This window comes from Lepus europaeus, chromosome 10 (genome assembly GCF_033115175.1).
Source record: "Lepus europaeus isolate LE1 chromosome 10, mLepTim1.pri, whole genome shotgun sequence".
Lineage (NCBI taxonomy): Eukaryota > Metazoa > Chordata > Mammalia > Lagomorpha > Leporidae > Lepus > Lepus europaeus.
Window position 1 is genome coordinate 22071332 of NC_084836.1, and position 288358 is coordinate 22359689.

The 288358-nt window shown below is 42.7% G+C and overlaps 4 protein-coding genes, 3 non-coding genes and 1 pseudogene across 15 annotated transcripts; 2 read left to right on the top strand and 6 right to left on the bottom strand.

Moving 5' to 3' along the window:
* Window positions 1–16734: 16734 nt before the first annotated feature.
* APAF1 (apoptotic peptidase activating factor 1) lies at window positions 16735–126593 on the bottom strand. Of its 4 annotated transcripts, none has more exons than XM_062203074.1 (27): window positions 126513–126593; window positions 121816–121994; window positions 121494–121683; window positions 120667–120864; window positions 109455–109638; window positions 105369–105481; window positions 105110–105241; window positions 101287–101525; window positions 100739–100906; window positions 98884–99015; window positions 97171–97284; window positions 96160–96344; window positions 92359–92485; window positions 90646–90771; window positions 84928–85059; window positions 81959–82084; window positions 62616–62777; window positions 59033–59161; window positions 48478–48603; window positions 45295–45414; window positions 38930–39046; window positions 35019–35144; window positions 27369–27488; window positions 26595–26720; window positions 25190–25315; window positions 22865–23011; window positions 16735–18885 (listed from the first exon to the last, which is right to left on the bottom strand). In XM_062203074.1, exons 2-27 carry the CDS (start codon window positions 121951–121953, stop codon window positions 18739–18741), a joined length of 3750 nt encoding a protein of 1249 aa, XP_062059058.1. In that variant the 5' UTR covers window positions 121954–121994; window positions 126513–126593; the 3' UTR covers window positions 16735–18738. The 4 variants fall into 4 exon arrangements, with proteins under 4 accessions (XP_062059058.1, XP_062059059.1, XP_062059057.1 ...); XM_062203075.1 differs by having other exon boundaries at window positions 126496–126558; XM_062203073.1 differs by lacking the exon at window positions 126513–126593 and adding an exon at window positions 126068–126298.
* On the top strand, window positions 111756–112311 carry LOC133767429 (protein FAM204A-like; annotated as a pseudogene).
* Window positions 126594–126867: 274 nt separating the features above from the next.
* On the top strand, window positions 126868–147230 carry IKBIP (IKBKB interacting protein). Of its 2 annotated transcripts, none has more exons than XM_062203077.1 (3): window positions 126868–127221; window positions 134242–134359; window positions 140794–146307. In XM_062203077.1, the coding sequence occupies exons 1-3, from the start codon at window positions 127046–127048 to the stop codon at window positions 141628–141630; spliced, it is 1131 nt and encodes a 376-aa protein (XP_062059061.1). In that variant the 5' UTR covers window positions 126868–127045; the 3' UTR covers window positions 141631–146307. The 2 variants fall into 2 exon arrangements, with proteins under 2 accessions (XP_062059061.1, XP_062059062.1); XM_062203078.1 differs by lacking the exon at window positions 140794–146307 and adding an exon at window positions 146314–147230 and having other exon boundaries at window positions 126875–127221.
* A 5901-nt stretch (window positions 147231–153131) lies between these two features.
* On the bottom strand, window positions 153132–159200 carry SLC25A3 (solute carrier family 25 member 3). 2 transcript variants are annotated; one of them, XM_062203079.1, is made up of 8 exons: window positions 159103–159200; window positions 158716–158876; window positions 157295–157419; window positions 155709–155888; window positions 154988–155169; window positions 154171–154343; window positions 153589–153699; window positions 153132–153495 (listed from the first exon to the last, which is right to left on the bottom strand). In XM_062203079.1, exons 2-8 carry the CDS (start codon window positions 158870–158872, stop codon window positions 153335–153337), a joined length of 1089 nt encoding a protein of 362 aa, XP_062059063.1. In that variant the 5' UTR covers window positions 158873–158876; window positions 159103–159200; the 3' UTR covers window positions 153132–153334. The 2 variants fall into 2 exon arrangements, with proteins under 2 accessions (XP_062059063.1, XP_062059064.1); XM_062203080.1 differs by lacking the exon at window positions 157295–157419 and adding an exon at window positions 157004–157125 and having other exon boundaries at window positions 159103–159199.
* Window positions 154414–154659, bottom strand: LOC133769280 (small nucleolar RNA SNORA53). Its single transcript, XR_009867167.1, has one exon. It is a non-coding gene; the product is annotated as a small nucleolar RNA SNORA53 (small nucleolar RNA).
* Window positions 159201–186755: 27555 nt separating the features above from the next.
* TMPO (thymopoietin) lies at window positions 186756–219678 on the bottom strand. Of its 4 annotated transcripts, XM_062203082.1 has the most exons (9): window positions 219313–219678; window positions 211716–211842; window positions 208428–208586; window positions 202700–202797; window positions 192531–192650; window positions 192336–192431; window positions 191821–191931; window positions 190763–190851; window positions 186756–188990 (listed from the first exon to the last, which is right to left on the bottom strand). In XM_062203082.1, the coding sequence occupies exons 1-9, from the start codon at window positions 219586–219588 to the stop codon at window positions 188702–188704; spliced, it is 1365 nt and encodes a 454-aa protein (XP_062059066.1). In that variant the 5' UTR covers window positions 219589–219678; the 3' UTR covers window positions 186756–188701. The 4 variants fall into 4 exon arrangements, with proteins under 4 accessions (XP_062059066.1, XP_062059067.1, XP_062059068.1 ...); XM_062203083.1 differs by lacking the exons at window positions 192336–192431; window positions 192531–192650; XM_062203084.1 differs by lacking the exons at window positions 191821–191931; window positions 192336–192431; window positions 192531–192650.
* An 18310-nt stretch (window positions 219679–237988) lies between these two features.
* TRNAW-CCA (transfer RNA tryptophan (anticodon CCA)) lies at window positions 237989–238060 on the bottom strand. The gene has a single exon. It is a non-coding gene; the product is annotated as a tRNA-Trp (tRNA).
* Window positions 238061–238713: 653 nt separating this feature from the next.
* Window positions 238714–238785, bottom strand: TRNAD-GUC (transfer RNA aspartic acid (anticodon GUC)). The gene has a single exon. It is a non-coding gene; the product is annotated as a tRNA-Asp (tRNA).
* Window positions 238786–288358: the final 49573 nt, after the last annotated feature.

Genomic DNA, 288358 nt, shown 5'->3' on the forward strand with positions numbered 1-288358 from the left:
ACTGTCAGCAGTTTGAAACGTAAAATCAGAACAGAACTACCCCATAAAGCATGTGTAAAATCATTACATCACAGACCATGGTTTAATGCAAATGATGACAGAAACGACCCCCGATGATTGCCAGGAAGTTCCGTTTCCCAATTTCTATATTTGTGGCTTTTATATGTAATCAACTATGTCAGATAAAGAGAACCTTTAAATCTAATGATTCAAGATTTAAGAATGATTTAAAACAGAGGAATTTATTATGCACAGAAAAATGTGTCTTGTATTAAATATTTTTATTAAAAGAATGTATCATTAATGCATTGATAAGAAAACTAGGTTAGTTGTGAGGGATGTTTCTGGTTTCAGTTCAAATAACTAAATTTCTACTGCTACAACCAAGCAGACAGGCTCGGGTGTGGCAAATCCTGGTGACGCCACCTGAGCAGGAGAAGCGGGCAGGCAGACTGGCCTGGAACCGGAAGTGCTGACGCAGCCGTAGCTGCCAGGATGGTTTTTTAAATCTTCACAGTGTTTTAAAGAACATGTTCAAAAAATAATCTAGGGCTCCTGCTGTCAAGATTTCTGTCATGGAAACCTTGCTTGAGAAAGGTGTTAATAAAATTCTATTGCAAAAATTTTTTTTCTAGAAAAAAACAAATACAAAAAAAAAGAAATTCCAAAGTAATAAAATTTTTCTTGAAACAAACAAAAAAAGATGTTTGCTTACTATTTGATTAAATAAAATTTACTTACATTTCTTTAAGGTATTTTAATTTTTTTAATGTCTCTGTGGAGTATTTGTATGATACCATAATGTATATTTATGTAGAATCAAATTATATAAACAATACCAATATCATTATAGAGAAAAATAACATTTTAATGTATATTGTTCTAACCAATCACATTGTGAATCATTTTGAAATTCATTATAGCGATATTGATAAATTGTGGAATTGTCTTAATGTTTTTTTATTAACCAATATTATTTTAAACCTGAGATTATCAGTTACATTCATCAGTTGGTGAGTTTTGGAGGAAAATAACTAAATTTTATTTCAAACTGACAAATGTATATGGTTTTAGTTCAGTGTTGGAAAATTTTAATACAATATTAAATTACTTGAACTGAACAGTTCCTTGTATATATTTTGCCTATTCACTGTTGATATGTATGTAGTAAATGGAGAGGAAAATAACACTACAATATGGTACCAAAAGGAGACTGTATAGGAGCAAAGTCAATAGCAGCTTTGCTGAAACAGAAGCATATGTGTAAATAAGCTTGGGCTTCCAGTTATAAATTTTGTAATTTTGTCATTATTTATATCCTATAAAAAAGCACACAAAATAAAACCGAAGTTGTAGCCACCGGTGCTTGGCATCGTTCTGTGAGCACTTCCCCTTCCACACAGAGCAGAACCAAAGCACCGGCCTTCTCAGTATCCACAGTTAAAAGGGATTTTCTCAATTAGCAAAATCGTTGAGAAAATGTATTCATTTCCAAGTCCAACCAGTCTCTTAGAAAGATACTCTGAAGTTTGAATTTCAGCCAAAAGTCCCTATTACCTTTGTTTACAGATCAAAGTAGGTTGTAAAGGAGGAACTGCCAAACTAGAACTTTCGAAAAGAGAAATGACAACCAAACTGGATCACTTTTGGAGGATGATACAGCATGCGTGTTTGGAAAAACGTCTACACAGCCACAATCCTTTCCTTGTCCTACAACAGTGTGCCAGCTGTCAGGCGAGGGGCAGGGGCCACAGATAGAACCCCCCTGGGTTCTGCACTCAGTGATACACAGTAACAAGATATTCTGAGGCCTTGGGGAGTCTATCTGCTGTTCCAAGTCTGTTACTCTCAGAGCAAGCCTGGGGTGCTCCCCACCTGACATGGAGGCCCAGGGTTTTGAACCCCCAAGAGTTCAGCCTGAGCTGGGGGGGTGGGAGGAGCTGGCCCTGAGGAGCACAGGTTTCCCATCTTCATATCTCAGCCAGAAGCTCTGGGCTGGGTTTTAGAGCAATGCTTCGACTAAGCTACTTTGGCCCCTTTTTTCTTTTTTGACCAAAAGGGGTCAATAATCCTCTTCTTCCCTCTGCATATTGAATATGTATGTATCTCTGTAATGGTCCCAGCACAAAGCACACATTCCAATCAGAATAATTTAAGGATTTAATAGACTTGCAAAGGTTTTGGCAACCCTATAAAGGAAACCAGCGGGATGGAATGGTACCTCTGGGCTGGTCATGGCCCAAGGGAGAATGAGAAGAAGGCTGAGGGTTGGGGGAGGAGGCTGCCCCAGGTTGGAGGACGTAGACAACTGCAGTGACCCCCAAGAGAGGAAGCTGAGGGTTAAAGATCCTGATCTTGCTCTCCACCTGCACCCCGCATGACCTGAAGCCACAGGGTCTGCAGAGCAGGGAGGAGCAAGGGGTAGGCCCGGAGGGATAAACAGGAGAAAGCCAGCCCAGCCACTGAAGGAGAGGTTTGCAGCTCATTTTCTTTAGGGGAAAATTTGACAAATTCTAAATGCAATAAACATGGGATGGGAGGTTCTTGAATACTAACATTATTCAAAAAAAGACATGCCTTCAATTAGTTCATTTATTTTTCTTAGATTGAATTCTATGATAAATTCAGGTAGATGAACCCTGTGAAAATCATGCCTAGTTAGTTCATCAGTAAGTTGTGGAAGTGATTTTTCTCAAGACACACCAGATTCTCACATTGAAATACTTGGGAATATTGCCAGTACATGTCATGTTTGTATTGGATGGAGCTGAGGAGAGGCTGCAATAAAGAACACATGGCCGAAGTCTCAACAATCAATAAAAAATTCACACTTGCACTCCAAGAAACATTGCTCTTAAGCTATTTCTGAAAAGAAATGGAAACCTGATAAGTGGTCTAGGCACCAGAGAATTGAAAATCTACGTGGAATAGCCTTTCCTTAGGACATTATATTTTTCAGTTCTCATTTTACATAGGCTACTAAGTGGATATTTCCTAACAAAGCCAAGAAATCTGATGGTTATGAGCATATTTACTTAAAATTGAGTAACCGTAAACAAGCTAGCACACACTCTACCTGTAGCACAGCTCATCAGTCCATTCTACTCCCCTTTCCTGGCTCCCAGACACCAAGCCCAGCCCCACACCCATTTACCGCTGTCTGTGCCTTGAGGCAAACAGACCCAAACATTGCCTAGCCCAGCAACAGAATCCTGCTACCCACAGAAACCATTTCCAAAACAGCCACGCACGTGCTGTGAGCCTGCATAGGCTTGATGCCAGGCACCTTCCTGCATACAGAACAGCGATCATCTTTCAGCTGGAACTTATTTTTGTGGCTGAATTAATCCAAAGACCGCGGTGCCAACCTGGGGAATGCTGGATCCACTTAACTGTTTCCCATCTTCATATCCCATCAGTCTACTTAATGAGAACCATGTGCTCCGTCTGGTGCCACTTTCCTTCGACTTGCTTCTGCAGAGATGACCTTTGCAAACCCAACTTACTGTCCTCAGTGTGTAACCCAGAGGAGCATAGCTAAAAAGTATGCATTATCAAAACAGCTTTGGTTTTTCTCTCCCAAACTCCAGACCTGTGTTTGTAAAAGCTGCATGGGCATTTAACTTTCCCAAAGTAGCTAATGATCGGTGATGTAAAGATGTAGTCACTGGGCTGACTTTCAGACCCTCCATTTGTCAGTTCCTGGGAGTCACCCCGGCAATAGCAGCTGAGATTTCTCGGGGGCTGTTACTTGGTTTAGAGGGTGCAGGGGTCAGTAGAGCTGATGTGTGGGTGACAAGTCCTGCCACGGAGGAAATGATACTATCTCATCGCACAGGGCAAGCACACCTGAGATGCAATCAGCTCACAACGTGGTAATAAAAACCATTCGAAGCAATCCATATTCAGTGCCCAATTGTCCTCTGCATGACTCAGTGCCTCAGACATCCCAACAGCTGCTCCCTGGGGAGCTGCATGCAGCCTGCAGCTCTCCCAAGCAAGCAGCAATAAGGCATGTGGTGAGGGAAGTCAAGACGCCCCCAAGCAAGAAGCCACATCAGCTGCTTTCCAATAGTAAGAGGCTGATTTCTCTCCAGTTTTCAAAAGTGTATGCTCAGTTTACTGGGAGAAAAAAAAAAAAATCCTGATGTGTTAAGTGTTGAGTCAGGAGTGAGTGGTACAAAGATTCAGAAATTCCATGTTAGCCATTTCCAGGGTGTAGGTTTGTGAGAGGGGGAAGATGTTATACACATGCCTGCAGGGTCACACAAGTGGCATGGGTGAGTGGAGTGGGGGCCATGATGACCAACGGAGCTCCTGCCTCAACTTGGAGCAGCTGTTATTTGTTGTTAAGTAGAAATTTTTTTGACCTTAGGTCACCAGATTTTCTAAGTCTGGAACTTTATGTGAAACCTCTGGGTTTTGAAAGGTTTGCGACAGATCCTGTATTTCTTCGGAATAAATGTAGGAGGCAGGCGTTGTGGCACAGTGGGTTAAGCCACTACTTGAGATGCCTACATACCATATTGGAGTGCCTGGGATTGAGTCCCACCTCTGCTTCCAATCCACCCTCCTGCAAATGCACCTGGGAAGCGGCAGAGATGACCCAAGTGCTCAGGTTCCTGCCACCCACATGGGAGACCCAGAGGGAGTTCCCGGTTCCTCGATTTGGCTTGCTGTAGCCTTGGCTGCTGCAGGCATTTGGGAAGTGAACCAGCAAATAGGAGATTGCCTCCCTCTTCCTCTACTCACTCCTCTCTTTCCCTGTTACTCTGCTTTTCAAATAAATAAGACTTTTAAAAAATGTGGATGGGAGCCGGCGCCGCGGCTCACTAGGCTAATCCTCCCCCTTGCGGCACCGGCACACTGGGTTCTAGTCCCGGTCGGGGCACCGATCCTGTCCCGGTTGCCCCTCTTCCAGGCCAGCTCTCTGCTGTGGCCAGGGAGTGCAGTGGAGGATGGCCCAAGTCCTTGGGCCCTGCACCCCATGGGAGACCAGGAGAAGCACCTGGCTCCTGCCATCGGATCAGTGCGGTGCGCCAGCCGCAGTGCACCTACCGCGGCGGCCATTGGAGGGTGAACCAACGGCAAAAGGAAGACCTTTCTCTCTCTCTCTCTCACTGTCCACTCTGCCTGTCAAAAATTAAAAAAAATAAAATAAAAAATGTGGATGGGCGCTGGTGCTATAGCCCCAGTAAAGCCACCACCTGCAGTGCCAGCATTCCATATGGACACTGGTTCAAGTCCTAGCTGCTCCATTTCTGATCCAGCTCCCTGCTATTTTGCCTAGGAAAGCAGCAGAAGATTGCCTAAGTCCTTGGGCCCTTACACCCACCATGGGAGGCCCTGAAGAACCTCCTGGCTCCCGCCTGGCCCAGCCCTGGCCATTGCGGCCATTTGGGGAGCGGCCATTTGGGCAGATGGAAGATCTTTCTCTGCCTCTGTCTTTCCTTTTCTGTAACTCTGACTTTCAAATAAACTAAGATTAAAAAGTGCAGAGGCAGGAATTTGGCATAGCAGTTAAGCCCCTGCTTAGAACATCTGTATCTCTTATCAGAGTATCAGGTTTGATCAGGCTCTGACTCCTGACTCCAGCTTCCTACCAATGCAGACCCTGGGAGTAGCAGTGATGGCTCAAGTAGCTGGATTCCTGCCACGCATTCCCAGCTCCTGGCCTTCTTCAGCCCCCTAATTCCGATCATTGCAGGCAACTGGGGAGTGATGGGAGCACTCTGCTTCTCATTTTTTTAAATGTAGGCCAAATAAGAACCACGTGTGGATTGGGAGAGGTCCATGCCTCATTCATCTGTCAACTCTTTTACAGGTAAGCATCCCTTATCCAAGGTGTTTGAGACCAGAAGTGTTTCAAATTTTGCAGTTTTTCGTATTTTGGAACATTATCATAGAATACTGGTTGAGTGGGGCCGGTGCTATGTAGTTGGCATTGACATCCCATATGGGCACCAGTTCAATTCCCAGCTGTTCCACTTCCAATCCAGCTCCCTGCTGATGGCCTGGGAAAGCAATAGAAGATGGTCCAAGTCCTTGGGACCGACATCCACATGGGAGATCCAGAGGAATCTCCTGGCTTTGGATCAGCTCTGGCCATTGTGGCCATCTAGGGGAGTGAACCAGCGGATCAAAGACCACTGTTTCTTTGTAACTCTGCCTCACAAATAAATAAATCTTTAAAAAAGAATGCTGGATTAGCATCTATAATAAAAAAAAAATCTAAAATTCTCCAAAATCTAGAACTTTCCAAGCAGTACCTTTTGGATTTCAGAGTATTTCAGACTTGGGGTTTTTGGATTAGGGATGCTCAATCTGTAGCAGCTTTCTGACTTTCTGATGTCCCACAAAGCTTCAATAGCCTCCCAGTTACTAACCAGAAGGAGAGCTGTGTGTGTGTAGCTGCAGTGAGGGGTAGAATAGGCAGATTTAGGCAATGCTGTCATCTGCTGAATTCTATTCTACACCAGCTTGGTTTAAGACACTGTCAAGGGGGCCAGCGCTGTGGCGCAGCAGGTTAAAACCCTGGCCTAAAGCGCTAGCATCCCATATGGGCACGAATTCTGATCCCGGCTGCTCCTCTCCTGATCCAGCTCTCTGCTATGACCTGGGAAAACAGTGGAGGATGGCCCAGGTCCTTGGGCCCCTGCACCCGCGTGAGAGACCCTGAAGAAACTCCTGGCTTCAGATCAGCGCAGCTCCAGCCGTTGTAGTAGTGAACTGACAGATGGAGGAGCTCTCTGTCTCTACCGCTCTCTGTAACTCTGTCTTTCAGATAAATAAAATTAATTCTTTAAAAAAAAAGAGAGAGACACTGTCTGGAATTAAACTCAAGGATTAATAGCAAAGATCGAATGATGCTATCTTAAAGGAGGGATTGAATTTTCCCTGACGTCACAGGAACCTCAGAAGAGGGCAGTACAGGGGTAGAAGGGTAGCTCCATGATATAATAACCCCAAGATCTGTGGTATTTCTACTCTACCATCCTTAACAAAGTAGCTTCCATCCTTAAGGTCAGCTCATCATAGAATGCCTTTAGCATCATCCTGCACATTCATTTTCCAGGCAAAAAAAAGACAAAAGGATGGGAAGGTTTCCCTACTGAGTAGGCAACTTAAAAAAATCTATTTTCATTTTATTTGGAAGGTAAAGAGAGAAGAGAGAGACATGTTCCATTGGCCAGCTTTCTCCCCAAACACCTACAACATCCAGAGCGTGGCCAGGCAAAGTCCTGGGTCTAGAATTCCATCCAAGTCTTCAACATGCCTGGCAGGGACCCAAGCAGTTGGGCCGTCACTGCTGCCTACCAGGGTGTGCATTAGCAGGAAGCTATAATCAGAAGCAGAGCCAGGAGTCTTATCCAGATACTGATATGGGATGTGGGCATTCCTAGCAGCATCTTAACCACTGTGCCAAATGCCTACCACAAGGGAATCCTTTAGCTCTCCTGCGAACTCCATCCTACAACTTCTACCTGCAACTCGCTGGCCACCCTCGCTATGTAGCTGCTGTTACTATTAGTTTTAGCTGGGCATGCTACAGCCCCAACAATACAGGGGTTAGTGAGGTCAAGGGAGATACTGGGTATCAAGGAAGTCACTGGCACCATCTGCCACAATGAGTATCATTGGTCAAAGGCAAAAATTGCAAGCACACACAGGTGAGACACTTGAACAGAGAAACGGTGATTGTAGGAGGGATTGTTGTAATCCTGGCAAAGCTGCCATATAAATTGGCCTCCAAACCCTCCAAGCAAGATCCCCACAGCTGTGTTAATATCCACACCTGCACTGCCCACAACACTCCTGAGAACATCGCAGGCAGAGCAGGTGCAGTCAGCTGTGACGTGGGAGGGACCTGCAAGTTTGGTTAATCATCAAGGGCAGCAGCTCCCAGCCTTCACTACACACTCACACCACCTGGGAAACTCTCAAAACTACTAATGCCTGGGCTGGGTCCAGAGAGCCTGAATTCATTGGCTTGGGGAGGTTTTTAAGTATCCTAGATAATTCTAGATGCAGCAAAGTGTGAGAAGTGTTGCTCTCGGGTGCAGCAGGCCCGACGGATCCCATGAGAAGCTGGGCAGTCCACTAGGAAGTAGATCCCTGAGATTACACAATTTGCTCAAGTTAGTACAGCCAGGATCCGCTTGACAGCAAAAGCCAGAGAGATGCCTCAACGTTCCTAAGCCAATGGCCCACAGTCCTTCCCCTCTCATTCCCAGACCCTACCACTGGAAGAGTGCGCATGTAACCCAAAGAGTAAATGGGGGACACCCAGGAGAAAGTGACAGCTTTCCTGCTCAGTAAGTTGTCCCCCTAAAAGTCAACAGCTAGAAGGCGGTGAGGAAAGAAACTGTCCAGAGAGGTGTGTGACATGAAGCGGAAGCAGTGGGGTCCTAATCTGTAAACCATGGAGACTCGGGCAAACCCAGGAATGGGGAACAAAATATGTCATTTACTGGGACCTCTGTCAGATGCTTAACATACATTTTCAAGCATCACAAAAGGCTTGTATGTTAAATGTTTTCTGTTTTACAAATAAAACTAAGACTCTGAGGGTTTGCACCTTTTCAGATGGAAGGTTTCAAAGAAATAGGGTTCTAGGGGAAGGCACTAGTAGGGCTGACAGCTCCCCCTGCTCAAGGGCTGAATCATCTAACAAGTGAGAGGTTAGGCAGCAGCCACCTGCTGGCAGATCCAATGCCTCCCCCAACCTCTGCCATCCATGTGGCTCCTATCAGAATGGCCTCTGCTTTTCTCAAAGAGCACTCTCTATGGGCACAGGATGGGTTAATCACACTACTAAAAGTAGAAGCTCTCGGGAGCACAGATGGCATCTACCGTCTCTCCAAGAGCTCAGCACTGACGCATCCATCCTGACGCACGAAGTGAATGCATGAAACTAATGAATTAAATGCAGAACTGAAATGATGCTCTTGGGTCTTTCAGCCTAAGGGTTTCAGTGAGGAGGTCCAGGCAGTGTTACCCAGTGGAGGCGGATTTCCATGGGCTGAAATCCAGCTCCAGCGCCAGCATGGTAGTGCAACAAGTTAAGCCGTAGCCTGCAACACCAGCATCCCTTATGGGCACCAGTTTGAGACCCAGCTGCTCTACTTCCAATCCAGCTCCCTGCTAATGTGCCTGGGAAGGCAGCAGAGGAAGGTCCATGTCTGGAGTTCCAGGCTCCTGGCTTTGGTCTGGCCCAGTCCCAGCCACTAGGGCCATTTGGGGAATGAACCAATGAATGGATGATCTCTGTGTGTCTCTAATTCTGCCTTTCAAATAAATCTTAAAAACAAAACCAGCTCCATCACTTGACTGTGGGGCCCTCATAACTTAATTTCCTTCACCTGTTCCCATATCTATACCAGAGGAGGCGAGTATTTGGTGCAGTAGTGAAAAAGGACACTGCTTGGGATAGCTGTATCCTGGTTTGAGTCCTGCTGTTTCCAATCCTGTATCCTGGGAATGTGTACCCTGGAAGGCAGTATGTCATGACTCAAGTAGTTGGGACCCTACCACCCACATGGTTTGAGCTGGATTGAGCTCTGGGATCCTGGCTTCTGCCTAGTCCAGCCCTGGTTATTGCAGGCATTGGGGAGTGAACCTTGTTACTGGTCATGGAGAGGCCAGTTGCTGGAGCGAGTCTTGTGGGTTCTTTTTCTCAGCTTAGTATAGAAATAAAAAGCCAAGAAACAATTTGAAAAGAGGCAGAAAATTTTATTAGACAGAAAGGAAACTTTTGATTGGCAAGCAACAGAAAGTGTCTGGTCTGAGAGGAGACCAGAGTGCCCGAGGGGAACACTGGCTTTGAGGAAGTGTCCCGGGTTTTTAAGGCATTACTATCTGTTTATTGGGTTATCCTATTGGGGGTGCCCATTGGACAGGGTGGGGGCTTCACATATGTATGTTGATTGGCTTGGGGCTCAAGGAGATAGCAGGAGTCTTCTGGAGACTGTCCGTCTTTAGGGGCTCAGCCCCCTCCTCTGCTAGCTCTGGGTGAAAGATTGCAGCCACCCTGGAGGTGTGATTTAAAGCCACAAGGTCACACATGCAGCCCAAGAAGCTCTTAGAGGGGAGATTCCAGTTGGTCTGGAGACAGGCTTTCCAGCTACAGATGATAGCTTGCTGTGAAGGACATTCTGTCTCTGTCTGAGGGGCCCACAGACCCCCAGCCACACTGGACGGTCTCAAACCTGGCATTGGTAATGAATATATGGGCATATTAATTTTTTTTCTTTTAAAGAGTTACACAGAGAGGAGAGGTGGGGTGGGGTGGGGGTCTTCCATCCGATGGTTCACTCCCCAATTGGCCAAAATGGCCAGAGCCACGCCAATCTGAGGCCAGGAGCCAGGAGCTTCCTCCAGGTCTCCCGCGCAGGTGCAGGGGACCAAGGACTTGGGCCATTTTCCACTGCTTTCCCAGGCCATAGCAGAGAGCCAGATCGGAAGTGGAGCAGCCAGGACTCGAACTGGTGCCCATATGGAATGCTGGCACTTCAGGCCAGGGCATTAGCCCGCAGTGTCAGAGCACCAGCCCCTGGACATATTAATTTCTAATCCAGGTTCTTGTCTTCCGCAGAGATAAATACACTAAGAAACTAGTACTATGTGCAAACAGGAACAGAATTTACTTAGCAAATAAGAAATAAACATACATTCACACTTGAGTGTGGGCTACTCCACACAGAGAAATACCCAAAACAAGTGGCCAAAGAGTTGTCCATAAATGAGAGGGAGAAAAAGAACTTTTTATAAGGAAGGGGGTGGTGCCTCCCCTCCCCTCATCAGACATACAAATGGGGTGGGGTCTGAGCATGTGCCCTGGATGTGGATGTGACAGGTGCACCCTGGGAAGGTGGGCATACCAAACTGATAGTTAAAGAGATAACATCACTTTTCAGGGATACAAAAGTTCTAACTCACCTAAACTTTTTTCTTTCTTTTTTTTTTTTTTTTTTTTTTTAAGATTTATCTGCTTGAAAGGCAGGTATAGAGAGGCAAAGGCAGAGACAGGTCTTCCATCCGCTGGTTCACTCCCAAAATGGCCACAGCAGCTGGAGCTGGGCCAATCCAGAGCCAGGAGCTTCCCCAGGGTCTCCCACACGGGTGCAGGGCCCTAAGAACCCAGGCCATCCTCCACCGCCCTCACAGGCCATAGCAGAGCCGGATCGGAAGCAGAGCAGTCGGGACTCCAACTGGCACCCACATGGGATGCTGGCACTGCAGGCGTGGTCTTAACCTGCTGCACCACAGCGCCAGCCCCATCACCTAAATTTTAATTAACTGCATAGTTACACCATATCAAACCAGTGGATGGGAAACTGACCTGTCACTCTGCCTTCTGAGTAGATAGAAATAACCATAAAAAAAAAAAAAGAGCTTCTCCTTCCTCCTAAGAAGGATTCAGTATGTCCAGACATTTAACTGACAGAGTAGGGCAATAAAACCAAGGTGAAGGGTTTCCAATCACTGCTAATTGAAGGTGAATTAGAAATAAGAGCCCCAAAATCCACCACCTAAGCTAATGGGTTATCTTCCCCAGCTGCTGAAACCCAAGCCTTATAACCTCCAGCATGGTATTGATTCATTCTCTACTAATTCCAAGCGTATTCTACTTCCAAATATGACTGACAGTCCAATGTGTCTGGGCCTTTCTATAAAGAAAATCAGACTTATAGAGTCTAGCCCCAGCTTCTTTGCTGGTGAGCTGTTCTTCCTCTGAAGACTGGGGATGCTTCACCTGCGATCTGCTCAACTTCTATGAAGATAAAGGGTTGACAAGTGCCTGACGGACAGGCAATAAATATTGGAATGCAGGGCTTGGGACACTCACATTCCATACTGGAGTGCCTGGGTTTGAGTCCTGGCTCAGCTTCCTCCTAATGCATACCCTGGGAGGCAACAGGTGGGATTGAGCTGCAGGCTCCTGGTTGCAGCTGGGCCCAGCCCTGGTTGTTGCAGGTATTTGGAGAGTCAAAGCAGTGAATGGAAAATCTTTCTCTTTCAAATAAAGAAAAATAAATTCATTTAAATAAATACTGGAATTAATGAGTGTTTGCTCCACGTCCTCCAAACAGCCAGGCAGCAGTCTTCACTCACTTGCTAAGTTTACCAGTTTGATTATTGGTCAGAACACCAGGCCTAAACTCAGGCCTCGTGTGCTCTCTGTAGATTCCTATTCTAGCCCTGGGTAATGGAAACTATAGCGGCAGATTTTCTATTCATTTCTATATAAGCAGTATTCCCAGTTCTGAGGGCCTGACCTCATAAATGAATTTACAATGAACACCAGCAACTCATTTTCCTGAATCACAACTGAAATGAAAATTGTTCAAGCTTTAGTCCCCTCACACCATCTGACTCAGGAGCAAGTCATTGATGCCAGATGACTTCAAAGGCCCGGTCTCTGATGAGTCCCAATTTTGATCCAATTCTTCTGCTTCTTCCATATGAATATACACAGTAATTCTTCCATGGTTAAACTCATAGCCCAAGAGCCACTGATGTTCTAATTCAGGCATTTTAATAACTGTATAACATATCTGTAGTCCTAAGGGGAGGGGTTATGAGCAAGCAATCTATTCCAGTGACAATCTTGAGAGACTCAGATTTATTAGAAAATCATTTTCTCCTTCTCTAAAGGCCAGTAAGTAAATTATAATATAAAATGCTTGTTGAATAATAGACGGCCATGCTTGCTGACTTAAACACCCAGGGATGTGTTTATTCATTTCATATAATTTGATAGCAACCCTTTTATTCAAATTAAGCTTTACTTTCCCCTAATGATGTTTCACAGTAAAATGCCAAACTAAAATGGGAAGATATAGAAAATTCTGACAATATGCTACATCTTACTTCGACAGCCCCATGATACCCTCATGAAGGAAGAGAATGTAGAAAGTGCTGTGAGCCTATGGGCACATAGGACTTTTCAGTTATTCAGCAAATATTTATTGAAGTTCTAACTGCATGTCAGCCTATATTGGGCTCTGGTATAAAAGAACTGGCTTTCAAGGAGCTTGCAGTCTAATGGAAGACTCCAATAAGTAAACAGACAATTCCAAAACAAAGACATGACAGAGAAAAGATAGTGCTACAAGAGGGTAGGGCAAGCTCCGAGAAGATGCAGGATTTTATATGGAGAGGTTCAAACATGATTAAGATGAGCACTTTAGAAAGTTAATGCAGAGGGGAAGGAATGGTGGCAGAGAGAGCATTTGGGAAACTTCCCAAAGGTGATGGAGCCCACATAAGACCAAGGCAAGTTCACTGAGCACCTTCATAATGCAGTGAGGTAAGTACTTCATAAGCACTATCTCACTAAGTCCTCAAAACCCTGAGGGAGGAATTAAAACTCATTTTACAGGTGCTGACCCCTTCTTGTTTTCTTATTATCTATTGTTCCCCTTTTCCCCAACAATAAACATATCTACCTATTACTCTGTCTGGTGTTCAAAGTAGTGACTGGTATTTGCTCAATGTTCATGGCATACATAGGTGGTTGGGCAAACTGATACAGGAATTTTCCCAACATCACACGAAGGAATCCACACTCACTGCATTCACTATACTTACCACACTAAATTGCTGTTTTTAGTTTTTGCTGGTCCCTCATCTTACTAACTTCCAGATTGCCCTGGACTCATTCTTGGGGCCTCCTGTCCTTCCTACCTATACTCACCTCATTACTAACTTCACCCAGTCCTGTGGGTTTAAGTCCCACCAATTCATTGATAACGCTCTGGTTTCTATCTGCAGCATGGACCTCTCTCATAAATTCCATACCTTTGTATCCAACCACCTCCTCAACCTCACAGGCATCTCAAATTACTGCCTCTGAAAACCTGCTCCTTTCATGCTGTCCTCGTCTCAGCTGCTAGCAACTAACGCTTCCAGCTGCTCAGGCCAAAACCTGGGCGTCAATCTTGTCTTGTCTCTCCCACAGCCTTTATCCCCTCCATCAGCAAATCCTATTAACTCTTCAGAACATATCCAGAATCCAACTTGTCACCACCTCTGGCCAGCTTCATTCTGCCCAGGTTATTGCACAAGCTTCTCCTGGATCCCCATTTCAACTGATTCCCACTGTTGCAGTGATGAAAATACAGCACAAGTGAACTGCTTAACACCAGAGTGCCCTGCTCAGACTCCAACATGGGCTCCCGCATCTCAGCATCAAAGCCAAAATCCTCCCAGTGGTCTAGCAGGCAGCCGTCAGTGCGGCCCTTATTCCTCTCGGCCTCCCTCGCCTCTCACCCTCCCCTACCTTGTTGAGGTTGATTTGTTTCTGAGAGGATTCGTTCCGAGAGGAGGAGCGTGGTGGGGGCAAGAGGTGCAGAGTCACCACACAGACCCCAGGAGTAGGGTGAAAGCAGGTCTGAGGGGAGCAGCCCGCAGACTCGTTTATTTCAGTTGCTACAGCTGCTTATATAGCCAAGGCAGCCAATCCGGTCAAGGGGCAGTCTATGCCCTAACCAATCACAGCCTGTTGCCAGGCAGTTTCCAAAGCCATCCAATCACAGCCTGTTGCCAGTCAGGCTCTGTTGTCATGTGGTTTCCGAAGCCATCCAATCACGGCCTGTTGCCAGGCAGTTTCTGTTGTCAGCAGCCATCGTGGCATGACCTTTTCACCTTAGCACCATCTTGGCATGACCTTTCCACCTCCTCATTCCACCACATTTCCCCCTTTGCGTTTATTTTTGAGCAACGGGAGGCATGATTCTTTGCCATACCATTGTTGACCCCATTTCCATGTGGTCTCCGTACGCAGCTGCGCCTGTCTTAGGTTGTCCCCCAGGGGATCTTACCCGTCATTGACTAGCCAGCGCTCAAATCAAGAGACCACAGGATTGCTTGCTCAGATAGGAGTAGGAATGAGGAATAATGGTTATCAGGAATGGCATGACTGCACACAGGCTGTGGGCCGTTTGAGTGGCTGACCAGAGCTAGTGGGGTATAAAGCAGTAATGGATGTGGCTATGGGCAGTTTCTCAGGGTAGGATGATAGGGCAGGTGCATCTGCTAACGAGGCGGATTCTCAGTCTTTTTTCAGCTGGTTCTGGTTGGCTGTCAGTTGCAGGCTTGATGTTTCTGGCTGGTACCCAAATGTGCTGTCCTGCATTCTCTGGAAAGACACAAGCATATCCTCTACCCTTGGTTAGCAGAAGCCTTTTTATAGGTGTTGGAATCCAGGGCCTGAATTTTGTGAACACTTCAGCATTAACGGCAAACATGCACGTGGGATGGGGTCTAGCGGCTGCCCTGAGAGCCTGGGGTGCCTGGGGACTGCTACAAATGTGGGGATCCTCACTGGGTGCGGATGGGATGACCTCGTACCAGTTATGGTCTCAAGGTCCTCTAAGTTCATCCCATGGGTATGTGGGGGGCGGCTGACTAGGCACTGCTACATTGTTTGCTACCTTGTTTGCTGCATTATTTGTTGCACTGTTTGCTACATTTTTTTTTTTTTCACTGTCCGAGTTCTCTCGCCCTAAGTTATCAATTGCCTGTGAGACAGGGACCTGGAGTGTCAGGCTCTTATCACTCACAGATTCACTATGTTTGGTAATCTGCATGGGATTCCGAGAGGGGAGTATCTTTCCCATGTTTGAGCACTTGAAAGCAGTGTGCCACACCAACTCTAGCCAAAGGAGACACCCACAGCACTGCTGCCGTAACAAAGCAAATTCCTAGCATCTCAGCGCTGATGGCATTCTGCAGGGGGTTCCCTACGTTAGACAGACAGACAGTGGTGTACCAGGTCGTACGTATGTCCTGTGCTTAGTGGGGGACTTTCTTGATTCATTAGGTCAAGGCTGTATGCCCACACGGTGTCTCTGGAGTGTCACCTCTCTCAGTGAGGGAAGATGACTTGGTACCGAATTCTGGGATGATCAGTCCCTTATATGAATTCGCTGGGCAAACCAAAAGTAAAAGGAGGAGCCAAGAAGCGGCGTACGCTTCTGGGCGGTGTGTGCCTAACCTGGGGTCACTTAGACCAAGGACAAGGGCAAGGAAAGGGGCGTAGGAGGGGGTTCTGTGCTCACCCTCACAGAACCGAACAGCACACAAAACACCAAGGGGCCTACTTGCCGAAATCAAGGGGGTACCTCGCCGAGTCCGACACGCTGTCTCTCTCAGTCACACTGGCGCACCAGACAACAGAAACTGCATGGCAACAGGTCGTGATTGGATGGCTTTGGAAACCACATGACAACACTACCTCTCTTCTCCAGCCACACTAGCCTCCTTGCGGGTTACAGAACTCACTAACCCCTTCCACTCTACAGTCAGACTCCAGAGCCCACACCACCCACAGCTGTGACCCTTGCCCTCTATTTACACTGCCTGCTTCACTACAGTTCTTCCTGCCCCAGCTGCAGCAGGACAGGGACTTGGCTCAGTCCTGTATCCCCAGGACCTATGGGAATGCCAGGAACAGGAGCGACCTCAGTAAATATTTACTGAATGAGTAAATGCATTCTCATTTTTACAGATCTTCTCCAAGCCTGCCACACCAGGCAGCCACCACCACAATGAGGCAACACTCAGATAATTCTGAGAGAATTCACATGTAACTGATAAAGCAGACAGAAAAGCTGACAGATATTTAGCCTTCTAATCAACAGTTAAGCGACAAGCAGAGTCTGAAACAAAAATGTTGTTTTTCAAAAATTTTAGAAATTTTATTTTTATAAAAATTTGGTAAATTCATATCTTAAAATATATATGAAGGCAAAAACAAATCAGGTAAGTTTTACATGAAATACAAAACCAACAGTTTCCAAAACATACAAGACACATAAATGTAAAAAAATCCAATGTAATTTCTCTTAAGAAAAAATAAAGTAAGGAAAATGCCACAAAACAAAATCCACTTCTTGGCAGATCCCATGAGCTTCCATGAAACTTGCAACTACATCATATTAAGTATTTCTTCTTTCCTTGTGTTATCTTGTTTTTCATCCCATTTTTCTTTCCAACTTCTTTTTAAGGCAAGGGCCAATCAAGACTTTTTAAAAGCTCATGTATGTTATACTTTAACCAGTGCTTAGCTTTTAATTCCAAAAGTCAATATTTAATATTCTGAGCTACAGATACGCACCTAAACAATGTAAACAAATTAAAGTATAATTGGAATATTCTAGGCAAAACATAACTATTTACAGAAATATTCTATAAAATTAAGATTTTCACTGATCACACTTGCTTAAATCACAGTAAGGCCTATAACCTAGCTTCTTAAGTTAGCACTTAAAAATTAAACAAAAAAAAATTAACAATGTAAAACATTTTATTCACTGTATTTATGGTTCCCTCAATGCTACACAGGAAATCTACATAGGAATATCTAGTCAAATACATCAGGTAAACTAAAAAAAAAAATATAGCCTAGTGGTCCATTCCCCAATTACTAGTAAGTACCACCAACAAAAACAGTGCTAATATGTATTTGATTTATGAGTTCTTATTGTAAATAGAATAACAAAAATCTCTGCATTTTGGTTATTTATGGAAACCACATCTATTATTATTTTATCTCCATTGCCCTTAATAATATATTGCAGGTGAAATGTTTAGATTCAAATTTCAATTAAAGTTCCTTATCTCGTAAGTTTTTTTCCTGTCAAAAGGTATCTTTCCTGATTAACCCTGGAGGGAATGGGGAAGAGAAAGGGAAGCCAAAAGGGAGAAAAGTCAAGGAAGGAAGGGAAAGAGAAGGGGGACAAGCTGGTTGGAAGGTTAAGGGTGACATCCTCCAGGGTCGCAGTGACCCTCTGCAGCTGCTCAGAAACCCGAGAATTCTCTGGAAATTCACTAAGAACAGCGATGACAATGCCGTCCATCTAAAGTAAATAGAATTAGAAGAAAGTTATCTTTTACTATTTCACATTTTTATAAAAATATTATTAAAACTTATGGTTAAAATTGGCCCTCCCTATTCCCCCCATAACATTTTTATTTACTAACATTTAACTATCATGCAACTGCTTTAAAAAAAAAAAGGATTAGAAAAGGTCAAGTCAATCGGGTAAGAAATCTGGTATGTAAAACAACAGAGAGAACAGGATGGGGCCCAGAGAGGGCACAGGACTGACATCAGCCAGTGAGAAAAAGGTAGACCAATGGAACTGACTCTCTCCAACACTTAACTTTTGCTTCACATAAAGAATTGTTTAAATCTAAGACTCATTTATTGAGTTAATTAAAGGAAATGTAGCAAATTGTGCACAAAGACACAATATTCTTAAAGCAAATTGAAAGAGTGCAAACAAGCTCCAAAATTGTATTTGGGAGAAGTAGACCCCACATGAGTGAGGTATGTGTGTTCAGAAAGCAGGCCACGGCATCCCTGAGGCACAGCCTGTATAATAACAGTATTAGACTATAGATTGCCTTCAAATTATTCTCACTAATTATGTCAACCAATTTAAGTGCATCAAGAGAGAATTTTACCAACAGTATATAACAAGGTATGTATTTGCATTTTCATTTGCATCTCCAGGACAAACTTAATGATAATGATTATGAAAAACAAAATTAAAGGTGTCCATTTGGGAAAAAGTACATTAATATTATTCATAAAGCCACAAACACTTTTGTAATAAATGAACACTGTAAAACAATTCACAGCTTTGTAAAAAGTTGATATATGGAGTTTCATTCCAATTTTTTTCTAACTCAAAATTAGAGTTCAACTTACATTAATACTTAGCTATTTTACTCTAAAACCTGTAAAATATATAAAATACCAAGATTGTCAACAGTCACATATGTTTTGAAGTCATGCGACACATGGATTTTCTTAAGATTGGTTCCATTTGTGTAGAAGGTCTGTAAGGATTCCCCAGTGACAACATTCCACCACTGTGCAGAGAAAAATAAAATTCTCGTTAGACTGATAATTGCACTACAGGACAATTTTTAGCACAAGCCAGATCCTTTGTCCTGTCACTTTCCCTCTCCCAAACTGAAGCAAACAGCAGGAAAGAATTTTAAAGTTTAATGCCAAACGTATTATCAACCTGATCAGTCTTTCTCAATCAACCACACAGATGGCCTCATAGCAATGTCAACACTTAACTCCACTGCAAAGCATACTGGGGAAATGTGGGGCCTGCTTAAGAGCTGTGGACACGAGGTTACCTGGCATCCATTATGGCAGTGGCTAAACTGAAATCCCCCATCTGCATGTCTTCCTCCATGGACAAGTACACTGGCTTCCTTTCCCTTCCAATCATGGAATTCACAAAGTTCTAACAATATTTGCATTCATTTACTAAATGGAGATTCTATATCCATTTGGTAAATATCCCAGCTACAATGAGGACAACAAACAATGCACATGAACACATTTTGAAAAGGCCTTAGGTACATCAAGATTCCAAGTAGTCTCAATTCAGTGACAGTGTCATTCACTTTTGGGTAAAATAACATAATCGAGTCTCTTTTGTAGATTACGTTATTTTACAAAAGAGATTTGTCATTTCAGGGAAGTTCCAGGTTAGTGCTGGTTTACCAAAATCAACAGGCTATATTTGTGCCACTTACTGTTACTGTGAACATGAATAGTCAACCCAGTTGTAATCAAGACTGCAGAGGACACCCCCCACACACACCTGAGAGAGATCTCTTCAGTTTTCAGTCACTAAGCCTCCTGAGATCACCCAGTGCTACCTCCTCATTTTACAAATAAGGAAACTGTAGCACTGAGAGAAGGAAGATGACACAGCAGGCAGGTGGCAAAGGTAGGACGCTTCCTGACTTCCTAATCCGGTGCTTCTCCTTTTCTCTCTATTGAAACATACCACCCCACCTGGAAATACTACACCAGTCACGGGGCTGGATATGGAGTAAAAGTCAGTGATACTGTTATAGAAGCTAATACAGAAGATGTTCAGGGACTTGAACCTACTCTTTATGACACTTTAATGGTAAGTACATGTCATGACAAATTTGCCGCAATCTATAAAATGTCCAACACCAAGAATGAACACTCATGTAAATGGTGGACTTTGGGAGGTAATGATGTGCAGTGTAGGTCCATCAATTATAACCAAGGTACATCTTTCATGAGGGATGATGATAGTGGGGAAAATCGTATGTGTAGGGGCAAGAAGCACATGAGAAATCTCTATAATAAGGTAGATATTATTATCATTATACCCATTTTGCAGATGACAAAATTAAGGCATAGGGAGGTTAAGCAATCTTGTGCAAGGTTGCAAAGCTACTGAGTCAGAGTCAGGCTTTGAACTCCATCAGTCTGTCCCAAGGCCCACTCTCCTGACTGTTACACTCCGCTGCCCCTGAGTCATGACACAGCTCTATCCATCATCATGTAGTCCGTACTTCAAATCATCACCTTCTCTCCCCAGTATGAAATAATGTGACTTTGTTATCATCCTAACAGTGTGTGCCCTGTGACATAATGTTAAGGAAGCAGCTTTAGCTGCATTATTTTTTAACTTCTAACACAAATAATTTTGAAAGTTAAGAACTTTTTGGCTACTGGATTCCTATTTTATCTTACTGGCACTCTATTTAAACAGCTTAGATTCTCTCTTTTTTTTTTTTTTTTTTTTGACAGGCAGAGTGGACAGTGAGAGAGAGAGACAGAGAGAAAGGTCTTCCTTTGACGTTGGTTCACTCTCCAATGGCCACCGCGGCCGGCGCACTGCGGCCGGCGCACCGCGCTGATCCGATGGCAGGAGCCAGGTGCTTCTCCTGGTCTCCCATGGGGTGCAGGGCCCAAGCACTTGGGCCATCCTCCTCTGCACTCCCGGGCCACAGCAGAGAGCTGCTTGGAAGAGGAGCAACTGGGACAGAATCGGTGCCCCGACCGGGACTAGCACCCGGTGTGCTGGCGCCGCAAGGTGGAGGATTAGCCTAGTGAGCCGCAGCGCTGGCCTTAAACAGCTTAGATTCTAAAAGGACTCTTTCCTTAGCCACTACAGCAGCTGTTTCTTCTCACTTTTAATTTGCTCTGTGGTTTTAGATAGTCTCATTAACAGGTTGGGTCAATGCAGGCTGGGCTATAACATAATTAGTTTAACCAGGCAAGTAATCAAACCAGAAGGTGAAAGCAGGCCTGATCTTCACTTACATATACAGACTAAATATAGAGGCTATCAGTTCTGTCACCCTTAAGATGCAGGCACTAAGGTACAAAAATCTATTCTTCTGCTTCATTTCAAGGTTCTCCAAGAACACTGAAACTCTGGTCACTGAACTTTGTAACAACTAATGAGCTAGACACAATTATGTGATAGCATTCTATGGGGCCCAGTGACTTAAGGGCATGGTTTCTAGAAGTATGCTGTCAAAACTGAGCAAATTTTTGAGCAGACAATATAGTTGAAGAGCTCAGCCTCCAGCACAAAGACAGCACTGTTTCTCTAAGCACCATCCCTCTTTACCAAAAGAGGACAAGCAGTGACCATGTCTCAAGATCCCCTCACAGCTGAATAAAGCACAAAAAGGGTGTAGGTTAAAGTAACATTTTATAAACAGAATTGTACTTTTAATGCTACTTTGTAAAGGGATCACAACATACATCTTGTCATTAAGTTAAAATCTGTCCTCTATCTTTTTTATAAGCTAATTTTTATGCTGAGTAAAACTGCAACTCTGAGTCCTCAATATAACTAAAATTTCAAATATTTCTGAACACATATACTGTGTTAATTAGAATCACCTACTTATTCTCACTATTTTCATTAAGAACAGTATCATGAGATCTTATTTGGGATCTATTTTAGTTAAAAAGCTTTCTACCCCTTTGACAAGCAAATCACTATTCAAAACACTCCTCCCAAGTAGCCCCTTCCATAGGAAGCTCTGCTAACTGTCCAAATAGGGCCTTCACTCTCCTTTGTGCCTCCACCACCTCCTGCAGTGTCCCAGGCCCCGTCTACACCTTAGGGGCTTTACTTCTTTATCCTCTGCTTCTGCGCAGACTGCAAGATGCTGAAGGGCAGGACCAAGACTTACACATTATGCCACATGGCAGTCTCTTGGCACAGTGAGTACTTGGCAGTCCTACTGAACAGATGGGTAACTACTAGATACACCTGAAGAACCACAACACAGTCATGGCTTGGCCTCAGTAGTTACCAGTAAGCTTCCATAAGCCAATGAGCTAGAGAAAATGGAGGAGGAAGACGATCTGGGTTTGAGTCTAGGAAAGTCACAACCTCCATGAAAATCAGTTTCCTTATCTGCAAACCAAGGATAATAAAATTTAAGCCTCACAAAGGTGGCTAATGGAAGTGAGGCATTTTGTAAATAATCAAGCAATATACTGTTGCTATTGTCTTTAGTATACCACACATTATGTGTTTTTTTTGTTTGTTTGTTTGTTTGTTTTTAAACTTTTATTTAGTGAACATAAATTTCCAAAGTACAGCTTATGGATTACAATGGCTTCCCCCCGCCCATAACTTCCCTCCCACCCACAACCCTCCCCTTTCCCGCTCCCTCTCCCTTTCCATTCACATCAAGATTCATTTTCAACATTATGTTTTAAATATATTTAACATAAAATACATTGTTTTACATAATTTCAAACAAAACAGTTAACAATGAGTGACATGGAAAATAAAGTTAAACACCACTTCTGCTAGTCATTCTAATCATCTAAGTTTTGTATGGGGCAAAGTGAGAGCTCTGGACTCAGGGCATCCCTAACACTGTCACCAAAGCTTCTCTACAGCATGGGATCAGAACAACTCTTTCATCACTCTGCTGGATTTTGGAGGCCCAAATGAGAAATAGGAAGTGAAGATAGACTGGAGGGTATAATATAAACTGTTCTTTTCTTTCACAATCTTTGAGGAACTCTTACCTTAAGATATCCTCCAGCAGAGACAAGCATTTTGCTATCTGGAGAAAAGCAAAGATCAGTCACCCAGCCTCCGTGGGTGGCAGCTCCCTCTTCTACCGAAATGGGCGCAAACAGATGAAGCAGCTCTCCATTGGAGACATTCCATACCTGCATCAAAATGACATAATTCATTAAGAAGGTTAGAAGCTTCCTAGTGTGAACTACATAAACATACCTTCTGGGAAATATTTAGAAATCTTTTTTTTTAAAGATTTTTTACTTATTTATTTGACAGGCAGAGTTACAGACAGAGAGAGGTCTTCCATGCATTGGTTCATTCCCCAAATGGCCAACAGCTGGAGCTGGGCCGATCCAACAAAGCCAGGAGCTTCTTTCATGTTTCCCACGTGGGTGCAGGAACCCAAGCACCTGGGCCATCTTCCGCTGCTTTCCCAGGCCACAACAGAGAGCTGGGTCTGAAGAGGAGCAACTGGGACACTAACTGGAGCCCATATGGAATGCCGGCGCTGCAGGCAGAGGCTTAACCTACTGTGCCACGGCACTGGCCCCAGAAATCTTTCTTAAAAAACAGAGGCCACTGGCCTTGTGGCATAGCAGGTAAAACTGCCACCTGTGATGCAATATCCCATAAGGGCGCCAGTTGGTATACAAGCTGCTCTTCTTCCCATCCAGCTCCCTCTAATAGCTTGGGAAAGTGAAGAAGACAGGCAAGTGCTTGGGCCCTTGCACCCATGTGGGAAACCCAGATGAAACTCCTTGCTCCTGGTTTCATCCTGGCCCAGCCCTGGCCATTGTGGCCATTTGAAGAGTGAATCAGCAGATGGAAAATCTCTCTCTCCCTTTCTGTCTCTGTAACTCTAACTTTCAAATAAATAAATGTGTAAAAAATAAAACAAAAAAAGAGCTAGAGCGATTGATTAGAATACTTTTTGCATTTACTCAGAATTATGGGAGAAGTAAGGAATAAACATAGAAGGCCTAAACAGGAACTATCACCAAAAGCGGCAGGGGAGGGGAAGTGGCACAAAGAATTCTAGTCCCAGGACTAACACCATGAATGCTGACAGAGTAAGGTGCTGTGTGTGTGTGTGTGAATGTGTTTCATGTATGAAGATTATTTTATGAGACTTTAAAACAACCAAATAATTTACAGATACTAATATTTCCAGTGACATTTAATATGATCAGTACTCTAAGAAATGCACATCATGGTAAAAAAAGAAAAAAAGAAATAGAGGGACAGTCAGCCTAATAGTTAAGAAATCCTGGAGTGCCTGGCTTGGACACCTGGCTCTAGTTACTGACTCCAGCTTTCTGCTAACATAGACAATGGGAAGCAGCAGTGATGGTTCAATTAATTTGGCGCCTCTCATTCACATGAGACCTGGACTGAGCCCCAGCTCCTAGCTTCAGTTGGGGAACAGCCCAACCACTGCAGACATTTGGAAAATGAACTACCAGACTCTCTCTCTCAAATAATTTTTTAAAAATTTTTAAAGAAAAAAAAGAGGCATAAACAACAAAAGAAAATAATCAGAATCATCATTTCCAAATGTCTCCCAAGAAAATCCGAGAGAACCAAATGGAAAAAAAAAAACCCAGCTCATATACTGGTTAACAAAGCAGCCATCCCAGTGCCCAACCTTTTCCCACTCAACTTCCAACTCTCCTAACACCACAAAGTCCACTGACTGCTTCTCCTTGATTTCTGAGCTTTCGGCATACAGTACTATCCATATCGCAAGGTATTTCCAGACACAAAGACAACAGCATTCCATGCACTGAGGGTAACAAGAGTGGACCCTATCTCAACAGAGCCCTTTTGTGTGTGAGGCTCTGTACTGTTTAATTAACAAAGGCCGACAGCCCAAAGAGGACCTCAACAAATTACACTGTAAAGGGTGACTAACGGGTATAGTGTAAAAGAGATTTTTTTCTTTCAGCACTGAAAACAGCACAATTTACAATTAATTTAAAACCTAGACAATCATTTACAAAATTATTTTCCTCAAATTCTGCCACTAAAAACCACCTTTGGTTGAAGTCCAAGAATTAAGATGAATCATTCTCAAACTAACAGCAGACAATTCAACTGCAAGTAACTAGCGCATTTGCCTCCTCACACATACAGGAAATGCCTCAGTCTAACTCTAAAACAAAATCTTTTCTGCAGTCAGGTATGGCTGTGAATACAATGTGCATAAGAAAACAAGCACACCTCAAGTAACCAGAAGCCCAGGCCCATGAACAAAGGTCCCCAGTGTGGTGAAGAGTATTTGTCCATGCTCCCAAAGCACAGTACTCTCATGTCAGCAAAACACCTACCCTGATCTCTCCGTTGTCATCTCCTGTCGCCAGCAGGGAACTGTCCACAGAAAAGGCAGAACAGCGGACGCAGCCATTGTGGCCCCTCAACTCATGAAGAGGGGAAAGGAGTTCAAAAGTCCAAATCTGGAAAGCAATTATGATTGTTTAGCAATGGAAAACACCCTCAAAATAAGCATCTGCAAACCCTGCCTTCAGTGCTACTTAGCCATGGACTCAATCACATGGAAGTTCTAACTCTGAAGGTTCATACACTTTCATGAGATGTCCAAATTCCAACTTGTAACCTTGTTAATTTTTCTAAGTTTCCCATTAACTACTCAAGTTAATGCCTGAGAAAGCAGCAGAAGATGGCCCAAGTGTTTGGGGCCCTGCCACCCATGTGGGAGACCTGGAAGAAACTACTGCCTCCTGGCTTCAGCCTATCCCAGCCCCAGCTGTTGCAGCCATCTGGGGAGTGAACCAGTGAAGAGAAGACCTCTTTCTCTGTTTCTCCCTCTCTCTTTGCAACTCTGCCTTTCAAATAAATAAATAAAATTTTTAAAAAGAAAAAAAAAAAAAGATTGATTCAAGGAGGCACAGCTCAAAGGAAGGATGTGAGGACAGTCCACCAGTGAAGAAGGAAGAGAGTGTGGTCTTCAGGGTGGGGACAAGGAGAAGTCTCATCTAAGAGACACTGAGGAGTAATGAACAGAGCATGAAAGACAGAATAATGTCCCTGACAATTGCAAGGTCTGTAGTTTGGAAAACTTGACAGATGGTGATGCCATTAACAAAGGTGGATAAAAAAGAAGAGAATGGTGGAGGATGGCCCAAGTCCTTGGGCCCTGAACCCCATAGGAGACCAGGAGAAGCACCTGGCTCCTGCCATCAGATCGGCGCGGTGCGCTGGCCGCAGCGCGCCTACTGCGGCGGCCATTGGAGGGTGAACCAACAGCAAAGAAAGACCTTTCTCTCTCTCTCTCACTGTCCACTCTGCCTGTCAAAAAAATTTAAAAAAAAAAAAAAGAAAAAAAAGAAGAGAATGGAGTACTCAATGTTAACTAACCAGCACAGTCACTAGAATGTGATATTTATAAGCACCAACATACAACTGTATAGAAATTCCCTGTGGATGTTTAATTAATTACAAAATTTCTTCCAGTGATTTTAATTATCTATAATATGCAGTAGAGACTCCATTTGGTTAGTCATAGGCAAAAAATTAATCCATACAGAGAAATCAGAAATCCTCAATGTCATTCATTTAATCTATTTGACCCCAAGTGAATGCCAGTGAACATCCACCAAATGCTCACAAAATACACAGACATGCAGAAACTGTTACTATTCTGTTTGGTACATTATTTGAATTCATAATATATAACCAATACTAAGTTACAGACATTTCAATTGACTGACCTACCTTTGCAGTCTTATCAGCTGAGGTAGATGAAAACTTGGTAGCATCAGGAGAAATATCACAAGAAAGTACAGTAGCCTGGTGACAGGCAAAGTCTTTTTCTATTCTTCCAGTAATAATATTCCATACCTTAAAAAAAAAACTTTAGAAGTTGACATTTTTTAATGTATTCTAGTGAAATGCACATTTTGAGATTCAATGCTTGTTTACAGCCCTTGTCTCTTCCATTGAAGAACAGTGTTTTGTTTCTTAATACTATTTGTTGGACTCTTACTTAGTATAGGGTTAACTATATGATCATTAAGTAAACTGAAAATAGATCTTTGAAAAAATTAAGAGTAAGAATGGAAGAGGGAAGAAGAAGAAGGGTTGGAGCGTAGGCAGGAGGGAGGGTAAGGATGGGAAGTATTACTATGTTCCTAAATCTTTATATATGAAATTCATATAACTTAAATAAATTTTGTCTAAAATTCTGAAATAAAAAAGTTGACATTTTTAAGTATAGTTCATATAAAAGAGTATAATCAGTTATAAAAAAAATCTGTAAAACAAGGGCTTTAGCACACTGGCTGTTTTGTTCTCTTTAAGTATCCTTTAGTGTAAATGCTCATAAACACAGAACAGTCATAGGAGACCACAGTAAACAGAAAACAGGAATGAAAAATTAAAAGATTTAAATCCAGGTAATCACTAACATCCATGTACTTTTGGTTGCCACAATATAATTATTACAATATCAGAATACTTTTAACAAAATAAATCTGAGCTTCAAATTACCTTAACTGTTCCATCAAATGACCAAGAAAGTAGTCTTGAATTTTTCAAGAGCCTAAAATCTGTCACAGTTTCCTGATGGGCTTGAAGGAAGACATATTCATCTGTCTGCCAATTCCATACCTGAATGTCAAAGAAATAAATCTGTTATAGTCCTCCCCAAGTAACATACCAATGGGAGCCTGGGAAAGTGTGGACTGTCTCATCTGAGGTCTTTTATCCACATGGCATTTCAGAAAAACAACGATGCATGACAAGGAAGTGTATGGTGTCTACAATTTATAAACAGAAAAGCTGGGGATAATTAACTTGACTAAAAGGGCAAAGTAAAATATTTTTCTTTCTAAATAAAATTTGTTTTTTCAATTGCTTAGAGAACAGTTAATTAGCAGAAGATCGGGAAAGCAACAATATATGCCCATGAGGTCACCATTTGATTAAATTTTCCAGAGAAAATTATCCAAATCCCAAATCACAGATTTCTGAACCTTCAAGCTGGATAAGTCTGCAGATTCTGGCTCCAACAAAGCCAGCCCTATTGCCTGGGAAGGTCAGCTGACCAAAGCAGTTTAAAATCAGGTCATTTTCAAACTTCAGAGATATTAGCTACCTGCTTAAAGCAGTCCTCAAAATGACAGAAGAGAGAGAGCATTCATTCTCATATGGGGCTTTAGGACACCAGTAGAGGCAGGAGACTGAAATAATGAGTAACTGGCACAAAATAGCACACAAGCATATCTGAGACACATGAGTGAACAGAAATCACTTCAATGCCAAGTCCATTTAAAGAATTTCTCTTAATTACTACATTAAAGCGTTTGTAATTAGTCTTACTAATTCTTGACTTCAAATTAACTTATTTACCAACTATTTAGCACCAATATGTAAGACAAATGTGGATCAAACAAAAATCTAGCATGAGAAACCCTAAGAATCTAGCAAAGAAAATGTGTACCATTAAAAAAAATCTATAATAGAAGATATTAATAACAGAGATAAAATTTGGAGGAACTCAAAAAAGCAATTCCTCAGGGAAGATTTGGTGGAGACGGCGCATTTAGAGTACTTGAAAAATGGGTTGGAAGTATGATTCATAAACCAAGAAGGGCAACTCAAACAAAGGTAATCAACGCTGGGGTTAAAGTACAAGATAGGAAAATGTGAAAAGACAATAGGCACCTAGCTCAGGGTTCAACCTAACTGAAGCACAGGATATGCAGAAGTAACAGTAGAGCAAAAAGGCTCAGAAGGTATTTAGAGAAACTCCCCAAAGGGCCCAAAGGCAGTCTCCAAAAAAATAAAGACATAGAAAAGTGAGCCCCTACCAAAGGTATGCAAATCAGTGATATTCTGGGTCTAGTTTCTGATTGGTGAAGATTAAACAGTAGAAACGTCTTTAAGCCTTCTCCTACTAGGCTCCTGCAAAATTGTACAAGAATGACATCTTTTATTACCCTTTCTTTACTCTTTATCCAATGCATTTAGCAGTCACTCTCCCCAACACGGCAAAGCTCTCAGATCTCTCCTTATCTTCTGAGTGCTCACTCACAGAGGCAGGACATCAGAAGCACACTATCATATATGCAAGCAAGGAGATTTTAGAAAATTGGAAGTGAGAGTAATTCTAAAGAGAATGTATTAGAATTCTGAGTATTTTAAAAACCCAATGATAAATGCTGAGGGAAGGGAGGGACAGAGGCTTTTCTGGCTTTCCAAATCATACCAGAAAATCTGTGTGATTAAGCCATAACACACCCTAGACCACTTCTACCAGGAACTTTTTTTTTTTTTTGACAGGCAGAGTGGACAGTGAGAGAGAGACAGAAAGAAAGGTCTTCCTTTTGCCATTGGTTCATCCTCCAATGGCCGCCGCGGCTGGCGCACCGCCCTGATCCGAAGGCAGGAGCCAGGTGCTTCTCCTGGTCTCACATGGGGTGCAGGGCCCAAGCACTTGGGCCATCCTCCTCTGCACTCCCGGGCCACAGCAGAGAGCTGGCCTGGAAGAGGGGCAACCGGGACAGAATCCGGCACCCCGACCGGGAGTAGAACCTGGTATGCCAGCGCCGCAAGGCGGAGGATTAGCCTGTTGAGCCACGGCGCCGGCCATCCACCAGAACTTTCTAGCTCCCTTCTCCCATCTTCCAGGATTTACTGGGCTAGAGAATCAGTGGCTACTCTTGACAACTTTTCCTGGTTGACAGACATTGCCAACCCTAGCTGTGTTCAATTCAGTGTTCATTCTTACTGCTGCCCTACATATCAAGAAGACAGCTTTTGTGAACAAATGTAACAAAGAATTTGACAATCAGTAAAGGATATTAAGAACGGCCTTCACAGCTTTTGTTACAGAAGCTTTCCAATAAGGCAATGAGAGTGATGCTTTTGTTGTTGGCCTCAAATATACTGTGTTAATTGAATCACTTTTAGATAACAGCTAAACTTTCAACTGCATTCACTAAATATGAAGTTGAGTTTGGGAATACATTTACCATTTTTTTTTTGCAATAGACATTTTTGCAATTATATATATATATATATATATTCTGTACACATTTTTCAGTTATATAAAGAGGATTTAAATTTTTTAAAGAAATTTCTTAGGCCTGTAAGAATCAATAAAGCCTTATATATTGGCTCAGGTGAACATAATACTTGTGCTTTATTTACCTGAAGGTAAAGGATCAAAAACTACCAAGGGAGACCTCAATTTTCATAACTCAAAAAGTGCTTTAATTTTGACAATACCTTCAGTTCAACAAAGATTTACTGATCATACAAGGCACTGAGGATACAAAATGATTAAAACAAATTTCCATTTAGTCATTTATTAAAAACATTAAAAGGGTCAGCATGGAGAGTAAAGCCACTGAATGTGATGCTGACATCCCATACAGTCACAAGTTCGTGTCTCGGCTGCTCCACTTCAGCTCCAGCTCCCTGCTAATGGCATGGGAAAAGCAGCAGAGGATGGCTCAGATGTTTGACATCCTGCCACCTACATGGTAGACTCAGGTGAAGCTCCTGACGTTAGCCAGGCTCAGCTCTGGCTGGTGTAGCCACTTGGGGAGTGAACCAGATGGAAGATCTGTCTGTCTGTCTCTCCTCCTTTATCTATAACTCTGACTTTCAAATAAATAAATCTTTTTTTAAAAAATTAAAAAACCGAAACAAAATCCAACCAGTCACTTCTTGGATATATTATTCAAGAGTTGCATTATATCAATGTGTACTCATTAAAACATTGTAAATGTAAAAAATATTGGCCAGCGCCACAGCTCACTAGGCTAATCCTCCACCTGCGGCACCGGCACTCCGGGTTCTAGTCCCCATCAGGGTGCCGGTTCTGTCCCGGTTGCTCCTCTTCCAGTCCAGCTCTCTGCTGTGGCCCGGGAGGGCAGTGGAGGATGGCCTAAGTCCTTGGGCCCTGCACCCGCATGGGAGACCAGGAGGAAGCACCTGGCTCCTGGCTTCAGATCAGCACAGCGAGCCGGCCGTAGCGGCCATTTTGGGGGTGAACCAACAGAAAAAAGGAAGACCTTTCTCTCTGTCTCTCTCACTGTCTAACTCTGCTTGTCAAAAAAAATATATATTGAGCAGAACACAGAAAATAGAATGAAAAACAACTTAATTTATACTTTTAAAAATGGATTTTTATTCTAAAATTATTTCTAGAAATTATTTCTTCCTCCATCTGAGAATATTTGAAATCTTCAAGCAGGTCATAAAATCTTATGAATTTAAGTTTTTGATAGAAAGACTATATGGGGGCCGGTGCTGTGGCGCAGCAGGTTAAAGCCCTGGCCTGAAGCGCCAGCATCCCATAAGGGCGTCAGTTCTAGTCCCGGCTGCTCCTCTTCTGATCCAGCTCTCTGCCGTGGCCTGGGAAAGCAGTAAAAGATGACCCAGGTCCTTGGGCCCCTGCACCCATGTGGGAGACCTGGAGGAAGCTCCCAGCTCCTGGCTTCGGATCAGCTCAGCTCTGGCTGTTGCGGCCATCTGGGGAGTGAACCAGAGGATGGAAGACATCTTTCTCTGTCTCTACATATCTCTGTAACTCTTTCAAATAAATAAAATAAATCTTTTAAAAAAAAAAAGAAAGAAAGATTATATGGTATACAACATCTCAACAGAATTTCAGCAGATACAGATTAGTCTCACTCATTTCAAAGACATCTGGATAGGAAGACATGTGGCTATTACACTGAGTTTAATGAAGTACTATTATGGAAGCCCATAATAAATAAGTTCTGCACTGAAGGCAATTTTTTTTTAAGATTTATTTATTTATTTTGAGAGACAGAGTTACACAGAGAGAGAATGAGAGGCAGAGAGTGGTCTTCCATCCGCAGGTTCACTCCCCAATTAGCCGCAACAGCCAGAGCTGTGCTGATATCCAAAGCTAGGAGACAGGAGCTTCTTCCGGGCCTCCCATGTGGGTGCAGGGGCCCAAAGACTTGAGCCATCTTCATCTGCCTTCCCAGGCCATAGCAGAGAGCTGGATGGGAAGTGAAGGTGCCAGGACTTGAACTGACGCCCATATAGGATGCCAGCACTGTAGGCAGCAGCTTCATCTGCTAGGCCATAGCACTGGCCCCGCCAAATTTTATTCCAAACATATACCTTTCACAGGACCCACAAAGAGATAACATAAAGAGATATTTTTTTCTAAAACAGTATGTAATAGCACAATTAATTATTGTCACTAGAAGAAAGATCTACACTAAATAAAAGAATATCCTAACATCTGTTGAAGATACACATTTATCTTCTCTTCTGAAACTACTAAAATGGCAGGTCAAGAGAATGGGAGAGGGTTATGGGGGGGGAAACCGCTATAATCCAAAAGTTGTACTTTTGAAATTTATATTTATTAAATAAAGTTTTTAAAAAAAACATGGGAGAGGAGATAACAGCAAAATGTTGGGAGCTAGGAAGCAGGAGAATGGTAACTGACTCACAGAACCAAGAAAACAGAATCTAAAAGCGTTAAAGAAAGTCAAAAGCAACAAAATTGAGAGAAAAAACTCCCAAAACACTCATAAATTGGACATACTAAGAATATCCAAAAGTGAGAATGAAGGGGACCTAAGAAAGTATTAGGGATTATAGGAAAACAGCAGCAGTACAGGTACATTTTAATTTCCCTAAAGCTCTCCATTAAAAATAGACAAAGCAAATAGAATAGCTAAACCAAAAATTCACAAACATGTCCAACAAGATCATGTTACGGGACAAAGTATTCCCATAAATCCCCAATACAAGTGGATGGGAACAGAAAACTGGTAACAGCAAGTGTTTGGTAAGAAGCAGAGAATCCCCAAACAGCCGACAGGCATTCACTGGACAGTGCAGTGGACCAAGTAGAAAAGAACAGCAGAAATTGAGTGCCAGAAGACTGCTGCACAATCCAGAGGACTCTGTACATTATCAGAATTAACTAAGAGAATTCACTGTACAAGAGAAGAAATCAGTGAGAATAGCATCTAAATGTAAACCAGCAATGATGGCAACAAAGGAAAGAGAAGATCCAATAAATGATGGTGCAGATACCTCACCAAACAAGATGAGGTTTTTAATGCTTTATAAAAACAATAAGAGAAGGAGCTATGGAGCTGTGAAGCTAGAAATGACGGACATCCTCACTCCTGCAAAGAGCTCAGGAAAATTGATTTCATGTTATAAAAAAACACAGAAAGAAAAGAATCATAAAATCATCACAAAATCCCAAAGTTAACTATGAGAAAATGAAAAAGGAATAAAGTACAGAACAATGCTCCTACAAACAGTGAAAGCAAACAGCAAAATTTCTGGATTAAAGAGCACCAACACAATTTACAGTAAAATTACAGTTTTGGGAACAGGAGATCAAGTGAAGATTTACATCTTAAATGTTGAGATCCAACCTCTACTCTCAGTTCTCTTCCCTCCCTTAACACTAAGAATCTGTCAGACAGATTTATCCTCCAGACAGGAGACACAATTCTCTAGGTAACTCATAGAGGTATTCTTATCTCAAACAAATTGACCCAAAGTTACACAAAATGGCTCCCTACCCAGATCACCTCTCAGAGAAGGTCTCAGTCAACATGTAGGGTTTTTTTGTTTCTTTATTTGTTTGTTTTTAATCTGACAGAGTTAGACACTGAGAGAGAGACAGAGAGAAAGGTCTTCTTTCCGTTGGTTCACCCTGCAAATGGCCGCTACGGAAGGAGCTACGCCGATCTGAAGCCAAGAGCCAGGTGCTTCCTCCTGGTCTCCCTCACAGGTGCAGGGGCCCAAGCACTTGGGCCATCCTCCACTGCCCTCCAGGGCCACAGCAGAGAGCTGGACTGGAAGAGGAACAACCGAGACTAGAACCCGGTGCCCAAATGGGATGCCGGCGCCACAGGTGGAGGATTAGCCAAGTGAGCCACGGCGCTGGCCCCCAACACACAGGGTTTTCAATCTTTTGATAACCAGGTCTGAAGTCAATGATCACTACACAGCTAAGGAGGCCTTTAAAATCAAAGGCCAAGGGCTGGCGTTGTGGCATTGTGGCATGGTGGGTAAAGCTGCCACCTGCAATGCCATATAAGAGCTGGTTCACGTCCCCACTGCTCCACTCTCAATCCAGCTCCCTACTGATGGCCTGGGAAAAGCAGAAGATGGCCTAAATGCTTGGGCCCCTGACATCCACACAGGAGACCCGGAAGAAGCTCCCGACTCCTGCTTCGGCCCAGCCGAGCCCCAGCCATGCAGCCATCCAGGGAGTGAACCAGCAGATGGAAGATTTCTCTCTCTGTCTCTACCTCTCTCTGTAACTCTTTCAAATAAATAAATAAATCTTAAAAAATAAAAGCAGTAAATAAATTTTAAAAGAATATATGATAAAGCCTTAGATTCCATATCCATAAACCTTAATTATGGCAAACTATTCTCTTTTTCATACTATGATAAACATTTCATTCCTATGATAAACATTTTATTCTTAAAAAAAAAAAAATAGGGTGGCGCTGTGGCGCAGCAGATTAACACCCTAGCCTGAAGTGCCGGCATCCCATATGGGCATGAGTTCTAGTCCCGGCTGCTCCTCTTCCAATCCAGCTCTCTGCTATCGCCTGGGAAAGCAGTAGAAGATGACCCAGGTCCTTGGGCCCCTGCACCCGCGTGGGAGACCAGGAAGAAGCTGCTGGCTCCTGGCTTCAGCCATTGTGGCCATCTGAGGAGTGAACAAGTGGATGGAAGACCTCTCTCTCTGTCTCCACCTCTCTTTGTAACTCTGTCTTTCAAAGAAATAAAATAAATCCTTAAAAAAATAATAAAAATAAAATAAAATTACTCAAGCAGATTTTCTGTTATAAAGAAAAATAGAGAAATTATATAAATGTGACCAAAAGATCATCTATTAACACAAATCTAAATACTCAGGCATTCAAATGAATGCCTTGATTTTCAAAATAAACAACTTTCTCATAGAGGGTTTTAAGTCAGAGTACCTGCCTCACCCACAGAAAAACACAAAACACAAACAAATTTCATCTAAGCCCGTATGCATAATCTGAATGTATGCCCAAGGTAATATATTTAAAATGCACACCAGATTTAAGGCACAATCGAAGTGTTTCTCTGCTATAGTCAGCATGACGTATATCAGGAGGCTATATTCCCTCTCACCTGAATTGCAGAATCATCAGAACTTGAAATCAGAGTCTTCCCATCAGCTGTGAACTGAATGTGCCGTACAGTTTTCTTGTGCCCAATCCTGGACTGGAAGATTCTGTTGTTTAGAAGTTCTAAAATCTTCACAAAGTAAGAAAACCACCGAAAATTAATACAAAGAAATTAAGCAATTATACCCTAGAGATATTAAACTAAAAATAGAGCACAGAAGGCTTTACAGTTTCCAATGCATGGTGTTTTCAGCTTAACTAAAAGCAAACTAACAAATAACACACACACACACACACAAATAAAGCACTCACTAGAATGACTAGAGGCAGTAGGAACCAGCGGTCCTTCTGAGTACTCAACTACCCAGTTCCTCAAGTAAGTGGCAGTCTGGGCTCAGATTCCAAAAAGAAAATGACACTTAAAATGGATGAGAAAGGAAAAAGGAAAAGATCTTGGCTGAGACAAGCCAAGCTCTTTGTGAAGCAATAGAGACAAGGAAAGACAAAGGATGACAAGGCGGGCAGGTAGAGGAAAAGAAGACATGAGGCCAGGGCAGTTCAAAAAGAAGTCTGACAAGGGCTAAAAACTAGTACACGTTTGTCAAGTGTAGAGACTAAGAAAGTAGTAACAGAAACTCAAAAAATAATGACTTACATAAAAAAGACTTTCACAGTGCACCCTCTCTAAAAAAAAAAAAAAATAGCAAATGTGGTTGCTTTCCCCAAATTATAATATACTCAAGGAAGTACAGATTATGCTAAAACAGGCTTCAGAAATTCAAACCTAGACCACTTCTGAAAGTCTCCTCAGAAAAGAGGAGTCATATGAATGCGGCTTTCCTAGATGTGTAGAGTGGACAGCCTCACAATTCCTATGAGGAGACTGCAAGACTTGAAGCCTAGCTCTGCCACTTAATGATTTTACGAAAGTTGTGGAAGTTAAAGAGTTCAGACAGTGTCAAACAGGAATAATAAATACCTAACATCCAGGATGTTACAATTCAGTGCAAGGATCTGGTTCAATAAACACCTAATAATTGGTACCATTATTATTTTTTTATGATACTTGGCTGAATCATAAGAAATTTCCATTTTATAAGCTGAAAGCAGTCAATTATTAGTGATTTCACATGGTTCATTATATTTTATTTATATTATTTGAAAAGTTAAGGATGTGGATGGAGCATATGTGTGTTTTGTGAGTTGTTTCTAAAAACTAAGCCTTTTAAAAGATATTTATAGTAAAACAAAAAGAATGTAGTACTAACTTGGCAACAAGGCCCTTTAAGATAAATAATATACAACAGCTTAAGAAAAGAGACTGAAAGGAAAACACTAAGGTTCAGTTGAACAATAATCCTTTGCTAAACAAGCACCCATAATACACTTTTCTCTGCCCATCTTAACAAATTTTTCACAATAATGAACAAAAAAACGGGAGCAGTCATTTGACCTAGCAATTAAGTCACCCGTTAGGATGTCTGCATCCTGTATCATAGTGCTTGAGTTCGAGTTCTGGCTCCATTCCCTGTTTAAACTTACTGCTAAAGCATACCCTGAGAGGCAGCAGGTGAAGTTTCAAACAACTGGGTCCCTGCCACTCACATGGGAAACGTGAATGGAGTTCCCAGCCCCAAGCTTCAACCTGGCCCAGCCCCAGCCCTTATGGGCAGTTGAGGAGTGATCCAGGGGATAGCAATTCTGTCACTGTCTGTCTCTCTCTCTCTGCCTCTAAAATAAATATTTTAAATAAAAATAATGAAGGGCCGGCGCCACGGCTCAATAGGCTAATCCTCTGCCTGCGGCGCCAGCACCCTGGATTCTAGTCCCGGTGGGGGCGCCGGATTCTGTCCCAGTTGCTCCTCTTCCAGTCCAGCTCTCTGCTGTGGCCTGGGAGTGCAGTGGAGGATGGCCCAGGTCCTTGGGCCCTGCACCCGCATGGGAGACTGGGAGACCTGGCTCCTGGCTTCAGATCAGCGCAGCGTGCTGGCCGCAACACGCCGACCGTAGCAGCCACTTTGGGGGGGAACCAACGGAAAAGGGAAGACCTTTCTCTCTGCCTCTCTCTAACTTTGCCTGTAAAAAAAAAAAAAAAAAGAAAGAAAGAAAAAAAATGAAGAAAAACAAAACCTTTACTCTGAATCCATGCTACAATGGCCACAGCAAATATATTAAGATCACTTTCCAAAATGTTTGTCTCTACTCTGTGTAGAAGTACACAGCCTCCTCTCTATGAGGCAATATGGACTACAGAATATTTTCCTAACTCATTATGAAAATGAATCCAGGGGCCGGTGCTGTGGCATAGCAGGTTAAAGCCCTGGCCTGAAGCGCTGGCACCCCATATGGGTACCGGTTCTAGTCCCAGCTGCTCCTCTTCTGATCCAGCTCTCTGCTATGGCCTGGGAAAGCAGTGGAAGATGGCCCAAGTCTTTGGGCCCCTGCACCCACGTGGGAGACCTGGAGGAAGCTCCTGGCTCCTGGCTTCGGATCGGCGTGGCTCCAGCCATTGTGGCCATCTGGGGATGAACCAGCGGATGGAAGACCTCTCTCTCTGTCTCTGCCTCTCTCTGTAACTCTATCTTTCGAATAAATAAAATAAATCTTAAAAAAAAAAAGAAAATTAATCCAAAGTAAAATAAATATAGCTACTGCCAAAATTAATAAAGAAATAATTCCCAAAAGCCTATGTGAGAAAAAGTGAAAGTAGGAACTATGTTCTTTGAAAGACTATCATATAGAGAAAAATCTGTTTTAATGATGAATTTTATTTGTGATAAAAATAGCACTTTTATCCAGGATGGTTTTTATTCTACTTCCTTTTTGTGTCTTACACCTGATTCCATTTTTACTTATTTAGTCTTGTTAGATAAGTTAAGGAATTTAGGTGGTTAACAGATGTACTTTTTTTTAATACTCTTTTTATTTTATTTTTTTATAAATGTCTTCCATCCGCTGGTTTACTCTCCAAATGGCTACAATGGCCAGAGCTAAGCTAATCCAAAGCTAGGAGCCAGGAATTTCTTCCAGGTCTCCCATGTGGCTGCAGGGGCCCAAGCACCTCGGCCATTTTCTATTGTTTTCCCAGGCGATAGCAGAGAGTTGGATTGGAAGAGGAGCAGCTGGGACACACAAACTGGAGCCCATATGGGATGCTGGCACCACAGGTAGAGGCTCAGCTTACAACACCACAGGGCCAGCCCTGAGTAGGTGTACTTCTAACACCAAAAGTAGAACAGCAAGGACTGGTGGACAAACACTGATATTCTCAGTGAGCCCTGTCAGTACTAAAATGGAAACAACTTAAAAAATGCTCTTTGCGCCGGCGCCGTGGCTCAACAGGCTAATCCTCCGCCTTGCGGCGCCGGCACACCGGGTTCTAGTCCCAGTCGGGGCACCGATCCTGTCCCGGTTGCCCCTCTTCCAGGCCAGCTCTCTGCTGTGGCCAGGGAGTGCAGAGGAGGATGGCCCAAGTGCTTGGGCCCTGCACCCCATGGGAGACCAGGAGAAGCACCTGGCTCCTGCCATCGGAACAGCGACGCAGTGCGCTACCGCGGCGGCCATTGGAGGGTGAACCAACGACAAAAGGAAGACCTTTCTCTCTGTCTCTCTCTCACTGTCCACTCTGCCTGTCAAAAATTTAAAAAAAAAAAAATGCTCTTTGCATTGATCACTGATAGACATTGTTTGATATACATTGAGAACAGGATAACAACTAGGTAGAGAATAAAATACAAACAAACAAAGAAGCCACAAAGACAAAAAGCTTGATAAACAGCAGTAAAGGCAATCTGAAAAATACCAGAAGGATAGAAAGATTTGTTTAGTATATAAGTATACAATGCCAGCCATTTGTAATTAATTTTAAATAAATAACTGTGCTGCACGATAAGACTGAAGACTAGTTTTGAATACCTCAATGGTTCCATCTTCATCTCCAAATGCAATGTACTGAAGATGTGGACTTAGGCAACAGCAGCTAACTTGAGCTTCAGTCAGGTAATCAATCTGACCTGTTTTTCCATTAATGAGCTGATGAAAAATAAGGCACAATCAGTTATTACACTGTAAGAGCAGTTTTTGTTCTTCAGAACAGAGGCTTCAATGGGAAAAGTAAAATAAACCACAGAAAATCACCAACATAGCTCCCAGGGGAGCAATAAAAGCTCTAGCCTAGTCTCGGCAGCTGCATTTAGCACTTTATGCTTTCATTTCATTTCACTTTTGTGATTCAAATGCATTTTCATAAAATAAAACAAGCTTTAAAAGGTCTAAAAAGCAGCTGCTGTGCCCACCACCTGAGACACATCTGCCTGATTCATAATCCCACAGCTAGCTCCACACCCTGTTTTCCACTTCATCACAAAGCCCATTTTCAATAGGGCTATCATTTGTTAAAATATACTCTTCTGGAATCTTTCAAGAGGGTTGGTAAAACAGGCATGAGGCATACATTACATAAAAAGATAAATGCAAATAAAAATGCAGTGTCTAACCTCCAAATTACTAACAAAACAGCATAAATTAAAATTATTTTCTATTGGGAGGGGGTACTGGAAAAGAAACCAAAAGCATCATTTTTAAAATTTCATTTATTTATTTGAGTGACGAAAAGACAGAAATAGATCATCCTCTGGTTCACACTCTAAATGCCCACAATAACCCAGGATTGGGCTAATGCCAAGGCCCAAACCAGAAGCTGGTAATTCAATCCAGGTCTCCCACATGGGAGACAGGCTCCCAATTATCTGAGCCACCATGGCTGCCAGCTGGGGTCCACATAAACAGGAAGCTGCAATCAGAAGCCAGGTACCCCACTGAATGCAGGCATACTGTTGAGGAACACAGGAGTCTTAACCGCTGTCTCAACTGCTAGGCCAAATACCTACCCTCAAAAATACAGTGTGTGTGGCTAGATCTGTAATCCTTAAACCAAGATTATTCAATTTCATAGTCTATGCTATTGATAATTTTTTTTAATCCTACAAATAGGCATGTCCATCACTCAACCAAAATATATGGCCTGGAAAATATTTTTCAATCTTAAATCAGTTATCTCTCTCCTGGTGTCACAACCCAAAGCTGAATACGTTCCTTCTCTCAAGAATCAATTTCAAGAACTCTTTTAAGACCTTAAAAAAAAAAAATAAGGGCTGCTGCTGAGTTGCAGCGAGTTAAGCCATCACCTGGAGGCCTGGGACCCTGGCATCCCCTATCAAAGCAACGTTTGAAATCCCAACTACTCTGCTTATATGCCTGGAAAAGCAGTGGAAGATGGCTCTTGTAGGAGACCCACATGGAGTTGCAGGCTCCTAGCTTCTGTCTGGCCCAGTGTCAGCTGTTGTGACCATTTGGGGATTGAACCAGCAGATGGAAGATCTATCTCTGTCAAATAAATAACATAAATCTTAAAAAAAAGAAAAAGATGGCTTAGAGCTAAAAAAAAAAATTGTTTTGTTCACTTAAATAATTTAGCTATCTTCTAAACTCTCCCATAATCACTGACATAAAATACTTTTATAGTTAGGTGGCTTCTAAGTCTCCCAGTTATGACAATTGTTAAAGAAAGGCTGTGGGGTCGGCACTGTGGCACAGTAGGCTAACTCTGCCTGCGACACGGGCAGCCCATATGGCCACCAGTTCATGTCCTGGCTGTTCCTCTTCCGATCCAGCTCTATGCTTATGGCCTGGGAAAGTAGCGGAAGATGGCCCAAGTGCCTGGGTCCCTGCACCCACGTGGGAGACCTGGAAGAAGCTCTAGGATTCTGGCTTCAGATCAGCCCAGCTCCAGTCATTGCAGCCATTTGGGGAGTGAACCAGCAGATAGAAGACTTTTGTTTCTGTCATCTCTCTCTCTCTCTCTCTCTCTCTCTCTCTCTCTCTAACTCTGCCTTTCAAATAAACAAATAAGTCTTTAAAAGAAAAAAATAGTGCATGAAATTAATAAAGGAAACACAAGTATGAGGGCACTGACCTTGACAAGAACACTACAATGAAAAATACCCCAAGTGGAAGAATTAACTGTTAAACCCAGTTATGAGGAATTCACATCCAGTTCCACATCCTAATTCATGCCAGAAATACAGGGCATCGGGAGCCCCTAATCAACACTAAATGTACAGCACAGCTTGTACAATATAGAACACTCCATTCTTAGGGATGTCTCCTAGCCTGACTCTCGCACAGCACTTAAGGACAAGTTATGACATGCTGTAAACAATTTACAATTAGGGATCTGTCTCCTGAATTTGTCTTCTACTTTGACTATATAACTAGGTCATAGACTGTTGAAGATGAAAAGGCCCTCCCAGGTGAAGAAAGTGAGACTCAGAGAAGTGATGCAATTCACGCAGCATCAGAGAACTAGTTGATGATGAAATGTGAACTTTCACTTGGGTCTCATGAGTGAATCACCATTCTCTCCACTACACCAAGCTGAGCTCTTCAGTTTTAGAACTTGTTAAACTCTTTCTAGCCTCTGTCAGTGTGTCTCAAGCTCTTGTCATCTCTCATGACTTCTATGTCCATGCTTTCTCTCTCCTCTCTACCTCCACTACACCATCTTATCTCATTCTCACACACATATTCTTGCTTCCTACTTTTGATAATCAAATCAAGAAAAAGCAAATGCAAATAGATGGCATAAGATCACATTATCACTGCTTAACTCCTTTCCCTGGAAGTTAAAAAGGCACTTCTATAGCCCACCTGGAAAAAAGGTTCTCAAGTTGTATAATGTGCTCTAAGAGCTAATGAAAGTATCTAAAATAACATACCACAGTGAATAGTTCATAGGATCATTAGCCCTCACCTGTGACAGGTTTCTGTCCTTCCCAATCCTATACTTCTCATACAGTCCTCAGAAAGGAGGAATGCCTCACTGTTCACATAAAAACCATGCCTTGCCCCTCTTCTCCATGGCAGCTCTTAACACCTCTCTCAGCCACAAGTCACTCCACTCCACTCCACAGGCTGATAACTACAATGTTACACTACTCAATTGTTCTACTTGGGCTGGCCAACATCAAGAGTCTCTGGTGTCTGACCTTCCATAAGGTATACACTTACTCCTGCTGCCACTATCTGTAGTGCCACCATCACTTCCAGGACTTCTATGTCAATGCACTGCAACCTGCTCTGGGCTTACCTATAGATGACATTTTACTTGAGTCACCAATACAATGGTGCTAACCTGATACTGAACACCAATGCTCTGCAGGACACCTGTTCTCTCTGTTACTATTGCTCAAAGTTACTTAATAGCATTTCTCTAACAACAGATCTCTGCGACTCTTTCTCTTCAGCCAGTCATGATATACTTCCAAGGAAGGGAGAAGGAAGGAGGGTGGGAGGCAGAAAAGAAGAGGTAGGGAGAGAATATCATTATGCTCTTAGAATTGTGTCTACAAAGCAAATTGAATCTATTAAAAACTAATTAAGAATTAAAATTTAACAAAGATATACTTCCATTTATGTGTTCCACTATGTTAGGGGGCAGGGGGAGAGCAGTCTGAGTAGTGCTGTTTGGATTCCTAAGCAATATAGTTCTTCCAATTTTATTACACAACCATTTCCTTCTCAAGGACTAAGAATCATTCAATAAATACTTATATAAATGAATGAACAGGTACATGTCATTACGTATGTCAACTTCTGCTCTTACCACCTAAGTCTTTTGAATCAGACTTCTGCACTTAAAGTGACATCTGTTGTTTCAAACACTCCATCAAGGCAGAAGTTGTGGGTTAATCCACCTTTTGGGAGGCCTACGTCCCATAACAGTGTTGGGATCGGGTCCCACTTCTGATTCAAATCCAGCTTCCTGCTGGTGCAAGTACTTGGGTTCCCTGCTACCCATGTGGAAGAAAACCCAGACTGAATTCCTGCTCTTGGCTTTGACCTGGCCTAGCCTTGGCCATTGTAGGCATTTGGGAAGTGAACCAGTGGATGAACAATACCTTCCCACTCCTACCCCACGCCATCATTCCACCTTTCAAGTAAATAAAGGTAAATAAATAAACATTTTTTAAAAATCCTGTCTGGACAAGTTATGTGTTTAAAAACAAAACAAAACAAAAAGATCCTATTACCCTTCCCCTGCAAAATTACTTCCATTTGGGCTAAAACCCTGTCTGGACAAGTTTTATGTTTAAAAACAAAACAAAACAAAAAGACCCTATTACCCTTCCCCTGCATAATTACTTCCATTTGGGCTAACATTCTGTCTGGACAAGTTATGTGTTTAAAAACATTTTTTAAAAAAAGGACCCTATTACCCTTCCCCTGCAAAAATACTTCCATTTGGGCTAGTGTTGTGGCACAGTAGGTTAAGTCGCCACTTAACAATACTGGCATCTTATATAGGAACACTGGTTCAAGTCATGGCTGCTCTGCTTCTGATCCAGCTCCCTATGATTGCACCTGGAAAAGCAGCAGAAGATGGCTGAAGGGATTTGCATCCTTGCTACTACACAGGAGACCCAAATGAAGTTTCTGGCTCCTGGCTTCAGCCTCTTCCAGTTCCAGGCTTTGTGGCCACTTGGGAAGTGAACCAGAGGATAGAAGATCTCTCTCTCTCTATCTATCTTTCCCTATCTTTCTCTCTCCCTCTCTATCATTCTTTCAAATAAATAAAAGTTAATCTTTAAGAAAAAATACTGGGCTGGTGCTATGGTACAGCAGGTTAAGCTGTGACCTGAAGTGCCAACATCCCATATGGGCACTGGTTCAAGTCTTGGCTATTTCACTTCTGATCCAGCTCCCTGTTAATGGACCTCGAAAAACAGCAGAAGATGGCTCAAGTCCCTGGGCCCCTGCACCCAAATGGGAGACCAGAAAGAAGCTCCTGGTTCCTGGCTTCAGCATGACACAGCCCTGGCTATTGAGACCATTTGGGAGTGAACAACTAGATAGAAGATCGATCTCTCTCTCTCTCTTTCTCTCTCTCTGTCTCCCCACACTCTCTCCATAACTTTACCTTTCAAATAAATAAATAAATCTTCTAAAAAAAAGAAAAAAGAAAAATACTTCCATTAGTATGCTCATCTTATTTGCAGATTCCACCAGATATGATTGAATCACTATTGCAAACAAGCTCAAGTTTGTCCTCATGGTATTTCTAGACTTTCTGCAAATCAAGGAATGTGATCATATATTTGTCTTTAAAGGGCACCATTTTTCTTGAGTGATTAATGTAAAAAAGACTGTTGACATAGTTAAACTCCCAATACCCTGAGTTGTTTAGAAATGGGTGAAATGGCTGCCATCATCACTTACAAAACTGCCTTAAACTGGATGGAGCTTATGTTCAGAAACAAAATTTATATTTTTATCTTTTAATTCCACTTTTCCACAAACTTTTTGAAGTTCCTTTGTATACTCACATGCAAAAGGAGTTATTGCCTAATTTAATTCTAAATATTGGCATATCTGAACTTCAGCTCAAAACCTAGATATTTATTCAACTAATGCCTGCTGGGCACTTGTTAGTATTATGCATAATCCCATGTCTTAAAAAAAGGCAATAAGAAAAATTGTAGGGGCCAGCACTGTGGCGTAATTGGTGAAGTTGCCACCTGCAATGCCAGCATCCTATATGGGTGCCGGTTCAAGTCCCGGCTCCTCCACTTCCAATCCAGCTTTCTTCTATGGCCTGGGAAAGAAGTGGAGGATGTCCCAAGACTTTGGGCCTCTGCACCCATGTGGGAGACCCAGAGGAAGCTTCTGGCTCCTGGCTTCGGATCGGCACAGCTCCAGCCATTGTGGCCAATTGGGGAGTGAACCAGCAGATGGAAGACCTCTCTCTCTCTGCCTCCTCTTCTCTCTCTGTGTAACTCTGACTTTCAAATAAATAAATCTTTTTGGCCAGCGCCGTGGCTCAACAGGCTAATCCTCCGCCTTGCGGCGCCGGCACACCAGGTTCTAGTCCTGGTTGGGGTGCCGGATTCTATCCCGGTTGCCCCTCTTCCAGGCCAGCTCTCTGCTATGGCCCGGGAAGGCAGTGGAGGATGGCCCAAGTGCTTGGGCCCTGCACCCGCATGGGAGACCAGGAGGAAGCACCTGGCTCCTGGCTTCGGATCAGCACGATGCATCGGCCGCAGCGGCCATTGGAGGGTGAACCAACGGCAAAAAGGAAGACCTTTCTCTCTGTCTCTCTCTCTCTTACTATCCACTCTGCCTGTCAAAAATAAATAAATAAATAAATAAATCTTTTTAAAGAATTGTGAATTACGAATTCAACTAAAACCAATTTTTTTAATTATTTGCTTAAAAATACTCACTTGTAGACGTCTTACATCATCAACCGCAAGGACCATCACTTCACTTTCTTGAAAAACAACATCTACTTCTTGTTTTAATACTATTGCAGAGTTCTTACATACCTTCTTAGTCTCCCAGACCTGATTAAGAGATAAAGAAACTAAAATAAGATAACCATCTGTTATCAGCCCATCCTCTGAGATAATGTAAAGATATATCAATATCTTAAAGCAAGATACATACGATGCTTCACAAGTAAAATACTTATGATGATAGAAAATTTTCAATTATTATATTCAAAAGAGTAAATATTTATTATTCATTAACACATTCTACAGTAAGAAGTGGTTAGTATTAACAGCTATGGGCTTGGGGCCAGCTCTGTGGCATGGAAGGTTAAGCTTCTGTCTGCACTGCCAGCATCCCATATGGACACTGGTTCAAGTTCCAGCAGCTCCACTTCCAATCCAGCTTTCTGCTAATGTAACTGAGAAAGCAGCGGAAGATGGCCCAAGAATTTAGGCCCCTACACCCATGTGGGAGAGTGGAAGAAGCTCCTGGCTCCTGGCTTCAGGCTGGCAGAGCCTCAGCCATAGCAGCCATTTGGGGAGTGAACCAGCAGATGGGAAGATATATCGATATCTCTCTCTCTTTCTCCCCACTCCAATCTCTTTCTGCCTTTCAAATAAATCGATCTTAAAAAAAAGAGGGGGGGGGAAATGGAGGGTATGGGTCCAGGGCTAGCACTGTGGCATAGCAAATAAAGCCACCACCTAAAATGCTGGCATTCTGTGTGGGTGGTGGTTCATGTCCTGGCTGCTCTACTTCCAATCCAGCTCCCTACTAAGGGCCTGGGAAGGGCGGTAGAAGATGGCCCATGTGCTTGGACCCTGTCACCCACATGGGAGACCTGGAAGAAGCTCCTGGCTCCTGACTTCAGCCTAGGTCTGCCCTGGCCCTTGCAGCCACTTGGTGAGTGAAGCAACAGACAGAAGACCTCTCTCTGTGTAACTCTGACTCTCAAATAAACAAATCTTTAAAAAAAAAAAAAAAAAAGCAGCAGCAGCAGCTATGGACTCAAGGGTGGGTATTCAGCCCTAAGGTTAAATGTGCTAATTAAGACCCTTGCATCTTGCATCAGAGTCTCTGGGGTCAAGACCTAACTCCAGATCCTGATTCCAGCTTCTTGCTAACATAGACGGTAGGAGTCAGTGGATGATGGCTCAAATGAACGGGTTCTTGCCAACCACATGGGAGACCTGGATGGTGTTCCTGCTATCAACCTCAGCTGGCTGCTGCATACATCTGAGGAGTGAATCAGCAGATAGGACTGCTCTCTTTCCCTCTGTCACTTAGTCTTGCCCTCTGTTTCACTCTCTAACTCTCCCTGTCTCTCTGCCTCTCAGATAAATAAACTTAATTAAAAAGGAGAAAAAAAAAGAGTTTTGGGCTCTGGAGTCAAAATGTCTCAGAATGAATTCTAGCTCTACCTAAAATTTTAACTTTGGGCAGGCTACTTAGTCCAGAGCTGCTTCTCAAACTGTATGACACCCGTCTACAAGATAAAAGGCTTACACCAAAAGATAAATCAAGTCTATCACTAAACATGCCATAACAGTATGCTTAGTGATACAGTTTGTTCTTTTTTTAAATAACATTTTTTTGTGTATTCACTCACACTCCTTGAAACTGACACATTAAATAGCACTGATTTTTCTGAACCTAATTTTTCTGTGCCTGTTTCCTTAGTGGTAACAAAGATTGCTGTAACATTTAGTAAATTAATACATACTCATATAAAGTACTTGTACAATATCTGGTTTATAGCAAATACTAAATAAATTTTAGCTGCAATTTGTATAAGACATTATATTAGATGCTATAGGGACCAACCTGGATGACTGAACTCTTCACTTATAACCCAACATATATAAATAAGGGAAACAGTGCAATGTTGGAGTTAAGGAGTAAAGAAAATCTGTACTCTACTTCAAGTCAGAATGTGATACACACCATTGGAAATTAACACAGACGTATACAGCATTAAAGAAGACAGACATTCCTCTGAATGGGGAATTCAAAAAAGGGAATTATAGAATGGTTAGGACTTCCACGAAGAGAGACAGAGGAAAGTAGAGTTTGCCAAACATAAGGAATCACTCCAGCAAAAGCACTGAAACTGGGAACTACTGAGTCTGAAAAAAATGCAGGCAAGTCCAGTTTACGTTAGCTGTAGGAATAATCTGGAAGAATGGAGCAGAATAAGACCATACTGTGGAGAAACTTAATAGTAGACCTAGAGGGGCCAGCACTGTGGTGCAGAGGGTTAACGTCCTGGCCTGAAGCGCCGGCATCCCATATGGGTACCAATTTGAGACCCAGCTGCTCCACTTTCGATCCAGCTGTGGCCTAGGAAAGCAGTAGAGGATGGGCCAAGTCCTTGGGCCCCTGCACCCGTGTGGGAGACCCAAAGGAAGCTCCTGGCTCCTGGCTTCGGATCAGCGCAGCTCCTGCCGTTGCAGCCAGCTGGGGAGTGAACCAGCGATGGAAGACCTCTCTCTCTCTCTGCCTTTCCTTCTCTCTATGTGTAACTCTGACTTTCAAGTAAATAAATAAATCTTTAAAAAAAAATAGTAGACCTAGAAGGATATTTCATATGCTTACTTTGACAGACAATGGAGACACCATATTTGGACAAACATGGAATGACTATATTGTACACAACGAAAATAGCTTAAAAACAGCACGATGAAAAGAAACATTTCCAGAAGAGACTAATACAACACGAGAAGTTACAGGTTATGAAGACCTGGACATGGTCAGTAAGAATGAAAAAACAGTAGAAAACAAAAGGGCAGAATCTGAAAATCAGCAAGCGATCAGATGTAGGAATTCAGGTAGAGGAACAGTCAAAGAGTACTCTGAGGAATCAAATGTAATATATTTAAATTAACCAAGATACAGTTTATTCTTTGGACTTCTCATAGCTCCTGGTCCATGGTAATAATGAAATGTACTGAAGGAATGAGACTCTTATAGTCCACATAACAGTACTTAACAGGCTGAATATGAATCTAGTAATTTCCTGTCTTAGTTTTTTCCCTACTTTACTTTCCCCAATACTGCCCATCAATTTTTTAGTTTGTAAGCTATTTAGTTCACCATCAAAAAATGTTTAAAATAACAATCTCAGTATTTCTCACCCTGATAGTCTGGTCATCAGAAGATGTCAAAAATGATGATCCATCAGGAGAAAACATCACACCATGAACCCAACTTAAATGTCCTCGGCAATCAGCTACCTTTAAACGTGAGTCCATATTCCACAACTACAGAATAAACACAGCATATACGAAATCACATTCATAAGTTTCAAATGTACCAGTAACATTGAAAATAGCAATATTACTTCTATGAATTTAGCCCAAAACAAATAATCAAAAATACAAATTTTTTATGCAAAAGACTATTCATTGCATCTTTATCTTTAATAATAATAATAACAACAAGAAGAAAAAAAACCTGGAGACAACCCACTGGCCAAAACTATAGAACCAAATGAATAAACTGCAGTAATCCCATAATGAAATATTATGCAGCCATCAATGGAATGAGAAAAACATCCTGTAATGACTGTATCTTTTTTCTGTTTTTTATTTAAAATTTTTATGCATATAAATGGGACAAATTTCATGTACCTCCTAATAGTTTTAAATACATAATGACACCTCCCACCCCCATCCTCCCTCCCACCCTTCCTCCTGCTTCCACTCTTATTTTTCTTTTAATTTTTGCAACATACTTTTTTTTTTTTTGAGAACAAATTTTATCATTAATCAAAGAACCACTTAAGAAAACAGACAATGGAGTTGGGCACTTAGGCTTATCTAAAACATATGAGGCATAAGAATATGGTTGCTCCACTATTTTTTTTTTTTAAGATTTGTTTCGTTTATTTGAAAGACAGAGTTACAGAGAGGTAGAGACAGAGAGAGGTTTTCCATCTGCTGGTTCACTCCGCAGATGGCAGCAATGGCTGGAGCTAAGCCAATCCGAAGCCAGGAGCCAGTAGCTTCTTACGGGTCTCTCATGTGGGTGCAGGGGCCCAAGGACTTGGGCTATCTTCTACTGCTATCCCAGGCCATAGCAGAGAGCTGGATCGGAAGAGGAACAGCCGGGACTAGAACCGGCACCCATGCTGCACCACAGCGCCAGCCCCAGTTGCTCCACTTCTAATTCAGTTCTCTGCTAATGGTCTGGGGAAGCAGTGGAAGATGGCCCAATGCCTGGGCCCCTGCACCCACATGGGAGACCCAGAAGAAGCTCCCAGCTCCTGGCTTCGGATCGGCATATCGCTGGCTGTTGCAGCTATTTGGAGAGTGAACCAGCAGATGGAAGACTCTCTCTCTCTCTCTCTCTCTCTCTCTCTCTCTTTTTCCCTCCCTTCCTCCCTCCCTTCCTCTCTCGCTACAACACGGGAAGCAGCCCTATACCTCTCTGTAACTCTTTCACATAAATAAATCTTTAAAATACATATATAATGAATATCCTCCACTTAATACAACTTTGTTAATTCTCATGATACAACTCTTCGAGGACAGAGGGCCTGCATGGGAAGTTACTGCACAATGACACCTGTTGTTAATTTAACAATTAAAACTCTTATGTATGACATCACTGATCACCCAAGGCTCTTGACATGAGCTGCATAGGCGATGGAAGCCTTTTGAGTTAAAGTCTCTGTCAGTATTTAGGCAAGGCCATAAGCAAAGTGGAAGTTCTCTTCCTCCTTCAAAGAAAAGCACATACTTTTTTGATGGTCCCTTATTTCCACTGGGGTCTCATTTAGAGATCCTTCATGTAGGACATTTTTTTTGCCACAGTGTCTTGGCTTTCCATGCCTGAAATGCTCTCATGGGCTCTTCAGCCAGACCAGAATACCTTAAGGGCTGATTCTGAGGTCACAGTGCTACTTAATGCTATTGTCATTCTATAAGTCTTCTGTGTGGACTTCTTCCTGTGTTGGAGCATTCACTCCTTTTTAATTCTATTATTATTATAATACATGTAATCCTATCAATATGATCACTTTAACATTTAAGATGGTATTTTTACTACCCAGCTTAAGGGATCTGGGATCCCATGGCAAGTTTTTAAACTGTACCCTTAGAAGTAAGTCTGTAGGAATGCATGCAGAACTATACAGCTTTAAAGTTACAAACTTTATACACTTCATAATTACAACTTTAGGAACATGTTGACTTCCCACCATGCCTGCCCTCCCATGCATACTCCCAGCCCTCTTACTCCTCCCTCTCTTATTCCCATTCTTATTTTTTACTGAGATATATTTTCAATTGACTTTATAGATATATGTTTAATTCTGTGTTAAGTAAAGAGCTCAACAAATAGTATTTAAAAAAAGAACTGTTCCTCAACAGTGAAGACAAGGACTATTCAAGTCATTGCTTCTCAAAGTGTCAATTTCACTTCTACAGATTGCCTTTTAGGTGCTCTATTAGTCATCACAGGTCAGGGAGAATATGCGATATTTGTCCCTTTGGAACCAGCTTATTTCACTAAGTATGAAGTTTTCCAGATTCATCCATTTTGTTGCAAATGACTGGATTTCATTTTTTTTACCACTGTGCAATATTCCAGAGTGTACATATCCCATAATTTCTTTATACAGTCTTCAGTTGATGGGCATTTAGATTGATTCCATGTCTTAGATATTATAAATTGAACTGCAATAAACATGGGGGTGCAGAATACTTTTATTTGCTGATTTAATTTCCCTTGGGTAAATTCCCAGGTGTGGGATGGCTGGGTCACATGAGAGGTCTATATTCAGATTTCTGAGGTATCTCCAAACTGATTTCCATACCAGGTTTTACCAGTTTACATTCCTACCAACAGTGGATTAGGGTACCTTTTCCCCCACATATTCACCAGCATTTCTTGTTTGTTGATTTCTGTATGAAAGCCATTCTAACTGGAGTGAGGTGAAACCTCACTGTGCTTTTGATTTGCATTTCCCTGATGGCTAGTGATCCTGAACATTTTTTTCATGTGTCTGTTGGTCATTTTGATTTCCTCTTTTGAAAAATGCCTGTTTAAGTTCTTTGTCCATTTCTTCACTGGTTTGTTTTGTTGTTCACTTTCTTGATCTCTTTATATATTCTGGATATTAATCCATTATCAGTTGTATAGATTGCCAGTAATCTCTCCCATTGTATCAGTTGCCTCTTCACTTTCCTGAGTGTTTATTTTGCAGTACAGAAGCTTCTTAATTTGATCTACTCCCATTTCTGAATTTTGGTTTTGATTGCCTGTGTCTCTGGGGTCTTTTCCAAGAACTCTTTGCCTATGGCAGTGTCTTGCAGGGTTTCCCCAATATTCAATAATAATTTGATGGCATTGGGCCGTAGACTTATGTCTTTCAACCATTTTGAGTGGATTTTTGCATAAGGTGAAAGTAGGGGTCTTGCTTCATACTTCTGCATGTGGAAATCCAGTTTTCCAGCACAACTTGTTGAAGAGACTGCCCTTGCTCCAGGGATTGATTTTAGCTCCTTTGTCAAATATAAGTTGGTTGCAGATGCTTGGGTTGATTTTTGGTGTTTCTATTCTGTACCACTGCTTTGCCCATCTGTTTTTGTACCAGTACCAGACTGTTTTGATTATAACTGCCTTGTAGTATGTCTTGAAATCTGCTATTCTGATGCCTCCAGCTCTGTTTCTGTTGTACAAGATTGTTTTAGCTATTTGGGGTCTCCTGTACTTCCACATTAATTTCAGCAGTTTTTTCTACATCTGAGAAGAATGTCCTTGGTATTTTGATTGGTATCCCATTGAATCTGTAGATTGCTTTTGTTAGTATGGACATTTTGATGATATTGATTCTTAGAATCCAGGAACATGGGAGATTTTTACATTTTTTGGTATCTTCTATTTCTTTCTTTAATGTTTTATAATTCTCAACATAGAGATCTTTGACATCCTTTGTTAAATTTATTCCAAGGTATTTGATTTTTTTGTAGCTATTGTGAATGGGATTGATCTTAGAAGTTCTTTCTTTGCCATGGCATTGTCTGTGTATATAAAGGCTGCCGATTTTTGTGTACTGATTTTATATCCTACTACTTTACCAAATTCTTCTATGAGTTCCAATAGTCTCTTAGTGTAGTCTTTTGGATCCCCTATATATAGAATCATATCATCTGCAAATTGGGATAGTTTGACTTCCTCCTTCCCAACTTGTATCCCTTTGATTACTTTTTCTTGCCTAATGGCTCTGGCTAAAACTTCTAGGACTATATTGAATAGCAAATGGTGAGAGTGGGCATCCTCATCTGGTTCTGTATGTTATGGGGAATACTTCCAACTTTTCCTCATTCAATAGGATGCTGGCCTGGGTTTGTTACAAATTGCCTTGATTGTGTTGATGAATGTTCCTTCTATACCCAATTTGCTTAGAGTTTTCATCATGAAAAAGTGTTGTATTTTATCAAATGCTCTCTCTGCATCTATTGAGACAATCATATGGTTTTTGTTCTTCAATTTCTTAATGTGATGTATCACATTGATTGACATTCGAATGTTGAACCACCTTTGCATACCAGCGATAAACCTCATGTGGTCCAGGTGAATGATCTTCTGATGTGTTGTTGAATTCGATTGGCTAGTATTTTGTTGAGGATATTTGTGTCTATGTTCATCAGGGAAATTCGTCTGTAATTCTCTTTCTCTGTTGCATCTTTTTCAGGTTTAGGAATTAAGGTGATGCTGGCTTCATAGAAAGAATTTGGGAGGATTCCTTCCCTTTCAATTGTTTTTGAATAGCTTGAGAAGAATTGGGAGTTAGTTCTTCTTTAAATGTCTGGTAGAATTCAGCAGCGAAACCATCGGGTCCTGGGCTTTTCTTTTTTGGGAGGGCCTTTATTACTGATTCAATTTTTGTCTTTTATGGGTCTGTTTAGGTTTTCTTTGTCTTCATGGTCAATTTAGGTAGGTTGTATGTGTCCAGGAATCTATTCATTTCTTCTAGGTTTCCTGGTTTGTTGGCATGCAGCTGTTTGTAATAATTTTTGATGATTCTTTTTATTTCTGTGGTGTCTGTCATTACATTTCCTTTTTTATCTCTGATTTTATTGATTTGGGTCTTCTCCCTCTTTCTTTTTTGGTTAGTTGAGCCATTTGTATATCGATTTTATTTAAAATAAAAAAAAAACAGCTTTTTATTTCACTGATTTTTTTGTATTTTTTTGTTTCGCTTTTATTTCTTCTCTAATTTTAATTATTTCTTTCCTCCTACTAGTTTTGGGTTTGGTTTGTTGTTGATATTCTAGGTCCTTGAGATGCACTGACAGCTCATTTATTTGGCACCTTCTCATTTTCTTCACGTAGGCACTGATTGATATGAACTTCCCTCTTAAAACTGCTTTTGCTGTATCCCATAGGTTTTGATATGATATACTGTCATCTTCATTTGTGTCCAGAAATTTTTTTATTTCTCTTTTGAATTTTTCTATGATTCATTATTCATTTAGGAGCATGTTGTTCAGTCTCCATGCATTTATATATATAACTCTAGAGTCTTCTGAGTTGTTGATTTCCAGCTTTATACCACTGTAGTCAGAGAAGGTGCATGAAATGATTTTAATTGTTTTGAATTTGCTGAGACCTGCTTTGTAGCCTAGCATATGGTCTATCCTAGAGAAAGTTCCATGCATTGATGAGAAGAATGTGTATTCTGCCACTGTGGGATGAAAGGTTCTATAGATATCTGTTAGGTCCTTTTGGTCTATAGTGTCAATTAACTCTGTTGTTTCCTTGCTGATTTTCTGTCTGGCTGATCTGTCCATTGCTGAAAGTGGGTTATTTAAGTCTCCTGATATTATTGTATGAGAGTCTATGTCTCTCTTTAGGTCTATAAACATTTTTTTAAGTAGCCAAGCACCCTGTAATTGGGTATATATATGTTTTATTATATCTTCCTGTTATACTGATCCCTTGATAATTACAAGTATCCTTCTTCATCTCTTTTAACAGTTGTTATGTTAAAGTCTATTGTCTTAAATTAGGATGGCAACAGCAGCTCTCTTTTGTTTTCTGTTAGCATGGACTATCTTTCAAACCTTTCACTTTCTGTTTATATGTATCTTTGTTGGTGGGATGTGTTTCTTGTAAGCAGCAAATAGATGGGTCTTATTTTTCAATCCTTTCAGCTGATCTGTCTTTTCACTGGAGAATTGAGGCCATTTACATTCAAGGTGATTATTGGTAAGTAAGGACTTGGTCCTGCCATTTTTCTATAATTCTTCCTATCATTTACTTTGGATTTCTTTTGTACTTCTACTGGTGTTTTTTTGTTTGTTTGTTTTTTGGCCTTCTCATTCTTTCATAAGGGTGGCTATCTTTCTGTGTTTCTGTATGTAGCACATCTCTTAAGCATCTTCTGTAGGGCTGGATGAGTGTCAACAAATGCTTTCAATTTCTGTTTGTTATGAAAGTCCTTTATTTCACCTTCATTCATAAATGCAACTTTTGCAGGGTACAGTATTCTAGGTTGACAGTTTTTTTTAAGACTTGACTATATCTCACCATTCCCTTCTAGCCTGTAGGGTTTCTGATGAGAAGTCTGCCATGGAAAGAGGGAAAGAGATGTGGCATTTTCTCATGCCCATTTTAGAATATTTTATGTTTTACTGTGGAGAGTTTGACTATAATATATCATGGTGGTCATATCTGTTAGGAGTCCTATGTGCTTCCTCTATTTGAACATCCCTTTCTTTCTCCGAGTTGGGGAAGTTTTCTATAATTATTTCACTAAACAGGCTTTCTACTCCCTTCTCTCTTTCCACAACTTTGGGCATTCCTAAGATCTGTATGTTTGGTCATATTGGTTGTATGATAGTGCCCCAAAGGTCTCCAACACTATTTTCTTGGGTTTTTTTTTTGTTTTTGTTTTTGTTTTTTTTTTTTTTTTGGTCTAACTGTAAGATTTCTAAAGATTTGTCTCCTAGTTCGGATATTCTTTCTTCTGCCTCGTCAAGTCTGCTGTTAAGACTTTCCATCACATTTTTTATTTGATCTACTGAATTCTTCATTTCTAACATTTCATTTTGATTTCTCTTTATATTTTCTATTTCCTGGGAAAAGTTTTTGTTCATGTCTTGTATAGTTTTCTTTAGTTAATGGATTTGTTTCAGATTTTTTTTTTAATAATCCCATGATTAATTGTTCAAATTCCATTTCTAGCATTTCCTCAAGCTCTTCATCTTTGCATTCTAATATTGTTGTGTTCCTCTGGGGGGGTTATGGTAACTTCCTCGTTCTTGTTATTTGCATTTCAGCTCTTATTTTTCATTTTTGGAGTTGGTTTTTAATTTTTTTCTTCTGGTGACTTTTTTTCCTGCAGCTTCCTAGAATGTCTGCCCTTCCAGTGAATACCAGGAGCTGTGTAGTGGGTGTGGCCTGGGGCCTCTGGTCAATGCTCTAGGGTGGGGTGAGTTTCCAGGGTAATGATTCCCATCTATGCCCTACAGCTTTTCTTAGCCATCTAGGTCCCAAGGTCTCAGCACCTAAGGTTCCCCCAGGCATGCCCCCTTTTTGTTGGTATTTGCCCAGTCACTTCCCAGTCAATCTCTGAGACACTGGGTGCTGCAGAGCATTCCCTCCGTTCCTAGATCTCAATCACATGCTACAGTCACTGGTTTAATGTCTGCCTGCTGCTGCTGCCAGTGCTGCATTCAGGTGCCCCCTCTCAGTGGGCTGCTATGTGTGCACCTGCAGGCTTCCCTGGTTGTAATCCTGATTTAAAATGGCATCCAATCTCTCTCCGCCAGGTAGCTGGTTTTGTTTTGGAGAGATTAGTTTTAATCAGCCATCTCTCTCCACTTCCACTTGGACCTCAGGCGACCACCAGCAACCTCCGGCTCCCCAGGTTGTGGACTGCTACACAGACAGATTACTGCCATCTGTCCTGCCCCTATCCTGGTCCTATCTCAAAAATACCACTGGCTTTGGCTGTCCACAGCTTTAGTTTTCTGAGCTCTCTGTGTGTGCATCAACACTCACCACACCTGTTCAGGCTGGTTCCCCTCCTCCCATGGGGCTTCCCAGGCAGTTTTCTCTTCTCATCTCTGATGAGTGTATACCTCCTGCATCTCCTCCCTGTTTCTCCCGAGCCTTATGCAGCATGCCACTCTCTAATCTGCATTTTTTTTTCCTCTCAGCTATATTGTTAACAGAATAAAACCAAAGTACAGAGGCCTGAGCTGTGGCATGGTAGGCTAAGCCTCTGCCTGTAGCACTGGCATTCCATATGGGCGCTGGTTCATGTCCTAGCTGCTCCTCTTTCAATTCAGCTCTCTGCTTATGGCCTGGGAAAGCACTGGAAGATGGCCCAAGCACTTGGGCCCCTTACCCACTTGGGAGGCCCTGGAAGAAACTCCCGATTCCTGGCTTCAGCTCAGCTCAGCTCTGGCCATTGGAGCCATTTGGGGAGTGAATGAACAGATGGAAGATCTCTCTTTCTCTTTCTCTCTGTAACTCTACCTCTCAAATAAATAAAATATTAAAAAAAAAAAAAGTACAGAAGAGTATACATACTACACTACCTTTATGTAACAGTTAGAAATAAATGGTTACAGATATAGAGATAAATACATATGTATACAGATACCAGCTTGTATTAAGGTATTTTTTAAAGATTTATTTATTTATTTGAAAGGCAGAGTTACAGAGGCAACAGCAGAGAGAGAGAGAGAGAAAGAGAGAGAGAGAGAGAGAGAGAGAGAGAGAGGTCTTCCATCCACTAGTTCACTTCCCAAATGGCCGCAATGGCCAGAGCTGGGCCTATTCAAAGCCAGGAGCCAGGAGCTTCCTCCAGGTCTCCTATGTGAGTACAGGGGTGCAAGGACCCAGGCCATCTTCTACTGCTTTTTCAGTCCATAGCAGAGAGCTGGATCAGTGGAGCAGCCAGGACTTGAACTGGCGCCCATATGGGATGCAGGCACTGCAGGTGGTGTCTTTACCTGCTATGCCACAGTGCCAGCCCCATGAAGGTACGCCAAAATAAACTGTAGAAAGTGGAATTAAAAGGTGAGCTTATTCTAATACAAAAAATTCATAAACATACAGTTTTTTCAGAATGCACATTTTCCATAATTTTTTGAAGATTCTCCATATGCAAAGATCTTGAGATACCAAAATAAAATTATCTTTTAATTCCACTTTCCATAAACTTTTTGAAGTGCCTTGTATATGGAAAAAAAACACCGGAAGGTTAAACCAAAATAAAAATATGATTACCTATGGGGTAAAGAAGTAGAGAAGGAGGAATAGGTAGGGATCACAGCAAGATTTCTCTGAATATAATTTATTATAAAGCTTTAACTTAGGAATCATGCAAATGTTTTGTCTATTTTTTTAATAACCTAAAAAATTCTGATGAATATAAGCAGTTTTCACAGACAATTTTCCACTAATACAGTCATCTAACCTTCATTTTAAATGACTGAAAAATCCTACAATAAATGAATGCACTAATTGTAACATGTACACATTTCCTTTGTAATTCATGCTTACTACAAACTGTTGATGTCTGCCACTAGGCTGGCCTTGTTTTGTCCTAGGTTCTGCTGTAAATTATTCAAATACATTCCAGTCTTATGAAGTACCATATGTGCCTGAGCTCCTTTCACTATATTTTGAATTATAGACCTTTACGGTTTCAGAACTAGCATGAACAAAGAAGTACTTAATCACACGCACAGTGGTTTTCATTCAGTGAGTTCTATGGTTACAAACTAATTATATGATATTTTCTCTGCCTTATCTCTAGAGACCAAGCTGGGATATACAGAAATGCAAGTAGTTCCTCAACTGAAAAACCGCCTTTGAAAATGCTTTCCTTTATTCCCTCCTTGGCTCCCTATTTCTCTCCCATCATTGCTTTGCCATTTGGGGCCATCAGAATCAATCCCTGCATTTCAAGAAGGAAGAAATTATTTCCTGCAGCTTTCAAAGTATTTTCATAAATTACAGTAAAGGATGAACGATATTTATAGTATCTTACTCTTCCACTCCTTCTAAAAATCCTGAAAAAACCTGGAGAGGTGAAAATTCCAACCACATCTACCTTGAGGAGGTCCAGAGTCAAGACCTTCTAGTGGAGCTGAAACTTTCAGTTCAGGTTCACTGACCAACAGAACACTGCCCACAGCACCTACTTCTTCCCACGGATTTGAACAGCCTGCTTACAACGGGAAAATTCTCAGCAGGAAGTTCTTCAGTGTTAGTTGCACTGCTGTTTTCAGAATTAGGAGGTGCTTCTGGAGCTCATCCACTCACTCTCATCTTGACAGAACCTGCATTGTGAGGGGCTATAATATATCAGCTCTTGCCCAGTGCCTTCACAGAAAGCAAAGTTGGTAAACTCACTAAAAACTACTGAAATTAAGCAGTGAATACTGAAAAGGTGTTTGTGGTTAAGATACCCTTGAAGAGAAGCCTGTGAACCAAGTAAATTTCTTTATTTTACAGACAAAGACCCACAGCAATCAAGCCTTCAATCATTATTAAAGTATTAAAGCTGGCTGTACAAGTTAATATCCTAAAGCTATGTAGATCATAAAGCTATGAAAATACAGTTTCTGAAGCAAACATACTTAGTGTTAATGATTTATACAGGCAATTCTCTATTATCCTTAAATTTCAAGAAACTCAGACTTCACAGAATAAACTACTCACCTCCACACAGTATTGAGACAAAGCCACCACTGCCAAATGATTATGCGGGGAAAAGTCACAATACTGGATAGTGCTGTTACGGCCTGTTTGGATTTCTGCCAATAGGTCACTGGTATTAATATCAAAAACCTATCAACAAAAATAGAGATATCTATGAAGGTAAAATATTTAAAAAGGCAGGCTATACCCAAATAGAATCTAAATTTATTTTTCATAGAATCTCTTACCTTTTCAAATATAAGTCCTGAAAAAATATTACAATGCTAGTAATTGACATAAGTAATAAAAGTCATAAACAAGATTTATATTAACATACATATACTTTTAAAATATTTCTTATCTTGAAATATATTTTCTATAAAGGAAAATTCATCACGGATTATCTATCAAGGTTGCCTAGATAGAAATAACACCACCTTTGTGAATAAATGAGGAACTAGCCAAATTAACATACCAAACAGTTCTCCCTAATGCTTGTTTATTCAAGAGAAAATGCATACTCATCAATGATAATCAGAATAATATAGAACAGACTTCCTAAAATGACATTAGCGCAATCATTTCTATTTCTCTCCAGAGCTATCAAATTACTCTATTACAATAAATTATTTCTTATTTCTAAACAAAAAAAAAACTATTTTTGAGTAATTTAAGCTTAAGCATCTTCAATTTTTAAATGACTTTTAAATGCTGAATACAGTCTTCTAAAGTTTTTGTCAAATGATAATATGGTTTGTACTTATGAACACACACATTGATACAGTATAGTGGTTTAAGATCAAAGCAGTTTCAGAAATTTTTAAAAAACGGCTTCCAATCAAAGCCAAAAAGGTGTTCAAGCAAATGTATACCCCTGGAGGGGCTGGCACTGTGGTTAGCAGGCAGGCCCTGGTTTGAGTCCCGGCTGCTCCACTTTCAGCTGCTTCACTTCCAATCCAACTCCCCCATAATGTACCTGGGAAAGCAGCAGAAGATGGCCCAAGTCCTTGGGCCCCTGGACCCACGTGGGAGACCCTGAAGAAGCTCCTGACTCCTGGCTTTCGATCAGCCTAGCTCTGGCCTTTGTGGCCATCTGGGGAGTGAACCAGTGGATGGAAGATATCTTGTTCTCTCTCTCTCTCTCTCTGTCTCTCCCTCCATCTCTCTGTAACTCTTTCAAATAAAAAAATAAATAGGTCTTAAAGAGGAAAAAAAAAAAAAAAAACAGAGCCTGCACTGTGGCATAGCAGGTTAAGCCTCCGCCTGCAGTGCTGGCATCCCATATGGGCACTGATTCAAGTGCCCACTGCTCCAATTCCAATTCCAGCTCCCTGCTGATGCACCTGGGAGAGCAAAAGAGGATGATTCAAGTTCTTGGATGCCTGCACTCACATGGGAGACCCAGATGAAGCTCTGCCTCCTGGCTTCAACCTGGCCCAGCCCCGGCTGTTGCAGCCATTTGGGGAATAAACCAGCAGAAGGAAGATTTCTCTCTTTCTCTGGATCTCTGCCTTCCAAATAAATAAATAAATAAACCTTTAAAAAAAAAAAAAACTGTATACCCCTGAAAGCAGGCACAGATGGTAAGCAGCATAGCACTGAAGGCCAAAATCAAAGGACAGGAAATCAAACTTAAAATGCTTCCCAAGACAGGTTGTTCTTAAAAATTACTGACTGAAAGTGATTGAAGAAATTTGTCAAATGTGGAAGTCAACTGTCCAAATTACAAGGCAGCAAAAGATAAAAGACCTAACAGCAGGAGTAGACCAAAACACAAAAGAGTTGAAAAGAAGCAAGGAGGAAAGAGAGATCAAGACCTAAGAACTTGGGATCTACATGTGGTTAAGGATCATCTTGGGACAGCTTTACTTAGCATGGTAAAATGTGAAGCTCGGTACAAATTTTTAAAACCAGAAGGCATGGGGCTGGCACTGTGGTGTAGTAGGTAAAGCTGCCGCTTGCAGTGCCAACATCCTATATGGGTGCCAGTTCGAGTCCCAGCTGCTCTACTTCCAATCCAGCTTTCTGCTATGGCCTGGGAAAGCAGAAGATGGCCCAAGCCCTTGGGCCCCTGTACCCACATTGGAGATCTAGAAGAAGCTTCTGGCTCCTGGCTTCAGATCGGCCCAGCTCCAGCTATTGCAGCCATTTGGGGAGTGAACCAGCAGATGGAAGACCTCTCTCTCTCTCTGCCTCTGCCTCTCTGTTACTCTGTCTTTCAAATAAATAAATCAATCTTTTAAAAAAAATACAAGAAGGCATTTCATACAACATACATTATTTTCCTCTCTCACTAAAACAGATCTTTTAAAAATATTTTGTTTAACACCACTGATAATTAGAAAAATGCAAATCAACCACAATGAAATACCACTTCATACATCAGGGGCTGGGAGGGTAGGGGAATAGAAGTATGAGGTGATGAAAAAGATTTGGAGACACAGGCATTTAGGCAAACACTGAAGATGCCCATGCCCACATCAGAGTGCTTAGGTTTGATATCCACCTCCAGTTCCTAACTCCAGCTTCCTATCCATGCAAATCCTGGGAAGCAGTGGTGGTCGCTTAAGTTAACTGAGTTCCTGACACCCGCAGGAATTATCTGCATTTATTTTCTGGCTCCTGGCATTAGGGGAATGAACCAGCAGATGGGAGCTCACTTGCTCTCGCTCTGTCTCTTTCTGCCTTATTTATTTGAAAGGCAGAGTTACAGAGAGATCTTCCATTCATTAGTTCACTTCCCAAATCACAATGGTCAAGACTAGTCCAGGCCGAAGTCAGGGGCCAGGAGCTTCTTCTGGGTCGCCTATATGGGTGCAGGGGCCCAAGCATTTGGGCCATCTTCCACTGCTTTCCCAGGCCACCAGGAGGGAGCTGAATTGGAAGTGGAGCAGCCAGGACTTGAAATGGTACCCATATGGGATGCCAGTGCTGCAGGCAGAGGCTTAACCTACTACACAACAATGCCGGCCCTTCTTGTTCAATTATTGATGAGTATTTCTACATGAGCCACCAAATCACAGAATTTTAGGGAAAAGAAAGCATTTTGAAAATCACCTCCTAGAGGGGGTTGGAGAGGGGAGTGTTGTGGGTGGGAGGGAAGTTATGGGGGGGGGAAGCTATTGTAATCCATAAGCTGTACTTTGGAAATTTATGTTCATTAAATAAAATTAAAAAAATAAAATAAAATCACCTCCTAAACCAATATACTTGAAATCACAAAAGAGAGAAACAAAGAGAAAAAAAAAGTGATGCTGAAAGTATTCCATATTTTAAGTAAATTCAAGGAACATGGCACAGCCTAAATTGCTTCTGCATTGTAGGACTTGCCGTATCATAAATGTGTTAGCTCACACTATGACATCTAACAGGAGAAAGCAATACCTACACTTCCCAAACCTGCATGACTAAGGAGATCTTTCCCTACAAGGCCATCCACAGCGTCCAGAGCACAAGTCCCAACAGCTAGGAGGTTAGGGAGCCTGCCCAAAATCACACAGCTAAACTTCATTTAGAACATTAAACAGTATAAAAATCCAGAAAGTAACAGAAGTTTTCATTTTAATTCAGACTAAATCTGACTTTTTGAAATACTAATACTTACAAGGATCTTATTTTTTGCTGCCACCATTATCCTAGCACCATCAGCAGACCACGAACAACATTTCACTATGACTTCCATATCCTCTTGCGGGTCCTCTGAAGTTAGGAAGAATTTCTTCACATTGATGCTTTTCATCTCATTTGCTGATTCCACATCCCAAAGCTTCAAATTAAAAGAAAAAAAAAAGAAAAAAAAAGCTTATTTTCATCTTAAACTATACCTCTTGAATTTACCCTGGATTAAATGTCACGCAAAATTATTTACTTCACCTAATGAATTATTTCTAGCTAGGCATGACTTTCTATAAGGTTTTTAAGTTAAGTACTCCAGTTTCACTCATCACTTTCCTAAAAATAAAAATAAAAAAGAGACACACTGCCCAAAATGCAGAATGTAAAATTAAATAAAAAGTTAACAGAGCCTTGCATGGCATGGAAGTGGCTAAGGACCAGGTGCTGGCAGCTAAGGACAAATGTAGAATAAAGCAAGCTGAGGGGAAGAGACTCACAACTTGCCATTGCTGCCCTCTGCTGTGCCAGGCATGAAATATGCTTCTCGTCTACTCTATGCACAGCAGGAAGGCTACACAGGACCCATCCAAGATGAGTTATAACCTAGCAGAGCAAACAGACACATGAGGAAGTTCCTGAAAATAGAAAATAAGATATGCTGAAGGAAGCATGACTTCTTATGTGCTTGATGGGCTAGAGAAGGCTATAAAATTGGATTCTGAGGAACGGGACACAAAATATTCTACACCTCACTCACTATGGGGTCATATGAAGAAGACACAGGCCTTGGAGAAGGTTCATCATCACTGTACTGAACCTTGAAAAGTGTCCCAGCTTCTACAAGTGATAAGGCTACAAAGTCCAGATCTAGAGTTGGTTTAAAAGAAAGGAAACACACACACACACACACACACAAAACCTCCCCAGCTCCCCCTCAAAAAAACCCACACTGTTTCTCAGACCTTAACTCATCTTCTAAAGCAAAGCTCCCAGACAAAACCTGATTTGTCTGGACAAGCACATTTTTAAGTCTCTTTTAAGTTTAGGAAAGTATAATATATACTTAAGAAATACAGCCAAAACCAAAACCTCTCCTCTTCAAACAACTGTGTATAAACTGGATAAAACAAAAGACACAGCAGGGACTAAAACAGTTGGCTTTGCCCTATATTAAAGAGAGACAGAGACAGAAAATAACTTAAATTCCAGAAGCTTCAGTCTCTTCAGGCAGAATGTATGAGAAAGCAGACTCTGCTTCCCTACTAATACAAAAAACAAAGCAACCATTGCCTGGTTTCAGGAAAGAAAAAGAAAACTAACAAAGTCCAATTAAATTATATCTGCCCAGGGAGAGGCATGTGGCACAGCACTCAAGAGGCCACATGTGATAACTGCATCGCGGATCAGAGTACCTAGGCCCACATCCGACCTCCACTCTTGATCCCAGCGTCGTACTAAAGCACACCCTGGGAGGCAGCAAGTGACAGCTGTCGAGCTGGGTTACTGCCCCCCCTGTGGGAGACCCAGAGTAAGTTCCAGGCTTCTGGCTTCAGTCTGGACCAGCCCTGGATGTTGCAGGCATTTGGGGAGTGAACTGGTAGAAGGAAGATATTTTCTCTCTGCCTTTCAAGATAATAAGTAAACAAATAAGCAAATTTTTTTTAAAAAAATAAGTAAATAATATCTGTCTGAACCATATCTTCTGCTGCTGGCCTGACTTTAGCTCTTATCCAAGCAGCAGTGATAGCCTACATATCAAAGGATCATGTACTCTCATACCAGCATTTCAGTGTGAGTGAGTCACTGCCCTGTATTCAAGGTGCCTCTGTGCTCCGTGCCCTCTGTACTTTAAGAGGTAATTATTAAATAAAAGTCCCACTTTGAGATAGCTTATAATCAGAGCGTGAAAAACACAAGCTTATAAATATGATAGCTGACAAAAAGCTTAAGAAAATTACATAGTCTATGGGAGAAAAAAATAAGTTCATAGTTTTTACCCTTTCGGAAGGTAAAAGCTTTAGAAGACTTTGACCTTGAAATGCTGTTATCTAATATCATTTTGCAAGACCCCTGCTTACTACCTATCCCTGTATTAGTGAAAACCAGCCAGAAATATTGGCTTAACAGCACTGTGGGAAGGCCACCACAAACACCAGGCAGTTCTCACCAAGAGTACAGTAATGTTGGTTCCCTGCAGCTAGTACTTTGTGCTACACAATCAACTTTTGATATAAACACAAGGAGACAGAAATCAAAATCCTGTACCCAACAAACAAAAATCTTTCTAAGTTTCCCTCTGAGTTTGAAGAAGTCTTAGATTAATCTGCAGGGACATAAAAGGGTTTAATCATCTTTAACAGGTTGCTTTAAGATTTTTAAAATTTATTTGAAAGAGTTACAGAGAGAGGTAGAGAGAGAAGAGGAGAGACAGAGAAGTCTTCCATCCACTGGTTCACTCCTCAAATGGCCATGATGGCTGGAGCTGGGCCGATATGAAGCCAGGAGCCAGGAGCTTCTTCTAGGTCTCCACCATGTGGGTACAGGGGCCTAAGGACTGGGGCCATCCTCTGCTATCTTCCTAGGTGCATTATCAGGGAGCTGGATCCAAAGTGGAGCAGCTGGGACTCAAACCAGAGGCCTTTTGGGATGCTGGTACCGCAGGCCAGTGCTTTAACCCAATGCACCACAGCACTGGCCCCTTAAAAACACATTTCCTAAAAACTATTCTTGTCACCTTGAGATTATATAAATGAATCCATATATAGACACACATGCTACCCTTAAGGAATTTACAGTCCAATAAGAGAATAAGAGAAAATAAATATCTCTAACACAACATATATCAGATGTATCATATGAGAGGAAAAGACAGCACTGAGGGAATGCTGCATTCAATCTGCAGGCTTAAGGAAACACTGTGTGATGCCTTACACCTTAAACATGAGTCTACCTTATACTAACTTAAGAGACAGTTTTGACATCAAACAGACAGAAGAAACACTGTAGGGCTAGTCTATCTAGGCCAAGGTGTCAATGAAAAGGGAGAACTAGTCCAATTTGATTATAGCATCAGGGGCTGGAACGCTTCCCACAGAGTTCTCGTCTGCTCTCAGAGCACCTTCCATCTACTTTTTTTTTTTTTTTGACAGGCAGAGTGGACAGTGAGAGAGAGAGACAGAGAGAAAGGTCTTCCTTTTCCGTTGGTTCACCCCACAATGGCCACTGCGGCCGGCACACCACACTGATCCAAAGGCAGGAGCCAGGTGTTTCTCCTGGTCTCCCATGTGGGTGCAGGGCCCAAGGACTTGGGCCATCCTCCACTGCACTCCCGGGCCACAACAGAGAGCTGGACAGGAAGAGGAGCGACCAGGACAGAATCCGGCACCTGACCAGGACTAGAACCCGGTGTGCCAGCGCCATAGGCGGAAGATTAGCCTATTGAGCCATGGCGCCGGCCTGCATCTACTTTTTGTTGTAGACAGGCATATAGAATAAAATTGATCAGGTTTGTGAGCTGAAAGACCACAACTTCGCCATGCCCCTGTGTGACCTCATGCCCCTACCTGACCACACCTGTGTGCCCACCTGCCAATCAGGCTAATTAACCACTCCCCTTTGGAAGTGGATTAAAGGCCTGGGACACGGTGGGCCCAGTCCTTTTTGCCCTCTTTCGCCATTATGGACCTTTGTTGCCCCGTGCCTTTGGGGGCATGGCCTTTGGGCCGCCCACGCTCTCTGCCTCGGCTCTGCTGCCCATGATAAGCTGTTAGTAGCTGCTCAAAACGCTTGCTGCATGTGGCTTTTGGCCTGCTTTCTGCTTGGTATGGATTCCAACTTAATTTCCAGACTTTCTCTCCTCCCTTAGATTAGACTAATGCCTTCACTCTCCTATGCATTTCTCTCACTGAATAAAAAGCTTAAAAACTTATCATGCTGCCTGGTTTATTTATGCCAGTATTCAGAATTCTTCTCTGAATATGAGGCAAGAGCCCACACAGCTTATTAATTTCAAATTTATTAATAAGTACCTCGTAACATAATTGGCACCCCAGATGGGACTTTTAAGGGATATGTTACTGATATTACTTTCATCATTTTCATGGTTCATTTATTCACTTACCTCTTTTCTCATCTTCACTCTAAAAACTTCAAGACAGAAAGTGTACTTTTTTTTTTAACTGTTTAAAATAAAATGTCTAGCACGGTTTCTGACACACAGTATTCAATAAATGATGAATAAATACATTTTAAATAAAAGATAGATTACAGGGGACCAGCGCTGTGGTACAGGTTAAAGCTGCAGCCTGCAGTGCCAGCATCCCATATGTGCGCCAGTTCAAGTCCTGGCTGCTCCACTTCCAATCCAGCTCTCTGCTATGGCCTAGGAAAGCAATAGATGGCCCAAGTCCTTGAGCCCCTGCACCCACGTGGGAGACCCGGAAGAAGCTCCTGGCTCCTGGCTTCAGATCAGCTCAGCTCTGGCCGTTGTGGTCATTTGGGGACTGAACCAGCAGATGGAAGACCTCCCTCTCTATCTCTCTCTTTCTCTTTCTCTCTCTCTTTTTCTGGGTCTATCTCGCTCTGTAACTCTTTCAAATAAATAAAATAAATCTTTAAAAAAAAAAAGATACATTATTCCCAAGTTTTAAGTACAGAGAAGTAAACAACAGTGTTACTCAAAGAAATAGGGTTCAGGTTAAAGATGCAGATAGAACCAATACATTCCTCTCCATACCCTCCCCAAATTCAGGTAAAATAGTAATAAACGGAATTTTTCTTACTAGGCATAACCCACAAAATGAAGGAGAATGGAGGAAAAGTTAACAAAAACAAAACTGTAAAGACTAGAAAGCAGACAGACAAGTGATAAGGGCACTACTAAAATTTGAATCTGAGGTTGTAGGGGGAGAAATCAACCCTCCCAATTCATACCACAGAACTCTTAAAAGACTTAGGAAGTGTTGGCACCTAATAACTTGTGGCAAAGGTGAAATTAAATCAAGATAGATATTTTAAAAAATCTGTTGAAATCTCCTTCCTACAATCCAGGTGAGTTGTGTTCCTATGCTGTCCAAAGGACAGAGGATTGTTCTAAAACCTACACAACAGAGAGCACAGTCACCAGACTGAAAAATAGGGAAATAGACAAAGTCTATATTCCAAATGTTGACATCTCTGCCTACACATCTCAGAACTTTCCAACCAGCCTTACATCCTTCAAAAGGAGACTGTAATGATTGTCCCTCTCCACACAATCAAATAAATACAAAAAACATTAAGATGTTCAGGCCGACACTGTGCAGTAGCGGGTTAAGCCTCTGCCTGTGATGCCAGCATCCCGTATGGACACAGATGTGTAGTCAGAGATCTCAAAATTTGAAATACAAACTTTCTCTATGTCCCTATTTTGAAGTATGGTGCTTGTGCTCTCTGCTGTAGAAGGTATAGAACAATCCTCTGTCCCTTGGCCAGCACAGGAACACAGCCCACTGGACTTTTAAAGATTTCTCTTGATTTAAACCCATCTTTGCCACAAGGTACTGGGTGCCAACACTTTCTGAGCCTTTTAAGAGTTCAAGACCTAGTTGCTCCACTTTCAATCTAGCTCCCTGCTAACGTGTCTGGGAAAGCAGTGGAAGATGGCCCAAGTGTTTTGGGCCCCTGCACCCACGTGGAAGACCCAGAAGAAGCTCCTAACTCTTGGCTTCAGCCTGGCCTAGACTCAATCATTGTGGTCATTTGGGGAGTGAATCAGCCCCCAAAAAGGTTATTTCCAGGGCCAGCACTGTGGCGCAGTGGGTTAAACTGCTGCCCATGGCTCTGGCATCCCACGTGGATGCTGGTTCAAGTCTTGACTACACCACTTCTGATCTAGCTCCCTGCTAATGCACCTTGGAAAACTAGTGGAAGATGGCCGAAGTCCTTGGACCCCTGCACCACATGGGAGATCCAGAAGAAATTCCCGGCTCCTGTGTTTGGCCTGGCACAGCCCTGGCCATTGCAGCCATTTGGAGAGTGAATCAGCAGATGGAAAATTGATCGTTCACTCTCTCTTTCTCTCTCCCCTCTGTATCTCTGCCTTTCAAATAAATAAGTAAATCTAAAAAAAATTACTTCCAAGTAAAGAAAATGTAAAGTACCAGATAAAATTTGAATACCTGACAAGTTTGAATAAGGAGCAAGTTTAGACAATAGAGAGCTTTAAGATTAAATTTATATATAGCAGATATAAACATATATATATATAATATATATATACACACCAACTAAGCAAATGAAAAACTATTAACCCTAGGAAAAACAGGAAGTTGCATGACAAAGGAAAAAAATTCATACTACATGGCTCAATTGCAATTATTCATAATGATGTAAACACTGTTCTAAGGAAAAATGTGAAACATAAAATAACAAAAACTGGGTTATCTTTGAAAAGAAAGTAATTGGTTCAGTTTGGAGTATAGTAGTGCTGAGGCTCAGTCTGTTATTTAAGTGACAACTAACAGGCAGTTAGGGATGCATATGGGGAAAACGGGGGCTAGAGCTAACACACCTGAGTCACTCATGGAAGACATGAGAGTTGAAGCCATGCACTTGGACGAACTGGGACACAGAAGAGGTGATGGAAGTGGTAGCCAAGGCTAGAAGCTACAGAAACAACTATATTTTAATACGAAGGGAAAAGATAAAAGGGATGAGAGAGGTAAGAGAACAAAGAATAAAACACTGATGTCAAATAGAGTTTCAAAAATGAACTAGATGGTTAGTGGAGGTTTGAACACTGACCATATAATAAAAAGGATAAGATTAAGAAAAATATCAGTGAGTTAAACCCCTGGCCTGAAGCGCTGGCATCCCATGGGGCGCCGGTTCTAGTCCCAGCTGCTCCTCTTCCAATCCATTTCTCTGCTATGGCCTGGGAAAGCAGTAGAAGAAGACCCGAGTCCTTGGGCCCCTGCATCCAAGTGGGAGACCTGGAGGAAGCTCCTGGCTCCTGGCTTCAGATCGTCACAGCTCTGGCTGTTGCGGCCATCTGCGGAATGAACCAGTGGATGGAAGACCTCTCTCTCTCTGTCTCTACCTCTCTCTATAACTCTTTCAAATAAATAAAAATAAATCTTTAAAAAAATTAAAATATCATATTTCACACTAATAAAGAGAACAAAACAATGGAGACTGAAAATAAAACTGTATTTTACGCTTTTCCAGGAAATATAAAGAAGGGGGGTTAAATAGTGGGTGAATACTCAGAAATAGAAGTTAAGTATAGATGACTTAAGTTTAGTCATAAAAGGAAAGGAGAGGCCGGCGCCGCGGTTCAGTAGGCTAATCCTCCACCTTGCGGTACCGGCACACCAGGTTCTAGTCCCGGTCGGGGCACCGGATTCTGTCCCGGTTGCCCCTCTTCCAGGCCAGCTCTCTGCTGTGGCCAGGGAGTGCAGTGGAGGATGGCCCAAGTCCTTGGGCCCTGCACCCCATGGGAGACCAGGAGAAGCACCTGGCTCCTGCCATCGGATCAGCACAGTGCGCCGGCCGCAGTGCGCTGGCCACGGCGGCCATTGGAGGGTGAACCAACGGAAAAGGAAGACCTTTCTCTCTGTCTCTCTCTCTCACTGTCCACTCTGCCTGTCAAAAATAAAATAAAATAAAAATAAAATAAAGGAAAGGAGAAAACAGAAAGAATATTTCATTTATTTATTTATTTAAGAGACAGAGAAAGACAAATAGACCTCCTAACCACTGGTTTACTCACCAACATGCCTGCAACTGTGGCTGAGCTAGGCCAAAGCCAGAGCTGGGAACTCAATTCAGATCTCCCACACGTTGGCAGGAATTCAACAACAGGAGCCATCACCCTACTGCCTGGCAGGAAACTGGAATCAGCATCCAGAGTCAGGAATCAAATTCAGTCACTCTGATGTGAGACGCAGATATCTAAACCAGAGCCTGAACCAGAGTCTGAACCTGCCCCAGAATGATTATTTTAAAGGACAATATCATCAAGGAAAAATCAAAGGCTTTTCACTTTTTTTGGTTTTATAAAGCTAGGGAACACTCAACATTTACAGGGTATGAGAAAGAATTAAAAAAAAAAAAATCTAAAGCAGAAGCACAGAGAGGAAATAACTAATGAAGCAAGTTGCCAAGGAAAGAAAGAACAGTAGGCCTAAGAAAAGGACTTTCCAGGCACTGGCACGAGGAAAAAGGGAAAGAGTAGAGTGTATTTACAGCAGTTTTTTAGGAGGATTAAGGTGGGGAGTTCTTAGTGGATCATTTTAACCCCCTGTATATGTATAAAGTAAGGTTAACTCCATAGAATGAAAGCGTTGGGGTTTAAGAACATAAGAAAAGGAACAGAATAGGCATCATAGTAAAAACAGAAAATCAAACAGGGATTAACAGACAGTAACTTAGCAGGAAAGAAGGCACAGTTAATTCTACAGGCTAGGTTTGTAGAACAGATAAATTGCATGGTTTTAAAACTGTCTTGAACATTCAGCAAACTAGTGATAATGGAATAATACTAAGGATAATGTAATCTTTTCAGAACTTCGAATTAGCAATGGAGATATCATGAAGAAGAACTTGCCTTGAGAAACAGAATGTCTCCTTATGAAGTCACAGGAAGGAAGGAAGAAAGGGAGGGAGGGAGGGAGGGAAGGAGGAAGGAAGGGAGGGAGGAAGAAGGGAGGAAGGGAAGTAGGGAGGAAGGAAGGGAGGGAGGAAGAAAGGGAGGGAGGGAGGGAGGGAGGGAGGGAGGGAGGGAGGGAGGGGGAGAGGGAAGGAGGGAGGGAGGGAGGAAGGGAGAATAGGCTGAGAACACCATAAGGACTATACAGAAGAGAGCTGCCTAAATACATTCAAGGTATTTTGAAAAATCTCCTATGATTTATATACCAAAGGAAGAATGTTTGATACTTATAGATACCACATCAAAGAAGTCAAAACCTATTTCCCTGAATATTCTATGTAAGATCTTTCCAGCATCCATTAATAGCTAGCTAAATTTTCTGCAATCAGATTCTACCCAGAAAAGGTCCCTGGATGCTCTGCAGTGATTTATATAAAAAATTAGTTCTCAGGGATGGATTAAGGTGGTGGAGCAGGGAGGGAGCTTACTGCTCTAGTCTAGGAGAAGATAATTTTTAAAAAGTGGAGAGAATGCAGTCTCAGGGAAGAGTTAGGGAGAAAACGGCAGAGGAAACTGCACGCAAAGTAGAGGGACACAGTGGACCTAGGTGGAGGGTGTAGACGTGCACAACTCAGGACTCCAGCAGCTGGGGGCTCTGTAACACCTTTGGACAGACGGCAGCAGCCCAGGCCACTGGCAATAAAGCTGCAGGAAGAGCCTGGAAGGAATCTGGCTTGGAGCTCTGTGGGGGATAGAGTACCTGCCAAACTAGAGAAGGAAGGGGGGGCATGTTTCTCCCCGATCACCTTGCAAATGGCATCCTATAACAAGCCAAGAAAGAGTGGGTGCACCATTTTGGACATGCGTAACAGCTGCGCCAGCTCATGTCAGCACCCAGCAACCAGCCAAAGAGAGACTACTGAGTCTGGCAGAGAGAACTGACATAGAGGGCTGGGTGCTCATGACTGTGGCAGGCTTGTGCGTCAGGACTGTGAAAACATTGAGGCTTTGTGGGAGGGCTCAGGGTGTGGCTGGGTCTTTGGGCAGTCACTGTGGGAGACTCCACACGCTCAGGGCTCCCTGGTTCCCTGGTGAGGGACATTGCTGGGGAATCTGTGCTTACACCAAGGACTGCACAGATCCTTTGTGTGGTCCTTGTGGCAGCAAGGACAAATATTATACCCACTGGGGATAGCGCCCAAGCATTGGAGTCCTTTGAGGAGAGGAAGTAAGCTGACTCTATACCAACAGACCAGAACAAACCTCCCCTCTGATTAAAAAAAAAAGAAGAGATTTATCACACTCAATCTGGGTGTCACCTTAGACACTCCCTTCATCCTGGAGCACTGAACAGAGCTCTATGGCCATGCCCACCACACGCCTATAGGTATTCACAAAAAATGGACACTTCACTAATCCACAGAGGCATAGTCCAAAGACAAAAACCACCACAGGAAAAAAAAGAGAGAGAAAGAAAGAAACCGATGAGTATCTCCACAAATGCAGAATAATAAACATACCAACTGAAGAAACAAGAATAAGGAACAGAACATGATGCCCCCAAAAGAACACAACACTTTAATACTAGACTGTGAAGATGAAGAGATTCAAGAAATGCCAGAAATAGAATCCAAAAAATTGATTGTGGGATTACTTAGAAGTAATCAGAAGCAAAAACATGAACTAATAAAGTCTATATATGACGTGAAATAAAATTTCTACCATGAAATTGAGATCTCAAAGAAAAAGCAAAATGAAATCTTGGAAATGAAGAATTTCACAGAACAAATAAAAACTGCAGTGGGAAGTCTTAACAACAGAATTGGTGAAGCTGAAGAAATAATATCTGATTTAGAAGACAAATGAAAGGAAATTATATAGTCAGACCAAAAACAAGAAGAAGAAATCAGAAGACTAAAAAACATTGTTAGGAATCTACAGGATACTATCAAACAATCCAACATATGTGTAATAGGAGTTCCTGAAGGCATGGAAAGAAAGAAAGAATTAGAAGGCCTTTTTAGTGAAATAGTGACAGAAAAGTTCCCTAGTATGGAAAAAGAAAGGGACATCCAAGTACAGGAAGCACAACCCCTAATAGACATGACCACAAAAGACCTTCACCACAATACATCATAGTCAAACTCACCACAGTAAAACATAAAAGATTCTAAAATGTACAAGATGGAAATGCCATATTACTTCCAGAAAAATCTCCAATTAGAACTACAGCAGAATTCTCATCAGAAACCCCAAAGGCTAGGAAAGAGTGGTGAGATAATACTCTAATCTTCAGAGAAAAAAAAAAAAAAAAACAAAAACCGTCAACCCAGAATACTGTAATCCTGCAAAGCTCTCATTTATGAATGAAGGTGAAATAAAGATCTTCCTTAACAACAGATATTTAAAGAATTTGTTAATACCTGTACAACCCTGCAAAAGATGCTTAAGGATGTACTACACACAGAAACACAAAAAACATGGCCAAAACTACAACATAAGAAAAAGGCAGAAAATCTCCCATTAAAAGTGTAATAGAAATCCAAAGAAAAAATGGGAATATTTATGGAAAAATGGCAGGGCAAAGTTCAAGTCTCAGCTGCTCCACTTCTGATCCAGCTCTCTGGAAAAGCAGTAGAAGATGGCCTGGGAAAGCAGTAGAAGTTGGCCCAAGTCCTTGGGCCCCTACGCTTAAGCAGGAGATCCAGAAGAAGCTCCTGGCTCCTGGCTTCGGAGCAGCTCAGCTCCGACCACTAGGGCCAACTGGGGAATGAACTAGCAGATGGAAGACCTCTCTCTCTCTCTGCCTCTCATTCTTTCACTGTGTAACTCTGACTTTCAAATAAAATAAATATTTTAAAAAAAAAGAGAGAGAGAAAAGACTGAATCACCCTAATTCCTAAACCAGAAAAAGAAACAACAGAGAAAAAGAACTATAGACCAATAACCCTGATGAACATAGATGCAAAAATCCTCAACAAAATACTAGCTAATTGAATCTAACATCAGAAAGATCATTCACCTGGACCAAACAGGATTTATCCCTGGTATGCAGGTATGGTTCAAGATCTGTAAATCGGCCAGTGCCATGGCTCACTTGGCTAATCCTCCGGCTGCGGTGCCAGCACCCCAGGGGTTCTAGTCCCGGTTGAGGCAACGGATTCCGTCCCGGTTGCTCCTCTTCCAGTCCAGCTCTCTGCTGTGGCCTGGGAGTGCAGTGGAGTCCTTGGGCCCTGCACCTGCATGGGAGATCACAAGGAAGCGCCTGGCTCCTGGCTTCGGATCGACGCAGCACGCCGGCTGTAGCACCCATTTGGGGGGTAAACCAACAGAAGGAAGACCTTTTTCTCTCTCTCTCTCTCTTTTTTTTTTTTTTTTTTTGACAGGCAGAGTGGACAGTGAGAGAGAGAGACAGAGAGAAAGAGAGAAAGGTCTTCCTTTTGCCGTTGGTTCACCCTCCAATGGCCGCCGCACTGCGGCCGGTGCACCACGCTGATCCGAAGGCAGGAGCCAGGTGCTTCTCCTGGTCTCCCATGCGGGTGCAGGGCCCAAGCACTTGGGCCATCCTCCACTGCATTCCCGGGCCACAGCAGAGAGCTGGCCTGGAAGAGGGGCAACCGGGACAGAATCCGGTGCCCCGACCGGGACTAGAACCCGGTGTGCCAGCGCCGCTAGGCGGAGGATTAGCCTATTGAGCCACGGCGCCAGCCTCTCTCTCTCTCTCTAACTCTACCTGTCAAAAAAAAAAAAAAGCTATAGAAAAAGATTTGTAAATTATAAATGTGATACATAACATTAACAAACTGAAAAACAAAAATCATATGACTATTTCAATAGATGCAGAGAAAGCATTTCATAAGATACTACATCCTTTCATGATGAAAACCTTAAGCAAATGGGGTATAGAAGGAACGTTTCTCAAAACAATCAAGGCAATTTATGACAAATCCACAGCCAGCATCTTTTCGAATGGGGAAAAGTTGGAAGCATCCCCACGAAGATGTGGAAACGAGACAAGGATGTCCATTCTCACAACTGCTATTCAGTATAGTCCTGGGAGTTTTAGACAGAGCCATGAGGCAAGAAAAGAAGTCAAAGGGATACAAATTGGGAATAAGGAAGTCAAACTATACCTATTTGCAGATGACATGATCCTATATATAGGGGATCCAAAAGACTACACGAAAAGACTATTGGAACTCATAAAAGACTTTGGTAAAGTGGCAGGACATAAAATTAACACCAAAAAAAATCAATAGCCTTTGTTTACACAGACAATGCCTTGGCTGAGAAAGAACTTCTAAGATCAATCCCATTCACAATAGCAACACAAATAATTAAATGGCTTGGAACAAATTTAACCAAGGAGGCCAAAGATCTCTATGATGAAAATTATAAAACATTAAAGAAAGAAATAGAAGAAGACACCAAAAAATGGAAAAATCTTTCATGTTCATGGATTGGAAGGATTAATATTATCAAAATGTCCATACTACCAACCATAAGCAATTTATATATTCAATGTGATCCCAATCAAAATACCAACCACATAATTCTCAAATCTAAAAAAAAAACAATGCTAAAATTCATATGGAAACACAAGAGACCCTGAAGAGCTGAAGTAATCTTATAACACAAAAACAAAGCCAGACAAGGATATGGGGAAAAAGGTACCCTAATCCACTATTGGTAGGAATGTAAACTGGCAAAACCACTACACAAGACAGTTTGGAGATACCTCAGAAATCTGAATATAGTCCAACCATGCAACCCAACCATCCCACTCCTCGGAATTTACCCAAAGGAAATTAAATTGGCAAATAAAAGAGCTGTCTGAACCTCAATGTTTACTGCAGCTCAATTCTCAATAACTAAGACATGGAATCAACCTAACTGCCCATCAACAGAAGACTGGATAAAGAAATTATGGGTTATGTACTCTATAGAATACTATATAGCAGTAAAAAAGGATGAAATCCGGTCATCTGCAACAAAATGAATATAGGTAACATCATACTTAGTGAAATAAGCCAGTCTCAGAAGGACAAATACCATATGTTTTTTTCCTGATCTGTGATAACTTATAGAGCACCCAAAATAAAACCTATAGAAGTGAAATTAACACCATGAGAAGCAATGACTTGAACAGCCCTTGTCTTGACTGTCAAGGAACAGTTTTTTTGTTTCTTTTTTTGTTTTTCCTTCTTAATGCCACTGGTTGAATTCTTCACTTAACAGAGAATTAATCACATGTATATAAAGTCAATTGAAAATAGATCCCACTAAAGAATAAGAGTAGGAATAAGAGAGGGAGGAGCTGTATAGTTCTGCATACATTCCTACGTATGTACTTCTATGGGTGGGTTGGGAATGGGGGAGAGGGCGGTTATGGGGGGAACAGCCACTATATTCCTAAAATTGTACTTAGAAATTTGTACTCTTTAAATAAAGAGTTTCTTTGGAAAAAAAAAAAAACACCAGAGACATCACAATACCAGATTTCAACACATACTATTGGGCAGTTATAATCAAAACAGCCTAGTACTAGCAAAAAAAATAAAAAGAAGAAGACTCACAGACTAATGGAATAGAATAGAAACTCTAGAAATCAGTCCACACATCTACAACCAACTTATCTTTGACAAAGGAGCTAAAATTAATTCCTGGAACAAGGACAATCTCTTTAAGAAACAGTGCTGAGAAAACTGGATCTCCATGTGCAGAAGTAAGAAACAAGATCTCTACCTTACACCTTACACAGAAATACACTCAAAATAGACCAAAGACCTAAATATATGACTCGATACTATCATTGGAGAAACTCTGTAAGACATTGGCATAGGCAAAGACTTTTTGGAAAAGACTCCAGAAGCATAGGCAATCAAAGCCAAAATTTACAAATGGGATTACATCAAGTTGAGAAGCTTCTTCACCACAAAAGAAACACCCAGCAAAGTGAAGAGGCAACTGACAGAATGAGAGAAAACATTTACAAACTATGCAAATGATAAAGAATTAATATCCAGAATCTATAAACAGCTCAACAAAGTCAACAACAAAACAATCAGTTGAGAAATGGGCAAAGGACTTAAACAGGCACTTTTCAAGGGAGGAAATTCAGATGGCCAATAGACACAAGAAAAAATGCTCAAGATCACTAGCCAGCAAGGAAACGCAAATCAAAACTACAATGAGGTTTCAAGTCACCCCAGTTAGAATGGCTGTCACACAGAAATCAACAAACAATAAATGCTGGCGAGGATAGGTAAAAAGGTACCCTAATCCACTGCTGGTAGGAATGTAAACTGGTGCAGCCAATGTGGAAGACAGTATGGACTGACAGAGTTTTTGGTCACAAAAGGCTTCCATAGCATTAGCAGTTCATGGCAAGAGCCTCAGGTGATAACTGACATCATCAATAAGAGTGTTAATTGTTAAATTAACAACAGAAGTCACTGTACACTTACTCCCCATGTAGGACCTCTGTCCTTAATGAGTTGTACTATGAGAATTAACTGCAAAACGTGTTCTCAAACAGTATTTTATACATTGTGTGTGTGTGTATGTATGTGTGGGGGGGGGTGTGTGTGGGTGCAAACTGATGAAATCTTTACTAGTACAGAGTTGGTTTTCTGTATATAAAGTTAATTAAAAATGAATTTTAATGAAGAATGGGATGGGAGAGGGAGTAGGAGGTAGGACAGGAGATGGGGTGGGAGGGTGGGTATGGGGGGAAGAACCACTATATTCCTAAAGTTGTACCTATGAAATTTGCACTCATTAAATAAAAACTTAAAAAAAAAAAAAAAGACAGTATGGAGATACCTCAAAAAGCTGAAAACAGATCTACCATATGACCTAGCCATCCCACTCCTGGAAATTAACCCAAGGGAAATGAAATCGGTATATGAAACAGTTATCTGTACCCCCACGTTTATCACAGCTCCATTCACTATACCTAAGATAGATGTTCATCAACTGGTGACTAGATAAAGAAATTATAGTACACATATACTATGGAGTACTACTCAGCTGTTAAAAAAAAAAAAAGAAAGAAAAAAAAGAGAAAAGAAATCCTGTCGTTTGCAACAGAATGAATGCAACTGGAAACGATTATACTTACTGAAATAAGCCAGTTCCCAAAAGACAGATATTATATGTTTTCCCTGATCTGTGGTAACTAATAGAGTACCTAAAATGTAATGTATTAAAGTGGACATTTTGAGATTCGATGATGGTTTACAGCCCTTGTCTCAATTGGTGAAGAACACTGGCTTTTTTCTTCATACTATTTGTTGAATTCTTTACTTATTATAGGGTTAATCTTATTAGTATAAAGTAAACTGAAAATATATCTTCATAAAAATTAAGAGTGGTAATACAAGAGGGGAAAGGAAGAAAGATGGGAGTGTGGGCAGGAGGTAAGGTAGGGTGGGAAGTAACACTATGTTTCTAAATCTGTATATATGAAATACATGAAATTTGTATACTTTAAATAAAACTTTTTATAAAATAAAATAACCATGTTCACCCCCCCCCAAAAAAAAAAAAAGCAGACCAAGCAGTTTGTCACCTATATACATAAACAGGTGGATATAGATATGTACTCTAAACCAAATAAATAGATGTTATAAATTAAAAAAAAAAAAAAAAAACACTTTCTGAACAAGGCTTTCCATAAAGTGTTAAGGGTCTTCAAAAAAAAATACGGCAGATTAACTGGAGCCAAGAAATATCCCCAGAAAGGCTACAAAGATACATATGGGGACCATGAAAAACTCTGGGGACGGTACCTGAAATAAGCACCAGAAGATACTTTGCCCAGAACAATTAATGTATAGGGGCTACAACAAACAGGTAGGAAAGGTGGCAGAGTCCAGGTTACCTACAATTTATTATTTGGTATTATTTGTGTTCAGCTGAGAGTGGCAAGATGAAAACAGTGGTACTTAGATTAGCAGAAGTGGAGAAAGCAATTTAGAAGGCTGCTATCAGACATAATGGGACAACAGCCTGACCACAGTTCATACAAAAGAGGATGTGGAAAAGTAGATAAAAATACAAGAAGATGGGTTGAACTTAAAAACAAAGAAAGGAGAATCAATAAACACAAGACCAGAATGACAGCAGAAACACAAATAATAAAGTAGAATTGGCATACTTTCTGAAAAGTGAGGTATTTAATCAAGAATTTATCTTTACAGGGACCAGTGTTGTGGTGCAGTGAATTAAGCTGCCACATGCAACACCAGCATCCTGAAACATGATACAAGTCCCAGCTGCTCTGCTTCCCACTGAACTCCTTGCTAAAGTGCCTGGGAAAGCAGCAGATGACCCATGTACTTGGTCCCTGCCATACGCATGGAAGACCCAGATGGAGCTCTGTGCTCCTGGCTTTGACGTGGACCAGCCCTAGCCATTGCGGCTATTTATGAAAGTGAACAAGCAAATTTGTTTGACTTACATCTCTTTCTTTCTTCACCCCCTCTTCTCTCTCTTCCTATCACTCTGCCTTTCAAGCAATAAACTCCATTTTTAAAAAAATATTTACAAGGCCAGCGCTAAGGCATGGTAAGTTAAACCTTCGCCTACAGCATTGAAATTCCATGTGGGCGCCGGTTCATGTACCAGCTGCTTCTCTTCCAATCCAGCTTTCTGCTAATGGCCTAGGAAAGCAGTGAAAGATGACCCACATGCTTGGGGCCCTGTGTCCATGTAGGAGACCTGGAAGAAGCTCCTGGCTCCTGGCTCCTAGCTCCTGGCTTCAGATTGGCCCAGCTCCAGCATTTCAGTCATTTGGGGAGTGAACCAGTGGATGGAAGACCTCTCTCTGTGTCTCCCTCTCTCTGTAGATCTGCTTCTCAAATAAATCTTCTTTTAAAAATTTACATTTTTATGAATATAAATTTCAGGAGGTCTGAATAAGCATTTTTCTGAACTTTTGCCTGCCATGGATAAACAGTAATATAAGTGGAAAAATGAACAAGTGATAAATAAAAACAGGTCCTTTACAAATCTGACCCTATGGGAGCTGGCACTGTAGCACAGTGGGTAAAACCACTGTTGCAACACTGGGATACCACATGGATGTCAGTTCATGTCCTGGCTGCTCCACTTCCAATCCAGTTCCCCTCCTAATGGCCTGGGGGAAGCAGCAGAAATGATCCAAGTGTTTGGACCCCTGCCACCCAAGTGGAAGCCCAGATGAAGCTCCTGGCTCCTGGCTTCAGCCTGCTGTCCCACCCTGGACATTGCAGCCATCTGAGGAGTAGACCAAGGAATGGAAAATCTCTCTCTTTCTCTCTAATTCTCTCCCCATCTCTGTTTCTTCCTCCAACTCCTCCTAAATAAATAAATAAATTTTTAAAAAAATTTACCAAACCCTGCAAATCTCAAAATATTTTGTGAATACATGTCCAATGTAGAATTCAGTTATTAAAATTTAAGAATTCAGGCCGGCGCCGCGGCTCACTAGGCTAATCCTCCGCCTTGCGGCGCCAGCACACCGGGTTCTAGTCCCGGTCGGGGCACCGATCATGTCCCGGTTGCCCCTCTTCCAGGCCAGCTCTCTGCTGTGGCCCGGGAGTGCAGTGGAGGATAGCCCAAATGCTTGGGCCCTGCACCCCATGGGAGACCAGGAGAAGCACCTGACTCTTGCCATCGGATCAGCGCGGTGCGCCGGCCGCCGCGCGCCAGCCGCAGCGGCCATTGGAGGGTGAACCAACGGCAAAGGAAGACCTTTCTCTCTGTCTCTCTCTCACTGTCCACTCTGCCTGTCAAAAAAAAAAAAAAAAGTTTAAAATTTAAGAATTCAAATTATTTCGACTTGGAGAATGTATTTGGTACAGAAGCTTATATCAAAACTTGTCGCCGGCGCCGCGGCTCACTAGGCTAATCCTCCGCCTTGCGGCGCCGGCACACCGGGTTCTAGTCCCGGTCGGGGCACCGATCCTGTCCCGGTTGCCCCTCTTCCAGGCCAGCTCTCTGCTGTGGCCAGGGAGTGCAGTGGAGGATGGCCCAAGTCCTTGGGCCCTGCACCCCATGGGAGACCAGGAGAAGCACCTGGCTCCTGCCATCGATCAGCGCGGTGCGCTGGCCGCAGCGCGCCTCTGCGGCGGCCATTGGAGGGTGAACCAACGGCAAAGGAAGACCTTTCTCTCTGTCTCTCTCTCTCTCTGTCCACTCTGCCTGTCAAAAAAAAAAAAAAAAAAAAAACTTGTGACACCTACATTCCATATCAGAGTGCCTGGCTTGTATCCCAGTAATTCTACTTCTAAAAGAGCTTCCTACTAACATGCATCTGGGCGACAGCAGATGATGGCCCAAGTACATGAGTCCCTGTGTTGGGGAAGCAGATCAAGTTCTGGGCTTTTCGTTTTGGCCTGGCCCAACTCCAGCTATTGCAGGCATTTGGAAAGTGAACCAACAGATGGAAGATCCCCTCTGCCTGTCTCTTTTCCCTTCTGTTTCACTGCCTTCATATACAACAAAATTCTTAAATTATATGAAATTTAAACATTAAATTATAAGCCATTTATAGACAATCATTAAGATTAAGCAATTACAGTTACATCAAATCTGAGCCTGGAAGTTGAAGTGATGAGCTTTCTTTAGAAATGTGAAAAATAGACCTATTTCCAAATCCAAATCATAAGACTTTCTGTGAAATTATAATCCATTTTAATGATGTACAAAATGCATACCTTTAATGTTCCATCAGCTGAACAACTAGACAAAAATTTATCATCTGGTGAAAATCTGCAATGATTGACTGAATTTGTATGACCAAACATCGTATTTCGGCATACGCTTTGATTCAAATCCCAAAGCTACTTGAGAAAGATAAAAAGATTAAAAAAATAATTAGTACTGAGCAGGAAAAAGTTACAAATCATATACAGTTCTTCCTTCCCTCCCAATGAAATTTTGGTTGTAAGACATGGTTCAATTCACAGTAACACAAAGGTGTCAAACACAAAGATAAATTTGTGACTAACAAGTAAACTGGGCAGCCCTTAAATCAGCATCTAAATCTACTAAGGAACTCAAAGGTTCACCTAGATTTTTGGACAGTGCTCTAAGTAACTAACAAAACAATTACTGCTTTTAAAAAATGTTCATTTTTTTCACTTATTTGAAAGGCAAAGAGAAAAAGAGGGGGCTTCAATTCCTAAGTGCCCACAACAGCGAAGGCAGGGCAGGCCAAAGCCAGGAGAATGCCTGCATGTGGGTGACAGAGACTCAGGTCCTTGAGCCATCATCTGCTGCCTCCCAGGATGTGCATTAGCAGGAAGCTGGAGTTGAGTGCAGATCTGGGACTCAAACCCAAGCACATCAACATGGGATATGGGCATCCCAAGCAGTGTCAACTGCTGCAACAGAAGTCCACCCCAATGACTGATGATTTTAGCTAAGTGGTTTACAAGCACTGTTATTTTACTCAGTTATAATGAATTACAGTAGGTAATATGTAAGATGCTAGGTTATACAACTCTAAAAACGGTCATTTATAAAATTCCTTAATGCAAATCTTGAATCATCTAACCAATCTCAAAGCTATTACTATTCTAAAAAAATTATTCAAAAAATCCAAAGACAGTCATTAGGTATAGATACATTGGACAGGAAATATAAGGGGTTAGAAGGGTATGTCAAACAAAATCTCCAGGAAGTAATTACCCAACTCCATAATGTGGCACATTCCGTGGGACAAATGACTCAATTTTTCTAACAAACGGCACAACAAAGGGTGTAAAGGGAAAGGGAACTTTTACAAAATAAGAGTTTAGAGATATAACAACCAAATGTCATATGATATGATTGGATTTTGATTCCAATAAATCTATGACCGAAAAACATGTTTTTAACACTATGGGGGAAGTGAACATGGACCACATAATTACAAAGCTATATTTGATTACATTTGATATGAAAATGGCATAGTACTTATGTTTAAGACATCCAAGATGCATGCTGAGGTATACTGGATGAGATGACACAATATCCGAGATTTGCCACAAAATGCTCTAACCAAAAGTGGGGACGGTGGTGGAAAGTAAGATTGACAAAATATTAATAACTGTTGGAGCTAAATGATAGATACTACATTGGTTCATTATTGTATTTTCACTCTCTGGGTATATTTGAAAAAACTACATTAAGCCCAGAAGAAGAAATCATAAATCCCCAATCTTGGTAAAAATTTTTTAGAAATAATCAGTAAGTAAGCCAAGTCCTGTTCCCCATGCCTATTTCCATCCTTGGCTTCTTTATGCCAGAACTATATTCAGAGCTGATAAGGCAAGTTACATAGAGACAGCTTCAGATGTACATATTTTCACTGACTTCTCTCAGCTCAAAACCCGACAAAGTACCATTAAGTTCCAATAGTCTTTATGGTAATGAAGGTATGGTTTGAGTATAGTAGATCTTAAAGCAAAATTTGTCCTCTATTAAAATTGTTTACTAATCGATGAGCTCCTCCTACATGGTAAAAATTTTTGACCGTATTTAAGAGGAAGAAATATAAATTTTCTCAATCCATAGAACGCTTAAAAACAGCATCCAAAGTTGTTCATATATATGAGGATCTTCAAAAAGTTAATCAGGGCAGGCGCTGTGGTGTAGCGGGTAAAGCCGCCACCTGTGGCACCAGCATCACATATGGGTGCCAGTTTGAGTCCCAGCTGCTTCACTTCCGATCCAGCTCCCTGCTAATGTACCTGGGAAAGCAGCAGAGGATAGCCTGTGTTCTCGGGCCCCTGCACCCAGGTGGGAGACCCACAAGAAGCTCCTGGCTCCTGGCTTCGGATCGGCCCAGCTCTGACCATTGCAGCCATTTGGGGAGTGAAGCAATGGATGGAAGATCTGTTTCCCTCCCTCTATCTCTGCAACTCTGCCATTCAAATCAATAAATCTTTTTTTAAAAAGTTCATCAAAAATCTGTATTATGAAAAAAACCATACAACGATTTCAAAAAGTTTACACCAAAATAAACATCTTTTTTAAAAGGAAAAAAAAATAAATTTAGAGTGACAGACAACGGAAGAGACCAAAAGAGAGAGATCTTCCATCTGCTGATTCACTCCCCAAATAGCTGCAACATGGTCAGAACAAAGCCAGGAACCTGGAACTCCACCCAGGTCTCCCACATGGGTGGCAGGGGCCCAAATATTTGGGCCATTTTTGCCTGTTTTCCCAGGCATAGTAGCAGGAAATTGAATGGGAAGCATAGCAGCCAAGACTCAAACCAGCACTCTTACAGGGGACACTAGAATTGCAGGCAGCAACTTACCCCCACAGCGTTAACTCCTAAATTTATCTTTTAATTCCATTTTCCATGAACTTTTTTAAGTACTCTCATAGTACAACAGTTCTATTTTTTTTTTTTTAAAGATTTATTTATTGGGGCTGGTGCTGGGGCACAATGGGTTAGAGCCCTGGCCTGAAGCGCAGGCCACAGTTCAAGCACTATGCTATGCTGAAGGTCATATTCCCTACAGACTTTTCAGTTACATCAGCCAATATAAATTGTTTTTTTTTACTTAAGCTAATGTGAAAGTTTCTATTCCTAACCAAAAAAGTTAGGGTAATACAATCTATAAGAAATCAAAGGAGATGTTCTGATACATCAATTAAATTTATCAATATATTTCTCAATAACCACACCTACTTTGAGGAAGAAGTCACTTGACCCAGTGGCCAAGAGAAGGTACTGACTGTGGTTGGTGAAACAGCAGCAGTTGACTTGCTCTGAGTGCTCATCATAAGTACGTACTAGTTCCCCAGTCACAGAATTCCAAATCTAAAGAGAACAGAGAAAATCAGTTTACAAATATTCACTATTTTCAAAGGCAGAACCAAAGGACAAGGCAAGCATGAGTCACTTTGCAGTTGCTATCTATCCTGCCAGGGCAGATGTTCCCAGTCAGACATGATGAGCACTGCTCCTCTAAAACATGGCTGTATTTTGCCTCAATGTTTTTTTAAAAAAAAATCAAAAATTACCTGCAAGTTTACACATGTTTTTCAATAGCATAACTGGAATCTCATGAAAGCAAAACATTATTCAAAGGCAAGATTTCATATATTCATATGAATGATGGCAGCAGAGAAGTGCTGTAAAGAAGGTGGCATACAGGACTGCAGATCAAAGGATTAAGCCCAAGACGTGACTCTACCACTTAATGATTTGTGCATTCTTAACTTACCTGCACCTCAGCTCTCTCCTCTGTGAAATGGGGATATTTTTAACTCTCCTACACAATTCCAGGTATCAAATGAGATAATAAACCTAAGTATATTGTAGACTTCAAGGTTCCATATAAATAAGTAAAGGCAGATTGCTCAGTTTAAAAAAAAAAAAAGTGGGGGGAGAGGCTTGTGAGTTTGAGAGAAACCTAGCTTTCAACCCTGATATAATTTTTTTAAAAATTTATTTATTTATTTATTTGAGAGTCAGAGTTAAACAGAGAGAGAAGGAGAGAGAGAGAGAGAGAGAGAGAGAGAGAGAGAGAGAGAGAGTCTCCCATCCACTGGTTTATTCTCCAATTGCTGCAATGGCCAGAGCTGCGCCGATCTGAATCCAGGAGCCAGGAGCTTCTTCTGGATCTCCCACACAGTGCAGGGATCCAAGGACTCAGACCATCTTCCACTGTTTTCTCAGACCATAACAGAGAGCTGGATCAGAAGTGGAGCAGCCGGGACTCAAACTGGCATCCATATGGGATACTAGCACTGCAGGTGGCAGCTTTACCCACTATGCCGCAGCGCTGGCTCCTGATATTATTTTTTAAAGACTGATTTATGGGACCAGCACTGTGGTGTAGCAAGTAAAGTCTTTGCCTGCAATGCCAGCATCCCATACGGGCGCTGGTTTGAGTCCTGCTGCTCCACTTCTGATCCAGCTCTCCCCTATGGCCTGGGAAGGCAGTGGAAGATGGCCCAGGTCCTTGGGCCCCTGCACTCACATGGGAGACCTGGAAGAAGCTCCTGGTTCATGGCTTTGGATCGGCTCAGCTTCAGCTGTTGTGATCATTTGGGGAGTGAACTAGCAAATGGAAGACCTCTCTCTATCCCTACCTCTGCCTCTCCCCCTAGCTCTGACTTTCAAATGAACAGATAAATCTTAAAAAAAAAAAAAAAGACTCCACATGCTTATCAACACAATATTAAAAAAAAAAAAAAGCTGATTTATTTATTTGGATGGCAGAATTACAGAGAGACAGAGGGAGACAGAGAATCTTCCATCTGCTAGTTCAATTCCCAAATAACCACAATGGCTGGGGCTGGGTCAGGCCAAAGCTTGGAGCCTAGAACTCAATCCAGGTCTCCCACATGGGTGGAAGGGGTCCAAATACTTGGGCCATCCTCTGCGGCTTTACCAGGTGCATTAGCAGGGAGCTGGATCGGAAGTGGGACAGCCAGCACTCAGAAAAGCACTCATACTAGAAACCAGTGTGACAGATGTGGCTTAATTCTACTGTGCCACATAACCAGCCCCAACCCTGTTATTATTAATGTGAAGTTAGGCAAATGACTGTATCTCTGAACATGTTATATTCTGTAAAATGGAGCCAATATTTACCTTGTCAATTGTAGTAAGAAACTCATAATGTAACATAAAGAAGTGTGTACATAAAGCCTCTCACAAGGCTAAGTTTTCAGTAATCATCATTCAAGTTACTATGTAGGACAAATAAGCACTCTGTTCCATATCATAATGAACAAAGAAATAAATTAATTAATCTCCACTGGGATTTTTACTTTTTAGAGGTACTGATGTCCCCTCTCATAGTATTCACTTTTGATCTTATCAAAGCATTTATTAGAAGATCCAGAATTCCAAGGAGTTTATCCTGGGGCCAGTGCCACGACCTAGCAGGTAATGATACCGCCTGCAGTGCTGGCATCCCATATGGGCGCCAGTTCAAGTCCCAGCTGTTCCACTTTCGATCCAGCTCTCTGCTATGGCCTGGGAAAGCAGTAGAAGATGGCCCAAGTCCTTGGGCCCCTGAACCCAAGTGGGAGACCCAGAGGAAGCTCCTGGCTCCTGGCTTCAGATCAGCACAGCTCCAGCTGTTGCGGTCAACTGGGGAGTGAACCAGCTGACGGAAGATCTCTCTCTCTGCTTCTTTCTCTCTGTGTGTAACTCTTTCAAGTAAAATAAAATAAAATAAATCTTTTTTTAAAAAAAAAGTTTATCTTTAAAAAAAAAAAGATATTTCTTTGAAAGGCACAGCTACAGAAAGAGACAGAGAGAATCCTCCATCTGGTTCACTCCACACATGGTCACAACAGCCTGGTCTGGGCCACATCAAAGTCAGGAGCCAGGAACTCCATCTTGGTCTCCTACAAGAGCGGTGAGGGTCCAAGTACTTGGCCCATCTTCTACTACCTTGCCAGGAACATCATCAGGAAGCTGGGTTAGAAGCCGAATAGCCAGGAATTAAACCAGGACTCAAACCAGGACTCCAATGTGAGATGTCAGCATCACAAGCAGCAGCTTAACCCACAGTGTCACAACACCAACCCCATGAATTTATCTTATTTTGAAATTATTCAACAAGTATTTCTGCATCACCATTTATATTTTGAGTTCTTAGGAAATCTGTGCAGTTCTGACTTTGGAACTAGCCAGAGTGAGCAACTCCAAGTCTGACTCAAAAGTAAATGAATGTTAGCCATAAAGCAAACTAGCCTAAACTATCAAGAATTAGATTTTACCAAGGTCTGGACTGTTCCACAGCCTCCACTCCTTCAACTGAGTGAATACTCCCTATACAACCTTCTTATCTGCCGCACCTAGCCAGATTCAGTACCTCACAACTTCCTTGAAGAAAGCCTAAAGTGAGGTCTCGCCTCCATGTATCAGTGATAAAACATCCCCAAGTTTTCAGTTCCTTTTAAATTCCATATTATTATAAATGCTCCAGTAAAAAGTCAAATGTATTACTTGACAGGGGTGTGGCAAGATGGTGGTATAGCAGCAGGATGTTCCAAGTCACGCAGGGAAAAATGGATAATCAATGAGTGGAGGTGATACAAGCAGGTGGCAGAATCACGAAAAGTTCACTGGATAAAGAAATTGTGGGATATGTACACTATGGAACTACACAGCAGTAAAAAAAAAAAAAAAAAAAAAAAAGATGAAATCCGGTCATTTGCAACAAAATGGAGCAATCTGGAAAACCTCATACTTAGTGAAATAACCCAGTCCCAAAGAGACAAACACTATATGTTCTCCCTGATTTGGGAGAATTAATAGCGCTCCTAAAATGAAAGATATAGAAGTGAAATTGACACTCTTAGAATCAATGACTTGAACAGTTCTTGTTCTGACTGTAGAGGGACAATTTATTATTGTTACTTTTTATTTTGTATTTCCTCTGTTTCTTTGTTTCCTTGCTTTTTCTTTTCTCTTCTTCATGTTGTATGTTGAACTCTATGTAACATAGAGGTAATCATATGTATATTAAGTCAATTGGAAAAAGATCCCAGTAAAAAATAAGAGAGGGAATAAGAAAGATGGGAGGTAAAAGATTGCAGATAGTCTATATAACTGTAAATCAGTATAGTTCTGCATACAGTTCTATGCAGCCTCAAAACTTGTCATGGGACTCCAAACTCATTAAAATCGATGGTATAAATGCCATTTTAACTGTTAAAATGATCATATTAAATAATAAAGTCAACATATAGATAGGTTTAAGTGTAAAAGTGATCATATAAATAACATCAAGTGTCTATTAATAATAACAGAATTAAAAAGGAATGAATGTCCAATATAGGAAGCAGTCTACACAACAGACTCCTAGAAAGACATTCCCTGTAAGTAACACTCTGACCTCAGAATCAACCCTTAAGGCTTCCTGGTCTGGCTGAAAGGCCTGTGACAGCATTTCAGGCAAGGAAAGCCAAGACTCTATGGCAAAAAAATATCCTACACGGAGGATCTCTGTGTAGACCTCAGTGGAAAGAAAGGGCCATCAAAGAAGGATGTAGTTTTCTCTGAAGAGAGGAGAGAACATCCATTTTTCTTATGGCCGTGTCCAAATACTGATGGATTCTATGGTCACAAAAGGCTTCCATAGCCTTGGTAGCCTATGGCAAGAGCCTCGGGTGATCACTGACATCATAAATAAGAGTGTTAATTGTGAAAGGAACAACAAAAGTCACTGTGCACTTAGTCCCCATGTAGGACTTCTGTCCTTAATGAGTTGTACTATGAGAATTAACTGCAAAACGTGTTCTCAAACAGTATTTTATACATTGTGTGTGTGTGTGTGTATGTGTGTGGGTGCAAATTGTTGAAATCTGTGCTTAACATGGAGTTGGTCCTCTGTATATAAAATTAAACTAAAAATGAACCATAATAAAGAAGGGGATGGGAGAGGGAGGGAGGTGGGATGGGAGTCAGAGTGGGAAGGTGGGTGTGGGGGAAAGAACCACTATATTCCTAAAGCTCTACCTTTGAAAAATGCATTCATAAATAAAAACTTTTTTTTTATTTTTTATATTTTGACAGGCAGAGTGGACAGTGAGAGAGAGAGAGAGACAGAGAGAAAGGTCTTCCTTTTGCCGTTGGTTCACCCTCCAATGGCTGCCATGGCCAGCACGCTGCGGCGGGTGCACCGCGCTGATCGATGGCAGGAGCCAGGTGCTTCTCCTGGTCTCCCATGGGGTGCAGGGCCCAAGGACTTGGGCCATCCTCCACTGCACTCCCTGGCCACAGCAGAGAGCTGGCCTGGAAGAGGGGCAACCGGGACAGGATCGGTGCCCCGACCGGGACTAGAACCCGGTGTGCCGGCGCCGCAAGGCAGAGGATTAGCCTAGTGAGCCATGGCGCCGGCTAAATAAAAACTTTTTTAAAAAGTTAAATGTATGGACAAGAGACAAGAAAAAATAATTAGTAGATACAAATTACCCTCTATTTACTTCTCAGATCAGTAACCCAGCTGTTGCTCACCCATCTGGCTTTGCACTAAATATATGTCAGTTTGTAAAAATGTTTTAAAATCTAGTCTGCATTTCACAAATTATATATTTTACATCAGGAATCTAATCTTAGACAATAATTTTGTGTGACACTTCTGATCACAATGCACTCAAATTTTTCAAATGAGGTTTAACCCACAGACCTATTTATGGCAAATTCATTAACTTGTAATGTTTTTTTTCTGCCTGGTAAATTTCTCAGGCTGATCAACATAGGCATTTTTGCTGGTGCTTAAAAATAAAAAAACTTTCAAACAGTGTTACTTTATAATGGATCAAGTTAGAGGATCAACAAGCAAGAGTACTGTTAATCCTACTTACCCTAGTCCCCACTACAGGAAATGAAAATGAATTCTGTGGTAATTACAACTTAAGAGGAAAAATATTTTCCTACCTTCACTTTCCTATCCACTGAGCAGGTTGCTATAAAATTTTCATCTGTAGAGAATGTACAACAAAGTACTTCATCTTCATGAGCCTTGATTTCTAGAAGTTTCTCTCCTGTTTCAGCTTTGAACACCTACACAAACAGTAGTATCTTTTTAAAATAAGCCACTTAGCCATGGGCCATTGCTCAATACAAATATTTCTTTACAAGTTCAGAATCTTTATTATTTACAAAACAGAAATGAACTAGGCAAAATCACTCCAAAATCAAAATGTCTGTCAGAATTTGTAAAACTTAACATAAACTGGAAGATCTTCAAAAATTTCATGGAAAATGTGCATTTTCTGTTAATTCCACCTTTCTTTTTTTTTTTTTTTTTTTTTTTTTTTTTTTTTTTTTTTTGACAGGCAGAGTGGACAGTCAGAAGAGAGACACAGAGAGAAAGGTCTTTCTTTTCCGTTGGTTCACCCCTCAACAGCCACTGCGGCCGGCGCACTGCGCTGATCCGAAGGCAGGAGCCAGGTGCTTCTCCTGGTCTCCCATGGGGTGCAGGGCCCAAGGACTTGGGCCATCCTCCACTGCACTCCCAGGCCATAGCAGAGAGCTGGACTGGAAGAGGGGCAACCGGGACAGAATCCATCACCCCAACCAGGACTAGAACCCAGTGTGCCAGCACCACAGGCGGAGGATTAGCCTATTGAGCTGGGCGCCGGCCTAATTGCACCTTTCTATGAACTTTTAAAAATTTTATTTATTTTACTTATTTGTCAGAGAGAAAGAGGGAAAAGAGTGCTATTTCACTCTCCAATGTCCACAACAGGAGAAAGCCAGGAGCCAGGGACTCCAGTCAGGTGTCCCATATGGTATTAAGGACCCAACTATTTGAGTCAACACTTGCTGCTTCTGAGGGTGTGTACTGGCAGGAAGCTAGAATCAGGAGTAAAGCCAGAACTCAGGCCCAACACTTTGATATGGGATACATGCATCCTTAGCAGCATCTTAACTGGTATACCACTCACTCACAGTGAACTTTTTAAGGCACCTTCATAGAGAACTATCCATTATTGAATGTTGAAAAGTATCAATAAAAATAGAATACAGTTGTAGTTTCTGAAACTATTTTGGCAAATTCTTTTTTCTTAAATATTTATTTGAAAGGCAGAGTTTCAGAGAGAGAAAGGGAGAGACAGAGAAATAAAGATCTTCCATCTGCTGGTTTACTCCCCAGATGGGCCAGGTAAAAGACAGGCACCCAGAGCTTCCTCCAGATTTCCCATGTGGGTTCAGGGGCCCAAGAACTTGGACCATCCTCTGCTGCATTCCCAGGCACACCAGCAGAGAGCTGGACCAGAAGTGGAGCATCTGAGTCTCAAACCAGTGCCCATATGGGATGCCAGCATCACAGGTGAAGGCTTAACCTGCAATGCCACAATATTGACCCTCAAATGTGGGTATCTTTTTTTTTTAAAGATTTATTTATTTATTTGAAAGGCAGAGTTACAGAGAGGCAGAAGCAGAGAGAGAGAGCCAGGTCTTCCATCCACCGTTTTACTCCCCAGATGACCACAACTGCCAGAGCTGCACTGATCCGAAGCCAGGAGCCAGGAGCCTTGTCCAGGTCTCCCTGAATGTGGTATCTTAACCAATGAACCAAATGCCGACCCTATACAAATTCTAATCTACATGGGATTGGGTACATTTATCTCATGAGATGTTTACCTGCAAGGTTTTGTCAGCTCCACAAGATGCTATTCTCTGACCATCCGCAGAAAAGCAGGCGTGGTAAACAGCATCTGTATGGGGGCGGACAACTAAGCGGGAGAGATTCTTGATGTTTTTTTTGTTTCTGAATACAAGGAAAAAATTAACAGAAATCCAATAAATTAGAGTAAAAGTAACTATTTTCTCTCAGTAACAAAGTAAAGCATATCCTTTAACACGCATACATCCCCCAAAACTACAAAATTCTTAAAGTACTAGCATGCAAATAACAATACACCTCTGCTAAACAGAAAACAAAATCTAACAAAAGTGACATTTTGCAAGAAATGCCAGACAACCTGTCATGTTACAAATGTCACTGAGTTAGTAGAAATCTAGTTAATCAAATACATATCACTTTCTATTTCCTTTTGATACTTTAATATAGTCACAGGTAAAGACAAAACATTATGTAAGGGTACCTTCCAAAAAATCTCCATCTCTTAAAATGAAAGAAACCATAGCAAAATGAAGTTTGTTTCCTACCTAAAATCTGACACTATGCCCACCATTATGATGATGTACTTTAAAAATTCTCTCTCACTCTAATTTTCAAACACATAAGAAAAAAGATAAAACCATGTTACTTTCTTTGTATCCTTAATGAATACCAACTATTTATATTAATACAGATATTATTCCTCATGAGCTAAAGGATAAAGGAATATAATATGTACTTAAAACAGGACAAAGTCCTGTCTCTCCCTCTCTAACTTTCAAATTTCTGTCTCTCCCTCTCTCTGTAACTTTCAAATAAATAAATATATCTTTAAAAGTAAAATAAAATAAAAACTAATTAGATTAAGAAAAAATTCTTTCTTGAGCTATGCAATTGCCAAAGGCTCAGAAAATGATCTTCACAATAAAGGGCATATTAGGGGTCAGCACTATGGCAATGATTCGAGTCCCAGCTGCTCCACTTCTGATTCAGTTCTTTGGCAATGCAGCTGGGATAGCAGTGAAGTACTTGGGCTCCTGCTACCCACATGGAAGACCCAGTTGGAGTTCCAAGCTCCTGGTTTTGGCCTGGCCCAGCCCCGGCTCTTATAGCCATTTGGGGAGTGAACCGATAGATACAAGATTGTGAATTCCTTTGCGAAAACTCTAGCACCAGTGCTTAGCACATCAGAGACACTCAAAAGTTAGTTGAACTAAACTGAATCAAGGGAAACACTTGATTCAGTTTAAGCAACCTTATTGGAAACAACACTTGGGGTCATAAAATTACATATATCAGGGCTGGCACTGTGGTGCAATGGGTTAAGCCGCAGCCCCCACTGTCAGCATCCCATATGGGCAGGGGTTTAATCTAGCTCTCTGCTAATGCACCTTGGAAAGCAGCAGAGGATGGCCCAAGTCCAGTCCTTAGGACCCTGCACCCACATGAGAGACCTGGATGAAGCTCCTAGCTCCTGGGTTTGGCCTGGCCCAGCCCCAGTTGTTGCAGCCATCTGGGGAATGAATCAGCAGATGGAAGACCTCTCTCTCTCTCTGCCTCTGTCTCTCTATAATTCTGCCTTTCCAATAAATACATAAATCTTTTATAAATAAATTATACATATAAAAAGACAACCATTCACATTATCTCAAGCTGTAAGGAAAGCATGGCATATAGAAAGAGCACTGTGGCATAGCAGGTTTAGCCTCCTCTTGTGGTGCCAACATCCCATATGGTTGGAGTCTAGGTTGCTCCACTTCTGATAACAGTTCTCTGCTAATGGCCTGGGAAAGCAGTGGAAGATGGCCCAAGTGCTTGGGCCCCTGTACCCATGTGGGAGACCTGGAAGAGCTCCTGGCTCCTGGCTTCAGATCTGCCCAGCTCCAGGCATTGTGGTCAATTGAGGAGTGAACTAGTGGATAAAAGATCTCTCTCTGTCTCCCTGTCTGTCTGTATGTCTGTCTGTCTGTCTGTCTGTCTCTCTCTCTCTCTCTGTGTAACTCTGCCTCTCAAATATATAAATAAATATTTTTTAAAAAAGCATGAAAATAAAAGTCACAGAGATCCAGGAACTAAATCTCATTCAACAAAATACATGAGTTCAGTCAAGTAACAATCTCCCTATGCCTTAATTTTCTGGTTTGTAAAACAAGGCAATTCATACTTATCTTAAAAGGTTGTTCTGAAGATTAAATGGAATAACATGTGATTATACAATACATAAAATACATTGATGACAGCTCATCCTTTTCTTTTTACTAACTGATGGGTCTAAGAGCAAAAGTGAAGGGGCAGGCACTGTGGTATAGTGGGTAAAGCCTCCACCTGTGATGCCAGATCCCATATGAGTACCAGTTCGCGTCCCGGCTGCTCCACTTCCAGCCCAGCTCCCTACTAATTCGCCTGGGAAGGCAAAGGAGAATGGACCAGGTACTTGGGCCCCTGTGCCCAGATGAAAGACCTGAAAGAGGCTACTGGCTCCTGGCTTTGGCCTGGCCCAGGTTGCAGCCACTTGGGGAATAAACCAGCAGATGGAGGATCTTTCTCTCTCTCTGTGTGTCTCCCTCCCTATAACTCTGCCTTTCAAATAAATAAAATAAATCTTTATTTAAAAAGAAGAGCAAAAGTAAAGAGCCTCCTTCAAGAAGTAGAAGAATTAGGATTCTGTGGACATTTAATAATGGCAAAGTACAAATTACCTTATAGCCATTATCTCACATAAATTTTCACAAAAAGACTACCTCTAAGGATTGCTATCAGGGCCAGTGTTGTGGAACAGTGGGTGAAGCCACTGCCTGTGATGCCAGCATCCCCACAGGTGCCAATTCATGTCCTGGATGCTCCACTTTTAATTCAGCTCCTTGTTAATGGTCTGGGTAGGCCCTTGCTACCCATGTGGGAGACACAGACGAAGCTCCTGGCTCCTGGCTTTGGCCTGGCCCACTGCTGGCTATTGCAGCCATCTAGCAAGTGAATCAGCGGATGGAAGATCTCTCTCACTCTTTCCCTCTCTTTGTCTCTCCCTCTCTCTCTGTAACTCTGACTCCCAAATAAATAAATAAATAAGACTGATATCATCATTTTACATATCAGAGTAACTCTGTTTAAAATCACAAAATTTTAAATAATTGTGTTAAAAGGTTTTTTAATTTTTATTTTTATTTGAAAGGCAGAATGACACAAAGAAGAGTAGAGAAAGACAGATCTTCTATCCACTAGCTTACTCTCCAAATAGCCACAAGAGCCAGGGCTAGGCCAGGCCAAAGCCAGAAGCCTGGAACTAAAACCAAGTTTCCCACATGGATGGCAGGAACCCCAACTATTTGAACCATCACCTGCTTCCTCCCAGGATGCTTAACAGCAGAGAGCTGGACTGCAAGCAAAACACACATGACTTGAATCAGGCACTCCAATAGGAGATGCAGACACTCTAAGGAACTGCAGGCATCCCAAGGATCTGCTTACCCTACTACACCATAACATTCACCCCAAAACTATTAAATTTTAGAACTGAGATTCAAATGCATGTCCATGTCTCCAAAGCCCATACTCTTCACCACCAGCCCAAATAACAGGAAGTCAAGCATCTGGTACTAATATTTAGGATGACTTCTCAAAAATGCCTATAAGGACTCTGAAAATATAATCATTTTCTCCTATACTTAATTCCCTGGAACTTTTCAATAAATACAAATGCTTACTAAAAGTTCCAGTCCTTTCCAAAGTAGCTAAATCTTCCTGGAGTGAATTTATTCACTATTTGAAAAATAATGACATAGTTGGTGCTCCACTCCCTTTGATTTCTCTCCCAACCTACGTACATCCACTCCAGGTAAAGCATTCCGTTATCGACCTCTCGCTTGGCCTGCAGCTTAGCTTGCTGATAAACTTCTGAAGTTTCCGGTTCACAGAGACCCAATTGTACAATATTAGGAAATGGCTGTCGTCCAAGAAGGTGTCCATTTAAAGATAAAAACTCCTGAAAATTTTCACAAACTGTACAATCCTGTGAATAAATGGAAAGTTCTTAGAAAATATAACCAGAGCTAGGATCTGACATCTTTCTGTTTCTGTGATCTTATCACTTAAAAGACTTAAACAAAATATTCTCTACATGAACTAAAAATTAATAGCCAATCATCAGGTAACAAATATATAGTCATCCTCTTCTGACTTTGAAACATGGGGTAAAAACCTCATTACTGAACATATTTCTTAATATATTTTTTAAATCACTGAAAATCTTACTTCCCCAACTTTCCAGTCTCATTCCTACATATATTCTTGGTAGGCCAGGCAGCAAATCAATTAGAAAAATCAAAGATCAAAGTAGGGAAATTATCTCTCTTCATCCCTTCTATTCTGCTCATTCCCATCATAAAACTTAGAATTAAATGTCAACATGAGGCCGGCGCCGTGGCTCAACAGGCTAATCCTCCGCCTTGCGGCGCCAGCACACCGGGTTCTAGTCCCGGTTGCCCCTCTTCCAGGCCAGCTCTCTGCTGTGGCTAGGGAGTGCAGTGCAGGATGGCCCAAGTGTTTGGGCTCTGCACCCCATGGGAGACCAGGATAAGCACCTGGCTCCTGCCATCGGAACAGCGCGGTGCGCCAGCCGCAGCGCGCTACCGCGGCGGCCATTAGAGGGTGAACCAACGGCAAAGGAAGACCTTTCTCTCTGTCTCTCTCTCTCTCTCACTGTCCACTCTGCCTGTCAAAAATAAAATTAAAAAAAAATAAATAAAAATAAAAATAAATAAAAATAAAAATAAAAAAATAAAAAAATGTCAACATGAGATGTCCATTAAGCACTAACTTTTCATATTACTGTATACCTTTTCATCCAATATATGCCTATATTCCACAAATTCATGAATCAGATGAGCAGGGCCAACAAGTTCTGTTTTTGCTTTAATCCAATCCAGGGAAAACATTAAAGCACAAAGTTCCTTTAAAAAAAAAAAAAAAAAAGTTCAGCACTACAGTTAAAGAATCAAAGAGCTTTAAGTATAACATTATTATCCTAACACTACTGAAATAAACTTGGCTGATATCTAGAAAAAGAACCCATAAATAATTCCAATGAAATATAAAATGGGCCTCACGTTTTAACAAAGTCAATTTCAGTTGCATTAAATATTTAAATATAAAACACAGAATCTCAAAGAAAAACTAGAAGATACAGTTAGTATTTTTATAACCCTGAGGTAAAGGACATCTCTGTAAACATAACACTGAAGCAGAATACAAAAAAAAAAAAAGCTGTATATTAACTACCTAAAAATTCTAATGGAGCTGGCATTGTGGCACAGTGGGTACAGCCACAGCCTGCAACACCAACATTCTGTATGGGTACCGATCCCAGCAGCCTCACTTCCGATCCAGCTCCCTGCTAATGTTCTGGGAAAAACAGAAGATGGTCCAAGTGATTAGGCCCCTGCCACCCACATGGGAGACCTGGATAAAGCTCCTAGTCTTTGGCTTTGGCCTGGCTCAGCCCTGGCCACTGTGGCCACTTGGGAGTTAATCAGTGGATGGAAGATCTTTCTCTGTCTCTCCCTTTCTCTCTATAACTCTGACTTTCAAATACATAAATAAATCTCTAAAAAAAAATATTCTAATATTCAAGGGTGTGCTTTATAGTACAGCAGGTTAAGCCACTACCTTCTGAGCACCAGGTTTGATTCCTGGCTGCTCCATTTCCAATCTAGCCCCCTGTACCTGGAAAAGCAATAGAAGATGATCCACATACTTGAGCCTATGCCACCCATGTGGAAGACCCAGATGGAGTTCCTGGCTCCTGGCTTCACCCTGGCCCAGACCTGGTTGTTATAGCCATTTGAGGAATTAACCAGAGTATGGGAGAGATATCTCATGAGCACTCTCTCTCTCTCTCTCTTTTCCTGTCACTCTGCCTTTCAAATAAAAAGATAATGGGGCTGGTGTTGTGGCACTGCAGGAAAAGCAGCCAACTGCAGTACCAGCATCCCACATGAGCACTGGTTCAAGTCCCGGCTGCTCCACTTCGATCCAGCTCTCTGCTATGGCCTGGGGACGCAGCAGAAAATGGCCCAACCCGCACTGAGAAGCAACAGGTTAAAGCCCTAGCCTGCCACGCCAGCATCCCACATGGGCATCAGTTCGAGTCCTGACTGCTCCACTTCCAATCCAGCTCTCTGCTATGGCATGAGAAAGTAGAGAAGACGGCCCAAGTCCTTGGGCCCCCACACCCTCATGGGAGACCCAGAAGAAGTTCCTGGCTCCTGACTTCAGATAGGCCCAGCTCCGGCCATTGCAGCCGCTTGCGGAGTGAACAAGTGGATGGAAGACTTCTCTCTCACTGCCTCTGCCTCTCTGTAATTCTACATTTCAAATAAATAAAATAAATATTTAAAAAAATAAATAAAATAGAAATTAAAAAGTCTAATCTTCAGTATAGCAGAAAGCAATATAAATAAAGATTAAGACCAAAAAAAAAAAAAATTTCAACATACACGGAAAGAGGAAGGTGAGATAAAACTTGAGAATTTTTAAACAGGTCATCTTACTTTGTGCATATTCGCACTGGCCATGTGGTAGGCCAGAAAGTTGTACCAATACATGCAGTCCTCCTGATCAGGGGAGAGAGTGTATAGCTGGTGATACCTCTGGAACTGAGTGACCACCTTTTTATGTAGATCCTAAAACCCAAATTAAACATTTAAGAGAACAGAAACAATTTTATAATCCAAGCATCACTGTAACTCCAGCTTCCAAAGCTATTCTAAATACACAAAGAATCTCCTCACAAGATATCTACTAATTAGAAAAGGAATAAATAGTAGCTTTATAGTAGAGAAACCTGATGGGTACTACTTTAAGCAAATTATCAACATTAACTTTATACAAAATAAGACTCATCAACACCAAGTACTCCCTGATACAATGTACTGAGAAGTATACAACATCATTTCTCTGGCATTCTTGCCAAAACATGTAACATCAATCTAGTCAGGAGAAAACATAAGACAAAACCAAACTAGAGGGGCCGGCATCCCATATGGGTGCTGGTTCAAGTCCTGGCTGCTCTACTTTTGATCCAGCTCTCTGCTATGGCCTGGGAAAGCACTGGAAGATGGCTCAAGTCCTTGGTTCCCTGCACCCACATGGGAGACTTGGAGAGGCTCCTGGCTCCTAGCTTTGGGTCAGTGCAGTTCTGGCTATTGAGGCCATCTGGGGAGTGAATCAGAAGATACAAGACTTCTCTCTCTCTGTCTCTCTCTCTCTCTGCCTCTGCTTCTTTGTAACTCCGCTTTTCGAATAAAAAATAAATCTTTGAAAAACAAAACAAAACAAAAAAACAAATTAAAGGACACTGTACAAAATATCTGGCCAACACAAAAGTGACAAACCCAGGGGCCAGCGTTATGGCATAGAGGGTAAAGCCACTGCCTCCAATGCCAGCATCCCATTTGGGCACTGATTTTATTCCCAGCTACTGTACTTCCAATCCAGCACTTCAATAATGGCCTGGGAAATCAGCAGAAGATGGCTGAAGTCCTCGGGCACCTGCACCATGTGGGAGACCCAGAAAAAGCTCCTGGCTCCAGGCTTCAGGCTAGCCCACCCCAGCTGTTGTGGCCATATGGGGAGTGAATCAGCATCTCTCTCTTTCTCTGCTTTCCCTCTCTCTCTGTAACTCTGCCTTTCAAATAAGTGAATAAATCTTTAAAAAAAAAAAGTGACAAGGCCATTAAGACAAAGACTGAGTATTATAGATTTGAGGCAACTAAGGAAAATGAAAATGAGAAAAATAAGACAGTAATTTGTAACATGGTATCCTAAAATGGATGTGGAACATAAAAAGGACATTAGAAAAATTGAAATTCCTAATTCTGGGGCGGCTGTCGTGGCACAGTGAAAGGGAATAAAGCTGCAGGCATCCCATATGGGCACCATTTGGTGTCATAGCTCCTCCACTTCCAATCCAGCTCCCTGCTAATGGCCTGAGAAAAGCAGTGAAAGAAGTCCCAACTATTTAGATCCCTGCCACCCATGTGGGAGACCTAGATGAAGCTCCCAGCTCTGGCCTGGCCCAGTGCTGGCCATTGCAGCCATCTAGCGAGTAAACCAGCAGACGGAAGTTTGCTTGCTATCTCTCCCTCCCTCCCTCCAAGTAGCTCTTTTAAATAAATAAATAAATCTTTTTTAAAAAATCACACTCTCTAAGTTAGTTAACAGTACTGTATCAATGTTAATTTTCTGGTTGATCACTGTGTTATGGTTATATATAAGATGTTAGCATTAGAGGAAGCTAGGTGAAGAGTTGATACATGGAAATCGCTACTATTCTGTAACTTTTCTGTAAGTCTAAAATAACTTCAAAATATAAAAATTGTTTTCAGTGTACAGTAACACAAATACCTGAAGCTGGCTGCGATTCTTCTCTGTAAGAAAATCTACCTGGAGATCGTGTAAATAATAAGAAAATGATTTTCCATTCCGATCACAAAATAAGAGAGACTTATTAACAAATTCCTGCAGTATGTCTTCAACTTCTTCAGTTTCCATGTCCCAGAGAATACATAACACCTGCAAATTATTTTAAGCATTTAATATGTCATAGAAGTATAATGACCAGGACTGCAGCCAAGATGTTAATATAAAAAAACCTTAATTTAAAGCCTTGAAAAAGAATGCCTCCATTTCTTAAGAAACTCAACTATTCCTTAAGAAAGAAAGAAGTCAGATGCATTTCCAGTTCAAAAATTGCTGAGAAATAGATAACTCACACCTTAAACAGAGAGCCCTTGAAGGGCAGTAAGAGCAGAGGGACTGCTACATCTTCTGCCCCACCACCTCAGTCCCATGGATTATATCCTTTCAATATCCTCCCAGCAATATGATCAACACTATATCAAAGGTTACATGCTACAAATACCCATGAGGAGGACTGCTGGTCCATCTGTTACCTTTGTAGGAACCTTAACATCTTTCTGAAAGACGGAAAGATCTGTGTAATAATCTCTGATGTCTTCTCTGAGTACATCAACGCTTATGGACATGGCTTCATCCAGAGCTTCATAATCATAAGATGAAGATTTCCTTATTCTCTTAAATTGCTTATTCTGAAGCTGCCTGAGGTAGTACTCCCAGCGGTTGGGAAAATCACGTAAAAGTGCACCAATTAAAGACACTACAAGAGGAGAACCTTAAAACAAAAATGTGTTAATATCACATTATGTTCAAAATCACCACTAAATTAAGAATCTATGTATTCTTAAGAAACAGTCCTATGAAAATTTGAGGAGTACGTTAAAGTAGGATGTCTTTGCCCATCCAAAGAACTCCCTTCCTGAGTCAGAAGATGAATGAGGGGCCGGCGCTGTGGCGCAGCGGGTTAACGCCCTGGCCTGAAGTGCCGGTATCCCATATGGGCGCCGGTTCAAGACCTGACTGCTCCACTTCCTGTCCAGCTCTCTGCTGTGGCCTGGGAAAGCAGTACAAGATGGCCCAAGACCTTGGGCCCCTGCACCCATGTGGGAGACCCAGAAGAAGTTCCTAGCTCCTGGCTTCGGATCGGCGCAGCTCCAGATGTTGCGGCCATCTAGGGAGTGACCGAAAGATGGAAGACATCTCTCTCTCTGCCTCTCATCTCTCTGTGTAACTCTGACTTTCAAATAAATAAATAAATATTTAAAAAAAAAAAAAAAGAAGATGAATGAAACCACCATGTGGACCTTTTGGGGTAACTCCCTTGAGGCAGCCACCTGGATCCATGAAATGAGTGGCTATAGGAGGGCTGCAGAAATGGAGATGCGCAATTTCTAGACAAATTCCTCTACCTTTCTCAGGCACAAATGCTATGTTAATGAGAACTATTCTGCCTGCCAGCAAAAGAAGCAGACTGCCAGTGTCCATAGATTATATTCCCTGGAGGAAAGCCCTAAACAACTGACAAGTGAGACTGATGTTGGTAGTCCTGTGAGGAGGGGTTTGGGGCGTGGCTACAAATGGGTTATGACAGGAATAGACATGAACTCTACACTGAGCTTTGATTACCTAGTGCAAGGTGTGTTTCTGTTTCAAGTGCTATGAAAGAACAGAGATATTACACAGATTTAGAAGGCCAACATTCATTTCTTCAGATCAAATAACATATTACAGAGCTAGCTCATAATGTCCAACTATGGTCAGAGAGACACCCTCCTCAGAGTATAGTCTGATGGAGAAGTGGAATGAGCAATTAAAACACTGGTATCTACAATGGGGGAAGACACATGACTAAGGACTGGCTTACATGCCTTCACAAGTATATGCTCACACGCAGTGTGAATGGGACTAAAGGAATGTCCCCACTAGATAGTCCTCTGTTTCCCTTGTGGATCTCAGGAGGAGGGGCTTGGAAAGTATGCTATATGACTATGCAACTCTTACCAAGGGAGGAATAGTGATCATTTAATTTTTTTCCTTCCTTTCCCCTATCACCTCAACTTTTTTCCTCCCCCTACTTAATACAAGGGTCCTATGAGGATCAGGGCTGCAGCTACAACTTTTGTAAGGAGGGATATTTCCTGAATAAGAAATTGTAACTGTTTCTAAAACTTGTATCAGAATTCCTAAGGGCATAAGGGAGTGGGTTGCGCCTTCATGCCATTTGGCAAAACTGGTTAACAGCATATACAGTTATATTGCCTGGTGGTAAAAGCAGCCCACTAGTTCTGCACCTAACTTAACCTTATCCTATCTGAATGAACACTCCCATTCTGAGGGGGAGTGACTTGCTAAACCAGGATTATGGAAGAATCTATGATCTTTTGAAATATGGAAAATTAAATGAAGAGAACAGCAGCTCAGAGTAAATGAATAAATAATGAGCTATGCAATGAGGAAAATTCAACATTATATTCATCTTTAAAGAGGCTCAGAGCAAGACAATAATATTATCTCCTAGCTCAATTATACCAGATGCAGAAAAAAAAAAGAAAAAGAAAAAGAAAAAAAAACTACACAAGTATACTTCAAAAAGCATTTAGCCCATTGGTTAAGACATCTGCATTGCACATCAGAGTGCCTGGGATCAATTCCCAGCTCTAGCTCCTGACTCCAGTTTCCAGCCATTGTAGATTCTGGGAGACAGCAGTGATGGCTCAAGTGTTTCAGTTCCTGCCACCCATGTGAGAAACTTGGATTGCATTTCTGGCTCCATGCAGCTGTTACAATCATTTGGGGAGTGAAAAAGCAGATGTGACCTCTCTTTCTATATCTCCTCTGTTTCTCTGCCTCTCAAATAAATAAACAAATAATTTTTAAATGCAAAATCATTATAGATGCCAACAAAGGCTTTGAAAATGCTCATATACGGGGCTGGCATTGTGGCATAGCTGGTAAACCTGCCACCTGTGATACTGGCATCCCATATGGGCGTCAATTCAAGTCCTGGCTGCTCCACTTCTGATCAAGCTCCCTGCTAATGCACCTGGGAAAAGCAGCAAAAGATGGCCCAAGTGCTTGAGCCCCTGTACACACATGGGAGATCCAGAAATTCCTGGCTCCTTGCTTTGACCAGGCACAGCTCCAGCCACTGCAGCCATTTGGGGTGTGAACCACCAGGTGGAATATCTAACTTTCAAATAAATAAAATAAATCTTTGGCCAGCGCCACGGCTCACTAGGCTAATCCTCCACCTGTGGCGCTGGCACCCCAGGTTCTAGACCCAGTTGGGGTGCCGGATTCTGTCCCAGTTGCTCCTCTTACAGTCCAGCTCTCTGCTGTGGCCCCGGAGTGCAGTGGAGGATGGCCCAGGTCCTTGGGCCCTGCACCTGCATGGGAGACCGGGAGAAAGCACCTGGCTTCTGGCTTCAGATAGGCGCAGCGCGCCGGCCACAACGTGCTGGCCGTAGTGGCCACTTGGGGGGTGAACCAACAGAAAAAGGAAGACCTTTCTCTCTCTCACACTGTCTAACTGTGCCTGTCCAAAAATTAAATAAATAAATAAATATCTTTAAAAAGATTTCTATATTTAAAAAACATACTCATATAAAATAGAATTAGAGGTATCATTTTGTGGCACAGCAAGTTAAGCTGCCACCTGTGACAATGGCACCCCATTTGAGCAATGGTTCAAATCCCAGCTGCTCTACTTCCAATACAACTCCCTGGTAATTAATATGCCTGGGAAAGCAGCAGAAGACGGACAAAGTGTTTGGGTCCCTGCCACCCATGTGGGAGACCTGGATGAAGTTCCAGGCTCCTGGTTTTGGCCTGGCCCAGTCCCAGCCATTGCAGTATTTGGGGAGTAAACCAGCAAATGGGAAGATCTCAGTCTCCCTCTCTAACTCTCCTTCTCTCTCCCTGTTAACTTTGTTTTGGTACAAAACAAATTTGAAATCCATGCATACAAAGGATTTTCAAATTTTCATGAAAATGTGTACTGCGAGAAACTTCCTAATAAAAAACACTACACTAGTTTTTACTTACAAAATTAAAATATCATTTTTATAAAATTCCAACCAAAAAAATTTGCAAATCTAACTCTCACTACTTTTTAACAACAGAAGTCACATATTCATCTTATCCTTCTCACTAACACCATCTCTAGCATATTATGAGTACACATTATTTTAACAAATGAATCAATGCCATAATATCATGTGTCCATTTAAGGTATCAGGGAAGAACTTAAAACACTAAATATCCTAGAAAAGTTTTTGGATGCTGATGTGTTAAATTATCATATTCATTAGCTTCATTTACAAAAAAAGAATTTATATCCTTATGACAAAATAACCATACCTTTACATTCTTTTATAATACTATGAGCTTGTTCTGGCAAATCTGTTTTCTTCATATTAACAAATAGAGATAAAATTTCAAGTCCTTTTTCTTTTCCTAGGCTACTCTCCACAGGGACTACATATTTAGGACCTGCAACAAAATCACATTAGACACAGTAACTAATTTGGTATGCCACATATTTAGATGTAATTGAATAATACTTCTATTTATTTAATACCTTTATTAAGGTATCAAAAAGTAAGTCAATAATCCTTACCCATTACTGAATCTGTAACACTCTTATCTCTGGTTGTAAGAAGAATCTGACATTGATTGTCAAAAGCTTTTAACACCCAAGGATCCCAAACATCATCCAAGATCAACAAAGACCTAATTAAAAAATAAACAAAATGAACCACGAATAACATGTAAACCTTTTCTTAAAAAAAAAAATCAGTATCTTTGAAAATCTACTCAATAATTTAAAAAGAAAGAATAGATGGCTAGTCCAAAATTTCTCCTTTTTCATATAAAATTTTCTCAAATAAGGGAAAAATTAGAGACTTTTACCTCCTCACAACCCACATTAAGAACCTTTTAAAATTAAGGGTCCAGGATCCAGTACTGTAGCATAGCGGGTAAAGCTGCCGCCTGTGGTGCCAGCATCCCGTATGGTCGCCGGTTTGAATCCTGGCTGCTCCACTTCCGATCCAGCTCTCTGCTACGGCCTGGGAAAGCAGTAGAAGATTGCCCAAGTCCTTTGGCCCCTGCACCCATGTGGGAGACCCGGAGGAAGCTCCTGGCTCCTGGCTTCAGATCAGTGCAGCTTAGGCCATTGCAGCCATCTGGGGAGTGAACCAGCCGATGGAAGACTCTCTCTCTCTCTTTCTCTTTCTCTCTCTGTCTCTCTCTCTCTGCCTCTGCCTCTCTGTAACTCTGCCTTTCAAATAAAAAAAATAAAATAAACTTTTTAAAAAAATGATTAAGGGTCCATAAGTAGGCATTGTGCGGTAACGGGTCAAACCACCACTTGGGATGCCTGCATAATGGAGCTCCAGTTTAAGTACTGGCTTCTCCAATTCTGATTTAGCTTCTTTATAATGCTTCCTGGAAGGCAGCAGATGCTGGCTAAGCCTGGATCCCTGTCACTATGTGGGAGACCCAGATGGAACTCCTGGTTCCTGGCTTGGGACTGGTCCAGCTCTGGCTGTTGTGGGCATTTAGAGAGTGAGCTAGCAGATGGAAAATCTTTCTCTCTCACTGTTGCTTTGCCTTTTCAAATGAAACTAAACATACATTTTTTTAAAAATTAAGACTTAACAAAAACAGGACTTTTTATAGCATGGAAGTACTAAGAATTTATCAGTTCAGACATCACTTATTGAGTGCCTAAAGAATTATACAATTAATGGAATTTTTCCCAATTCAGTCTTTAAGCATACCAGAACTAGGCTCAGATTAATATCAGAAAGACAATATTTGATTGTACCAGTGACATTATGTGATGTGATCATTTTTTACCTACAAAACTAGCAATTTCATGTGTCCTAACCTAAAAGAAAACTCTATAAAGAATATTACTTTTGGGGCAAACATTTGAACTAGCAGTTAAGATGCCAGTTGGGATACTGACATCCCATAGCAAAGTGCCTGGTTCAAGTATGAGCCCTGCTCCAAGTTCCAGCATCCTGCTCAAGTGTATCCTGTGAGCCAGTAGGTGACAGCTCAAGAACTTGGGTCTCTGCATCTCACATGAAAGGCATGGATTGAAGGGCTGGCACTGTGATGTAGCAGGTTAAGCTGCCGTCTACAGCATCAACATCCCAAATGGGTGCCAGTTTGAGTCCCAGGGCTGCTCTACTTCTGATTCAGTTCCCTACTTACACATGTGGTAAAGCAGCAGAGGGGCCGGCGCTGTGGCACAGTGGGTTAAATCCCTGGCCTGAAGTGCCAGCATCCCATATGAGCACCAGTTCTAGTCCCGGCTGCTCCATTTCCAATCTAGCTCTCTGCTATGGCCTGGGAAAGCAGTAGAAGATGGCCCAAGTCCTTGGGCCCCTGCACTCATGTGGGAGACCCGGAAGAAGCTCCTGGCTCCTAGCTTCAGAATGGCTCAGCTCTGGCTGTTGCGGCCATCTGGGGAGTGAACCAGCAGATAGAAGACCTCTCTCTCTGTCTCTACCTCTCTCTGTTAACTCTTTCAAATAAATTAAAAGAGAGAGAGAGAAAGTGAGAGAGAAAAGCAGTGGAACAGGCCCAAGTGCTTGGGCCCCTGCACACATGTGGGAGACACTGAAGAAACTCCTGGCTCCTGACTTCAATGTAGCCCAGATCCAGCCCTTGCAATCATTTGGGGAATGAACCAGCGGATGGAAGATCGATCTCTCTCTCTCTCTCTCTCTCTCTCTCTCTCTCTCTCTTCCTCCCTCCCTCCCTCCCTCCCTCTCCATCTCCCTTTCCCTCTATAGCTCTGCCTTTCAAATAAAATATATAAATCTTAAAAAAAGAAAAAAGATCTGTACTAAGAAAGTGGCTCCCAAGCTTCAGCCTGGTTTACTGGGAAGTAAACCAACTAATAGCAGATCTCTATTTCTGTATGTGTATGTGTCTCTGCCTCTCAAATAAATGAATTTTTAAAAAAAGATTACTTTCTACTTGCTATACTAGTGAGATTTTTTTTTAATTTTTTTATTTATTTATTTGAGAGGTAGAGTTACAGAAAGACAGAGATAGAGAGAGATGTCTTCCATCCACTGGTTTGGTCCCTAGATGGCTGCAATGTCTGGAGCTGAGCCGACCCAAAGCCGGGAGCTTCTTCTGGGTCTCCAATGCAGGTGCAGGGGCCCAAGTGCATGGGCCATCTTCCACTGCTTTCCCAAGCAATTAACAAAGAACTTGATTGGTAGAGGAGCAGCTGGGACATGAACCAGCACCCATATGGAATGCAGGTGCTGCAGGCAGAGGCTTAGCCTACTGCACCACAGCATGGGCCCCATGGAAAGGTTTTTTTTTTTTCTTTTTTCTTTTTATGAGACATAACAATATCCTCCATTAAATACATTAAAAGAAAGTAAGCCCCTGAGAACAAGTTTTATCATTAATTAAGGAAGCACCTAAGAAAACAAGCAATGGAGTTGGACACTTAGGCATAACTAAAACTTATGAGACATAAAAATATCCTCCACTTACTACACTAAAACAAAATAAACCTTTGTGAACAAGTTTTACTGTTAACTCTCATAATACAACTCTTTGAGGACAGAAGTCCTACATGGGAAGTTAGTGCACAGTGACTCCTGCCATTAATTTAGCAATTAACACTCTTATGTATGATGTCAGTGATCCCTCAAGGCTCTTGACATGAGCTAACTATGCTACGGAAGCCTTCTCAATCCACAAATTCCTTCAGTATTTAGATAAGGCCATAAGCAGAGTGGAAGTTCTCTCCTCCCTTCAAAGAAAAGTATATCCTTCTTTGATGACCACTTCTTTCCACTGGGGTCTCACCCACAGAGTTCCTTCATATAGGACTTTTTTTTTTTTTTTTTTTTTGCCACAGCATCTTGGCTTTCTATGCCTGAAATGCACAGTAAGGTTTTTTTCTACCCAAGAAATCAATCTGCTCATTCACAATAACAATGAACTTCTATGCCAGTTCCTGATTGGTTTCCACAAACTTTTTTTTTTTTTTTTTTGGACAGTGAGAGAGAGAGACAAAGAGAAAGGTCTTTCTTTGCCATTGGCTCTGGCCCCAGATGGGAGCCATTGCAGGCACTTGGGGAGTGAGCCAACAGACAGGAGCTCTGTCTCTACCTCTCAAATAAAAAAATAAAGAAAGAAGTAAATAAATGGTGGTAGGTAAAAAAGAAAGAACTAGGGGCAGGCATTTTGCATGGCAGTTATGCTGCTTCTTGAAACACCTACATATTGGAGTTCCTGACTTCAAGTCCTGGTTCTGCTCTCTAGTCCAGTTTCCTGCTAATGCACACCCTGGAAGGCAGCACATAATGACTCAGGTGCCCACAAGGGAGCCCCAGATTGAGTTTCTGGTTCCTGGCCTGGCCCAGTCCTGGTTATTGGGGGCATCTGGGGAGTGAACCAGCAAATGGGAGGTGTGTTTCTGTGTCTGTCTCTCTCTCTCTATCTTTCAAATAGAATTTTTTTAAAGAAAGAGGGCAAGTGGCAGCCCCTTGCCCCCTCCTTTTTTTAATATGAGAGAGAGAGAGAGAAAAAACAATAGGAAGGCAGCAGTTCTTTTGCAGTCCCTCTACAGAACAGCAGGAAAAGGACACAATGTTCTCGAGATGTCAGTGGTGAAGTCTTGCTGAGACGTCACACACCAACAACCTCTGAGCAGCTGTACCGTGGGTGTCTGTGCAGCATCAGAATGCGGAGGCGGTCTTTGGCCTCTTCAATGTTAAGTGGGAGCCTCTGGAAGAAACTCTCATCCTGATCCAATCGTGAGCAGAGGTTCTGCAGTTTCATCAGAAGCTTAGCTTTGTCCTGTTGCCCAACTGAAACCCAGTGCACACCTCCCGGGAAACAACCTGGTGAGGAAAAAACAATAAACAAGGACTCTGAACAACAGCCCTCCTCGTGATGGCTTCACTGTTAGGCATCATAATTATTACAATCTTCAATCTCATCTTCACTTTTTCTTGATTCATGCTATATACTTTGTTTGGGTGTTACTGTTGAGTTTGTTTGTTTGTTTTACAGGCAGAGTTAGACAGTGAGACAGAGAGGACAGAGAAAAGGTCTTCCTTTTTCCATTGGTTCATCCCCCAAGTAACTGCTACAGCTGGCGTGCTGCACTGATCCAAAGCCAGGAGCCAGGTGCTTCTCCTGGTCTCCCATGCGGGTGCAGGGCCCAAGGACTTGGGCCATCCTCCACTGCACTCCTGGGCCACAGCAGAGAGCTGGACTGGAAGAGGGGCAACCGGGACAGAATTCAGCGCCCTGACCGGGACTAGAACCCAGTGTGCCAGCGCCACAGACGGAGGATTAGCTCAGTGAGCCATGGCACTGGCCCTATTGTTGAGTTTTAAAGCCTGAATCGAAGAGAAATTAAAGATGTGAAGAAACAAAAGTTTGAAGTAAATCTGCTACTTCTCAGGAAAATCTTACCAAACAAAATTTACACTCTTTGTCCTAGAGCATCAATAATCACTGCACAGCACCTTTTAAAAAAAAAAATTATTTATTTACTTGAAAGTAAGAGTTAGAAAGAGAGAGAGAGAGAGACCGACCTTCCATCTGCTGGTTCACTTCCCAGATGGCAGCAACAGCAAAGGCTAGGCCAAGCTGAAGCCAAGAGCCAGGAGCTTCATTTGGTCTCCCACATGGGTATCAGGGGCTCAAACACTTGGGCACCCTCCACTGCTTTCCCTGCTGATGAGCAGGGAGCTGGATTGGAAGGGAAGCAGCTGGGACCTAAACGGGTGCCCATATGGGATTGCCAGCATTGCTTGCAGCAGCTTATCCCCAACCTCACTGTAAAGCACCATTCCCCTCAGCACTCCTGATATTTTGGACAGGATAACTCTTCACTGGACAGGATAATTCTTCATTGTACATTATAGAATGGTTAACAGCCTCTTAGTATCTTCCCCCACACTAGCACCAACCACCAAAAATGCCTCTAAATGTTGTCAACTGTTTCTTGAGGGCAAAAGCACCTCCAGTTGAGAAGCAATGATGCCCTACATAACTCACTTATTAGGTTCAAGTCTGGCTCTACTACTTCTAGCTATTCAATCTTTCTTCTTTTTTAAAGATTTATTTATTTATTTGAAAGTCAGAGTTACACACAGAGAAGTAGAGGCAGACTAAAGAGTGAGAAAGATCTTTCAACCACTGGTTCACTCCAGATGGCCACAATGGCCGGAGCTATGCAGGTCCAAAGCCAAGAGCCAAGAACCTCTTCTGGGCTCCCATGCGTGTGCAGGAACCCAAGGACTTGGGTCATCTTTGACTGCTTTCCCAGGCCATAGCAGAGAGCTGGATCGGAAGTGAAGCAGCCAGTTCTTGAACCAGCACCCACTAGGGATGCCGGCATTGCAGGCAGCAGCTTTATCCACTACACCACAGTGCCGGCCCCACTAGCTATTCAATCTTTAGCAAATGACTCATTGTCAGTCTCTTTTGTTATACTAGTATAAGACTGTCTAGCCCATCTCTTCCAGAGTTATTATAAGAAATTAAAGATACGGGCCAGCACCATGGCACAGTGGGTTAATCCTCAACCTGTGGCGCCAGCATCCCATATGGATGCCGGTTCTAGTCCCGGCTGCTCCTCTTCTAGTCCAGCTCTCTGCTATGGCCTGGGAGGGCAGTGGAGGATGGCCCAAGTGCTTGGGCCCTGCACCCACATGGGAGACCAGGAAGAGGCTTCTGGCACCTGGCTTTGGATTGGCGCAATTCCAGCCACTGTGGCCACCTGGAGAGTGAACCAACGGAAGGAAGACCTTTCTCTCTGTCACGCCCTCTCACTGTCTGTAACTCTACCTCTCAAATAAATAAATAAAAATCTTAAAAAAAAAGAAATTAAAGATATAAAACACGTTAATGTACTATGTACATGAAAGGTTATAACAGACAGGATTACCAGTGTTATAAGAATGCTGGTGGAGTACTAAGCACCTGCATCCTGACTGATGTAAAGATGTGTAGCAGGCCACTACCTCCTAGCCCCAATGAAAGTGATGTTGAGTCAAATTCTGAAGCCACACCAGAAAACCCTGAACTTAACTTACAAAAAAATAAAGAAGATAGGATCATTAGAAAAACAAAGATTTCAAACTTCCCAACACAAGGACCAAAAACTGCAACAGAGACAAATGTAAACAAATATGAAGAGTGTCCTTCTAGGATTCCTCTAAATATGTGAAACAAATTTCAAGAACTATGTTTAAAAAAAAAAAATCTGGACAATAAATCTCAATCTCTTTCTTTTCCAAAATGCTCCAGAAAAGATACACTGAAGAATGAAAAAAAAAAAAAAAAAATCCACAGTGAACAATCCTCAAGTGAAACCCAAAGGAAAGAGCTTACTCAGTATTTTGGAATCAATGATAGACTTGATCCCTATTAAACAGAAAATAAAAGCTGACAAGTCAGGCCTTGAAAAGAGGACTAAGCCGTGGATGGGTGGGACACTGAGAAAGGAGACATCTGTAAAAGCCAAAAAGGACGCTGAAAAGCCACAGGCTCTTGAATAAAGAAACGCATGTAGGGGTTTAAAGCAAAGAACTGACTTGGAAACAAAAAGCACGCAGGATATATTTAACTTGACAGAATCCTCCAAGACACTATAGCAAACTTACATGCTCAATTTACTGAAAAGATTTTCCTGCTTATGTTAAATACATCAGGAAACTGACAGAAGAAGGAAAAAACAAGCAGAAAATTTGGGAGCTGTCAACACTTTTCTTTCTCTAAGGAATTCATACTATTGAAGTGAATGAAATGAAGCATTCCTTTTATTTAAGGAATACAAACTTCATGCATTTCATAAATACAACTTTAGGAACATAGTGATTCTTCTCACTGTACCTGCCCTCCTACCCACACTCCCACCCATCTTCTTCCTCCCTCTCCTATTCCCAGTCTTATTTTTTTTTTTTTTACTAAAATTTATTTTCAATTAACTTTATACACAGAAGATTAACTCTACTAAGTAAAGAGCTCAACAAATTTTATGAAGAAAAAAAACCTGTTACTCAACAGTAGAGACAAGGGCTGTACAAAGACGTTGCATCTTGAAGTTAATTTCATTTTTAAGCATTCTTTTTTTTTTTTTTTTGAGAAACTAAATTGTCTCTAAAGAAGAACCCAAGAATGATACATCTTTTGCATGCACTTAAACATAACTATAACTTATGAGACATAAGAATATCTTCCACTTAATACACTAAAACAAAGTAAATCTTTGAGAACAAGTTTTACTTAACTCTCATAATACAACTCTTTGAGGACAGAGGTCCTACATGGGAAGTTAAAGCACAGTGACTCCTGTTGTTAATTTAACTATTAACACTTTTACATATGACATCAGTGATCTTGACATGAGGCTCTTCTCATGAGCTGCCTAGGCTATGGAAGCCTTCTGAATTCACAATCTCCATCAGTATGTAGATGAGGCCATTAGCAATGTGGAAGTTCTCTCCTCCCTCCAGAGAAAAGTACATCTTTCTTTGATGACCACTTCTTTCCACTGGGGTCTCACCCATAGAGGTTCTTCATGTAGGACATTTTTTTGCCAGTGTCTTGGCTTTCCATGCCTGAAACTGCATTATCTTTTAATTCCATTTTCCATAAGCTTTTTGAAGAATATCCTACATATTTGTGTGTGTGTATGTGTGTGTGTATTCCTATGTGTCCAATACAGTGAACAGAAGCATTAGATCATTATCAGTAATGTGAACCATAAAAATTTCTACTATGGGGCTGGCATTGTGGTGTACAGATTAAAGCCCTGGTCTGTGGCGCCAGCATCCCTTATGGGTGCTAGTTCAAGTCCGGGCTGCTCCACTTTTGATCCAGATCCTTGCTAATGTGCCTGGGAAAGCAGCAGAGGATGGCCTCAGTCTTTGGTTCCCTGCACTCACATGGGAGACCTGGAAGAAGCTCCTGGCTCCTGGCTTCAGAACAGCTCAGCTCCAGCTATTACAGCCATCTGAGGACAGAATCAGCAGATGGAAGACCGCTCTCTATCTCTACCTCCCTCTGTAACTCTTTCAAATAAATAAAATAAGCCCTTAAAAAAAATTTTTCGGCCGGCGCCGCGGCTCACTAGGCTAATCCTCCGCCTTGCGGCGCCGGCACACCGGGTTCTACTCCCGGTCGGGGCACCGATCCTGTCCCGGTTGCCCCTCTTCCAGGCCAGCTCTCTGCTGTGGCCAGGGAGTGCAGTGGAGGATGGCCCAAGTGCTTGGGCCCTGCACCCCATGGGAGACCAGGAGAAGCACCTGGCTCCTGCCATCGGAACAGCGCGGTGCGCCGGCCGCAGCGCGCTACCGCGGCGGCCATTGGAGGGTGAACCAACGGCAAAAGGAAGACCTTACTCTCTGTCTCTCTCTCTCACTGTCCACTCTGCCTGTCAAAAATTTAAAAAAAAAAAAAAAAAATTTTTCTACTATTTAGCCTTAAAAGTATAAAACAAAAAACACAAAAATATATGTGTTAAATTACAAGACATGTATTTACTGCTATTCACAAATAATTGAATACAAAAATAAATTACTATTTTTAAAAGTTAATCATCCTTGGGGCACCGGATTCTGTCCCAGTTGCCCCTCTTCCAGGCCAGCTCTCTGCTATGGCCCGGGAGTGCAGTGGAGAATGGCCCAGGTCCTTGGGCCCTGCACCCCATGGGAGACCAGGAGAAGCACCTGGCTCCTGCCATCGGATCAGTGCGGTGCGCTGGCCGCAGCGCGCCAGCTGCGGCGGCCATTGGAGGGTGAACCAACGGCAAAGGAAGACCTTTCTCTCTGTCTCTCTCTCTCACTGTCCACTCTGCCTGTCAAAAATACAAAAAAAAAAAAAAAAAGTTAATCATCCAAGAAAAACCTGTAAATAAAAAAAATCTATTCATGACAGATATTTATCAAGCACTATTCTAAGAGTTCTATGTATGTAAATTAACTGTATTCTTATACCACCCTATCAAGCAGACTCTATTTTTTATCTCCATTTTTGCAGATCCAGAAACAAGAGTTATAGAGAAGTTGAGAAATTTTTCCAAGCTTACAGAGCCAAAAAAGCAGAGCTGGAATTCAAATCTTCAGCATCAACCCTCAACTTCTACACTATTCTGCCTCCAAAAGCTATTCATTGAAGTGCTACTTACAACAGGAAAAAGTTGGGAATAACCCACAATGGCCATCTTAAGCCACTCTCCCACCACAGACTTAAGAACCTTATGTATAAAGGAAGTTTATACTATTAGATATTTTTATTGCTAAAATGTGTAACTTAAAGTGACCTGCACAATATCATGGAAAGAATCAGTCCAGGAGAAGAGGTCTGAAAAGACAATGAAAAGGAAAGTAAGTAGTTTCTGATTACAGCCTACAAATCACAATGTTATCATTACACCCACTACATAAACCTAACAAAATCGCTAAGGTTTATGATCACAAACTTAAATTGTAACTCGGCAGGGTGGTTTTCTCCAGAGAATAGGAATTAAGTAATGGTCTAACTGAAGCCATTGGAAGCAAGAATGAATACCTTCCTACTCCATCTCCTAGCATGGAGAAGGAGTAATAAGTTTTCACTGCAGATAAGGTGAGAACTTAAAGAACCAAGAATGTATGACTGAATGATGGACAACAAAATCTAGGCCCAAGTCCGGAAGGGGGATGATGAGGTTACAGAATAAAGATTTTATGGAGTTATTGTGAAGTCTCTATTGGTCTAACTACTACAGCAGTAAACTTTAAGAACAGAATAAGGCCGGCACCGCGGCTCAATTGGCTAATCCGCCGCCTTGCGACGCCAGCACATTGGATTCGAGTCCTGGTCAGGGCGCCGGATTCTGTCCCGGTTGCCCCTCTTCCAGGCCAGCTCTCTGCTGTGGCCAGGGAGTACAGTGGAGGATGGCCCAAGTCCTTGGGCCCTGCACCCCATGGGAGACCAGGAGAAGCACCTGGCTCCTGCCTTCGGATCAGCGCGGTGCACTGGCCGCAGCGCGCTGGCCGTGGCAGCCATTGGAGGGTGAACCAACGGCAAAGGAAGACCTTTCTCTCTGTCTCTCTCTCTCACTATCCACTCTGCCTGTCAAAAAAAAAAAAAAAATTCGAAGAGACAGAGAACTCTGAAATAATTAACGCAGACTGGTTTGATTATCAGTGCCAACGTCTTAGAAGAGGACAGACAAGAAGTCCTATCGCTTTATTCCTCCTTGAGTGAAGTCAAGCTATCAAACAGGAAATCCATGTGGCTGTGTGGCTTCACAATGTTACAGTTGGGTTCTGTGTATATCTATATTTGCAAGTACACAGAAAAAGTTAGAAAACCTAACCCCAAACAGATAACCAAGATCATATGTGGGGTAGGATACAAAATTTAGGAGAAAGAGGAAAAGGACAACTGAGGAGAACTTTCACTTATTTCAAATGAAAACACTATTTTTATATTATTAAAACAACCAAAAAAGTTATAAACTATCTGCTACTCTATTTTTTTTCTAATTTGTGCTTTCTATGTAAAATTTTTTTTAAGATTCATTTATTTTACTTGAAAGTCACAGTTACACAGAGAGAGGAGAGGTAAAGAGAGAGGAGAGAGAGGAGAGAGAGGAGAGAGAGGAGAGAGAGAGAGAGAGAGAGAGAGAGAGAGAGGTCTTCCATCCATCCACTGGTTCACTCCCCAGATGGCCACAACAGCCAGAGCTGCGCTGATCCAAAGCCAGGAGCCAGGAGCTTCTTCCCAGTCTCCCACACAAGTGCAGGGGCCCAAGAACTTAACCATCTTCTACTGGCTTCCCAGGCCATAGCAGACAGCTGGATCAGAAGTGGAGCAGCTGGGTCTCGAACCAGCGTCCATATGGGATGCTGGCACCGCAGGCAGCAGCTTTACCTGCTATGCCACAGCCCTGGTACCTCTATGTAAAATTTTTAAGTCATCCATGGATTAAAGATAAAGCAAAGAAAGAATCCTGACTGTAAAAAAGTTGTCATACCACTGAAGAATGCTATGTGGACAACAGTATCCTCAGGAAACTTCACTGGATATAGAGCAAGAAGGTAACACTCTTAAATCAGGTTGATAATACAGAGGAGGAAGCCTATTGGATACGGCAGAAAGCATGGGAATAGGGGGAGAGAACCAAGGTTAGAATTTAGCAAAATACCGTGAGAAAGGTAAAAGGCCTTTATCTCCTAAATTTAAAACTAAAAAATTAAAACATTACAAACATATGCAGGGAAATGAAAGACAAGGTTGAGCATTTAATATAGTGGTTAAGACACCAGTTAAGATGCCAATGTCAGGGCCAGCATCATGGCATAGAGGGCTGAAGCCACAGCCTGTAGTGCCAGCATCCTATGTGGGTGCCGGTTTGAGTCCCAGCTGCTGTACTTCCAATCCAGCTCACTACCAGTGCCCCTGGGAAAGCAGCTGAGGATGGACCAAGTCCTTGGGCCCCTGCACCCATGTGGGAGACCTGGAAGAAGCTTCTGGTTCCTGGCTTCAGCCTGGCCCAGCCCCAGTCATTGCTGCCAGTTAGGAAGCTAATCTGCAGATGGAAGATCATTCTGTCTCTCCTCTCTCTCTGTAACTCTGCCTTTCAAATAAATAAACATACTAAAAAAAATAATAATAATAATGCCCATGTCTCCTATCAGAATGAGTTCAATTCCCAGTTCAGATTTCAGTTTTCTGACAATGCAGACTCTGGAAGACAGCAGTGATGGCTCAACTGACTGGGTTCCTGCCACCCATGTGGAGCATAGTGCATTCCCAGCTCTCTCCTTTGGCCCTGGCCCAACCCAATCATTTGGGGACTTTGGGGAGTAAACCAGCAGATAGAAGCTGTATTCCTTTGTATCTCTCTGCCTCCCAAATGAATAATAAAAATTTTTTAAAAAGACAGACTAAATGACCAACTACCTGCAAATCTCCTACCACCACAAAATATGACATTTAGTTAAATACTGAACTATTATTCTAACATTTCAGAAAGAATCTAAATATCAAACATCTTGACTGGTGCCATGGCTCACTAGGCTAATCCTCCACCTGCAGCGCCGGCACCCCGGGTTCTAGACCCAGTTGGGGCGCCGGATTCTGTCCCGGTTGCTCCTCTTCCAGTCCAGCTCTCTGCTGGCCTAGGAGTGCAGTGGAGGATGGAGGATGGCCCAAGTGCTTGGGCCCTGCACCCGCATGGGAGACCAGGAGGAAGCACTTGACTCCTGGCTTTGGATCGGCACAGTGCACAGGCCGTAGCAGCCATTTGGGGGGTGAACCAACAGAAAAGGAAGACCTTTCTCTGTTTCTCTCTCTCACTGTCTAACTCTGCCTGTCAAAAAAAAAAAAAAAAAATCTTGACTATGGGCACAAGAGGGAGCAATTTAGCCTTGAATAAGGTTTATACACATAATTCATTCAGAGAAACTTATTCAGGAAAAAACTGCATTTTTCAGATAAAACTAACCCCATCCTACTTTCACATGATGTTTATTCTGGTATCAATGAATAAACTAACAACATCAAGAAAATCTTGGGACAGACAGAAACAAACAGGTAAACAGCATGTTTTTAAAATTCAGCATATTAATACAGCAATGTAAACAGTTTAAAGATGTCAAACTCTTTACAATTTCCCTACAAGTAAGAAAAGGAAGGGCTAAACTTAAAAAAAAAAAAAAAAAACACTGAGTTAATTGAAAACACATCTAGTTAACTTAATATATTGTCTTCACATCAACCACCACTCTAAAATAAACTTTCTATAGCAACCATGTTTTTAAGATTTATTTATTTACTTTGATAAAGTTATATAAAGGGAGAGACGGAGGTATCTTCCACCTGCTGGTTTACTTCTCAGATGGCTGTAACAGCCAGAGCCGGGCCAGGGTGAAGCCAAGAGCCAGAAGTTTCATCAGGATCTCCCACAAGCATGGCAGGGGCCCAGAGGCTTGGGCCACCTTCCACTGCTTTTCCCAGGCCAATAGCAGGGAGCTGGATTGGATGTGGAGCAGCTGGGATTTGACCAGTGCCCATTTGGGATGCCGGCATCACAAGCAGTGGCTCTACCTGCTTCACAATGCCGACCTCAGGAACCATAATTTTAATCAAGTCTGTAACCCCCTTATTATCTATATTATTAAAAGAAAATGCTTTATACTATAATTTAAGAGCAAAACACTGCCAAGCTCATGGTAGTTTCCCAAACATTTACTGAATACAAGAATATCTGAAGCAAGAAAAGTCAGTCACTAGATGTTAAATGAATCTAAAGCCGATCTGAAAAACCTACTAGTTGTTACAGTCAACTCCCACACAACGGTAGACATATTATAACAAGTTTTATTTTTAAAGATAAGAAACCAATAGAATTGCAGAATTAAAGTAGTATAGGATGCCACTGGAACTGCCATTCCACTGGAATTCATTAATGGAATCAAGTTTCAAAAATTTCTTTCCCTTTATAAAGAGCTCTGTGCTAAAATGGACACTAAACTTACAGGCAGGTTTAAATCTAGTCCTGCCTGAAACCTCACAGCAGATTGAACTGCTGCCTGTGACACCAGCATCCAGTATGAGCACCAGTTTGTGTCCTGGCTGCTCGGCCTCCCATCCAGCTTCCTGCTAATGTACCTGGAAAAGCAGTGAAAGATGGCTTGAATGCTTGGGCCCCTGCCCCCCATGTGGTAGACCAGGATGGAGTTCCAGGCTCTTAGCTTCAGCTTGGTTTATTTATTTTTTTTTTTAATCCATTTTCAACCTTACAGTCTCCTAAATTGTAAAGATACAAGGGAACTAGTTTTATTCCAGTGTTATTAACAGTCATCTGATATCTTTACGAACTTCTTGGCCTGGCTAGCCAAGCCTCACTGTGATAGTTTAAGAAAAAAAAAAATTCCAAATTTAATCATGCCTATAGTAGGCAGAAAAATCTCTCCTGGCTAAAAGATGTACACATGCTAATCCACAGAACTAATAAATACATGGCAAAAATGACTTAGCAGATTCATTAAATATTAAAATTAAGGAGTTTGAGATAAAGAAATTATCCTGGACTATCAAGTGAACACAACAAAATCACAAGGGTCCTTATAAGAAGGAGGTAATACAATCAGAATCAGAAAAGGAGATGTGAGACAGAAGCACAGATTAGAGAGAATAAAAGCTAAACATTTAAGATGCTATGCAGGGGCCAGCGCTGTGGCATAGCAGTGCCGGCATCCCATATGGGCACCAGTTCGAGTCCCAGCTGCTCCACTTCTGATCCGGTTCTCTGCTATGGCCTAGGAAGCCAGTAGAAGATGGCCAAGTCGTTGGGCCCCTGCACCTGTGTGGGAGAATGGGAAGAAGCTCCTGGTTCCTGGCTTTGGATCGGCGTGGCTCCGGCTGTTGCAGCCAAATGGGAAGTGAACCAGTGGATGGAAGACCTCTCTCCCTCTCTCTGCCTCTGTTCTCTCTGTGTAACTCTGACTTTCAAATAAATAAATAAATCTTTCAGGCCGGCGCCATGGCTCAACAGGCTAATCCTCTGCCTTGTGGCGCCAACACACCGAGTTCTAGTCCCGGTCGGGGCACCGTATACTGTCCTGGTTGCCCCTCTTCCAGGCCAGCTCTCTGCTATGGCCCAGGAGTGCAGTGGAGGATGGCCCAAGTGCTTGGGCCCTGCACCCCATGAGAGACCAGGATAAGCACCTGGCTCCTGCCTTCAGATCAGTGTGGTGCGCCGGCCGCAGCGCGCTGGCCATGGCGGCCATTGGAGGGTGAACCAACGGCAAAAAGGAAGACGTTTCTCTCTGTCTCACTCTCTCACTGTCCACTCTGCCTGTCAAAAATAAAAATAAATAAATAAATAAATAAATAAATATTTTAAAAAAAAAACTTACCTTCTAAGAAGGAATGATCTCGAACAGCTTCTGCAGCTAATACAGACTTCCCACTCCCTGCCATTCCATATATGGTGACCCAACCTGGTTCACCATTCAACTTCAAGAGCTTCTGCTGAATTGCATTTACCAGCTTCCTCCTGGTAACAAAAACAACTGGTCTCTGTGGTACTCCACCTTCACGCAGCACTGTCCTTACTGAAATACAAAAGAAGCATGAATGAATAGAACTTTCAAATGGGTATTCATGTAATACCATAAAAACCAGAGAGCCAAGCTGAAACTTAGCCTCCGAATTTATAAGAGAAATAATGTGGTTAACATGTTAAGTTGAAATTTCTGATTTCTCAGGACATAGAGAACAAAAGCAAGGACAGACAATATAAGTCTCCATCTATACCTACCCTTACTCACCCTATAACTCCTTGAATCCCTAGTATCTTTCTCTTATATTGAAAGCAGTATAAAAGGAAGAGTGCTTATGAATTCCCTTCTAGATCATGGATTTCTAAAAATTATTCTTTTCTACAAACACACAAAACTGGAAAATAACATAAATAGAATCCTACATACCACCCTATTATCTCTAAAAATTAAGAGCTTAAATAATATTATCTCAACAAAAAAACCAGTTCCAAAGTTAAAAAAAAATGTGAGAAGTAACGCATGCAAGTAAGAAATATTTAAATTTAAAACACCACTACAATTTTTTATAAGCATTTTTCATTGAACTAATCATACTCTCTTCAGAGGATTACAGTCAGACAAACCTGCAGCAATGTAGCCATCATGATAGCATTACGACAGAAGATATCATGGATACAAACCATATGAAGTTATTCCACCAACTGAATCTTTGCCACTGGAACAAGAGACAACAGGAATGCCACCATGGAGAAGGGCCGCAAGATCTTTATATCCTTCATAAAGCAGAGCGTTGTAGAATGATATGTAGGAATTATTATCTTTCTTAAGTATCATTTTAATTAGCATAGCTGCTCGTTGACGTTGAGTACGCTAAAAAAAAAAAATTAAGTAGTTTAGTGTATAACAATCAATATGTTTACAACCCAAGTTAGTGGAGACAGGCACAAGTTCTGGAATTCTAAATAGTTTTAAGAAGGCATAGAGTGTCTCAGTGGGCTTTACCTCATTTTTCACTTTTTCTTCCTCCAGTAATGTCAAAACTCCATCACTAACCATGTGATCTATGATGCAGGATGTCTTGATGTCTTTTTCCAGAGCTTCTCTATGTTGCAATAAACAATTCCGAGCTTTTGCATCCATCCTGTCTCAAATTTTTCTCTCTCTGAACTACCAACCATGAGCTACAGGCAAAACATCAAAATAGTTGTCAGGACAATAAATATTTAAAAAAGATGTAATTTCACTGGTCATAAGAAATACAAAGAAAACAAATTTTTTTTTTGCAAATTCTTATAAATGGAAAAAGCTGATGCTTTGAAAGCTGTGAGAAAACAGGCATTCTTATTCACTACTCAGGGAGAGAAAAAAAATGGTTGCAATTTTTCAAGAAGGCAGTAAGATACAGAAGTGTTTAAAATAATTCTCTATAACCCAGAAATCCCACTTCTAGAAATCTACCTAAAGAAGATATTCACATATGTATGCAAAATATTCACAAGGAGACTTACTAAAAAGTGCTCAGGTGAGGGGAAAAAAATGAACACAACCTAAATGTCCATCATTCTGAATATGGTTTTAAAAAAATAAGCTGGGGCAAGTGTTAAGCACAGCAGTTAAGAAGCCTCTTTGGATGCTCACATCCCATATCAGAGTGCCAGGGTTTAAGTCCCTGTTTGGTTTCTAATCCACCTTCTTGCCGATGTACATCTTGGAAGACAGCATGTGACAGCTACAATACTTGGATCCCTGTCACTCATGTGAGAGACCTGGATTGAGTTATGAGCGCTGGCTTTGGCCTGGCTGAGCTCTGACTCTTGTAGGCATTTGGGGAGTGAACCAGCAGATGGAAGATCTCTTGCATGTGCTTGCTTATTCAGTCATTCTGCCTTTCAAACAAATAAAAATAAATACAATTTTAAAAAATTATACTACATTGGGGCCAGCACTGTGGCGTAGTAGGTTAAGCCTCTGCTGCCACCTGGCATCCAATATAGGTGCCAATTCATGTCCTGGCTGCTCCTCTTCCGATCCAGCTCTCTGCTTATGGCCTGGGAAAGCAGTAGAGGATGGTCCGAGTCCTTGGGCCCCTGCACCATGGGAGACCCAGAAAAAGCTCCTGGCTCCTGACCGGATCGGCCCAGCTCCAGCCATTGTGGTCATTTGGGGAGTGAACCAGCAGATGAAGATTGCTCTCAGTCTCTCTCTGTAACTCTGCCTCTCAAATAAATAAATCTTTATTTTTAAAAAAAGTATGCTACATAATGAAACATTGAATAAATAATATTTATAATATAGAACCATTTAAAATTATAAATGTGCTAAATATTTAAAATTATATATGCACTGAATATAAAGATGTTCATGACACACTGATTGAAAAATAAAAATATGGCCGGCGCCGTGGCTCAACAGGCTAATCCTCCGCCTTGCGGCGCCGGCACACCGGGTTCTAGCCCCGGTCGGGGCACCGATCCTGTCCCGGTTGCCCCTCTTCCAGGCCAGCTCTCTGCTGTGGCCAGGGAGTGCAGTGGAGGATGGCCCAAGTGCTTGGGCTCTGCACCCCATGGGAGACCAGGATAAGCACCTGGCTCCTGCCATCGGAACAGCGCAGTGCGCCGGCCGCAGCGCGCTACCACGGCGGCCATTGGAGGGTGAACCAACGGCAAAAGGAAGACCTTTCTCTCTGTCTCTCTCTCTCTCACTGTCCACTCTGCCTGTCAAAATAAAAAAAAAAAGAAAGAAAAATAAAAATATGACCCTATAAATAACAAGAAAATGTATTGGTACAGAAAAATATAGGAAGAAGCTTAGAATTTTATTCATCAAAATGTTTAGACTACTTCTGAGTAGCAAGATTTGGAGCCACTCTCTTTTCTTCTCTATACTGTCTTAATTTTTTCAATACACAATACCTTTTTTTAAAAAGATTTATTTTATTTTTTGAAAGTCACACAGAGTTACAGAGAGAGGTAGAGACACACAGAGAAAGAGAGATCTTCCATCTGCTGGTTCACTCCCCAAATGGCTGAGGACAAGTGGGGCTGGCCAAGCCAAAGCCAGGAGCCAGGAGCCAGAATCCTCTTCCAGGTCTCCCACGTGGGCACAGAGGCCCTAGCACTTGCGCCATCCTCCGCTGCTTTCTCAGGCACATTATCAGGGAGTTGCATCGGAAGTGGAGTGGCCAGGACTCAAATTGGCACCCACACAGGGCTTTTTTTTTTTTTTTTTTTTTTGACAGAGTGGACAGTGAGAGAGAGACAGAGAGAAAAGTCTTCCTTTGCTGTTGGTTCACCCTCCAATGACCGCCGCAGCCGGCGCGCTGTGGCTGGCGCACCGCGCTGTTCCGAAGGCAGGAGCCAGGTACTTCTCCTGGTCTCCCAAGGGGTGCAGGGCCCAAGCACTTGGGCCATCCACCTCTGCACTCCCTGGCCACAGCAGAGAGCTGCCTGGAAGAGGGGCAACCGGGACAGAATCAGCACCCCGACTGGGACTAGAACCTGGTATGCCAGCGCCGCTAGGCAGAGGATTAGCCTGTTGAGCCACAGCGCCGGCCTAGGCCAGGGCTTTAACCTACTGCGCTACAGCGCTTGCCCCCACATCACCATTTTTAACAATAAAAATATTCCTACTATAAATTAGCATTTTATAAAATAGAGGTGGGCATTTGGTAGAGCAGCTAAGAGGATACTTGGGAAGCCCACATCCCATAGCAGGGCCCGAGGATTCAGTCCCAGCTCTGCTCGTGATTCAGCTTCCCGCTAATGTACACCCGGGAGGCAGCAGGTGAAGACTCAAGAACTTGGATCCCTCAAGAACTTTGGTCCTTGGAAAACCCTGACTGAGCTCCTGGCTCCTGGCTTCGGCCTGGCCCAGTCCCAACTGCTTCAGGCATTTGGGGAGTGAATCACAAGATGGCCTCTCTCTCTCTCTCTCTCTCTCTCTCTCTCTCTCTGCATATACAAATAAAATAAACACTATCACATGGACCTTAAAAATTAATTTAAAAGGGCCGGCGCCGTGGCTTAACAGGCTAATCCTCCACCTTGCGGCGCCGGCACACGGGGTTCTAGTCCCGGTTGGGGATTCGAAGCAGATTTCTTGAATTAAGAAAAAACAATATTCTTTGCAATAAATACTTTAAGTTTCTACCAATTTTATGTCAAGTAGAACATGAAGTTTTCCATGAGTATAAAACTCAATTCAGACTGTTTCTAGAAGAATTCATAACACAGAAGAAAAGAAAAAGAGAGCAAATAATTAGAAAGTTTATGTCCTAAGTGCAAAACCGGAAATAAGCACAAGTAATTTAGAGCACACGGAAAAGGGGCAATAATCTTCAAGCTTCAATGATGACCATAATCTTTAAAAGTCACCAATTGGGCCGGCGCCGTGGCTTAACAGGCTAATCCTTTGCCTTGCGGCGCTGGCACATCGGGTTCTAGTCCCGGTTGGGGCGCCGGATTCTATCCCGGTTGCCCCTCTTCCAGGCCAGCTCTCTGCTATGGCCCGGGAAGGCAGTGGAGGATGGCCCAAGTCCTTGGGCCCTGCACCCGCATGGGAGACCAGGAGAAGCACCTGGCTCCTGGCTTCGGATCAGCGAGATGCGCCGGCCGCAGCAGTCATTGGAGGGTGAACCAACGGCAAAAAGGGAGACCTTTCTCTCTGTCTCTCTCTCTCTCTCACTATCCACTCTGTCAAAAAAAAAAAAAAAAAAGTCACCAACTGTAGCACTTGCAAAAATAAGGAAGTTGGGCATTTGTCTGTGTTGTCCAGGATCACAAAACTCCCAGGACCACCATGAAACTTAATTGACAGCAGATACGATGAGAATCAAGGCCTTCATATCTTCAACGTTTCTATTTTCTTAACTTAAGCAAGAAAATTCCTCTATTCATTGCAATGGACTTGACAAAACAAAAACGAAATTTTTCAGTTCAGTGTCTAGGCAAACAGACGCTTGTCAGGCTTGCTGCAACTAATTTCCAACTCTACCCGTCCACATTACACTTAAATTTCGTACACCGTACACTTGCCCCAAATGAAATATTCTGTCCCACCTGTTACAATCACATCAAAATGGAAAGCCAAAACTTTTCACTGACATAAAATACAAAGTAGAGAGCAAATCCATCCAGGAACACTGTAGCTTACTACTTCCTCATTAGATAGTTTCTCTTCCTGCTAAGGAAGATAGAGGATTGCTAACGATCCCATTGTCCCCTGACCCTCAGACCCTGAAATCTGCTAAAATTACCTGGCTCAGAACTGCGCGCAGGTGAACTCACGCAAACCTTTGATCAGAGATCTCATCGCGGGTGCGGCCAGTGGCCACGGGGCTTCCCAATGGGAACGCGGGAAGCGGGGCACAAGCTGTCCACGTCCCCCACGCCTCCAGGAACGTCAGACTCGCAGGTGCCTCACCTGGGCCTGCGCAACCCCGGGGCGCAGGAAAACCCGAGGGGCGGGCAGGGGCCGCCGCCTCCCGGTGGACGCCGCCCCGGGACACAAAGGGAGGCGGCCACCCGAGCCGCCCTCCTTCCCTCGAGCGGCAGCTGCGCCCAGGAGAGCCCGACAGCACTCCGGACGCCACCACGGCTACTTCAAGCCCCCGCGGGTCGCCGACGGCCCGGCCTCCCCGCCTCCGGCTCCCTCAGCCCTTCCTTCTGCCCCCAGGACACGCACTTCACACCAATCGTTACCTCCTCCTGCCTCAGGACCGACACCCGCTGGGTCAGCGCGCTCCCGCGCATGCAAATAAACACGCCGCTAGTCCCTCCGGGCGGCTGCCGCCGCGCGCGCCCCCGCCCGGCTTGGCGCACGCGCACGTAGGGAAGCGCGCCCCACACTCTACGTGGGAGGCGTGACTAAGCCACAGGGGCGCGCCGCGCTGCTACCCAGGGCCGACCTAGACGGCGACGGCGTCGACGTGGCGCGCGCGGCCCCGCCCGGCTCCACGCCCTCGGGTCCCTGCGCGCGCCCGGGAGCTGGGGTTCCTCCGGTCAGCCGCGGGTACGCCGAGGAAGGGGGAGGTGGGGCTCCGCCTCAGCCGAGGGAGCTGGGAGGCGGGAGGCTGGGGGACTGTGGAGCTGCCCGATGGCTGGGAGAGGACTGGATTCTGGGCGGCGCCAAGGCTGTGCGGGGGCGCGCTCACCGCCGGCGAGGCGAAGGCGGCCACGTCCCGCTCCCCCCGGCTGAAGAAGCCGCCCCGGGTTTGTCCTCTGGGCCTCCAGACATGTCCGACGTGAAGAACAGGAAGAAATCTGGGCCCAAGGGAGCCCTCGCGGACCCCGGCAAGCGGAGCGAGGGCGGCCACAGCGCGGAGGCCCAGGGCGGCCGAGGCGGGGGCTGGGCAGACCCCCGGACGGGCCTGAGCCTCCTGTCGCTGGGGACGTGCCTGGGCCTGGCCTGGTAAGTGGACGCGGAACCACCCGGGCCGTGTCCGGCCTCCTGCGGTCACCCTGCTCCTCGGAGTGCAGCCCCTGATCCTTCCGCGCGACCGGGCATCCCCCTGACTCCAGCCCCGTGCTGGCGGCTGCTGGTCCCCAGCCGCGACCCCCGTTCCTCTGAGGTCTGCAGATTAGGGACAAACCTCGTCAGGCGCCTGATCTTTGACGTTGCTATAAACCGTTACTCGTGGGCGCTGGGTGCCGGTCACATTTGCCCCATGCCGCGCGCCCCATAGATGCCTAATGGAAACTTTGTAACCTTTAGAGTTCATTATCTCAAAGCAGCAAGTGTTAGTGATTCCGGACTTGGGAGGATTTCTCCTCTTTCGATCAACGTGCATGCGTTATGAATTTAAAATCTTCCTAAATTACAGGTTAAACTTCTGTATGCATTGTAAAACTACCAAAACAGAGCGCTTGTGTTTACTTGAGACTAAATATATAGCCTTACACCCAACAGAGTTGTTGTTAGGAAAAATTAACATTGGAAATAACCATGGGAACCTATTTATTTTACTTAACCTATTTTCTTTAAGAATAATCGACTCATTTTTTAATAGCAAGACTGACACTGTACGATTAATAGAATTTACCTTTTTTCATCAATTTGTAAGATATTTAGGAACAGTTATTACTCTTCCAGAGACCCTGAAGTTCCTCTAATCTAAAACATTTTTGATGCTAGTACGTTTTGAATCATACTTTACTGGTGACTCATCCCAGGTCGTGTATTTCTTGAAGTTAAAACATTTTTTAAAATAAAGTGAAATGTTGATTATTATACGTTCTTTTTTTTTTCTTTTTTCTTTTTTCCTGACAGGCGGAGTGGACAGTGAGAGAGAGAGACAGAGAGAAAGGTCTTCCTTTTTGCCGTTGGTTCACCCTCCAATGGCCGCCGCGGCCTGCACACGCGCTGATCCGATGGCAGGAGCCAGGTGCTTCTCCTGGTCTCCCATGCGGGTGCAGGGCCCAAGCACTATGGGCCATCCTCCACTGCACTCCCTGGCCACAGCAGAGAGCTGGCCTGAAAGAGGGGCAACCAGGACAGAATACGGTGCCCGGGACTAGAACCCGGTGTGCCCGCAAGGCGGAGGATTAGCCTATTGAGCCGCGGCGACAGCTTATTATACATTCTTTTTAAAAAAAAAAAAAGTATGTTTTATTCAGGTGATACTTGTTTATGTAATTTTTTATTTCGAGCTGAAGAAAATAGGTGTACTGGATTTACTGTTTAAATAAACTGCTCTTACACCTTCAAGTGCCTCACCTTCTTTAGATGAATTATTTTCAAAAGACCTTTTTGTATTGGGAAAGATACTGAGTTAATAGAACTTAAGCTAAAACATTTTTGCTGGTTTTAGTTGCTAAATTTATTAATTTCCATTAATTAGCTAAAACTTCATAATCATGTGAGATCAATTACATCACAAAAATGTTCAGCTTTTCTCTAATTTGGTTGCTGTCCTCAGAAAATGCTACAATAGGAAACTAAACTTTTAAGGAAATAAAACTTGAAATACTGTTAGGGGTTTTTGTTTTTAATTGCCTGCTATAAAGACAAAAACATGTTGCACTGATTAGGAAGTTTAAATTTGAACTATGTCTACAAAATGTTAATGCAGAATCAAAAGTTATTTTTTAAATGGACAGTTATATCATCTTGAAAATAGTTGACTTGGTTGCTCTTAGGAAATCTTTTCCCGTAAGAATTTAAGTATATATATGTATACTCTACATATACATATATATGGATATATACATAAACTATACATATACATTGTTCAATGTGGCAAAGTATTTATTCATGGCCAATTTGGGAATTCAAATTTATCCTCATAAGACATTTGCAAGCAATTTTCAAATAAATATTCGGCACCTGTTAAAATAGTTAAAAGCACACTAAAGGTGCTGCGCACCCCTTGGGATAATTACATCCCACATGGAAGTGCCTAGGTTCAAGTCCACCTCCACTTGCAATGCAGCTTCCTGCTGAAGCACACCCTGGGAGGCAGCAGGTGATGGCTCAAATGCTTGGGTTCCTGTCACCCATGTGGGAGACCTAGATTGAGTTCCACACTCCTTGCTTTGGCCTGGCTTGTTGCGGGCAGTTGAGCAGTGGACCAGCAGATGGAAATATTGTGTCTCTTTCTCTCTAAGTAAATTCAAGATTTATTTACTTGAAAGGCAGATTTACAGAGACAGGTCTTCCATCAGCTGGTTCAATCCCCAGATGGCCGCAACTGCCAGATTGAAGCCAGGAGCTTCTTCCAGGTTGCCCACATGGGTGCAGAGGCCCAAGGATTTGGGCCAACCTCCGCTGCTTTCCCAGGTGCATTAGCTAGGAGCTGGATTGGAAGTGGAGCAGCCAGGGCTTGAACCGATGCCCATATGGGATTGCCGACACTACAGGCCAGGGCTTTAACCTGCTGTGCCACAGCACCGGCCCCTCTAAGTAAATTAATTTTTTTAAAAAAATTTAAAAACCACACTACCCTTATCATATCAACCTGGATGCCAGTTTGAAAATAGTTTTTCAGAACCAAAGCAGCCTTCTCATGGCACACTTAGCTTCTATAAAGTTATTATCAAACACTTAAAAATAGTGTCTGGCACCTGTAAGTAGTAAATAAAATGTTTTATAATTCATCACCATTCAGACCACTTTTCATTGCTTGTGCTTAGTTGTCTTTGTGCTTGTTTTTTCATGCATGAGCTATCCATGTGTAGCAAGGGTGAAATTGTTTTTATCATGGTGAGAGGCTAACCATTTCAAAAATAACAGTCATAAGAATATTTTCACTAACATGAGAGTTCTCTTGAAGTTTATGCTTGATACATAAATTTGAAGAGAAATCCAGAGATGGATATTAAAAATATTTAATAAAACCAAATGTTCTGGGGCCCAGCTGTGGCATAGCAAGTTAAGTCACTATCTGCAGTGCTGGCATCCCATATGGGCACTAGTCCGAGTGCCAGCTGCTCCACTTCTCATCCAGCTCCCTGCTAATGCACCTGGGAAAGCAGCAAAAAATGGCCCAAGTCCTTACCCACATGGGAGTCCTGGAAGAATCCCCTGGCTCCTGGCTTCTGCCTGGCCCAGCTCCAATCATTGCAGCCACGTGGGGAGTGAACCAGTGGACGGAAGATTTCTGTCTCTTCCTCTGTTTCTGTAACTGCCTTTCAAATAAATAAAAATAAAATCTTAATAGTAATCCAGTTGGCCTTTCTAGAATTTCCTACCTAGCCCCAAGCCAAAGGAGTAGATCAATCTGATTGCCTGGACTTGGAAGATCTCTTATTTTTCCCTCTCTAACTCTGCTTTTCAAATGAATAAAATCTTTTTAAAAATCAGAATTCTTAATGTATTTTTGTAGAAGATTAACCTTCACACTCTTTTATAAGAAATGCTTTCATTTTGAATAAACTCCCTGATCTATAGGATAAATTACAATGGAGTAACACTGTGAGGTAATGAATAATGAAACTAGCCCCCAAAATTAACTTTCTTTAAGGTGATATCTCTATCCTTGGCCTCTAGCTCCTGATTTTAGATAAAGCTGTACTCTTAAAAAGGGGGGGGGGGGGGGGGAAGGCCGGCGCCACGGCTCAATAGGCTAATCCTCTGCCTTGTGGCGCCGACACACCGGGTTCTAGTCCCAGTCAGGGCACTGGATTCTGTCTCGGTTGCCCCTCTTCCAGACCAGCTCTCTGCTGTGGCCAGGGAGTGCAGTGGAGGATGGCCCAAGTACTTGGGCCCTGCACCCCATGGGAGACCAGGAGAAGCACCTGGCTCCTGCCATCGAATCAGCGCAGTGCGCTGGCCGCAGCGCGCCAGCCGCGGCGGCCATTGGAGGGTGAACCAACGGCAAAGGAAGACCTTTCTCTCTGTCTCTCTCTCTCACCGTCCACTCTGCCTGTCAAAAAATAAATAAATAAATAAATAAATAAAGGGGGGGGGGGACTCTTAAAACCTAGGAGTAGGAATGAGATAGCCATTAAAAAATATTATGTCTATCCATCTGTCTTTTAAAATTAGAGTAACTGTTTTCTAATAACCAGAAGATTTAAAAGTTCATATTGGTGCAACTGGAAACCATTATACTTAGTGAAATAAGCCAGTCCCAGAAAGACAGATAAGACCTTTCCCCTGATCTGAGGTAACCAACAGAGTACCTGAAATACAATGTGTTGGAGTGAAATAGACATTTTGAAAGTCCATGATTGTTTACAGCCCTTGTCTCTTCAGTTGAGGAACAGTGTTTTCTTTATCTTCTTCATACTATTTGTTGAACTCTTTTACTTAGTGTAGGATTAACTATATGATTATTAAGTAAATTGAAAATAGATCTTGGCCGGCGCCGTGGCTTAACAGGCTAATCCTCCACCTTGCGGCGCCGGCACACCGGGTTCTAGTCCCGGTTGCCCCTCTTCCAGGCCAGCTCTCTGCTATGGCCTGGGAAGGCGGTGGAGGATGGCCCAAGTGCTTGGGCCCTGCACCCGCATGGGAGACCAGGAGAAGCACCTGGCTCCTGGCTTCAGATCAGCGAGATGCGCCGGCCGCGGCGGCCATTAGAGGGTGAACCAACGGCAAAAAGGAAGACTTTGCTCTCTGTCTCTCTCTCTCTCTCATCACTATCCACTCTGCCTGTTTAAAAAAAAAAAAAGAAAGAAAGAAAATAGATCTTTGTAAAAATTAACAATGGGAATGAGAGAAGGAGGAGGAGGAAGGGTATGGAAGGAAGTGTCACTATGTTCCTAAAACTGTATATATGAAGTACATTAAACTTGTATAACTTAAAATTTAAAAATAAATTTTTAAAAAGTTAATATTGGCATGCATGACAAAAGACAATCTGTATGTAACATAGGATTCTAAGTATCTCATATGATAGACACTAGCCAGCATTGTCAATCAGAATTTCATGTAACATTGTAAGCATTGTTTAAAAAGCAAAAAATTTGGGGCCAGTGTTGTGGTGCAGTGGGGTTGGTCTACAACACCAGTATCCCTTGAGTGCTGGTTTGAATCCCGGCTGCTCCACTTCTGATCCAGCTCCCTGCTAAATGTGCACATGGGAAAGCAGCAGATGATAATCCAAGTACTTGGACCCCTGCCATTAATGTGGGAGACCCAGAGTTCCTGGCTCCTAGCTTTGTTCTGGTCCAGCCCCAACCCTGGCCATTGTGGCCATTTAGGGAATGAAGCAGCTGATGGAAGATCTCTTCTCTTCTCTCTCTCTCTCTCTCTCTCTCTCTCTCTCTCTCTCTCTCCCCCTCTCCCCCTTCCCTTTCCCCCTCTCTCTGTCTCAAGCTCTGACTTAAAATAATTATTAAAAAAAAGGCAAAAAGTCCATTTTGACTTGGACAGTTTTACAGCAACTATAAGATGAATGATACCATTTGTGAATTTGGAACATCACCCACCATCTTGCAAAGATGCACAAAGCTAAGACAGCTGCATTTGAGAAGTGTTTCACCTCATTAAGTTTGGGGATTTTTAAATATTTCTCTTTCACTGGAAATGAATTTTACTAAACATGGTCAATTAGTGGTTCTCAGCTTGGCTGTGTACCATGTCACCAGGAAAGCTCTTGAAATTTTCAGTAGCTCAGCCACATTCCATACCAATCAAATCACAATCTCTGTGGGTAGGACTCAGGTATTGGACTTTGTTACAGCTGCCAGATGATTCCAATATGCTGTGAAGCTTTTGAACTACTGGTCCCAGTAAAATGATTTAGGCAGGCACTTCTCATGGTCCTGCTCCACTGCTTTCTGATGACTCAGTATACTAAGAGTTTCAACTGCTGTTTTTTCTGAGCCTGAAGAATTGAGCTAAAGTAGATAACCAAAATATATTAGATCCAAGGCATTTCTTTTGTGCTTGCTCATTCAACTCCTGTTCAGATGTTGACTTATTGGGATAGCTCTTTTCCTTTTTCATGCTTCTGCCCTGTACTGTTTGCCAGAGGAGGAACACACTCCCATTTTAGAATGCCTAAAGTGCATCTATATGAGTTGTATCACATATCCTGGAGTATAATCAATTGTACAGTTTATACACCCTGCATAGCACCTGTGTTCTTTTGTCTCTTTGACAATGGCTGTCTTGTGTTTTCAGACCTCTTCTGTTACTTTGCACCTTCTAATCACTATCACCTCTCCTTTTATCCCACTGTTTTTCATTAGTCTACTTGCCTACATTTTAGTTTTAAAATTCTTGATAATCTTGTTTCTCCTACATTGCAATGTAAAAGCCCTTTGTTTTCTAGAGATTGCCCAAATGGCCTTGAGAAAAAAAGTTAAGATCAAAGATCTTGTTCTAAATAGTTTAATGTATCTTCCTCCAAAATACTTCTTCTGCATATAGCCAATAGAGATATTTTACCATCTTACAGAATTGCGAACTGTAAGCAAGGGCAGTGTTCTACTCTTCTTTTTTTTTAATTTTTTTATTTTTTGACAGGCAGAGTGGACGGTGAGAGAGAGAGACAGAGAGAAAGGTCTTCCCTTGCCATTGGTTCATCCTCCAATGGCCGCCGTGGCTGGCGCGCTGCGACCGGCGCACCGCGCTGATCCGAAGGCAGGAGCCAGGTGCTTCTCCTGGTCTCCCATGGGGTGCAGGGCCCAAGCACTTGGGCCATCCTCCACTGCACTCCCTGGCCACAGCAGAGAGCTGGTCTGGAAGAGGGGCAACCGAGACAGAATCCGGTGCCCTGACTGGGACTAGAACCCAGTGTGCCGATGCCGCAGGCAGAGGATTAGCCTATTGAGCCGTGGCGCCGGCCTACTCTTCTTCTCATGAGTTAAGCTAGTACCTACAGTGCACATGGCTATTTGAGTGTTCATTAAAATAAAATAAAGGATGCATCTTGCCCATGCAAGAATTTATGTTCTTAACAGAAAAGGGTATAATGCTTCTTTGAAATTCAGATTTAAATGGATATAAATTAGGCAGTAATGATTATTTTTTCTTTTCCAGGTTTGTATTTCAGCAGTCAGAAAAGTTTGCAAAAGTGGAAAGCCAGTACCAGTTACTGAAATTAGAAACCGCCGACTTCCAAGGACTTCAAAGTAAAATCAGTTTAATTTCAGAAAAGGTAATTATTGATTGACTTATCTGGGGGTGTTTGTCCAGTTTTTCTTCCCCACCACCATTCTACCCCACCAGAATTTCTTTCCTCATGCCTTTTATACCACTACTCTTTTAACTCTCATTGGTCTTTTTTCTACCTCTTGACATTCTCCCTCTAATCCAATTTGGACTTAGATTATATGTATTTTTTTTTTTTAAGATTTTATTTACTTATCTGAGAGGCACAGTTACAGAGAGAGAGAGGGAGAGACAAAAAACTTCCATCTGCTAGCTCACTCCTCAAATGGCTGCAACAGCCAGAGATGGGCAATCCGAAACTGGGGCCAGGAGCTGCTTCTAGGTCTCCCATGTGGGTGCAGGGACCCAAGCATTTGGGCCATCTTCCACTGTTTTCCCAGGCCATCATCAGAGAACTGGTTCAGAAGAGGAGCAGCTGGGACACAAACCAGCACCCATATGGGATGCCGGCACCGCAGACAGAGGTTTAGCCTACCACAGCAGGGCGCCAGCCCCTCAGATTGTGTCTTGAAAGACAAAGATTGTTTTATATAACAATTTCTAATATTGGAAAAAACTAATACCTTCATTTTAACATGTTCATTTTCTACTTATGTGTCAGTTATCTAAAGCATTGAATATATGTTGATCTTTAGGTATGAAATTAGAATATGAATAGCACTGGGAAAAGATCAATTTTTTTCTTTCCATTTTTAAGGATATATACATATGCATATATGAATGACTGGTCTAAAAATAAATGTTTCTTTAGACAAATAAGAGTTCTAATGAAAATTAAAATAATACAATGTCTGTTGTGTTTCTTCAAATTGCAAATGCTGATTTCTACCAGGCATATCATTATTGTGATTCTTAGAAATGTGAGACAAAGCATTTTGTAACCCCCACACTTTCAGGGTTGAGTCAGCTATAATCAATAAGGCATCATGTGAACCTTTTCTAGCTACCAGAGACCAACCTAGCACTGGAAATCATGCTTTGTTCATTTATTCATTCACTAAATCTTTATTCATGTCATAAAGTATACAAGGGCTTGTGCTTGGGACCATGGTGGTCAAGGGTGTTACAAAACTAAGGTGAGGGGTAGGCATTTGGCATAGGATTGAGATGCCTGTTGGGACACCAGCATTCTGTATCAGGAGTGCTTGGTTCACATCCAGGCTTCACTGCCAATTCCAGCTTCCTGTTGCGCATCCTGGAAGACAGCAGGTGATGGCTCAAGTGATTGTGTCCTTGGCACCCACATGGGAGACGTGGATTGAGTTCCCAGCTCCCAGGCTCAGCCTGGCCCAGTCCTGGCTATTGTGGGTATTTGGGGAGTAAACCAGTGGTTAAGAGCAGGCACTTGCTCGCTCTCTCTCTCTCTCTCTCTCTCTCCCTCTCAAAGAGAGAGATGAAATGGAAGCCCCAAATCCCAGCCACCGCATGCATGGAATGAGTAATGTAATCTTTCAGAAGAGAAAAACCGTAGGTGAAAATTGAGCATCCCTACACAGGCTGGGTAGTCCAAGGAAGGTGAGCTTCGCTGTGGAAAGGAACTACAATGCAGTTGATATTTTGACATAAGACAGAGTTGGAATCTGGTTATAATTATTGGGCGCATTCTACCTTATTGATATAAACCAGAAACTAGAAATTTAATCTACTTAATTAGAAACTAATGAAAATATATTTTGAACCAAGTTAAATTTCCTTTTTAAATGAAAATTTTCGTGACAAGTAAAATGCTTTTGAGGCAGATTTCAAAATATCAACATAGAATCCAAGAAATCGTCTTTTCATAGCTCTTTGTCTCACAATCTGCCCTGAGAGTAGTTTGCCAATAGCTGCCTTTTCACAAAGCTGGCCCTAAAGGTCAGCATAATGCCATAGGAGGGGAGAACAACTGGATGTGGGCCCTCATCACAATTGTGTTCCTTGGATAAATCACTTTGACTTCTCTTGGCCTTCATTTCATCATTTATTAAATAAGATTTTTATATGCATAAGACAACATTTAATATATATGCAAACTCTGAAAACCTTCAAGCACTAATTTAAGGTATTTGCTTTTTAAAAAAACTGTTAAAATATAGTGACAGCCTATAAATGCTAGTTACTGTGGTATACTAGTCACTAAATGTTTTCAGATTAAATGTTGAGAGTTATTTTTCTGGTAAGTCGATCTTGGACCTGAGGAATACCACCTCTGATGACAGTGATGTTCTTCTGGTGAACAGCCTAAATGGGAAGACACCTTAGATGAAGATAAGCTTGCCTCTTCAGAATACTGCTAATGAAAGTACTAAACCTAATACTGCACACATACTACCAATGTATAAGTACTTCTCAGAAGTGGTATTTTAAGGGAGTTTGTACTATAGCTATGTATGTACATGCAAAATAATTTCTAAACAATGTTTCAGAGTGCTCCGGTTATCTTAATCGGTACGGTCAGTATGGATACACTATGCTACCTATCACCTGCAACTTCTTTAGGTCTTGATTGGGGTGGGCCCAGAAGGCATATGGCATTTTTTCTTAAACACCAACAAACTTGGCCTTGTATACTGAAATATGGGGACTATGAAAAGACTATGACTTGGTCTCTTCCCCTAAGGAACTTAGATAGAAGCTTTCAGAACTTCACATGGATAATTCATCAGTCTGTTAAAGAATCAGATTTCAGAGTCACTTCTAAGCCTCTTTTTCACTGACCTCCGACTTCGTATCTCTACTCTGAGTATACATTGTTCCCTGTGCTAATTATGTTGTGATACTAATCATAGTAGATGTGATTTTTGTCAGTAATATGCCTCCCTTACTTGTCTTTAGAGTGAATACTCTGTATTTTCTATTTCCCTAGCATCTAATAATGGAACCAGCTCACAACATACACTCAATGGATCTTATTGTGACTCTAGAATATAGAACATGGAAGACCCAAAACAGTATCTCCCCTATCAAATTGTGAAATCAAGGACTACTATATGTATATTTTACATCCAACGTCTAGTACAAAGCCTGCCACAGAAACACTCTCAGCATTTTTAAATTATTTTTGCTAAGTGCCAAATATGTGGGAGGTACATAATTATTCAGTTTTACAGGACAGGTGTCCAGCCTGACCGGTGTTCAGGCTGTCAGAATTAGAGCTGTGGAAGGGTGTTGCACTAAAGGACTGAGATCCAGCCTGACCCTTGAAGTCAGGATAGAACTTAAGTAAGGAGGAGAAGAGAATAGCATAGGGAGAGGTATTAGAATTTGGGACTTTATTCTAAAAATATTAAGAAACACCAATGGTTTTTTAAAAGAGTACCATGATACACAAGCAGTTTTTAAAAGCTTAATTTGCTATTAGGGTGATATAGAGAAGAAGTGACTAGATAAGACTCCTTCTAGACTACTTCCCCAGATCACTGAAGTCTGGGTTGGGTCTCCACTTAAATGTTTCCATTGCCTTTCACCTGTCACAGTGCATATAGGCACATCCTTCTCCCCAGTTAAACTAAGCTGCTGGGAAAAACTGTGTTTTTTGTTTTTTGGGTTTTTTTTTTTTTTTTGGTCTTTTTGTTTTATTTTTTGGTCTTTTGTTTTTATTTTTTTGGTACATTCTTCAACACAATGCTGCAAACATTTGATGAATTAATGATCACTTCTAGACATTTTAGTAGTCTCCAAAGCTGTTGTCTATGCATGTGTAGACTAAAGAGGTCCATGACCTGGCCCTTTTATATTCCAGATACATATTAGGAGGTATCAGAGGCTACCATGGTTTTCTTTTTTTTTATAGGAAAAAAAATGCATTTTATTTAATGACCAAGTACACACACATATTCACATGTATCACTAAAACAATATTTACTTTTACCCAGTGGGACCCATCACAAAATGTTCTGCTCTTGTTCTTGCATTTTGAAATTAAGTAAACAAATTTTGCAGATCATGAATATGTCATAAGCTATAACTGCTGCAGAAAATTGTCAGCAGTAATTTACAGTCTTCCTCCTTCTTAGAATTAGCCCACCATAGCATTCCTTACTCAGAGAGAGGAAAATCTTACGTAGCCTTGCTACTGTGTACCAGCCTGGACTGGTTTATCACCTACCCTTCCAGGCCCAAGAGCTGAGGGAATGATTTGCAACCGTGTAATAGCGCCCTATGTCTGTTACATATTTTGTATAAAATTTGACCCCTATTTGATCTCCACAACAACCCTGAGGGGTAGGCAGGGAGAATATTGTCAGATTCACTTTACAGATAATGAAGTTGAAGTTCAGAGAGGTTAAGTAACTTCCCCAGTTATTGTATATGTTGCAGGAGGCAGAGTAAAGCAAGACTCAACAACCTTTAGGTTGAGAGCCCTCATCCCAGTACAATACAGTTTCTAACGTTAAGTATTTTTATCACTTCATTCTTTTTTAAATTATTGATTCAGCATTATAGAGGATACAACAAAAGATTTAATTTGAAACTTATGCCAAGCTTATGCTTCTCCAACCATGGCCACAGAAAATAATTTTTAGAAAGCACAGTTCTTTTAACTCTAGTCTAATGGAACATAAGTAACAGGAAAGACCTTCAAGGTCAAAAAAAGTGAAGAGAAGTCAGAGGAAGGGATATAAAATGAATGTTATTAATGGGTTTCAGTTCCTTTAAGCTTTGACTTTTGTGAGATGGTTCAATGGAGAGGTTTAATGCAGATGAGACTTGAAGCTTTTGAAGAGGATCTGAGTCTTGATGAGGTTATTCAAACTCAAATCTTGAATGCACAATGATGATAGGCCATGGTCTTCAAAAACTTGGTACTTTATGCTCTCTCAAATTGCTAGGATTTGAATGCCACCATACAAATTGATTCATGTTTTTTGTCTATTAATGGTCCGTGGCTTTCTTTAAATGAAGTCCTTGTTAGAATCCATAGTTATCAGTGTTCTGCAAAACTGCAGGAGATCCAAGGCTCCCAGCGGACCACAGACGACCCACCCCTCTCATCGTGACGCCCACCACCCTACCATGGTTTTCACATCCTTAGAACACTTTACCATTTGATATGAACTTGCCCTACTAAACTGGTATTTTTAAAGATTTTTTTTTTTTTTTGTTTTTGACAGGCAGAGTAGACAGTGAGAGAGAGAGACAGAGAGAAAGGTCTTCCTTTGCTGTTGGTTTACCCTCCAATGGCCTCCACAGCTGGCGTGCTGCGGCCGGCGCACTGCGCTGATCCGAAGCCAGGAGCCAGGTACTTCTCCTGGTCTCCCATGGGGTGCAGGGCCCAAGGACTTGGGCCATCCTCCACTGCACTCCCTGGCCACAGCAGAGAGCTGGCCTGGAAGAGGGGCAACTGGGACAGAATCCAGCGCCCCGACCGGTACTAGAACACAGGGTGCCAGCACCACAGGCGGAGGATTAGCCTATTGAGCCGCGGCGCTGGCATGTATGTTACTTTTCATAGGAGCAAAAAAGAGGAAAAATGATCTATTTCAAGCTTCTCTAGCATTTTTTAAGAAAGATTTATTTATTTATTTATTTATTTAGAAAGTGGGAGAGAGAGAAAGGAAGAGACACAGAGAGAGAGAGGTCTTTATCCACTGGCCTACATCCCAAATGGCTTCAATGACCAAGACTGGGCCAGGTTGAAACCAGGAGCCGGGAGCTGCTTCCAGGTCTGCCATGTGGGTGGCAGGGGCCCAAACACCTGAGCCATCTTCTGCTTTTCCCAGGCCTTTAGCAGGTAACTGGAACTGAAGTGGAACAACCAGGACACGAACCAGCACCCATAATGGGATACTGACGTCACAGGAAGCAGCATAGCCCACTATACCACAACACCAGCCCCTTCTCCAACATTTTTATCCTCAATATATCTTTATGAAGATGCACAAGTTGGGGCCTGCACTGTGGAACAGCGTGTTATGCCACAGCCTGCAGCAATGGTTTGGGTCCTGGCTGTTCCACTTCCAACCCAGCTCCCTGCTAATGCACCTGGGAAAGCAGTGGAAAATGGCCCAAGTCCCTGGACACCTGCACCCACGTGGGAGACCCAGAAGCAGCTCCTTGCTCCTGGCTTCAATCTGGCCCAACCCTAGCCATTGTAGCCATTTGAGGAGTGAACCAGCAGATGAAAGATCGCCCTCAGTGTCTATCCTTCTCTCTCTCTAACTCTGCCTTTCAAATAAATAAGTAAATTTTTTTGAAAAAGAAAAAGAAAATGCATAAATGTCCAGGATTCAGGTGTATATTTTTCTAAAATGAGGCTAATCTAGTAAATTTGTTTAAAACAAATCAATAAATGTTTTTGTCCATATAATTCTGATTTGAATAGTTTAGACATCCTCAGAATTTGAAGTGGGTATATTATGCTCCTTATTGTTAAAGTTTGTTTCGCCAATGTAAAAATTATTAAGTAGCCTTGGGAATTGTTTTGTGTTATAAATGCAGCTTGAGTCTACTGAAAGTATCCTGCAGGAAGCTACAGCATCCATGTCTTTGCTGACCCAGTTTGAACAGGAAGTATCCAGCCTACAAAGTATCATGCATGACATTCAAAATAATGAAGAGGTGCTCACTCAAAAGATGCAAAACCTTAATCAAAAACTCCAGAATATTACAGATTTCTGGAAGAGAAGCCTAGAAGAAATGAATGTTAACACAGACATTTTCAAATCAGAAGCAAAACACATACATTCTCAAGTTACTGTCCAAATCAACTCGGCTGAGCAAGGAATAAAATTGCTCACTGAACGGCTAAAAGATTTGGAAGATAGCACACTAAGAAATATTAGAACAGTAAAAAGACAAGAAGAAGAGGATCTTCTGAGAGTAAAAGAGCAGCTTGGCTCTGATACAAAAGCAGTTGAAAAGTTAGAAGAAGAGCAGCATGCTCTCTTTGCCAGAGATGAAGATCTGACTAATAAACTTTCCAACTATGAACCAAAAGTTGAAGAATGCAAGACACATTTACCAACAATTGAAAATGCTATTCACTCTATTCTCAGAGTCTCTCAGGATCTGGTAGGAACAGAAAAGAAAATGGAAGACTTGACTTTGCAGATGTTTAATATGGAAGATGATATGCTGAAAGCAGTATCTGAAATAATGGAGATGCAGAAAACCCTTGAAGGAATGCAGTATGACAATAGCATACTAAAGATGCAAAATGAACTGGATGTGCTAAAAGGAAAAGTTCGTGACTTTGTAGCATATTCAAGTACAAAAGAAAAGGGAATTCTAGAAGATCAGACTCTAGAAAATAAAGGAATTGATGATGACTTTTAAATTCACCACATTTATTCTGATGATCCATATCATTATATGTAAATTGATTAGTTTCATGTTTTTGAGTTATTTTAAAATGCCTCACTTTATCCTGCATTGTTGGAAGATAAATGAGATATCCACATACATGGATTATCCACATAATCAGAGCTTATATTTTTTAACTAAAATATTTTTTGTTTTTATCATTTAAAATAGAAGTAATTTGAAAATATACATTTCTGTATTTAAAAACAATATATTTAATGTTTTAAAAACATTTTTCTAATGATGAATGAGCATCATTATTAATTTCACTTACTATTTTAGGCCCAAATACACTGCTGTCTCTAGGAACTATTAAACAATTTTTACCAATTCATTAAATTGCTGTTTTTCAAACCTGTGTCTCTATCTTATACCTTTTCTGTCAACTTACCTTGCTGTCAGGTTAGCTGGGAATATGCCTGTTTCAGCCATATTCTTCATGTTCCTTTGTAATTCACTGCAGGCTAAAAATCCATATAACCAAATTCATAGAAATTTTGTTCAAATAAAAGTTAATGTGCCTGAGGGAGAGCCTAGAGGCTTTGCTATGAATTACTATGCACTTTCTAGAAATTATAAAGCCTAGGAAATGATTTCTTTTTTGTTAAGGTTCTAAACTGTGTTACAGATACTAATAAGAAATGTTAAATACACTTAAATATGTGCTTATTTAAGACCTTCCCTATGAATTGTGTTATGAGCTTTTGGAATATCTTTGTATACGTGGGCTTTTTAATAGAAAGCTTTTATTTAATAAATATAAATTTTATAGGTACAACTTATGGATTATAGCGGTTCTTCCCCCCATACCCACCCTCCTACCTCCAAATTGTCCCACCTCCTACTCCCTCTACCATTAAGGTTCTAACTGTTAGACTCTCTGAGTTTGCTAGATATATGATCTCTAGATTAACTAGTCTACTCAAAATAAAAATACATCAACAAACTTATAGAAAGAAAAGGCAGCATTATAATAAATGGTGACAAATACGATATTAAAAGTATGTCATTAAGGGCCAGCACTATGATGTAGTAGGTTAACCCTCCACCTGCAGCATCCCTTATGGGCACTGGTTCATGTCCTGGCTGCTCCTCTTCCAATTGAGTGCTCTGCTAATGGCCTGGGAAAACAGTAGAAGATGGCCCAAGCTCTTGGGCCCCTGCACCTACGTGGGAGACCCGAAAGAAGCTCCTGGCTCCTGGCTGCTGTTATCAAGTTTAATAACAACTTTATTTGAACTTATATATACCCTGGTAATGGTTATAGAAAGTAAATGGAAACAAGGTGACCACTGTACTCTATAGTGACATTTACAAGGGAAGCAAAACTTGTACTTCTACCTTATTACATGAGTAAATTATTGAAATATATTTACATGTAGATGTTTGTGTCTGTGTGTATTCCTTTACTAAGCAGATTCTCCTGTTTTTAAAAAACTGCATTAGGGACCAGTGTTGTAGCACAGTGGGTTAAGCCGCTGCCTACAATGCTGGCATCCCAATATGGTAGCAGTTTCAGCCCCTGCTGTTACGGCCATCTGGAGAGTGAACCTGTGGATGGAAGATATCTGTCTCTGTCTCTCCCTCTTTCTCTGGAATGCTGCCATTCAAATAAATAACTCTAAAAAGAGAGAGAGAGAGACCCCCTAGAGATAAATACACTCATATGTCTTCCTCTGTTTCTTCAATTCATTTATTTCAAACTTGAAATTTCAAAAACTTCCCTGTATGTCAGATATTAAATTACATTGTTCATCTTTTCTTTAAGGAAAACCACCAGTATCCTAAGACTCATTTTCTTAGCTTTGTAATTAATGAAAAATTCTGTCAATTATGAAGCAGCATTTGGAGCAGCAGGATGTCACTTGGGATGCCCCCTGACACCCCTCTCCATTCCAGATTCCTGCTAATGAGCACCCTGGAAAGCAGCAGGTGATAGCCCTAGTACTTGAATTCCTGCCACCAACCAAGGAAACCCAGCCTGAGTTCCAGGCTCTGGTTCCAACTTGGCACCAGCTTGTGAGCATTTGGGGAGTGAACCAGTAGATGGAAAAATCTCTGCAGGGCTTTCTTTCTGCCTTTCAAATAAACAAAAATAAATTATTTTTTAAAAAAATTTTAAACTACAAATTCAAGACTATTACACTATAAGCTACCAAGTGAGACAAAGAGGTTTACCAGCAGCTCCCTAATCTGATCCTTCTAAGAAGCAGCTAAGCGCTTTCTGAGGTGCTTTAATTATGTAATACTCTTAAGCTACAGTTACTTTGCCAGAATGGGTACATTAATAAAATGTGACCTAAAAATCAAATAGATGAAAGTAAGCTACCTACTCCTTTCACCCTTGGGAGACTGTTTCAGCAAATACACTATATTAGAGAACTTTCTCCTTAAAAATAAAACATGGTTTTGCAAGTACTAGTTGATTCCCTTCCTAATTGAAGCTACTCCTTAATGTCCTACCCCACAATAACATTTTCACAATGCTAATTTCTCTAACAAAAACCAGTTTGAATCACCTCCTCCATGAATGATTAACATAATGTAAAGCAATTGAAGAGAAAAAATCCTAAAATATGTTTTAAAACCAAACAGGTATGATAGGCAAGGAAGGAATTGCTACTCTGAGTTCACTGTCATACTGTCCCATTTCAGCACTTCACCATAATTCTTTTGCACCTATTTAAAGTTAAAACTATTTACAACCATTTAAAGTTAAAACTGCCATCAAAACAATATTCTGAGCATATTATGTTTTTATTTGCATTGAACTAAATTTATGTTAATAAAAATAGCTGAGTAAGCCAAATTCAACATAAGAAAGAATTCACAAAGAAATGCACATTTTAGGAAAAAAAAGTTTCCTTTAAACTACAAATTTAATTTTGTAAAGATGTTTTGCAGTTTGCATATTTGTTTTATTCTTTGAGTTTCAAATCATCCATTTATTGACATTCTATATCCAAACTATACTACAAGCTCTCAGAAAGTAGAGACTATTCTCTTTTTTCTTAATATTTTCACTTTATTTGAACAGTAGAGAGAGAACTTGCATCCACTGGTTCACTCCCCAAATTCCTGCAACATCTGGAGCTAGGCCAGGAACTCCATCTGGGTCTCTCACATGGGTGGTAGGGACCCAAGTACTTGAGCCATCAAATACTGCCTGCCAGGACTTGAACCTGGTGCTCTGATATGGGATGCAGGCATCCTAGGTGGCATCTTAACCAACACATCAAACACCTACTGCCCCCCTTCGTTTCTTGTCTTTTCTTAAGATATATTGATTGATTTGAAAAGCAGAGTTGACAGAGAGCGGGAGAAATGGTGAGGGAGGGAGGAAGTGGGTGTTTGGTGTTTCCATCTGCAGGTTCACTTCCCAAATGTCCACAATGGCAGGAACTGGTCAAGTCCAAATCCAGGAGCCAGGAGCTTCTTCAGGGTCTCTCATGTAGGTGCAGGGGTCCAATGACTTGGGCTATCTTCCACTGCTTTCCCAGGCATATTAGCAGGGAGTTGATGGAAGCAGAGCAGCCAGCTCAAACCTGTACCCATTTGGGATGACAGCACTGCAGGCAGCAGCTTTATCTATTACACCACAACACCAGCTCCCTTTATTCGTTTATTTTCATTTTATTTGAAAGGCAGGGTAGGGGAGAATCTTCTACTTTAAAACATAGTCCTGGGGCTGGCGCTGTGGCATAGCTAGTAAGGTCCCCGCCTGCAGTGTGGGCATCCCATATGGGTGCCGGTTCGAGTCCTGGCTATTCCACTTCCAATCCAGTTCTCTGCTGTGGCCTGGGAGAGCAGTGGAGGATGGCCCAAGTCCTTGGACCCCTGCATCCACGTGGGAGACCCAAAAGAAGCTCCTGGCTCCTAGCTTCAGATTGGCCCAGCTCCAGCTGTTGCAGCCATTTGGGAGAGTAAACCAGGATAGAAGATCTCTCTGTCTCTTCCTCTGTCTGTAACTCTGCCTGTCAAATAAAAATTTAAAAAAAAATAAAATAAAATACAACTCCCCCAACGTTACCACACACATACACACACACACACACACACTCTCTCTCACACTCAAAACCCAAAACCCATTACCATCAACAACAATAAAAATAACAACTTGAAATGTTGCCAGGCAGTTGAGTGGCTCAACATGGTTATCAGCTAATATGTCCAAGTTAAACCAGAATGGCAATTTAGAAATATCAGGATATAGTGTATGAGCATATACATACATCAAAACATCACATTATATACCATAAGTATATTAATAAAGCTGAAAAAGTGTTACCTAGTCTCACTTCACAAATCTACCAAAGCCCATTGCAAAGATTTCCATTTTCATTTTCCAGCAACTGAAAAGCACATCACTTCCATTTAGCTCATTTTGTTACAACACAGAAGACCTATGTTTCAAAAATGATAACAGAAAAATGTAATTTCCAGTAGCATTTTGTGAAATGGCCTTATGTTTACCTTCTTATTTTTTAGTAATGCACTTAAATTGTTCCAAAGGATCTTACTTTTGAAGTCATCTTTTACCATATGCTTTCCCAAACAGCAGTGAAGTTGTAGTTAAAAATAACACATGAAAATTTAAGTTGAATTATGTTAAACTTTTAGTGGACTTAATCATTGTGGTGTTATATTTTCTTATAGTGTCAGAACTCTGAAGCTGTCATGGAACAATTGAAGTCTTTACAAATAAATGCTCATCTAAAGCGTCTTCAGAAGGAAATTTATGAAGTAAAAACTTGGTCTGGCAGGATAACTGAAAAACAGGATATTTTGAGCAACAATTTGACAACTCTTTCTGAAGACATTACAAAAGTAGACCAAAGTACAACTTCGTTGGCAAAAGATGTCGGTCTCAAGATTACAACTGTAAAAACAGACATACGACGCATTTCAGGTTTAGTAACTGATGTAACATCATTGACAGATTCTGTGCAAGAACTAGAAAATAAAATAGAAAAAGTAGAAGAAAATACAGTAAAAAACATAGGTGATCTTCTTTCCAGCAGCATTGACCGAACAGCACTGCTCCGAAAGACAGCATCAGAAAACTCACAAAGAATTAACTCTGTTAAGAAAACACTAACTGAACTGAAGAGTGATTTCAACAAGCACGCGGATAGATTTTTAAGCTTAGAAAGTGACAGAGCAAAAGTTCTGAAGACAGTGACCTTTGCAAATGGTCTAAAACCAAAGGTATATAATCTAAAGAAGGACTTTGCCCGTTTGGAACCACTGATAAATGACTTAACACTACGCATTGGGAGATTGGTTACTGACTTACTACAAAGAGAAAAAGAAATTGCTCTTTTAAATGAAAAAATATCTAATTTAACAATAGTCCGGGCTGAGATTAGTGATATTAAAGATGAGATAACACACATTTCAGATATGGATTAGTTTGACATTTAGGTTAGATCAAGGTGACTTTTTTGTTTTAAAAGCAGGACCACTGTGATGTATGAAAAGACTGATAAATTAGAAATAATGATATTTTGGAAAGAATACCATTTTGTATTTGATTCTATTTTATACAGTAGAAATAAAATTCTTAAACAACATTTTATTTTCCAAAATAAATAATATAAAACCTACACTGGTAACTTATAGCAAGAACCTTATCCATACCCTTGACATACTCTCAGACAATAGCACACATACACACACATGCACATACTGCTACATGTCAGGAGAAGCAGAATCTGTCAGTTTATGCCTGAAAAATCGATCAGGCAGTGTCAGAATCCCCACTTCCCCTCAGTGCCCATCAGGAACCACAGTATATGTGGTTGGGGCCCTGAATGAAGAACCTCTCCTTAGTGGGCAGGCTGTAGAATTCAATCAGAGTTGGAAAACACCCAGCTATAAAGGCTTAAGAAATCATTTGGTCTTGCCCTGCAAGGGCTAGCCCAGGTCAAAGCCAGGAGCTAGGAGCTCCATCTGGGTCTCTTATGTGGGTGCAGGGGTCCAAGGACTTGGACCATCCTCTGCTGCCTTCCTAGGTGCACCAGCATGGAGCTGCATCAGATATGGAGCAGATGGGACCTGAACCGGTGCCCATATGGGATGCTGGCACTGCAGGCAATGGTTTAACTTGCTACATCACAGCACCAGTCCCAGTTATTATTTTTAAAGGTTTATTCATTTATTTGAAACGCAGAGTTAGAGAGAGACAGAGAGGTCAGTCTTCGATCCACTGGTTCTCTCCCCAGATGGCCACAATGGCAGAAGCTGAGCCTATCCCAAGCCAGGAGCCAGGAGCTTCTTCCATGTCTCCGACATGAGTACAGGGGCCCAAGGACTTTGGCCGTCTTCTACTGATTTCCCAGGCCATAGCAGAGAGCTGGATGGGAAGTGAAGCAGCCAGGACTTGACCCAGAGCCCATATGGCATGCCGGAACTGCAGGCACCAGCCCCCCAGATATTATTCTAATACCTTTATTTTAACTAGGAAACTACTAACCAGAAAATGTGGAAAACATAAATACTTAACAGGAAAAAGCATAATCACCCTAACCAATCAAGCCAAACACACAAAGGTAACTATGTAAAAAAAAAAAAAAAAAATCACTTGATAATTACCAGAAAATGTGAAAGTAGCACCCATGAACCAGAATCCAGCTGACTTCTTCATTTGAATTAACACTCTGTATATGTGAAAATATGCCAAAAATGGTAAAAGGATCAGCTATAACCAATTATTAAGTATTTTTCCCACACTCCTCCTTGCAAAGACTGCTGCCTGCATGTCACAGCATAGGCTCTAGGTAACAAGAAGTTACATAGATAGGACTATTCTTCTAGGGTAAGCAGCTTTACAAGGGTACTTCAAAAAGTTTGTGGGGAAAATGGAATTAAAAGATTTTTTTTGGCCCAAAACTTTTTGAAATCCATAAACTTTATGCAGACTCCTCTTATACATAAATTTCAAAATATTTAATACCAAAATAAACATGTTAATTCCATTTCTTCACAAACTTGAGATTCCCTCATGTACACCACATAGACAACATCACTGTAATGCATTCTGATGTATTTTGTATTTGTAATAGTACTCAAATGAAACAGTCAACTCCATGTAATTTTTTTTTTTAAGATTTATTTATTTATTTGAAAGAGTTACACAGAGGAGAGGCAAAGAGAGAGAGAGAGAGAGAGAGAGAGAGAGAGAGAGAGAGAGGTCTTCCATCTGATGGTTCACTCCCCAGATGGCCTAAACGGCCAGAGCTATGCCGATCTGAATCCAGGAGCCAGGAGCTTCTTCCTGGTCTCCCACATGGGTGCAGGGGCCCAAGGACTGGAGCCATCTTCTACTGCTTTCCCAGGCCATAGCAGAGAGCTGGTCAGGAAGTGGAGCAGCCGGGTCTCAAACCAACGTCTATATGGGATGCCAGTGCTTCAGGCCAGGGCGTTAACCCACTGCGCCACAGTGCCTGCCCCTCCATGTAATTATTTTAATAATACATTTTTGCTTAAAATTATCAAGGCAGGGGAAGCTGGATGTGGTTCATTAATTGTGACAAGGATATTAATATGAAATCTTAATAGGGAAAATGGGGTGTGGGTATTTAGGAACTCTTGGTATTACTACTTCACAATTTTTGTTCTGGAAAACTATTCTGAAATATTTTTAAAAATTTTTCAAAGACAAGCACAGTATCCCCTATTCAGAATGCAGGTTTTTGAGTTCTGGCTTCTAGGCTTCCTATCCAGCTTCCTGCTAATGAACAAGTTGGGAGGCAGCAGATGATCGCCAGAGTACTTGGGTTCCTGCTACCCACATGGGGGTCCCAGATGACAATCCTGGCTCCTGGCTTTGGCCTGGGCCAGCCTCAGCTGTTGCAGGCATTTGAAAAGTGAACCAGCAGGTGGAAGATCTGTCTCCCTATCACTCTGCCTTTCAAATAAAATTTTTAAAATATTTCATCCCTTAAAAAGCATAATTCCAAGCTCCACCCCCATCCTAATGGGATTCGCTGCTCCTGCTTCCCTGCCTGCCCTCCGGCAAAGTTTTAAAAGGACCTGTTCCTGAACACAGGGCTCTCTTCTCCTTGTCTCTTGCTCCCCTCTCGTCACTCCTCTTTTTCCTTCCTGGCCTCTTCCCTCCAGCCTGCTGAGTTTTCTCCAGTAAACCCTTTTCCTTAATAATAATAATAAAAGCATAATTCAGCTATCTGAAAATTCAAATATTTGTTTCTATCAGTGCCAAGTAGAACACTCATCTGATTGAGTGCTAGTTCTACTCATCATTATGGGAATAACAGTTCACAAATCTGTCACTGTTATCTGATAGCCATACTGAGCAAGACTTTCTTGATAGAACTCCCAAATCTAGAATATCTCTAGGCTAATGATTTTTATTTTATGATTTTGGCTTCAAATCAGGTAGCTTTTGTGGCAAATATAGGGTAATAGAAAACTTTGGATCTATTTCCTAACAGTAGAAAACACAAAAATTACTAACTTCAGTAATGCTATAAATGACTTTAAAAAAAAATATTTGAAAGGCAGAATTAGAATCTTCCATTTGCTGGTTCACTCCTGTATGGCAGCAATAGCCAGGGCTGGGCCAGGCTGAAGCCAGGAGCTTCATTTGGGTGTTCCATATGTGTGCAGGGGCCCAATTTGGGCCATCTTCTGCTGTTTTCCTGGGCACACTAGCAGGAAACTGGATGGGAAGTGGAGCAGCCAGGCATCCAACTGGCACCCAGTTGGATGCCAGCATTGCAGATGGTGGATTAACCCACTACTACACAGTTCTGGCCCCAGTAGATATGATCTTGAATGAGTAAGCCATCTTCAGTTTCCTCTGTAATGTCCTTGCTTATTGTATCATCTCAAGTCCATGTAGTCAATAAAACCAGTAAACCGTAAAGAAAAGTTGAGTCCAACATATTCAGGTATTAATGACTGGAGATTTAAGTTTTAATGTTGGCTGATAGAGCCATCTGGTGTCAAGATTGTGGACTCGGAATAGTATCATCTCTCATGAATTATCCTCCTTCAAATCCTGCAGCACACTGCATTCCATGAGGCCAGCTGACATATTTGTGTATATATATGTGTGTGTGTGTATATATATATATATATACATATATATATATATATCCTTATTCACAGAACTAGGTAGGAATCATTATCTTGTGTTGAGAAACACATCCCCTAAGTTCTTTCATTCAGGATAGCAATACTTTTAAGTGACTGCTGCATGCACAGCACTTCCATCTGTAAACACACACCAAATGTTGGCATGGCCGCTTTCTACGAAACTTGTCAGGTCATGCCTGCCTAATAACCAGATTAACGTCTTAAGACCTTCTGTGAATATTTCTGAGAATGTGGAGTCAGAGCTGGCTTGTAAATGATTCAATAGATAATACCCAAGATAAGGAGCTAACAAGTATAGTGGACCTATTAATGCACCATATTATTCTTTGATATTTCAGGGAAAGCACAGCATTCAATGGCCAACTACCACCCCCTCTAAGTTTAAAATCAAAATTTCTTAATCACGTGGTGTATCAGATTTTGTGTTATAAACTTTTTACATCAGCCATTAAAAACCTGTGTAAACATTATAATTTTTTTGCTAAAGAAGCCTTGTATAACTCCCACCAAATTTCATTATGGACACTTCTCTCCAAAACTCATAAAGTGACTTTAAAAGTGTCAGAAGCTTTCACACACTGGAGATAGTTTTTGTTTTGTTTTGTTTTGTTTTAATATTTGAAGGGCCAGCACTGTGCATAGTGGGTAAAGCCGCCTGCAGTACCAGCATCCCATGTGGGTGCCAGTTCAAGTCTCAGCTGCCCACTTTCAATCCAGCTCCCTAATGCACCTGGGAAAGCAGTGGAATATGGCTCAAGTGCCTGGACCCCTGGACCCATGTGGGAGATCCAGAAGTTGTTCCTGGCTCCAGATTGCCCCAGTCCCAGCTATTGTGGCCATTTGGGGAGCGAACCAGCGGATGGAAGATCTGTCTCTCCCTCTCCGTAACTTTCAAGTAAATAAATCTTTTATATATATGTATGTATGTATATATATATATATATATATATATATATATATATATATATATATAAATTTGAAAAGCAGAGTTACAGAAACAGGCCAGGAGCTTCTTCCAAGTTTCCCATGTGGGTGCAGGGGCCAGCACCATGGAAGGACAGCAGCTTTATCTGCTTTGCCAAAAAGCCAGCCCCACAGTTACTTTTCTGTTCAATTTTGTTGTACCCATCACCAGCCACAAATAACAAAATCAGAGTTCTTTAATTGCTCTGAAAGACAATTTGATTCATAATTCATTCCTCTGGAAAAATACAATGCTACCTCATCCTTGAATTACAATATAATTCAAACCACCACCCTCATATACTTATGCCTCTAGATTCCACTTTGTGGGAATTGACATTTGATATTACTAAATGTGGGGGTAAAAAGCTCAGTATTGAAATCTTACTGCAATTGTTTTAGTGAATTAAAAAAATCTGAAGTCAGATTGTGGCACAGGTTAAACTACTGCATGCAAGGCCAGCATCCTTATCACAGTGCCAGCTTAGTCCCAGCCTCTCCACTTCCTCTTTGAGCCTGGGAGGCAGCAGATGATGGCAAGTACTTGAGTTCCTGGATCCAGCCTGGCCCAGCCCTGGCTACTGCAGTCATTTGGGGAGTAAAGCAGTGGTGGAGAGAAGACCTCTCATTCTGCCTTTCAAATACATTTTTAAAGGATGAGGTCTATGTTATCTGGGATTTGTCCCTGTTGTAGCCTAGAGTATGGTGGAAGTTATATGACTTTGGGTACAAATTTGTTCCTTGCATTAGAGTGCTCTTGACTATTTTACATCCAGATTATCAGCCCTTTCTAAATACTACACCCAAGGGCCTGAAGGGAAAACTGCATTGCATTATTTTTAAAACACCTTTAAAAATGTTTGAACTTATACCTGTCACCAAATTGGAGACATTCAAGTATGTTACTTTCCCCAAGTCATTCACCTATTTCAATTTAGGACATGATTCCTAAATGTACAGAGACAAAACTTGAGACATGATAATTTATGAGTAGGGATTGAAATATTCAACCACTAATGGTTAGCTTGAATTTGTACCTTGAATTCTTAGACTTGGGTTCTTTCAAACTGTTTTAGGATTAAAACTTTTAATAAAAACTAATCTTTTAATAAAAACTAGGTCATCCATCTGCTGGTTCACTCCCAAAGTTACAACAGCTGGGGCTGGGACAGGTCAAAGCCAAGAGCTTCTTCTGGGTATCCCACGTGGGTGTAGGGGCCCAAGGACTTGGGTCATCTGCTGCTGCCTTCCCAGGAGCATTAGCAGGGAGTGGATCAGAAGTGGAGCAGCTGGGACATGAACTGGCACCCATATGGGACGTTGGTACTGAAGATGATGGCTTAACCAACTCTTGTGCCACGGCACCAGCCCCTAAAAACTAGTTTTTAAAATAACTATCAAGTCACAGACAAATCATGAACAGATAGGTTTATTTCAACAGTAAGTTTGAAACTCTTGCCTTTAAGCAAGGGTACTACAGTAATTTTATCAGGAATAGACAATATCCTACACTGTCAAATATATAAAAGTTCCTTTTGCACTTTTTTCAACACTGATCAACAAGCAGATTCAGTCCACATTTGCTTCATTCTATCTACTGAGTCAACCCAAGCTTCTTCTTCAGAGACTCTGGCATCTCAGGTGGAGGGGGGCGAGGGAGTCTGAAGTAGACCTTCACCGAGTCATAGATGAACCACTGTAGTGCAGTCAGAGTACCAATCATGATGATACGGGCAAAGAGTCCCTTCCATACACCTGGATCAAACAGGAAATATGAATGTAGGCATGCCATATACCCAAAACCAATGTTCTTCACAGGAAGTTAAAAAATAATAATAATAGTCCTACCTTTAAATCCAAGTCTCTGGAGAACCTGAGACGCACTGCTACCTTTCTCTTTATTTAACACAGATACCACAGAATCAGCAGGGTGAGAAACAATTGCACAGAAGACTCCAGCTGGGGGGAAAAATGATTCAATACAGGGTTAAAAAATTTCACACTACAGACAGCTGTCTTTTTTTCATGACTTCTTTCCTTTAGTTACAGAATCATTTAAAGATTGGCAAGGTTATAAAGCAGTCCATGCTATGTAAAAACAACCTTGAAGTTTTTATATGAAATTTTAATCAACATTTTTTCCTGCATTAAAAATGTATTCTTAATAAGCTAAACAAAAGAAAAAATGCTACAGTAAAACAAATACATTCCCAAGCCTAATAGTGACATTATCACAAAATTATCAGGCAAACCTGAAAGCAATCCTTACAGGAAATAATTAGAAAGTACTTATTAATCCAGAAGGTACATAAAATGTTACAGGAAATCAACTGACTTTATAACCTTTGGAATATTTTTTCTTCAAAGAGGTCAACATGGAAATTATCTGCCCATAATTCTACAGACAAGTGTATTCTAAAGAATTCATACCTATGTAACCTGCCACAAACGTTACAAGCAGCTGTTCTGGCTTTGAACATTCACTTCGGGGCTTAGGAACCACAAACTTGTACAATGCTTCAACAGTACGTTCAAAGCAGGCAAACTTCATCATGGTGTATGGTATCTGTCTCATCCAGAGAGGAGCAACGCCCTTGTAGAATCTAGGTAATAATGAAACTTAGTTACATGGTTGCAAATATTCATATAGCACCGAGTTTCATCATTAATAGAAGTGTCCGCATACCAGTCTAGTCCTGATAGTGAAAACTGACAGCATTACTGCATGTCATTTCTATCAGAACATTAGACTAACATGCAGGTATATTTATCTCACATGCCAATGACTCAAGCACCTTTGACTATACAACCAAAAAAGTTGCTGGATGTTTCTTTAACTGGAACTACAAGAAACAAGAAGTTTACAAGTAGAACTCAGTTTAAGATTCATCCACAAAGGTGGATCTAAGGAAGCATGTTGTGGCCTTACAGCTAGATTGCAAATATTCTAACAAGTCCTCCCCCCAAATTAAAAAAGTAAATGTTTAGGTCAAATATCAAAATCATTTGCAGACTAACAAATGGTTCTTACTTGAGGGGAAAAAGTTAATTCAGGACATGAACCTTGTATTAACTTATCTTACCCCTAGAGTTTATGGTCCACATACAGGTAACTAGAAGTTAAATAACATAACTTTAAAAAGACTCACAAAACACTCTGGTGAACTTACTGCTAAAAAAAAAAAAAAAAAAAGTTACCCCCAAAAAGTATTTTTAAAACTATAAATTTAGTGAAGTGCTTACTTACGCTTTTAGACCTTCTTCTTTATACATTTTGGGAGCTGCATCCCTCAATGTGTTGGCATAGCCTGGCTGGGTTTGAATTCGAACCTTAGTAGCTTCCATTGGAGCCAGGGCAATGTCAGCAAAGAATTCAGCACTAGCAGAGGCAGCCAAATATAGTGATGTGCGCCACAGATAGGCATTCTCCTAAAATACAAAACATAAGGGGACATATGAATTGTTGCATGTTTAATTTAACTTTAATTAACTGTTCTAGGAAACCAGTAGGTTGTCAGCCATTTTAACAGTATTTCTTACCACACAGTCCATGGATAACACACATTACACTGAATATGTTGTTTTCAGTTTCATTAACTTAGCTATACAACAATGTGAATTTTTTTTGAACATCTATCTAGGTGCCAAGTACACGTGTAATTAGCCCTGGATCTAAACAAATGAATACCTGAGACCTTCTTGTAAGGAAAAAAAAAAATCAAACTCAAAACTCAACTTATTTAGGCAAGTGACAAAGTAATACAAAAGGCACTGAAATTTAGTGCAATATTGTTTCTCATCCTATCTCTGACAGCAGTCTTATGATTTCAGGCATGCTGCCCATTCTTCCTGGGACCATTTCTCCAGTTGTAAAACATGGTGAGTCACACAAAAGTGACTAAGATCCTTTTTGATATTTAACTTTTAAAAACACCCAGGACTTTCAATTTCAAAGTTAAATCACATACCTCTCCAAGCATGTTGCTGTACAGGACTTTGAAGACTTCATAAAAGCCAAACTTGCAGAGCCCTTGCAGAGAGTAGCCAATGAAAGTCGGAGCCCATCCTTTAGCCAAACCACGAACACCGTCCTCTTTAAGTGTAACTGAGAATCCATTAAATATGCCCTTGTACTTCTGAGGGTCCACCTTTATTTAAAACAAGAAAACAAATAAATTAGCTGTACTTTTCATACACAATTATATTACTACCAGTTTTTTCTCTTAATAGCTTTAAAAATATAAGTATTTATATTATATAATAATAAGTATTTATTAAAGTCTAGCTCTGAATCAAACTAGGTCTTGGAGGGATAAAGAGGGTAAAATTCCCTCAAAAATATATAACAAAACTAAAGAGATTTCTCACCAACTCCTATATTTTAAAGTCTATAAAAAGTTATGTCTGTATCCCCAGTATATGGTAATCCGTTAGAATTATAAGTTTTGTGAACATTAGACAATCAAACTAAATACAAATTTATAAGGTCCATCAACACAATGAGAATCTTAAGAAATTAAATTCACTTCAAGAAACAAGCATAAAAGGTTTCAGTGAAGATATACTGCATATCCATTCTATTAACTAATAGAAAACAAAAAAGCTTATCTCACTATTTCTGCCAGTACTAAAAGGGCTGGTATACATCACCTTCCTCTCTCTCCCTCCTAATATTTCACCTTCCTTTATCTTTTAGGTAAGTAGACTTCTAATCCTGTTTGGAACAAATAAATTTTTGATGTTTGATTATTTTCGTTTCAATAATTCTAAGTAAAGTCTATAAGAAAACATTTATGTAAACATAAATACACTAGGCTATCCACATCAAATTTTCCTAGTAAGTAAATGTTATGAGCATTTTTAAGACTGTGCTCTTTGCCTGGTCTTTTCAACAGACAGGGACACGAAGTTACTTCAAATGAAAAACATAAAAATTGATTACCCACTCTGATATGTAACTGCTTATGACTATTTGGAGCATAAAAAACTAGTGTCTTAAACAGAAACTCTGGCTAGTTCTGAACAGCAACAGTAAAGAGCCACTTATAGCCGAAGTCTTGAGAGTGAAAAATCTGCCCACACTTTTTACAAAAGAGGCATTTCTTGAATTTAAATCACTAATAAAGACCATCAAGTTATAGAAATTAGGGTCTGGTTTCCTACTGAACTTGCTAAAAATTATGTCTTCAAAGTCTCATTTGTGATTAAGATTTAGAATCCAATCACATGAAAGAACTTTCAACACTGTCATCTCAATACAAACCTGCATACGGCATTTCACTAAATCCAGGGGAACGACAGCAGTGTGTGTCAGCCCACAACTTAAGACCCCACCAAAGCCACACAGTGCATAAAACTTCATGGAGCCATATTCACAACTGTACTCTGTAATAAGACAAGACACACCATGCATTTTAATTTAAAACTCAAGTTATCGGGTCATCAACTTACCTTCTGGACAGTTAGGTTTTCACACAGCTTGTTAGTAGACTACATCTTACAACTTAAAGGCCATGCTTCCACAATATGCTTTAGTCCAGCATGCAAAACAAACCTGCATTCTGCATTTAACCAGATCTAGAGGAACCAATGCTGTATGTGTTGTGCCACAGCTAATAATTCCTCCAAGTCCACAAAGGATAAAGAATCTGCCAGATCCATAGTCACAGCTATACTGCTCTGTTTGATTGGGGAAAAAAAAAAAAATCAAGTAAGTACTTCTTCAGAGATGACTCGGGCCATGGGAAAGAAAGAAAATGATGCTTCCCTGTGATACAGAACTGTCACAGCTGCAGAGCTTTGGAAACCTTTTACGATTAAGTGGAAAGATAATTTTCCATCCTGTGAATAACAAATTCACTATCAAAATCAGATCACTTAAAAAAAAAATCACAAGAATCCTATATTTTTTAGATACTAGCTACCTTATTTTGCTGTTAACTTTAAAAAGCTTTTTCTTCAACCTTTTACAATTAAAAAATGAAGCTTCATATTAACAGCTGCCAAGAGCACACTTCAAAATAATTAACAAACTCAGAGCATTCAACAAGTTTAAATCTTGCAAACAACCGCAGCCACTACCCAATTCTATTTCCACTTAGAAACTCCTTCAACATAAAACAAGCTAAATTCCTACAACCAAGTATATTTAATACAGAGACATTAGCTTTAACTTTTTAAAGTTAAAACACAAAATGACAGCATAGGGACTTTTTATCCACACCATAAACACAACAGAAGCACATTAATAATTGAGAAGAAAAAAAAAGGGCTTTCAGATTTTACAGGCACAATGTAGGTAACATTCTCCCGACTCCTACAATTCGGTTTTCAGGTTTCTCTGTAGGTACATTTCACTAAGATTGAAAAGATACACAATTAGGTTTAGTCCAGCCACCTGAATCCCACCATAAGACAAAGGAACACCCACCGCGAAAATCCTTTCTATTGCTTAAGTGGGGCTGCAGGTCACCCGCTTCCTCTATGAGAAGAATTAAAACAGGAGACCCAGTTATCGCATACAATTAAGTGGAAAGAATGACGGACCTTGCGTCAACTAAGGTAAGACACTGGAAACGCTTGAGGAAGGGAAAGGCATCTAAGAAGGAATTTAAGACCAATCAAGTAACAGGTAATACAGCTAGAACTGTGGGTGGCCAGGGACTAGGAAGGTGACATTTAACATCTACAGTCTGCTGACCAAGCGGCCTCAAGCGGATAAGATAAGGAGCTACTCACGGGCCTCTCTGCCTCTACTCTCCTGGGGACATGGAGGTCACGGAGGGACGTTAGGCCCAGTCCCTTCCACGCCCTTGAGAAAGGGCCAACGAGTCGATACCAGCCGAGAGCACCAAGGGGTGACTCCCAGGGCAAGCCACTGGGCGCCGTCCGCAGCGGGCCGGGTCCAGGCCTCCAGGGCAGAGAGGACCGGCTGTGCATTAACAACGACCGCAGCGGGGCAGGGTCTGGTCTTACCTTCCACAGCCGCGGCCGCCAGCTTGCGGGAGCGCTGGGGCTGGCCCGGGGGCCCGGCGGGGCTGCTGCGGGGGCCCGCGAGCCCATCGTGCACCAGCTGCAGGTGGGGCGCGTTGAAGGGGTTCGCCCGCGCCAGGTGCGCCACGGACGAGAACATCTTCCTAGGGAAAAAGGGAGCGGAGGTTAGAGGGAAGGCGAGAGGCCAATGTCACCGGCGCCCTAGGACTTCCCCTGCGGCCTTCTTCCTGCCTCCGCGCCCTTGAGGAGGTCACGGCGCCTTCCCCAAGGAGGCTTGGCCCGTCCAGGCTTGCAGCCAAAGCAGCAGCCCCACAGGCCCCCGGGCGCCACTCCTCGAACCCACTGCGGGTAAGACTGGGCCACACTCACTCCCTAAGATGGCGAACACCCAACCGCTCGCTGGGGAAGGCTGCGGCTCACAGAGGCCGAACGTCCTCCCGGCCCTCAGATCTGTGCCCTTCGCGCGTCGTCAGCGTGACGCACGCAGCGCGCAACTACAGGAACATGTCGCCCATTGGCCGATAAGAGCGCTGGGGCCGTAGCGTCATCGCGTTCTCCTAGCAACCTTATCCCCGCCTACGCCCTTCCCAGCCCTTCCGGCCAGAAATGCGCAGAAGTGTTCGTACTACGCACGCGCGCATGCCGGGCTTTTTTTTTTTTTTTTTTTCTTTTTTTTCTCTTGCGTGGTGTTGGCTTGTTCTCGTGACCTGATCTTTTTGTCTGTCACCTTCAGGTGTCTCTCCTTGACGCCAGGCCGTCAGTTCTTTCCCTGTAAGTGAATCTCAGTGTAAAGTAATCATTTTAAAAAGAAACACGAATGCTTGATAAAATATTTTTTAGATATTGCCGTTGGGACATTAAGGTGGTATTTTGTCACAGCTTCTGCCAGTGTAGTACTTTCTTTTTTAAATTTGGTTGATTGACATTAAACAAGCATGTCTGCATCTTCCATTAGACTTTAGAATATTTTAAAAGGAAATCTGTAGCCAGAATTCTTAAGTTAGAATAGCTTGCTGCTTCATCACAAGAATCGACATAGCAAGAAAAATCATGGAATAAATGCTTTAACATCTAGGGATACAGAGGTGCGCTAGAGTGAAAGTGAAAGCGGAGTGTGTGTGGTTGGAAATTTTTCATTAGCTTCAGTTCAATGGAGTGAGGAGTTGGGGTTAATTGGAGAGAGTTTAATAGGGATCAAACCTCAGATCTTGAGAACATAACCTTGGAAATTTACTTAATCTCATGAACCTGCTTCTTAAATTTAAGATGGGGGCAGGGCCAGTCTCTGGGTCCTCCTGTTCAGTTACACAAGGCCTGATTTAGTCCTCTGCTGTTACCATTTTGACATTTTAAAAAATATTTTATTAATGTATTTGAGAGGTAGAGTTACAGACAGTGAGAGGGAGAGACAGAAAGGAAGGTCTTCCATCTACTTGCTCACTTCCCAGATGGCCTCAATGACCAAAGCTGGCCTATCCAAAGCCAGGAGCCAGGAGCTTCTGGGTCTCCCACAAGGGTGCAGTGGCCCAAGCACTTGGGCCATCTTCTACTGCTTTCCCAGGACATAGCAGAGCTGGATCTGAAGAAGAGTAGCTAGGACTAGAACTGGTACCCATATGGGATGCTGGCGTCACAGGAGGAGGATTAACCTACTGTGCCACCGTGCTGGCCCCTCGACATTCTTAATAAAAGTCTGAGTAAAGGGCCTCACGTTTTTATTTTGTACTGAGCTCTGCAAATTATGTACCTTGTCCTGCACTGGAATAAAACCTATCTTGCAGAGTTTATGAAATTCCATAAGATAATGTCTAAAAGTCTACAAAAGACATAATGTTGCAATATTTAAGAAAAGTCCAATATAAGAATGAGATAGACAGACTTGAATCACAGAGTAAATTTCGTTTACAGTACTTGCCAACAATGCTTTCAGGAGAATCTCAAAAGAGCTGTTACTGGTAAGGGGGATTGCTTTTGAATCAGGTTCTAGCACTAAACAGGTCCTTGACCTCTGTCACATCCATGGAGATAGCAGCAGTCGGAACTGGGTTGAGACCAAAGGTAGAATCTGGAAATTTGGTAGTGTGTGTTAGATGAGAGCTGGTTTACAAGGCAACTATCGCCCATTGGCCAAGAAGAACCTGAGCCTCTCCCTGCCTTTCCCACCCAGCAAAAGTAAGAAGATTCAGGATTAGGATGTATGAAGGGTAGTAGTGGTTGATAAATGTGAAGTGTATTTAAAACACCAGATTGTGCAGGGCCCCACATAGCAGACTGAGGAGTTTGATCTTATCGTACAGACAGATTCACTAAAGACTTTCTCTCTCTCTCTCTTTTTATTTATTTTTGACAGGCAGAGTGGACAATGAGAGACAGAGAGAAAGGTCTTCCTTTTGCCGTTGGTTCACCCTCCAATGGCCACCACGGTAGGCGCGCTGCGGCTGGCACACCGCGCTGATCCGATGGCAGGAGCCAGGTGCTTCTCCTGGTCTCCCATGGGATGCAGGGCCCAAGGACTTGGGCCATCCTCCACTGCACTCCCTGGCCACAGCAGAGAGCTGGCCTGGAAGAGGGGCAACCGGGACAGGATCAGTGCCCTGACCGGGACTAGAACCCGGTGTGCCGGCGCTGCAAGGTGGAGGATTAGCCTATTGAGCCGCGGCGCTGGCCCTCTCTCTCTCACACTCTCTCTCTCTTAATTCAAATTTGCAGCACTTTTCTGATTTAAAAATACTTTGCCATTTAAAAAAATCAAATACTATATAAAGATACAGGATTGCAGCAAATGCTCCTCCTCCCCACCTCCCCTATCATGCTGGTTCACACTGCCGAAAATTTTCTGGCTGGAGCACTGATACTGTTCATTGTGGTGCTGCATGTGCCCAGGACTCAGGAAAGCTAATGGAGGAGGAGATGCAGCGCGTGTGGGAGCTGAAAGAGCTGCAGGCCCATGGTGTAAAGGCTGCTGTTTCACTTCTGCTTTCCAAACCTTACCCAAATTTCTCTTGTAGTTCACCATAACCCAAAGTCATCCATGGAAAGGAACTCAGGAGGTACAAAGATGTTTCAAAAAGCATGTGGAAATGGAATTAAAAGATAAAATTTTTTGGTGCAAAAAAGAATTGAAATCCATGCATTGTTTTTTGGTCATATGCATTTTCCATGAACTTTTTGGAGACTACGCATATAGTTCCATCTTAGCTAAATTGACATAGAAAAAATCAAAGTCCATGACTTGTCAACATGACAAAAATGCACTCCTCCTTTAATGCACTCCCTATTTTACCTCCAAATAAAGACCAAACAGCAAAATCAAGCTTCTCCTATCATGATGCATACATCCATTATACAACCATAAACACAATAACTCTGTCCCCAAAGAAAAATACAAAATTCTTTTATCCATCTTTGAAGGATGTTCTTTCTAGCTGAAGTTCTCTTCTAGCCAAATAATACTCCCCTTTATAAAATGAATACTGATATTTAAGAGTAAACACTATTAAAATATGTTATGTTTAATGGTAAGAGAATGAGAAGGGTAAAGAAAAGAAAGAAAATTGGTTAATATATCACAAATGTATGAGGGTACTCCAAAATGTTCATGGAAAATGGAATTAAAAGGTAAGTTTATGGGGCCAGTATTGTGGTGTAGTGAGTTAAGCCACCCGCTGCACCATCCTGTATGGGTTCCACTTCTGATCCAGCTCCCTGCTAATGCAGCTGGGAAACCATTGGGAAATGGCCCAAGTGCTTAAGCCCCTGCACCCATGTGGGAGACCTAGATGAAGCTCCTGACTCATGGCTTTGGTCTGGCCCAGCTCTGGCCAATGAGGCCATTTGGGGAATGAACCAGCAAATGGAAGAGCTCTCTTTCTCTCTGTCTCTCCCTCTCTCTCTAACTCTACCTTTCAAATAAAATAAATAAATCTTATTTTTAAATGGTAGTTTATTTTGGTCAAAAATTTTTTAAATCCATGCATAGTTTTTCTTTCTTTTTTTTTTTTTTAATTTATTTATTTGAAAGTCAGAGATACACAGAGAGAGGAGGAGAGGCAGAGAGAGAAAGAGGTCTTCCATCCACTGGTTCATTCCCCAATTAGCCACAACATCCGGAGCTGCGCTGATCCAAAGCCAGGAGCCAGGAGCTTCCTCTGGGAACCCCACAATGGTGCAGGTGCCCAAGGACTTGGGCCATCTTCTACTGCTTTCCCAGGCCATAACAGAGCGCTGGATTGGAAGTGGAGCAGCTGGGACTTGAACTAGCACCCATATGGGATTCTGGCACTGCAGGTGGCAGCTTTACCTACTATACCACACCACTGGTCCCCATGTATAGTTTTTCACAATACACATTTTTCATAAACTTTGAAGGCCCCTCATATGCGTGTATATCAAAATTTTTGCACCAAATTTCTTTTGGTTTTCCATGAATTTTTTTTTTAATTTATTTATTTGAAAGAGTTACAAAGAGAAAGGCAAGACAGAGAGAAAGGGAGATCTTCCATCTGCAGGTTCAATCCCCAAATGACTGCAATGGCTGGGGCTGTGCCAGGCCAAAGCCAGTAGCCAGGAGCTTCCTCTGAGTGTCCTGCATGGGTGCAGGAGCCCAAGCACTTGGACCATCCTCCACTGCTTTCCCACATGCAATAACAGTGAGTTAGATCCAAAGCAGAGCAGCTGGGACTCAAACCAAATGGGATGCCGGCACTGCATACCACGGTTTAACCTGCTACACCACAGCTCCGGCCCTCTTCCATGAACTTTTTGAAGTAGCCTAATATTTAAATCAAATAAGAATGTGTCACTTTCTTAGAAGTGGGAGGAGCTAGATACAACGACTTGTCCTTCCCCTTGAAAGAAATTAATCAACATGCCCCAGCCATCTAGATGAGTCACCACAGAGATCAAGGTCCTTGGGAACAATGACATAAAGCTGGAGGTAGGCAAAGCTCTGAGGTGAGACAATGGAAATGTATGGCTGACTCTTAGTTGACAGCAAACTGTTCCTGAAGGCCCTTACTAATAGGGAAGAAGAAGCATTCGCCTGCTCAGTAGCTGCATACCAGATGCCAGGGAATATACTGATTTTCCCCAGCAAAATCACATCTAGGAAAACAGCTACAATTGGAGTTTACGATAAGCTACTATTGTTATCCAAGATCCATTTGTCTTCTGCACAGTTCACATAGGCAGTTGAATGAGATTGAAGTAGGAATCATCACATCATAAAAAAAAAATACTAATTACAGGGTGAGTTCCAGCTGCTCCACTTCTGATCCAGCTTCCCGCTAATGTGCCTGTTAAAGCTGTAGATGATGGTCCAGGTACTTGGGCCCCTGCACCCACATGGGAGACTCAGAGGAAGCTCCCATCTCCTGATTTTGGTCTGGCCCAGTCCTGGCTTTTGCGGCCATTTGGGGATTGAAATATTGAGTGGAAGATTGCTCTCTGTCTCTCCTTCTCTCGATATATACAACTCTGTCTTTCAAATATGACATCTTTTTTAAAAAGATTTGTTTATGTATTTGAAAGGCAGAGAGGCCGGCACTGCAGCTCAATAGGCTAATCCTCCGCCTGTGGTGCCAGCACCCTGGGTTCTAGTCCCGGTCGGGGCGCCGGATTCTGTCCCAGTTGCCCCTCTTCCAGGCCAGCTCTCTGCTATGGCTGGGGAGTACAGTGGAGGATGGCCCAAGTCCTTGGGCCCTGCACCCACATGGGAGACCAGGAGAAGCACCTGGCTCCTGGCTTCGGATCAGCGTGATGCGCCGGCTATTGGAGGGTGAACCAAAGGCAAAAGGAAGACCTTTCTGTCTCTCTCACTGTCCACTCTGCCTGTCAAAAAAAAAAAAAAAAAAGAGAGAGAGAGAGAGAAAGAAAGAAAGGCAAAGTTACAGAGAGGCAAAGGCAGAGAGAGAGAGAGAGAGAGAGAGAGAGGTCTTCCATCCACTGGCTCACTCTCCAGATGGCTGCAACGGCCGGAGCTGTGCCAATCCAAAGCCAGGAGTCAGGAACTTCCTCCAGGTCTCCCACGTGGATGCAGGAGCCCAAAGACTTGGGCCATCCTCTACTGCCTTCCCAGGCCATAGTGGAGAGCTGGATCAAAAGTGGAGCAGCTGAGACTCAAACTTGCTACGCACAGCACCGGCCCCAAGCCCCTGCCCTTTCAGTGTAGCCAAAACTGCAAATTCCAGAATGTTGCTAACTAGGAACTAGCACTAGCTGGAAATACCTCATATGGCTGAAGGGTAACCTTTAGATCACCATAATGTCATTATAACAAAATTCCACGGCAGGTATTCCCACTCCCATCATGCAACTGACACAATGATAAATATGATATTTCCCAAAAAGCTCATGGAAATAGACTGTGCTATTCTCCCTGTCTTTCCCACTCTCTTGAGCTGGCCTGACTTACTTTTTTGAGTGTGCACTTTTTCTTTGCTGTAAACAAACCCTGCACCTTGAGTTTTTTCATATATGGAGAGAAGAACCTGGAATAAGCTTAGCCAGGAATCCCACAGCCGACAACAGTACCATCTTGAAAGCAGAGAACAATCCCTTATGTTCCCAGCCAACAGAATAGTGAGAAATAAATTTCTTTTATTTCTCAATTACCAGTCTAAGGTGTTTTGCTACAGCAGCAGGTATGGGCTAAGACAAGGAATTTGACTTTCTTTACATTCGGGGGCCTTGGGATCTCTGCCCTGACACAAGTATGGGAATTGTTCAATTTAAAAAAAGGGGGGGGTGGCAGTGCAGTGGCTCACTAGGTTAATCCTCCGTCTGCGGCACCGGCATCCCATATGGGCACTGGGTTCTAGTCCTGATTGCTCCTCTTCCAGTCCAGCTCTCTGCTGTGGCCCAGGAGGGCAGTGGAGGATGGCCCAGGTGCTTGGGCCCTGCACCAGCATGGGAGACCAGGAAGAAGCACGTGGCTCCTGGCTTCGGATCTGTGTAGCAACGGCCGTGGCGGCCATTTGGGGAGTGAACCAACGGAAGGAAAACCTTTCTCTCTCTCTCTCTCTCACTGTCTGTAACTCTACAGACTCTAAAAAAAAAAAAAAAAAAAGAAAAGAAACAAAAGTTGCCATAACTCTCAACTGTGAACGCTCAATTAAGACTTCCATCCACCATATTCTGGAATCTTTTCACTTACGCACATAACTAACTTTAGTTGGCTGCTCATCTGTTTTAGTTCTAAGGGTATCATGGTCAATTAGCCAATGCCAAAGATCTCTTCTGGTAAGGCCATATGGCTATTTTTTCTGCTACCCAGTACATTAATCACACTTGCCTGGTCTTTGACCAGGCCCTTCACCCCAGGACTCCATTTAATTTAGGGAACTTCTGTTTGATGATGGTAGTTTCTGTCATTATTCCTGGCCTACAGAGAATGGCTACTATATAAACTCTTCAAGAATGTTGGAGCTCCTCTTGTGAATGTATTTTCTATGACCTTGGTAAAATATTGTACTCTAGACTCTTTTGAAGGATATAGTTAGGAGATAGATAAGCACATATTAAAATAGTAAATCTGGGGGCCGGTGCTATGGCGCAGCAGGTTAACACCCTGGCCTGAAGCACCAGCATCCCATATGGGCACCAGTTCTAGTCCTGGCTGCTCCTCTTCCTATCCATCTCTCTGCTGTGGCCTGCGGAAGCAGTGGAAGATGGTCCAAGCCCTTTGGCCCCTGTCTCCACAGGGGAGACCCGGAAGAAGCTCCTAGCTCCTGGCTCCTGGCTTCAGATCAGCGCAGCTTGGGCTGTTTTGGCCAACTAGGGAATGAACCATCAGATTGAAGACCTCTTTCTCTTTCTGCCTCTCCTCTCCTCTCTGTGTAACTCTTTCAAATAAATAAATAAATCTTAAAAAAAAATAGTAAATTTTATCTAGAATTCTTATCTCTCTAAACACTTAGATACTATCAAGGGGGAAAAAAAAGTCTGACACTTGAGTCTGGCGCTGTGGCACAGCCCACTAAGCTGCCACCTGTGCTGATGCTATCCCATATGAGCGCTGGTTCAAGACCTGGCTGCTCTACTTCCAATACAGTTTCCTGCTAATACATTTGGAAAAACGGCAGAACATGGCCCAAGCACTTGGGCCTCTGCCATCCACATGGAAGACCTGGCTCCTGGCTTCCACTTCACGCAGGGCACTGGCCAATTGCTGACATCTGGGGAGTGAACCAGCGAATGGAAGATCCCTGTTTATGTCTCCCTTTCCCTTTCTCTCTCTCTCTCTCTCTATAATTTTGCCTTTCAAATCAATAAATAATTTTTTTTAAAAAATCTGACACTTGTTAAAGATCCAGTCCAGTTCTCTGCTGTGGCCTGGGAGTGCAGTGGAGGATGGCCCAAGTGCTTGGGCCCTGCACCCACATGGGAGACCAGGTGCGGCCGGCGCACAGCACTAATCTGAAACCAAGAGCCAGGTGCTTCTCCTGGTCTCCCATGCGGGTGCAGGGCCCAAGCACTTGGCCATCCTCCACTGCATTCCTGGGCCACAGCAGAGAGCTGGACTGGAAGAGGAGCAACCGGGACAGAATCCCGCGCCCCGACCAGGACTAGAACCTGGGGTGCTGGCACCACAGGCAGAGGATTAGCCTATTGAGCTGCGGCACCAGCCGACCACCATTGAATTTAGATTTCAGCAAACCATTAAAAATGCTCCCAGCCATTTGAGAAAAAACAATAAATTGAGACACCTTTTTATACATATAACAATACATTTTATTCGATCTTCTAATGTGTTCCTTTTACTGTAATTCCACTCTCTATCAAATTACTGCAAATGTAGGAGCATAAAAAAACAAACATTTTTCATCTCACAATTGCTAAGTGTCTGGAATCTGAGTGTGGCTTTGCTGGGAGGTTCTGGTTCAGGATCTCTCATGAGGTTGTAGTCAAGCTGTTGGCTAGGATGGTCATCTCTGAAGACTTGACTGGGGCTAAAGAATACGCTTCTAAGCTCTCTGGCATGGCTGTTGTCAGGAACTGTAAGTTCCAGGACACATGGTCCTCTCCATAGAGCTGCTCATGACATGGATTCTCAAAGTGAGTAAGCCAAAAATAAAAGCAGTCATTTCAGAAGCTGCAGTGTCCTTTATAACTTAATCTCAGAAATGACACATCTTCATTTCTGTTATATTTTATTGGACACACAGACTATATTAGCCCAGAATTCCTAAGACTGGGTAATTTATAAAGTCAAGAGCGTTATTTTGGCCTATGGTTCTAGAAGCTGTGAAGTCCAAGGTTGACTGACTACATCTGGTAAGGGCGTTGTGCTGCTTCAACTCATGGTGGAAAGCAGAAAGGCCAAGTGACATGTGCAAAGGAGAGAAAATAGAGCTGAATTCTTGAAACGGCTAACCCATTCCCACCAGTAAAACATTAATCCATTTATGAGGGCTTCATCTCCGTGACCCAGACCCTTTCCCCCAGGCCTCACCTCCAGCTCACTGAGGAATTAAGATTCTAACAAATGAAGCTTGGGGAACACAAACTATAACATAGACCAAATCCAGGAACAGTGTGGAAAGGGAGGCGGGGCTCTTTGGGCATATCCTAGAAGGTGGCCACTGTACATCCAATTCAACATTTTTAGACTCCAGCCCCATATTTGTTGTTCAGGCCCCTATTCTTTATCTTAGTCGCATGCAGAGGGTCTAGAACAACAGGAGGTAATGACGTCAGGTTTTTTTTTTTTTAATTTTTATTTATTTAAGAGGTAGAGTTACAGACAGTGCGAGAGAGAAAGAGAGAGAAAGGTCTTCCTTCCGTTGGTTCACCCCACAAATGGCCACTACAGCCGGAACTATGCCGATCCAAAGCCAGGTGCTTCCTCCTGGTCTCCCACACAGGTGCAGGTGCCCAAGCACTTGGGCCATCCTCCACTGCCACAGCAGAGAGCTGGACTGGAAGAGGAGCAGCCGGGACTAGAACCTGGTGCCCATATGGGATGCTGGCATCTCAGGCGGAGGATTAGCCAAGTGAGCCACGGTGCCGGCCCCTGACATTACGTTACATTTTGAGGCAGATAAATACACCCTGCAAAGCAGCTGCCTCAGGGGAGGCCTGTACCAAGTTTATAGGTAAGGAGAAACAACTGGAGGATTATTTCTTTTCCTAAGAGAGTCTTAGCAGAATTTAGGGGCTTATGATTCTAGTTTCATCAGAATCTATCCATGTGATTCTACTCCAAAATTTAGGATTTTATTGCTGCTCAAAAAAACAAAAATTCCCTAACTTAACATGAAATGTTGCAATATGCTTGCATTGTGGCATAGCAGGTAAAGCTACCACCTGTAATGCTGGCATTCAATATGTTCGTGTCCTGGCTGCTCCAGTTCTGATCCAGCTCCCTGCTAATGAGTGGGTGATCCTGTACCTGGTGGGGAGTCTGCCTGCCCTGCCCATGCAGGAGGTTGAGAGGGCATGGCACACCATGCCTCCCAGGAAGGACCCCACAACCTGACTGCTGGCAGGTGGTGGGAGCCCCAGGCACATTTCCCCCACTCCCGCCAATCAGGTCAACTGCTCCCAGGTGTGTCCCAGGCCCACCTGGAAAGCTACCCTAGTTATGTGTCACCCACATGGGATGCCAGTATTGCAGACAGCTGGCCCTGGAGAACCCATTCTTAACATTCTGTTCTGCTGTTGGTTCCAGTGTTAGTATCAGGGTTTAACCAACGTGCATAACCACTAAGAGTCATATGGAACGAGAGATTTGTTCTATGAATTGGGCCTTAAGGAAATTGTGGGCAGTGGAGAAATCTCTGTTAGGGGCCATTGCTTCTTTGTCTGAGGCTGAACATGAGATTGGTGTAAATCAACAGAGTTTACAAAGAGATAGGAGAGGTGGACGTGAAGTGAAGATGAACAGGGACAAACTGTAACCCACAAAGACATACTGAATCCCATAAGGATAAACTGGACCACGCATCTGTTTTTTACCACCTATAACCTCACTGATGCAGGTGCTTACAGGAGCCATGTGCTGCGTGTGTATCTGGCCCAGGACTCAGAAACTGCAGGAAAAATATCGAGTAGGGACTGAATGAGCCCCTGGCCTGGCTGCTGCCCCACACCAAAAAGAGCCAGCAGATCAGCAAAGGGTGTGAACTGTGACAGTATGCACTGTCCTCCTGTACTGACTTAAAAAAAAAAAAAAGATTATTTATTTATTGGAAAGGCAGAGTTACAGAGAGAGAGAGAGAGAGAGAGAGGTCTTCCATCTGGTGGTTCACTCCCCAACTGGCTGCAACAGCCAGAGCTGGGCTGGGCCAAAGCCAGCAGCCAGAAGCTTCTTCCAGGTCTCCCACGTGGGTGCAGGGGCCCAAGGACTTGGGCCATCTCCTGCTGCTTTCCTAGGTGCATTAGCAGGGAACTGGATTGAAAGTGGAGCAGCCAGGACCCAAACTGGCAACCTTATGGAATGCTGGCACCACAGGTGGCTGCTCTACCCGCTATGCCACAGCAACGCCCCCAGAAGAAGAAGCTTCACTTCTGCCTTCCAAATATTGCACAAATGTCTCTTTTGGCTAGCCCTAACCCAAACCCATATTTGAGAGATAGGCGTTATTAGAATTTTCTTAAATATGCATTTATTTATTCAAAAGTCAGAGTTACACAGAGAGAGTAGAAGCAGAGAGAGAGGAAGAGAGGTCTTCCACCCTATGGTTCACTCCCCAATTGGCTGCAATGTCTGGAGCTGCGCCGATCCAAAGACAGGAGCCAGGAGCTTCTTCTTGGTCTCCCACGCCGGTGCAGGAGCCCAAGGGTTTGGGCCATCCTCTACTGCTTTCCCAGGCCACAGCAGAGAGATGGATAGGAAGAGGAGCAGCCGGGACTAGAACCGGTGCCCATATGGGATGCCGGTGCTTCAGGCCAGGGTGTTAACCCACTGCACCACAGCGCCCACCCCAATAAATAAATTGTTTTAAAAAAATTTAAGATGTTGGAGACAGGACATTCAAATGGAACTTTTTCTTTTTTTTTTTTTAAAGACGATTTATTTATTTATTTATTTTTTTGACAGGCAGAGTGGACAGTGAGAGAGAGAGAGAGAGAAAGGTCTTCCTTTTCCGTTGGTTCACCCTCCACTGTCCGCCGCGGCTGGCGCGCTGCGACCGGCGCACCGTGCTGATCTGAAGCCAGGAGCCAGGTGCTTCTCCTGGTCTCCCATGGGGTGCAGGGCCCAAGCACTTGAACCATCCTCCACTGCCCTCCCGGGCCACAGCAGAGAGCTGGACTGGAAGAGGAGCAACTGGGACAGAATCCGGCGCCCCGATCGGGACTAGAAGCCGGTGTGCTGGCGCCGCTAGGCAGAGGACTAGCCTAGTGAGCCACGGTGCCGGCTTGAAATGGAACTTTTCAACAGGCATTTATATACTCAAGAGTTAGGGAGCCAGCGTTATGGCATAGCAGATAAAGCTGCTGCCTGCGACACTGACATCCCATGTGGGTGCCCGTTTGAGTCCCAGTTGCTCCATTTCTTTTTTTTTTTTTTTTTTTTTTTGACAGGCAGAGTGGACAGTGAGAGAGAGACAGAGAGAAAGGTCTTCCTTTTGCCGTTGGTTCACCCTCCAATGGCCGCCGCGGTAGCGCGCTGCGGCCGCACTGATCCGATGGCAGGAGCCAGGTGCTTATCCTGGTCTCCCATGGGGTGCAGGGCCCAAGCACTTGGGCCATCCTCCACTGCACTCCCTGGCCACAGCAGAGAGCTGGCCTGGAAGAGGGGCAACCGGGACAGGATCGGTGCCCCGACCGGGACTAGAACCCGGTGTGCCGGCGCCGCAAGGCAGAGGATTAGCCTAGTGAGCCGCGGCGCCGGCCAGTTGCTCCATTTCTGACCCAGCTCCCTGCTAAAGGCTTGGGGAAAGCAGCAGAAGATGGCCCACATGCTTGGACCCCTGCCATCCACGTGGGAGTCCTGGGAGCTCCTGGTTCCTGGCTTTGGCCTGGCCCATCCCTGGCCATTGTGGCCATCTGGGGAGTGAACAAGTGGATAGAACATTCTCTCTCTCTTTTCCCTCTCTCTCTGTAGCTCTGATTTTCAAATAAATAAGTAAATCTTAAAAAAAAAAACAAAAAACAACAACAAAAAAAAACTGAAGAGTTAGTGGTCAACAATGTGCTTATAGATTTGAGAATCACTCCTTTCATGGGGAATCACAAGAAAATCCTTAAATACTTCCTGGCATTAGCATGTAGTAGAGGGATCCAATACCTTATGCAGGGCAGACTAAAGTCCCTATGACAACTCTTTTCACATCTGTTCTGAGGGAAAAAAAGATTAACATCCATTAACACCATAGCTAGTGACACCTTTAAATTACAGATTTTTTTTTTTTTTTTTTAAACAGGCAGAGTGGATAGTGAGAGAGACAGAGAGAAAGGTCTTCCTTTGCCGTTGGTTCATCCTCCAATGGCCGCCACGGCCTGCGCACCACGCTGATCCGATAGCAGGAGCCAGGTGCTTCTCCTGGTCTCCCATGGGGTGCAGGGCCCAAGCACTTGGGCCATCCTCCACTGCACTCCTGGGCCATAGCAGAGAGCTGGCCTGGAAGAGGGGCAACCGGGACAGAATCCGGCGCCCCGACCGAACTATAACCTGGTGTGCCGGCGCCGCTAGGTGGAGGATTAGCCTATAGAGCCGCAACGCCAGCTTCAGATTTTTTTTTTTTTTTAAAATAAGGTCACAATTTCCATTCTGAACAGTGTTACAAGAACAAGGCATTTCCACTGGGCCAGCATCTTGCCTAGTGGTTAAGCTGCTAGTTAGGACCCACATGAGACTGCTAGGGTTCCTGTTCAGCTCTGCTTTCCATTCCAGTTCCTGCTGGAGTTAAAATGATCAGACTGGATGTCTGTGCATCCTGGGGGATAGCAGGTGATGGCTCAAGTACTTGGGTCTCTGTCACCTATGTGGGAGGCATGGATTGAGTTCCCAGCTCCTGACTTCAACGTGATCTACCTCAGGCTGTTGCAGCATTTGGAGAGTAAGCCAGCAGAGCAGGAGCAGGCTTGCTTTCTCTCTCAATCTCTCCCCCACCCAAAAAAAAAAAGTCCATATCTAAACTTGGGAGGTAGTGAATTGGGAAGGAATGGCTTTAGAGAATCAAACTGCTAGAGAGCAGTAGCTTCAAGTATTATTGGAATTAACTGACTGGCTTTATTTTTCTAAGAGAAATGAGTATTGCTGACTGTTACACAATTACAATTAATCTATATAACATTAACAATTACTTGGGGCCAGCGATGTAGGTTAATCCTCTGCCTGTGGTGCCGGCATCCCATATGGGCACCAGTTCTGGTCCTGGTTGCTCCTCTTCCAATCCAACTTTCTGCTATGGCCTGGGAAAGCAGTAGAAGATGGCCGAAGTCCTTGGGCCTCTGCACCCTCATGGGAGACCCAGAAGCTCCTGGCTCCTGGCTTTGCATCGGCGCAGCTCCTGCCGCTCTGGCCATTTGGAGAGTGAACCAACAGAAGGAAGACCTTTCTCTCTGTCTGTCTCTCTCTCACTGTCTGTAACTCTACCTCTCAAATAAATAAATTAAATCTTTAAAAATTGGGGCTGGCACTGTGGCTCACTTGGTTAATCCTCTGCCTGCGGCACCGGTATCCCATATGGGCACTGGGTTGTAGTCCCGGTTGCTCCTCTTCCAGTCCAGCTCTCTGCTGTGGCCCGGGAGGGCAGTGGAGGATGGCCCAAGTGCTTGGGCCCCTGCACCCGCATGGGAGACCAGGAGAAGCACTTGGCTCCTGGCTTCTGATCGGTGCAGCAATGGCCATGGCGGCCATTTGGGGAGTGAACCAATGGAAGGAAGACCTCTCTCTCTCTCACTGTCTATAACTCTACCTGTCAAATAAAAAAAAAATCTTTAAAATAAAACAAAATAAATTAAAAAACACAATTACTTAAATTTTCTACAATTTCTGCTGCTTTGACACACTGTGGAGAAGAAACAGTGTTTTTCTTCTTTACAGTTAAAAAATTTTGACATTAAAAATATTGAAATCAGTCTTCATTTAAATTTCAAAATAGGAGAACATAAAGATCAAAGTAGATCAATGATCTAATTAAACAGGGCCACTTGTGGGACTGAATAACTTGTTCTTCAGAGTTAAAATGATCAGACTCGATGTCTGGATTAAATGAACAAGATTATCAATTTCATTATTTAAATAATATGGCAAAGCCTTTGGAATAAGTTACCTATTCTAAATATCTGAAGGCTGTGCAAATAAAAATGTAGTTTACTTTTGGAGAGTAGCTATAAATTGTTTGCATGCTGAGAGTTCAAGATTCCTTGCACATGTACAATGGTATTTGTTCCAATTTTTTTATTATTTGAATTTCAAAGAAAGTTGTTTCTTACAAATTGTATGTGGCCTGATTTGTCTTTAAATATTATTGCTTTCCTAACTTTTTTTAGATTTTAATCTTATATGACAGACAGAGATAGAGACATAAACAGAAATTTCCTATCTGCTGGTTCCACCCCAAGTATCTGCAGCACCTCAGGCTGGGCCAGGTCGAAGATAGGAGCCTGGAACTCAATCCTGGTCTCCCACATAGGTATCAGGGACTCAACTTCTTGAGTTGTCTGTTGCTTCCCAGGTGCACATAATAAAAATGCTGGATCAGAAGCAAAGGAGCAGATATTCTGATATGCTATGTGGGCATACTAAGCACTGTCTTAACCACTGCACCATCTAGGCTACATATTTTTAAATTATTTAATATTTATTAAACACCTAGTTTAGAATACCATGAATTTTTTTTTTTTTTTTGGACAGGCAGAGTGGATAGTGAGAGAGAGAGAGACAGAGAGTGGATAGTGAGAGAGAGAGAGACAGAAAGAAAGGTCTTCCTTTTGCCATTGGTTCATCCTCCAATGGCCGCCGCGGCTGGCGCACCGCCCTGATCCGAAGGCAGGAGCCGGGTGCTTCTCCTGGTCTCCCATGCGGGTGCAGGGCCCAAGCACTTGGGCCATCCTCCACTGACTTCCCGGGCCATAGCAGAGAGCTGGCCTGGAAGAGGGGCAACCGGGACAGAATCCGGCACCCCAACTGGGACTAGAACCCAGTGTGCCGGCGCCGCAAGGCGGCGGATTAGCCTGTTAAGCCACAGCGCCGGCTGAGTACCATGAATATTTTCAAAGTGCTGTCTTCTTTTATATCCCCTCCCCTGGAATCTCCTTTACTCCTATGGGATCAGTTTTCATTCTTTAATGGAAAATTCTCAAGCTTCTGTTTTTTTTTTTTTTTTTTGACAGGCAGAGTGGACAGTGAGAGAGAGGCAGAGAGAAAGGTCTTCCTTTGCCGTTGGTTCACCCTCCAATGGCCGCTGCGGCCGGCGCACCGCACTGATCCCATGGCAGGAGCCAGGTGCTTCTCCTGGTCTCCCATGGGGTGCAGGGCCCAAGCACTTGGCCATCCTCCACTGCACTCCCTGGCCACAACAGAGAGCTGGACTGGAAGAGGGGCAACCGGGACAGGATCGGTGCCCCAACTGGGACTAGAACCCGGTGTGCCGGCGCCGCAAGGCGGAGGATTAGCCTAGTGAGCCGCGGCGCCGGCCTCAAGCTTCTATTTTTCATATCTTCAGATTTCACTTATTTTCACTTTGAAATAATTTCAACCTTACAGAAAATATGCAAAATAGTACAAAGAATTTTTATAACTCTACCCAGGTTTCCTGATACTAATGTTTTCCTATATTTGCTTTATCATTCTGTGTCTCTCTATCCATCTTCCATTTACATTTACATCTATTCTATATAGATAGACACATGTAAATCTACACATTCATGTATGTATACATATATAGACACATGAATACATATTAATATATAGAGATGTAGATTATAAATACACATATATAATTATATATATATAATTATATAATTATAAATACATATATATACAATGTAACCTACATACACACACATATATTTTTCCAGAACCATTTGAGAGTTAAGTTAAATACATGATACCTCATAACCCTTAAATGCTAAAGTATGCATTTCCTAAAACACCAAGCACAAGCATTAGACAGAATGTTAATTTGCAATATTACCCTCTAATCTATAGGCCCCATTCAAACTCCCCAAGTTTTCCAGTAATAGTAGCAAAAAACAAAATGAGACAAATCAAAATATGTCTATTATTCAGTCCAGGAACACATGTAGCATTAATTTTCATGTCCCTTTAATCTTCTTCTGTCTAGAGTAGTTCTTCTATTTCTGTCATTCATAACCATGGCATTTTAAAAAATATATATTTATTTACTTATTTGAAAGACAGAAAGAAACAGAAAAAGAGAAAGAGAGAGAGAGAGAGATGAATCTCCCACCCACGGGTTCAATCCCCAAATGCCTGTAATAGCCAGTGCTGGGCCAGGTCAAAATTGGAAGCCCAGAACTTAATCCATATCTCCCATGTGGGTGGCAGTGACCCAACCACCTGATCCATTACCTCCTGTCTTACAGGGTGCGCATTAGCAAGAAGCTGGAACTGAGAACGAAGGCACTTCAAGATGGGATGCTGGTGTCCCAACTGGTGTCTTAACCTCCAGGCCAAACAGTCACTTTGATTGTTACAGCCCTATCTGTTGCAGGCATTTAGGGAGTGAAACAGTGGATGGAAGATTTCTCTCTCAGTCTCTACCTTTCAAGTAAAATGAAAATAAATAAATAAATAAAATTTACAACAGTTGACACAGTAGTCTCAAAATAACTGTTTGGTTGTTGTCTTAGTTTTCTGTTGCTATAGCAATACCTGAGACTGGGTAATTTATAAAGAGGGGTTTCTTTGGCTCACAATTCCTGAAACTAGAAGTCCAAAATCAAGTGGTTGCATCTAGTCAGCTTCTGGTGAGGGTCTTGTGTTGCTCCATGCATGCCAGAAAAATACAGGGCAAGAGGGCATGTGGGAAGAGAGATCATATGGGCAGGAGAAGCAGGAGAAGCAGGAGAAAGCTGAGAAAGCCAAACAGGATTTATAACAACTTGCTCTCGAAGTAACTAATTCACACCCACAAGAGGAAGGCTGCCAGAACACGTCACTCTCGCAAGACGGCATTAGTCCATTGTCTGCCCTTGTGACTGAAATACCCGCACCAAGCCCTCCCTCCTAACACTGCTGCATTGAGGAAATAAGCCTCAAGTTGAGTTTTGGTGGGGACAAGCCATATTCAAAACATACTAGTTGCTTTAAAATTTTACTTCAAGATTCACGGAGTTTCGAATGAGCAAGAAACTTAGGAAAGCCTGAGATTATGTGTTAAGTTTTGACTTATTAAGGATTGTTCCATTCAAAGCCACCTAATAAAAGGTAATATAGTATGAAAATAATATAGATGGGGGGGCCGGCACCATGGCTCTCTTGGCTAATCCTCCACCTGCGGTGCCGGCACTTCAGGTTCTAGTCCCGGTTGCTCCTCTTCCAGTCCAGCTCTCTGCTGTGGCCCAGGAAGGCAGTGGAGGATGGCCCAAGTGCTTGGGCCCTGTACCCGCATGGGAGACCAGGAGGAAGCACCTGGCTCCTGGCTTTGGATCAGCGCAGTGCCAGCCGTAGCAGCCATTTGGAGAGTGAACCAATGGAAGACCTTTGTCTCTCTCTCTGTCTATAACTCTACCTGTCAAAATAAATAAATAAATGATATTTATTTAAAAAATGAGAAAATAACATAGAAGGACCTTGGTAGGCAAAACCAAAATTCTATACTGTGTTTGGAAATCAGAAATCACCTACCTAAAATATCACAGCATTCTTGACTAATAAGAGACAATATAAAACATATATTATGGAGTTACCAACATTTTCTGGATTATGGTTAAGAAGCTGCTTGGAACATATCCTTCCCTTGTTGCAGTTCCTGGGTTTGAGTCCTGGCTCTGCTTTCAATTCCAGCTTCCTGATAATGTGTACCCTGGGAGGCAGCAGGTGACAACTCAAGTACGTGGGTCCCTGACCCTCACATGGGAGACCCAGGTTAAATTCCTTGCTCCTGGTTCAGTCTGGACCAGTCCCAGCTGTTGCAGGCATCTTGGGGAGTGAATCAGTAGGCCGAAAATCTCTAGTTTTCTATGTGTATGTGTGCCTTTCAAAAAGATACAAAGCAAAAATAAATATTTAGTTTAAAAGAAAGTATTGTTAAGTTGGAAACTGAATGCATCTAACACTGAGTGTCTGAGCTTAGAAACAGGACACCAAAATGTTGGTTGTCTTCCCCCATGGTCTGTGTCTGAGAGCTGTGGCTCACTGATGCCACCTAGCATCTGAAGAGAGTATCACACCATGTATACAAATTTCAAAATCAATATTTGAAGTATAGTTTCTGTTGAATGTATATTGGTTTCTTCCATTGTAAAGGTGAAAAATCTCAGGCTGAGCCATCATAAATCAGGAATCTGTAAATTTATTTATAAGAGCATTTTGAATAGTCTTAGTCATTGCTATTATGACAATTGAAAAAAACAGTACCTTGGTGTTGTTTTATTGGTTTAAACCAATTTAGTTTAAGTAAATCTCCTGGGTGCCCTTCTGACCATTAATTAAAAAAAAAAAACTTCCCTTGCTCTGTTACCGAAGGTCAGCAGCACCCATTCAATTAATCAAGCTACTCAGCAAGTATTTATTTATTTATTTATTTGGAAGTCAGAGTTACACAGAGAGAGGAGAGGTAGAGAGAGAGAGGACTTCTATCCGACGGTTCACTCCCCAATTGGCCGCAATGGCCGGAGCTGCACTGATCTGAAGCCAGGAGCCAGGAACTTCTTCCAGGTCTACTACGCAGGTGCAGGGGCCCAAGGACTTGGGCCATCCTCTACTGCTTTCCCAGGCCACAGTAGAGAGCTGGATCAGAAGTGGAGCAACGGGTTTCGAACCGGCGCCCATATGGGATGCTGGCACTTCAAACTAGGGCGTTAACCCACTGCACCACAGTGCCCGGTCCCTAAGTATTTATTTAACTAAAGCATTGAGTATGAGTATTTGGAATTATTTATCTTGCTTAGTTGTGTCTAGCTTGACATTTCTTTGCTGTAACCACAAGTAAAGATATAAACCCTTGGGACAGATCTGTATCCAAAACTTCAGTCTTGCTCTCCTTAGCATGTGAACTTAGGAAAATTATGTAACTCCTTTGAGCTATAGTTTCCTCAGCTGCAAAACAGAGCTTTAATCTACTCATAGATGAATAAGCAGTGGTAATAGTGTCCTTAATTATTTCCTGAAATAGCTGTCTAGGAACTATGTATTTTTTTTTAAATATTTATTTATTTGAAAGAGTTACACAGAGAGAGAAGAGGCAGAGAGAGAGAGAGAGAAAGGAGAGAGGTCTTCCATCTGATGGTTAAGTCCCCAGTTGGCTGCAACGGCCAAAGCTGCGCCGATCCGAAGGCAGGAGCCAGGTGCTTCCTTCGGGTCTCCCACACAGTTGCAGGGGCCCAAGGACTTGGGCTATTTTCCACTGCTTTTCTAGGCCATAGCAGAGAGCTGGATCGGAAGTGGAGCAGCTGGGACTCGAACCAGCGCCCATATGGGTTGCCGGCGCTTCAGGCCAGGGCATTAACCCACTGTGCCACAGCGTCGCCCGGAACTATGTATTTTGTTACCATTATTTTTGTATTAAGGGTGTCATATAACTAGGTTTTTGATTGTCAACCTTCACCAGTTAGGAACTTCCCTTCTACTGCTAGATTGCCCAGTTGGTTTTATTGCTGTTGTTGTTTAAATAAGGAAGAGAGGTTTATTTCATTAAGTGTTTTTTCTGCATATTTTGGAATGATTATATAATGCAAATCATAAGGAGCAACATGTTTAAAAACACATAGGATAGGGGCCAGTGTTGTGGCACAGCGGGGTTAGCTGCTGCCTGCAACACCGGCATCCCATATCGGAATGCCAGTCTGAGTCTTAGCTGCTCTGTTTCCAATCTGCTTTTCTGCTACTGTGCCTGGGAAGGAAGTGGATAATGGCCCAAGTACTTAGGCCTATGCTGCCATGTGGGAAACCTGGATGGAGTTCCTGGCTGCTGACTTCAGCCTGACCTGGCACCCCTCCTGTTGAGGCCATTTGGGGAGTGAACCAGCAGATACTAGAGATCTCTCTCTCTCTCTCCTTGCCCCCTCTCCCTATCACTCTTTCTAATAATTTTTTTTAAAAAGGATTTATTTTTATTTATTTGAAAGGCAGAGGTACAGAGAGAAGAGAGAAAGAGAAAGAGTGTTCTTCCATCTGCTGATTCACTCCCCAAATGGCTGCAATGGCCCAGGGTTGGGGCAAGCAGAGGCCAGGAGCCAGGAGTTTCAGCCAGGTCTCCCATGTGGCTGCAGGGGTCCATGGACTTGGGCCATCCTCCACTGCTTTCCCAGGCACATTAGCAGGGAGTTGCATCGGAGTCAGAGCAGCTGGGATTCTAACAAGGCAGCAGTGTAACCCATTACACCACAAAGCTGGCCCCTCAAATAAATCTTTGAAAGAATACACAGTGGGACTAGCGCTGTGGCGTAGCGGGTAAAGCCACCTCCTGCAGTGCTGACATCCCATATGGGCGCTGGTTCGAGTCCCAGCTGCTCCACTTCCAATCCAGCTCTCTGCTATGGCTGGGACAGCAATGGAAGATGGTTCAAGTCCTCGGGCCCCTGCACCCACGTGGAATACCCAGAAGCAGCTCCTGGTTCCTGGCTTTGGATCAGCACAGCTCTAGTCATTGTGGCCATCTGGGGAGTGAACCAGCAGATGGAAGACCTCTCTCTCTGCCTTTCCTCTCTCTGTGTAACTCTTTCAAATAAACAAACAAATCTTTAAAAAAATACACAAAATTTTAACAGTCTATAATTTTGGCACACAGGAAAAATAAGTCACAAAACCAAAGATTGAAAACATTACATATCGGCTGGCGTCGTGGCTCAATAGGCTAATCCTCTGCCTAGCGGCGCTGGCACACCGGGTTCTAGTCCCAGTCGGGGTGCTGGATTCTGTCCCGGTTGCCCCTTTTCCAGGCCAGCTCTCTGCTGTGGCCCGGGAAGGCAGTGGAGGATGGCCCAAGTGCTTGGGCCCTGCACCCCATGGGAGACCAGGAGAAGGACCTGGCTCCTGCTATCGGATCAGCGTGGTGCGCCGGCCGCAGCGGCCATTGGAGGGTGAACCAACGGCAAAGGAAGACTTTTCTCTCTGTCTCTCTCTCATTGTCCACTCTGCCTGTCAAAAACAAAACAAAAAAATTTACATATCATTTGTAACTAGAACAAAAACTAAGTTAATAGCACAAAAATAACTGACGATATTTAAATAATATCCACGATGCTTGCCCCACTCATTTTATCTAGGTATTTAGAAAAGGCCATAAGCAAAGTGGAATTTCTCTCCTCCCTTCAGGGAAAAGTACATCCTTCTTTGATGACCACTTCTTTCCACGGGGGTCTCACCTACCGAAGTCCTTCATATAGGACATTTTTGCCACAGTGTCTTGGCTTTCCATTTTTAAAAAAGATTTATTTATTTGAAAGGCAGAGTTACACACAGTTCACTGGTTCAATCCCCAGACGGCCACAACAGCCGGAGCTGCGCAGATCCGAAGCCAAGAACCAAGAGCTTCTTCTGGGTCTCCCACGTGGTTTCAGGGGCCCAAGGACTTCAACCATCTTCTACTGCTTTCTCAGGCCATAGCAGGGAGCTGGATTGGGAGTGGCGCAGCCGGGACTTGAACTGGCACCCATATGGGATGTCAGCACTGCAGGCAGCGGCTTTAACAACTACGCCACAGCGCCGACCCCAGCTCTAGAAATTTGATTCCTTAGTTTCCATTTCTCTCATTACATTCATGATTTTTTTAAACTCATTTATTAAAAAAACATTCCTTAGGCTATTTCTACTGACTTTCCTCCTTGGGGTGGGTCACATTTTCTGGTGCTTTGCACTGCTAATTGCTTATTGGAGCTGGATATTGTGAATGTTACATTATTGTGAGTATGCATTTTACTATTTTCCTTTAAATAAGATTCAACTTTGTTCTGAGACAATTTACTAGACCAGCTTAACCCTTTAAGAAAAAAAGGCTTTTTAAAAAGATTTATTTATTTGAGAGTTTGAGAGAGATCTTCCATCTGCTGGTTCAGTCCCCCAGATAGCTGCAATGGCTGGGGTTAGGCCAGGCTAAAGCCAGGAGCCAGCATCTTCTTCCAGGTCTCCCACACGGGTAGCAGGGGCCCAAGCACTTGAGCCATCTCCCACTGCTTTTCCCAGGCCATTAGCAGGCAGCTATATCAAAGTGGAGCAGCTGAGACTTGAACCAGCACCCACATTAGCTGTCCCCATTGCAGGTGGCAGCTTTACTTGTTACACCACAACCCCAGCCCCAGAAAGGATTTTAAGTTTTGTTAGAGCGTGCATTTAACAGCTCTTATTCTGGAGTTCATTTAGTATTAGTCAGGTGTGACTCTTTGGGGGTCTGTTAAATACTGAGTATTTTATAAGTCTCTCCACTCTGGCTGGTTAGAACTCCATCATAGGGAAGGCGCCATGGCGCAGTAGGTTAATCCTCCACCTTCAGCACTGGCATCCCATATGGGCGCCGGTTCAAGACCCAGCTGCTCCACTTCCAATCCAGCTCCCTGCTATGGCCTAGGAAAGCAATGGAAGATGGCCCAGGTGTTGGGGCCCCTGCACCCACATGGGAGACCAGGAAGAGGCTCCTGGCTCCAGATTGGTGCAGCTTGGCCGTTGCGGCCATTTGGGGAGTGAACCAACGGAAGGAAGACCTTTCTCTCTGTCTCTCCCTCTCACTGTGTAACTCTACCTCTCAAAAAAAAAAAAAAAAAAAAAAAAAAGAACTCTATCGTTTCCCAACCTTGTGCGCATTGAGGATTGCTCAGCTCACAGCCCCTGTGTAGGTTTTTCTCATCTAGTAACAGGTAACTTTACCCTATGCATGCAGTTTGGTTACCTGGTCAAAGATTCAAGGGGCTCCTATGCAGATTTCTGGAGTTTTTTCCTGCATGGTTACCTTATGCTAATTTCTCACATGTTCTATCTGTCTCAGCCTCCTCAAACTTTGACCTCTGTCTTTAATAGTAAACTGCACAAAATCTCAAATATTTATATTCATTTTCTGCAATTGTATGTACCCATGTTGACCACACATGAAGATACAAACATTTCTATAACCTTCCAAGAGTCTCTCATTTTAATACTCACCCTTTCCCAAGGTACATACTACTCTTTCAACACCATATATTTTTCTTGATAAATTTTGAGTAAAATTATATACTTTCTGCTAGACTTGCTCCAGTCAACATTATGTCTGAGGGAATTCATCTGTTAATAGTGTTGTAGATTACTACATATTATTCCACTATGACAATTCTACAATTTATCTATTTTCCTTTTGGTGAACAGCTTAAACATTTTTCTGCTGTTGGTTAAATGCGTTAGTGGAATTGCTAAGTCATGGGATGGGAATGTTTAGTTGTATTCTGCCTTGTGATGCTGGGGTTCAAACTCTACAACCACATTTGTTTTCCAGGCTTTGATAAGGGGGACACAAGAATTTGAAAAAGCAGGGACCAGCACTGTGGCACAGCAGGTAAAGCCGCTGCCTGCAGTGCCAGTATCCAGTATGACTGCTGGTTCATGTCCCGGCTGCTCCACTTCCAATCTAGCTCTCTGCTATAGCCTCGGAAAGCAGATGAGGATGGCCCAAGTCCTTGGGACCTTGCAGCCACGTGGGAGACCCGGAAGAAGTCCTGGCTTCGGACTGGTGCAGCTCCAGCCGTTGTGGCCAACTGGGGAGTGAACCAGAGGATGAAGAACTCTCTCTCTGCTTCTCCTTCTCTCTCTCTTTCAAGTAAAAATAAATAATCTTAGAAAAAAAAATTGAAAAGGCCAGAGAAATGAGTTTTGCTCCTTCCTGTAGATTCTCCTCCACCTCAAATTTATTTGAGAGAGATACAGCGGTCCCATTAATGGTTTAACTCCCCAGATGTATACAACAGCCCAGGCCAGGGCCCAAGCTGAGATTTGGGAATGCAATCCAGGTCTCTCACGTGTGCATCGGGAACCCAATTATTTGAGCCATCATCACTACCTCCCAGTCTCTACATTACAAGGAGCTGGAGTCAGAACTGGAAATCAAGCTCACTCTCCAATGTGAAATGTGGACATCTTAACTCTTAGGCTGAACACTTGCTCCATTTTCTGTGGACTCTGCAATTAGCGTAAGCATTAGTTCAGTTATTCTTCCACACTATCCCAGCAGTTCCTCTCTGTCCTGAAGTTCTGTACAACCACCCCTGCCCCCAAACTGGCAGCATCCCTTTTCACAAGGTCTGCATTTCAGCCCCAATGGTCTCCATTTACTAATTCCAAAGCCTTCCCATGTTCTGAGTCTTAAATGATATTGACAAAAGGCTAGTATCCAGAGCATATAAAGAACTCCTACAAATCAATATGAAACACAGAAAACCAGCACATAAGCAAAGTTTACAGCCAGACTGAAGTATATACACGCCCACCAAAGGCCAAATGGAAATGGTCATAGCAGTATTTTATTACAGCCCCCAAAGTCAAACTACTCAAATGCCCATCAAAAGTTAAATGAACAAATTGTTACATTTACACAAAAACAGTAACCACAATGACAATCCTATTACGCATAATTATATGGATAAACCTCACAATGTTAAATGAAAGCCATAAAGTAGTACATGAGTTAACTTACACAGCAACAAAAACGACAAAATCGCGTTATGTCACGAGTGGTTACTCTTGGGAGGCAGGAGGGGAGGGATGTAAAGAAGGGAGATGAGAGCTTTGGGGGATTGGCAGGGTGGTTTCTCATTTCAGAAACAAAAAACCCCTTCCATGGCCGGCGCTGCAGCTCACTAGGCTAATCCTCTGCCTGCGGCGCCGGCACACCAGGTTCTAGTCCCGGTCAGGGCGCAGGATTCTGTCCTGGTTGCCCTTCTTCCAGTCCAGCTCTCTGCTGTGGCCCGGGAAGGCAGTGGAGGATGGCCCAAGTCCTTGGGCCCTGCACCCCATGGGAGACCAGGAGAAGCACCTGGCTCCTGCCTTCGGTTCAGCGCGGTGCGCCGGCCACGGCGGCCACTGGAGGGTGAACCAATGGCAAAAGGAAGACCTTTCTTCCACTTTGCCTGTAAAGAAAACAAAACAAAAAACCCATAAAAACAAACCCCTTCCTTAGCATTTTGTCTCTTCTTAAAATCTTCTCTGAAAGCTATGTTCACAGCCCCCACTGTAACATTGACGATTACTCTCCCTAAGGTCATCCGACTGTACATTTAGACCCTCATTTCTCTGCCCTCATTTTACTCAGTGGCATAGGACTCGATTATTCAAATCAAAATGCTCTTTCAGGTTGGTGTTGTGTTCAGCGGGTAGAGCTGCCACTTGCCCTGGATGCTGTGGGCACTTGGGGGGAAGGTTGGTCTCTCTCTGGCTTTCAAATAAAACGAAAAACAAATAAATACAATGAAAAGTGAGGTAATTAGCCTTAAAGAGATCTGGAACTGAAGATACACCACCAGGCTGAACATTTATATATATATATATATATATATATATATATATATATATATATATAAACATAATATATATATATAAAAAATAGGGGGCCAGCGCCATGGCTCACTTGGTTAATCCTCCACCTGTGGTGCCGGCATCCCATATGGGTACTGGGTTGTAGTCCCGGTTGCTCCTTTTCTGGTCCAGCTCTCTGCTGTGGCCTGGGAGGGCAGTGGAGGATGGCCCAAGTGCTTGGGTCCCTGCATCTGCATGGGAGACCAGGAGGAGGCACCTGGCTCCTGGCTTTGGATCAGCACAGCACCGGCCATTGCAGCCATTTGGGGAGTGAAACAACAGAGGGAAGACCTTTCTCTCTGTCACTGTCTATAACTCTACCTGTCAAATAAATTAATAAAAAAAAGCATATAATAGGGAGAGTTGGAAGTTTTGATCCCTTGTGCCACATTATATGCAACTAGACCCACCATTTCTCAGCTGTGTGCAAACTTGACTTAAAAAATGTTAATGTAATATTTAAACTACTGATAGGGCCTATATGGGTTAATGGAACAAACTTTGATTTGAGAAGTCTTGATTTCTCTTGAGCATCAACGTGTTCATTTGCAATGAAAATAAGAAAATACCCTACTGGAACAGGTGGGTAATGCCACCACCTGTGATGCTGGCATCCCACATGGGTGCCTAAACATATCCTAGCTGCTCCACTTCTCATCCAGCTCCCTGCTAATAGCCTAGGAAAAGCAGTGGGAGATGGCCCAAGTGTTTGGGACTATGCCACCCATGTGGGAGACCTGGATGAGGCTTCTGGCTTCGACCTGACCCAGTGCTGACTCTTGCAGTAGATCTGTCTCTCCCCCTCTAATTCTTTCAAAATAAATAAATAAATCTTCTTTAAAAAAAAAAAAAACACAACTTACTTCATTGATTATGAGGAATGAATAAGTACTAAGCTCTTTGAACAGTACCTAGCACATGGTAAGAATGCAGTTAGTTGTTATTTTAAGCCTTTCATACTATCTGCTTTCTAACTTATGGTGTATGGATTACTTTGAGAATCATGATTTTAAATAAAAATACCTTTGGGGGACATGCAAATGACAGATACAATAGCACTTTCATCATTTATCCTCATGATGACTACCACAGGAACAACTTGGGTTAATCTCAGAGCAAGACTAACAAAGATGAGTTGTTAAGATAAATCACAGGTAAGTAGTAAAAAATTAAAACAGAGGGAGAAGGGGGTAGATAAAGACAGAAAAAAAAAAAAGCAGTAAGTATACTGTATTGAGTAAAGCTCACAGAGCTTTCTAATGTCACTCTGTGAGTATAAAGGCTATACAGTGCTTACCCATGAACCTGATTACTACGATTACAAGTAAAACACAGAGGAACAGACTAAAATGACAACTGAAACTCAGTAATACAAAAATACCACCTAAGAAATATTATCTACCAATCTTAGTTGTCTGAAAATCATTTATTGCAACAAAACCAGAGGTTAATTACTCTTTTATTATTGAATTATATGGTAAAGTCTACATCTACAATTTGATCAGGAGGAAATGCTTTGCATTTACATCAAGGACACATTTACTCTAGTGGAATCAGACAGACACACACAAAAGACCAAGTACATGTTTAAAAAAATGACTACATGTTTTAGCTGGTCCTACTTTTGCTATTTTGGACCACAGTTTTCCTATTAGAGAATTGATCTTACATACATGTTAAGTCAGACATATCTCCCCACAATTTTAAACATTAAGTGGAGCTTCTCACAATTTCTAATTATAAACAAAATGCTGAAAACAAAAAACAAAGTATAGACTGGTACTACCTTACAGCAGAGAAACAGAGTAAAATGTGCCCCCCTCTGTGGCTCATCTCAAAGAAGCACTTTTACTCAGAGAGGGAAGCATTTCTGATCTAGGAGTAAGTTTCCCATATGCCCTGCAGGACCAGATGACCTGCAAGTGTTTCTGTTCTCAATTCCTGGGTATTAATGAAAATGCCTACAAAATATCTAAAAAACTAAGTATCAGAATAGGGCTAATACAAATAAACATTGTGGGCTGGTGTGAATACACCTTCAGCTTCTTTTAAAATTCAGGTGATATTTTAAAATAACTTACATTTTTAGTGTGCTTCATGGTTTCATGTAAAGCTGAAACTCAAATGAAGGTTCTAATTTTGTTTTACTTGATTCTATTGAAATTTCAATTACCTACTACTTTACTTAACCAAGTTATACATGAGGTAAGTTTCAGCTAAAAAAAAAAACAAACAAACAAACAAAAAAAAACAAACAAAAAACCAAAAAAAACCAACCAGAAAGAAAAAAGTTAACCATTTTAAGAGTACACAAAATCATAATGCCCACCTCGTATTCAGAGTTTACAATTTCAGGTACTAACTGATGCTTATTTTTTTTTTTTTATAACTTTTGCACTTTTTAATCAAAATTACATTGGGAAATACAGGGCAAAAAAAATGACAATTTATTTTTGGTAAGAGAAGACAATGCAATAAATGAATCCAAATGGAATCGAAGACTGGTGTTTAAAGTTTCTAACTTCTAAACAGACAGACACACACACACTTATTTATCTAAAAAAATATTTTGGTAGCAAATTGAATTGACAGAATAAATGTTCTGCTGTAAATAAAAAGTACAAATTTCCAATCATAGCCTTATAGCTAGCTATCAGCTTTTTAAAACAGGTACAGCCAGCTAACAGTTCTCTAAAACATGTATAGGCTGCACTAACAGCTCCCTGCTAAAAATCAACTGTACTTAAATGGGTCTTACTGAAGTAGGACTTTCATGATACTAAAAACCTTCTAAAAAGAGTACGATAGGGCAACATTGCTATTAATAAGTTACAGAAGAGATTATTGCTGTACTTCTTCCTCATAACACCATCAAACTTTGTAGCAGTTAAAAAAGTACAACTGTTACTTTTCCTCTTACCGAATTTCATTATGTGTATGTGTGTAAATTTTTAATAAGCAGAGAATTCTTAAAATCTTTTCTGTAATAATTCAAAGTATTTAAATGTGTAACTTCACATTATACTGCCATGTTTTACGCCCTTCGTGTTTCCCAAATACACAAAAACAATATACATTTTCCCCAAAAATGAAATAAGATGCCCACATTAAAAAAATAAAGCCTACAAAAAAGTTCCAGAGCTAAAAAAGATTATTCATATGGCACAAAGTGATCTCCTACTAGTCCAAGGTCCAAAACATTTAAATGAAGTCCATCTATGTATCTTGTTTGTTTTCAATGGAATACTATGTTTATTGAGGTGAAATCACATTATTTTTAGTTCTTGAGTCAACAAGCATATACATTTTTTATACAGTTATTAAAAATAGGAGACCAAGTTGAATGTGCCAAAGATTTCACTTGAGTTTTCTAGAGTCATCTAGAAGAAAGCTGGAGAAGGGATTTCCTTGGTTGGTTTCCATAGCTTGATAGACCAAAAACAAAAAAACTGCCACAATAACAAACAGCAAAATTTTTATCCACATAGGAATGGAGCGTCCCTTTTTTTTCGTCTTTTCTGATTTGACATCTGCCAAGGGAACATACTTAGGAACATATTTAGATGAAAAAGACTCCTCCATCCTGAAATCGCTGAGTTCTAATGGCCGTCCTGCAGCCCCTTTGATTGGTCTGCGGCAACTGGCACTGTTGGGAGTGAAAGAAGAACATTTTAGAGACATGGCATAGACAAATGACATACAGTGTCATTACCATGCCTAATTCTAAGCATATCCCATGAGGTAAGAGTGAAAATCTGACACATAAAGCAGCAATTTCGCTGTATTTTTCATTTTAAAAAGTTACATGCATCTTTTTATTAGAAAATAACGTTTAGGGGTGCGCTTTGTAGCACAGCAGGTAAAGCTACTGCCTGTGATGCCAGCATCCCATGTGGGAGCTGGTTCATGTCCCAGCTGTTCCACTTCTGATCCAGCAAAACCCATTAAAGGCCTGGGAAAAGCAGCAGAAAATGGCCCAAGTGCTTGAGCCCCTACCACCACTGTAGGAGACTTGGATGAAGTTCCTAGCTCCTGGTTTCACCCTGGCTCAGTCCTGCCCACGGCAGCCATCTGGGGAGTGAACCAGTGGATAGAAGATCTCTCTCTTGTAACTCTTTCATGTAAATAAATAAAAATTAAAAAAAAAATAATATTCAGAATATCAATAAATATTTATTAAATCTGATTCCTTAAGGGGCTTTTCAAGGATATTATGTTGAAAGAGAAAAAGTAGCATTAGTTGTGATTCCCTCTGCTAGGAAATAATTTAAGATGTCTAAATATAGCCATTTTGGGATGGGTATTTGGCTTAGTGGTTAAGAAGCTGCCTTGGGAAGCCTATATCCCACATTGCAGGGCCTGAGTTTGAGTCTAGACTCCACTCCCAATTCCAGCTTCTTGATAATGCACACACTCTGGGAGGAAGCAGGTGATGGCTCAACTAGTTGGATTCCTGCCACCCGGGTGGGAGACCTGGATGAAGGCAGTTGGAGAGTAAACTAGTGGATGGGAGCTCTGTTTGTCGGCCTTTTAAGTAAACTAAATAAATTAATTTAAAAATTTAAATACAGATATTTAAACTAGAAAAGAAAACTCAGGGGAAAAATTTCTTTCCTAATGGGTTTCCATTTAAAGTTTTAAGTAAAAATTAAATAGGTGGCTTTTTTTTTTTTTTTTTTTTTTGACAGGCAGAGTGGACAGTGAGAGAGAGAGAGAGAGAGAAAGGTCTTCCTTTGCCGTTGGTTCACCCTCCCAACGGCTGCCGTGGCTGGCACATTGCACTGATCTGAAGCCAGGAGCTAGGTGCTTCTCCTGGTCTCCCATGGGGTGCAGGGCCCAAGGACTTGGGCCATCCTCCACTGCACTCCCGGGCCATAGCAGAGAGCTGGACTGGAAGAGGAGCAACCGGGACAGAATCCGGCACCCCAACCGGGACTAGAACCCGGTGTGCCGGCGCCACAGGCAGAGGATTAGCCTATTGAGCTGCAGCGCTGGCCAGGTGATGTTTTTTAAGGAAAAAAAAAAAAATTTCATTTATTTGAAAAGTAGAGTGACAGAGAGACAGAGAAAGAGATCTTCTATCCATTGGTTCACTCCCCAAATGGTTACAACAGCTGGGGAGATGCCAGGAGCCCGGAACTTCATCTGGGTCTCCCAAGTGGGTAGCAGGGGCCCAAGCACTTGAGCTATCTTTTGCTACTTTCTCAGGTGCATTTGCAGGGAGCTGGATTGGAAACAGAGCAGCTGGGATGCTTTGATCCTGGCTCTAGTAAATGATCTCTTTATAATCCTTCAGCTTAATAATGTTAATTTTAAAACTGATTCAGTTTGCAAGGATATGGACAACTGGTAGCCTAGTGGACCTACTCCCAAAAGAACAGTTTAATTCTGGGAATACAGATATATATCTATGAGTACCTAATTCCTGTTGGTGTAGATGCTTCATATGGAAACATTTCCTTAAGAATATCCCTTTCTACTCTTCTGTCCTCTGTTTTTTCTCCCACCTAGTAAGAAACAAAGAAACAAATTAAATTTAGTGCAAATGTACAATCATTAAAACATAATTTTAAATTAAGTTTTAAACAAAAGGTCCTTAAATCTAGCCCAAGTTTTACAACTGCAGCTCTTTATTATTATCATCTACGTATCCACATGCTTCCAAGGTTCTCTTCAAATTTTCTCAATGTGAGAAAATCTTAATGTGTTTTTTTGGAAAAATGCCACACATTTAAGTAAGTGCCTGTGGGGAATCTAGTAATTTAACATGGCAGTGTAAATTCCCTCACTTATTTTCCTTGCTTTGCATTAATAAAACACTGAGTCTATTTTTCTTCCTATTATAAACTCCATGATAAATGATCCAATATGAAAGATATCCAACTAACCTGGACTTTAACAAATTTTAGTCTATTTTAAACCACTGTCAACACAATCTTCGCAACTTAGAAAACAGAATAATTTCTTAGCTTGATTGATTGGCTTTTTACCTTAATGTCCGATCAAAATAAATATCCTATGTGCTTCGATAAATACTCATAAAATTATAAGGCATCATGCAGTTAGTACTTTAAAGCTTAATTATACAGTTTAATCAATTCAAGCAACAAGATTAAAGTCCCATTATTTGACCTCTCAATGACAGAAAGTGTAGCCTCCCTCAAAGCCCAGTAGCACTTTCAAATTTGCATCCATGACAAACAGAAGACATAAGCAGCACACAAATGATAAATCCCTTGAAAACTGGAACTTAAAAGTCACAGAGAAGCAAGAGGATAGTATTAGCAAGTCACATTATATTAGTTTTAGCTTCCATTTTCAGTAATAAAAATGTGTCAAGATAATATATGCATATATATACACACCACCCAATAAGAAAGCTCTGTTCCCTCCCATTCTAAAACACCCCAACAGATATAAAATATTTCCTCTTGGAAAGATCAATGATAGCATCGATCTAAATTGTATTCATTTACTTCAGCTCTCGTCAATGGTTTCTTTGGTGTTCTTCTGGGTATGTCTGAGAATTCAGTGATTGGCAGAATAGGAGTTGCATGCTTGAAATTTCCAGTCACCCTATTGACAACCTGCCAAGATTCAAATTATTCAGACTCAGAATTATCCAAACATAACAAAGACACTTAAAAAGATAATTCTACTTCTATATTTGAAATTTTCCTTTAATAAAAATTTATACAACAGAGCCTAGTCACTAACACATTCAGCACCTCGACTCATGAAGCCTTAATATTCAATTATTTTAGCAAAAAGTACCCTTGTAATATTTAAGATTCTTATACAATAAATTAAATTTATATAAATTGACTATAGCAAAAAATTCTAAAATTCAGACTCTATGGGAGAAAATCAGTATAAAATTTGTTCAAAAACATGGAAATTTGAAATGTGCCAGAATTTACCACCTCCCCATTTCCAATTACAGGGTAATTTATGAAGAATACCACTTGCACAGTTTATGAAACATATTTACTAAGGTGTCGTTGCTTGAAGCCATTATAGTTTCGGCTATGGGAGTACTCTGTGAAATTACTGCACCATCTATATGAAAATGTTCTGAAGTTTCCACCTGTTAGTTTGAAAACAAAACAAAAACAATAAATATAAAAGAATCACTAAAACCCTGCCAATCTGAAAACCCAATTCTAAGCAATAAGCCTTGCATCACCCTTTTCCTTGGAGTTCTTCTTGACCCTCTTGTAGATTCCCTAGTTAATGCCTGCAGAGGTCCGCCTTTTGAAGATCCACTTGTCCATTCAGTCTCAGTTACTCCAGCTTGAGAATAGCTCTATTTAAGCATCGACACATTAAAAAGTCATATTCTAACATCAAACACCTTTATGATGGCCATATTAGCACATTAAGCCATGCAGTCTCCAAATTCCAGCATTTACAAACAACGGTATGCCCTCAAAATGTCTCAATATAGCAACTGAATTGTTAAATAGGCTTCAGAAAACATTTAAAAGATGGTAAAATATATTGAAGAGTCCTCCCCTGTAGTAGCTAGCAAATTATAATAAAAGTAGGGGGAGAAAGCACATCAATTATCACAGGCTCCTTTTATGCCCTGCTGTTTGCTACCTGGCTCTAATGCGGTAGCTGCACTTTGTCTAAACAAAAGGCATAATGATCATTACATAAGAAAGTCATTTATTGGAATATGTGTTTAGTCATTTGAAACATAAATACAAACTTTTGTGCTGTCAGCATAAATACTTTTCTTTACACATGTTAGGATTATTTTAGTAAAACCAGTTTAAATTGTAATCCACACATAGCTGTGTAAGCTCAAAACTTTCCAGGTATCAAACTCTTCCTGAAACAGATCAAATCAAAACTAGGCAGCAAGAACCTGATGGTCATCGTTCCATGAACATGTGAGCCTATTATCTCACTGCCAAACTGCAACATAGCCCATGCCTACCTCCAGAATTAAGCGAAACAGCAATAGTTGTTACCATTCAGTCCCAGATCCATTTCTCCCTGAAAAACTGACCTTTTTTTGCATTTAAAAAATAATGTTGGGGCTGGTGCTGTGGCACAGTAGGTTAAGTTGTCACCTGCAATGCCAGCATCCCATATGGGTACCAGGTTCCAGCCCCAGCTGCTCTCCTTCCAATCCAGCTCCCTGTTAATGTGCTGGGAAAGCAGTGAAGGATAGCCCAAGTGCTTGGGCCATTGCACCCACATGGGAGACCCAGGTGAAACTCCTGGCTCTGGCCTTGCCCAGCCCTGGCCATTGCAGTGATTTGGGGAGTGTACCAGCGGATGGAAGATTCTCTCTCTGTACCTCTGACTTTCAAATAAATTTAAAAAAAAAAAAAAAAAAGTAACAGTTCTTACATACTAGCTTGAAATCCATCGGACCACTGCTTCTCAAACTGTAATGTGCTTATATATTAACCACCTGGGATGGGGGTTGCACATGGAGATTCTGCATTCTGAGCACAAAGGTTTTAACTTTTGAACCCAATATTACCAGAAGATTCTTTTTAATAGAGAACATCCATCAATGACTATGTTACAGAAGAGTATGCTTTTGGTGTCACTTATGCTTTTCAGCCAATATTTTCTCTAGATAACTGACAATTTTAAGTCTGTCAATGGCTATTAAATTCAAAGACAAGGTGCTGGCATTGTGGCATAGCAGGTTAAGCTGCCACCTGTCACACCAGCATTCTTATAGTCATGGGTCTGAGTCCTGGTTGCTTCACTTCTGATCTAGCTTCCTGTTAATGTGCCTGGCCCAGCTCCAACTGTTACAACCATTTGTGAACCAGCAAATGGATGATCTCTCTCTCTCTCTCCCCCACTCTATAACTCTGCATTTCAAATACATAAAATAAATCCTTTAAAGACAAATACATTTCCTATTATTCTGTAACAAGAGCAGTAACCTAATGAATTTGGCTAGAAGCATTACTATCAAAAGCCCATACAGTATAGACAGTCTCATTTATCTGATGACATGGTGTTTATCCACACTTGGAACTGACATCATAAGATTAACAACTGTAATCTGTTTCTTATCCTATCAATTAGGACTGAATGCAAAATTCAGGCTAGTCAAAAGATCAATTTACAAACAAATCACACATAGAAATAATAAATACATAAACAGTCAAATATCTGATTGTATGAATAGAAAAATCATATCTTACTCTGACTCAATTCTGGTGGTGCAGTATTGTACATAGGAAGAACTTTAAAAAAAAAAAAAATTGAATAACCCCAACCCCACCTTAGATCAGTTAAAGCAGAAACTCTTCTAGAAGGGCCTGGACACAGTTAATTCTTAAAAGTTCCTGAGGACTCTAATACGCAGCCAGGACTGAGAACAAATAGTTTTAGGATAATGTAACTAGGGGCAGCCATCTGGCTTAGCCATGGAACGCCCATGTCCTGTACTGAAGTGCCCAGGTTTGATACCTGACTCTGCTTCCTAACTCCAGCTTCCTCCTAATGTTGAGCCTGGGAGCCAGCAGGTCAGTTTCAGTAACTGGGTTCCTGCTGGAGACCTATATTACTCTGGTCCACCACTGATTGTTGCAAGCATTTAGGGAATAAGCCAGTAGATAGGAGCACATTCTCTCTCAGAAAATTAAAAAAATTATATACATGCATATATATATTTACACACACACACACACAACTGACAATAATGGACTTATGATGTAATTCACATTTAAGTTTGCAAAAACTTTCAAAACTGCTTCCTTCTAAATAATTGCAAAGGGGCCAAAGTGGAAGACGTTTCTTTTATATTCTAGTTTGATATTAAAAACCAATATTTAAGAACTCTTCAAATAATTAACTAATTATATTACTTGGAAGGGCTAATAAAGTTATCAGCTATGTAACTAATATAATATAAAGACCAGATGGAGGAGTGAGACAGGATGGAGGTAGGGAGAGACAGGCTTTCCCTTTAAAACTGGGCATTTACTAAATTGGATAACTTTCTATTTCATTCTGAATAAATAATTGAAATTATCTATTAAAATTTTGCCAAGCATTCATTGAAATTGTATGTTTAATTAAAAAAAAATCACATTTTAAAGGCCAAGTTCAACTTAAAAGATTTTCTTCTGTGAAAGGAAAGATAAGAAACTCATAGGTTGCCTATGGGAAGAGCAGGGAATCCTATAAATCATTTATCCTCTCCTTCTGCTCATAAATTCTTTGGTTGAGGACTAAAAGCTGATTTTATTAGTGCCTATCATTATTTAATCTAAACCACTGTCACAGGAAAATAATCAACAACCTTTTTATACAATAAAGGAATTTTAAAGATTTTTTTTTAACCTGAAACCATACTATAAATAAGTAACATAGAAGAAAATACAAGTTAAAAATAAAACCTTAACTTTGTACTATAATTACTTAGTAAAACTGACCAAAACAATTCCTGATTGAATAGAAAGATTATTGGTATGTAGAAGTAATGTAATTGCTGTATGCACTGAAGGCAAAATTAAGAATTGCACTGCTATCTACGCTCAGCAAGAAGTCCTACTCAAAGTTCTGATTTTCATCAAAATAACTAGAAGAAGAAACAGAAACCTTTCCTATTGCCTTCTGAGAAGCTATCAGGTAAACAGTTACTGAGAAGACAGCAGATGGTTCAGGCAGATGTGAATGCAGAAGCTGGCTATTAAAGTGGGCTATACATTCCAATAAATAAAAACTACAGGGGCCAGCACTGTGGCGTAGTGGATAAAGCCATTGCCTGCAGTGCTGGCATGCCATATGGGTGTCAGTTCTAGTCCCGGTTGCTCCACTTTCTATCAGGCTCTCTGCTGTGGCCTTGCAGGGCAATAGAGGATGGCACAGGTCCTTGGACCCCTGCACCAGCGTGGAAGACCTGGAGGAAGCTCCTGGCCCCTGGCTTTGGATCAGCTCAGCTCCAGGCGCTGCAGCAAACGGGGCGTAAACCAGTGGATGGAAGATCTCTTTCTCTCTCTGCCTCTCCTTCTCTGTGTAACTCTATCAAATAAATAAATAAATCTTAAAAAATATATAACTAAAAAATAAATAAAAACTACAGGGGCAGGTGTTTGGTGCAGTGGTTAATATATCACTTGGGATGTCTGGCCTCCTATACTGGACTGCCTGGTTCCAGTATGAGCTCCACTTCTGACTTAGCTTCCTGCTATTGTGTGCTTTTTGGGGAAGCAAGTGATAGCTGATGTACACGGGGCCCTGCCACTCACATGGGCGACACAGACTGAGCTCCTGGCTCCTGGCTTGGGGCTGGCCCGAGCCCTGCTTGTTGCAGGCCATTTGGGGAGTAAATCAACAAACAGAAGACTTCTGGTTGTCCCTTGTCTCTCAAACAAAAGTATCCCCCAACTCTCCCCAAAAAACCACTCTAAATAAAAATTCTACACAAAACTAAGTTCTAAAAAAAGTTTTCTCCCAAAAGGTGGGGAATTTGGGAGAGTCACAGGAAAATTAACCAAGCTAATTAAAAAAGGGACCTGGCAATTTCACTTGCCTTTCTCAAGAAAAACTGACAATGGCACAGGCTATTGGGGGGGTAGAGGGTGTTGTGGCGAAGTGGTTAAGCTGACGTGTGATATGCCCACTTTTCATACTGAAGTGTATGGTTTGAGCTCCATCCATTGTGTGCTTCCAATTCAGCTCCCTGTTAATGACCATGGGAGGCAGCAGATGACAGCAGCTCAAGTACTTGAGCCCCTGCCACCCTAATGGGAGACATGGATGGATTTCCAGGCTCCTGGTTTCAGCCAGGCATTCAGGGAGTGAATTAGTGTGTGGAAGATTTCTTTCTGTCTCTTCTCCTCTGTCACCCTGCCTTTCAAACAAATCTTTTTTTTTTTTTTTTTTAAGAAAAGGCTATTCAAGGGGTCATCTTGGCAATATTAACACTATACAACTGAAAACAAATCAAGTATCCACTGAAAGTAGCCCCCAAAATTACAGTACATTCATCAAATGCAACACCAAAAAATAGTTATACAAAGCAATGAGAAAGATGGCTACATTCTTATACTGTGTGATCTCTAGGATATGTAGAAATTTGTAAAGCAGACTGACTTTTATATAAAGGAGAGTATAGGTAAATCTATGTATTTAATTTTAAAAAAGAATTAACATGTATCTGGGGCTGGTGTTGTGGCACAATGAGTTAAGCTGCCGCTTGCAATGCTGACATTCCATACCTAAGCACTGATTCAAGTTCCAGCTGCTCTGCTTCCTATTTAGCTCCCTGCTATTGCATCTGGGAACCTGACACCTCTATGGGTGCTATAAATGGAGTTTCAGGCTTCTGGCTTTGTCTTGGTCGAGCCCTGGCTGTTGCAGCCATTTGGGGAGTGAACCAGCAAATGGAAGATCTCTGTTTCTACCTCTGTCACTCTGCCTTTCAAATAAATAAAATGAATCTTAAAGAAAACAAAATATAAACCAGAAGTTAATAAAGTTACCTAAAAATGAAGGGAACAAGGACAAAAGCTAAAGTGTTGACTTTACCTTGTTTTTCCTAATTAAAACTATACACATATTCTCAATACACTTTTAAATTAAAAAAAAAAAAAAAAGTAATGCTAATATTAGAAAGCCTACCTGTACATTAAAGAAATGGTTACAACACAAAGCAAAATTTCTTTCAGCTAACTTGTAACCACAGTATTTTGACTTTACATCCTAGTGGGACATATACTAAACAAAACACAAAAAATTTTTTAAATTAACAAATTCCCAAGCTGAGGCAAGGATCTGAAGAATGAACCAGCAGATAGAAACTGTCTGCTGTTCAAATAAAATATATATTTAAAAAAAAAGCTGTATTTAGCAGCCTTGTTAGTAATACTTTATTATTTTGAAACATAGATGTTATGACACTTAAATCCTTTGAAGAACCAAGATACTCAATATAAGGTAAAAGATAAACAAGCATTAACAACTGTGTTAGGTGGTCTGGATTTGTAAATTTTAAGTATCACCATAAACTCGTGATTTACTTTTCTTCCTAAAAATCTAAGTATTTCCTAGCTTTACTTTTTTTTTTTTTTAAAGATTTATTTTATTTATTTGAAAGACAGAGTTACAGAAGGCTGCAAGGGCCGGAGCTGCACCGATCTGAAGGCAGGAGCCAGGGGCTTCTTCCAGGTCTCCCACGTGGGTGCAGGGGCCCAAACACTTGGGTCATCTTCTACTGCTTTCCCAGGCCACAGCAGAGAGCTGGATTAGAAAAGGAGCAGCCTGGATTAGAACCTGCACCCATATGGGACGCTGGCACTTCAGGCCAGGGCTTTAACCTGCTGCGCCACAGCGCCAGCCCCCTAGCTTTACTTCTTAAAAAGGTTTAGAAGCAATGACAAACCAGCAGGAATGAAGACCCTGGCAAGAAACTACCAAGACAAGGCCGGCACGGCTCAATAGGCTAATCCCCCGCCTTGCGGCACCGGCACACCAGGTTCTAGTTCCGGTCGGGGCGCCGGATTCTGTCCCGGTTGCCCCTCTTCCAGGCTAGCTCTCTGCTATGGCCAGGGAGTGCAGTGGGGGATGGCCCAAGTCCTTGGGTCCTGCACCCATGGGAGACCAGGAGAAGCACCTGGCTCCTGCCTTCGGATCAGCGCGGTATGCCGGCCACAGCGGCCATTGGAGGGTGAACCAACGGCAAAGGAAGACCTTTCTGTCTCTCTCTCTCTCTCACTGTCCACCCTGCCTGTTATAAAAAAAAAAAAAAAAAAAAAAAAAAAAAACTACCAAGACAAAAGGGGGGCAATAAAAGGATACAGAGGGGTGGGTGTTAGCACAGTAGTTAAGATACCACTTAGGGGCTGGCACTGTGGCTTAACAGGCTAATCCTCCACCTTGAGGCGCCAGCACACCGGGTTCTAGTCCTGGTTGGGGCGTTGGATTCTATCCCAGTTGCCCCTCTTCCAGGCCAGCTCTCTGCTATGGCCCGGGAAGGCAGTGGAGGATGGCCCAAGTGTTTGGGTCCTGCACCCGCCTGGGAGACCAGGAGATGCGCCTGGCTCCTGGCTTCGGATCAGCACGATGCGCCGGCCACAGCGGCCATTGGAGGGTGAACCAACGGCAAAAAGAAAGACCTCTCTCTCTGTCTCTCACTATCCACTCTGCCTGTCAAAAAAAAAAAAGATTTAGGATACCAGCATCTCACATTGGAGTGCCTGGGTTTGTAGTCCCTGCTTCAGATTCTAGCTTCCTGCTAATGCACCTCCTGAGAAGCAGCAGGTGATGACTCAGGTGGTTGGGTGCTGCTACCCAAGTGAGACTCAGATTCAGTTCTGGGCTCCTGGCTTTTGTCTGGCGCTGGCCCAGCCCCAGCTACAGGCATCTGGGGGAGTAAACCAGTGGATGAAAGCTCTCTGTCTAGGAGCCGGTGCTGTGGCGCAGTGGGTTAAAGCCCTGGCCTGAAGTGCCGGCATTCCATATGGGTGCCAGTTCGAGACCCGTCTGCTCCACTTCTGATCCAGCTCTTTGCTATGGCCTGGGAAAGCAGTGGAGGATGGCCCAAGTCCTTGGGCCTCTGCAGCCATGTGGGAGACCTGGAAGAAGCTCCTGGCTCCTGACATCGGATCAGTGCAGCTCCAGCTCCGGCAGTTGCAGCCATCTGGGGAGTGGACCAGTGGATGGAGGACCTCTCTGTGGCTCTACCTCCCTCTATAATTCTGTCTTTCAAATAAATAAAACAAATCTTAAAAAAAAAAATCGGTCTCTCTGGCTTTCAAATCTCTAAAAAGAAATACATTTAAATCAATTAATTACATAAAAGGATACAGAAACCAGTTTAATAATTCCCCTGGCTAAAAATACCACAATATGAACATTTAAAAAATAAGCACAATTGATCATAATAATATATGTTATTATAGTAAAAAATTTATTAATAACCTTTTAAAGTAATATAAGGGTACTTTAATTTGAAAATTGTCAAACAAAAGGCAAGATGTATTTTTCCTGGCTCTCTTGTATGAATTTATTTCAAAATTAACTAAGAAGTTCATGAGAGAAAACTCTTGATTCTAGTTACAGATGTAATGGAATAATAAGAAAAATTATCAATTTACAACCCCAAATAAAATAGTGTTATCTAGGTAATAAATCAATTGCCGTTATAACATTAAATGAAAGGGTAATATGGAACTTTATAAAGGATGGGTCAGGATTCCAAATATGAACCTATTATTTATTAATTTCAGAATCATCACAAGGAGATCATCTGCCTCCTTAATGAAGGCAACAGGAAACCCACATCAACTGCAAAGTTTTCTTGCCAAAGAAACTGAACCTGAATTCATATCTGAGTTGTCCAATATGGCAGCCACTAGCCATGTGTCTATTTAAATTTAAACTCAATTAAAAACTTAGCTGCTCAGCCATATTAACCACATTCTAAGCAGTTAATAGCTAGTGGCTACTATAATGGATAAGACAGATCAAAATATTTCTCTCATCACAGAAAGAAACTACTGCACAGCCTAACTATATGTCTAATTGCCAGTCCACAGGAAATACAGGACACAGAAGAGTAAATTAAATGATATATCATAAACATTGTAATGGCCTAGTTTCTTCACCTAATAAATGGAGGGAAGGGAAAATTATAGTGGGACTACCTGCAGACTTGAGAGATTAAAAATACCCAAATCAAGGGTGGCACCGGCACACCGGGTTCTAGTCCCAGTCGGGGCTCTGGATTCTGTCCCGGTTGCCCCTCTTCCAGGCCAGCTCTCTGCTATGGCCAGGGAGTGTAGTGGAAGATGGCCCAAGTGCTTGGGCCCTGCACCCCATGGGAGACCAGGAAAAGCACCTGGCTCCTGCCTTTGCATCGGCACGGCGGTGCGCCAGCCACTGCGGCCATTTGAGGGTAAACCAACGGCAAAGGAATACCTTTCTCTCTGTCTCTCTCACTGTCCACTCTGCCAAAAAAAAAAAAAAAAAATTCCCCAAATCAAGTATGTTATGTGGATCTTGCCTAGATGCTGATTTAAGCTATATAATCATAAATGAGACATTTCTCAAACTGGAGGAATTTGAAGGTGGATTAGATATGAAGGAACTACTAATTTTATTAGGTATGATGGGGCACTGTCATTTAAACACTTATTTTTTAGAGATGTGATAAAACCTGAATGTGTGAAATGATGTTATCAGGGATTTGCTTTAAATACTCTAGTGAAAAATAACTGAAGAACCTGGAGGGTGCAGGAGATGAAACTAAGCTGGCAAAACACTGAGAACTGTCGAATATCTGTGCCTGGAGGGTCATTCAACTCTTTCTTTCATTCTTTTAAAAATTTCTGTAAGACTGCCATTGTCTGATTCTACCTGTCCTGTCCTTCCTTTAACAATTTTTTCCTATCCCTCAGTTTAGATTCCCCAATTCAAACAATTACCCCTTTAAGCCATCATTAACACATTCATCTTCTTTTAACTGTTTATCTGATCAGTTGCCTCTCTTGTTAGCACTTAAACCATTCCTGCTTGCATACACAGGACAAAATTCTCCATACTTCTCCTTCACTACATTTTCCTAGTGACTCTTGCTTTGATGTTTCCTTGTTCTCCAGCATGCTCCTGTAGCTAAAGAACAATAAATATTTATTCTGGTGTTTGCTTCTATAGTAAACAACATCTACATTCAGTGCACTACACATTCTCCAAAGTCACCAGGCATATTTCTAACAGTTTTGAAATTATGAACATTTCCTCTGAGGATGTTCAATTTTAAAATGACAATGCACGGAGATAATCAACTAGACAAATCCTAGCTATGAAGAGCAAGAGTGAGGAACAAGACTCAAGGGATATCTGTCTCGTAAGGTGTCAGCTAGGTTAGTCAATGCTTTCCTTCTCTTCACTGAGACCTACACTTACACATTTTCCTTTTGAAAAACTGCATCTTGCCTCTCCCACAATAAAAAAGTTAATTTTTAGCTAGAATAAGGAAAAACATTGGTTTTATGACCAGACTCAGAGAGACAAGACAGACAAAAGTAAATGCAGAGTGAAACATCCAGAAACAAAGACAAATATAAAACCCTGTTCCTCCCTTTTAGAGAACTATCGGAAGTGCTTAGGCATTCCCACCTTTAAAATATTCCTCACGCACCACAGAATCCATACAAACGTGACATTTAACATTTGCTTTTTGCAACAAGCACTGACAACACTACCAACAAAATCCACGGAGTTTAGCTTTCTAATGCCATTTAGCTAACAATGAGATGTACTGGAATCTCAGTGTCACTATTAATCAAAGGCTGAAACACAAGACAGATTGGGTGTTGTCAGGAGATTCCTCACACTTGTACATGGTGATCATAAAACTAAAGATACCTGATTGTGCTCAATTCTTCTTTGCTTGAGAGTTACTGGTGTCTTTGCTCTGCCCTTTAGCGGTTCTCTCTTCTCAAGCTTGAGCTCTATTTTAGAGTCTGGAAATAATATCAGAGAAACCATTACTCTCTGAAACATACACAAAACTGTTATCCTAACAGTACTTTTGTTTTAAGTGCATTAATACATACACAGGGGTGTCCATTCATAATACCTTAATATACCAAAATTGTTTAAATGTAACTTGTCTTTTTTAAAACACCTTTTACTGTTTTATTCCATTTTTCTCTTTCCCATTCTTTAACCACTACTTCTTCCTATCATTCTCCTCTCCTTTTTGAGACTAATAGTTTTACACAAAGAAAACTCAAGCTGTTCCTATGGAAACTTGTCACTAAAAACTTAGGTGTGGGAAAAGGAACATTTAGATGTTACCACGGTTTGGTCCATATACATCACCACCATACAGCACAAATTAGTTTATTACATGAAAATTTGAATTGTAGGGGAAAAAGCTATAGGGAAGTTGAAGAATGGAAACACCTATTATGTTATCAAGTCCCAAATAACAGTAAATCGTAACTGCCAAACGATGTAAGCAAGTAAGTACAGTAGAGAACTCTCTCCTCTTCCTTTTTTCAGGTAGTTATATAAAAAACTTGGGCACAGCTGAACTAAGGAGGAATCTTGTTCATAGAAAAGTACAACCAATCAGAAATCACCTTCCTCTTCTTCCTCGTAATAAAAACAGCATTTCTTTGAAAAGAAGCCAGTATATCTTACATTACTTGGCTTATCACCATGATGGTCATTAAACAAGCAACTCAAAGATAACGTAATTTTTATAGGTTTCAACAGTCCATTCTCCTAGTCTTGATTTCTATCACCATTTAAAGATCTAAATTTTGGGGGCTTGCACTGTGGTGCAGCAAGTGAAGCCACCGCTTGCAACACCGGTATCCCATATCAGAGTGCCAGTTTGAGTCCCAGCTGTTCTGCTGTCCATCCAGCTCCTTGCTAATGCTCCTGGGAAGGCAGTGGAAAGTGGTCCAAGTACTTGGGCCTCTACCACCCACACGAGAGACCCAAATGAAGCTCCTAGCTCATGGTTTGTGCCTGGACCAGCCCCAGCTGTTGTAGTCATTTCTGGGGTGAATCAGCAGATTGAAGATATCTATTTCCCTCTCTCCCTCTGTGACGCTGCCCGTCAAATAAATAAATCTTAACTGACAAAAATGTTAAGTTTCCCATTTTTGTGGCCATTTATCATAGTATAGAAAAACTTCTACTACCAAAAAAAGTAGTTTTACTTTCTTACCAAAGAGAAAATAATGAAGTCAATTCTAAAACAAAACCTAGGTTTATCTAAACTCAGTGTAGTTGTGCTAAAAAGTGAAGACAGCTATGATATGTGTTTTGCTAACTTTCCAGTCTAATACTAGTTAGTAAAAAACTTCTTCCAAGTGTGCCAAAAAAGAACAGTGATTTTTTCACCAAGTTAGCTCAAACAGTTCAATCTTTATTTAGAACTAAAGCATTTACTCCATGTCCCCATCTTCCAACACTATTTAATGGATCTATCAATATAAACATGTATCTATGTTTGGCAGCATTATGAAATTTACTTTTATGCCTTGTTAACTCAAAATCTAATAACTGGAAAGCATAAAGTTAAAAAAGCATAACACTTAGTTGACACTTAGTTGAACAGAAATTAAGATAAACAAGGTATTTGGTTACACATGAACTCTTAGAAATTTAGGTCCCAACAACCACTTAAAACATGTTCCTCAAATAGAAGAAAAACCATACAACAGTATTAGAATATTTTCAACTATACCACTAGCCTGTCAAGTGAGTTTCAATGATGAAATGGAGAAAGGATGATCATCCACATTAACTCGTTCCAACTCCACAAAAAAAAAACAACAACACACATACAACATGTTTCTGGAGACCACACAGAACTGTTCTGATTTAACAACTTTATTGAATTTGCAGAAGCATTCTACAGTAACACATTTTTTAAAATCACATAGCACTTAGTAAAGTACCTGTATATATATACAGCTCAGAAGACAAATAACAAACAAAATTATTCCCAGAAAGCTTCAAAGATGGACATGTGTAGTCTAAGAATATGAAAATCGCTATAGAGATACCCAAGGGACCATATTTTGATATGCTTAAGACTACTATTTTCCACAATGCCTCTACAATTAGATTGTCTTATCTAACAATCACAGAAATGAAAACAGGGTAAAATATTGCTTTATACAGATGCAGGGCTACAGTATGATTTATTGCTTTAAAAAATCATTTAAATTTGCCTTTTAGAGTCTCGATTGTTAAGCCTAATCATCCATGAAACATAATACCTTAAAAGTACTTTAAAAATTTAAAGTAAAACTCCATCTTTTCAGTGTATATAGTTCAACTGACAAAATAGTGACAGTGAGCATGCACCATCCCAGAATATTTATCATCTACAATAGTGTTTCTCAAATCATTGCCCATGGACTGGGCTATGTTCCAAGAATCATTTGTCACCAGTCCATGAAGTAATGAGGCAGAATGTCCAATAGTATATTGGTTTTATATAGATAAAATTTTATAGCAAAAATAAATCCTATCATTTACTTAAAAAAACTCCAAATTTAAATTTTGTGCATACTTATCTTTTCTGTGATCAGTAACAATTTACAAACTGGCACTTTTCAGCTGCATTCATCTATAATACTATGAATAATATTGCAGACAGGTAAATAACAAACAAAAAGAAAGAAAAGAGCAAAAATATGGAGAATCTACCAAGTTTAGAAATACTCAGATGGGCGTATCAAAATGAGAAAAATCATTGCTTCAAATGTGCAACAAGTGCTTAATTCTATGCTAAGTATAAAGGAGAATACATATGATACCAAGAAACAGTGAAGACTCTACTTATATTGTAGCTGCTAGAGTCTTCTTAATTTTACAACTGTAAAAGCATAATAAAAAATAGTAAACTATTTATGAGACAAATATGTGACCTAGAAAATTTTAAATAGAACCAGACCTTTTAATTTGTGTAAATATTAAGGAAAAAAAAAAGAATTCTATAATACTTGTATAAAGTAATTTGATGGGTTAAAGCTTAAGATTTTGAAATCAGCCCTATCTGGAGACTAAAAAGGCCTTCAAAAGAAAGAAAACCTTGGCATAGAAGTACCTAAAATTCCTAGAAAAGCATCTAAATTCTCCATATCAAAGGTAAGACAGATGTCTTTGTTCTTATCTGTGTTAGTGTTTACTTAAACGCTTTTTAATTAGTTTGTGTACTTCTCCTCCAAATAATGTTCCACCTTTAAAGGGAGTAACAGCCAGCTTATTCTTAGAAGCTGGGCTAATTTTGCAATCCTTCAACCAGAGATATCGGCGACCTAGAGTGGAAGATCCCATGGTATGTGCAGCCATCTTCACTTCATCGAATGCAGCCTCACAAATAAATGAGGCTGCATCATAGGTTTTGCTCAGAATCCCAAGTGCCTGGTGTGTACCACTAGGATCTGAGATAAGAATTTGTGCAGCCTGACTAATGTCTGCCTGCATAGCCTTAACTACAAAGGCAGTGTGGGTTGCAATCTGTAACGCAGATGCTGCAGCCTCGTATGCTCTACAGAGCGCCAATTCTAAGTGTTTATCACAAGGTTCAGTGGAGGATGCTTGACTACCTGCTGGTGGAGAGGTTGCAGAAGTAAACCCCAGGATTTCATCATCTACTTTTGGAACCGATAATATACGTGTTGCCTCACTAGAAGAAATCGGATACTTGCATGCCAATGAAGGCAGCTGCCTGTCAATTTGCTGCCACTCCTCTTCAATTACTTTTAAAATAGATTCATGGAAGGGAAAAGATAGTTCTGAGGCACCTATTTTATCATGCTGCAAGTGCTTAGACATTTCCATGCCTAAGGTGGCGAGTGAATGAGAGACAACAGTTTTGGCCAAGGAAGACATCTGCTCAGGTGCAGGCATGTTCTGAAACGCTACAGAGGAACCTGAATCCCGTTCCTCTCCCACCTTCTCACTGACTCTACGTAATTTTCGTGGAGGAGACAGGGATTCAGTTTCTTGGGAATTGGATTGGTCAATTATCTTCCATATGTTTCCTACATCCAGTGTGGATGTAGAGTTAGAAGTCCCAGGCAAGCTTCCTACCCCACCCTGGACCAACAGAGAGTTGACATAATCTTTGATTGCCTGAGCAAGTGATGGAGAAATTACTTGTGATCTCTCAGACTCTTCTAGAACTTCCCTTTCAGTGGAGAGAACAGACTGATCTGAAAAATGGGACCTCTCAGTACACAGCGGTCGAATTCCACTTTTCTCTCCATGGAAAATATTTTCTACTATGTCTTTATAGCAAGTAGTGGTGGTTTCTTTAATCAGTGAAGGAGAAGCTGCAGTAGGGACCAACATGGCAGCGAGTTCATGCTGAGAAGATGACGAAGAGCTTTTCTCTACCCTCCTATCACGGCTAGGCCTGGAGGAAGCAAACACATTCTCTCCAGAGGCTAACTGCTGCATCTGTCCCCTGTCAGGCAAGGCTGTGGGAATAAGAGGCTCCCTAGGTGGGTCTCCCTTAGAAGTATGTACTTTCTTAGCTGCCTGTAGTTCAGTCCTGCCCAAAGGAGGACGGGTGGAGATTTCAGGAAAAGAAATACCCTGAAAAAATCCACCAGAGGGAGTAGTTGGAAGTTCAGAGAAAGGAACAAAATCCCTAGTGGACTTCACTTTCTTGTGTTCTTTCTTCTTTCCTGTAGAGGCAAAAGAGGCAGGAAGTTTAAGCATTACTCCGGTTTGAGCTGATTTTATTCTTTGCCTCTTTGCTAAAATAGTGCTGTTGAAAGAAAAAACTACATTTCGTAGTCTGAACAACCAATTTGACATATTGCCCTGGCAGGCAAAGCTTATGAAGATATAGATTACCAATTTGGATCAAATTAAATTATCAAGAAATAAAGTTATGACTTTGAAGTTTATAAATAGTAAGTCATAATAACTTTTAAAAGGACATTTAATTCACGTACTAGTCTCCAAAAATATTTAAATTTTCTTGAATTAGCATAGTCTACTAAAAACAGTCAAAATATCTACTTTAAAGTTGCCCTGAAATCAGATTATTTAACACTGTAAGCAATTTAAATATATATCAATAGAGAACAGAGAAAACATGCCATACTCAAATGCTACCATTAAATCTTAATTATGAGGAATATACATAATAAATCAAGATTAAACTCAAAAACATGGAATTTAAAAAGATTTAGTGTATCATTTTATAAATTTAAAAGCACAATACATGTATATTTGATGAGTTTGTGAAAATATAAAAAGTTAGATAATAAACATCAAAATAATATGAATGGTTATTTCTGTGGTGCAGATAATGGGAGAAGGTAAAGAGGAACTTTGTCTTTACTTGTATCACTTTATTATCTTAGAAAAATAAGATCTCAGGCAAAAACAGTTAAATGACAATTTTAGGTGATGGAAAATTAGACATTTGTGTCTTTTTACCTTATAATTCCAAACAAAAAGTATTTAAATTAGCTGGAAGATTAACATTATGAACAAAACTATATGTATCCTGCCCAGACTGCCTCTTAAATTTTACCTTTATGGTCAGTGAACGTTAACTCTGAAAGAATTACATGTGTTTGACTGAAATCATTTAAAATTTTACCTTCTTCATTGTCACTGTATCTGTCAGAGTCATTACTTCCATTCTGCCTTGTATTTTCTGCTGAAGAAGAAATTGTTGGTAGAGGAGTAGAAGACCTTGATTCTGTTCCTTGTTCTCTCAGTTTCAATAGCTTTTTCTCATATAGCTTCCTGGTTGTTCCTATGTTAAGATAGAACCTGCATTAATACTTGCAATGTCTTATTGAAAGCTCACCATAAACATTATTCTTAGCAACATTTTAAACTGACTTTCACTCTTTGCTTTTGTAAACTTAAGTGCTTAAAAATGCTGTGCTGTGGACTCTCTTAAAAAACAGGGGTTTTTCCAGGATTCTAACAGATGATTATGATAATGTTTTAACAGCATCTGCTCCTGAACATGTGGCTCTCTCTTGATCAGAGATTTCCCTCTCTCTCGATCTCTTTCTTATGCTCTCCTTCTCCCTCTTTTCCTCCTTTGCCCCTTCTCTCTAGTCTGTTGGTTTTCCCCATCAATAAACCCTTTCTCTTAAAAAAAAAAAAAAAAAAGGTCAGATTTAACAGAAATAGAAGGAGAGAGGCAGAAAGAAAAATCTTCCATCTGCTGGTTCACTCTCCAGATGGCCACAGCAAAGCCAGGAGCTGGTAGCTTCTTCTAGGTCTCCCAGGTGGATGGCAGAGGTCCAAGCACTTGGGCCATCTTCTGCTGCTTTTTCCAGGCCATTAGCAGGGAGCTGGATCAGAAGTAAAGCAGCTGGGACTCAAACCAGTGCCCATATGGAATGTTGGCATCACAGGTGGTGGTTTTATCCAATATGCCACAACACCGGCCCCCAACACTTCTTTTAATAACATTGAATATGGAGGTCTTAGACCACCATGTTTCCTGATTTAAAGTCCTTGACTTTGTATATTTTCTCCACACTATATAACAGTACTTAACTAGGTAGAAAATCAGAATAAACAGATTGTAGCCCTCTAAAGAATAGCTATGGGGGCCAGCACTGTGGCGCAACAGGTTAATCCTCTGCCTGCGGCGCCAGCATCCCATATGGGCGCCGTTCGAGCGCTCTGCTAATGGCCTGGGGAAGCAGTGAAGATAACTAAGCCTTTGGACCCCTGCACCTGTGTGAGACCTGGAAGAGGCTCCTGGTTCTGGATCGGTGCAGTTTCGGCCATTGCGGTGATCTAGGGAGTGAACTAATGGAGGGAAGATCTTTCTGTCTCTCCCTCTCTCTCTCTGTAACTCTACCTCTCAAATAAATAAAAATAAAAATCTTAGAAAACAAAAAAAAAGTATGACTACATCCCCACAAGTGTATGATATTCTTATAAATGCCTACTCATTTACAAGGAAAAGAAATGTACTATAAATCACTTAGATACAACTACTTTGTAGTTAAAATGATCTTTTATGGAAAACATATATTACAAGTAGAAATTACAAAGTAAACTGATTACAAAGTCTTATCCCACTTCAACATCAATGACAGTTTAAAACCCAAAGTAGGGGCCGGTGCTGTGGTGTAGAGGGTAAAGCCGGCACCTATAGTGCCAGCATCCCACATGGGCGCTGGTTCAAGTCCCGGCTGCCCCACTTCCGATCTGGCTCTCTGCTATGGCCTGCGAAAACAGTGGAGGATGGCTCAGGTCCTTGGGCCCCTGCACCCACGTGGGAGACCCAGAAGAAGATCCTGGCTCCTGGCTTTGGATCGGCACAGCTCCACCTGTTGTGGCCATCTGAGGAGTGAACCAGCGGATGGAAGACCTCTCTCTCTCTCTGCCTCTCCTTCTCTGTGTAACTCTTTCAAGTAAATAAATAAATCTTAAAATAATAATAATAATAATAATAATCCAAAAAAGCTTTTGTTTTACACTAACTGTATCTTAATTTCTATAGGATTTGCAAAGTGACAAAGATAGCTTTTAGAAGTATCACAATTTTTTTTAAAGATTTTTATTTATTTTTTTGAGAGGTAGAGTTACAAACAGAGAGGAGGACACACAGAGAAAGGTCTTCCATCTGCTGATTCACTCCCCAAATGGTCACAATAGCTGAAGCTGGCCAATCTGACCAGAAGCTTCTTCCAGGTCTCCCACATGGGTACAGGGGCCCAAAGATTTGGGCCATCTTCTACTGCTTTCCCAGGCCACAGCAGAGAGGTGGATTGGAAGTAGAGCAGCTAGGACTTGAAATGGCACCCATATGGGATGCCAGTGCTGCAGGTGGAGGCTTAGCCCAAAACACCACAGCAGTCCCCACAAGTAACACATACTTAACAATATTATATACTGTAGTTTTAAAATAAACACCAGGTACATCGTTATGTAATTCAGTGTGTGTTGATATGTAACACACATTTTCAGTATCTCCCTTTTGAAATTTTAAATGAAAACATTAAAAAGGGCATAAAATGTGTTGATAATTATATTTATAGGCTTATCTATTTGGAAGCAGTGTATAAACTAAAAACATTCTAAGTCATTGCTCAAAAATGACCAAATTTACAATGCTAAAAATTTTGCAATTTAGTAGATGAAAATGGATTTTTCTCATCTTAGAGATTATTGCTAAGAACTAAAAAATTAAGGCATAACCAACTTTGTAAAATTATCCCTTAAATGTGACCCAGTGATAAAAAACCAGTGTATTTAGTTCTGTTTTCTTTTTGCAATTTGTCCTTCAAGGTATCATTCTTGAATTCCAACCAGGACAGGACTGTTGACATAACTAAAAAAGGCACTGTGCCAGCAGCTGAGTAATGGTTTATATGAACAAGTCTGTCACCAACTTACTGATTTGGATGAATTAGCTATGTTGTCTAAGATTTCTCTCAATTGTCATGGAAGACCCATACGTCTCACCAGGTGGCATGAAGTGAGCACCTCATAAAACAAAGACAGGTAATTCTGGAGATCATCTAGTTCAATTCTTTCATTTTATTTCCTTCATTTAGAGTCAAGACAACTAAGGTTTTGGTCATACAAATGATTAAAAAGACTGGCCCTAATATCCCAAACTCTGTTGGGCAAGAAAACAATCTGAGAGGCTTATTGTGCCTGGCAAAGTAGGGGAAGATGGCTGAAGTGCTTGGGCCCCAGGACCCATGTGGGAAACCTGGAAGAAGTTTCTGGCTCCTGGCTTCAACCTGGCCCAGAATTCACTGTTGTGTCCATTTGGGGAGTGAACCACCAGATGGAAGCTCTCCCCATCTCTCTGAAACTCTGCCTTTCATATAAATAAATCTTTAAAAAGAAAAAATAAAAAAGAGAGCAATTTGAAAACTTACTTGATATTTTATCAACTTACCCACAATAGGGCCAGGATTTACTCCATATTTCACAAGCTGCTCGAGAAGATCTTCATTAGTGAGCTCTGTTACATCTAGATCATCTTTATCATCTAGTCTGGGTTTATCAGTTTTCTTTGTAGCTTTCTGGAAACAAAATTCAGTTATTTCCATACAATGAAAAAGTGTCTGTTCATTAGATAAATAGCAATATATACAATAAACATGCAAATTCATTTACAAATTGATTTATAGTTATGTCAGGCGTTGGCAACTTGACTAAAAGCAATTATTTGGGGATGGCGCTGTGGTGTAGTAGGTAAAGCTGCCACCTACAGTGATGGCATCCCATATGGGCGCAGATTTGAGTCCCAGTCCATTTCTGATATAGCTCTCTGCTATGGGCTGGGAAAGCAATAGAAGATGGCCTAAGTCCATGGGCCCCTACACCCATGTGTGAGACTTGGAAGAAGCCCCTGGCTCCTGGCTCCGGATCAGCGCAGCTCTGGCTGCTGCAGCCATTTGGGGAGTGAACCAGCAGAGGGAAGACCTCTCTCTGCCTTTCAAATAAAATATTTTTTAAAGATTTATTTATTTATTTGAAAATCAGAGTTACACAGAGAGAGGAGAGGCAGAGAGAGAGACAGAAAGGTCTTCCATCAGATGGTTCACTCCCCAATTGGCTGCAATGGCCGGGGCTGTGCCAGTCCGAAGCCAGGAGCCAGGAGCTTCTTCCAGGTCTCACACACAGGGGCAGGGGCCCAAAGACTTAGGCTATCTTCTACTGCTTTCCCAGGCCATAGCAGAGAGCTGGAGCAGCCAGGACTCAAATGGGCGCCCATATGGGAAGCTGGTGCTTCAGGTCAAGGTGTTAACCTACTGCACCACAGCGCTGGCCCCCAAATAATTAAATCTTTAAAAAAAGCAATTATTTGAAGACATTTTCTAAGTTCAAATCTTCTGTTCATAACTAATAATAAAAGCACACAATTCAAATTTTAAAGCTATGACTTTTTTTGACAGGCAGAGTGGACAGTGAGAGAGACAGAGAAAGGTCTTCCATTTCCGTTGGTTCACCCCCGCAATGGCCACTGCAGCCGGTGCGCTGAGGCCGGCACACTGCGCTGATCTGAAGCCAGGAGCCAGGTGCTTCTTCCTGGTCTCCCATGCGGGTACAGGGACCAAGGACTTGCGCCATCCTCCACTGCACTCCTGGGCCACAGCAGAGAGCTGGACTGGAAGAGGGGCAACTGGGACAGAATCCGGCGCTCCGACCGGGACTAGAACCCGGGGTGCAGGTGCCACAGGCGGAGGGTTAGCCTAGTGAGCCACGGCACCGGCCTTAAAGCTATGATTAAAATATGTCAATTCTGGATTACCTATGTAAAGAGGTAATAATGGCATTAGCAATTCAAAAGAGCAGGCCCAACATCGTGGTACAGTAGGTTAAGCTGTCACCTATGACACTGGTGCCCAGGAAAGCAGTGGGAGATGGCCCAATGACTCTAGCTACAATACCTGCTATCTCTGTCTCCCAAGGTGTGCATTATCAGGAATGCTAGAATAGGAAGCAGAGCCAACGACTCCAATTCAGGCATTCTGATCTAATGTGCAGTGTCCCAAGTAGCACCTCAACTGCTGCGCCAAACACTGAGCTCCTGGGTACCTTCTAAATATTTCTGTAATCAGAAACCATCAGTGTTCTGAACAAAAAAACAGATGGCCACGAGCATCCAATCAATTTAGGCCCAAATTACTATTTGAAGAATACTGTACCTTAGAAATATTTTATGAAAAATGGCTAAAAGTACAAAGTTGTATGGACAAATTTCTGATTATGTTTGGAGGGGAAAAATATTAAGTATTATTTGGCCATATACTAGCAATTTCTGTTTCAACAAATAAAAATTTGATGGGTCTGGTGCTGTGGCACAGCAGGTTAAAGCCATGGCCTAAAGTGCCAGCTTCCTATATGGGGCGCTGGTTCTAGTCCCTGCTGGTCCTCTTCCAATCCAGCTCTCTGCTATGGCCTGGGATAGCAGAAGATGGTCCAAGTCCCTGGGCCCCTGCACCCACATGGGAGACCCAGAAGAAGCTCCTGGCTCCTGGCTTTGGCTCAGCACAGCTTTGGCTGTTGCAGCCATCTGGGGAGTAAACCAGCGGATGGAAGACCTCTCTCTGTCTTGACCTCTCTCTGTAACTCTTTCAAATAAATAAAATAAAATCTAAAAAAAAATAAAAAAAATAAAAAAATTGAAATGCCGAACATAAAACATTGTATGACATTCTATAAGATAGCTGCTAGGGCTAGCACTGTAGTATGACAGGTAAAGCCACCGCTTATAAGTTCTGGCATCTGATATGGGTACTGGTTCAAGACCCAGCCGCTCCACTTCTGATACAGCTCTGCTATGGCCTGGGAAAGCAGTGGAAGGTGGCCCATGTGCTTGGGCCCCTGCACCCATGGGAGAGACCTGGAAGAAGCTTCTGGCTTTGGGTTGGCCCAGCTTCAGCCATCATGGCCATTTGGGGAGTGAACCAGTAGATGGAAGACCTCTCTCTCTGCCTCTGCCTCTCTGTAAGCCTACCTTTCAAATAAATAAACCTTTTTTTTTTTTTTTTAAATAGCTGCTAATAAGAACAATGATGTCAGTTCAAGAGAAATATTTAAAAGATTTGGACTGGCATTTTGGTTCACTGGTTAGGGCGCTGCTTGGGCTGCAGTATCTGGATCTGAGTCCAGGCCCTGCTTCCAATTCCAGCTTCCTGCTAATGTATACCCTGTGTGGCAGCATGTAATGGCTTAAGTAGTTGAACCTCTGCCATCCATGTCAAAGACCTGGATTGAGTTCCTGACTCCCAGCTTCAGCTTGGTCCAGACCTGCCTGTTTTGGGCATTTGGGAAATGACACAGTGGTTAGGAGATCTCTCTCCGTTTTATCTGTCTGACTCTCTCGCTCTCTGTTGTTCACATTTTTTTTTTTTTTTTAAACATCTAGGAATCCCAACTTCTTGCAGTAGCCTGTAATTTTCAAGAAATCTTTCTGTGGCACTTACACTATTTCACCGACTTTTCCTTAGTTGCTGTACATATGTTTTATTACCTTGAAATAGTAAACAACTTGAGCTACAGTTCCTATGTGTAGCTTGTTATCAAAACCTCAGGTCATTTGGAAAAGTTACCCCTATTTTAAAATGTCTTATACTACGCTGATTCTTAATCTTGGGCCTGACAATTTATTTTTTTTAATTAATTACCTACTTGAGAGGCAGAGGATAAAACAAAGAAGCTAGAGTCAGGAACCAGAGCTGGGAATTGAACCTAGGTACTCTGATGTGCCACATAGAAATCTTAACTGCTAAGCCAAAGGCTCACTCTGAGAATCTGTATTTTTAATGTATAGCTTAGATAATACGGAGGCAACATTTCAGGGGGCAGCAGAAGGCAGGAACACTACCAACAGTCATATTTTGTTTAGCCTAGCCTTTGTGTTACTAGTAATGGCTTAGGTAACTGGGTTCCTCCACCCATGTGGGAGACCTACACTGAGCAGGTTCTCAGATCCTACAGCTGCAGATATTTGGGGTATGAAGTAGCGGATTGGAGCTCTCTCTGTCCCCAACTGCCTCTCAAAAATTTTTTCTCAGTTGTGTCCTAACTACTTAATTTGTCTTAACTTAGAGAACCCTAAAACTCCTCTAAGAAAATGCTAAACATCCCATTAGACAATTGAGGAAGCTGAGGTCCAAGTTCAGAGCTAACTCAGGAACTCAGCACGTTATACAATAACATTGGAATTTGTATTATGTATCACTTTCACATACTTTCCTCACAAGTTTCTGAGAACTACACTACAAAGACTTTGCATTGTACTGCCTACCATCCTCTCCTCCCACCCCTAGCATTAAACAAAGAAAAAAAACCCACAGAAATCTTATGCTGTAATAAATATCAATTATCGAGCACTAGACACTATACATATGTGATCCCATGTATCAAACCTCTATCTAAGTAGTCACAAGAATATTCTCACATTCCAGATGAAAGCACAGAACCTTATAATCATGATTTACTGTTCAAGGTCATCTAGACCTGGAATTTTAATCTATAGCTCTCTGACTCAGAAGTCTATACACCTAACACCTTACTACAGAGTTTGGTGGTCAATTTATGACTTAATTAACATCTGCTGTCTCTGGTATATTTTTCACAGTTCTTTCACAAGTTTTTAAAAATTTCCTATTAAGAATTCATAATCTACCAGATCAGACCAGTAGATCCCATCTTTATGCTTTGCACCTTGGAACAAAAAGGCAGATTGCCAGCTCTGTATGTTTATTTTGCCCATAGTCTAATTAATTTTACCATAAATATTAGCGTCTTGCTAACACATACCTAGAGTGGCAGCAGGTAATGGCTCAAGTATTTGGATCTTGGACATTCATGTGGGAGATCTGGCCTGAGTTCCAGACTCCTGGCTCCAGCCCACCACCCCCTGTACTGCATACATGGCGGGAAGTGAACCAAAGGATGGGAGCTCTCTCTTGCCTATCTCTTCTTTCTGCCTCTCAGGTAAATAAATAAGAATTTCAAATTTTTCATAAACCTGTAATTAACCAGAAAGAGGGGGTGAGGTTGTGGTACGTAGGATTAAGCTGCCACTTGGGAGCCCACATGCCACACTAAGGTGCCAGCTTGCATTCCAGCTACACCGCTTCCAATCCACCTGCTATGCTAATTCATCCCAAAGGCAGCAGATGATGGCTTTAGTGCTTAGGTCCCTGAGTCTACCCAACATCTCCAGGCTCTTGGCTTATGCTGGGCCCAGCCAGCACTTGAGAGAGTCAATCAGTGGATGGAAGGTATCTCTCTGTTCCTCTGCCTTTCAAATGAATAAACAAACGTTAGGAAAAAAAAATAATAAAAAGGTAGAGGCGGGTGTTGTGGCACAGGTTCTAGCTCTCTGCTAATATGCCTGGGAAAGTAGTGGAGAATGGCCCAAATACTTGGGCTCCTGCAACCACGTGGGAGATCCAGAAGAAGCCTGGCTCCTAGCTGTGGCCTGGCCCAGCCCTGGCTGTTGTGGTCATTTGGGGAGTGAATCAGCAGATGGAAGATCTCTGTCTCTACTCCTTTCTTTGTCACTCTGCATTTCAAATAAGTAAATAAGTTTTAAAAAGCAGGTGTATGCTGGCCGGCGCTGCGGCTCAATAGGCTAATCCTCCGCCTTGCGGCGCCGGCACACTGAGTTCTAGTCCGGGTCGGGGCACCGATCCTGTCCTGGTTGCCCCTCTTCCAAGGCCAGCTCTCTGCTGTGGCCCGGGAGTGCAGTGGAGGATGGCCCAAGTCCTTGGGCCCTGCACCCCATGGGAGACCAGGAGAAGCACCTGGCTCCTGCCATCGGATCAGCGCAGTGCGCCGGCTGCAGCGCGCCTACCGCGGCGGCCATTGGAGGGTGAACCAACAGCAAAAAGGAAGACCTCTCTGTCTCTCTCTCACTGTCCACTCTGCAGGTGTATGCTACAAAAATATTTAATCTTAGCCAAATCCAAATTGTTTAAAAACGTTCCACAATTTAAAAGTCTGCCTTAGGGGCTGGCATTGTGGAACAGTGTTTTAAGTCACTTCATGCAGCACTAGCATTCCATTATCCAGATTGGAGTGGCAGTTCCAGTCCCAGCTGTTCTGCTTCCAATCCAGCTGTTTGCTAATGTGTTGCAGAAGATGGTCCAAACACTTAGGCCCCTGCAAACCATGAGGGGAGACCAAGATGGAGTTCCTGGCTTCTAGCTTCAACCTGCTCAGACTTGGCTGTTGTGGTCATCTGAGGAGTGCACCAGCTGATGGAAGATCGTTGTCACCCTGCCTCTCAAATAAACAAATCTACAAACAAACAAAAAAAAACAAAAACAAAACAAAAAACCACCTGCCTTATTTAAAACTCGTCATAATTTGGCTTTCTCCTATATTAAGAAACATAACCCTACATTTTATTTTATATTATATGGGACTAAAAATAACTAAAACATAAAATAGAAAAAAACATATATATGATTATGAAATAATTCTCTATATAAGCATTAAACGATATATAAAGGGCCATGGGATACCATAGGTACTCTTAAAAAACATTAACTTCTTTTACCCAGAACTTATTTGCATGGTGCTGACCAACTAGAAGAACATGGGAAATTAGCTGAGATAACATAAGTAACATACACAATTTTTTAAAATTCAATAAATTATGATGGTGAACAAGGTCTGCAGAAATTGCCCTTAACGTAATTAAGAGAACATGTTAGGAACTAAAAAATGTTGGATAACTGAATCAAATTAAAAAATTTTACCTACAACATAAAACATGATTTAATACACTTGCACAGCAGACCAATCTAGAACCTAATGCATAACTTTTGTTTAAGTTTGTTAACGTAAATGGGAAATATTTCATTTCAACCAAATCTTAACTGAAATAGTTTAAATACTGCCTTTTCCAGAGTGGATGAGAAGTGGATAAGGGACAGGTATGCTTTACTTTAAAATTTTTGTTTACTATGGAATACAGTGGCTTTCTTCAAACCCATAGAAACAGTAAGGTGTGGCTGGTCTTCTACTTAATGAACAAATATTTACTATAAGACATCTGTTAAGATTTTCAGTTAAACTGAAATGTCTTCCCTACATTTCAAGGGAAACACGTTAAATAAATATTATTTAAAGATTAAAGTTAAACAACACAGTGTTGTATACTTTCAAAGAAAAATGACTTTCGTATACTAGTCATCAGTAGCAACAATCGCCAGTAACTAGTTTTAACTACATCCTACTCGGATTTAGATTTTGGTAACTAGGTAGATGCATAGCAACAAAGTAGCATAGAAGAACCCACAGAACAAAAGGAAAACTACTCTCGAAATAAGCACTTGATAGAGCCAGTCTGAGATTTAACGGGGAGCAGACATTCAAAACCACAATCCTGACGGACCAGAAGGCCATGAAGCTTTTTCCTGATTCCGATCTCTCAATAAATTAAAAAAAAAAAAAAAATCCAAACTCTTAGCTGCCCATTTTCCCAATGTCTTTGGTAACAGCTTAAAAATGTATTTTTAAATGTTCAATTTAATTTACAGAAAAGCCGTCCCGCCAAAAGATGACTGGTCAGTGGGAAAAAAAGTAAGACAACAAGACGTAAACGGTTCAAAAAACCCTCCATATGCAAAAATTTAAAAAAGGCGGGAATTTCTTTTTCAAATGTTGGCTAGAAATTAGCGTGTCACAAACCGCCCTCCAGGGAGCGCTCTGGGGCTCGGCTGCGAGTCATTTCGGTTACTAAAGCGGGAAAACGCTCGAACTCCACCGAGACTTCTCCCGGGGCTCACGCTCGCGGAGCTCCCGTCGGGGCGCCGAGGGCCCGGCCGGCGAGGGGGACCGAGCAAACCACCGCCGCGCACACAGCTCCGCACCCGCCGGCGGCCCCTACTCCCCTCCCCGAGAAGCCCGCCCCGCGGCCCGGGAGGGAGCGGGGGAGGGAGGGGCCGCGGCGCGGGGCAGGCGAGGGGCGAGCGAGCGACAACCGCCAAACGCCCGCCTTTGTGGCCCCGACCGGGCGTCCTTACCCTGCCGACGGAGGCACGACTCCGGCCCGCGGCGGCCACGGAGCCGAGGACCGGGGTGGGCTCGCGCTCCTCGTCGCTGGAGAAGTCCGGGGGCCCCTTGCTGTTGGAGCCGGCGGCGAGCGGCGGCCGGTTGCGCGCCGTGAGGTGCTGCAGGTAGAGCTGCACGTAGACGTCCTTGCGCTGCTCTCCGGCCGGGAGCGTCACATTGTTGGCGACCAACTCACTCTTCAACTTGTCTTTCGTGAGGACCGAGGGGTCTTCTAAGAACTCCGGCATGTCGGGATCTGCGAATCGCCCTCCCCGCCGCCTTCCCGGGCGCCGCTCACGCCGGCGCGCTCGCTCTCGGCTGGGGGCCGCCGCCGCCGCCTCCGGGCCTCACGGCTCCCGCCCTCGAGCAAGCCCGCGGGGCAGAGCGCACACTCGCACACACAAAGCCGCGTCGGCCCCGGGCACAAAAGCCCCGCAACTACGGACCAAGTGCGGCCACCCGGGAAGCCCGCACCAACCCCAGCCCACACACTACAGCCAAGAGGGCGAGCTGCCTGCTTCGCCCACGCCCCAAGAACGCGCGCCGCCATTGGCGGGCGGCGGGAGGAAGCGCGCCGGCGATTGGTGGCGCGGCTCGCGCGGGTTCCATTAGCCGCGGCGTCGAGAGCGAGGTTGTGGAAACGCAGTTTAAAAGCCGCTGGGGCGGGAGCCAGGCGCTCCGGCCGATTTTGTTTTCCTTCTCCCCACCCTTCCCTTGGAGACGCAGATAAGGAACAGGTCGTTCGGTTTCTGTGCGCCGTTTCCTTTCCCCTCTCCCTAGCCGGGGAGAGGCCGCCCTCTGGGGTCGCTGAGCCACGGAGGGGCCGAGTCCCACGCCAGCTGGGAGGACCCCTGGCCGGGCCTTGCTGCCTGAGGAGAATGGCCGTGGCCTGCCTTTCCCCCTGAAGGGCGAGGGACGAAGCGGGCGCTCTTGGGCCTGCCTTTGATTTTCTTCAGGGGTGGGATGGGGAGCGCAGGGAGTCAAGTCCCTCTTCCTCTGCTTGGGAACCCTTCTTTGTTCCAGGAATCCAGGAAAAGCCAGATCGCCACCCCTGGGCCCTTGAGAATGTCGTTGAATTTGTGATAGCATTGCATTGGTTAAATATTCTGTCTCCTTACGGTGAAGGTTGAGGTGTTGCTAAACGATTTCATCTAAACAGTTAGTTGGCGCTCAAGACAAATTCGTGCTTGCATTTTTGTTGAGAGCACTCTGACTTGGATTCCCCCCCCCCCCCGCCAATATTTTGCCATGATTTAATCAAAATTGACAATTGGTAGTGTAACGAAATGAAAGAACATTTAATAAACGCCTTAGTGGTCAATTTAAAATAGATAGTGCAGACTGGATTTTAATCTTAGAAGAAGCCTGGTGACCTACAATCAGACCAAGAACCCTATGCAACCTCACATTACTGATTCAAATTAAAACCTGTTAGGCTCAGAAATTTACTGCAATTAAAATGTCTTCTTTAAAACATACCGTTGATGACAAATTTTTGTATTTCTCACAATGTATGCTTTTGAAATGCTTTCTTACTGTAAGGAAAGAAGCTGGCCTCAGATTTAGTGTGTCCTAAATATTTCCCCAGAATCTGAACTCCAAACCGTGCTTTATAAACCGCTTAAAAAAAAAAAAAAAAGCTTGCCTGATTTCTACGACTTTGTCTAAATTGGAATAAATTTTTTTTAAAGTAGCTTCACTTGTTTTAAAAAACTTGTCATCTTGTTCAAATTCAAGAGATTTTATTTCTTGTAGTAATAGGTTACTTTCCTATAACCTAGAGGCAATTTATTAACTTTCCTAAAAATCTCATATTCACATATATTTAACCAATAGTATTAAGCTTGGTAATACAAATTAAACATTGGGGATTTTTTTATTTTTTTGAGATTTATTTATTTGAAAGGCAGAGTTAGGGAGAAGAAGAGGCAGAAAGAGATCTTGCATCCACTGATTCACTCTCCACATGGCTGGACCAGCTGAATTGGGCAGATCTGAAGCCAGAAGCTTCATCCTGAGTCTCATGTGAGTGCAGGGCCCCAAGTACTTGGGCCATCTTGTGTTGCTTTTCAGGTGCTTTAGCAGGAAGCTGGAGTGGAAAGTGGAGCAGCCGGGACTTGAACCACCACAACGCTGGCCCCCAAAAATGTGTTCTAGTTAGTTGGCAAGTTGTTTTGTGGATTTTTATGCCCTGCAAAAACTAATTTTTTTGCCCCAGCAGCCTTGGTGGGTATCTAGGTGAGTGTTTTTGTCATCAAAAAAGAAGCAAATCACGATTTTGCAGTGCCTGATAACCACAGCAAATGTAATACATGTGAGATTGCCCAACCTGCAGTGTGCCTACTACAATTCACAATTCAGTTATTTCTGCCTATGTTATATAGTCTCATATAATGGGCAGAGCAAAAAAGTCCTGAGCTTTGCCTCTGGAAGGTAACAACTGATGGGTCTATTCTACCCTATTTGAATTAGCAAAATTCTGTTTTAAATTATTAGCTTGCTGGTTGAAAAGGTTGGTATAGCATAACTGTACTGACAGGTTTTTTTTTTTTTTTTTTTTTTTGACAGAGTGGACAGTGAGAGAGAGAGACTGAGAGAAAGGTCTTCCTTTTCCATTGGTTCACCACCCAATGGCTGCTGTGGCCGGCGCACCATGCTGATCCAAAGCCAGGAGCCAGGTGCCAGGTGTATCTCCTGGTCTCCCATGCGGGTGCAGGGCCCAAGCACTTGGGCCATCCTCCACTGCACTCCCTGGCCACAGCAGAGAGCTGGCCTGGAAGAGGAGCAACTGGGACAGAATCCAGCGCCCCGACTGGGACTAGAACCCGGGGTGCCAGCACCACAGGCCGAGGATTAGCCTATTGAGACATGGCGCCGGCCTGTACTGATAGTTTTTAAGAGGTAGGTTTTCCAACTCAAAAGGATCAGTTGTAGGGGACCAAACCCGAGGAACCGCAGCGCTAAGATGGCGCTGATTTCCTGCTTCCGGGTTCTTCTTCCCCGGCAAAGTTTCCCGCGCTACCCCTGAGCTGTCCTATCCTGACACAGCCTTGTAATCATATGATTCGTGACGTGTACTGCGTATATATGCCCCGACCACCGGATGTGCGAGTAGTTCCTGCCCGCCAGAGATCGAGGTCTGATCTCCCGCGCCCTGAGTAATAAAGAGCTCTTCTACGAGACGCCCGGTGTCGGTTTCTTGCTGGACGAGAGCGGCGCCGAGCAGCTGGTGGCCCGTACGGGGAAACGAAAGAGCTTGACTCTCGGCGTGGAAGGTAAGCGAGGTAAGTCTTACCGGCGTGGCCCCGTGAGCGAGGTAGGTCTCACGGGTAAGGGGTGGACGCACCCTATTTTCGAGGAAGTGTTTTCCCTCTTTGTTGAGGAAGTGTTTTCCCTCTTTTATTCATGATGGGCAATGCCCCGAGCCAGTCAAATTTGATTGCCCCGTTAAAGGCGCTACTGCGCAACAAGGGAATTAAAGTCTCTCGATCCACGATTGCTGAATTCCTCGGGAGCATTGACTTCTTTGCTCCGTGGTTCGCTCATACAGGCCAGATCACTCTTAGCTGTTGGGAGAAACTTGGACAGGACCTCCGGCGCACGGCCGAGGACCCTAAAGAACCTGATCTCAATCCCATGGTAATTCCCCTGTGGGACTTGGTTCGAGCATGCCTTCGGGAGGAGGGGTCGACTCGGACGAGCGACCCGGCGCTCGCAGCCGCTCGTGATACCTTTGAGGAAGTCCGTTCTCAGAAGTCCGAGAGCGCTCAGGACCTGATAGAGTTTAAGGAAATTGGGTGTCAGACTTCCCTGGCGGCCCCGGACTCTGAGTCCGGCGCCTCCTCCTCTGACGCGGAGGGGGAGGGCGACAGCCCGCATAAATCACCCCCCCCTTTATATTCGCGGTTGCGTCGAAGGTTGAGAGCCGCTGATGCCGCCCCCGCGGCTCCCCCTGGTGGCTACCCACTTGATTATCAGTCTGAAATCATAGCGCCCCCAGGCGGCAGCACTTTTGATGTTAGGCAGCCAACCCGAGCTCCACCCGCACCGCCGTGGCCGCCTGCCGCCCCGCTTGTCGCTACTGCCCCACCCGTAACAGGGAGGCAATTTCATCGGCAAGCCTGGAAACAACTAAAAGCTGACGCCCCCGGCTCAGCCCATGCTTACCCGGTCTTGGGCCTGGGCACCCGAGAGGTCAGATACGCACCGTTGGACATGGCGGTCCTAAAAAGCCTCAAGCAGGCAGTTTCTGACTACGGTGCCACCGCCCCATTTACTATCTCCCTGCTTGAGTCAGTCGGTCAAGAGGTCTTAACACCCAGTGACTGGACTCAGTTGGCTCGCGCCTGCTTAAGTCCCGGCACATTTCTTCTATGGCAGTCTATGAATGCCGAGTGTTGCCACGATCAGGCGGACGAAAACGCTGAGGACGGCAACCCCGCGTGGAACGCCGACATGCTATTAGGGCGAGGACCCCATCAGGCCGATCAAACACAATACCCAAGACAAGTGTACAGACAAATCTCCGAGTGCGCCCGACGGGCGTGGAGACAGGCGGCCACTTCGGGTGGATCCTCTAGCCACCTTACCAAGATTGTCCAAGGCCTGACCGAACCGTTTGCTGACTTTGTAGCTCGGATACTCGAGGCCGCGTCACGGATATTTCCGTCGGACGCAGACGTAAAACCATTGATCAAACAAATCATATATGAGCAGGCTAATAGTGAGTGTAAAGGCATCCTCCGGCAACATAGAAACAAATCTGTGGATTCTTGGCTGAAGTATTGTAGGGACGCCGGCGGCCCGCTTACTAACGCAGGCCTTGCCGCCATGTTGGCCACCTATAACTCCACACAAAAACAGGGAGGAGGTCAGAGCCAGGGGCGCCCGCGGCCCACGATCTCTTCTGGCCTTTGCTTCCAGTGCCACCAACCTGGTCACAGAAAGCGTGACTGCCCTGCGTTTGCATCTGGGCATTCCCCAGCGCACTCCACAAGTGCAGAGCTCTGCCGCAGGTGCCGCAAGGGCCCTCACAAAGCGGAAGACTGCCGTTCCGCCTTTGATGCCGATGGCAATCCCCTCACCGGTAACAGACAGGGGACAAAAAACGGCCAGAGGGGGCTCCCCGCTCCGGCGAGGGGCCCCCAGGTGAACGCCTACACCTCAGTGCCCCCCCCTCCGCTGTTGCCATACCCTCAACCCCCTCAGGCCGCGCCACCAGTGGCTCCGCAGGCCTGGACCTCTGTGCCGCCTCCCCACTCCTCCTAACACCGGAGATGGGAGTTCAGCTGGTAGAAAGTGATTACTCAGGCCCCTTGCCACCGAATTCGGTTGGGCTTTTGCTAGGCCGATCTTCTGTTGCCCTTCGGGGCCTGACGGTAATTCCCGGTGTGATAGACTCTGATTTTACCGGTAAGATAAAAATCATGGTACAAACATTTCAAGGAACCGTTTTAATTAATACTGGAGATTGCATAGCTCAACTTTTGTTGTTACCCAGTCTTCACTCCCTATTCCCTGCAAGAGGCCCCGCCCGCGGCACGAGTGGTTTCGGGTTCTCCGGAACCAATTTCACTGGCCTGCACATGCTTTTGAACGAACGCCCCATGCTTACCCTGTGGATTAATGGTAAAAGTGTTAAAGGTCTCTTAGATACGGGGGCCGATAAGTCAATTATAGCTGAAAAGGACTGGCCCAAAACATGGCCCACTGACGTCGCTGAACAGACCCTACAGGGGCTTGGCTTCGCCAGCTTTCCAAAGAAAAGCGCGGCCCTTCTACCCTGGCAGGACGACGAGGGTCACTCAGGACATTTTGCCCCTTTCGTTTTGCCCCTTCCGGTTTCACTTTGGGGACGGGACGTGTTAACGGAAATGGACGTTGCCCTAACCACCACTTCCCCCGCGGTGCGTTCCATGCTTCAAAAGATGGGGTATGTCCCGGGAAGAGGCCTCGGCATTCAGTTACAGGGCACGCCCTCTCCTGTCCAGCCCGAACATAAACACAATAGAAATGGTTTGGGTTTTTCTTAGGGGCCACTGCGCTGCCTCCTGCATCTATAAAGCCCCTATCAATATCCTGGTTGGTAGACACACCAGTTTGGATTCCGCAGTGGCCCCTGTCACAGAAAAAATTGGAGACAGTCAAAAAGCTCGTTCACGAGCAGGCTCAGGCGGGACATCTGATCCCATCTACCTCCCCATGGAACACGCCTATTTTCGCAATTCGAAAAAGAACAGGAAAATGGAGACTTTTACACGATCTTAGAGCAGTCAATGCGCAAATGCAGCCCATGGGCCCGGTGCAGAGAGGCCTTCCGCTACTTTCTGCACTCCCAAAAAATTGGCCCGTGATTGTCATCGACCTCAAGGACTGCTTTTTTTCCATTCCTTTATGTAAAGAGGACACTCCCCGTTTTGCCTTTACTGTCCCTACTACTAACCAACAGGAACCAGATAAACGCTGGGAATGGGTGGTCCTACCTCAAGGAATGACAAACACTCCTACCATGTGCCAAATCTATGTTGCTCGTGTGCTTGACCCAATTAGAGACCTGTTTCCTGACTGCAAGTGTCTCCATTACATGGACGACCTGTTATGCGCTGCTCCTACAAAGGACAGGCTTCGGGCCCTGTACGGCGGGTTGCAACGAGCGCTGCAAGACTCAGGATTGTCTATCTCCCCTGAAAAGGTGCAGGTGTCCTCCGTGGTCACATACCTTGGAACCACGGTCACACCCACCCACACCAAACCTGTAAAGTTGCATATTAAATATCCAAATGTTTCCACGCTCAACGATTTACAAAAACTTCTGGGGGATATCAATTGGATTAGGCCTTTCCTTCGCATCCCCAACGCCACCCTGCAGCCTCTTTTTGACGTCCTAAAGGGGGATCCTAGTCTCACTTCTCCACGAGAACTTACTTCTGAAGCAAAACAAGCATTGCTGGCCGTTAACGAAGCGCTCAGCGAGGCCGCACTTAAGCGGTGGGACCCGTCTGGAGACCTCACCCTGTGGGTCCTCTCCACGCCCAAACAGCCCACGGGCGTTCTCTGGCAAGACGGCCCCCTTCTTTGGATCCACCCCTCGGTGTCACCCACTAGATCCCTCGCCCATTATCCCTCCATGGTGGCGGACGTTGCGCTTATGGCAAACCAAAAGGCTATCCAACATTTTGGTCGCGAGCCATCTACTATTGTTGTGCCATATTCTGCAGAGCAGGTGCGTGTTCTCACTGCTTGCACTGATTCTTGGTCAATCCTGGCCTGCTCAGTTTCCGCTACAATTACCAACAGAACCCCTCGCGACCCTCTGTTAACCTTCATACAGTCTCACCCCGTAATTTTCCCCAAAATTACATCCTCCAAACCGCTCCCCGAAGCCGTAGTGGTGTACACCGACGGTTCCAATACCGGAGTCGGTGCTTATGTTGCTACCGGAAGCAAGCCGAAAGCCTTTCAGTTTGCGACTGACTCTCCCCAAATAACTGAGCTCCTCATAGTTAATCAGGTACTTTTAGATTTCCCGGAGCCTGTAAACATTGTTTCCGATTCCCACTATGTGGTGAATGCGGTTTCCATATTAGAAACCGTGGGCAGTGTTAGTACATCATCCCCTGTGAGTAATGTTTTCCTCACCCTCCAGCAAGCCATTTGGAATCGGCCCGCTGCCTTTCACATTACCCACATAAGGGCCCATTCTTCCCTGCCGGGGCCTATGGCATTGGGCAATTCCATGGCAGATCTGGCCACACGCCCGGTGTGGATATTCCACTTAGCCTCCCCTGAACAACAAGCCACCTACTTTCATTCGGAATTTCATGTCAATGCCAAAACACTTGCCGCCAAATTTAACCTCCCCCGTGCAATCGCTCGTGATATTGTTCGTCGTTGCGCAGCTTGTCCTACCTTAACCGCTGTCCCATCTTTAGGAGTTAACCCCCGAGGACTCCTGCCAGGACATGTGTGGCAAATGGACGTCACTCATATTCCAGAGTTTGGAAAGATAAAATATGTCCACGTGTCTGTCGACACGTGCTCCCAAATTATTTATGCCTCTCTGGAGACCGGCGAGCGTGTCTCCCATGTCATCGGCCATTGTCTTGCGGCTTGGGCGGCATGGGGCAAACCCAAAATTATAAAGACCGACAACGGACCTGCCTATACTTCCACTTCATTCCAACAATTTTGCTCACGCATGCAAGTCCAACATAAGACCGGAATCCCCTACAACCCCCAAGGTCAGGGTATTATCGAAAGAGCGCACAGAACGCTCAAGGCTTTCCTTTCTAAGCAGAAGGAGGGAATTGCAGCGGGCAAGACACCCCGCATGCGCCTCTCCCTCGCATTATTTACCTTAAATTTTTTAAATTTGACGGATCAGTCTAGGCCCCCCGCTGAAAGACACATGATAAAGGAACCCCCTGCACGAGGATTTGTCCGCTGGAAAGATATCCTTACGGGATTATGGCACAGCCCGGACCCAGTACTATGCTGGAACCGAGGCGCAGTTTGTGTTTTCCCACAGGAGACGGGAAGAGAACCCCTTTGGGTCCCGGAGCGATTGGTGAGGAAAGCGGATCCACCGACAGAAGAACCAACACCCTCGCCACAAGACCGACCGCCGGAGGAGCCACCCTCGTCATCAACGGGTGATACCTCCCCCGAGGCTAATAAACCTCAACCCACCTCCTGAGGATGTTGGGCCGTAAACCGGCCGTCGCCCTTCTCTTTCTGGGTCTTATCCTCCTCCCTAGCTCTCATGCAGGCTTAGATGCCCCTGCCCACCGACAACAGGCCTACTTGCAGTACCGCAATAATCCCTGTAGCTGCCCAGTCTCTGCAGACAGCCTACGAGGCATACACCCCTTGAGCTCGACTGACTGTGGGGACAAAACCGTTTATAAGGTATCCTGGGGTTGCGTGGCCATTCCCAAGCCTCGCCCCCATCCCTCGAGTGGTCCCCCACCGCCATGCCCATGCTCCTCCTCCTTTCTCGCGTCCGTACGTAGTTCTTGTTACAAGTCATTCTCTACATGCACCTATCAAAACCGCACTTATTTTACTGCGTCGCTGTTGCCTTCACCGGCATTGCGGCCTGTCTTTCTTGATTCGGGACCTTTTGTTCAGGCCCCTTGCCCCGCCCACTCCAGCCCTTCTGTCGTCTGTTGGGGAGTGGGGGCACCCATATATGTCTCTGATGGTGGAGGTCCTCAGGACCAAGCTCGCCAGAATGACCTATGACCGTGCCCCCACCGAAGACTAGCCCGCCCCTCCTGACGCATTGTACTCCCGCCTTCCTCGTATTGTTTGGTCCCTAGTCTTCTCCCCAATTGGGCATAACCCCGTCCTCCGACCGGGAGTAAAAGACCGAGGCATGCGAGATCAAGGATACCGCAGCGAGCGTTCACCCGGAGGTTCCGGGGGCCTCGGGAGAGTATATGCATGTGCATACGGGGGTGGTCCCAACCCGTCCCAGAAAAAGGGAAACTAAGGGCAAAAGTGAGGCCAAGGGTTGCGGCCGAACCTTTGGTGTATCACAATATGCCCACCGGCACACTGGGCATGCACCTCTGCTCTCTGTCCGGTCGCTGATATCCCGGCCGCCACGGCCGTCGGAGGCTGATTTGCGGAAAATAAAAAGGAGGGAGATGTAGGGGACCAAACCCGAGGAACCGCAGCGCTAAGATGGCGCTGATTTCCTGCTTCCGGGTTCTTCTTCCCCGGCAAAGTTTCCCGCGCTACCCCTGAGCTGTCCTATCCTGACACAGCCTTGTAATCATATGATTCGTGACGTGTACTGCGTATATATGCCCCGACCACCGGATGTGCGAGTAGTTCCTGCCCGCCAGAGATCGAGGTCTGATCTCCCGCGCCCTGAGTAATAAAGAGCTCTTCTACGAGACGCCCGGTGTCGGTTTCTTGCTGGACGAGAGCGGCGCCGAGCAATCAGTTACAAGAGCTAGATTTGATCTGACTGAGGTGGAGTACATAGTAGGGTCTCTAGGCTCTGACAGCTCTCCTTTATGGATTGATGATACCTGCCTACCTAGCTAGGTTCCTAAAGTGGATCCTCAGAGAAGTCATCACTCATACTTGAAGATAATAGCCTTCTGCCCAAGTTTTATGTGAGTAGAATATAATGCTGGAGTCTCAGAGCCACCTCAGCTTCCTAAAGATGCTACATGCTTCATTGGAACTCTGCTTTTTTCCTAGGTCCTTTGTTCCAGAGGTGATTTAGTCCTTAGAGTCAACAACTTTTTCCTACAAGCAAAACAATAGAAAAAAGTCACCTGTTGAATATGAAACTTGGTTTTTAAAGATTTATTTAGTTGAAAGAGTTACAGAGAAAGAGGGGCAGAGAGAGAGAGAGAGAGAAAGAAAGAGAGAGAGTGCTTCCATTGCTGGTTTACTCCTCAGATGATAACAACAGCCAGGAGGAGTTTCATCCAGGTCTATGGATAGTAGGGGCACAAACACTTGGGCCATCTTTGCTGCTTTTCCACGGCCCTTAGCATGGCACTGGATTGGAAGTAGAGCAGCTGGAACACGAACTGATGCCCCTATGAGATGCTGGCGTTGCAAGCAGTGGATTTTACCTTTTATCCCTATGCCACAATGTTGGTCCCTGAAAGGTTTTTTTTTTTTTTTTTTTAATTTATTCACTCATTTGAAAGAGTTACAAAGAGGCAAAGGCAGTGGCAGAGAGAAAGGCCTTGCTTCTGCTGCTTCATTCCCCAGATAGCTGCAGTGGCTAGGGCTGCGCCAGTCTGAAGCCGGGAGCCAGGAACCAGGAGCTTCTTCTGGGTCTGCCTTGCAGGTGCAGGGGCCCAAAGACTTGGGCCATCTTTCACTGCTTTCCCAGACCATAGCAGAGAGCTAGATAGGAAGTGGAACAGCCAGGACTCGAACAGGCACCCGTATGGGATGCCGGCACTGCAGGCAGTGGCTTTACCCACTATGCCACAGTGCCAGCCCGGAAACTTGTTTTAAATAGACATAGTGCTATATCTTCCAAGCCAACATTCAAGATATGATTCACAGCTGCACTCTAGATACATGAAATATTCTCTAAGCAAAAACATCATTTTCATCATTCTTTTTTTTTCTTTTTCTTTTTTTGACAGGCAGAGTGGACAGTGAGAGAGAGAGACAGAGAGAAAGGTCTTCCTTTTGCCGTTGGTTCACCCTCCAATGGCCGGCGTGGCCGGCACTGTGGCCGGTGCACCGCACTGATCCGAAGGCAGGAGCCAGGTGCTTCTCCTGGTCTCCCATGGGGTGCAGGGCCCAAGCACTTGGGCCATCCTCCACTGCACTTCCAGGCCATAGCAGAGAGCTGGCCTGGAAGAGGGGCAACCGGGACAGAATCCGGCGCCCCGACCGGGACTAGAACCCGGTGTGCCGGCACCGCTAGGTGGAGGATTAGCCTGTTGAGCCACGGCACCGGCCATTTTCATCATTCTTTAAAAAAAAAAAAAAGATTATTTATTTGAAGAGCAGAGTTACAGAGAGGCAGAGAGAGAGAGAGGTCTTCCATCCATTGGTTCACTCCCCAGATAACCACAATGGTCCCATGTGGGTACAGGGGCCCAAAGACCCAGGCCATCCTCTACTACTTTCCTAGGCCATCACAGAGAGCTGGATCGGAAGTGGAGCAGCCGGGACTCGAACGGCACCCATGTGGGATGCTGACACTGCATGCGGTGGCTTATTCACTATGCTACAGTGCCGCCCCCTCATTATTTTCCTTTTCCCTGGACACTATTCAAGAGGAAGTTGCATCCAGATACTGCATTTCTCAGGAGATATGGCTGATGTCATAGCTATCAGGGAGGATGCTTTTCTAGATCTTTCTAGTCAAATCATGAGTTGTCAGGTTTATAATCCTAGATATACCCAATTAATTTCCAACACCACCACTATTTTTAGTGATGCTTTTAAATTTGCTCTAGAGTTGCGAAGTTTCTGTTACATTCTATGTATCTTAAGGCCAAGAGGTTGGGCATCGTCTTCATTCCTACCACTCCCAAACTATTTATCCTCTTTCTTTTTCTAACATTTGAAGTTCTTATTATCTGGCTTAATCATCCTGTACTCTTTACTGCTATCATTTACCAACCTAATGGACACTCTCCTACAGTCATTAGACAGCTCCTTGCTCTAGATTTTCATCATCATCCCTCTTTGCATTGTCTGTGAATTCAACATCCTTGTAGGTGATTCCTTGCAACCCCAATGCTTGGCCTGTTGATTCTTTGACTTCTTCATTTCCAACAACTTTTTTGACAATTCCATGCTGTCCATTCCAGCGATAACTCTGAACTTTGTCATCAATAATTGCTTTACATTCTAAATCTCTATTTCAAGCATCCCAGTTGTCAACTACCAGCCTATTTTTTCCCCAAGTAAACTTAGTGTATTCTCGTTTACCTAATTAAGACCATCAATCCAGTGTGGGCATTTGGCACAGTGGTGAAGATGCTGCTTGGGACGCCCATAACCCGTATTGGAGTGCATGGGTTCAAGCTTCAGTTCTGCTTCTGATTCTAGCTTCTTGATAATGTGCACCCTAGGGAGCAACAGAAGATATGTCCCAAGTACTTGGATTCTTGCCCACATGAGATTTGGATTGGGTTACTGCTCCTAACTAAGGACTGGCCGAGCCATGGGTGTTACAGGCATCTGAGGAATGAACTATGAACTAGCAGATGGATGATTTCTCTCTCTTTAAAATAAAATGAAAATAAATTATTAAAAAGCCTCCAATCCATTAACCCTAATACTTAAAATAAATTCTGCTTCTACCATCATATCATTGTCCAAGTCACCTGATATTGCATATGGTGTAAAGAAGGAGATGATCAAAACTATTATTTCACAAATCACATGGTTTACTGCTGAACAAAAAGCATTTTTCTTAGGTGCATAATGTTTAATCAGGGAACAGTATTATGACCAAACCTCACAGGGAAAATCCTATATAGTTAGTATATATTAGCACCTGTTGAGTGAGCTCTAAAAATTAAAGTCCAATTACTCAGTTAGGATGGAGGCAGGCCTCTGTGGAGAGTAAAGTCTAGGGGGTGGTATTATGGCACAGCTGATTAAGCTGCAGCTTGTAATGCCAGCAATACATATCAGAGTGCTGATTTGTATCCTGGCTGCTCTGCTCCCAATCCAGTTCCCTGCCCACATATCTGAGAAAGAACAAATGATGGCGTGAGTACTTGGGCCCCTGCCACCCATGTAGAAGACCGGAATGAAGTTCCAGGCTCCTGGCTTCAGCCTGGCTCAGCCCCAGCCCTGACTGTTGGAGTTATTTGGGGAGTGAGCCAGCAGATGGAAAATCTCTGTCACTCTGCCTTTCAAATAAGTAAATCTTAAACAAAAAGAAGAAAGTAAAGTCTAATTAAAGTGAGGTACATTTTTTTTTTTTTTTGACAGGCAGAGTGGACAGTGAGAGAGAGAGAGAAAGGTCTTCCTTTTGCCGTTGGTTCACCCTCCAATGGCCGCCGCGGTAGCGCGCTGCGGCCGGCGCACCGCGCTGATCCGATGGCAGGAGCCAGGGGCTTCTCCTGGTCTCCCATGGGGTGCAGGGCCCAAGTACCTGGGCCATCCTCCACTGCACTCCCTGGCCACAGCAGAGAGCTGGCCTGGAAGAGGGGCAACCGGGACAGGATCGGTGCCCCGACCGGGACTAGAACCCGGTGTGCCGGCGCCGCAAGGTGGAGGATTAGCCTAGTGAGCCGCGGCGCTGGCCAAGGTACATTTTTATACCAGCAGTTCTTAGCTTGACCACTACAGCAAATATCTGAGGTCCCTCCAGGCTAGAGGGTACTCTGGTCTTGTGGGATGAGGTGAGGTTTCAAAGCTTCAAGGATTGTCACCCTGTCACAGTCTGAACTTTTGGTGCTTAGAGAAACAGCTGACAGAGTGTAGTCCTACCGTGGTCAGAGTTCTCGACATGTTGGCCAAGCGGTTGAGTTTGTATGTACTTCAAGTCTAGTTGTTGTCAATAACTCACAAATGAGGGAGCTTCATGGAAAATGGAATCAAAAGCTAAGTATATTTTGGTGCAAAAAAAATTGAAATCCAAGTGTAGTTTTTCCATAATACATATTTTTTCATGAACTTTTTGAAACCCCTTCTTATGGGAAGATCTGATATGACATATTCCTAAGGAGCAGGAGAGTTCACTCCAAGTTCTCACATATGGGCTCTGCTAAGATGTGCTATTAAACAAAACATCAAAACAAAACTCCAAAATGAAAACATCAAGTAGATAACTACGTGTTTGGGGTTGGCAAGTGGCCCACATGAGATGCAGGCACGACAGGCAGATGCTTAGCCTGCTAAGCCACAGTGCCGTTCCCCCCAAAAAATTTAAAAAAAAAATACAGTCATGTGTTTAAGAGCATTTCAAACCTACATAATACCTGACTTAGATTCCCTGATTAATCCATATTATCACTGTTGCAAACATTTTCAACTTTTATCTGAATGTCTCCTTTCTTGCTTGGAAGAACCTCAACTATGGTTGGGTTGATCTCTGTTTGGACCAGATTCTGCTTAGATTGAGCCTTGGTTCGACAGAACTTTCTCATTGCTTGTATTCAAACAGCAAATATAGTTGGAGAAAAAGACAATGATCTGACTGATTTTAATGCACGATTTTAGTCCTCCCAGGGGTGTGGCACGCTTGGTGATGCTATCCCATTCTCTAGACTAACGACATATAACTTCACCTCTGAAATTTGGCACATCCCTTTCTGCCACCTCTCCCCATTTTCAGCTGGTGACCTTGCCTCATACTTGAGAAACAGAAACCATCCGTGGGGAATGCTTCAGCTTCTGTCAAATCTACACTCCTCCTGCAGCTTTCCTCTTTCAATGGGAAACATGTCCTATCTGAAGCAAATTTCACTGCATACACTCTGGATCCCACCCTCCTTTCTTCAAGGGCTTGAAAGATCAACACTAGTCTACTAGACATTCTGACAAAAGAGTAAGAATGTCAAGACTTTTAATAACTTATTACCCTGCAGGAAACTACTGATTGGGGCCAGCATTGTGGGTGGTGAAAGAATTTACCAAGGCACATAGAAAGCAGAGTTACGTTTATTGAGCACACTTGAAGGAAGCAGTGAACAAGCAGGTGAGGTAGGGGCTGGCTACTGCGGCAACATGGATTATAATCTGAGGGGTATACATTTAGAGGCAGTACCTTCTTAGGGTGATTGTTGCCATATGCTTGCATGAGAGCCGTGGGCTGTGTGGCCAGAGGCTGTCTATTGTAATATGGATTACAATCCACGAAGCAAACTTTGCTTTTTTTTTTTTTTAAGATTTATTTATTTTTATTTGAAAGAGTTATGCAGAGAGAGAAGGAGAGGGAGAGAGTGAGAGAAAGAGAGAGAGAAATAGAGGTCTTCCATCCGCTGGTTCACTCTCCAATTGGCCACAATGGCTGGAGCTGTGCCAATCTGAAGCCAGGAGCTAGGAGCTTCTTCCGCGTCTCCCACTCGGGTGCAGGGGTCCAAGGACTTGAGCCATCCTCCACCACCTTCCCAGGCCACAGCAGAGAGCTGGATGTCAAGTGGAACAGGCGGGACACGAACCAGCACCCACATGGGATGCTGGAGGAAGTACTTGTACAATATTGATACCTAAAACCTTGAGGAAACATTGAAAAAAAAATTTATATGTGAAACCAAAGCTTTAAAAATTTATTTTGTCAGAAAGCTTTTCTATAACTTTAAAAAGTCATTTGTATAAATGTCTCTATTTCCCTTTCTCAAGTTCTTAATATTATTAATATACACTGACATTATCCTGTTTTACACAGGATTGGTTGTGAGCCAATTGCGTGTTACCTCAAACAGAGCAGAATGAGTTATACTGAAAGTGATGCCCCAAGGGGCCAATGTGTAAAGCCACAGCCTGCCTAGCTGGCATCCCATAGAGGCTCTAGTTCGTGTCTTAGATGCTTTACTTCCTATCCAGCTTCCTGCTAATGGCTTGAGAAAAGCAGTGGAAGATGGCCCAAGTACCCAGGCCTCAGCCACCTACTTGGGAGACTCAGATGAAGCTCCTGCCTTCTGCCTAGTCCAGCCCTGGCTGTTGTGGCCATTTGGGGAGTGAACCAATGGATAGAAGACCTTTTTCTGTCTCTGTCTCTCTCTTTTGTAACTGCCTCTCAAATAAATAAATAAAATATTTAAAAAAAATCAAAATATTTGAATGTACTTTATCAATCCTCTTAGGAAGCTGTGAGGTTAAGTGAGATCTGGAGCCAGAGATTCTCAAACCTTAACTTGGTTCAAAATCTGGAGGCCGGTGGCTGTGTCTTAACCCAGAGTTTTTGGAGTCTGGGGTGGAGCCTGAAAATTTGCATTTGAAACTTGTTGCTTGGATACTGGTTCTGGAACCACTCTGGGTCATATTTTACATTGTTTGTGAAGCCAGATCATGGTCACAGCTGTGAATAATAACTGTATTGCCTACAGGATAAAATTTAAATGAGCAGGGGCAGTGTGGCATAGTGGGTAAAGCCACCGCCTGCAGTGCTGGCTTCCCATATGGGCGCAGGTTCAAGTCCTGGCTACTCCACTTCTGATCCAGCTCTCTGCTATGACCTAGGAAGGCAGTAGAATATGGCCCAAGTCCTTGGGCCCCTGCACCCACGTGGGAGAAGTGGAAGAAGCTCCTGGCTTTGGATCAGCACAGTTCCGGCTGTTGCCGCCAATTGGGAAGTGAACCAGCAGATGGAAGACCTCTCTATCTCTGTGCCTCTCCTTCTCTCTCTCTGTAACTCTTTAAAGTAAATAAATAAATCTTAAAAGAAAATTTAAATGAGCTAGGAAGGTGCTCTACTTCCCCAGCTTTCTCTTTCTCTTCTTCTTTAGTCACATTGAGTAACTATAGTAGTAGTTCTCCAAAGAAACTGTATTAGTGTGCTTAGGGCTGTCATAACAAAATTAATATGTTTATATTTTTAGAGATCTGGAGGCTAGAAGTCCAAAATAAAGGTGCTAGCAGGGTTGGTTTCTGTTGAGACTTTGGTTTACAGATGTCTACCTTCTCGCCATGTCCTCACACGGCCTTTCCTCTGTGTGCATTCATTTTTGGTGTCTGTTTCCAAGTGTCCTTTTAAAGTATGACACCATGCAGATTGGATCGAGACCCACCCTAATGGCCTCACGCCTACTTAATGACCTCTTTAAAGGCCCTATCTTACAAACACAGTCCCATTCTGAAGTACTAGGGGTTAGGGATTTAACAAAAGAATTTTGGGAGACATAATTCAACCCATAACAAGCTGTCCCCTTTCTTTCCTCTGGCACCCTTGGCATATACATACAGCAATACGTGTGAGAGTGCTTACTTGATCTTAGCTTAGACCAAGCATGGCATTTGTACAAAATTGTATTTTGGTGATGTAAACAGGTTGTATTAGCTTGTGATGGCCTCATACAAACCAAGGTAAAGTGTTTTAGCACCCCCACACCACTCTGTTCATGCTTTCATGGCACTTATTCCAGTATGTGGTGATTTAACATGTTTCCTGCTATTCAAAATAGTCTATTTTCATTCACCATCCTCAGTACTTAACATAGTATCAGGCTCATCATAGTTGGAGGCCTGCAAATAACTTGTTGAAATGAGTGGTCTGATTTTTGTTTTCGTTTCTTCGCAAAAATTTTATGTATTTTTTTAGATGATCAAATTCAATTCAACCAAACAAGAGAAAGAAGAATAAACTGTACCAAGTGAAAATAAAATATCCAGCTATACTGCTAGATTAGGAAATAATCAAAATACTGAGACAAATAATATCCAATAAAATTCTAAAAATATATCCAATAAAATTCTAAAAATCTTCCTGACAGTCTAGTCATTCATTAGTTAACACATATTTGACATAAACCCTCAAGGCCCTATTCTGTATTAGTCTTGGAGTGCACATGGATGAATGAGTAAGCTTTGGTCTCTGCTATTAAGGAGATTAATCACCAAAAGTGGTATGTGACTTGTCACCACTCCTTGGATTGGTGAAAATATAATGAAGGCCAATGCCTTTCGAAAGTCTTTTCAACAGCTGAGTCTGTTTTACTCTCAAACGTTAAAGAAGGAACTCTGGAGTCTGTCACCTAGCTTGGAATCTCGGGTGATCCCTGGCAGGTCACTAGTCCTCTGCTGTGCCAGTTTCATCTGTTCAATCGAGATACTGTAAGTTACGTGGTGTAGGGTTGTTTACAAGGCTGGGCACAGGGTAAGGGCTAGAACGTGAAAACGACTACTACAATATTCAGAGTTGGAAATTCAACTCTACTAGCCTTCTAAAGGCAAATGGCTAAAACTATGGGAAAACAGTCTATATAGACTATATAATTAGTACAGTCTATATAACTAGTAAAGGAAGTCTACAATACACAGAAATAGTTCACTTCTCTATGCATTAGGCAGAGCTAATTGACTAAAAAAAAAAACAACCCTACAAGGCCCAACATATGCCTTAAAACAGACCAAGGTTTACTATGAAAATACTTGGGCCAGGAAGTTCTAATTTTAACACTTAAAACCATTTTCGAAGAATGGCGGGAATTCACTTCTGTTACAAGGTTGGCGGTTTAAAAGTCAAAAGGATCATGACCCCGACGTGATTCGAACACGCAGCCTTCTGATCTGGAGTCAGACGCGCTACCGTTGCGCCACGAGGTCCTGCTGGGCTGGGGCTCGCGCAGTTTCTTAGGACTCGGATAAAATGGCGTTGTCTTCCGGGCCACTCCGCCTTTCTTTCCATTCGCTCCCTGCCCCTCCACTCAGCACGTGCCCGAGCCGGAGAGCGATCCTTCGGCGCCCAGACTTTCCTGACGGCCAGCCCTCTACCTGGCCTGGGTCGTAACAACGTAGGGAGAACAGGGCTGCCCGTGCAAGCGGGTCCCCAGGGTCAGAGGAACCGGCCCTTCCTCTTCTGTAGCGGTTTCCGCTCTGCTCCGCCCCGCTCCCGCCCCGCGAGGGCGGAGACTCCGCCTCCCTCGCCCCTCCCCCACGGGCCCGCGCGCGGAGTTCGCGACCTCGCGTTGTAGTCTGGGACGCCACCGCGCAGGCGCAGGCCCGTGCCAGAGGGCGGCGGGAAGCAAACGCGGAGGCGTCCAAGGGCGTTCTGTTTTCCTCCCCTTCTACCAACAGTAGGAAGCGTTCTCATTCTGAGGCGGCTTTCGTTTCACAGTGAGCATTCAGTTGTAGAGTCGCCGTTTTGAAAAGCCGCCGTTGTGCATTGACAGAAGGTATTTTAGCATATTACAGTTGGCGGGAATGTCGCACCGTTAAATTACACGAAAAATAGTAATGTGGTGGCAAAAGTAAGCCACCTCCCCGTCGGGGAATTGAACCCCGGTCTCCCGCGTGACAGGCGGGGATACTAACCACTATACTAACGAGGAGCTGCCGCCTGCTCTTCCCCAGGTGTCCCTTCAGGGCTCCATCTGCCACCTGCAAACGTAAACATCCGAATTTCACGTCCTCGCTGGTGCCTCGGAGGCTTCCAATTTCAGGGGTGAATCGTGTGGAGCTCACCTCCCGGTAGTCGCCTGAGGGCTTCGTGTCATTTGAGGGCGGCTCGGCTCCCCCCTCACAGAGCTGTGTGTGTCCGTGTGAGGACCGGCCGTCCACGCAGAGGCCTGGGCAGCCGCTTCCCGCGCTTGCCGCCGCGGGCCCCGGCCCCGAGGCCTCCCGCGGACGTTTCCGCCGCCGGCGTTTCCGGCTCGGTTAGCCCTGAGACGGCTGCGGTCTCGGCAGCAGTACCGGCGGGAGAGCCGGAATGGATGAGTGACACTCGTCCTAAGTCCGCACCATCGGTTCAACACAGGGTTGGGCAAACACAGTTAGGGGGGAATTTGTCGCCATCCTAAGCTTGTTTCATAAACAAGATCCAGGAGGCCTCCCGTGTGAACTTCTGTCGGTGTTTCTAACTGCGTGTATGTAGAGTCACAGATAAACCAGCACGGTGGGAAGGCCTCACGCTAGACCTTAAACTCAGGTGTCTTAAGGAAGCCCTTACTACAATGTGCCGTGGATTGATGTATTTTTATACGTGTTCGGAGGTATTCTTCATCTGATGAAAGGTTCAGTTTATTTAATGGATATGTGAAACAGATGGCTATTTCTGAGGCTTGTTTAGAGATTTTGTTTTTCCTTCTCTCTTAAATACACCAAAATGCTCGAAAAATCCCTACAGAAACAACCCGTCAGTGCGCAGGGCCTCCTTCCACTTCTGGACCTTCCGTAAGTCTTGTGAGCTCCGAAGGGCACCGTGATAAATGTGATGTGTCCTGTTGTTTAGGTGTCAGGGACACACCCAGGTCTCTGAGGTGGCAGAGCTGCAGGGCAGTGAGAATCTTGGTCTCCAGCACCACCGGTTTGCCTCCTTGCCTGGTGGTGAGCGAAAAACTTAATCTTGGTTCCTTTGGTAAAGACCAGTCCTCTCCACTGAGGCTCTGGCAAAGCCAGGCTAGCAGTCACAGGGAGTTGAAAACTAGGAGGTAGTCTGAGTCAGCAGAGGCCCCTGAGTAGGGATCCCAGCACCTGCTGTCCACCTTCCTAAAATGGAAAGGAAGAGAGCGTAATTAACCCGGACAGGGTAAGGGCGCTGAGACATTCCTCACTGTCAGCATCCTGAAGAAGTAAAGGTTAAAAATGTTACTGGCAGCACAGAGTGCAGCCAACCTTGCTTTTGGAAGTAAATAGCATGATGGCAGATGTTGAAAGTTTCAAATCTTGCTCAGATTAAGTAACTCTGTATAGCTTTTCGCAGGTTGCAAAATGACCCACACTCATTTGTGGTCTCAACAGCCATGTGAGGTCAATTGGGCAAGTGTTTTGATCCTTATTTTACACTTGGATAAAAACAATCTTGTGCAGAATCATACAGTAGTGAAAGGTCCAGGTAGCACCAAGCTTTGACAGCAGATCCAGTGCAGTTTTCACCTTGACGCATAGTTCCATGGACTTGCTCATGAACAAATCAATACATGCAGTAAAGAGAAAAAAACTTCATAAATAGTATCAACATAGGTGTCCCTTATCCCTTTATTAATATTTACTAACCTCTAAGTTAGTAAGCAAGCACTGTAGCTGTTCATTCACTTATTATATCTACACGGTGCTAGACAATGTTTTAGATGCAAGGGGAAGTTTTAATGGATAAATCCTGTCCTGTTGCATTTATATTCTGGCAGAAGGAAGAAGACAATAGAAATGAACATAATAAATAAATAGTGATGAGTATGAATAGAAACAAAATAGAGTAAAGGAAGAGTGGCAAGTTAAACAGGACATCAGGGAGGCCTCATTCAAAAGGTAACAGTTAAGCAGAGTTGAAGGAACTAAGCCATACAATCATATAATCTTGGAGGGTTGTGTCTAAGAGGTCATCACAAGACTTAGCTATTATTCTGAGGAAAATGAAGAGACAGAATGGTGGAATGGCTTATGTTTTAAAGAGCCTCTTTATATATATGTAATTTAAAAAAAGATTTTATGTGTTTATTTGAGAGGTAGAGTTACAGACAGAGAGAGGGAAAGACAAAGAGAGAGGTCTTCCATCCACTGGTTCATTCCCCAAAATGCCACAATGGCCTGATCCGAAGCCTCCCACGTAGGTGCTGGGACCCAAGTGCCTGAACCATCTTCTACTGCTTTCCTAGGCCATGGCAGAGAGCTGGATAGGAAGAGGAACAGCCAGGACTAGAACTAGTGCCCATGTGGAACACCAGCGCCGCAGGCGGAGGATTAACCTACTGTGCCACAAAAGGTCCTGGAAGTCCTCCTTAAGCCTTTAAAAAAGAGTTTTTTTTGTTGTTGTTGTTGGTTTTTTTTTTCTTTCACTGTATTTGAAAGGCAGAGAGATGAGAGAGATCTTAAGTCCGCTGGTTCACTCTCCAGATGCCTGCAATAGCCAAAGCTGAGGCATACTGAAGCCAGGAGCCAGGAAATCAATCCTGGTCTCCTATGTAGCTGGCAGGGACACAACTACTTGAGCCATTACCCGCTGCATCTCAGGGTGTACATTAGCAGGAAACTGGAACTGAGAGTGGAGGCCAGGCACTCTGATGGGGGATAGAGGCATTCCAAGTGGCATCTTAACAGCTGCACCAAACACCCAGTCCTAAGCGGACTTTGGTTACTGAGTTGAGAGTAGACTTCAGGGAGGCAAGTTCAGAGGCAGGGAGAACAATGAAGTCTATTGTAATAATTTGTGTGGCAGATAATGGTTTCAGGCTGAAGTGAGAGTGTGGAGAAGGTGAAAAGAGCTGACTTATTGTATTTTGAAGGTAGTGCCAATAGCATTTCTTGATGGAGTAAATGTGAAGTAAAGAGTGAAAAAGAGGAATGACACGTGTTTCAGTTTTTTGACCTGAGCAACTGGAAGAATGGAGTTGTCATCAGTGAATGGAAAAGAATAATGCATGTCAGTGTGCCCCACTCATGTCCATAGTTCATGTAAAGGGCACAGATGGGGAATTCATTCACATGGACTGTCCTGTGGATAGAGCTCCTGGAAACCGTGCAGCATTGCAGCTCTGCATGAGGAGTGATAATGGGAGAAGGGGAAGGTGATCAGCATTTCAGTCTTAAATATGTTAAGGGTAGAGACATGGAGTAGTCAGTTGAGTATAATGGTTGAATGCTTCTGTGTAGGTCAAACACAGTACCAGGTGCTAGAGATGCAATGATGAACAAAAACCCTGATCTTAAGAGCCTTTTATATTATTAATTCAAGAATGACACAAAAAATATAAAATTACAACCATAAAATGCCAGGTCTCCAGGCTGTGTTAAGAATTACAACCATAAAATGCATAAAATGCAAGGTCTACCAGACTGTGTTAAGAATTTTGGGGGGGAGGGGCAGCGCTGTGGCATTGTGGGTTAATGCCCTTGCCTGAAGTGCCAGCATCCCATATGGGCGCTGGTTCGATACCCGGCTGTGCTTCTTCCAATCCAGCTCTCTGCTATGGCTTGGGAAAGCAGTGGAGGATGGCTCAAGTCCTTGGACCCCTGCACTCCTGGCTCCTGGCTCCTGGCTTCGATCGGCGCAGCTCCGGCCATCGTGGCCTATTGGGGAGTGAACCAGCGGATGGAAGACCTCTCTTCTCCCTCTCTGCCTCTCCTCTGTGTAACTCTGACTTTCAAATCAATAAATAAATCTAAAAAAAGAAAGATTTTTTGGGGGGCCTTTTGTTCCTGTACATTTATTACAATCTAATTACCTAAATATTTATTATTTTTAAGGATTCCTTGAGGTATAATTTAAACAGAAAATTCACTTTTAGTACTATCATCTGGAATTAAGCAGCAGACTATTTTCATCACTCTATCCCTTCCATCATAAAGTTTCCTGTGTCCCTTACATCAGTCTCATTCCTCCAGCTCCAGGCAACATTGATCTGGTTTTCATTTGCAGAATGACATATTAATGGAATCATACAAAATTGAACCATTTAAGTATAGTTGCTTTAATTTAGCATGCTTTTGAAACTCATCCATGGTGTTCTGTATATCATTTTCTAAAACTGCTGATTAGTTAGTATTCCATTGTTTAGTTGTTTATTTGTTAACCATTCACCTGTTGATGGACATTTGGGTGGTTTCTAGTGCTTTTTTTTTTTTTTAAAGATTTATTTATTTACTTGAAAGAGTTATACAGAGAGAGAAGGAGTGGCAGAGAAAGAGAGAGAGAGATCCTCCATTTGTTGGTTCACTCTTCAATTGGCCGCAATGGCCGGAGCTGCGCCCGTCCGAAGCCAGGAGCCAGGAGCTTCTTCCAGGTCTCCCACGTGGGTGCAGGGGCCCAAGGACTTGGGCCATTGTCCACTGCTTTCCCAGGCCCCAGTAGAGAGCTGGATAGGAAGCGGAGCAGCCGGGACATGAACCGGTGCCCACATGGGATTCCAGCACTGCAGGCAGCTGTCCCACCCGCCTGTTTTTTTTTTTTTTTTTTAAGAATAATGTTTTAAAAATTACTTTTCATTTATTTATTTAAAATATTTGAGAGGCAGAGAGACCCAGAGCAAAAGTGGGGAGGGAGAGAAACAGGGTAAGTTCCCATCGGCTGGTCCATGCCACAAATGGCTAGAGCAAGGAATCAATCTAGGTCTTCCACATGTGTGGCAGGGACCCAAGTTCTCTCTCTCTCTCTCTCTTTTTTTTTTTTTTTTTTGACAGGCAGAGTGGACAGTGAGAGAGAGAGACAGAGAGAAAGGTCTTCCGTTGGTTCACCCCTCAATGGCTGCTGTGGCCAGTGTGCTGCGGCCGGCGCACCGCGCTGATCCGAAGCCAGGAGCCAGGTGCTTCTCCTGGTCTCCCATGCGAGTGCAGGGCCCGTCCTCCACTGCACTCCTGGGCCACAGCAGTGTGCTGCACATAGCAGAGAGCTGGACTGGAAGAGGAGTGACCGGGACAAGAACCTGATGTGCAGAGGATTAGCCTAATGAGCCCCGGCGCCAGCCTTGAACTGAGTCATTCCTATAGATAATTTAGTGAGAGCTCAAATTTTTAAAAAATTATTGGGGCAGGTGTTGTGCATCAGGTTAAACCACTGCTTGGGGCAATCACATCCCACATAGGAATACTTGGCTTCGAGTCCTGTCTCTGCTTCCTATTCAGCTTCTTGTGATTGTATACTCTGAGAGGCAGCAGGTAATGGCTCAAGTACTTGGGTCCTTGACAGCTATGTGGGAGATCTAAACACAGTTCCTGACTCCCAGATTTGGTCTGGCCTAACCTTGAATGTTGAAGATATTAGGAGAACGAACCCTAATGAAGCCAGGAGCCAGGAACTCAATCTAGGTCTCCCACATGGATGGCAGGAACTAAACTACTTGGGTAATTACTACTGCCTCCCAGGATTTGCACTGGCAGGAGGCTGGAATCAGGAACCTGGAATCGAGCCCAGGTACTTGGCTCGATTATCCCTGATAAGGGATACAGGGGTCTTAACTGGTAGGCAAAAATACCTGTTCCTCAATGTTGTTTCAATGTCTCTAATGATGGATGCTGTTGAGCATCTTTTTGTGGACTTATTTTAAGCAACCAAATCTTAGACATTTAAATTTTTTTTCAAAGATTTCTTTATTTGAAAGGCAGAATGAAAGGGAGGGAAAAGAGATCTTTAATCTGCTGGTTCACTTCCTAAATGCCCATAACAGCTAGGGTTGGACCAAGCTGAAGCCAAGCCCCAGGAACTCTATCTGGTTCTCCCACGTGGGTGGCAGGGGTTGGGCCATCATGCACTGCCTTCCCAGGAAGGTGTGTTGGAAGTGGAATAACCTGGACTCAAATTAGCATTCTAATATGGGATGTGGGTGACCAAAGCAGTGGCTTAACCCACTTTGCCTCAACTCCTACCCACTATTAGTCATGCTCAAGCTGACTTGCCCCAAATGGTGGAGTTAGAAATGTACCAGGGGATTCCAATATTATCCCATCAAGGTGGCATGTACCAATGCCATCTCACTAGTCCAAGTGATCAATTTCAGTTCACAATTGATCACACTGATAGGTCTAAGAGTCAAAGGGTTCACACAAACAAGACTAGTGTCTGCTAATACTAACTGATAGAATAAAAAAGGGAGAGAACGATCCATCATGGGAAGCAGATACACAGCAGACTCCTAGAATGGCAGATGTCCTAAATAGCACTCTGGCCTCAGAATAAGCCCTTAAGGCATTTGGATATGGCTGAAGAGCCTATGAGAGTATTTTAGGCATGGAAAGCCAAGACACTCTGGAAAAAAAAAAAAAAAAAAGAGGACCTATATGAAAGATCTCTGCAAGTGAGATTCCAGTGGAAAGAATGGGGCCATCAAAGAAGGAGGAACCTTTCTCTGAAGGGAGGAGAGAACTTCCACTTTGACTATGACCCTGACAGAATAAGATCGAAGTCAGCGAACTCAAAAGGCTTCCATAGCCTTGGCAACTCATGACTAGAGCCTAGAGAGATTACTGACACCATAAACAAGAGTGTCAAATTGTTAAGTCAACAACAGGAGTCACTGTGTACTTACTTCTCATGTGAGATCTGTCCTTAATGTGTTGTCCAATGTGAAGTAATGCTATAACTAGTACTGAAACAGTAATTTACACTTTGTGTTTCTGTGTGGATGCAAACTGATGAAATCTTTACTTAATATATACTAAATCAATCTTCTGTATATAAAGATAATTGAAAATGAATCTTGATGTGAATGGGAGAGGGAGCGGGAGATGGGAGTGGTGTGAGTGGGAGGGAAATTATGGGGGGGGGGGAAGCCATTGTAATCCATAAACTGTACTTTGGAAATTTATATTTACTAAATAAAAAAATAAAAAATAAAAGAAAATTAGGAAAAAAATTTTTAAAAAAGATTTATTTCTTTTATTTGAAAGGCAGAGTTATGGTGGGGCCGGGGGGCAGGGAGAAAGAAAAAGAGGTGTCTTCCATCTTTCCATCTGCTGGTTTACTTCCCAAATGGTCGTAATGGCTGGAGCTGGGCCAGACTGAAGCCAGGAGCCTGGAACCTCTTCTAGGTCTCCCACATGGGTACAGGGGCCCAGGGACTTGGGCCATATTCTGCTACTGTCCCAAGTGCATTAGCAGGGAGCTGGATTGGAAGTGGAGCAACACCCATATGGGATGCATTGCTGCAGGAAACAGCTTAATCTTCTATGTCACAGCGCCAGCCCCAAATTGAGGGTTTTTTTTTTTTTATTACTGAGTTTTAGATTTTCTCTAAAATTCTGATTATCAGACTTTTTATTAGAGTGTTTTGGAAATTCTTTCTCTCAAGCCACATGCTGTCTTTTCATCCTCTAAAAGAACTTTTACTTTTATCCTGAGAGTAATGGGAAACCATGAAAAGGTTTTAAATAGAGTTCATTTTTTCTTTCTTGTGTTTCTTCCCTTTTAATTCTCTGTTATTCTCACTTCCTCAACTCAACCTTTGAACATAAACAGGAACTTTGACCAGTGTACTGGCTAACCATTCTTCTTCCCTCCCCTTTTCTTCCATAATTGAAGAGCTTAAATTGCCTTTGGGTAGTTTGGTATCCTATAATCATTCATTCACAGAAACATTTACGTTATTAAATTCAAAAGTTCCCATGCAATGATGGGAACTAGCTATCTATAAAATTAAAGAGTTAAAATTAAAAAGTGAGGTTTGAAGGACAGACTTAGAAAGGTACATTAAGGGTAGGCCTATTGTGGATTCTCAGACTTGACCTCCACTATTTTCCATCCTAATTTATTTAAGCAATAAAGTTAAAACTGAGAGGCAGGGCCGGTGCCGTAGCTCACTAGCTAATCCTCCGCCTGCGGCGCTGTCACCCTGGGTTTTAGTCCTGGCCGGGCGCCAGATTCTGTCCCGGTAGCTCCTCTTCCAGTCCAGCTCTCCGCTGTGGCCTGGGAGTGCAGTGGAGGATGGCCCATGGGAGACCAGGAGGAGGCACCTGGCTTCAGATTGGCGCAGCAATGCGCCAACCGTGGTGGCCACTTGGGGGGTGGTGAACCAACAGAAAAAAGAAGACCTTTCTCTCTCTCTCTCACTGTCTAACTCTGCCTGTTTAAAAAAAAAAAAAGAGAGAGAGGCAGAAAGAAATATATTCTCCAGTTCAAAAAAAATTTTTGAAATTTCACTACTTGTTTAAAATGAATAAAACTTTATTTATTGATCCTTTGTGCCAGGCATCAAAGCAGGCACTGAGGAAAAAAAATGAGTAAGACTCATTTCTTGGGGCCTGCGCTGTGGTGCAGCGGGTTAATGTCCTGGCTTGAAGCGCTGGCATCACATATGGGCGCTGGTTCAAGACCTGGCTGCTCCTCTTCCGCTCCAGCTCTTTGCTATGGCCTGGGAAAGCAGTAGAAGATGGCCTAAGTCCTTTGGGCCCTGCACCCACATGGGAGACCTGGAAGAAGCTTCTGGCTCCTGGCTCAGATTGGCACAGCTCCGGCTGTTGCGGCCAATTGGGGAGTGGGACTTTAACCTGCTGTGCCACAGCACTGGCCCCAAGGTTGGCCCTTTAACTGGGTAGTTATAATACAATTTGTTAAGTGGTGGAGGCATGGTTCATACTTATTGAGAGACTACCATGTAGTAGGCTGTCTTAAATGCTTTACATATTAAACCTCTAAACATTATTATAATCTTATGGGTTTGGTATAGTAATTTTCATTTACAATGAGAAAACTGAAGCATAGGGTGGTTAAGGTCACAAAGATAGTAAATGATGGGAGTATGTGCAAAATACTATAGGATTACAGAGAAGAAAAGACTAGGATGCCCAAAGACCTGCTTTTCAACTGAGCCTCCAAAGGATGGTGAACTTTGAAAGCAAAGAGGGAAAGTTTCCCAACATTCCAGCAAGAAGGAAACACTAATACAAGGGCTCAGAGCTTGGGAAAGACTAGATGGGGATCAAGGAAACAGCAAGTAGAGGGGATGCTGCTTAGGGGTCTATGGTTGCAGGAGGCAGGACATGTCATCTCTTTTTATTACAGTATACAGTTGATGATAATTAAAAATCTCAGGCTTTGAGGAGATCCCTTACATATCGATTTGACCCTTCCATTATACAGATAAGGAAACTGAGGTCCAGACAGCTCCAGAAATTTAATCAGATTCTTACTGCTGAGTATATCATCATTCTTCCCTTTATCTGTGGCTGTCATGTAAGGGAATTTTCAGGCTCAGTGATTAGGTGTCCATGGAGACCTCTGGGGCATCAGATCTTGGCATCACCTTTCTGTGGCTGTCTGTGTCAGGTTGGTTTAAGTTTCCTCTCCTGTGAGGAACCTACCTGCCAATCATTGGCCCCAAGCCTCAAGGTCAGAGACTTCTCTGTTAAAGGCTTTCTTCCTATGGCTGACTACCTGCTGACCAGAGGGTGGAGTTAGTGGGTGATGTGCTTCTGGCTATGCTGATATCTCTGGCCTTAAGGCAAGCACCTGGTCCATGGGACAGGCTCCATCCAGGTCCTAGGGATCCACATTCTTCCCTGGCCCTTTGGGGGTATGTCCTTGGGTAGCTGGGAAGGCAAGTTCATTCTGCTTGTTAGGGGTGGGATGGAAAGTTTGTACTTTTTTTTATTTTGCCTTTACCTGCTTCCTCTTCTAAACACAAAGCAATAGAAAAAAATTCAGCTTCAAATGTGTGACTTGGGTTTGATATTCAAGTTGCTGTGATCTGAGAGGCAAAAAGCTCCCTGAAGCATTTTTAAAATTTTTTATTCTCCTACCTGTGAATAACTCATGATGTGATTAGCCATGTTTTTTGAAATTAGAATTTATCACTAAAAATGAAATTGTTCTAGTAAATAATTAAAAAACAGCATGCAGTGTCCAATTTTCTTATGCATTTATAAATGCTAAATATGGTAGGATAGAATTAGATGAACTATTAAAAATAGTTAATCTGGGTTAGAGAGTGCTGATCTGTATATATATATTTTTTCTATATTTTAAAAAATGTCCATTAAGTGCATATAGTATTCTTGAACTCAGAAAAGTAATTTAGTTACTAATATCAGGCAAAGCAAATAGTGCATATGCATTGTGATGGTCTTCTAGAGCCCACGTTGAGAATTCCATTCTATCCTGGTTTTTCTTGTTAGCTAAAGATTTCATTATTTTGCAGCTTAAGTTGTTTCTTTCTAGTCCTTTAAGGCGAGGAGGAGGGAGTGGGGGCCAGAGGGTGAGAAAGCAAATTCAGCTCTATTAAAACAGGGCGTGCAGCTCTTTTTTCCTTGTCCCTTTGTCTCAAGGGTCCTGTGTTCCTGCTCTTTTGTTCTCGGCCCGGACTTTGAATCGAGATTTAAAGAAAAACAAGTGCTGTCCTTCTTTGCGCCCTCTGGTGTCCGAATGAGGTATAATAAGACAAAAGATCTCAGCCATTTTACCGCAGCTGGGTCCCCCACACGGTGATGTCTGTGGATTCAGATGTCTGGAATCTCAGAGGAAGGAATCATAGAACAATAAGCTTGGCAGGCTTAGTATTCGAAATTTAATCAGGGCCTATACGTGTGGATACTTTTTTTTTTAAATCAGCATCTTGGCTGTAAGCATTAAAAAAAAAATCTGAGTTCTCAAAGCATTTAGCACAAGTTTCTGGGTTTAAAAACTAAGAAAGTTAAGTTTTGTTCTGTAACTATAACATAATTCAGTACTTTGGGTTAGTTGCAGATAAATCAGGTGAAAGGGGTCTGCATACCCAGGCTTTAACTTGACAGGCTATAACAATGAATTCTATCAGTATAGTATGAGAGCTGATACTAAAAGCCCTTTAGTCTATAATATACTTCTTTGTATTGTGTTTTTCACAACACTGTTTTTTTTAAGCTTCATTTTCATTTATTTGAAATGCAGAGTGATAGAGAGAGAGAGAGTGAGAGAGAGAGACTCAGAGAGATCTTGCATTGTGCCCAGCCTCTATAGCTGGGGTGGGCCAGATGGAAGCAGGTTCCAGCTACCTGAGCCGGGTCTCCCACATGAGTGGCAGAGGCCCAAGCACTTGAGCTGACTTCTGTTGCTTTCCCAGGTGTATTAACAGAGAGCAGGATCAGAAGTGGAGCAGCTGGGACTCAACCTATGCTTTTCTCCAATATGGATGCCAGTGTTGTAGGCAACAGCTTAACACCCTGTACCATAATTCTGGCCCTATTTTTGTTTGTTTGTTTTTTTCAACTACATTTCCACTAAAAAGAAATCCAGTGTAGACAAAAATGTTATTGGTTTAAATATTTGAGTGCTAGGATCTGAGGCCTTGAAGTTTTATTTATTTATTTTTTTTAAAGATTAATTTTATTTATTTGAGAGAGCTACAGAGAGAGGTAGAGACAGAGAGAGACAGGTCTTCCATCTGCTGGTTCACTCCCCAAATGGCCACAATGGCCAAAGCTGAGCTGATCCAAAGCCAGGAGCCAGATGCTTCTTCCAGGTCTCCCATGCAGGTGCAGGGGTCCAAGGACTTGGGCCATCCTCCACTGCTTTCCCAGGTGCATTAGCATGGAATTGGATTGGAAGTGGAGCAGCCAGAACTTGAACAGATGCCTGTATGGGATGCCGGCTCTGCAGGCCAGGACTTTCAGGGCTTTAACCTGTTGCACCACAGTCCTGGCCCCTGCAGTTTTTTTTGAATAGGTGGTTTATGTAGATAGAACAAAATCCAACAAGTACCAAAAGGGATGCTTAGGAAAGTATCTCTCCTATCTCTCATCACAGCTATGATGCTTTCCAGTGGTGTCAGTGTTAGTCAAGATCATCAGGGCTCTGAGTTCTTTCTTTCTTCAGGGTCTTTGTTCTCTGCAATGTTAGCAACTTCACTTTTCTTTTTCATGATTGTCACCTCATGTGCAGGATAGCTGCTGCTGGCATTATTGTCACTTTCAAGTATGGAACATGAGAGAAGAGATAGCTCCAGCAAATTTCCCTTTTGAATTTACTGCCCCTCCCCTTTAAAATATTTATATATTTATTTGAAAGTCAGAGTTACAGAGAGAGAAGAGACAGAGAGAGGTCTTCCCTCTGCTGGTTCACACCCCAATTGGCCGCAACAGTAGTAGCTGTGCCGATCTGAAGCCAGGAGCCAGGAGCTTCTTCCAGGTCTCCCATGTGGGTGCAGCGGCCCAAGGATTTGAGCTATCTTCTAGTGCTTTCCCAGGCCATAGCAGAGAGCTGGATTGGAAGTGGAGCTGCTTGGAATTGAACTGGCGCCCATATGAGATGTTGGCACTGCAGGTGGCGGCCTTACCTGCTACACCACAGAACTGACCCCAAATTTACTCCTTTTTAACAGGGAGAAACCTTTGCTATACCAATTCTGGCAGTTGTTTCTGTGTTTTGTTAGGCACTCTTGAGTCACAAAGATGGGCAAGTGACTGTCATGAAAGAGGTAATTGATAATGTGGTGGTCTGTGCTCTTTCAAAACACTGAAATCTATTTCGGGGTAATGTGGATTTTCCCTTTATTCAGCAATGATATTTTAATCATTTTCATGTCAGAAGATAGACTCAGAAAATTATATACTGTATTACACATTCGAATCAAAGTGGCACAGGTTTTGACAGCATTCTGACCACATCCTTCCTCTCTTTTTTTAATCCTTCCAAGACATCTTATTTTTGATTGAATTCCAATTTCCCTCATTGTTAAAGAGATTGGGCATCTTTTCATGTTTATCTGTCATTTGTATTTTCTCCCAAGCTGGTTTGGGTCTTGCTTTTCTTTCAGAATTTCCTAGTGAGATCATTTTAGGATGAAAGGGCATCATGTAGCACAGCAACTGAGCCAAGTTTGGCATCATCATTCTTTTGGGATTTCTTTCTTTTTTTTTTTGACAGGCAGAGTGAGAGAGAGAGAGAGAGAGACAAAGAGAAAGGTCTTCCTTTTTGCCTTTGGTTTACCCTCCAATGGCCGCTGCGGCTGGCTCATCACGCTGATCCAAAGCCAGGAGCCAGGTGCTTCCTCCTAGTCTTCCATGTGGGTGCAGGGGCCCAAGCACTTGGGCCATCCTCCACTGCCTTCCCGGGCCATAGCAGAGAGCTGGCCTGGAAGAGGGGCAACCGGGATAGAATCTGGCACCCCAACCGGGACTAGAAGCCGGTGTGCCGGCGCTGCAAGGTGGAGGATTAGCCTGTTGAGCCACGGCGCCGGCCTCTTTTGGGATTTCTAAGGATGACCATATTTCCCAGTCTGCCTGGGACAATCCCAGTTTTGCCTATAGGGCCAGGGTATCGGTTAGTATTATCCCATTCATTCTTTTTTTTTTTTTTAAAGATTTATTTATTTATTTGAAAGTCAGAGTTACACAGAGAGGAGGAGAAGCACACACACACACACAGAGAGAGAGAGAGAGAGAGAGAGAGAGAGAGAGGGAGGTCTTCCATCCACTGGTTCACTCCCCAGATGGCTGCGACAGCTGGAGCTGTGCCAATCCCAAGCCAGGAGCCAGGAGCTTCTTCTGGCTTTCCCACAAGGGTGCAGGGTCCCAGTGACTTTGGCCGTCTTCTAGTGCTTTCCCAGGCCATAGCAGAGAGCTAGATTGGAAGTAGAGCAGCTGAGATTAGTACCAGCACCCATATGGGATAACAGCACTGCAGGCGGCAGCTTTACCTGCTATGCCACAATGCCGGCCCCATCCCATTCACTCTTAAAAGTAACCCAATTTGGATGAAAAATTGTGAGGTAATTATGTGTATATTAAATACATATTAAAATATCACTGTCATTTTATTCTGGTATCTCAGTCAGTAAGTGCAGGATTGTCATGAAGTCTGGGGTTTCATGAGCTTCTTTTACTGCTGTATCAGAAGAGCTCAGAATAATGTCTCCTCTATGCCCACAGTAAGCACTGATAAATATGAATGGATCAATATACATACATTTATGGCTTGGGGCTGGCATGTTGCCACCTGAGCAACTGGATTCTGTTAGCAAGGAAGATAGAGGAATGATTTTGGGGTACACAACTCCTGGTGCCTGCCAAAACATGCATTTTGGGTTTTGATAGATGTTGTCAAGTTGTTCTCCATGGGGACTGAGCCAGTTTGAACTCCCCCCAGCAATATGTGAGAGCATCTGTTTCTCTAACCTTCATCCACATGGTGTTATCAAAATTTTTATCTGTGCCAATCTGGTAGTCTTAATTTGCATTTCCCTTATTACAGAGAGGATTGAGCATATTTTCAAATCTGTTTAAAATCCATTTGGAATTTATTTCCTGAGAACTAAGTTCATATCCTTTATCCATTTTTGAGAGAGTTATTGGCCTTTTTCTTATCAATTTGTTGGAATGCAAATAGTTATTCCCAGTTTTTCATGTCAGTTGAATTTGATTATGGTGTTGTTACTAAGCAGAATTCTAAAAATGTATTTATACTTGGCTTCTTTCCTTTTGTAGCTTCTACATTTTGTGTGTATTTTCTATACTCTCAGATTATAAAAGAATTTTCCCATATTTTTGTATCTTTAAGATTGCTAGTTCTTGGCCGGCACTGTGGCTCACTAGGCTAATCCTCTGCCTGCGTCGCCAGTACTCCTGGTTCTAGTCCCAGTTGGGGCGCCCGTTCTGTCCCGGTTGCTCTTCTTCCAGTCTAGCTCTCTGCTGTGGCCTGGGAAGGCAGTGGAGGATGGCCCAAGTGCGTTGGCCCTGCACCCGCATGGGAAACCAGGAGGAAGCACCTGGCTCCTGGTTTCAGATTGGCACAGCACCGGATGTAATGGTCATTTGGGGAGTGAACCAATGGAAGGAAGACCTTTCTCTGTCTCTCTCTCTCACTGTCTAACTCTGCCTATAAAAAAAAAATTGTCAGTGTTGCAGTTGATTTTTCAACAATGTTGCAGTTGATTCCTTTCTGAGAGGAGGAGCGTGGTGGGGACAAGAGGCGCAGAGTCACCACACAGACCCCGGGAGTCAGGTGAAAGCAGGTCTGAGTCGAGCAGCCTGCAGACTCATTTATTTCGGTTGCTACAACAGCTTATATAGCCAAGACCAGCCAAGGGGCGGTCTATGCCCCAACCAATCACAGCCTGTTGCCAGGCAGTTTCCAAAGCCATCCAATCACAGCCTGTTGCCAGTCAGGCTCTTTTTGTCAGGCAGTTTCTGAAACCATCCAATCACGGCCTGCCATCAGTCAGGCTCTGTTGTCATGTGGTTTCCTCTGTTGTCATGTGGTTTCCGAAGCCATCCAATCACGGTCTGTTGCCAGGCAGTTTCTGTTGTCAGCGGCCATCTTGGCATGACCTTTTCACCTCAGCAGCCATCTTGATATGACCTTTTCACCTCATTCCACCACATGTCAGTTCTTCACATACCAATCTTGATCCATCTGGAAATTTATTTTGGTGTAAAATTTGAGACAAGAGTCAAATCTAATATTGCATATTGCATATTCCATCTTTTCCTCCATTGATGGAAACTCTTTAGAGGGTCCTGATTTTCAGAAACTATTTCCTATGCAACTTTTAATACTCTAATAAATCCCCCCCCCCTTTTTTTTTTTTGACAGGCAGAGTTAGACAGTGAGAGAAAGAGACAGAGAGAAAGGTCTTCCTTCCGTTGGTTCCCCCCACAAATGGCTGCCATGGCCAGTGCGCTGCACTGATCCGAAGCCAGGAGCCAGGTGCTTCCTCCTAGTCTCCCATATGGGTGCAGGGCCCAAGCACCTGGGCCATCCTCCACTGCCTTTCCGGGCCACAGCAGAAAGTTGGACTGGAAGAGGAGCAACCGAGACAGAACTGGCGCCCCAACTGGGACTAGAACCCGGAGTACCAGCACCACAGGTGGAGGATTAGCCTAGTGAGCCATGGCGCCGGCCTTTTTCCCCCCATTTTTAAAAAAATTTGTAAAGGGGGGCAGGACAGGGACAGATGGTGATGGAGATTATCTATTTGTTGATTCAATCCCCAAATACTTCTAACATCTATGGCTGGGTCAGGCTGAAGCCAGGATCTAGGCCTCCCATGTGGCGGCAGGAGCCCAACTGCTTGAACCATCACCTGCTGCCTCCCAGGGGACATGTTGGCAGGAGGCTGGAATCTAGAGCAGAGCTGAGATTCTAATCCTCAGGCACTCCAGTGTGGAATATGTGCATCCCAGGTGGCATCTTAGCCTCTGCACCAAGTTTCCCCCCTTCTCGTAAACTTTAAGGAAAGGAATTTAAGGGTGTGTGTATGTTGTGAGTGTGTCCCCCAAAAGTACTTGTGTTGGAATCTTGGTCTCATTGTGGTTGATATGGAAAGGAAGAAGAACCTTTAAGAGGTGGGACTTAGTGTAAGGTCGTTAGGCCATTGGGGTTGCTGCTGTCAGAAGGATTAATGTAGTCCTCACAAAATCCCAGTGAATTCTCTTGAGAGTGGGTTGTTGTGAGAAGAGTGAGCTGTCCCTTGAATCATGTGGCTTCCTGTCTTAAAACATGATCTCTTCTGCTTGCAACTGGTTACCTCTCTGAGCCTCTGTCACATTGGAATGCAGCCACAGGGCCCTCACCATGACCCTAGTGTGTGCTGTTTGAATCCTTCAGCCACCAGCCACAGGTATTTTGTTATATCCCACAAATCAGCCTTATACAAAAGGCAAAATGTCCAGAGGAAATTTTAATGTGGAGTATCATGTTTTACATTTCCTTATTTTATGGTAACATCTTTTAAAAATTATTTATTTTCATTTTATTTGAAAGGAAGAGCGACAGAGAGAGATGGATAGAAAGAAACTTTCCATCTGCTGGTTCACTCTCCAAATACCACAACAGCCAGGGTTTGGACAGGCTGAAGCTGGGAGACTGGAACTCAATCCAGATTTTCCATGTAGTTGGCAGGTACTTGAGCCATCACCTGCTGTCTCTCAAGGTATGCTAATAACATTATCTTTTGCTAAGCATTTGTGTGCTATGTGTAATTCACACAGAATATTGTACATAAATATGCAAAGTTTAAAGAATAATGATAAAATGAACACTTGTGTGTCTATACCCTGGGTAAGCAAAGAAAACACTGCCAGTAACTTTAAAGTCTTATGTGTGCTCTACTTCAGTCACATTCTCCTTTCTTCTTCTCAAGAGGTAACCACTGTCCTGACTTTTTTGATGTTATTCCCTACTTTGATTTATACTTTTGCCACCTACACATATCCTTAAATAATATATTGTTTATTTTTGATGATTGGCAAGCATAACCAATGGGGCAGGTTCACAAAAGACAAGTGAAGAAATCTGGGTCAAGTGTAACTTCAAAATTCCTGAGATAATGCAAGCGCCCCTTTTGGGAAGTCCAGGCTCAGGGTCAGGAAAATGCAGGACATATACTGCAGCTGGGACATGTGGCAGGGCTGTCAGGGAATGGACATCTGTAGAAATATAGTCAGGAAGTGGGCAGCTATCCCTCTGTTGCTTCCAAGTTCTGCATACTTCTCTTCTCAAGAGGAAATCAAAGCAGGCCCCATTCTCTAGGATTGTATTAGCTTTTTTTCTTATTATAACAAAATACTAAGGGAGCTAGCTTGTAAAAGGGAAAAGTTTATCTAACTCACTGTTTTGGAGGTTCAAAGTCCAAACAACATGGCACAAGCTTTAACTGTTGAGGGACCTATGGTAGAGATACACAGAGGAAGGGTCACATGGTAAGCCAGGAAACAGAGTGGTTGAACCCAAATGCAGGCTTTTTAAAGAAAGATTTATTTATTTGAAAGGTAGAGCAACAGAGAGAGAAGCGGAAAGAGAGAAATCATTCACCTGCTGATTCACTCTCCACATAGCTGTAACAACTGGGTCTGGGTCAGGCTGAAGCCAGGAGTCAGGAACTCCATCTAGGTCTTACACAAGGATAGCAGGGTCCTAGTACTTAGGCTGTCTTCTACTGCCTTCTCAGGTGCATTTGTAGGAAGATGGATGGGAAGTGGGGCAGCTGGGACTTGAATATGCACTCTGCTATGGGTTGCTAGCATTGTAAGTCATGGTTTAAATCACTGAGCCACAATGTTGGCTCCCAAACCTAGACTTCTATAACAATCCTTTGAAGAGAACTGCCTTCTGAAGTCACCCCCAGTGACCTAAGGACCTTCCACTAAGCCTAACTCCTAAGGGTTCCTCCTCTATTCAGTAGCACTACCCTGGAGATCCAACCTTTGGAGGACATTCAGTATCCAAACTCATGTGCAAACCATAGCAGAGCTGATGTGAATTGCCTTAGTTCATCTAGACAGCAACCCATGATGCATGTATTATTTTTCTATTGCTGCAAATGCAGCAGCTTAAACCAACCCACGTGATCATCTCATGGTTTCCACAGGTCAGCAATCCAGTATATTTTAACAGGTACCTCTGCTCGTGGTCTTGTGAGGCCAAACTCAAAATACTGGTTGAATGCATCCTCATCTGGAGATTTCATCAGGGAAAGATGTGTTCCTGGCTACTTTGAGTGTGAGCAGCTCACCTGGCAGCTAGAAGACTTAGGGGTGTACTTTCTTTTTGACAGTCAGTGAGAATTGCTCTTAGCTGCTAGGAGCTCCTCTCAGGATGTAAATTAAGCTGTAATATACATGGGGGATCAGGTAACTCTTTTATTTGTTGATTTCATTTCCCTTGGGTAAATTCTGAGGAGTGGGATGGCTGGGTCATATGGTAGGACTATATTCAGATTTCTGAGGTATCTCCAAACTGTCTTCTGTAGTGGTTTTACCAGTTTGCATTCTCACCAATGGTGGATTAAGGTAATTTTTCCCCCACATCCTCACCAGCATTTATTGTTTGTTGATCTCTGTATGAAAGCCATTCTAACTGGGGTGAAGTAAAACCTCATTGTGGTTTTGATTTGTATTTCCCTGAACATTTTTTCATGTGTCTATTGCCCATTTGAGTTTCCTCTTTTGAAAAATGTCTAAGACCTTGGCCCATCTCTTAAGTGGGTTGTTTGTTTTGTTGTTGTGGAGTTTCTTGATCTCTTTGTAAATTCTGGTTATTAATCCTTTATCAGTTGCATAGTTCGCAAATAATTTCTCCCATTCTGATGGTTGCCTCTTTACTTTCCTGACTGTTTCTTTTGCCGTACGAAACTTTTCAATATGAGGTAATCCCACTTGTCAATTTTGGTTTTGACTGCCTCTGGGGTCTTTTCCAAGAAGTCTTTGCCTGTGCCAATTTCTTGCAGGGTTTCTCAGTGTTCTCTAATAATTTGATGGTATTGGGTGATAGATATAGATCTTTAATCTATGTTGAGTAGATTTTTGTGTAAGGTGTAAGGTGTAAGGTAGGGGTCCTGCTTCATACTTCCGCATGTTGGAATCCAGTTTTCCCAGAACCATTTGTTGAAGAAACTGCCCTTGCTCCAGGGATTGGTTTTAGTTCCTTGGTCAAATATAAGTTGGACATTATGTGAGAAACGTTACTGGGGAAATAGATCAGCCACTTTTAAGTGCTGTCATATATCTTGGAATGAATGACCTAAAATCATTTTAACCATTGCTACTGGAAAGTTACAAAGTCAAAATTGGAAGGTTTTATTCATTCTCGAATTTTTCCTTTCTAAAGAGCTTTTCTATTTATACATGCCTAAATTCTTTAAAAATGTAGAGGGATTCCTGTCTGCATAATAAAGCTGATCATGTTTTGCTACAGTTTGCAGGTGAAAAAAAAAAAAGAAAATAAAAACAAATATAAGTTGGTTGTAGATGTTTGGATTGATTGCTGGTGTTTCTATTCGGTTCCATTGGTTTATCCATCTATTTTTGTACCAGTACCAAACTGGTTTGATTATAACTGCCTTGTAGTATGTCTTGAAATCTGGTATTGTGATGCGTCCGGCTTTATTTTTGTTGTTTAAGATTGCTTTAGCTATTCAAGGTCTCCTGTGCCTCTATATGAGTTTCAGCATTGTTTTTTCTAGATCTGAAGAGAATGTCTTTAGTTTTTTGATTGTTATCTCACTTAATCTGTAAACTGCTTTTATTTTTTATTTTGTTTTATTTATTTATTTATTTATTTATTTATTTATTTATTGACAGGCAGAGCGGAAAGTGAGAGAGAGAGAGAGAGAGACAGAGAGAAAGGTCTTCCTTGTCCGTTGGTTCACCCCTCAATGGCCGCTGCAGCCAGCGCGCTGTGGCCCGTGCACCACGCTGATCCGAAGCCAGGAGCCAGGTGCTTCTCCTGGTCTCCCATGCGGATGCAGGGCCCAAGAACCTGGGCCATCCTCCACTGCACTCCCGGGCTACAGCAGAGAGCTGGACTGGAAGAGGAGCAACTGGGACAGAATCTGGCGCCCTGACTGCGACTAGAACCCAGGGTGCCGGCGCCACAGGTGGAGGATTAGCCTATTGAGCCGCAGCATTGGCCAACTGCTTTTGGAAGAATGGACATTTTGATGATATTGATTCTTCCAATCCATGAACATAAAAGATTTTTCCATTTTTTTGTATCTTCTTCTATTTCTTTCTTTAAGGTTTTGTAATTCTCATTGTAGAGATCTTTGACATCTTTGATTAAATTTATTCCAAGGTATTTTTTTTTTTTTGCAGCTATTGTGAATGGGATTGATCTTAGAAGTTCTTTTTCAGCTGTAGCATTGTCTGTGTATACAAAGGCTGTTGATTTTTGTGACTTTATATCCTGCTACTTTACCAAACTCTTCTCAGAGTTCCAATAGTCTCTTAGTGGAGTCTTTTGGATTCCCTATATATAGAATCATGTAATCTGCAAATAGGGATAGTTTGACTTCCTCTTCCCTAATTTGTATGCCTTTGATTTCTTTTTCTTGCCTAATACCTCTGGCTAAAACTTCCAGGACTATATAGAATAGCAATGGTGAGAGTGGGCATCCTTAACTGGTACCAGATCTCAGTGGGAATGCTTCCAACTTTCCCCCATTCGATAGGACACTGGCCGTGGATTTGTCATAGATTGCCTTAATTGTGTTGAGGAATGTTTCTTCTATACTCATTTGTGGGGGTACTCTTTGGTTTCTTCTTTGATTTCTCTCTGTGGTGGCTTTTATCTTTGGACTATGTCTGATTGATTTAGTGGAGTGTCTGCTTTCAGAGAATAATTAGAGGTGTGTGGTGGGTGTGGCCAGGGAGCTCTGTTCAGTGCTCTAGAGTGAAGGGCGTGTCTGAGGTGACACACCCAGGTTTGGTGTGGTAAATCTCTCTCTCTTTTTTAGTAAGAGGGGAGGTTTCTTCTCATCTGTTGGCATAGACTCAGCTGAGCTCCTCTTCTTGAAGGAGACTAGTGCCTGGGTGCTAGCCCCAGTGAGTATAATATTCATCTGCTCTGCCTCAAGGACCAAGCAAAGGATCTGTGCTGTCCTCAGTATAAACTCAGATTCCCCAGCAATGTCTCTTGCCAGGTAACCAGGGAGCCCTGATCGTGTGGGGCTTCCCACAGTGACTGCCCAATGTCCCAGCCACACCTGAGTCCTCCCACACAGCCTCAGTGTTTTCACAGTCCTAGCACACAAGCCTCCCACAGTTATGAGCACCCAGCCCCTGTCTGTTCATCCCACCAGACTCAGGAGTCTCTGCTTGACAGGTTGCTAGGTGCGGAAATGAGCTGGTGAAGCTATTATGTATGTCCAAAATGGTGCTTCCTCTCTGTCAGCTTGTTACAGGACGCCTTTGCAGGATGACTGGGGAGAGAGAAAACATGTTCCTACTTTGTTCTTTCTCCTCTAGTTTGGCGGGTACACTATCCCCCATGGGGCTCCAAGCTGGATTCTCTCTAGGCTCATCCTACAGCTTTTTCACCAGTGGCTTAGGCTGCTGCAATCTGGTCTCACCTTGCTCTCCAATGCTGGTGTGGAGGCTTTTGACTGGTGGGGTCCTAAGTTGTATGCGTCTTTGCCTTCCATGTAGGTCCACTGTGTTCCTCCAATTTACATAGAGTTCCCTTTGCTGTTTGCTGAGATTCTTCCCTGAGACTTGAATAATCTACCTTTTACTCAACTGAGGTACTAATGTGACTAAGGTAATTAGTCAGTTTAATTACGTTTGTGAAATCCCTTTTGCCACATAAGTTAACATAATCATGGGAGTAACATCAGGGTGTGGAGATTGTAGAGCCTGTTCTTTTTTTTTTTTTTTTAACAGCCAGACCGAATTTATTCAGAGAAAATAAATCCATAGAGGTGGGTGACCAGCTACCTGTGAGTACATGATGGAGCAAGTGGCAGAAGGCCGAGCCTGTTCTTTAATTCTACCTACCACATGGTGGAGAGAGCAGAAACTTCACTGAAAGTATCTTGGAGATGGCTTCTTTGATGTGTCTGCCCTGTGTTGCCCTGGCCTTATCTGGATCAGTTGTCTTCTATGTCTGATGATCAGCTGTTATTCTAGGATCCCTCAGCTCATTTTTACAAGATTTATTTATTTATTTGAAAGGCAGAATTATGGAGAGAGAAGTAGAGAGAGAGAGAGAGAAAGGTCTTCCTTCTGTTTGTTCACCCCCCAAATGGCTGCTAGGGCCGGCGCACTGCACCAATCTGAAGCCAGGAGCCAGGCACTTCCTCCTGGTCTCCCATGCAGGTGCAGGGACCCAAGCACCTGGGCCATCCTTCACTGCCCTCCCAGGCCACAGCAGAGAGCTGGACTGGAAGAGGAGCAACCGGGACTAGAACCCGGTACCCATATGGGATGCTGGTGCTGCAGACAGAGGATTAACCAAGTGAGCCATGGCACCTGCCCCTATTTATTTTTAAAAGTCAGAGTTACAAAATGAGAGAAGGGGAGACAGAGAGACACCTTCCATCCACTGGTTTACTTCCCAAATGGCTCAAATGGCTGCAACAGCCAAGGCTGGGACAGGCTGAAGCCAGGAGTTCCGAGTTTCTTCCAGATCTCCCATGTGGTTACAGGGTCCCAAGGGCTTGGGCCATCCACCACTGCTTTACCAGTACATTATCAGGGAGCTGGATTGGAAGTGGAACAGCCAGAACTCAAACTAGTGCCTGTATTAGATGCTGGTGCTGTAGGCCATAGCACAGCCCTGCCATTTTGATTCTTTTTTTAAAAAGTATTTTTATTTATTTATTTGAATGACAAAATTCTAGAGAGGCAGAGGCAGAGAGAGTCTTTCATCTGCTGGTTTGCTTCCAAAATGACTGTGCTGGGCTGATCTGAAGCCGGGAACCAGAAGCTTTTTCCCAGTCTCCCATGAGGGTGCAAGTGCTTGGGCCATCTTCTGCTTTCCCAGGCCAAAGCAGAGAGCTGGATTGGAAGTGGAGCATGTGGGACTTGAACCAGCACCCCTATGAGATGCTGGCACACAGGTGGAGACTTAACCAAAATGGCGCTGGCCCCACCATTTTGATTCTTTTTTTTTTCTTCTTTTTTTGATAGGCAGAGTGGACAGTGAGAGAGATTCCTTTTTCCGTTGGTTCACCCTCCAATGGCTGCTGCCTAGAACCCGGTGTGCCAGTGCCGCAGGTGGAGGATTAGCCTATTGAGCCACGGTGCCGGCCCATTTTGGTTCTTTTTTTTTTTTTTTTTTTTTGACAGGCAGAGTGGATAGTGAGAGAGAGAGACAGAGAGAAAGGTCTTCCTTTTTGCCGTTGGTTCACCCTCCAATGGCCGCTGCGGCCGGCTCATAGCGCTGATCCGATGGCAGGAGCCAGGTGCTTCTCCTGGTCTCCCATGTGGGTGCAGGGCCCAAGCACTTGGGCCATCCTCCACTGCACTCCCTGGCCACAGCAGAGAGCTGGCCTGGAAGAGGGGCAACCGGGATAGAATCCGGCGCCCCGACCGGGACTAGAACCCGGTGTGCCGGTGCCACAAGGTGGAGGATTAGCCTGTTAAGCCACGGCGCCGGCCCCTATTTTGATTCTTAACACTTATAAGTGGCACTTTTACTTTCTCCTTTAGTTTTTTTAAATTCACAGTGATGTTTTGTTAGTGGTTCTGTTTTTATCCATGATGTATGCCTCCCAAAGAGTCCTTTTGATCTGCAGTTCTAAGATTGATTCTTTTCTTCTGTTTATTTTCTGTGTTTTGTCCTGGGATTCCTATTTTCTGGATATTGGACTTTCTGGGCTAGTCCTCTAATCAAAATTTTCTTCTCTTTCTTTTTTTCTTTTTTAAATATTTCTTTCTTTCTTTATTCAAAAGGCAGAGCATCAGAGAGAGAAGGAGGGACAGAGAAAGAGAGATCTTCTATCCACTGGTTCGTTTCCCATAAGGCTACAACAGCCAGGGTTGGACCAGCCTGAAGCCAGAAGCCATCAACTTCATTTCGGTATCCTACATGGATGGCAGGGACCCAAATAGTTGGACCATCTTCTGCTTCTTTCTCAGTTGCATTAGCAGGGAGCAACCTGGACACCAACTGACACTTGTATATGAGATGCTGGAGTTGTAAGTGGTGGCTTCCTGCACCAAAACACTGGCTTCTAATTTATAAAATTTGTAGTCATCATTTCCCATTGCTTTGTCTTTTTGCTTTACTTTTGTTAGGTTTCTACAGGTTTATTTTCCTACTTTTATTTTGATTTTTGAAATTCTATTAGCATATTTTTTTTCCCAATTTATTTGAAAGACAGAGTTACAGAGAGAGGTAGAGACAGAGAGAGACAGGTCTTCCATCTACTGGCTCACTCCCCAGGTGGCTGCATTGGCCAGAGCTAGAAGCCAGGAGCCAGGAGCTTCTTCCAGGTCTCCCACGTGGGTGCAGGGTCCTAAAGACTTGGGCCATCTTCTAGTGCTTTCCCAGGCCATAGCAGAGAGCTGGATTGTAAGAGGAGCAGCTGGGACTAGAACCAGTGCCCATATGGGATGCTGGCACTGCGTGGCCAGGGCTTTAACCCACTGCGCCACAGCACCCGACTGCTATTAGCGTATTTTAAAATTTCATATGCTCATTCTTTTTTTTTTTTTTTTTTTGACAGGCTGAGTTAGATGATTAGAGAGAGAGACAGAGAGAAAGGTCTTCCTTCCATTGATTCCCCCCCCCCCCCAAATGGCTGCCATGGCCACTGTGCTGTGCCAATCTGAAGCCAGGAGCCAGGTGCGTCCTCCTGGTCTCCCACACAGGTGCAGGGCCCAAGCACCTGGGCTATCCTCCACTGCCCTCCCAGGCCACAGCAGAGAGCTGGACTGGAACAGGATCAACTGGGACAGAATCTGGCGCCCCGACTGGGACTAGAACCCGGGGTGCCGGTGCCACAGGCGGAGGATTAGTCTAGTGAGCCGCGGAGCCGGCCATACATGTTCATTCTTTTAAACATTAAAAAAAAAACTCTTTTAATTTCATTTTAGTTGACAGAGAGAGAGATCTTCTGTCCGCTGATTCACTCCTCAGGTGCTTGCAAGAAGTCAGGACTGGGCCAGGCCAAAGCCAGGAGTTGTGAACTTAATTTGGGTCTCCCTGTGGGTAGCATACACTCAAGTACTTGAACCCTCACTTGCTTCCTCCCTGCACATTCACAGCACACTGGTTCAGAACCTAGGGACTTTGAAAATGGGCATTCCAAGCTGCTTATCTGTGTTGTCAAAAGCTGCCGCTAGGGACTGGCACCGTGGCATAGTGGGGTCGCCGCCTGCAGTGCCGGCATCCCATAACATAGCTCCAACGGTTGTGGCCAACTGGGGAGTGAACCAGCGGATGGAAGACCTCTCTCTCTTTGCATCTCCTTCTCTCTCTGTGTAACTCTGACTTTCAAATAAATCAATATATCTTTTTTTTAAAGAATTATTTTATTCATTTAAAAGAGTTACAGAGAGAGGTGGATGACTACAATGGCCAGAGCTGAGCTAATCCAAATCCAGGAGCCAGGAGTTTCTTCCAGGTCTCCCATGTGGGTGCAGGGGGCCAAGGACTTGAGCCATGTTCTACTGCTTTCCCAGGCCGTAGCAGAAAGCTAGATTGGAAGTGGAGCAGCTGGGACTCGAATGAGTGCTCATATGGGATGCCAGTGCTACAGTCTGGGGCTTTAACCCTATGTGCCACAGCCCCTGCCCCAATAATTCTTTTTTTTTTAAAAAAAAGCTGCCCCTAGAGAATATTTTGAAGTTTGCTTCTTTTTCCTTTCAGAATTTCTGTTTCTCTTGAGTTGTTTGATTCACACCTTTTGTTTGGTTTTCAGTGTCGATGGCAGGGGCCTTTCTCAGATCGTTGGAAATCCTTGGATGTCTATTCCTAATTGAGATTTAGAACCCAAAAGACAATTTGCGGTTTTGAGTATGGGTAAAGCTTGTTCACTGTGGGAGCCTTAATGTAGGTGTGCTGCGTTCCTATACCTTATCTCCACATGTGTGCCTTTAGTTATTTCCTCTTGGGCTGTTTAGGTTACCTAGAAAATGTTCCAAATACGGGCCGGCACCGCGGCTAATAGGCTAATCCTCCGCCTTGCGGCACCGGCACACCAGGTTCTAGTCCCAGTCGGGGTGCCGGATCCTGTCCCGGTTGCCCCTCTTCCAGGCCAGCTCTCTGCTGTGGCCAGGGAGTGCAGTGGAGGATGGCCCAAGTGCTTGGGCGCTGCACCCCATGGGAGACCAGGAGAAGCACCTGGCTCCTGCCATCGGATCAGCGCGGTGCGCTGGCTGCAGCGCACCGGCTGCGGCGGCCATTGGAGGGTGAACCAACGGCAAAAAGGAAGACCTTTCTCTCTGTCTCTCTCTCTTACTGTCCACTCTGCCTGTCAAAAAAAAAAAAAAAACTTTATTAAAAAAGAAAAGAAAATGTTCCAAATACATGCCTTGGAGATTAAGGTCCAGTTTCCAATGTTCTAGGACCCAAGTGAGGAAAAAGGGCTCAGGATCTCAACATTTAACCTTCATTGAATACATATTTACTTAATCCTCCCAATTCCAAGAGTGTATCCATGACCTCAACTGTCCTCAAATCTAGAGAACTCTTTTATTTTCTCCAGTCAACACTCATAAATATTTTGGTGGTGTGGGAGAGAGACATTAGCCTAGCTGTATAGAATGAGAAAAGGGTTCTAGGAGTTTAACTGTTGCCTCCTTATTTTATCATCTTTTTCCATCCTAAGTTACAGAGGTCACTAGTGCCACCTGTAAGTTTTAATCACATTGGTTCTCAGCTTTTCTCACTGCCAGATTAGAATTCAACTTTCTTGGGGCCAGCTGTAGCATAGAGGGTTAAGCTGCTGCCTGCAGTGCTGGCATCCTATTGGGTGCTGGTTCAAGTTCTGGCTGCTCCACTTCTGATCCAGCTCCTTGCTAATGCCTCTGGAAAAGCAGTGGGAGATGACCAAAGTCCTTGGGTCCGTGCAACCAAGAGGGGGGCCTGGAAGGAGATCCTGACTCCTGGCTTTGGATTGGCCCAGCTCCGGCCATTGAGGCCATTTAGGGAGTGAACCAGAGGATGGAAGATCTCTCTCTGTAACTCTGCCTTTCAAATAAATAAAAACATCTTAAGAAAAAATATCAACTTTCTTTGATCTGCTGTCAGCTTTCCCTCACCCATCTCTTTTCCAGATTTCAATTTTTTTTTTTAACTGTTGCTTTCTCTTATTCTCCAGACCTTGTGGATTTATATATATATTTTAAATGTTTCATGGTCCCATAATGGCTTCTACAACTCCAAACATTACATTTATACATGACAACATTCCAAAAAGGGAAGAAAGAAATACAGATTCTCTTCTTTGTGAGTAGTAATTATTTTTTAATTAGGAAGATAAATTATTCCAAAGTTAGACCACTCAGTCTGATTGCTCAGATTTGTATGCCAACTTTTAAATCAATCGCAGCAAAAAGGAAGTAAAGCCACCAGGGTTTAATAGTTGGAGCTGGGGCAGCGCCCACCATCTGGACCATATTTCTGCATTATGTGTGCAACGAATTTGGACTCTCTGAGCAAGAAATAACAGAAATGGCTGTCGAATAGGCAACTGACATTGTCTGCCATGTTCCTCATATAAACATAGCACATGTAACTCTGCAGACTGTTGAGCAGTTGATGCCCAGAAGGCAAAATCAGATAAAAAGTGTTCTGTACAACTCACAATTATGTAATGTCACTTAAGATCTTGTGATCAATCTTCCAGTAGCACAAAAGTAGAGAAATGATGATTTTATAGGAGTGAAACATCTGACAGAATTAGCCAGAGTTTCAGTTTGGCTTTAGGAATAAAGTTAAGACAATGGAGTAAGAATTTCATTAAATTCGGTTAGAACTAGATATAGCACATTAATATTAATAGGAAGAGGAGCAAACAAAACGCTTTGAAAAGAGAGAGAATGCATTTGAAGATTTTTGGAATTTTTAGTGATGAAAGAAGTGGTTCTTTGTTACTGAAAATGCAGCAGACCTCTCCACACAGTGAGTCCTGCTGCTTTTGAGGAATTATTAGAAGATTCACCCACATAGAAAAAGCTGTGTTCATTTTTTTTTTTTTTTGACAGGCAGAGTGGACAGTGAGAGAGACAGAGAGAAAGGTCTTCCTTTTCCGTTGGTTCACCCTCCAATGGCTGCTGCGGCTGGCACACCGTGCTGATCCAAAGCCAGGAGCCAGGTGCTTCCTCCTGGTCTCCCATGCGGGTGCAGGGCCCAAGGACTTGGGCCATCCTCCACTGCACTCCCTGGCCACAGCAGAGAGCTGGACTGGAAGAGGAGCAACCGGGACAGAATACAGTGCCCTGACTGGGACTAGAACCCAGGGTGCCGGCGCCGCAGGCGGAGGATTAGCCTATTGAGCTGCGGTGCCGGCCAAAGCTGTGTTCATTTAAAAAAAAATCATTAATAGTAGAATTGATTGTTGTTCGTGAAAAACAGAACAAACATGTTTGTCGTTCTGTTTGAATTATTAATTCCTAAGTTTTGAAGGGATTGTACCAGCAAGTTCTCAGTCTTCTGTAACAAAACTTCAGCTGGTTTAAACGGAAACATTATTTCTTAAGGTCTAATTGATAGCTCAAAGAAACATTAGGAGGACCAGAGTTGGGCTTGGTGCTTGACAATGGGAAATGAATGACATGATGGGCATAGCTGACTCCATTCTAAGTCAGCCCCTGAAGACCTAGTTAGAACAGCTGTCCTCTACTGCTGTCTGCGTGAAGACCTCCATTTTGAGGAGTATTTTCATCCCCCCTCCACCATACAGGGGTTGGTAAGCTGCTTGTTGCCTATTGTTCTGCACATTGAACGTTCATGTGGATTTATCTGATCAGTAGAGCCAATGTCACCTGTGGGGAGTCCAGCTGCGAGAATGGCTGAGAGTGCCAGTATCCAATTCCTACATTCAAGGGTGGAAAATTCTCCAAACATAGGAATTATGTATAAAAGGTGCTGAGCAGCTCTGAGCCAATTGAAAGAGGTCAGGCAGGGTTAAGATCACAGGCACTGGGGCTCATGTCCTGGCATAGCAGCTTAAGCCACTGCCTACGATGTTGGCATCCCATATGGGTGCTGGTTTGAGTCCTGGCTGCCCTGCTTCTGATGGAGCTACCTGCTAATGGCCTGGGAAAAGCAGCAGCAGAAGCAGATGGCCCAAGTATATGCCACCCATTTGAGAGACCTGGAAGAAGCTCCTGGCTCCTGGTTTTGACTTGGCCTAGCTCTGGTTGTTGCAGCCATCTGGGGCGTGAGCCAGTAGATAAAGATCCCTCTCTGTCTCTGCCTCTCTCTCTGTAACTTTCAAAATAAATAATTAAATCTTAAAAAAAAATAAAAAAAGCATGGGTTTTGGAATCTGATTTTTTTTTAATTTAATGAATATAAATTTCCAAAGTACAGCTTATGGAATCTGATATTTTTAACTCAAGACTAGCCCCACAGTTTCTCAGTCATCCACTCTGAGGGGGTTCTCAATCCTTGTAAAACTGTTTCCTCATTTGTCAAATATGGATGATGATAGTGGCTTCATCACAGAGGGGCTATTAAGTTTTGATAAAATAAGGCATAAAGCATTTAACCTAGAACCTGTTGCATGGTGAGCACAACTAATTACAAGTTCATATTATTGATCATGTTGGAATTATTACTGTTAATGTAGGATCATCAAAAAAGATAATATAAAATTTAACACTTTTCTGGTTAAAAAAACCAAAATACAAGAGGAGTTAGTATTAATAAATTGATAAATTTATAAATGCCTCTGTCAAACCCACAGGTTTCCTGCATCTTCTCCCCACTTTGTCCACCATTACAATCACAGAACGTGGTAGGGGTCAACACATGCCCTTATGAATATCTAAGAAGATAAAAGAACAGCTCCATACATGTTGGTTATGCTTCTTGGTGGAGGGGTCTTTTATGTGTGTATGTGATGACAAACGAGGTTAATAAAATTTTTGTCTGTGAAAAAGATACTTACATAAACATCTGTGAAAAATAAAGGGTTAGGGTTAGTAGATGAATTTCTAGAGTATAGCATTATAGAAAAGAAAATGAGGCCGGCGCCGTGGCTCACTTGGTTAATCCTCCGCCTGCAGTGCCGGTATCCCATATGGGTGCCAGGTTCTAGTCCCGTTTCCTCCTCTTCCAGTCCAGCTCTCTGCTATGGCCCGGGAAGGCAGTGGAGGATGGCCCAAGTGCTTGGGCCCTTGTACCCACATGGGAGATCAGGAGGAAGCACCTGGCTCCTGGCTTCGAATGGGTATAGCTCCAGCAGTGGCGGCTATTTGAGGGGTGAACCAATGGAAGGAAGACCTTTCTCTCTCTCTTTCACTGTCTAACTCTATCTGTCAAATAAATAAAAAAAAAAAAAAAAAGGGAAAGAAAATGAGGCAATGGAATCCTCTTCATGAGCAGATTCCATTAAAATCTTTCATGTATTTTAGGGGAATTGCAAAAATTTGGATTTATTATGCTTATGTAAGCTTTATCACTAGGTATCTTGTAGTAAAGTGGACAGAGTATATTATTTTTGGAGCTAAAGTATTGGCATTCAAATCTCTACTCTGCCATTTTATTAACTAAATAACCTTTTTGTGCCTCAAATTTGTTATCTCAAAAATAAGGATAAAATATGTTTTTTGAAAGGATTTTGTGAGTTACATTAAGCATTTTGTATGTTTGATGTGTAGTAAAGTGTTTGACATATAATACACATTAGCTGTACATGATGAAGGCACACACTGATGGAGATGAGAGACAGATATAATAAACATAATTTTTAAATTGGAGCTTAAATCTTTTTTAAAGATTTATTTATTTATTTGAAAGTTACAATTACACAGAGAGAGAAGGAGAGGCAGAGAGAGAGAGAGAGAGAGGTCTTCCATCCACTGGTTCACTTTCCAATTAGCTGCATTAGCCGGAGCTGTGCTGAGCCGAAGCCAGGAGCCAGGAGCTTCTTCCAGGTCTCCTATGCGGGTGCAGGGGCCCAAGAACTTAGGCCATCTTCTATTGTTTTCCCAAGCCATAGCAGAGAGCTGGATTGGAAGTGGAGCAGCCGGGACTTGAACCAGTGCTCAAATGGGAAGCTGGCACTGCAGGCGGTGGCTTTACCCACTATGTCACTGCACTGGCCTCTTAAATTTTTAAATTTATTGCATTACTGTTTACAGAGGATTTGCTTTGTACATTAATTTTTATGCTGGTGATAACATTTTGGTTTTCTCTAGATACTTAGTTCTGTTGTATGGCATTTTTTCCCTCTTTCTTTCTTTGAGAGGCAGAGACACAGAGAGAGACAAAATGCCCATGGTGGCCAAGATTAGGGCTGGAGTTAGGCTAGGCCAAATCTGGGAACTGGGAACTCAGTCCAGTTCTCCCATGTGGTGGCAGGAATGCAGTTATCTGAGCCATCTTCTGCTGCCTCCCAGGGTGTCCTTTAGCAGGCAGCTGAAATCAGGAGTTGGAGCCAGGAGTCAAACCCAGGTCCTCTGACGTGGGATGCAGGTGTCTTAACTTCTAGGCCAAGCACTCTAGGGGCTTCCAGGTAAACACAATTGACTTCAAACCCCCTCCCTCCCTCCTTCCCTTCTTTCCTTCCTTCCTTCCAGACTTGTTTTATTTATTTGAAAGGCAGAGTTACACAAAGAGAGGGAAAGAGAGATCTTTCACCTGCTGGTTCATTCCCTAAAAGGCCACAATAGTGAGGGCTGGGTCAGGCTGAGGTCAGGAGCCTGGAATTCCATCTGAGTTTCCCACATGGGTGACAACGGCCCAGGTCCTTGGACCATCCTCTGCTCCTTTCCCAAGTCCATCAGCAGGGAGCTGGATCAGAAGTGGAGTAGTGCTCCAATATGGGATACAGGTGTCACAAGCAGTGGCTTAACTCAATGTGTTATGATGGACTTCACCTTTTTATCTGTATTTCTAATATTCATACTATACTGATATGTATATATATATCTTGCTTATTTATTACCATATTGTATACTATTTATTTATAAAGTTACATATTTTGTTCCCTATAAATCTATATGTAGAAAATCAAGATTTTAAAATATTCAACCATCCCAGTATATAAATTTAATTACTGTACTTTTATAGCACTCAATTAAACATTAGTTTGTATCGCTCATGGGATATTTAGGGGGAAATTTTAAAAGAGGAGACTTGTACCCAAGTTGAAAGTCTGATTAATTTTATGTTTTATCAGAAGCTAATGAAACTGGGGCAGACATTTGGCACAGCAGTTAAGATGCCAACTTTGGGCCTCCATGTCCCATATTTGAGCATCTAGTTTTGACTCTTGGCTCTGCTTTTGATTCCAGCTTCCTGTTGGTACACATCCTAGAAGACAGCAGGTGATGGCTAAAGTATGTGGGTCCCTGCCACCCAAGTGGGAGACCCAGATTGAGTTCTGGACTCCTGTGTTTGTTCTGGCCCAGATCCAGCTGTTGGAGGCATTTGGGAGGTGAATCTCTTTTTGTCTTTGTATCTCTCTGCCTTTCAAATAAAAACTAAAGAAATAACAATAAGTCACATCTTTTAAAAATCATAAAATTTTTTAAAAAATATACTTTATTTAAAAAAATGAATGCAGCCGTTGGAGGAAGAGTTAATGCTGATTTAGTTTAGAGGCAATTCTTGGTTTAGATTTGCTTTGGTTGGGGGGTGTTAGCTTGTCTAGTGGGTCATTCCTAGCTCAGAAGAATCCCAGGCACCTGGCCTGTAGTGATTGGTGTGCTCTAGGCTAGAAATCTGGGCTCTAGTCCAGATTACAAATCTAGTTCAGGCTCACAAAGTCCCTGTGGGAGGGAAGAGGTAGGTACTGTTTTTCTTAATAGCCCGTGGCAAAGTTCTTCAGCCCAAGCTTGGTCTTGATGCTGGAGACATGCCTGTCTAGCATAATCTAGTACAGAGTGCTTGGTGTTCCTGGACAAAGAGTGAAAGCATAGAGTGAAATGGATTCCCTAGGAGGTGCCAATCTTCTTGAAAATAAATCAGATTATTAATGGAGCCCTGGGAAAGGAGAGAGTGAGCGAGTCAGTGTGTGTATACTTGTGGCTTAGGTTTTAAGACAATTTGTAAAACTTGAAAGGAAGTTATAGGAAATCTTATAAAAAGGGGGAATCAGAGGAAGCTTCTAGACTGATATTGGCACAATACTAGGATGTAAGCCATATGGGTCATCCATGAGTGAACTTTCTGAATAGGTAAAAAGGTGACGTATTTTTCTTCCAAAAAATTTATTTATTTAGAAAGGCAGAGAGACACACACATAACAAAAATAGACACAGAGAAGTCTCCCATCTTTGGTTCTCTTCCCAAATGCCTGCAATACCTAGGGTTGGGTAGGTCTTAAGCCAGGAGCCTGGAACTCAATCCAGGACTTTGTGTGGGTGGCAGGGTTTCAAGTACTTGAGCCATCGCCTGCTGCTTCCTAGGGGTGCACATTAGTGGAGCTGGAGAGTGGAGTTGTGACTGGAAGAGATACTCTGATAGGGAATGTGGGTGTCCCAAGCAGCATCTTAACTGCTAAACCAAATGCCCCTCTCTATTTTTCTTAAATAGACCTGTTGAGTCAGAAAATATCCTCCTAGGTGTGTAAGACCAATCTATCTTATTATTATTATTATTTTTACAGGCAGAGTTAGACAGTGAGAGAGAGAGAGAGAGAGAGAGAGAAATGTCTTCCTTTTCAGTTGGTTCACCCCCCAAATGGCTGCTACAGCTGGTGCGCTGCACTGATCCGAAACCAGGAGCCAGGTGCTTCCTCCTGGTCTCCCAGTGGGTGCAGGGGCCAAGCACTTGGGCCATCCTCCACTGCCTTCCCGGGCCACAGCAGAGAGCTGGATTGGAAGAGGAGCAATCGGGACAGAATCCGGCGCCCCAACCGGGACTAGAACCCAGGGTGCCGACTCTGCAGGTGGAGGATTAGCCAAGTGAGCCACGGCACCGGCCTAAGACCAATCTATCTAAATAAAACTTAAACAGCATTTTAATTTCCAAAGGTTTGTGTTCACTGATTTTCTTCCATAATAAGGAGTTTCAATAATGAGGGGAACATTTTCATTATCATAAAAATCATTAGTAAAAAATATGTTAAAATAATTGCCTTGTAGATTGTTAAGATTTTTCCTGCCTGAAATTCCTTTCCTGAAAACATAAAAACACAATGTTTTGATTCTGAATATATCTATTGAATTTGTAGAGTTCTACAGCTTTGATACTACAAAATAAAATGTTCTAAGCTTAAAATGACCCCATTTTAAAAAAAGATTTATTTTTATGTATTTGAAAGGCAGAGTTAAAGAGAGAGAGAGGTAGAGATAGATAGTGAGCTTCCATCTGCTGGTTCACTCCCCAGATGGCTGCAACAGCAGGAGCTGGGTTGATATGAAGCCAGGAGCTAAGAGCTTCCTCCAGGTCTTCCACATAGGCGCAGGGGCCCAAGCAGTTGGATCATCCTCTGCTGCCTTCCCAGGTGCATTAGCAAGGAGCTAGACCAGAAGTAGAGCAGCCAGGACTTGAACCGGCGCCCATATAGGATGCTGGCACTGCAGACTATGGCTTAACTCGCTATGCTATAGTGCTGACCCCAATTCCATTATTTTTTAATATTCATGCACTTCTTAAGTGTTCAGTATTATTGGAAACGTAAGATTGAATGAGAGAAATATGATTAAGACAATTGCTTTGAGGCTTGCCCTTGATAAATTTCTCTGGGACCAGCCTAAATACATATTCATTTTGCTGTCACTTCAAGGAGATTAGGAAACAGGATGCAAGAATATGCCTGAAAAGAAGAGGAAGTAGTTTAAGCAATACATTGTCATCTCCTCCACAGCAGTTTTCATCTGTCACCACACATAAGCTTTCCACAACCACTTTATTATCTATAATTAACTTGTGAGAAAATCAAGGCATGGAGAAACATTAGCCCAAATTGTCCAGTACCTTGAAGCAGAGGCTGCCAGTCAGACTTGAAAAATTTGGTACCAAAAATTCACTTGCTTTAGCAACTTGTTGCTAAAATCCTCAAAGATGCATAGTCAGACAAAAGTAACAGTTCTAACGTTCTCCCTCATTTTGGGGTAACTACAGGTCACAGTAAGGTATCCTATTCTGTTTTTTTTTTTTTTTTAAACTGCCTTTCAAACAAATAAATAGATCTTTAAAAAAAAAAAAAACTAGAAGAGAGGAGCTGGTAGGCTCAAAACACAGAAAAAAAAGATAAGGAAATGGAAAGGTTGGTTGTTGATTGGTTTATGCTGTGTATATGTGTTTATTGCACTGTGTCCTATAAAAATGTACATTTAATTTTAAAACTTTTTAGGAAAATAATTAAAAAAATCCTCAAAAACAGCGTATGCTTCAGTTAGGAGGTGGAGGGCAGGAGTTTGGTATAGCAGTTACGATGCTACCTGGGATGCCTACAACCCATACTGCAGTGCTTGGGTTTGAGTCCTGGCTCCATCATTTTATTTTTTTTTAAGATTTTATTTATTTATTTGAGAGATACAGTTACAGACACAAAGAGGGAAAGACAGAGAGAAAGGTGTTCCATCTGCTGGTTCACTCCTCAAATGGCTGCAATGACCAGAGCTGGGCTGATCTGAAATCAGGAGCCATGAGCTTCCTTCAGGTCTCCCATGATGATGTAGGGGCCCAAACACTTGGGCCATCCTCCAGTGCTTTCCCAGGCCATAAGGAGTTTGATTGGATGTGGAGCAGCTGGGAAATGAACTGGCTTCCATATGGGGTGCTGGCGCTGTAGGCAGAGGCCTAGCCTACTCATGGCTTCACTTCTGACTCTAGCTTCCTGCTAATGCATACCCTGGGAGGCAGCAGGTGATGGTTCAAGTAGTTGGTTTCTTGACCCTAACATGAGATATCCATATTGAATTTTCAGCTCCTGGTTTTGGCCTGGACCAGGCTGGGTTGTTGCAGGCATTTGGGGAGTGAACCAGCAGATGGGAGATTCTCTCTCTCTCTCTCCCTCCCCCTGTCTGTCTCCCTCTCTGACTCTCTGCCTTTCAAATAAATAAAGAAAAATTAAAGAAAAATGACAAGAGAGTATTTTTAGGCTTCACATCACCTTGTCTTAGCTTTATATTCATGAAATATGCTGGAATTATGGACCTGGAACTCAGGAAAGAATGCTGAATTTGGGAATATAGATGTGGGACATTTGATGATATTTTAAAGTTTGCTTGTGGATAACATCACCCAGGGAAACCAAGGGAGAACAGAAGAAACCACAGTGTTTAGTGGGAGAAAAAAAAGAGAGAGGGATGATTAAGCGTGGCATTGTGGAAGTCCAGAAAAGAGTTTTTCTGGTATTGGGGAGTGGCTGGCTCCAGGTGTGCAGGGTTGAGCTAACTGTACTCTCTAGTTCATGGCCTACAATGAAAAGTTCCTTGACCTATGCAAAGGCATGTTCTATTTATTTATTTCTTCATATCTCCCATCATAACTCTCATTCCACTTTCCATTGGAAACCATTCTAATGTATGTGTTTGATAAAAAGTGTATTGATTGGTTTGCATATATATTTTTAGTTTATATGCATATATAGTATATATATGTATATATATTATATATATGTATATATATTATATATATATAATATAAATGCTGTATTACAGATCTCTTTCCATTTCTTACTTTTCTCATTGAACATTGTTTTAAGTCCACCCTGGCCTGTTGAGATTCATTTATACCCAACCCATAGTTTTTAATTGCTGTAAATACTCCATGTTGTCTGTAGTTAGGAGGAGAGCTTTTAAGAAGATGGAAATATTTGACAAATGTGGCAGAGAGTCAATAAGAAGAATTTAGGGAATGGATATTTGATGTAGTGGTTAAGACAACCTCTTAGGATGCCTGTTTCCCATATTGGAGTGCTGGGATTTGAGTCCTGGTTCTTTTTCTGATTTTAGCTTCCTGCAAATGTACACCCTGGGGGACAGCAAGTGATGTCTCAAGAACTTGGTTGGCCGGCGCCGTGGCTTAACAGGCTAATCCTCCGCCTTGCGGCGCCGGCACACTGGGTTCTAGTCCCGGTCGGGGCGCTGGATTCTGTCCCGGTTGTCCCTCTTCCAGGCCAGCTCTCTGCTGTGGCCAGGGAGTGCAGTGGAGGATGGCCCAAGTGCTTGGGCCCTGCACCCCATGGGAGACCAGGAGAAGCACCTGGCTCCTGCCATCGGATCAGCGTGGTGTGTCGGCCGCAGCGCGCCAGCCGCGGTGGCCATTGGAGGGTGAACCAACAGCAAAGGAAGACCTTCCTCTCTGTTTCTCTCTCTCTCTCCCTCACTGTCCACTCTGCCTGTCCAAAAAAAAAAAAAAAAAAGTCCAGGTTCTGGACTTGAAGTCTGAAATCCAGGTGTTGGTGAACCATATGTCTCTGAAGGCTCTAAGGGAGGATGCTTCCTTTTTTTTTTTTTTTAAGTGTATTCTTTTAATAGAAAACTTTTATTTAATAAATATAAATTTCAAAAGTACAACTTTTGGATTATAGCGGCTTTTTCCCCCATAACCACCCTCCCACCCACAAACCATCCCTTCTCCTTCTCCCTCTCCCATTCCATTCTTCATCAAGATTCATTTTTATTTATCTTTGTATACAGAAGATCAACTCTATAAAAGTAAAGATTTAAACAGTTTGCACCCACACAGATACACAAAGTATAGAGTACTGTTTGAAGACTAGATTTACCATTAATTCTCATAGTACAACGCATTAAGGACAGAGGTCCTACATGGGGAGCACGTGCACAGTGACTCCTGTTGTTGATTTAACAACACTCTTATTTATGACGTCAGTGATCACCTGAGGCTCTTGTCATGAGCTGCCAAGGCTATGGAAGCCTTCTGAGTTCACAGACTCTGACCTTATTTAGACAAGGCCATAATCAAAGTGGAAGTTCTCTCCTCCTTTCAGAGAAAGGTGCTTCCTTTGATGGCACCTTCTTTCAACTGGGATCTCACTTGCAGAGATATTTCATTTAGGTAATTTTTTGCCACAGTGTCTTGGCTTTCCATGCCTGAAATGCTCATGGGCTTTTCAGCCAGATCCAAATGCCTTAAGGGCTGATTCTGAGGTCAGAGTGCTGTTTAGGACATTTGTCATTCCATAAGTCTGCTGTGTATCCCACTTCCCATGTTGGATCATTCTCTTCAATTTTTTAAAAAAGGTTTATTTATTTATTTGAAAGTCAGAATTACACAGAGAGAGGAGAGGCAGAGAGAAAGAGAGAGAGAGAGGGAGAGAGAGGTCTTCCATCTGATGGGTCTCTCCCCAATTCACCGCAAAGGCCAGAGCTGTGCTGATCCAAAGCCAGGAGCCAGGAGCCAGGAGCTTCCTCCGCGTCTCCCATGTGGGTGCAGGGGCCCAAGGACTTAGGCCATCTTCTGCTGCTATCCCAGGCCATAGCAGAGAGCTGGATAGGAAGTGGAGCAGCTGGGACTTGAACTGGTGCCCATATGGGATGCCAGCACTTCAGGCCAGGGCGTTAAACCTGCTGTGCCACAGCGCTGGCCCCTATTCTATCAATTATTATTACCAGATGCTGGTCTTATTTATGTCATCACTTTTACACTTAATCCTATCTTTATGGTCAGTTATGAACTTAAACTGATCACTTTAAGTAGTAAGATGGCATTGGTACCTGCCAATTTAATAGGATTTGGAGTCCCAAGGCAAGTTTTTAGCTTTACCCTTAGGGGTAAATCCGAGGGAGCATGTGCCAAACTTTACATCTCCTCCCTCTCTTATTCCCACTCTTATTTTTAACAGGGATCAATTTTTGATTGGATTTAAACACCCTAAGAATAATTGTGTTAAGTAAAGAGTTCAACCAATAGTACTAAGTAGAGAAAGAAAATAGTAAAAAGAATAAAATAGTAAGCTGTTCCTCGACAGTCACGACAAGCCGCTGATGAATTCATTACTTCTCATAGTGTTATTTTCTTTTCCTTCTTTTTTCTTTTTCTTTTTTTGATAGGCAGAGTTAGACAGTGAGAGACACAGAGAGAAAGGTCTTCCTTCCGCTGGTTCACCCCCCAAATGGCTGCCATGGCCGGCACGCTATGCTGATCCGCAGCCAGGAGCCAGGTGCTTCCTCCTGGTCTCCCATGCAGGTGCAGGGCCCAAACACCTGGATCATCCTCCACTGCCCTCCTGGGCCACAGCAGAGAGCTGGACTGGAAGAGGAGCAACTGGGACAGAATCCAGCGCCCCAACAGGGACTAGAACCTGGGTGCAGGCGCCGAAGGCGGAGGATTAGCCTAGTGAGCCACGGCGCCTGCTTCTCATAGTGTCATTTTCACTTCTACAGGTTTCCTTTTAGGTGCTCAGTTAGTTGTCACAGATCAGGGAGAACAAATGATATTTGTCCCTTTGGGACTGGCTTATTTCACTCAGCATGATGTTTTCCAGATTCCTCCTTTTTGTTGCAAAAGACCGGATTTCATTTTTTTTTTAACACTGTGTAGTATTCTATAGACTACATATCCTGTAATTTCTTTATCCATTCTTCTGTTGATGGCCATTTAGGTTGATTTCATGTCTTAGCTATTATGAATTGAGCTACAATAAACATTGAGGTGTAGATAGTTCTTTTATTTGCCAATTTAATTTCCCTTGGGTAAATTTTGAGGAGTGGGATGGTTGGGTCATATGGTAGGGCTATGTTCAGATTTCTGAGGTATCTCCAAACTGACTTCCATAGTGGCTTTACAAGTTTGCATTCCCACCAACAGTGGATTAGTGTGCCTTTTCCCCCACATCCTCACCAGCATCTGTTGTTAGTTGATTTCTGTATGTAAGCCATTCTAACCAGGGTGAGGTGAAACCTCATTGTGGTTTTGATTTGCATTTCTCTGATGGCTAGTGATCCTGAACATTTTTTCCTGTGTCTGTTGGCCGTTTGGATTTCCTCTTTTAAAAATTGTCTGTGTAGGTCCTAGGCCTGTTTGTTTTGTTGTTGTGGAGTTTCTTGATCTCTTTGTAAATTCTGGTTATTAATCCTTTATCAGTTGCATAGTTTGCAAATAATTTCTCTCATTCTGTTGGTTGCCTCTTCATTTTCCTGACTGTTTCTTTTGAAGTACAGAAACTTCTCAATTTGATGTAATCCCAGTTGTTAATTTTGGCTTTGACTGCCTGTTCCTCTGGGGTCTTTTCCTATATCTTGCAGGGTTTCTCTGATGTTATCTAATAATTTGATGGTGTCAGGTCATAGATTTAGATTTTTTTATTTATTATTTATTTATTTATTTATTTTTTAGACAGGCAGAATGGACAGTGAGAGAGAGAGACAGAGAGAAAGGTCTTCTTTTGCCATTGGTTCACCCTCCAATGGCCGCCGCGGCTGGCGCGCTGCGGCCAGCGCACTGCGCTGATCCGATGGCAGGAGCCAGGTGCTTCTCCTGGTCTCCCATGGGGTACAGGGCCCAAGCACTTGGGCCATCCTCCTATGCACTTCCTGGCCACAGCAGAGAGCTGGCCTGGAAGAGGGGCAACCGGGACAGAATCCGGAGCCCTGACTGGGACTAGAACCTGGTGTGCCGGTGCCGCAAGGTGGAGGATTAGCCTGTTGAGCCACGGCGCCGGCCATAGATTTAGATCTTTAATCCATGTTGAGTGGATTTTTGTGTAAGGTGTAAGGTATGAGTCTTGCTTCATACTTCTGCAAGTGGAAATCTAGTTTTCCCAGAACCATTTGTTGAATAGACTGTCCTTACTTCAGAAATCGGTTTTAGCTCCTTGATCAAATATAAGTTGATTGTAGATATTCGGATTGATTTCTGGTGTTTCTATTCTGTTCCATTGGTCTATCCATCTGTTTCTGCTTTCTTATTCCTTCCTATCTTCTGGTGTTTTGCATTCAATGGTGATCCTTGGCTTGGGAACATGTCCCTCCAATCTCTGCCTCCAACTTCACACAGCTGCCTCTCTGTGTGTCTCCTCTAGATCTCTGTTTTCTTCTATAAGGACAGCAGTCATTTGATTAGGGTTTACCCTAACCTAGTATTGCCTTATCTTGATTTAACTGATTATGTCAGCAAAGACCCTATTTCCAAATAAGGCCACATTTTGAAGTTCTAGATAAATGTGGATTTTTTTTTATAGGGGAGAACAATATTGGCCTTGTACAAAGCTTTCTTTCCTATCTCCTGTTCTTTTCTTTCTTTCCTTTTTCCCTTCTGCACTCTATCTTTCTAAGGATGGGGACAGATTGAGCATGTTTATAGATGAAATGGAAGAGTCAAGAAAAAAAAAAAAGACTGGAGATAAGGGGGAAATCATAGCTAGTTAGCAGACCAAGGTGCTTTCAGATTGGAAAGATGGGCTTGGGAGCTCTGGTGAAGAGGATGGGGCCAGAGCCCGAGTGGAATGAAGGGCTCACTTGGGCCCTGTTCAGCCTCTGACTCACAGCCTGGTGCAGAATCACTGTCCCCGGGGCTCACTGCCTAGGAACAGCTTTTCACTCAGGAGGGGCAGCTTCCTGAAGGGCTGTGATGCAGGGAAGTGGAAGGGGGATCTAGTGCAAGCTGAGAGAGAGAGAGAGAGAGAGAGAGAGAGAGAGACAGACTAGGAATTTGTGTGTGCATGCTACTCTACCCCCTTTTTGGGATTTCAGGAAACCACAATGGCTTGGATGGTTTTTCTTTGATGTTGGTCATCTTTTTTCCCTCCCTCAAGTTTTGCCTGCATCTCATAAGTTGGAAAAACTTAAGAAACTCCCAAATTCTGTATAGTTCAGTAGTTGATGGTGGTCTCTGTCAGTTCCCAACATTTAAGCTTTGAAGTGAATTTAGCAAGTATATTTTTATTTGCTTGTGAATAAAACACTTTCAATAAAGCAGGCCAGATGTGGAGATTTTTTTTTTTTTTTGACAGGCAGAGTGGACAGTGAGAGAGAGGCAGAGAGAAAGGTCTTCCTTTTGCCGTTGGTTCACCCTCCAATGGCCGCCGCGGTAGGCGCGCTGCGGCCGGCGCACCACGCTGATCCGATGGCAGGAGCCAGGTGCTTCTCCTGGTCTCCCATGGAGTGCAGAGCCCAAGGACTTGGGCCATCCTCCACTGCACTCCCTGGCCACAGCAGAGAGCTGGCCTGGAAGAGGGACAACCGGGACAGGATCGGTGCCCCGACCAGGACTAGAACCCGGTGTGCCGGCGCCGCAAGGTGGAGGATTAGCCTAGTGAGCCGCGGCGCCGGCCTGGAGATTTTATATGTAGCTCAAATTATAAGGCATTCAATGCTGCTAATCTTTGTTGTTATATAAGAGAGTATCTCAAAAAGATCATGGGGGCGGGCATTTGGTATAGCAGTTGAGATGCTTGCATCACACATCAGAATACCTGAGTTTGAGTCTGAGCTTCACTCCTAATTCTTGCTAATGTGTGTAGTTGAGTACCTGCTGCCCAGATGGGAAACCTAAATTGAATTCCTGGCTCCTGGCTTTTGGCCCAGGGCTGTTATGGGCATTTGAAGAGTGAACCAGCAGATGGGAACTCTCTCTTTGTCTAGCTATCTCTGCCTCTCAAATAATTAAAATAAATACAAATTTTTTAAAGTTCATGGAAAATTGGAATTAAAATGTGTTTTGTGTAAAAGTTTTTGAAATTTATGCATTTAAAAAAATAATATGTTTCCGGGCTGGCACTGTGGCGTAGCGGGTAAAGCTGCCGCCTGCAATGCCAGCATCCCATATGGGCAGCAGTTCTAGTCCTGGTTGCTCTAATTCCAATCCAGTTCTCTGCTATGGCCTGGGAAAGCAGTAGAGGATGTCCCAGGTCCTTGGGCCCCTGCACCTGCATCGGAGACCTGGAGGAGACTCCTGGCTCCTGGCTTTAGATTGGTGCAGCTCCAGCCATTGCAACCAATTGGGGAGTGAACCATCAGATAGAAAACCTCTCTCTCTCTCTCTCTCTTACTCTGCCTCTCCTCTCTCTCTGTGTAACTCCGACTCAAATAAATACATAAATCTTTAAAAATAAGTTTTTATGAAATTCTTGAAGACTCTATAAATTTCAAAGATCATATACATTTCAGTTGTTTTTGGCTTCTAAATACACTCTTTGAAAAATCAGTAGTTGGGGGCTGGTGGTTGTGATGTGGTGGGTTGAACTGCCACTATGACATTGCATCCTGTATTAGAGTGCCATTTTGAGTCCTGGTTACTTTGCCTCCTATCCAGCTTCCTGCTAATGTGTTTGGGAAGGCAACAGAAAAGATCAGAATGGAGTTCCTGGCTCCTGGCTTCAGCCTGGCCTACACCTGGCTGGTGTGACCATTTGAGAGTGAGTCACTAGATGGAAAGATCTCTATGTGTCTCTCCCTTTCACTGGGTCACTCTTCCTTTTAAATAGGTAAATAAATCTTAAAAAGAAAAAAGCCAGTAGATATGTATCTACTGAGTGGGCAAAGTGGAGAGACCATTGAGAAATACTTTCTAGAACTGAAAACCACCCCTACATTCTGGGGAAAAAAATAAAAGCTTCAGCTGGGAAAAAAATAGTTAAAAAAAAAAGGAAAACCACCCATACAGTTCTGCACAGACTTTAGAATTTGACACCTTGATAGTTAGCACCCTTGTATATTGCATCATATCTTTTGGGCTTTAAGCACCACAAAACTGAATTCAAACTTATTTAACTTATTAATGAATTTTTGGGCTTATGTCACAGCAAAGTGCAGAGGTAGAGTGGCCTTCAGGTTTAGTTTGATCTAAGAGCTCAGTGATGTCACTCAGGACTTAGTTTGTTTTTATTTTCTACTCTACATTCCATGATTAGCTTTAGCTACCTGCCCATATGAGTACAAGATGGCTGCCAATAGCTTCTGGGTCTACATTCTTTTTCCATGTCTGAGAAAAATAGACTTTCTCTTCCAATTATCAAAGAAAATGTTGGACTTCACTCTGATTAAGCCAATTTAAGTCATGTACTCATCAATTTCTATACTCAAATAAATGCTGCATGATGGTACATTTCTGAATTAAAAGGTGACTGGTTCAGCTAAAGGGGTATCAATTCCACCCATGACTAAACAGAGTAGGGGCAGATTCTTGAAGGAAATTCTGAGTACTTTCAGAATGGGGAGAAAACGGGGGAATTAATTTTAGGTAGTGAATTCAACAATTGCTATCTCTTCTTTATACTCACTAGCCATGATTTCTTAGTTCTTGGCATTTGGAAACCTTTGAACTTGTTTCAAAATCTCCATGCTCTGTCTCATTCTCTACCAGCTCTTCTCATTCTATTAGTACAAGACGTCTGTTCTTAGATATATGGTTCTACAGAAAATTGGGAATTTCTCTGGGACCCACTTTTTTTTTTTAAAAGATTTATTTATTTATTTGAAAGGCAGAGTTAGAGAGATAGAGATAGATAGATAGATAGATAGAGAGATAGATAGAGATAGAAAGAGAATCTTCCATCTGCTGGTTCACTCTCTAAATGGCTGTAGCGGCTGGAGCTGAGCTGATCCGAAGCCAGGAGTTCGGAGCTTCTGGGTCTCCTACGAATGTTCAGATCCCAAATACTCGGGCCTTCTTCCACTGCTTTCCCAGATGTGTTAGCAGGGAGCTGGATCGAAAGTGGAGCAGTTGGACTGGAACTGGTGCCCACATGTGATGGTGTCACTGCAGGCAGCAGCTTTACACACTATGTCACAGTGCTGACTCCAAGGAACCTATTTTTGCTTGCCCAAAGCAGTGAGGTCATGACAAAAAACTGTTATTACAATGCTGAGATCAAGGAACAAGAATATCTGAAGGTGAGAGCTCCCTGGAAACATTGCAATGTTAGGATAAAGTCAGTATTGGTTTTGGAAATCAACTAGTCATCATGGTTCTTGTTCAGCATAGATGAAGTACACAGAAAAACCAGGTGATAGGACTAATGGCTCTGGGCATGTGGTCAAGGAAAAAGTTTCTTAGATGATGGGTGGCCTGGGACATCTAGTCTCTGACATGCATGCTTGAGCAGGGATGTGATGGACTTCCTGCAAATAACCCAAGGAGTGTGTGTCAGCACAGGGAGAAACAAGGCCAGGAGAGATGAGTGAAGGACCGTGAAGGCAAAAGAGTTTAAAGAAAAAAAAAAGCCCTATCTAAGTGGGAGGAAGAGAAGCTCCTATTCATTACCATGAGCGTCAGTCTTTCATCAGATATACAGAGAGTTCTCACTGTGTACTAGGGACTGTCCTGAACTGGGAGATATAATGATGAACAAACTGTCTTTGCCCATGGGACTGTGGTAGGTGGGAGGGTATGTTAGTGTGGCTTCATTTGCCTCTATGAAGCAGAAAGGACTCTTGCAAGCATATTGGAAGAATGCTGGAGTTTCTTAGAGAATTCACAGAAGAGGCAGGACTGAGACAGCATTGGGCTTTTTATCAGTCAGAGGTTAATAACCTCCTCTGCAAAGTCCTGTTAGTGTGGAGGGATTTCTGTGTCTCAATCTCTCTGTAAATCACTTCTAAATACTCAGAGGGAGAATCTGATTGGCCCAGCTTAAATGAATCACTGATGGTTCACTGTTCAGGCTTACAAAATACAGACATTGTTGTTATAGTCCTGCCCATGTATATTAAGTGGAGTTTCCAGAGAAGGGTAGAAGGTGTGACCCTAAAACCACTATCTGTGCACAGGGGGGTAGATAAGCAACCTGCAGTTATAGCACAGTATCATCTGTACCATGCTGGGGAGGCACAGAGTACTGTGGTAGTAGACCAGTGAAGGCCCATTGGGAGGCAAGGTTTAGAATCCAGTTAAAACCAACTTAGGCAGAAAAAGGAACTATTGAGGGCTCACACTGAGCAGGGTGAGGGACAGGTGGTATTGGGGTCACTGAAACTAGCAATGAGAGTGCTACTAGGTCTTTTTGTCTGTGTCTCAATTCTGCTTCTTTCTGTGTTGTCAACTTCTTTGTCTTAGAAAAGCAGGGAATATGTCCACTGATAACTTCTGAGTTCCATATCTCTTGGCCTCACTACCAGAGATTAAATCTCTTTTTCTAGCTTCATACAAAAATTCCAGGAAAATATCCTGATTGGTTGATTTTAGGTATCATTCCATTCCTTAGTGAATTAACTATATCTAGATGTAGACTAGAGTAAAAACATATTTCACAAGAAAGCTGCATGATGGTCGAGTAATAGACCAAAATATTTGATATCAAGTGCTTTAGGTTAATAGTCCTATCATATTATTATTATTTTTTTTTGAAAGGCAGAGTGGACAGTGAGGGAGAGAGACAGAGAGAAAGGTCTTTCTTTGCCGTTGGTTCACCCTCCAATGGCCGGCGCGGCCAGCGTGCTGTGGCCGGCACACCGCGCTGATCCGAAGGCAGGAGCCAGGTGCTTATCCTGGTCTCCCATGATAAGAGCCTCGGGTGATTACTGACATCATAAATAAGAGTGTCAATTGTTAAATCAACAATAGGAGTCACTGTACACTTGCTCCTCATGTAGGATCTCTGTCCTTAATGTGTAGTACTATGTGAATTAACAGTAAAACTATTACTCAAACAGTACTTTATACCTTGTGTATCTGTGTGGGTGCAAACTGTTGAAATCTTTACTCAGTATATACCACGTTGATCTTCTGTATACAAAGATAAATAAAAATTAATCTTGATGAAGAATGGGATGGGAGAAGGAGTGGGAGATGGGATGGTTGTGAGTGGGAGGAAGGTTATGGGGGAAAAAGCCGCTATAATCCAAAAGTTGTACTTTCAAAATTTATATTTATTAAATAATAGTTTAAAAAAAGATTTACTGCTTAAGGGTGATATATTCATTTTTCCATTCAATTATTGTTTATAGCCATTGTCTGTATTCCCAGTAAACTTGGGTCTTTTTGCTATTTACTTGTTAAACTTTTTATTTGCTGAAGTCTTAAGACTTTTCACTGTAATGTAATCTTTTTTGACAGGCAGAGTTAGACAGTGAAAGAGAGAGACAGAGAGAAAGGTCTTCCTTCCACTGGTTCACCCCCCAAATGGCCGCTGCGGCCGGCGTGCTGGCTGCACCGATCCAAAGCTAGGAGCCAGGTGCTTCCTCCTGGTCTCCCATGCAAGTGCAAGGCCCAAGTACTTGGGTCATCCTCCACTGACTTCCTGGGCCACAGCAGAGAGCTGGACTGGAAGAGGAGCAACCGGGACAGAATCCGGTGCCCCAACTGGGACTTGAATCTGATGTGCGGGTGCTGAAGCCAGAGGATTAACCTAGTGAGCCGAGGTGCCGGCCTGTAATGTAAATTTAAAATGTGTTATCTCAAAAACTAAAAAAAAAAAAAAAAAAAAAAAAAAGGGAAAAGGAAGTAGAGTGGGAGGGAAAGAGAGGTAGGGAGGGAAGGAGGAAGGGAATATCATAATGTCCTTATAATTGAATCTACAAGTTGCACTGAATCTGCAAAAAATGAAATATTAAAATATAAAATTTAGGCGCCGTGGCTCAACAGGCTAATCCTCCGCCTTGCGGTGCCGGCACACCGGGTTCTAGTCCCGGTCGGGGCACCGATCCTGTCCCGGTTGCCCCTCTTCCAGGCCAGCTCTCTGCTGTGGCTAGGGAGTGCAGTGGAGGATGGCCCAAGTCCTTGGGTCCTGCACCCCATGGGAGACCAGGAGAAGCACCTGGCTCCTGCCATCGGAACAGCGCGGTGCGCCGGCCGCAGCGCGCTACCGCGGCGGCCATTGGAGGGTGAACCAACGGCAAAAGGAAGACCTTTCTCTCTGTCTCTCTCTCACTGTCCACTCTGCCTGTCAAAAAAAAAAAATTTAAAAAAATGATGTCTGTCTCTTATCAAAAATGTATTTTTTGTCAAAGTAAGATATTTTCTTTTGAAATTATTCATTTTTGACCCTCCAAACCCTTCTTGTTCATTTGGACAATGTACTTCATGAAAACCTAGGAGTTATTAAAATGTTAAAGAATGGATTTTCTTGTGAGGTGGGTGTTAAGTCCCTGGGAAAACGGCAAGATAATTTTTTAAGAGATTTATTTATTTGTTTGAAAGGCAGAGTTACAGAGAGACAGAGGCAGGGAGGGAGAGAGAGAGAGAGAGGGAGACAGGGAGAGAGAGTTTTCCATTCGCTGGTTCACTCCGCAGATGGCACCAATGGCCGGATCTGCACCGATCTGAAGCCAGGAGCTGGGAGCTTCTGGGTCTCCCACGCAGGTGCAGGGGCCCAAGCACTTGAGCCATCTTCTACTGCTTTCCCAGGCCATTAGCAGACAGCTGGATCGAAAGTGGAGCAGCTGGGACTTGAACCATCTCCCTTATGGGATGCCGGCACTGCAGACAGCGGCTCTACCTGCTATGCCACAGCACCAGCCCCCAAGATAATTTTTATGAAGCTTCCTATGCTAGCGGTGATGTGGGGTGATATTGGTCTATATATCAAGAGATACTCCTTGAAAACCAGCAGTCATTCATCTGTGACAAGTTGAGCTTCTTCTTAAGATAGATTTGTTGGTGGAACAGAGGGTATGGATTATTAACATCTTGTACTTTGAGTTTTTGTCAGCAAATATTGAACTTTTCAGTTTTGGGACCTTGTCGAATTAGTTTTTTTTTTATTGCTGTTATTTCTTTTGTTTACATTATTTGTCATGGCAACAACCCAATTTATTTGAAGTGCTTTTTTTAAATCACGTATCTGTGATCTGGTTGCACCATCTTGAATTATTTAACTCAGTGTAAATACTGAGCGCTGTGTGTAGGAAAGATCCTACACCATATGTGTTTATGGAAATGTGCTTATTGACATGTCGTCTCCAAGCACAGCATCTGCTCTTATGCATCTTTTATAATATTTTGCATTGAGCCTATACAATAATTGATCTCCACCATCTGAAACACTTTCATTTAAGCTGGTTTCCTCCTTATGTTTTTGGTAAGTGATAATTTGTAACATATAGTAAAAAAGACGTCTAAATTAAACATAAGGAGGAGCAAGGCAAGTGTAAAAATGTCTTCCTGAGGTCTTCAATTTCCATTCTGCAGTATATGCTTTTTAGAAATAATGTCTATATATCTGGAAGAGTAGGGTCTTCTGAATATTATCACAAATGGAAAAACATAAGTTTACTCAACGAATGATTCACATGGAAATCTAGGTCTCAGGAATGCTGCTAAGAATAACACCATCTTCTCCATTCTTCTCTGAACTGAAAATTTGGGCTTAG

Bases quoted from the DNA above. Each gene is read 5' to 3' on its own strand.
- APAF1 (XM_062203074.1), bottom strand. From the start codon at position 121,953: ATGGATGCAAAAGCTCGGAATTGTTTATTGCAACATAGAGAAGCTCTG. The intron at 92,486-96,159 runs GTACGTAGGTTG...CCTTGTATTCAG, and splicing joins ATGCTTTACCTGGAGTGGAT to AAACAAAAAAAACATCAAGA. The intron at 62,778-81,958 runs GTATGCATTTTG...TTTAATTTGAAG, and splicing joins CAGCTGATGGAACATTAAAG to CTTTGGGATGTGGAATCAGC.
- IKBIP (XM_062203077.1), top strand. From the start codon at position 127,046: ATGTCCGACGTGAAGAACAGGAAGAAATCTGGGCCCAAGGGAGCCCTC. The intron at 127,222-134,241 runs GTAAGTGGACGC...TTTCTTTTCCAG, and splicing joins ACGTGCCTGGGCCTGGCCTG to GTTTGTATTTCAGCAGTCAG. The intron at 134,360-140,793 runs GTAATTATTGAT...TTATAAATGCAG, and splicing joins TCAGTTTAATTTCAGAAAAG to CTTGAGTCTACTGAAAGTAT.
- SLC25A3 (XM_062203079.1), bottom strand. From the start codon at position 158,872: ATGTTCTCGTCCGTGGCGCACCTGGCGCGGGCGAACCCCTTCAACGCG. The intron at 155,170-155,708 runs GTATGTGATTTA...TTTGTATTTTAG, and splicing joins ACAGCAACATGCTTGGAGAG to GAGAATGCCTATCTGTGGCG. The intron at 154,344-154,987 runs GTAAGTAAGCAC...ATTATTACCTAG, and splicing joins AAAGAAGAAGGTCTAAAAGC to ATTCTACAAGGGCGTTGCTC.
- TMPO (XM_062203081.1), bottom strand. From the start codon at position 219,588: ATGCCGGAGTTCTTAGAAGACCCCTCGGTCCTCACGAAAGACAAGTTG. The intron at 211,843-219,312 runs GTAAGGACGCCC...TTTTGTTTCCAG, and splicing joins GTCGTGCCTCCGTCGGCAGG to AAAGCTACAAAGAAAACTGA. The intron at 208,587-211,715 runs GTAAGTTGATAA...ATCTTAACATAG, and splicing joins AAATCCTGGCCCTATTGTGG to GAACAACCAGGAAGCTATAT.